Here is a 221,752-nt window from a genome sequence, read left to right as displayed (position 1 = left end):
CTGAGGACTCAACAACCAACCTCTCTGCCGGGAAATCTGTCCATAACCAAACCCAACCAAGCACTTCGCCTGACTGGTCTGACTACATTCTCTTTCCTTATCCTCGAAACTATACCGCACACCGAGAGACCACTAGGCTAGGTGTCATTATTTCTTTCGTTTCTATCCCTCCCTCCCTCGTCCTCTCTTTCATCCTGTCCTGCCAAACGCGGAGTAGCAAGAGCGACCACTTCCGCACCGCCAGAGCCCACCCGCGCAAGGTCTCCCGGTAGCGGCACCGCAAATGAAGCCTGGCGCCATCAACGTAGCCAGACCCGGAGAATCTATGCAGGGGCGCGCTCGCTCGCTCATTAAACTCGAAGGCCCACCGCGAGCAGTATTGGCCTTTCTTTTTTTTTCTTTGCCATGCGACCCATAAGCCCTCCGCGAGCCGCGCTAAGAGCTTTTCTCGAGATGAGACGGCGAGATAACCGCGCCTTATGTATACAGCGTGCGCTATTGCCGAGTCCGACGGTGTGGCCCCGGCAGCTTATAAGCGCCGATGCCGCATTGTGAGTCCAGAGCGGCGCGGCGGGTACGGGCATTGTTGTCCGTGACGCGCATGCGAGTTGTTGCTCCAGCTAGCTGGCTGCAGTGGCCCGTGGCTGGGCGCCGCCGAGGTAGACAATTGAGGCAGCGAACTTGATCTCTGTTGGAGCGAGAGGGGGACATGGCCCGCCGCGATCAATCTCACACCCTCCGTGCTGAGGAGGCGGCGCCGGCGGAAGTGGTTTCGCGGACGCGCTCGTGGACCGTTAATAAATTCTGCGCCGGGCGCAATGCGGACTATCGTAACGTTTAAGTAGAGCGTAGGGATTCAATGTGCATTTTAAAAGAAAGTTTGGCTCTGAATCACGACCTTCAGGGTAACGAGCGAAGTTTGTCAGACTTGGCTCTGCTTGGAAGAATCGAGTAGAGTGTGAAAAGATGTGGGGCCAACTGGCGAGATCCACATTTGCGCAGCGTTCGTCGGAAGCTGGGAGTGTGTCCGGTGCTTGAGCAAAGGATCTTCGAGCTCGCCTACAGTGAGTGGCTGGTCTCGTGTGTTCGCATGGTTCTTGAATAACTGGGAAATGTGCGAGCCTCGTGCATAGCTCCCAGAGTATTCAAGTTCTTGTGAAGAACACAGGAGATGAAGTGTGCCGGTACCACCGAAGATTGCTGCGTAAACAAGAGTAGATAAAGCGTGACGTTTCTTCATCTCAGTTCAGACTTCTTGCGATGCCACTATTCAATTTCCGTAAGGTGCTCAAATATATATATATATATATATATATATTGCGCATTGTGGGGATGCGCGACTCTCACGCGTCCCTTGATATGTTGTTTTCTCGCATAGCTCTCGTCTCCTGTAATCCGCGGCGGTCGGTATGCTTACAGGGTAGTACGAGAGATGGCGCGAGTGTTGCTGTGCTACCGCCACCTAACGGCGGGGTTACTTGGGCGCAAAAATCTCTTCGCCTTTGGCTAGTAATCGGCGAGCGGCGCGGATCTTCTGCGCATGCGCCGATCCATGCTTCTGCGAGACCATCCCGCGAGCCCTACCCCGGAATGGACGAACACGATCGTTCGAACGCGCCACCGTTCGCGTGACCGTACGCGCGAACAACCAGGCGTTGGTGTCCAGCATGGGGCGAACAAATTCGCTCGTTATCCGGTAGCGGTGAGTCGGACTTCGGTTATGTGTCGCGCACCCATCGGCTTATTTTGTGGATAGCAACTCGCCTAGCAGGCATTTGTCTATGAAAGGGGTAATAAATCCTCTTGTGATTGTTTGGACTACTGTGTTGTCGTTCCTTTGTCCCAAAAGCACGGGTGGGAACCCACAGCATGTACAGTACGAACATAAACTTTGATAAATTCTGACAGTGGGATAAATTGCTGCTATGGATGGATGGACGGATGCAAAACTTTAATAAGATCCTGAGGTACGCGACACAGCGAACTGCGGGCCGCTTCCACGTTGGGACAGTCAGGCCTTGCCCGACCGCCGCATCGTGGGCCCTCTGGACAGCCCATAGTTGCGCCCCGGCATCGGGGCTCTTGATAGCGGAGAGCCACTTGTCCTCATTGATTTGTTCTGTGCCTCGTAACGAGGGGCAACGCCAGAGAATATGTTCTAGGCTAGCGATGTCATTGCAGCGCCTGCAAGAACTAGTGGCATAGGTGTCGGGATAAATTTCTGGAATAAAGCCGGGTTGGGATATGAGCCTATTTGCAATAATCTGAGGTCAACAGCGATCATCCGACCACATACGACGAAATTGCGCAGCACTTTTATCTCAGCAGGAGAGACTTTCCCCTTCCACAGAAGAAGTTAAATAGAGCGCAGGCATTGCTGCTATATTTCGCCGCAATAAAATAAGCCAAAGTCTGCAAAACGAAGACAACCGTGCAAAGAGGGTTGCTCGTGCCAGAGTGCACTCCCTCTTTCACTTACGCACAATCCATGGCTGCTTGGCACCCAAGGTCTTGCTTAAGGTTAGTAGGAACCACTGCAGAGAATACCCACAGAATGGCCTTATTTGTGGGCCCAGTAAGTGCAGTGCATACTGAAAGATAGTCAGTCACGAAAATAGCTAATGAAGCATTCTCGGGAAGCTTTACAGCAATATCAGTTATGATCTGTTAAATACCATTTAACGAATTACTTTACAGCACATATTGCAAACCGGTGAGCTTGCAAGACGCGCCCATCCACTTGGAACACATTTTGAGGAATATTGGGATATCATTATGTCGAGACATCAATCCCCAACCTTTCGATAAAAGTGCATTGTTGTTTCACTTACTTCTTCAACGAAGCGTCGTTTTACACATTAAAGCAAGAAAGCAACTAGAATGCCACTGTATTTCGTCGCACATACTTTGGGAATGAATATCTCGAAACTGTTGTCGTCCTGAGGATACGTTCCAAAGGGAACTAGAACTGCTATTCGAACGAACTCATCGGCTACATCTCGGAAATTGCAATATGTGACGCAATATAATTATATAAAAACTTAATTATTGAAATTTTTTCACTAGTCCATGATGTATGCCATTTTCTTGCAAAGGTAATGTCCGCCCCTTATGAAAATGACTGTTGAAAAGTTGTTGGCATATTGTTGACGAATTGTTGACTCAATAGCCTTTCAACAATACCTCAACAATTATTGAAACCACAGGCAATAATTCAAGAGTAAAATTGTTGGGCAGTTCACAACAAAAAAGTCGTTGACTAAATTCTGTTGGTATATTGTTGAATAGTATTGAGTATTATTGAGCCATTGTTGAGCAGTTTTCAACAATAAAGTCATTGACTAAATTCTCTTGATATATTGTTGAATAGTATTGAGTATTATTGAGCCAATATTGAGTAGTTTCCAACAATAAAGTCGTTGACTAAATTCTGTTGATATATTGTTGAATAGTATTGAGTATTATTGAGCCAATATTGAGTAATTTTCAACAATGAAGTCGTTGACTAAATTCTCTTGACATATTGTTGAATAGTATTGACTATTGAACCATTGTTGAGTAGTTTCCAACAATAAAGTCGTTGACTAAATGCTGTTAACTTATTGTTGAATAAAATTGAGTCACGAGCAATATTGAGTTTCGAAGTACATGTGAAAAACACACGCACATATATATGTGTGCGTCTTTTGCACATATATGTTGCTTTACTGATCACATGATCACCATTGCATATATACAGGGTGTTGTTTCACGTTACTTGAACCATAGACGTATATACACGTGTTTCAGCTAACTTTACTCAGAGTTTAAAAATATGCCGATGCACCATAAGACGATGCGACCAAATGCATGTTGCTCACTCTTGTACGTGTCACGCTATTCTTGTATTTTTCCTAAGTAGTTAATTAGTCAAGAAAATTAGCCATTCTGAAGGAACAAAGTTAGGCGAAAAATTCTAATTAGAAAGCTCTAGAGCACTTTGCAAAACGTCCTATTAGGCAATTTCTCACTTTCTATCTATTAAGTGTTAGTGTTTTTCAGCTTACTGCGGATGCCCGTGAAATAGAAAAAATATCACCTGACATATCCGCTTGCGCGCCGTGCTTGCAGCGCTCCCAAACGAGCATACCATCGAGCAGGGTGTGTTGCCGCTTAAAAGGCAACAGGGCAGTGACGAAGGCGTTGGCTGTGGTATTGACGCCAGCGACGTGCTTCCCTCGCTGCGGTTCATGATGGCGATAAGCAGACGGGTGTTCACACCGGTTAAATGGCATGTTTTCGTTTGTGCGCAGAAGGCTTAGGAGCAGTGCAATCACGACTCGCAGGCGGGCATATGTCACGTGGTGCTTTTTCTATTTCGCGAGCATCCGCAGTAAGCTGAAAAACAATAATACTTAACAGATAGAAAGACAGAAACTGTTTATTCGGACGTGTTGCCAACAGCTCTGCAACTTTCTAATTGGAATTTCTTTCCTAACTTCCTTGCTTCAGAAGTTGGTTAATTATGCTTGCCTAATTAGCTAATTAAGCAAAAATACACAAATAGCGCGACACGCTACATACCAAAGGGAGCAACATGCATTTAGTCGCGTCGTCATAGAGTTTACACTCGGCCTAAAGTTAGCAGAAACACCCTGCATATGTATATATATATATATATATATATATATATATATATATATATATATATATATATATATATATATATATATATATATATATATATATATATATATATATATATATATATATATATGCAGTTTCAGAAGACAAACGTCCCTACAACCGATGATTGGACGCATCCTGCATTTCCATCGGCGTCCATTATAAGGGGCCAGTGCCCTGGCTGTGTGTTAGGAAACGGCATTGCATGCCTCCATGTTAAATATGATCAAGGTGGCGGAGAACGTTAACAAAATTCAAGTCTGGGGTTTGACGTGCCAAAACCACGCTTTGATTATGAGCCGCACCGTAGTAAGAAACGCCATATTTATTTTTGCCATCTGGGGTCCTTTAACCTGCACCGAACGCACAGTACACGGTAGTTTTTGCATTTCACCCCAATCGAAATGCAGCCGCCGCGGCCGGCATTAGATCCCAAGCACTCGGGTTAGTAGAGCAACAGCTCAGCCACTATGCCACCACGGTGGGTGCGGCGGAGAAAGGAGTGAACATCGTTTTTACAGAGTGCGTTTCGCTTACCCGTTAGCGCGCTATACAGAACGAAACGAAAAGCTTGGCCGATATGTACGACATGGTGCTCATATTTCACATGGAGGCCAAATTCTTTTCTGTGACCTAGACGGGGTGCTGGCGAATGTGTTCGGAATCTGCTCGGCCACCAAGCACAATCTGCGCTGCTATACGTTCTCGGTGACAAATCGCACAGCGCAGGAGCACACGCACAAATGTTTAAAGAATGGGACGACAGACCGCCCGCACTTTGCCATGACGTCGAAATAAGAAGCACAAACAGCGACGTTTCTGTACTTTTCTGGTCAATAGTTCAGTTCGCATGGTTGCGGCACGCATTACTTTTTTTTTTTTTAAATTTAAACGACGAAAACTTTGCGCGCACAAATTAGCGCGGCGTTTGTGACGTTTGAATTTGGCGCCTTTTCCCGCGCATGCCATTAGCTCCGGCCGGTGCACAGCGTTACTGCGCTAAAGAAAGTAGTTCATCAAAAAAGCGAAGCAAAAAACTTTTATACACTTGCAAATCGCCACAATTGTTCAGTAATAACATGAGATTACATAATTTGTTATCCAATGGTACAATTTATGATAATATAAGCGTGTATTTGTATGAGTGTACATGTATGATTGCGCGTTTGCGAAGTTGCTGCTTGGCGCATTCCGGCGAGTTCGTGCACGCCGTTAGCTTGACAGTTTCCTGCGTTTTCTGTGTTCTTTGTGTGCTTCGCTGTGACATCTTTGGAATATTCCTGCGTGTTGCTCGCTTTTTATGGACTTGTTGCCTCGAAGATCGCCATGATCGCCTCCGACTCAGCGACATCAAGGGTGAGTGAGTGTTTCGAATTCCCCTTGTTCGTCCATTGCGACGCGGTGAACGGAAGCGGGGAAATGATTTCAGCGCTTGTGCGTGTCTTCCGCGCGCGTCTTTTCTAGTTTTCATTCCTAGTACTATCCTTCCGTTGCGAGAATGGGTTGTACAGCACTAGATTTGTGGTAGATAACGTGGAGTTTTGTCCTGGTTTAACTTTACACTCCGCTTGTGGTGACGTAAGGCAGCTATGTGGTGCCACCTAAAACAGGGCATGTTGTACGCCATGATTTCTGATACGGTGTTCGAGCACCGATTGAGTTAGCTTTATTAATGAGCGCAAAACAATGCGACGTGAAACCATCCGATCTGTACTGTAATCGAAGATATTTCGTTTGCGCCACGCTAGTACAAGGCGTGTGAGCGAGCTTTCAGCAAAAGGGGGGGGGGGGGGGTGCGGTGGGATTGGCGAAAGTGTATTCTGTTGCGCTGTTCCCTTCAGGATCGAGTGACTCCGCGGTGCTTCAAGGCCACTATCTGACACGCCGTGCGGCCGATGTTCGCGCGATCGGAAAACACAGAGGAGGCTGTCGCGCAATAATAATAAAGAATTTCAAGGGTGTACATGCGATACGCGAGATACAATAGGGTTGATGCCACAGAGTGCTGCGAAATCATCGACTTATACGCCTTGCCAACCGCGTGCGTTTTGTTTTCCCCCAGGTCGCGCGCATTCAACTTTATTTTTTCATCTCCGTTCGTCGCCATCGAGTGCTTCGCCCAAACGGCTTCGCGTAGGCGCTCTTTGCATTCACGGAAAGGCAGATTTCATGGCACTCCAGGTCCTACAACATTCAAAATAATGTAATTTCGTGAAATTGCAGCTTTTCGCACTTCAGTAACTGATTTAACAATAGTTTCAAAATCAGTAAAGGAACGAGATGCCTGGCATATCTGCGTTGTCGTCCCACTGTGTTTCGAGGCGGCATGTATACGTTATCGGCAACATAAACATCAATAATTAGCATTGTTTCTTGTGACTATAGAAGTAGCTAGTTATGTCGAAAAGCAATTTTTGCTTTGAATCAGAGCACTATAGAGTGAACAGATTGAAAGGGGAGCGCATCGTTGTGAACTAAATCACGACGCTTTGCCACAAGCTTGGAATAATGCTTTGTCGAAAGAGCAGTTCTGTGAAATTCTTTCTTTGAGAGTAAGCAAAACTTCAGTAGCATCAGGTAGACGGGGAGTAAAAGAATGTAACACTGGTTTTATATGAAGGAGCTGCCTTTAATATGTGGCCATAACAGTTAAGTAGATGCGTGGAAATAATGGTTAAAGTAACTAGAGGAATGTGAAATAAATTTTTTGACAAGCTCACACTGCCATTGGCAAGAGCGGCCACACTTTAGTGTATTCAATGACTAGTCATTTGTATCCGTCCATTTATGTCAGCCTAATGGTCCATGTAGCTCTTTTGATTGTCGCTTTTGCTGCATCGTGGCTTCACGTTTTAATAGTGACATCTTTTTTCAGATTCAAAATGAGCTGGGAGAGGCCCCAGCTGGAACGGTATAAGTGAATTCTTTGGCCATCCATTCTGTAGCGTCACGATGATCAAATACAGTGATACCGTGAAAATGTATTGCAGGATGCAGAAAAAACAACAACATTGCTGATGCAACTGCAACGCATTTGCTCCAGTGATCAATTGGTGCAGAGTGCCTTCATTAGGAGACATGGTGCCTTTAAGCACTCAGCTTAAAGACTTTGCAACTGCACCGGGACTGGGAGTGAATTTCATTGTCACTTGTGAACATATTAAACGCGGAATGTGCCGTTTTCAGTGTATATGCCTGATATGAGAGGGGCGTTCAGAAACTTAGTGTGGACATTAGTGCACACTAAGTTTCTGAACGCCCCTCTAACTAACTAGAGTGCACATCTTTCTAGTTTTACCAGAACGAAGGTATTATGACCTACGTCATACAGCAGTGCACAGCTAGAGGTATCAAACCAGAACAGCAGCACCCTTTGAGAAAGTTGGCTGAAGAACGAGCAGCGATCGGGGCTTTCTGCATTTCAAGGGCCAAATTCCAAAAAGATTGATGCCGAGCTGGACGGTGTGAAGTGCCGGTCACCACATGCTGTAGCCAGCATGGCATTTTTAATCTCCTTGGCATTATGTCTCGTTAAGATACAGAAATTGCATCACTGCTCATAAAGAAATTGGAAATTGGGAGGTTGAGGGGAAGTGGAAGGGCTCCCCTCTGGAGCAGCCAGTGCATGCCCTTTGCTATACTGATAATCCTACCTTAATGAGAACCAGTGATGCATGTTAACCTATTACGCAGCCAAGTGCATTCCTTGTTTTGTATTAAGGGGACACTAATGACACCTTAAATGAATTTAAAATAAAGCATCGTCTTAAATAACTACTTCTGTAACTTTCTTGGTAGTTGTTTGATTATTAGAGAAAATAAAGCTCAAAGTTCAATTTTCTGAGTATCGCCCCAAAATCTTTGTGCTGACACCTCATTGTCACATCATGGATTCCAAGTATTTTTTCAAACTTGGGCTGTATTGGTTCTGTAAAAGTTCCTGACGCTTTTTATTTTGGGTTTTTGGAATACGATGAAGAACATCTTTATTTGTAAAAAAAATTGCTACACCTCAACAGACATCATCAAAATCCATGACGTCACAGCAAGCGGGTGTGGTAACTTCAAGGCAGCACTGCCACCAATCTTTCCTCTTGCTGCTTTTACAGTTTACTCAGCCTCTTGTCACGGTATGAGTGAATCTCTTGAATTGTAGGAAGGTCATGTACAGATACACCTAAAATAATTTTTCTCTTTAGTGCTTTCATGCCGTAGTTGCTTAGGGGTGTTGGCACAGCTCCGCTAAGCACGAGGTCACAGGATCAAACAGCCGCATTTTGATGGAGGTGAAATACAAAACTGCCCAGGTACCTTGCAGCCTGATTTGGTAAAAATTAGTCCAGAGTTTAATAATACGCCAGAATTTAATTAATTTAATTTTGCTTTAGTGCACCTTTAAGCTGTAGAATTCATGATGTTTGCAAAAACTCATGCTCAAAGTATTCTCCATAAAGATTAAATAAAGAGTAGATATAAGTGTCTATTTATATTTTGAATTGTGGTGATACATGATGACTATTAGAACGGTGGTACGAGACAGAATTGTAATACAATGTATGACGGCACGATGATGCACATCGAGGAAATGACCGAGTTTCCCTAGAGGTCCCTGACGTGGACATCAACTGACTGTCCACAAACTTCTGAGTTCACTCCGTGATCTTGTGCAGCCTGTGCTTTGCGAGTCGATTAATTTAATTGAGGTGGTGGTTGGCACATACTGTCCTTGCAGCTTATGTACATTTCATACAGTGGAGTGGAATCTCGCATATTACTTCTGCAGCACAGCAAGCTAACGTGACGTGTAGTGGTAATCTTAGTAATGATCGACAATCATGTCCCTCTTTGAGCTCCTAATGCTGCTTGCCAACACAAGCAGCAGCAGTTGCCCAAGATAGCGGGAAGGAGATTCATTGAAAAGTGGCATATGCCCAGGGTCGCATACCCAGTCACCCAAGCTGTTCCAACGGTTGATTTTGAACTCTTCCCTTAACATAGCAGCCCAATCTCCCCTTAGACCATGGACTACCTATTGACACAATTGGATGGGAAAATAGAGACAAACACCTGAAAATATGAAGTATCCTAAAAATGGTAATCACAATAAATAGTACTAGATGTGCATTAGCGCAAGCTCTTGGGCCAGTTGGTGCGTGATGAACTTGAAAAAGGGGGGTACCAGCAAAACAAAGGACGCGCACACACGTAAAAGGCGTTAGACAGGGACGGACGCTGGTCCGTCCCAACGTCCGTCCGTGTCTAATGCCGTTTCCTTGTGTGCGTGTCATTTGTGTTTCGCTGGTACTCCCCTTGTTCAAGTACTATATGTTTGGATACTTTGGCTTATTATTCTTGTTTGTGCTGGATTGTTTTTCTGAAACATGTGGCGTCCAGACAGCATAAGAAGCTTGTAAGAAGTCAAGTTTAGCAATCTAGATTTGCAACAGGTACTTTTGTAATTTATTTGCAGTAGGGCTGTTGTGTGAATGTGCTTGAAATGCTTAAAACTGTTTTGCTAACATTTACTTAAACATGCAGGTTCACATAGGTTGAAGGAGTGCACATTGAGAAGGTTATCCTGGCACAGTTTACCATGGCCTGCCATGGTAGACCAGGAAAGTTTGCAAGGGCCTTGCTTCACCATGTGTTCACAGAGGAGGAGCTCATGGGCCATTTGGGCTTTGGAAATAACACCAAGGGGCAAAAAAGGCTCTTGACCCCACCAGGGTCAGTGCTGTTATAGGCAAGTACCATATATCCTGTCTGGTTGCATTTTTACATTCACATCTTTTTCTAAAATTATGAACTTGCCATTGGCATAACAAACGACTTTCAAGTAGCCCATGTGTGCAATTGTATGCGACAATAGCCTACTATTTGGATTGACTGTTCGTACGATCTTAAGTGCGTAATGCCGCCATACTCAAATGCTTCTAAAATTTAAAAGCTGCCTTCACTGCTGAAAGTTTTTAGAGGCTCCACCACATAAAATGAGCTGCATTTGCGCATTAGCAGTGTTACTTGGCTGTCATTGCAAGGAATAGTTGTCTGTGAAGCACGCTCCAAATCTATTGGCATGGAGGACATGTTAGCCTGAAAAGTTATTCTAATACGCGAATTGCGGAGAAGGTATGCTCTAGTGTGGTTACTGCTCAGCTCGAGCAGGAGCATGTTCACCAAATTGCAGAAGGTAAAACAGCTCTCCAGGTTCTGAGATGTGAAACAGTAGTTTCACCAATTTTAACAGACCACATTGAATTAAGGTTGCTCCTATATTGAAGGAGGTCCATGTGATGCCAGACAGCAGCCTTTTAGCAGAGGGAACCTGAGTGGTGTGGCAATTTTCTTTTGGTTGTTTCAATCAAAGAAACAACAGGGACAGAGTTGCAAGCATTGCTGTCAACAGTACTACGTTTAGTGGGCGCTTACTCATTCTAAGCACTTAACCTATGACTCGTATTTATTAACGCACACTTTATCACTTTGTATTCTAAGATATGAAAAAAATATTTATGTGTATTCTAAGATATGAAAAAAATATTTATGTGGCTTTTCCCCATATACTTCAATAAATTGAGAATAGGCTCTTGGGGCCTAATGTATAAAGCTTCTTACAGACCATCGGACATGTCCACTACTCCCATTCTGAAATTGTTAGAATTGATTCCTGCTTCCTTACTTCACCTACCTGTTAACAGGGTTATTATGAACCATTGCCAAGTAGATTATGGGCTTAAATTAATCAAAAAGATGAATGGGCTTTTCTGTCACTCTTGTTTAGCCCGTTGAGGATCACATTTTGGGGAGAAATATGCCTCTCTAATTTAGGAGTTATGTATTTTTTGTGGTGTGCAAATGCTCAAAACTTTCGAATTGAATAGTGTCCTATTCAATTTAGTCTTTGAATGGTCACTATTTGTAAATGCGAGTATTCTAATATTTCGAAACACCAATAAAACATGAAATTTGAGCCAAAGTACGGTAAATTCTCGCCTCCAATAACATAGTGTAGACATAAAACGTAACAACTTCTAATAGCAGACCAGGCTACGTTACTTCAGTAGCTGTACTTTAGAGGCTGTACAGCAATCATTTATGCTTACTGAAGAGTCCTGTGCATGTGACGAAACTTTCTGCTGCTCCATTTGTGCTTTTAATAAACAGCTTTTCATAACATAACAATGACAGAAACTTGCTAACTTTAATAATACTAGGATGTGAGCCTCATCTTACATTAATTGTGATATCAGCTGTTCATTATTCAGAAACTATCCATTATTTGATTTGCTTCTAGCATTATTCGGTTCAGCCTCAAAAATCACTTTTCGCGCACCCTTAATATTTTTATTGCAGATTTAAGTTCTTCAGAGTGACATTCCGAGAAAATAAACTGGTAAATAATATTTTTAAATAACAATAAAGTGGCAATACCATTTCAGTATTTGCAGTTTTACATGTTACATAAAGCAACATAATTTTTTTGTGTAATGAAACTTACAAAAAACTTGTGGCAACACTCCCAAATTACTGCAATGACAGACACCAAGGAGCTAGGTGAAAAATCAGTTTTGGAGAAACCCAAGGAGCGACAGCACTATAAGAATATTTTCTAGAAGTCTCAGAAGGTTGCAGCACCTCCAGTGGGATGCTAGGCAACACTTTGTTCTGAAAAGGCAAATTTTTTTCAGAACGTTCCATCACAGCCACAGATGTACGGCAGTGAACCCTAAAAGGGTTAAAGAAGTCAGCCCTATCGCATATGGCTCTTAAAAGACGGCATTTCTTCGTCTCTGTCACATTCTGCATGTGTCATGCTAAGCAGCTTGGTGCACTACACGGAATCCTCATTAGAACAGTAATTGAGTCGTCGAGGCAGAAAACATACTTCACTATAAGCAGTGTCTTCTTTAATGTAGAAAGTCTTAAGTCATTGTAAGGCGAGAAGTACATTCCGATTGCATGTGAACTCAGGAAACCTAACATCAAATGAAGCTACACTCAGTTGTAGTGACATGACAGTATCGTATTTGGAGCATGGAAAAGCACAGTGAAGTGCAGCAAATTTTAATTATGAAAGTTACAAGAAATAATTTTAGTTGTCAGTTCAGGTTTATTTATGAACGACATGAATTTGTTTCACCATTTCGTTTCTCAGCAAGCAAAGCTCACATCTTTGACATTGAGGATATTCATAAAGTTATTTTGCTACAGTGTTTTGTTCCTCGTTGCCCTTTCCTGCATTTGACACTTAGTGGAGTCCTGTGCCGCACTGAATAAATTTAAATGGTCATGCTGTAAAGCTGTACCCGTGGAAAGTTGGACTAAAGCAACACAAATACATAAATCAATTTCGTTATAACGAGGGCAGATTGCATGCCATTCTTTTGCATTTGAAGGTGCTTTTTAAAACTTGTTCTGGCTTCTTGTTTTTACAGGCTTCACGTGTCGCAAATTGCCTGGTACCAACATGCCCTATGTAAAGAACTGTGGCCTCGCTTCTCGCATGGGACCAATAACCTCTCAAGAGCCCAAGTTGGACAGCTCAAACCAAAACACAAGTGTTGTGCTTTTGTAACTCTCGACATTTTTATGTTCTGTGTTAGTCTCCTGAAGGGCCCAATTTGGATTTCTCAAATGAGCTTACAAATGTTGTGCCTTTCTATGCCTTCACATTTTTATGTTAATTTTATTTATGTTAATTATGCTAGTCTCCTGAGAGGTCCACATTGGATTGCTCAATCCAGAATACAAGTGCTGTGCTTTGTTATAGTTCACTACATTTTTATGTTAGTTTTTGGTATGGTTCTAGTAAGGAAAGTGTTTCCTTATTAGTATATTTTTTAAGTATCTTAAGCCATTTCATGCCAAACCACCCAATTTTGTCAAGAACTGTTCCATTATGGCAAACCATATCAAGTTTGCTTGATTTTGAGTAGGTACAATGAGAAAATTTGCTTTCGTACATACACTTGAGTCGTTCTAGGGCAACCAACCAACGTTCTTTTGACCATCACAGATATAGTTGAAGCTCCAAACTCTTGCTCCCCATTTATTTTCCTTCGCAAAAATTTTTTTGAACTTTGGCAAAAATTTATTGTTCTTGCCCAGCTAAGCTAGAAGGCACTGATACACGTTTCTTCTGAAAGGGAAATTGTATGATCCAAATATTCAGATGGTGTTCATGTCAAGAGACTGAAGTGGTGTGAGTGCCAAAATTTGCAAAGTTTGAATTTTCTTCTAACATAGGGAAATACAGAAGGCACAAAATAAATATAAAATCAGACTGGTTGACTTGGGATAGCTGCAAAATATTTCAAGCCTTAGAGGTTCAGATGATCAGCTAAAAAACTGTAAAGTTCAAATTTTTTGCAAGAAGCTTCGTGTTGAAGGTAAAAAAATTAGCTTTGGTGGTTGGCACAAAAGTATATGTCGCCCATCGTTACACAGCCCTACATGTCTGCTATACATGTGACAAGTAACAAAAAGGTATTATTGTTTAAGTGCGATAAATTATTTTTTATAATGTTGATTTGTGGATCACACATACAGCATAAATATAGCATAAATATATGAAGCCATGTCATCTAGTAAGGAAATATTGTTAATATAATTAGCCACAAGAACTATTCAACAAACTGACTGCCTTTTTTATCATTGCGAAGGCAGGTGACGTCTAGCGCTGCAGCTGCAGTCTCAATTCGTATTTTTTTAACATGAGCACAAGAAGTGGTTGCCAATGGTGTCTGACCACATCAGACTAAACATGGCACATATGACTTATAGATGAGCATGTTCCGGCTCTAAAACAGTGGTAGCAAACAACACCACAAGAATTTGTTCGTACTCATGTAGGTTTTCAGTCCTAATTATGAAGGTGTTTTCTACTTGCATCGTCATTGGGCTTCAGGGAGCAGGGCACAAAGTGTCCTGCTCCCTCTATGTTGCATTGCACTGCGACATGCCCTTTTAAAGGCTTTGTATAAACAATATCAGTGCTCTTTCTGGATTTACTGTCTACATAATAGCTGATATTTCTTTTTGTAAACTGCACGAACCATATCTTTTAGCACTGCAGGATTCCCTCACGTATTTAATACGTACGAGGTCTGTTAGAAAAGTATTTGACCTTTTTTTACGAACACCTGATGAATATGTAACAAGTGCATTTTCATCAGCCGCCCTTGAACCTTTGTGCGCATGCACGAATTTTTTCCTGCCTGCCAATAGCGTGACTTGCTGGGACGCAGCATTTGAATGAGGTAGTACACAGTGCTCTCGTCGGTTTTTTATTGCAAGGAAAATGGCAGAGTGACTGGAGCAGTGCTACTGCATCAAATTTTGCCAGAAACTGGGCGACAGCCAAGTGGAAACCATTCCGAACATTCAGACTGCTTTTGGTGACTATGCTATGAGCAGCACACAGATTAAGGAGTGGTACAACCAGTTTAAAGACGGCCACGCATCGGTGGAGAGCGAGCCATGCTCCAGTCGGCCATCAACATGCCGAAATGACCAGGTCATTGCCGAAGTGAACCCCGTGGTGATGCGGGACTGTCGTGTGACTATCCAAGAAATTGTGGTAGAGGTGGGCATCAGCACATTTTATCCACATTCCATTATCACTGAAGATTTGGCCATGAAGAGAGTTGCACCGAAATTCGTTCCCAAACTGCTCATGATGGAGCTAAAGCAACTTCGTGTTGAAGTCTCACAGACATGCTGGATTCCACAAACAGTGACCCCAACTTCATGAACACCATAATCACTGGTGACAAGTCTTGGGGGTATGTTTACGACCCGGAAACCAAATCCCAGTCATTACAGTGGAAGCATTACACGTCACTAACCAAAGACCGCTAAGTGCGCATCAACGTTAAAGTGTTGCTGACTGCTTTCTTTGACTTCCGCAGTGTGGTACACCACGGGTACACACCACAGGGTCAAACAATCACTAAAGACTACTACAGGGATGTCCTCCATGGCCTCTGTGATGCTGTGTGGCGCAAGATACCGAAGTTGTCAACAGGAAATTGGCGCATCCATGACGACAATGCTTTTCTCGCACTTGATTCAGACTTTTTTGGCGAATAACCAGACTCCTGTAGTTCGACAGGCTCCTTACTCTCCTGATGTGGCCCCCTGCGACTTCTGGCTGTTTCCCAAAATCAAGAGGCCATTGAAAGAAGCGCGATTTCAGACAAGAGAAGACATTATGGCTGCAACGACAGCTGAGCTAAACTCCGTTCTGAAAGAGGCCTTCTCGGAATGCTTCTAACAATGGCAGCACTGCTGGGAGAAGTGACTGGAGTCCCAAGGAGACTACTTTGAGGGTGATTAGGTTTCCAACGCTCCAGTTATGCCAGTTTTTTTTTCTTCAGCCAAAGGTCAGATACTTTTCTAACAGACCTTGTATTGATAGTTTATGTGCAATGGCTGTATGGTTTACCTGGCCCACACCAAACACAAGCCTCGTTGCGTTAGAGCATGTGGCCCTTGGCAATAAAATGCAGACCCTAACACCGCTTCTCTGTCATCTGTGTGGAGACAAAGCCAGCTTTGTCGTGTGCATTCCCAGCCGGCAAGCTGTGCGCACATCCGAGAAAAGTCGGTGCTGACAAAATTTCAAAAAAGAATTTCTCGTATTTAAAAATAATGCCTTCTTTAACTTCACACATGCATAGTAGACATGTAGAGCTATCCAATAATGTATCACATATTTTTTGGCCAACTACGAAAGCTGTTTTTTCCTTCAACATGAAGCTTCTTGCAAAGGATTAGAATTTGTTTTTTTTTACAGGCGATCAGCTGAACCTTCAAAGCTGCACATATTTTTTTGCTATACTATGTCACTTGGGCTACCATTCTGTATTTAAGTTCTGCCCTGTGAATTTTTCGTTACGAAAAAAAATCTAACGAATTGCAATTTGACTCATTTTTGCCGGTGCCAAAAGCAATTGAAGTATTCAAATATTTGAAAAATTGGCTATTTTGGCAGTTGCATCACTTCACCGTATTTGCACGCACACCATTTGAAGGCCTCGATCAATACAATGTGCATTTGAAAAAGAATGTTGATTGATGTCCTCTAGCTCAGCTGAGCAGGAAAACTAAACTGTCACCAAAATGCTACAAAATATCTGGCAAAAATTAATAAAAGTGGGCAACGAGTTTTGAACTCTAGTAAACACATGGCAATGTTTCAGCTATATGTGTGGTGTCAAAAAACGCTGGTCGATTCGGCATGGAATCGCACACCTGCAAGTGCATCTGCGCCATTGTCAGAGTTCAGTAAAAACTGCATTTTACATAGCTTTGTAAACATGGTTTATAGCTATCTAAAATACATGAGTAAAAATTATTAGGTATAAGTCGGCTTAAATTTAAAATGCAACAAAAAATCTCCGGTCATGGCAATGATGTGCCTTTCATGTTTGCATGAAACCATATCTTTTTCTGAATTCTTTCGTTATTTTTTGTGACAGTGAATAAAATTGAACTCACAAAAGGAGTAACTTTGTTTTATTCCAGCACATCACTAATAGTTTTTTTTTTCATATAAAAATCTGAAGTAGTTAATATGAATAAGTCGCTTGATATGGAATGACCTGCGCAGGAACGTTATCATGGCAGAAAACGCAACTGTATCATGCAACAGCAATGCAGCATAATAAACTGCTCCCATAAGCATCACTTATTGTGATTGCCATATTTCAGAAGTATGTAAGGTTTACTGAAATTGGCACACACTATTCAACCAACAAATAAGGATTGTACAGTGGTCCTTTTTCAGTTTTACAGATTTTTTTAAAGTTGTCTGTGCCAGGTAGCATAATTTTTCTTCTTGAGCTGGATTATTCAGAGGTGGACATTACTAGCACAAGAAATGGAAACATTAAACTGATTCTCATAAATTTATTAATTCACTTAAACATCACGGCACATATTTCAGTTTGCAAATTGTAGCCAGTGAGGTTGAAAGACATATTCACTTGAAATTAATTTCCAGGGTGTTACCAGTTGCGAGATTTTTTCATAAATGTGAGAGAAATACATGGGCATTCCGGTTACTTTTGTGCTTCAATGCATAACAGTGCGTTTTGTTAACAAAAAAGTGCTACAGCAGTGCATTTCTACAGCCAGTTTGATGGCATGTGTCTCGTTACTGGTGTCATTCTGGAAGTTCGTTCTTAGTGCATACACCTTGTAAAATTACCGTCTACAATTCGTAAAAACTTTATTAGGAACTGAGTTTTTCTTAATCAGCTGACTATGGTGTCTTGATTTCTCATGCAAGTAATGTTTGGCACTCTGTATCTAGAATTATGTTAGCTGCAACAGTCCGTGTTTAATAAATTCCATGAAACTTAAAGATAACCACCCTGCATATCAGGTCTCATTTGAGTGCGGTGGGCTCAAGCAAATCGTGCCATGGTAATAGTACCACTGGCTCCCTAATAGAGAAAGCAAGTACCTTTTTGAGTGTTCTTATTGACAGTCATGTCAGTCTGCTTCTACATTTATTTATTTAGGTATTTATTTTTTTAAATTTATTTCTTTTGGGAAATGTGTTTTACTTGAAGGCCACACATACTACACCTTCAGTATTCAATTTCGTTATGGTGTCAAGCTGCAGGAAGTTTGTACTGTGCAATAGTTTTTAAGTTTCTGATGTTCTCAAACTACAAATGGTTGTACATTTACACAGATGTTTGGTTACAAATAAACAGTTCACCTAGAAAAATGGTTTTTGTCTGCATCAGTTCAGCACTCTTAGTTTTGTGGAGGACCATTCACTCTGACAATTGAAAAAAGTGGCATAATAGTACTGCTAGCAGTTTTGCAATACGTCTTATTACAGCCAATCTAGGAGCATGTTTTGAGCCCAGGGTGACAGAGGCCTGCGATACAAAACGGCTGTATTTAAATTTTATCCCTATCCTCTCACAGCAAACATACCAACGTGACATCAAAGGTAATTATATGCAACATAGCTCAGCAGTATCTTAAGGTAAGTGCAGGTTTAAACTGCTAAATACCCAGTGGGGCATAAAGGGATTTCAACATAATTTGTGTTGATGTTCAACAGATCTGCAACAATTCTTCCAGGGGCTTTCAATATTGACGAACAACACATTTCAACAATACGTCAATGGGCTTTCAATTTTGAGACTGAACACATCTTCAACAATGCTTCAATGGGCTTTCAACATTGACAAACAACACATTTCAACAATACCTCAATGGGCTTTCAATTTTGAGCTTCAACAATGCTTCAATGGGCTTTCAACATTGACAAACAACACATTTCAACAATACGTCAATTGGGTTTCAACATTGACAAACAACACATCTTCAACAATGCTTCAATGGGCTTTCAGCATTGAAGTACACCATAGTTTCAACGATATGCCAATGATCTTTCAAATTGAGAGGCCACAATGATGTTTCTGGTGAATGTCGCGGGCCAATTATCAACACTTGTCAACAATTTCCTCAATGATGTTTCAACAATTCCTCGATGATCTTTCAAGGTCATTTGTTGACGTTGAACAATGATACGTCAATAACCTTTCAACAATTTTTTTTGTAAGGGGCCTCTTTGAGTATACCTGCTCAAGGACTAGTACTGTGCTATCTACTATACATCTACTTAGAGCAGGTAGTGACTGCTGATCTGTATCATGAGATTGAAATAATCAGAAGAATAAGAATGGGCTGGGGTGTGTTTGGCAGGAATTCTCAGATCATGGACAGCAGGTTGCCATTATCCCTCAAGAGGTGTTGTCGGATCGACCAGAACTGGTTAAAATAGTCAATCGGAAGTAGAGAGGACTCCAGCGCTTTGTCCGTAAGTGGATTTTTCGCCATTTGAGAGCCAGAAGTCTGCCAGCCATGGTGCCGACGCGCTAACCCTAACGCCGGCCAGGCTCATCGAGGCCCCCGGTGCCGCCGCGTCAGCCGTGCGGCAGCCAACAGGCGGTATGAATATCACCGTGCAACGTCGCAACGCCGAAAAGGGCGAGCTCGACGCCACGGATTGGATCACAGTGCTCAACAAATGCAACCTCGAGGAGAAATGGCCACGGAAAGCCAAGCTCGCCTCAGAAGAGGTGAAAGTGATAGACACCCTACCACCATTACCGAAGCGCGACTGCAAGCAGCAAGTGGAGAAATCGATCGCCTCGGACCAAGTGAAGCTTCCCAAGAATGGCTGGAGAATCATTTTCCGCCCCAAGGGAAGCATGGTAGTCAAACAGTGTGATGGACCGACCCTGACCGAAGCGATACATGTAACTGCGAAGATTGAATGAAACAAGGTGTGCCAGCTCGTCAAGGAATTTTTGTCTTCTTCACTCCCAGCACGGAGGCAAGAGACAAGCTCCTACGCCTCACACACCTGGACATTGAAGGGAAAGTGCACGGGATAACCGTTCACCTGGCAGTGCCCGATGACTTCTCGAGAGGAGTACGTCATCCACGGAATAGAACTCAACACCTTACTGCAAAAGATCAAGCAGGGGATAGCAGAACATGAGGAGAATCCCAAGGTACTGGAAGTCAGGCGACTAGGACAGAGCAAGACCATCATGATCACATTCACCACCAAGGAGGTACCGAGGAAAATCAAATGCCTAGGTGCCATCCTGAACTGTCGCTTGTACAAGAAAAAGTACGACGTATGCTATAAGTGCGGAGACCTGGGACACCGATCCGACGTATGCGAGAGCAAGGAGGAGAAGTGCAGGAGCTGCGACATCCCCAACCCAACCGAGGGACATGACTGCAACCCCACCTGCAAGCTGTGCGGCCAGCCGCACCCCACCGGCGATGGAACCTGCACGGAGATCTTCAGAACCCCACACATCGTTAAGAAACGACAATGGGAGAAGCTCCAGCAAGAGGAGGAGGGGGAGAAGAAACTACCAGAACATCGCAGCAGGCGGGACGAAAGCAAGACGCGGGCCACGAGCAAGGAGCGACTCCGGTCCACATCCTTCCCGAGGCTACCGCAGCAGGCCACCACCACCCCGCCCAAGAAGCAAGGATCACCACCCACCAAAAAGGTAGGCTGGGAAGCGGGGAATTCCCATGACTCAGACATAGTGAGGGAGCTCAAAGAGCAAATGAAACAAAAAAACGAAATGTTGAAACTGCAACAGGAGCAATGGAAGCTTTACCAGGAGCAAACACAAGCTCAGATGCAGGAGCTCCGTAATCACGTTATCGAGCTGCAAAGGGAGAACAATAAGCTCAAAGCTCAACTCAGACAACCGGAAGCACATCAGGAGGTCATGGACGATAAGTCGTCCAAAGCCGAGCCAGAGGCGGCTGCACCGCCAAAGAAAAAGCGAGTTAAAAAGACCGATTCGGGCCTTGAGAAGGCCGAGGGCAGGGTAGACAAACTTTAGGTAGACATGCAGCAACTCAAAGAAGTAGTACAACAGGTGGCCATAGCTACCCAGCGTAACCCAGCTCAGCCCAGCTCTCAGCCCAGCTCAGCCAATTAGCCACCCCAATGAGAAATAGAATGGACCAACTGGCAAAACAGCAAAAGCAAATCCTTCTGCGGTTGAATCATGGCCAGACTCAACACTAGGGCAAACACAATATGGCATTGGTACTGTAGGGGCTTCACAAAAAAAATAGAAGCGTTCTCCAAGCCTACCTTGCGAGACGCGATGGTCCCGACATCATCGCGCTCCAAGAGTATGGAAAGAACGCTAAACTGAGCTTATACAAAACGTACCCAGGCCGGTCGCCAAACACTCAGACTGCTACCCTGGTGAAGAGAAATATCACCGTCATGCAGCATGAGGTAGGGTGCACGCTGATTGACTACGTGTGAACAGAGATTATACCGCAGAGGAGGAAAAAACGCAGCCTGCCAGTCCTGAACGTCTATAGCTCTTCTAAACTAAAGAAATGCTCTGGCTTCAGGAAGCTCTTTGCCAAAGCGCAAGCACTGGCACAAGGGCAGCAGCGTTTCGTAATAGTAGGGGATTTTAATGTGCCACACCAATCATGGGGATACAACCACTCCCAGATAAAGGGTAGGGAATTATGGGACGCCATGATGCAGTGCAATTTAACACTCCTCAACGATCCACTCGCACCGACCAGGCAGGGTAACAGCGTGTCATACGACACCACCCACGACCTGGCCATGATTGGTGCGGACGTTGAGGCTACATGGCACAACACTAGAGAGAACCTAGGCAGTGATCACAGAATCAGAGATTGTTGTCCAAAATGGGGTCAAAATCAAATGTGAGAGGAAAACACTCAAATCCATCGATTGGCAATCCTACCGCGACAACGGAGGGGTTGCGGGGAGATCACTGACATAGCTGAATGGACCAATAGCATCAAGCAGGCGTGCAAAGAGGCTGAAGAGAAAATATAACTAGATGAGGAACAAGACTGGGTTGATAGCCACATGAGACAACTGTGGCAAAAGAAAAAAGAGGCACAAACCGAGCTCGCCCAAAAAAGGGGCAAGCGTAACCTGAGAAGGAGAATAGCAGCTCTCAACAAGGAAATTGAGAGCCATGCCCAAACACTAAACAGACAACACTGGAAAGACATCTGCGATAGACTAGACGAGCAATTAAGCTCCGGCACCACCTGGAAACTATTGAGGCACCTCCAGGACCCAGACAACACCAGAGCAGAGACCAGGAGAACAATGCAAAGACTAACATACAATTATCAGGGGTCGGAGGAGGATATAATCAACCAGATAAAAGAGAAGTACATAGGGGAAACAAACACCGAAACATTCCCCGACTATAGCGGCGAAAACAATGAGGAGCTAGACCAAGCAATCACCATAAGAGAGGTCCAAGCTGCCTTAAACAAGCTCAGAGGAAAAACCGCGACTGGCCCAGATGGAGTCAACAACAAGATGCTTAGAAACATCGATGACAACTCCCTTCAGGAACTAACGGCATTCATGCAAAAGTGTTGGGAGCGGGGAGAGATACCCGGGTAGTGGAAGAAAGCAAATCTAGTCCTCATCCCCAAACCAGGGAACGAATTCAAACTAGAAAACCTTAGGCCAATATCGTTAACCTCCTGTGTAGGCAAGCTCATGGAGCACGTCGTACAGAACAGGCTCAACGGATACTTGGAAAGTAAGGAACTTTACCCAGACAGCATAGTTGGATTCAGACAACTATCCACAAACGATGTCATGCTACACTCAAAGAACAAGTATTGGAAGAATAGTGACTCGAGAGTCATAGTGGGACTGGACGTCAGCAAAGCTTTTGACAGCGTCAAACGCAAAGCGATCCTGTCACACCTCAATCACCTAAATGTAGGAAGCAAGCTATACAACTATATCAAAAGCTTCCTCACGGACCGAACAGTGAACATAGAAATTGTGGGCACAATAAGAGAAAACATTAAGCTGGGCAACAAGGGAACACCGCAGGGATCGGTGCTATCCCCTACCCTTTTTAACATTGCAATGATCGGGCTGCCAGAGAGACTCAGAAAGCTAGAGGGCCTCTGCCACACTCTCTACGCTGACGACCTCACCCTTTAGGTCGACAGAGGCGGCACCGATGGCCGAATAGAAGACACCCTACAAAGGGCAATCTGGGAAACGTAAAGCTATCTGAGAACCATAGGGCTAAAGTGCTCGCCGGAAAAATCGGAGGTGCTAATCATGAGCAAGCAGCAGGTCAATATCCAGCTCCTGGTTAACAACACCCCGGTCCCAAGGGTGGACAAGAACAAGATACTGGGTATGTGGATACAAGAAAATGGGAGAAACACCGAAACGATATACAGACTAGAAGCCACGACCAACCAAACTTGCACGCTTCTCAAGAGGATAGCAAACAAAAATGCGGGGATGAAGGAGGCGAACCTACTTAGGCTTGTCCACTCTTTCATCATTAGCCGAATCACCTACGCTATCCCGTACTTAAAGACAACTAAAGCAGAGGGAGACAAGGTAGACATCTTCATCATGAAAAGTGTCAAAACAGCCGTAGGTTTCCCACCTTGCACATCAACTGAGACGATCCTCAACCTAGGAGTGTCAAACACCCTAGAGTAAATGTGCGAGGCGAAACTCACGGCACAATATGTCAGAGTAACTGGTGGCAAAACGGGCAGATCCATCCTTAGGAAACTGGGCTACCAGAGCCCAGAATCGCGAGAGGGGATAGCCACCATCCTAAAAGAAATTACCAACAGGTTAAGAATATCCCCCCTCCCAAGAAACATGCACCCCACACACAACGAGGAACGCAGGAGAAGCACAGTCCAAAGTCTCCAAAGCTCCCTCCTCCAAAAACAAGTGGTAGTGTACACCGATGTGGCAGAGTACCCAGAAGGGCACTACGCTGCAGTGGCTTTGTTTGTCCCCATAAAGAAAAAGAAAGAAAAATAAAGTGGGGAAGCCCGCACCACCAACTAGGTAGGCTGCAGTGGCAGTGAGCGCCAAAGGCGAGCTAATCTCGAGCTTTAGCGTGAAACACTCTTCACCAGAGGAGGCAGAGATGGCGGCGATTGCCCTGGCAATCACAAACCCATCAACCAGAATAATTATCACCGATTCAAAAACTCCAATCAAAGCCTATGACACCGGCAAGGTGTCCAAAGAGGCCGGCAAAATTCTGCAGGTAGTGAAGGAGAACGTACCCAACGACCTAATTAGAATAATTTGGGCGCCCGCCCATAGTGGACTCACAGGGAACGAGATCACCACCGAGGTCGCCCGAGGACTCACACACCGGGCCCCAGCCCAGGCAGACTACTCCCTGTCCAAAAAGCGAGACCTAACCACACACAGAGAAATTCTAGAACGCTATAGAATGGGCAGGAGAACCCTCCCTTCCACCCCCCCCCCCTCCCATATATCTCTCACAAAGAAGGGAGAAGTAATCTGGTGAAAACTGCAGACGGGTACCTTCCCAAACCCGCATACCCTACACATATGGCATCTTGGGGTGCACTCTTCCAAATGCAAAAACTGTGAAGGCATAGTGACCCTAAATCACATGCTCTGGGCTTTCCCAGCACTAAATGGTCTATATGGAAATAAAGAGTCATGGGAATCCTCCCTCCGTAGCCAGGAAGAACAAGCCCAAAAACAAGTCCAGGCCACCGCCGCAAGCCACCTAATTCCGGCCGACGACTAGGGGGGAGGTAGACGGTGAAAGGGGGAGCTCCGTCTCACTCCGATCACCCATACTCCCTGACGGGTGCAAATAAAGTGATTTTTCTCTCTCTCTCTCTCTCAAGAGAAAAGCACAGCATTGTCTTACCAGTACTCGCGTACGGGCAGAAACCTGGAGGCTTACGAAAAGGGCTCTGCTTAAATTGAGGACGACGCAATGGAAAGAAGAATGATGGGTGAAACGTTAGGGGACAAGAAAAGAGCAGATTGGGTGAGGGAACAAACGCGAGTTAATGACGTCTTAGTTGAAATTAAGAAAAAGAAAAGGGCATGTGCAGGACATGTAATGAGGAGGGAAGATAACCAATGGTCATTAAGGGTTACGGACTGGATTCCAAGGGAAGAGAAGCGTAGCAGGGGGCGGCAGAAAATTAGGTGGGTGGATGAGATTAAGAAGTTTGCAGGGACGACATGGCCACAATTAGTACATGACCGGGGTAGTTGCAGAAGCATGGGACAGGGGACGATCCAATTCGGCGATATTATCGCCTTGGCCGCCAGGCGCGCGCATATTGGCTGGTTGAGCACTACGTCATCCACTACATCAGCCAATCAGCGCGCGCCTGGTGACACTGTCGCCTCGGCGATATTATTTTATAACTTATTATTTTATTTTATTTTATATTATTATAACTCGTCTGTTGTTTTCACGTATATACCAAGCAAACGGTGAATGTACTGAGTGGTGTTTCTGTGACGTTATATGCAAGCTTACGAAAGTAATGTTAGCCCGTGGTAGTGATAAATCGAAGACGCACAATCAGCATGATAGAACATGTTGAGATGACTGCCGCAGTGACATGCAGAGATTTTGAATTTCGAATACCGCAGTTACAGTGGATCTTTCGCATATGGATTAACGCGTAGCAGTAGCGCACGACAGAGGCACAGTCGACCTCGAGCAAAGCGTGACCCTTTTAGGGTTGATAAAGAGACGACGGATACTCCGCGCTCTTCCAGCACAGCACCCCCCCCCCCCCCTGCAACGGCAGAAACCACTTACATTCAGTGGCAATCGGCCATCTCTCGTGACGGCGGCCATGCGTCTGGTGTCGCGCGCGCTGCAGCGGCCGCGTAGCGGAGCGCTTTAATTGGCATGCAAAACGTGGATTGTCGGCGCAAGGCAACAGCCGACGCTCGCTTGCGCGTCGTGGAGCGCATTCCGGCCTTAATCGGCGGCGCGTATTTGCGGATAAGGACGAAACTGGTTCTCGTCGCTTCTTCGCGAAGAGGGAATACCGCGGTGACCTGCTTGCCGAGTTTCGCCGTCACAGCAGCACGGAGGAATTCACTGGCGCCCGAGGCACTACGTTGAAGAAACACACACACCCACAAAAAGAAAATAATAATAAGAAAGAAACGCCGGGTGGAACGAAATGATTAATGTATACTCTTTCGTCCACGTTGCCTTTTTGACGCTACAGAAAGCCGGAAATCGAAAAATGATTATTCCTTCGTGACCGTGGTGCCAGATTTTCGTGAGACAAGGAACTGAGTGATTGAGTGAGTGAGTGAGTGAGTGAGTGAGTGAGTGAGTGAGTGAGTGAGTGAGTGAGTGAGTGAGTGAGTGAGTGAGTGAGTGAGTGAGTGAGTGAGTGAGTGAGTGAGTGAGTGAGTGAGTGAGTGAGTGAGTGAGTGGGAGCAAGTTTAGCGTGTGCAAACAACGCCGGGTCTATTCGCAAGTTCCGTAGACTGTCACTGCACTCCGCGGCCATCGGCGATTTTTTTTCAAAGAGTATCTGAGTAACCGCAGGAGACGCGGCGGTAGCGCATTTGGCGAGCTATAACGTAAAGCTATTGCAAACTTTTCTATTCCAATTCTGCAATCCGCCCTCCGTGGTTGGTCCAAACCTTTTTTGAAGCACCCCCACTTCGCCTGTCTGTTACGAGACGTCACAAAAACCGCGATAGCTCCCCATCTGATATGACGCGTACGCACTAATTATGCATGATTGTACCGAACAAAATAAATATAGTTATTTCTGATTAGACGCCTTTTCGCCGTTAGCCCTCGGCTATTGGTCAAAAGTTTTCGGGCTGCACCCACTTCACCTGCCTGTCACGCGACGTCACAAAACCGCGAAAACTCACCGCGTCAAGGTGACGTGTACGCGTAAAGAATGTATTGATATGCCGAACAAAACTGAATTTTTTTTTTTTCAGAATAGTCGCAGGCTCCTCCGTTCAGGAAGAAATAAAAGAAGGCTGCCGCCGATCGCTCAGGCACTGGCTACTCACACCTGTCGGAGAGCATGGGTTTATTTGCGTACAATAAAACGTTTTGCATGGCCGTGTAACGTTATCCAGCTCTTTCAGCACGTTGATGACCTCGTTCTGCCAACTCTTCTTTGCTGAGGATCCGTTTCAGCGGCAATCTTAACCTTCCGTTGCACGCCGCTGCGATTTTCGACCAGCCACGTGCCGTAAGCTATGTATAAGGGAAAGCGGACCAATCGCAGACGCCGGTACCACTCTCTCCATACGGTTATCGATTTTCAGTGCACTGGCTCGGCCCCATCGAAACCTTCTCCACTTGAGCGTACTCCTCGCCTCCTGTCAGCCAATTAGATAAGACAAACCGCTCAGCGTAGGCAATCTTATTCGTCATTTTTTAATTTTATTTATTTATTTATTTATTTATTTATTTATTTATTTATTTATTTACTCATACTGCAGGCCAGCATACTGACCCATGCAGGAGCATGGGCAAACAAAAATGACCTCCTATAAACTAGGAGAGCTTTAGATTGGTCTGTTCCGACAACCGTGCGGGTCACCGCCCGATGCTTGCGTCGGCACTTACGCAAATTTGACGTCAGGAGCTTTGAATAAAAACATAGTGGAATAGTTTCACGTTATAGGGCCTTACTTGCTTTCCTGGTGGCGGCCAATAGGCTTGATTATCTATTTTTACGCATCGTTTGTGCAAGATGAAATGCAAGAGAAATCGCATGTGCTGCGTCCCGCAATTCACCAGCTGTGGCATGGGAAGTGAGCCTTAACTCATTCCCAAAAGATGCGGCATAGAAGAAAAAATGGTTTCTCAAGTTGAGAATTGGCAAGCCGGTCAAACCACGATGAAAGTGTGCAGTGCGCATTTCGTCGGCAGCGACTTCTTGTGGAGCCACGTATAGGTAAGAAAACGAAAGTTGTTTGCTTACGTGCATTCTTTCATTTGTTTTTCTACGGAAAATTGATGCGTTAGTTATAAAACTAGAGGATGTGACAGTGTATTGCAGCAGCACCAACAACAGCGTGGCTTTGATCCCGAATATATCTAGTACGTAGGCCAGCGTCGGAAATATTTGCTCAGGTTTCACCTGTATCAACTCGTAGTCTGTGGTTGCCGTGCTGTTTCGTTTCACCAGAAACACACGCTTTCGTTCTCGCTAGAACCCGTGGTCCTTCGCGCGGCTAAGCTCGAGCTGTGCACTTGTGGCCAGTGCGGCGAGATCACGCGAGCATTCAAGGTAAAAACTGACACGTTTGTAACACTTTGTCGCAGCTCTAGAGAAATGCTACCGTAGATCTGCGCGGGCGGGCGCGGTAAATATTTGAGCGTGTTTCACCGGCAGCCGATGCCCGCAGTGGGGTCGTTGTTGCCTCGTCCCGTCAGAAACGTATCTGTTTACCGTTCTGGGCTACACACCGTGCGTCAGCACGCGCCAAAGTTTGCAGCTATAGTGGGACTGAAAACAAGAGTGGCAGAACATAAAACGCAGACACCGAATTCGCGACATGAACGTAAAAAGCTTCTGTCGTGACTCCTCATCACTCGAACGATAATACAACTGCAGCAGCGAAAAATAAAACCACGGTCACGGCTTCCTTTACATCTGTACGCGCTAGCATAGCGATGCACAAAAAAGACGTCTGAAAAATGACATTTGTGATAACTTTAGTGATATCCTTCCTTTAATTATCGACTATACATATCTGCTCATAACAACCCAATACGTGAAATGACCTCGAGAATATCACACAGCAGTAAAATCGCTCTTTGTCGCAAAACGGCAGTGTGCGAAAGGCAGGCTCTGCAGGCCGTCGCGATTAGCACGAAGAATAATTGCCTGTGGCTTAGCTCAGCTAACCTTGGATATGCAAAGCGAGAGCTTGGTTTAGCCTGGTTATGTCTTGCTTTCATTTGCTTAACCTTTGATTTTGCTGTATTTATTGTACGTAGGTATACAATCATCGTTAAGCCCGGTATGACGGCTGTCCCTAGGTCGGTGGCTAGACATGGCTGTGATTAGGCTTGGGTAGACACGCATCGTTCGATGGTGTGACTCCTATTGTACCACAGGGAAAGCGCAAGTGCTAGACATGCAAAGAGAGCACAAACGGACAGGGCGCGGACACGGTCGCTACATTGATCACAACGATGCGACGCCGGTTGCATTTCGGACCTGCTCCAGTGAAGCAGCTCGCCGGGCGATATCCGAGGGGTGGTCAGACGCCGCTTGGCGACGACGGCTGAAAGCCTCCCACTGCCGCGCAACGCTCAGAGAAGACGGCTCCACCTCGCTCTCCTCGATGGCCAAGCTCGCTCTGACTAGGCAATAGCGCGGTGCTCCTTTTGCCAGCCGCGCAGCGAGTCACATGGTCAGGCGGTGGGGTAGCTTCGTAGAGCGCATGCGCCAAGCCGCCGGCGGCGGTGAGTCACGTGATGCGTTGCTAAGGCTATGGCGCAGCTGCGGTCAAATGAAGGTCACATTGCTGGCGACGACGAAACTCGGCTCGACGCGGTTAGTAGAGCTCTCGCTTTAAAAAGACCAAGCTAACGTACCTTGTTAGAACCTTCCCTGTCATAAATAGGTTCCATCCCGTGCGGCTTCTGCCGGACATGTGAAGTCTGCAGGCAAAAACCTTGCACAGCGACAGACGATTGACTGCAGGCCTTCTCGCCGCAACAAATAATGCGTTTGGCGTTCATGACTTCTTCCCCTTCAATGAGGCACCGTATCGGCGTTTCTGAAGCATTTGTGTTGCGCAAGATGTCACTTAGCGACAGTGATTGTGAAAAAAAGGCAGAGCCACCTTGTAGCACTAAGCCAAATATGAGCTGACGTGAAGGGCGCACATGTGCTCAGGGGTTCCTATAATCTCTGTGGGCGCCATATGGAGTCGCCTTGAATGATAGACGCCATAGTGGGCGGCTGGGGATTGATATTGACCATCTTGATTCCATCCTTTGCTGGGACACCTATATGTATGCAGGGGCTCTATAACGTAAAACTATTCCAAACTTTTCTATTCCAATTCTGTAATCAGCCCACCACGATTGGTCAAAAACGTTTTTGGACCACTCCCACTTCATCTGTCCATCACGCGACGTCCCGAAAACCGCGATAGCTCCGCATCTGATATGTGGTCTACACACTGATTATGCATCATTTGACCGAAGAAAAGAAAAATTGTTATTTCTGATTCGACGCCTTTCGGCACTAGACCTCGGCTATTGGTCAAAAGTTTTCGGGCTGCACCCACTTCACCTGCCTCTCACGCGACGTCACAAAACCGCAAAGACGCACCACGTCAAAGTGACGTGTACGCATTAAAGATGCATTATTATGCCTAACAAAACTGAATTTTCTTCTGAATAGCCGCATGCTGCCCCGTTCCGAAAAAAAATAAAAGATGGCTGCCGCTGTTCACTCAGGCGCTGGCTACTCGCACCAGCCGGAGAGCATGGGTTTTTTTTTTTTTTTTTTGCGTAATAAAACTTTTTACGTGGCCGTGTAACGTTTTCAAGAACTTTCGGCATTTTACGACCTGGTTCGGCCGACCCTTCTTTGCTGAGGATCCGTTTTAGCGTCGTTCTTAAGCTTCCGTTGCATGCCGCCGTGATTTTCGAGCAGCCACCACAAGATAAGTAAGGGAAAGCGGACCAATCGCAGACGCCGTCACCACCCTCTTCGTCCAGTCCCATCGAATCCCTCTCCACTTGAGCCTGCTCCTCGCCTCTTGTGAGCCAATTAGATAAGACAAGCCGCTCTGTGTAGGCAATGTTATTCGTTTTTCAAGCAAACAAAAGTGACCTCCTATGAACGAGGAGAGCGTTTGATTGGTCTGTTCAGACAACCCTAGGGGTAACCGCCCGGCGCTTGCGTCGGCGGTTGCGCAAATTTGATGTCAGGAGATTGGAATGAAAACATATTGGAATAGTTTTACGTTATAGGGCCCCATGTGTGGCAGATAACATCAAGGAAAGTGTTAACAAAACTGATACAATGTACGATTATGAGACCTACGCTGTCCACCAGGATATCGTGTTTGTTAATAATTACTCCGCAGATGAAATATTAATAAAAGAAGTTCTTAATTTTATTGATAGGTTCCGGTGGGAAAGCTATTGTAAGTCCTCATGACATCCCATTTAGCCGTGGCTGCGAGCACGCTATGTCCCGCGTAATTGTTTTTTTCGTGTTGCCTCGCAAGATACGTGAACTTCTGCGAAATTACTCGCCTGCACGCCACGAAACTGACGGAACCAGAAGTGATTTGACTTGAACTTCACTCATTGCTTGACGTGACAACCGGTTGATCATTGCCAGTGGCGTAGCCAGAAATTTCGTTAGGGGGGGGGGGGGTTCCCTGCAGCTCGGCCCCCACCTTAAGAGGAAGCTTTAGCTCGCGTGCTCCTACCTAAATGCATGTAGAAGGGGAATTCGTTTTTCTCGGCAACCACTGCACAAGATTTGACGCGGTTTGTTGCATTTAAAGGAAAAACTGAAATTCTAGTGACTGCTGGTTTCGGATTTGTTATTTGGGTTGTCAATTCTTTATCAAAAATTGGCCTGCCAGAATCGCAAATTTTCAGACAACAAAACTATCTAGTTTATAACTCTCTAACTCAACAATGAAAATTGACATCGCAGTTTTGTGAATTGCACCTAATAGTACATCTACAGTGAACAAAATTGATGTGTTACACATGAATCTAAAAAAAAAATTAGCATTGTGGAAATACGGCTTTTGCAGAACCCTTGTACACAACGCCACCAATTCATGTCAGATACAAATTTATACAAGAAATTTGTCCGCTTTGACCGTTATGATAGATGCCGTTTACAGAACAGTGATATCTGTTCTTGATGCAACGCTATTAGTTTGTAAACGGCATGCATATTTTTTTTTTCAAACTTTCGAATTTTTCTATATATTTCACACAAAATTCAGGCCCTAAATCGAAATTCCGCTTCCAACAGACACTAGAATTTAACTTTCTCTCTCAAATACAACAAATTTCATTAAAAGCGATCCAGGAGTTATCACAGAAAAGCGTTTCTGCGTTTTACATGTATTTGAATAAGCCGCGTCGAAGTTGGGCCCGAGCTAAAGATTCTTCTTTAACAATTTGTCGAGGAATGAAATATATGAATAATAATTGCATTGCCTTTGCCAAAGATGTTGTAAATGAATTCTTGAACGCTACGCACTGTCAAAACAAGTGAAATATGTATTTCTTCATAAAATATACTCGTATGTGCAAAAACCTGTTCCCAAAATAACTAATATCAATGCTTCCATGTTTTTTGTGTATTTAATAAGTAAAGAAAATATCACATGAACTTTAGAATTATATCAGTCCGAAACCAGCAAAGCAGTGCATGCCGCCTGATATGAAAAATGTAAAGGCCGTGAAATGAAAAAGTTGAGGACAAATATGTTAATGAAACTTTGTCATTCAAGAACTGTGGTTACATTCTTGTGCATATATGCAACGGCCAGTGAAAAATCTCGATGACGATCTCCTTTGTTCCAATGTATTACGCAGGAGCAGCTGTCACCGGTCGTGTATTGTGAGTAAATGCACCGAAACTATAGTCTCAACAGAGAGCACGTATAAAAAGCAGGAGTTCTGCAAGACATACGAGGGTGAGTGAAATGAAAGTGAGCCAATGCGACTATATGACAAACGGGGTACTTTCTTAAAATATAGTCTCCATGAGCATTCAAACATTTGTCCCATTGGCTAACGAGTCGCATGATTCCCGTCTCATAAAAGTCCTTGTGTTGCTGCTTCGAAAAGTCAGCAACTGACTCTTTCACGTTATCGTCCGACACGAACCTGGTTCCCTTGAGCTGTTTTTCCGATTGGCCCAAAATTTGGAAGTCGCAAGGCGACAAGTCTGGGCTGTATGGCGGACGTTGCAGCGTTCCCAACTTGAACTTTGCCAGTTTTGTATTAACCACGTCAGCGACGTGGGGAAGGGAATTGTCGAGGAACACGATGACCCCATTCATCAATTTTCCCCGTCGTTTGTTCTTGACTGCGACACGCAGCCGTTCTGGCGTTTGACAGTATCGGAAACAATTGATAGTCTCTCAAGATTCAGCAAATTCTCTCAGTAATGGCCCCTGACGAACGAAAAAAAAAAGGTCAACACCACCTTTCCCGTGGAAATGACGGCCTTTGCTTTCTTTGGGCGCGATGAATTCAAATGCTTCCACTCTAAGCTTAGCCGTCGTGTCTCAGGCTCTTAATAGTGGCACCATGGTTCGTCTATGATCACAATTGCAGACAACAAGTCGCCACCCTCATTGTGATACCGGATCAGATGAGTCAAGGCAGCGCCGAACTTCTCCGTCATCTGGCGGTGGTTCAAAATTTTGGGCATCCATTGCGCACACAAGAGCCGATAACCGAGATGCTTATGAATTATGATGTGAACCGGACGGTGACTGATGTTCACACGCTCTGCCAGTTCATCGATGCTTATCCTCCGTTCTTGTCTCATCAGCCCGTCAACCTTTGCAATTTTGTTAGGGGTGACTGCACGATGGCTTGGCCCGGTCTTGGACCGTCTTTGTAATTTTCACGTCCTTCTTTGAACCCTTTGCTCCAACGCTTCACAGTGGCCAATGAAATGCTTTGTTCAACGTACACGGCAGCCATGCGGCGACTAATTCCTTTTTGGAAAATGCCTTCAGCTGTCAAAAACTTCATGGCACCCCGCTGTTCTAATTTTGGAGTGTCGATTACGTCATGCAACCATGTTTAACCCAGTGTATGAGAGCATTAAAGAACATTTATCCTTGCACCTGCGTGTCACTTTTGCAAATGAGAGATGTCTGTGCGCTACGCGCATGCCTCGCAGATAATGAACCGAACTATTATTGTGCGGAGTGGGTCGGCTCACTTTCATTTGACTCGCCCTCGTACATTAGAAATACGAAGATACAATGGAATACGCAACTGCGAAGATATGGCTTGATAAAGGGCAATAAAGCGTCACTGTAAACAAAGTTCACTGCAGGTATACACAAAATCTCGTAACAAAATATTTAAATATACATATAAGCCTCCAATAAATCTACGTATCGAAGAAAAAGTCCCGGTATATAATTCGTCAAACAAGGCAAATAAACATCTTGCGCGATGACAGGTTCACAGATCACAGCATCCTAATGCCCGACCCTCCTCCCTTCACTCCCCCTGATGTATCGCGCGCGACGGAAAGCGGCGCGCTTGCTCCCCGCTTTTCTCCTATGTGCACCCAAGGCTGAGTCACCATCGTCAGCTCACCCAATTCACCCCCACCCCCCCTACGCTTTCACTCGCACATGCAGCATGCGGCGCTCGGTCACGATTTTATCGCCCTTGGACTTTATACGAAACATGAGGACGACGGCAACGGCAGGAATACGCCGGTAGTGTCCGTGTAATTGCTATCGCAACAATATAATAAGAGTATCCGTCCCATGGCCCATTACTTTCCGCAAAAGAAGAGGTAAGAAAATCCAACTTTCACGATACGAAAATTCGCTGCCCCGAAACATTGTATTTTTTTTTTCTTTTGTGGGGCGTGGGCACCGAAATGAAAAAACGCAAAGGAAAGTATGTTGGCCAGAATCTAATGCTTTCTTTGGGCACCTAATGTGGCTACCGAAGGAACATCGAAGAAAACCTGAGGCGCTTGGTCCACCGAGAACCATACGCATACTGCTCGGTATCCTACACCGGCGAGACAAGACTTTCCGGAGAGGCTGCGTTCAAGCGAAGGCAGTGCAATCCGTCGAGTCCCCATAGTGATAGCGGCGAGCGACCATTGCTTCTTTTTGTCGTCTGCTAGCCAGAAAGCGTCCAAAACTCTGCCAGGCGACAATCCACTCCGCCAGAGCAAGCCGAACGCGCACCAAGGTGCGCCGCGCGGTGGTCGGAGCTACACGAGAAAAACGTATGCGCTCTGGCTGGGTCTGGCAGCTCACGGTTAGGGTAGCGAAAACAAAAAAAAATGAAGAGGCTCAACGTGTCCTTGCGAATAAAAGTCAAAGTAGAAAAAAGTAAATAAGGACGTAGTTACCTTGGCTGGCTTTACTGCTTTGACATGGATGCTATGGCATAGGTGAAAAAAAAAAATGTTGATATTTTTTTATGTGACGTGACGGCACAAAAGAACCACCACAAGGCTTCATCTTATCGGAACTCGCTGCGTGCTTTGTCAACTCGTCTGATAGTGTGTTGATTTGGCTTGTCTCGTTGTATGTTCCGATGTAAGACTTTAGAAAATCAATCCACATTTAGCGTCAAATCTTTATAACTGCATTAATCCCACAAAGTTCCGCAATTGAAAATCTAAAGCACAACGTTGGAAATGTCAATGCACCTTTCACATCACCTCAACACACGTCATCAACTTTACACCCATATAGTTTCGGAATTGAAATCCATGCGCACCGTAGATTCCGCGGCCTCCGCGAGATGCCACGGCGAGCCCTTTCGCCATGAAAACACCCTTGAAACTTTGTACTCGCATGGGGCTGCTTGCGTTATGTGACTCCCGGTACATGGACGCTGCCGTGAAATCCAGCCCCAGTTCGCAATGTTCGCGGTGAAATGTCTTTTCGAGCATGAAAACGAGATTCTAGATAAAATCCAGAATGATTTCCGGTGCCTGGGGTTGCTTTGGTAGGCGGTGCATGGACAGCGCAAAAAAATTTCGGGGGGGGGGGGGGGCTGAAGCCCCATAAGACCCCCCCTCCGCCCGGCTATGCCCCTGGTCATTGCGTATATAGGCTGAGATCGCCACGCGGAAAAGGCAGCGCCCTATCAGCGCAAGCCAAGGCCAACATCGACAGCTTTCCGCTTCCAGGTGCTTGCCGAGTCAGGCAGTTATTGGATGGAGTTAGTTCTTTCAAATCACATCTAATACAGCTGGTGTCGCGGCACGCAGTCACGTAAGCACGCGGTATATTTCTTATTTTGTGCGCTATAGTTAAAGCGCTGAAAAAAATAATTACGCAGGACATGCCGTGCTGAAAGCGAGGGAGTGTGATGGTTTCGTTAAGGCGCACTCATCAGTCGCAGAGAATTAGTGATGTATTGTGAAACTGTCAAAAATGTCACAAAAAAGAATACCTACCGTCGTGGCACCACCGCTAAAGCGCAAACGCCTCGGCGGGGAAGTCCGGGATCAATACCGTCTTGGGTCAAATTAAGTTTTATAAAACCATTATTTAATCATTGTCGCTCCTGGCTACTTTAACGCAGAATACTCTCATGATAACGAAACTGCAGGATTCGAATACTCGATAAATAAAAAAAGACTGTAGAACACAGAGCGATGATGATGTATGTGGTCGCATGTGTTTCTTCCAGTACTGTTTTCAAGCACAGCAGTGTGGCATTTATATTGATAGCAAATCATTAAAAAGATGTCATATAATGATGCCTAAAAAGAAATTATGTTTATGAAGGCAGGGAGGTGAACCACATGTATGCACTTTCGCTTCGCTACTTTGCATAGTGAAAGGAATGGCACGAGGATCGAAAGAGAGCCGAGCAGGAAGAAAGCACTTAATGCGCGTACGCTGTCAGCAGCACACTCAAAGTAAACCGCAAGAGCTTCAGCAGCGCAACTAATGGCTTTCCGCGCGGGGTTAGTTTAGGAGCAATGACCTAAGCCTTTTATTGTTGTAGTGGGTGATTATTCAGTCTATATGCATAGGGTGCCTCGATGCTCGTGCTCTGGCAGGGGTGCGCATAAAAAAAAAAACGCCCTAACTGCACCCCTCACTCGCCTCACGGCTCTACAGCTGGAGCAACCGCTAAGAAGGTGTACGAATCTCTCGTCACGGGGGAAATGGGTCACACCTAGAAAGTGAGGAAGGCGTATATGGGCGTTGGTAAATGCGGCGCCGAGACCGAAATGGTACGACATGGCCTGTCCACGTCGTGGCAGCACAGGCGGTAGACGTACAGTTGTCGTCACAAGGGATAACAAGACGTAAACGGGACATGGTGAAAACGTTCGAGTCCCCAGGCACGATGTCCAGACACGGGACGTCGAATGTAGTCCAGCTACGGCGTTAGTACGCAAGAAGTGGGAGAGAGAGAGACTAAACATTTCTATTGAGTTAATGCAGCTTTGGAGAGGCGTCCTCATTCCAGAATGCCTTGAGCTCGGGCCGCGTCCTGGGCCCTCGTTATCAGCCGTTGCTGATCCTCGAGGTCGGAGCTGGCCAAGGCTTTCTCCCAAAGCTCGTTAGTGGGGTAAGGGTTCGGAGGATTTAATGGTGCCGCTCTGCAACCCCCTACTATGTGCCTGAGGGACCCGGGCTCTGTGCAGAAGCGGCATTGCGGAGAGAGAGAGAGAGAAAATAATGCAGAGAAAGGCAGGGAGGTTAACCAGAGGTAGTTCCGGTTGGCTACCCTGCGCAGGGGGAAGGGTTATGAGGGATAAAAAGAGAAACAGAGTGGAAGGGGGAGATAGAAAGAAAGGGAGACAAGCACGAACAAAGCGCGTACACTACAGAGCGGTAGGGGGCGGCATTCTTAGAGTCTGTCGTGAAGGCCCGTAGACCGCAAGAACCTTAATAGCGCGAGTAAGGCCTTCAACGCGGATGTTCTTTCGGAGCATTGGCCTAAAGCTTTCAGTTCTGAAAGTGGACGATTGTCCAACTGGTCCAGTACTCTGCACATCACTTGTCTCTCAGCACTGTATCGCGGGCAGACACAGATAATGTGCGCGGAGAGAATTGTGTAGGGGCTATGAGGTGATTTCAGGTTGGGTGGGGGAATGTGTTAACCTGTAGTGTTTGGAGGAATCGCTCCTGCTCTCTGAGTAGTGACTTGTGTGGGGGTGCATATGTTCTGCGGGTTAGCTTGTAGTGTTGTGTGATGTCTTGGTATGAGATTAAAGGGTGCATGCGCTCGGGTTCGGATTCCTCGGCATCAGCTTGGTGGGTCAGATCTCGAGCCACGTGGTTGGCGACCTCGTTGCCAGGAATGCCTTGATGACAACTCTCGAGTGCCGATGGGGGAAACGAGGCGAAACATGAAACCTTCTTGCCCGCGCGGTTTGTCTCTGCTACGCGAAGGCTATATTTTGGTTCGGCTTGGCGACGGAAATGAACTTTGTTAATTGATTGTAGCGCCGTGTGTGCGCAATGTTTGATTCCCTGTTCCCTTGTGGTTCTCGTCCTAAAGAAGCTCGCCTTCACATGAGCAAACGAGCCCACATCGCAACCTTAGCGCATTTTTCAGCGCGTGTTTCGTCGCTCTCTGCCCGACCAATTTATTATTCCTCCCCAATAGGAATCGTCTCTGCTAGACCATCGTCATAAGGTCGGAGTGCCGTCATGCAGAAACGGCGCTTTCTCTCTGTCGTTCGTATACATGACGAACATCCTAAGAGTGAATCTGCGCTAATAATGAGCCTGTTGGCCGGAAAGAACGAAGTTGTGGTGTGTGGGATGCAACTACGGCGTAGAAAAGCAGTCTCTGCACTCATACCGCCACGTTTTCGCGCCAACAATAAACATTGAACCAGACATTCACGCAGACGCGCGCACACACGCACACACACGCACGCACACGCACACACACAAAACGAACTGATAAGCTCGACGGGACAAATTATCCACCGAGATAAGGTGGTGAAAGTTCATCTGTAAAAATATGTTCGCCGCATAATACCAATTTCTCGGCTGTAAATAAAAACCAAAACAACCACGCCGAATCATCGGAAAGCAAAAACCGAGAACGTTGAACGCTGCCGAAAGGTTTAAATAAAGACAAATTAATCAAAAATAAACTACGAAAAGAAATCATGTAAAATTACGCAATAAGATAACCTGATTATTAGGTGGAATACTGCATAAATTTTCGCATTTACAGTCGTGTCGATTACCACCCAACAATATCGCATATCTCGAACAGAGAGGTTCCGCGAGGTTCGGTACGTCCTCGCTTCCGTTCTCTTCAACTTGATCTTTATTCGCCTGGCATTGAGCCGCGGCAAGTCAGCCCATAGATCAATATTCAAATATATGCTGACGATGTTGATCACGTGGTCTACAAGAGACGTCAACATGCAGCAAGGCAGAGTGCAGCAAGCCTCAATAGGAGTTTCTCGATGCCTAGGCCCGCGGTGGAGGTTCGCAAACATCTATCAAATCGTGTTTCCCCCACATAGCAAACAAATCTTGTCGTAAACTCCTCTCTCAAAGTAATTTTCAGCTTCGTCTCTCGACGTACCCATTGCCTGAAGTAGAAGGAGTACGGATTCTTGTTTTCGATATTCACAAGTCCGGAACAGTATCCGAGTGGCTAAGCAAACTAAAGACAACTTCACTGGCGACCCCACCTCGACGAAGGATTGCCCCTAAGTGCGGAGGCGCACGTACTGATACAACCCGTAACGTTGTTCGGTTTGTAATAGAACCACGCATACTCTACCAGACGCAGTTTCATCGCCTTATAGGGCGGTGATTAATGATCTCGATCTGGTTGTACTACTTGATGGTATACCATGAAGTAGTGGAACCAGATCGAGAACATTAATCAAAAAGTAATGAGGCGCTCTCACGCGCATTTCCCCTCTGTACCCTGTTACGTTTCGCCTACAACGCGCGGTAATGCCGGCGCGGATGCAACGGACGCCGGGGCTTTGTTCAAAACGGCGGACATTTTGGCCTGTTCGACGCCGCCGCAACGCCTACCCGCCAAGCGTGTCCAGGCGTGTTTCAGTGCCACGTGTCTTCGTGTGTGCGTGTGTGTGTGTGTGCCCTCGCTTGTCAAAGCGCGGCAGCCGGGGAGCGGAGTTCCCCGAATGAGGAGCCTGGAGGTCTCTCGGCTCAACTGTTCGCGCCGTCGTGTGGGTGAGGGTTGGCGATGCGTCACTACACTCGGTTCAGCAGGTCTCTCGGCCCGACAGTTCGCGCCGTCGTGGGCTCCTGCTGCGCCGTCCCGTGACCTTCATCCCGTGACCTTCCCTCCTTCCCTTTTGGACCGCGACGCCGGGAGTATAAGAGCAGCTGCCCCCGGACGCCAGGAGAGAGGCTCCGATTTGTACTGTTGAGTTACGTGCTCTCCCGTCTCTCCACTTCGGTCGACCTGACCGGCCGCTCTTTTGCCATGTTAGAATAAACAAGTTGTTCTGTTACCAGTCTTCTCTTGCTTTGCCGGGACCTTCAGATGCTTCCAGTGCCCCAGGCCGCCAGGCCAACGCTACCCTTGGGGCTTGCGACCCATTGGCAATAACGGGCGTCAACACCGAGACCCCAACAACTCGTGCCAGCGGGGCGATTCCAACATCTGGTTGCCAGCGGTGAGATCGCGACAATGGAGGCTGAGGTAAAGAAAATGCTACAGCTCGGTGTTATTGAAGCGGGTGAGAGTGATTATACCTCCCCTTTGATTTTAGTTGAGGTACCGGGCAAGGAACCTCGTCCTTGCGTCGACTACCGCAGGCTTAATTCCATCACTAAGGATCAAATTTATCCGATCCCTAACATCGAGGAGCGCCTTGAGAGAGTGAGTAGCGCTCAGTTTATTTCCACCCTAGATCTTGTCAGGGGTTATTGGCAGGTTCCACTTACAGAAGAGGCTAGTAGGTATGCGGCGTTCATTTCACCCATGGGGACATTCCGTCCTAAAGTTTTGAGTTTTGGTTTGAAGAACGCGCCATACTGCTTTTCAAGCCTCATGGATAAAGTGTTGCGGGGACAGCAAGAATTCGCTTTACCGTATCTAGACGACGTAGCGATATTCTCCGCATCCTGGCCTGAGCATATGGCCCACTTGCGGGCAGTGCTAACCCGCCTGCGCGATGCGGGCTTGACAGTCAAGGCTCCCAAGTGCCAGTTAGCACAGGCCGAGGTTGTCTACCTCGGACACGTGATTGGTCGGGGTCGTCGCCGCCCCTCTGAAATAAAAGTGGCCGCTGTGCGAGACTTCCCGCAACCGCGCACGAAGACCGATATTCGGTCGTTCTTAGGTGTCGCCGGCTACTATCAGAGGTACATCCCCAGGTACTCTGATATCGCGGCTCCCTTGACGGATGCTCTAAGAAAGACAGAGCCGCAAACAGTCGTCTGGGATGAGACGAAGGAAAGAGCTTTTAGCGCCCTAAAGAGCGCCCTAACAAGCCAGCCTGTGCTACGATCGCCCGACTACACAAAAGGGTTCGTTGTTCAGTGTGATGCTAGTGAGCGAGGCATGGGCGTTGTACTGTGCCAACGGGAAAATGGAGAAGTAGAACACCCCGTCCTGTATGCTAGTCGTAAGCTGACGAGTCGTGAGCAGGCGTATAGCGCCACCGAGAAAGAGTGTGCGTGTATCGTGTGGGCCGTTCAGAAATTGTCATGTTACCTAGCTGGCTCGAGGTTTATCATTGAAACGGATCACTGCCCTCTCCAATGGCTGCAGACCATCTCTCCCAAAAATGGCCGCCTCCTGCGCTGGAGCCTCGCTTTGCAACAATATTCCTTTGAGGTGCGTTACAAAAAGGGGAGTCTCAACGGTAACGCCGATGGCTTAAGTCGAAGCCCCTAACGTGGGAATCAGCCTCAAAATTGCTTGTTACTGATGTTTTTCTTCCTGAGGCAGGATTTTTTTTAACTTATTGCTTTTGTGTAGTGTTTCAAAGTGATGATGTGCTTTCTAGTGCAATTTTCCGATTTGTGGACGCGTTCTGAGTGCTGCTAAACTACTGTAAGGAACTAGGCAGCAGTAAAAAAAGGGGAAAGAGCCTGGCAGGGCTTAGTGAGGGTTGTGCCGTGCTTGCTGACTGAGCGGTTGACTTTTGGCGTGGTCCTAACGCTTGCCGGAAACGAGAACAAAAATGTCAACTCTCCCGAAGTCACTTTGCAGTGTCCTGTGTGCACCTGAACGTGAGAACGAGGCCTTCTCTGTGCGCTGCGCTCAAGAAACGCCCAAGGACGCCCAACTTCGGTTATGAGCATCATCGAGCGACATCCCTCCGGACAGCGGATGCAGTCCCCTGACCATCGGGATCTCCTTCCCCCGGCGGGGCGGTCTGTTACGTTTCGCCTACAACGCGCGGTAATGCCGGCGCGGATGCAACGGACGCCGGGGCTTTGTTCAAAACGGCGGACATTTTGGCCTGTTCGACGCCGCCGCAACGCCTACCCGCCAAGCGTGTCCAGGCGTGTTTCAGTGCCACGTGTCTTCGTGTGTGCGTGTGTGTGTGTGTGCCCTCGCTTGTCAAAGCGCGGCAGCCGGGGAGCGGAGTTCCCCGAATGAGGAGCCTGGAGGTCTCTCGGCTCAACTGTTCGCGCCGTCGTGTGGGTGAGGGTTGGCGATGCGTCACTACACTCGGTTCAGCAGGTCTCTCGGCCCGACAGTTCGCGCCGTCGTGGGCTCCTGCTGCGCCGTCCCGTGACCTTCATCCCGTGACCTTCCCTCCTTCCCTTTTGGACCGCGACGCCGGGAGTATAAGAGCAGCTGCCCCCGGACGCCAGGAGAGAGGCTCCGATTTGTACTGTTGAGTTACGTGCTCTCCCGTCTCTCCACTTCGGTCGACCTGACCGGCCGCTCTTTTGCCATGTTAGAATAAACAAGTTGTTCTGTTACCAGTCTTCTCTTGCTTTGCCGGGACCTTCAGATGCTTCCAGTGCCCCAGGCCGCCAGGCCAACGCTACCCTTGGGGCTTGCGACCCATTGGCAATAACGGGCGTCAACACCGAGACCCCAACAACTCGTGCCAGCGGGGCGATTCCAACAACCCTGTTCAATAACGCGCCTAGTTGAACATCATAGCGTAATTGGCAGATCGGAAGCAACGAGTACGCGAATCAAAGATACAACATGTTTCAGTCGCTTTTCCACTGTACGATATTTCCACAAATCGGCACTATTGGTACCTCAAGTTGATGTATTGCCCGCCAGGGAGCTCACTACAGATAGCGAATCACTCAGCTGTAAAAAGAAACCCAAGTCTAAAGTACCTCCGGACATCGATGTTCCATTGGGCTAACATATGTTCTACACAGAGGTTGCTATTACACGTTGTGGCGCACGCAGAGCATGGATCAGGCCTAGTCATTGGCGTCTGCAAGGAAAAAAAGGGATTCTCCACGATGAATGTCTCTGACTGTGCTCTGTTTCTGCTAGAGGCCGTAGATGACGCCATCCGGGTAGCCTTACTATTATCAGACATCACGCAAGCACACATATATACTAATTCCTTCAGTTCCGCCAAACAATTGAAGTGAGTTGCCAAAGCCACATTACCTTGTCAAGAGCTGCGTGAGCTGCACAACAACTCGCCTTTCAGTGTTCACCTATACACTGCAGATAAGGACAACAGCTCGGACCCTTTCAGTGCCACGGAAATAACAAAGCGCACAAAAGCACGAAGAACAAACATCCGCCACCGAAACTTCTTGAGCCAGATTAATTTAGCATTCTCCCATATAGTCTCTAAAAAAGTACCTCCAACGCAACACCCATGCCTGCGCGAAGCGCCCCCTAGTCGGTGCACGGTTTTTTGGAGGTCGACGTAACTGAGCGATGGGTTGTAGAGATGGGAGGCAACTTCAGTTCAGCTACTGTAGCCTCTAAATAGCTGTGAGGTACTTTTTTAAACTGAAATAAGCGGAACAATAGTACATATTGCCCCAATTATGGCTGCGCTTGTCTCAAAATGGGTGCTAGTTTCAAAACTCCTTCCAAATGAACGTGCCTGGCAAACCTCACCTGCTTCCGATCATCAATGGCAAACATGCGTCGATTAGTAAAAGAGATTCTTGATCAAATAATACAAGTCAAGTAGAGATTTAGTGACACTTTTTTAAATGCAAATAACGTCCATTTCATGAAGTACTCTACCTAAAGCAGTAAAATTGGGAAATCTGCGCAGGCAATCGTTTTAAAAAATTATCTTAAGATTATAATTAAGTGCACTTGTATATAGGCATAATCTACAATGAATACCTATCAAAAACGAGTCAATATTAGGTATGTGCATTCTATTGAGCGAGTAGTCAGCACGCCTTTTTTTAACAATTTTAGCCAAGTTTTCGCCTCTATTTGCGCTTTCAGAAGGTTGTCCGCTGCTTCGCCTAAATTCACCTATGCAAACTGCCACGCGAACGTGCGGCTGTGCATGTCGCGACGGATCCTTGATCCCGTTGCGTCGAAAACATTCCCTCATCTTTCTTGGTAACATGTGTGATCCTTTGTATAATCATGTAAATTATGTGGCTAACGGTGTTGTTTTTAGCTATTGTCATTGCGCTATTTGAAGTGAATTGTGATGTTTTTTTGTCGCCCATCTGCCATCTAAAGTGTTCCCCAGCCCAGTCAGGGTGTTTATACAAGCTTTCAGCAGGTGAATGTTTTCCTGAGTTCGTTTTTCTTTTTCTCACTAAGACAAAATGAAATGATCAAACGTTTTGATTTTCCTGTGCGTGAAGGAGTTGAGGAGAAACCACACCTTATCGGCCACGTAGACAGTCTGGACTGCGAGGAATGCAACGAACATGTGACTGCAGAACGCGTGCTGTACGTCTACCCGCCGTCTGTTGTTGACAGACATTCCCAGGCGGAACCTTTGTCAAAGGTAATGAGTCAAACTTTGACGAAAAGGTTCTCTTGGGCACTCGGCCCGATTCTTCTCATTAGCGTAATGTTCTAAAGCTCCTCGCCAAATTCTTGCAAGAGAGCGGCTTGAATTTGAGACCTTGAAGAGTGTTCGTTGTCGAAGTTAATTCGCCACCATTTTCGTCTACATCAAGACCTCTGTCTTTCTTTCTCTCACTCATGTTACTCCCGTTTCCTTTTCAGAATTTCAGTAGCAGATCAGAATTTCGATTCAGGTCAACCTCTCAGCTGTTCTACAATTTTAAATCTCTCTCTCCGCACCAGCATGCAAATGAGCGCCGAGGGAATGCAAGCCGGTGCTTCGCTGCCGCGACGCCATTTGTGCGGGGCTGCACGAAGAATTGTGCTCGGGACCACCGGCTTGTTACGACCGGCACACAAGATGTTCCGTTCGGTCGCCTGGTCACTTTACTGCAGCGGCCGAAATTTATTACTTTGTTGGCCTTGCGTTCTATTTCCTTGGCCAACGTGGATAAAATTTTAGCGCTGGTGAACGAGGTGATCGCCCTTGTTCGCCAGAGCTAAAATGTTATTCAGTTCGAATACCAACGTGCCCTGCCTTCTACTCCCTGCCTTCTACTTTTCTCTTTCCTACAGCATTCATTTGTGAGTATGCGTGAAAACGCAGATACGTGTCTAATTCGGTACTTCCATTATTGCTGCTTTTGACGATGAACCGCGTCAGTGTTCACCGCTGCAGTTTGCTTCTCAGCAGCAGATACGCCCCATCTTCCTCCGCCTCCCACAGCAATTAATGGAAACCGATCTCGAAGGCCATAATCTGCCGTACAATAAACGTCGGAGTGGACCAGGTAATCATAGTTGCCTAGTTTTGGACTTCGCTGTTTGAAAGGGGCGCTAACGACGGCAACTTTGTATGTTTATTTTTTTGTTCAGATAAACCAACAGTGCCAAGCATTATATTGAACGCCTTGGACCACTGAATGCATGAGATATTGTGACGAAATTTCAGCAAAATCAACTCAGTTGTAAGCGTAAAATCTTGCTGTGTTCTCGTTTTCAAGGGCAAAACGCAGGTCACTGCACACGTCGAAGCCCTTGACCGTAATGATGATAAACCAAGAAACCACTCGATACCGCACTGTGAGACTCGGAGTTCACTGGACCAGAAGTGATATACCCTTTTGGGGTCAATTGAACGTCACGGCTCGTCGTGGACGTAGCGTCAGATTAGGCCTGGCTAACTGGATCAGTTTTAGAGTTATTTGCTCTTGCCTTTACTTAAACAAAGCACAGTCGAAACAAACAAACAAGCAAACAAGAAAGCCGCCTGCGTCCTGCGTGCGGCACCGTGACGTTGTAAACGGCAGAACGCGTTTTCTTTGTGCGCCGGTGCGAACACCGACCGACGCCCGCTCGACCGGTCTCATCTTCTCTAAACGAGGGCGCGCGAGCCCGAGATGCGAAAGAAACGGCCCTGCTTCTCGGGACAACGCGTACAACAGTTGCGTGACAGGGTCGTCGGCGCCTATATCCTCCTCGAAGCGGCTTCTTCGTCGAAAGGCATACAGCGACCGAACGGGTGCCAATTAGGGTTGCGCGACGACCTTTTGGAAGCTGTCGGTGGCCTCTGCCGTTCTGCGAAGACGGTTCGTTAGTACTGGTCTCGCAGTCCTGCACTGACGAACGCCGGGGGTCGGCAACAACTTGACGCCTCGCTCGCGGTTCATCTCGCCGTGACGCCGCAGGTGCCAAGGGTCATCATTATAAATAGTACACGTGCAACAAAGGGTTCGGCGCACGCGCACGGACGCGCAATGCGAAAGGTCGCAAAAGTTGGGCGCGTGTTCGGGTTGAACGTGACTTCGCTGGCACGGTGGTGCCCGCGTCTAGCCACGCATTTGCGGATATTCCGCGGCAGCAGGTATGATAGGAAGGTGTAGATCGCGAGGTCGCCCGATACAGCATCGCAGCGAAGCCCTTTGACACCCGTAGAGGGTACGCGGCGGATGAGCCAGAAAGAATGAGTTCCTGGGTCAGTCTTACGTTTTGCGTCCGTCGTGTCATCTCTAGAAGAACGGCTCAGGAGTTGCGGCTTTCAGGACAGGCCTGGCAACAAAAATTTTTTTTTGTTATTTGACTCAAGTAGATGAGACCACTGTAAACCAGTAGAAAATTAGTTTCAAGGTTCCTTTGACTAAAGCTTTGGAGGCGTTTGCCCGTCAGTGTGGCTTCCAGACCAGCACGTTCTTTAAGGACTCCGCCAAAGAAAGGTAGCCCTCTGACTCCTATTCTCAGTAGCACAGCTGGCTTGAAGCGCGGGCACATTGTTTTTGAATAAACCCACAGCGGCCTGAGGGCCGTTTCATCTGCCACAGAACGGCTAAGAAGTGCCAGCTTTAAAAAGTGAAACAAAACAATGATACCGCAAGGACTCAAATGAACCGTTTGATCGGTCACACAATGGTTCAGAAATTACGGCTTTTAGAAGTGAAACCCAGAACAAAGCCACCGCATGGGCTCAAAGGACGGGCAATTCGCAGACCATAAGGCCAGATGCTATATGGTCACCATGTGCCAGGCTATGAAAAGGACGCTGAAGTAGCGCCCGGTGGAAAAAAGCAGAGGCGACAACGACGTCAGGTTGACTGCTCTTATAAAGTGCTTTTAACGTCCTCTACACCGGCTTTCCCGTCTCCTACTAGGCCGTGACCATATCTGTGTCTCACTGGAGGCATCGGTCATCTGCCGCTGCACTCAGCCATATGCGCAGACGTGCCCCGTAAAATGTCCGATTGTTCTGCGCGCCGTGAAGGAAGGTCGTAACAGGAGCGAGCTCACAAAAGTGGCCTCGCCCTATCAAGGTTCCCGCCGCTGCACCTCGTGCTCGCACCCACCCTGTGTGCGGTCTCTCATTACGCGGAGAAACCCGTCGCTTCTACGGTGCACTTTAGATTCGGACACCTCCCCGGTGTCCTTTTCTAGCGTTGCCTTTTCTCCCACCTGACGATGAGAAAAAACAAGTAAGAGAGATAGAAGCTTGACCTCTGAAACAATCCGACCCTGCCCTCATCCTCCGAGAGTCATTCCGGAGCCGTTTAAGGTAGCGCCTCGCACATGGGCTCAGAGCCACTTCCGCTGCGCATGCGTGCAACATGCCGTGGCCACGGCACGGAAGCGGAGGCCGAAGGGGGTGCCCTCTGGAGCTTGATCGCCTCTGTAATCGCCGCCGCCGGCGCATGCAGCTTGCGGTCATGCGACGCGCTGGCAGCGCAGCGCTGTGTCTGGCGCATGCGTGGGGAGGTTTAGGGGCGAATGAATCGCATGGCTGCACCCGATGATGGGATACTCTTTTTATTATTTTATTTTTATTATTTTATTCGTTCTTAAATATTCCTTTTCCTCTTCTTCTTCTTCCTTTCTTTTCTTTTCTTCTTTTTTAATTTTTGTTCGCCAGTCTACTTGGCATGGCCGGTGGCGTCCGCTATTACGAACGCATATCTGTCCGTGTTGTGCAAGCCATCTCTCTCGCCCGAAACTTGTCTGTTTCCTTTTTATCCCTCTCTGCTTCTGAACTTCTCACGCTTTGGTATGTGGCATGATACGAATGGAAGAAAGGACCTCTTTCTTGTCTGCCTCAGCAGGAGCGAGCAATCTTCTAATTTTTGGGAATACCAGTCTGATATGGAAACGAGCAGGATGGCAGTGAAGAGAAGCAATACCTTCCTGGTCGCGTCGACGCAATGTTTTTTATCACGTTTTTTTTTCTTTACGCCGCGGCTCTACTCACTCAAATGATGGGAGCCCGAATCGTCTCATCGCATGCCAGGTCCATCGAGCGGAACCGGCCATTCAGCACACTTGCGAGTCCCCATATACTGGCGGTTTCTATTCTTTCTTAAAACTCCCTTCTCGATACTACCTCCGCCTACCGTCTCTAGACCAGCTACCTTCCCACGACTTCGAGTTCCTTTCGTTTTGTAGCCTTAGTATACAAACTGCCGACCGCGCATTCCCGCTGCTGTTTTCTTTCGCCTGTTTTCTGCCTGCTGGCGTTCCTCCGCTTTCCGTGCGCCTGTATCGTTGCCCTTTCTTCACGCTTCGCGCCACACGAACAGAAGGAGCGGCCGCTCGCGTGTGACGGTCATTGCGTCATCGGAGGCAACGGTAACAAAGACGGGCGCCGGCCATTTTCGAAACTGCAGCCTTTCCAGTGCGTGATGCTTCGCCATCGCGTGCGCCGCGCGCTCGCGCGGACGGACGTTCGGACGTCCTTGGGCGCCGTCCGCGGTGCATGCGTCTGCCCGGCTAAAGCTGCTCGAAGAACGCTGGAATGGACCGTGGAAAGAAACGGGCGGACATTACGGTTCACCCGAGACTTACAAGGGGTCACGAGAGGTCCGCGGCGCACTGATCGTGCGCGGCAGACGGCACGCTTCTTGCAGCCGTCTGTTGTTGCACCACGTATAGTGTGCAGCGGGAACGCGTCGTCTGCTCCGCGCTATCCTGCCCTGATTGTCTTCTGCCCTTTCGACAGCGCTTAGCCTGGCTTAGCGGCACACCGCGCACGCGGAAGCAGGCTATCGCAAGACTTGCGCACAACTTAAGCCGGTCGAGGGTATAATGGCTCGTTGCGAACGTATTAGGCCCGCTGTGGGCTTAGCCTCACTCAGAGGCAACCGTCTTATAATTAAGCCTGACAAGATCGGGGACAAGAAGATCGTGGGGCCATTTCCAAGGCGTTCTCGTCCTTCGCACTCGTACGTACGCACTTCCCTCTTACTGTTTCTTCTGCTCGTCAATCCTTTTGTCCATATGGACGGCACGGCATAGTAAGTCCCTAACTCCCAAGGCGGGGTAAGGGTGATTGGCCGAAGTCACTACACGACATGTCAAGTTTGCTAGCGAAAATGCATGCACAATACATAGGTAAAAGATTACACATATTCAGTAGGAGGCCTAAATGTGAAAACTGTCAGAGAGCCTCCGATCCGGATACGACCATATTCGATCAAATTGCTGGAGCTTCAGTTGCCGCCGTCAATGAGCAATATACCTGAGGTAGACACGAGCGGCCTATTCGCAGATGCACAAGGTGTCGCTGGGTCCCGGGGTAAGGAGTGCCAGAGCGATCTCCAGAGCCTCACACAGTGAGGCGCAGAGTTTCTTCTTTTTTTTTTATCCCGTCAGGTCATGCTTGTTTTTCCTTCACAAAAAAGAAGGAACAGCCCCATAACACTTACTACGTACAGCGGCTTCACAGGGCGGCTGCCCCCAAGGTTTGACAGTAGTGTATAGCAGTATATACTTCAATGTTAGCAACTACTATAACAGCATACTTTCGGATGAGCACACAGCAAGAAAAAGAGAACCCATATATACGTAGCGGCAACACGTGGTATATCTGCTAAAATCCTAAATGCTCATACAGTGAAATTACGATGATTGAAGAAAAAATTTTAGCAGAGACACTTAGCACTGCTTACGAGGGGGAATGGGAAAGCATTACGCCGTTTGTAGACCTTGGAACGTCACCAAAGCGCTCATTTTATTCGCTCAGGACGTGACGCCTCCTCCTCCCCATTGGCTGCGCCGTCACGTGCCCAATGACGCACGCATTAGGCCACACCTTTAGTAGGCCAGAACCACATGGAACTGCCTTGGTGTTTGGGGAAACGGGCTCGCCTCACACCCCGAAGATCCGGGCTCGATTCGGCCCTGCACCAAAATATATCAAATTTTCTTTTCGAAGTCATTAATTTACTTTGTTTACAGGAACCTCCATGATAAATTTGACGCCAATCCCAGCATTCGTTGACGTATTATTACTCTTTGCGTCGTCGGTCATTTTTGGTGCCATCTTTCAGCCATGCCGATTACGACGCATTTTCGCTCAATGGGGCATATAAGGCTTTCGCAGTAAAACCAAAAGTCAGACAAAACAGACTGACGATAAAAGTACAAGCTTCTCCGAGGGAGCGCTGGCAGTACTTAGCTTGGACATGTTTATAGGAATTCGAGAAGAACATTGCGGGAATTGAATTCAGGGCCTACTGCATATTTTACAGCGAAGCTGTTAGCCTCTCAGTGGTCGGCTCCGTGAGCAGAAATCAGCATTATCAGCAATGGTCCAACCCTCCGCCCCACCCCTCCTAAACCATCACAAATGCAATGGTTCATCCCTCTCGTAATGCAGAGGCTACAAGCACTCAGCACAGTTAAGCGAGCAGCGCATACATTCGCTGGAATGTATGCATTATGGAAGGCCTTCGAATTCTCCATCGAAATGCATGCATTCGTTTGGTCGGCGTAGTGCCCCGGGCTATGATTCTTTTCATCATTAGAATCACGCATACAACGTACAGAACAGCGTACGCTTCAATAAAGAACAAGCTCAAAACAAGCATCTATTATCATCTGCAATGACTCATACCCCCGTAAGCGAGCAAACATGCAATGGCTCATACCCCCCTAAGGCAGAGGCTACAAACGCTCAGCAAAGTGAAGCGAACAGTGCATGCACTCTTTGAAATCGTCCATACAACACCCCGAACAGCATACGTTTCAGTAAAGGACAAGCTCAGAACAAGTATCCGAAACATCAATAAAGCGTTGCATACACCCCTCAGCAGTTTTAATGGCGCTTTTGTAACATCTTCGCGGAGCATCTAGTTTCGAAAGGCCGAGATGGCAAGTCAGTTTTCGTTTTTTTTCTTTTTCAGATAGTTCAGAGATACTTGATAGATAGTTTCCAAGAAGCAGCGCGAGCTGAAGAGGAGGAAACAATATTTATTTTACTAGAAGAAAAGAAGGCGAGCTGGCTTCCGGCTTCCTGCTTGCGCGAAGGGGAGGGGTCCTCAGTCCAGGAATCCTGCGGCACTCGGGCTTCCTGCCGGGACCCTGGCGCACCAACTGTCGTTGGCCACGTGAGTCCGCGCTGGCCAGCGCGGCCTCCCGCTTTTCTGGTGCGGAGTGTGGGACCGAAGTGGCCTCTTTAACGAGCCAACGCATTTTTGAAGGCGAGGTGCAACTCCGCGTTTATGAAGCGGGCAGGCCACAGCTGCTCGTGTGCTTCACATTTGACCGGATTGGGTAACATAGCCGCACCGTGAACATAGCCAAGCATTGTCTCACCCTATACGCCAAAGGAGCCTTCGATATCGCTATAGGCAGCCGCCAAATGAAGATGGTCTCTTATCACCACGTTCATCATTCGTTGCTCCAATTGTCGCTATTGAAGGCGATAAACGCAAGTGTCCATTGATTGTCCGTTCTGCTGAGAAGCATAGAGCCAAGCTCGTACTAGTGGCGCCTCCGGTAGAAGGAGCAAACGCGCAAATAAGTCCACCGCCTTTACCGGTGCACTAGACGGCAGTGACGGGCGCCGTGCCCTGCAACGTGTGCACGCAAGTCATATATGAATAATTACTTCTGCAAGAACAGCTGATAGAATTCCCTTTTTATTACGAATGTATATTTCATCGTTTTCTGTAAGCTATATATATATATATATATTTTTCTCGTGTATTTTGTATGAAAGTCACATATTGGATGATTAGGAATTTGTCAACCGGGGTGTGACGTCACGTCGGGAGCTTCCTTAGGGGAAGCTCCAGTTGTTTACATTCCAGAAGTTTACAGATGTTCGCAATTGACCACCTCGCTCTTTTTGAAGTTTCAGTGCTTGTTCTCAGCTTACTGGAACGGCCGACAGTCCGACTGTTGTAGGTGCGGGCAAACCATGCGTCCAGCACCTGTTGCGCTCGTGTTCTTGGTGCGACTTTCAACGCCTCTCTGTCCAGACCATTTTCCGGCTCGTAGATACTGGAACCGTGTCCCCATCCGTCGCTGGCGCGTGAAGCCATTCGAACACTAGTGCAGCTATTGAACCAGCCTGAGCGATCGCTTATATAGGGTATACAACGCTGACGTCATGAAGGCCGCCGTTGGTGTGCACCCAGCACGGTGACAAGCTGGGATTGACCTCTATCCGCTTATCTCCAGCAGCACAGTGGAAGCTGTCAATAGCACATCCGGATGGCGTACATGACGTCACGAGAATACTCTCTGCGCCCATACAGCCTTTGCGTGCACCTTCCGTTGAGCGCAGAGCGCTCTCTCTCTTCCTATTTTCATGTTTCCATTCCTCATTTCCCTTATCCCCGGTGTAGGGTAGAAAACGGGACGCTCATCTATTTGACCTCCCCACCCTTTCCTATCCTTATATACTTTCTCTCGCAATGCAAGAGCGTTGCTGCTCCTGTTTCATGCAAAGAGAGAGAGAGAGGTAGAGAGACAAATGGGGTGGGAGAGGTAGGTCGGTTAAATGGAAGACTTTGTAGCTTGCTACCTTGCACTCGGGGAAAGGGAGGGGGAAGTTAAAGATGGAAAGAATAGCGTAAAGCAAAAGCAAAGGCACGAAAATAAAATAGAGGAAGTTGGGAAGGTCCGTGAGAACTATAATCCACATAGTTATAGCTACACAGTTATAGTGCAAAGGGAGAGACTGTAAACAGAGCACAAGGTAGGGAGGTTAACTAAAAAAAACGTCCAATTGGCTAACTCTGCACAGCGGGAACGTGCGGGAAAGATAGAAGAAAGAACAGAAAGATGAGAGAGAACGCTTGACTGACTATAGGAGGGACACCACTTTTTCGAGAACGGAAAATGGGCGTCAATTGTGCGCAGAGGCCCCGCGCTGCGACAGCGTCAAAACAGCGCCCAGTTACACAGCGGCATAAACTTCTCGGCGCTTAAGAACCGCTCAGCCGGAGCACTGTTCTGTTCCGCACGATCGGTCCAGTGGTCAACGATGGCGACAGAGTCGTTAAAGGATAAGCATGGTCAAGTGGAACTTCGCAATAACGGAGAAGCACAATGAAAAAAAAACGATGAAACAAAAAAAAACGTACAACGAGAAGCAGACTAAGAGAGAGAGAGAGAGAGAGCGGACGGCGCAACAACGGGAAAGGTCCAGCGCCACCGCTTTTCGGCGCGGCCCTAATCCTCGCAGCGCCGCCGAACAATGGGATGTGAGTCGTAAGAAGCGAAGAAAAGCGAAGCGTATATCGGGGTGACTGATCGATTCGCCGCGGCTGATGACTTCCTTTCCCATCGAGGCCACAGGCGGCCGTCTCGAACGGTGACGACGCGAACTCGCGTGCGCTGCCATGGGCGCGGAGACACGCTACAGCACTCGCCCGGGGTGGAGCAGTTGAGACGCGAAAGGAATTATAGAATAAAAACGAAAAAGGTGGCGCATACCGTGTTTGCCTCCGTGTAAGTCGGCCTGGGAGACAATAGCTGAGCGACACGCTTCCTGCTTTCCCGCCGGCACGGTGATCACGATTTGGAATTATGGCTATCTTTTCCTTTCTTTCTTCCTTTCACTTCTTTTTTTCGCCTTCTTCTTCCGCTTCTTTATAACCGTCATGCGAAGAAGACTGGATGCCCGTAAGCCGAAGTTACGGCGGGAATCGTAAAGTTCCGATTTCGGATCGAAATACGCGGACAGGCCGATCGAGTTACGCGCGAGTGAATGCGTTACAAGCAGCGCTTTGCGTGCGGACGGATAGATGGGGGCGATCACTTCCTGCTTTGCCTCCGCCACTGCTGGGCTCGATAGCTTTTAGCCCGTTTTACGAGAGCGCCGCCGCCGCCCTTCTGCGGTATAGTGCCTCGCTGAGTGCACGGCCAGTGCGTGTCCGTGCACTGCGAGCGAGACCACTCGGCGTCCGAGTGGTTTCGTTTCCGATGGGCTTGTTACGTGCGCCTCGGCCACGTCACGTATAAGGGGCCGCGTAGAACCCGTGTATCTGCTCGTCTGCGTTGAGCCGAACGGGGTTAAGGGATTGTCGGTTAGTTTCGATATACAGGCACTCCCAGCCTGTTATCGTTTCCCCGCTGTTGTTCCAGGTAGGGTTAACATGGGTGCATCAGGTGAAGGGAGAGGTTGCAAGCACTCGCTTCCGGCTTCTACACTGCTCTTCTATTACAGACTATCGCGCTACGAGTGATGAAAATTATATTTAAAAAAGAACATAAAATTAGGTGTAAGAAGGCTAACTGAATAGACCGACAAAAAAATTATGGCAGAAACAGTGGAGGAAGCGAAGTCACACTGAAGCTCGAAGTGCAAAGAAATACGCAGAGAGAGAGAGAGAGAGAGAGACAGAGAGAGAGAGAGAGACGAGCGAAGCTCAAACACATGCCCATTGTCAGTACTTTGGAGCTAGACGTACGATTTTTCCGGCTTGATACGGAGTTCTCACCTCCGCTGGGCAAAAAAGCGGAAATGTTAGGAGTGTACATACGAGATGTGCTGTACGCAAGCACGCGATGATCTCGTTGTTGTTTTCAGAATACCGGCGCAAGTTGCCCGAGGGACATTGTAAAAAAATTACGTGCCAGTTAACGAGCGTCCATCGCTGATGTCCTGTACACTACGAAGCCATGTGCGAGAATGCCGACTAGCTGCTCTAGCGATAATTACATTTGCTTCAGGAATTCGCTATCTTGAACAGTCGTGCAGCCTCTGTGAAGCAATTCGAGGTAGGTCAGTTCGGACGTCGTTTAAATTCGAATTTACTGCGTCAGAGTGAACGCCGAAGAAGAAAGAAGTGGATATTGTTACGTTTCGCCTACAACGCGCGGTAATGCCGGCGCGGATGCAACGGACGCCGGGGCTTCGTTCAAAGCGGCGGACATTTTGGGCCGTTCGACGCCGCCGCAACGCCTCCCCGCCAAGCGTGTCCAGGCGTGTTTCAGTGCCACGTGTCTTCGTGCGTGCGTGGGTGTGTGTGTGCCCACGCTTGTCAAAGCGCGGCAGCCGGGGAGCGGAGCTCCCCAAGTGAGGTGCCAGGAGGTCTGTCCGTCGGCGGGTTGGCGATGCGTCACTACACTCGGTTCAGCATGTCTCTCGGCTCGACCGTGCGCGCCGTCGCGTGGGCTCATGCTCCGCCGTCGCGTGGGCTCATCCCGTGACCTTCCCTCTGGCCCGCGACGCCGAGAGTATAAGAGCAGCTGCCCCCGGACGCCAGGAGAGAGGCTCCGATTTCTTCTGTTGAGTTACGTGCTCTTCCGTCTCTCCACTCCGGTCGACCTGACCGGCCGCTCTTTTGCTATGTTAGAATAAACAAGTTGTTCTGTTACCAGTCTTCTCTTGCTTTGCCGGGACCTTCGGATGCTTCCAGTGCCCCAGGCCGCCAGGCCAACGCTACCCTTGGGGCTTGCGACCCATTTGCAACAACGGGCGTCAGCACCGAGTCCCCAACAACTGGTTGCCAGCGGTGGGATCGCGACAACGGAGGCCAGCAGCGAAGAGATGCGGTTGAATGTATGCTGAGCAGCACAACGACCATCCGGGAGCAGTGCAACGAGCCCTGTGTGATGACTGGTTGCCTGCAGCGGAACGACTGCGCTGAAGTCTTGGCTGCGAGGTTTGGTGAGTGCGGGACTTTCTTCTTCTGAGTTTTGCCAGGCTTTTGTTAGTGTTAGAAACAGAGCTGGTAATTGTGGTTGTCGTTGCTGCCGGGTTAGTTTGCGCCAAGACAATAGTAGGCAGTAGAGAAAGCAGCATTCAGAGCAGCCATGGATTTGAAGTCGTTGCGCAAACCGATATTGCTGGAGCTTGCAAGAGAGTTGGGTCTGGATGTCTCAGACAAACTCAGAAAACCAGAACTGCTAAGGGCTATTCTTGAGTTAGAAGCTGAGGATGACGAGCTGTCGGATTGCCTTGAGACCATTGAGGAGCGGGCAAAAAGACATGAGCGCGAACTTATAGAACAGAAAGAAAAAGAAGAGCGTGAACACGCTTTGGAAATGAAGCGTCTCGAGTTAGAGATGGAACGCGCTCGTAATGGAAGTCAGGCACACGGTGCAGGAGAACGAGTATTGTTCAAAATGACTGACCTGATGCGGCCGTTTAAGCTTGGAGAGGACATTGGTTTGTTCCTGGTTAACTTTGAGCGAACGTGCGAGAAGCAGGGGTTCTCTCGGGAAACGTGGCCACAGCGCTTGCTCACTTTGTTACCCGGCGAGGCGGCCGACGTAGTCGCTCGCTTGGAGAGAGAGGAGGCAGAGGATTTCGACAAAGTGAAATCGAGTCTGCTAAAAAAGTACAGGCTGTCAGCGGAGGCGTTCCGTCGGAAGTTTCGGGAAAATGAGAAAGGCAAAAGTGAGTCATATACAGAGTTTGCGTACAGGCTTATGTCAAACATGCAGGAGTGGCTCAAAGAAGAGAAAGCGTTTGGTGACCACGAGAAAGTTCTGCAGTGTTTCGGGCTAGAACAGTTTTATAGTCGGTTACCTGAGAACGTGCGGTACTGGGTCTTGGATAGGCCAGACGTTAGTACGGTGGCTCGAGCCGCTGAGCTAGCCGAGGAGTTTGTGACGCGTCGGGCTCGCGGAGCTAAGGACGGTCAAAAGGGTGAATTTGGCTCCAAGTTTGAGAGGCCGAAGTTCACGCCCATGAGAAAGCGGTTCGAGACGAGGCAAGCGCGCGTGTGTTATACGTGCCAGAAGCCGGGTCACTTTTCGGCGCAGTGTCCGACCGAACGTAAGGAGACGGCGGCAACCGAAGCCGAACGCAGAAAGCGGTTCGAGACGAGGCAAGCGCGCGTTTGTTATACGTGCCAGAAGCCGGGTCACTTTTCGGCGCAGTGTCCAGAAACAAAAACAAAAGTCGTGTTTTTGTCTTTATGCAGCACTGACGAGAACATGAAGCTTCTCGAGCCTTACATGTGAGACCTCCTCGTGAACGGGAAAGAGTGCCGAGTGCTTCGCGATTCCGCAGCTACAATGGATGTAGTTCACCCCTCTTACGTAGAACCCGAGATGTTCACGGGCGAGTGCGCATGGATTAAGCAAGCAGTGGAAGCTCATAGCGTGTGTCTGCCGGTAGCAAAAGTGCTTATTGAAGGACCTTTCGGAGCACTTGAGACGGAGGCCGCAGTGTCATCTATGCTGCCCCCCCAGTACCCGTACTTATTTTCGAACAGGTCCGATCACCTCCTGCGCGAGAAGGGGCTTTTGTTTGGTGAGGCTAGCGTTCAGGCCTTAACCAGATCGAAGGTTCGGGAGCTCGCTGCAAAGGCGGTAGTTGCGGGGCCGACGTTGTTGAACGATGAAAAAGGGTCAGAGGCGCAGCAAGCTGGTATTCAGAGCACGCCCGAACGGGATAAAATTGAGCCTGTAGCGTTAAAGGCACCAGATACTGGAGAGGAAATTCCCGATGCGGGAAAGTTAGAAGAGCTTCCGGGACTAGGCTCAGTGACGAACAGGAAAGACACCGATCAAGTCATTAGTGACTTAATAAGTAAAGCATCGCTGTCGCCTGAGCAGAAAACCGAACTACACCAGCTCTTACAAGAGTTTCAAGGTCTGTTCTCTGAGAGGCCTGGTAGGACTTCTGTCCTTACTCATGACATAGAACTTACCTCCCCAGAGCCAGTACGATCCAAGGTGTACCGGGTGTCACCCCGCCAGAGCGATATTATGGAGGCTGAGGTAAAGAAAATGCTACAGCTCGGTGTTATTGAAGCAGGTGAGAGTGATTATACCTCCCCTTTGATTTTAGTTGAGGTACCGGGCAAGGAACCTCGTCCTTGCGTCGACTACCGCAGGCTTAATTCCATCACTAAGGATCAAATTTATCCGATCCCTAACATCGAGGAGCGCCTTGAGAGAGTGAGTAGCGCTCAGTTTATTTCCACCCTAGATCTTGTCAGGGGTTATTGGCAGGTTCCACTTACAGAAGAGGCTAGTAGGTATGCGGCGTTCATTTCACCAATGGGGACATTCCGTCCTAAAGTTTTGAGTTTTGGTTTGAAGAACGCGCCATACTGCTTTTCAAGCCTCATGGATAAAGTGTTGCGGGGACAGCAAGAATTCGCTTTACCGTATCTAGACGACGTAGCGATATTCTCCGCATCCTGGCCTGAGCATATGGCGCACTTGCGGGCAGTGCTAACCCGCCTGCGCGATGCGGGCTTGACAGTCAAGGCTCCCAAGTGCCAGTTAGCACAGGCCGAGGTTGTCTACGTCGGGCACGTGATTGGTCGGGGTCGTCGCCGCCCCTCTGAAATAAAGGTGGCCGCTGTGCGAGACTTCCCGCAACCGCGCACGAAGACCGATATTCGGTCGTTCTTAGGTGTCGCCGGCTACTATCAGAGGTACATCCCCAGGTACTCTGATATCGCGGCTCCCCTAACGGATGCTCTAAGAAAGACAGAGCCGCAAACAGTCGTCTGGGACGAGACAAAGGAAAGAGCTTTTAGCACCCTAAAGAGCGCCCTAACAAGCCAGCCTGTGCTACGATCGCCCGACTACACAAAAGGGTTCGTTGTTCAGTGCGATGCTAGTGAGCGAGGCATGGGCGTTGTACTGTGCCAACGGGAAAATGGAGAAGTAGAACACCCCGTCCTGTATGCTAGTCGTAAGCTGACGAGTCGTGAGCAGGCGTACAGCGCCACCGAGAAAGAGTGTGCGTGTATCGTGTGGGCCGTTCAGAAATTGTCATGTTACCTAGCTGGCTCGAGGTTTATCATTGAGACGGATCACTGCCCTCTCCAATGGCTGCAGACCATCTCTCCCAAAAATGGCCGCCTCCTGCGCTGGAGCCTCGCTTTGCAACAATATTCCTTTGAGGTGCGTTACAAAAAGGGGAGTCTCAACGGTAACGCCGATGGCTTAAGTCGAAGCCCCTAACGTGGGAATCAGCCTCAAAATTGCTTGTTACTGATGTTTTTCTTCCTGAGGCAGGATTTTTAACCTATTGCTTTTGTGTAGTGTTTCAAAGTGATGATGTGCTTTCTAGTGCAATTTTCCGATTTGTGGACGCGTTCTGAGTGCTGCTAAACTACTGTAAGGAACTAGGCAGCAGTATAAAAGGGGAAAGAGCCTGGCAGGGCTTAGTGAGGGTTGTGCCGTGCTTGCTGACTGAGCGGTTGACTTTCAGGCGTGGTTCTAACGCTTGCCGGAAACGAGAACAAAAATGTCAACTCTCCCGAAGTCACTTTGCAGTGTCCTGTGTGAACCTGAACGTGAGAACGAGGCCTTCTCTGTGCGCTGCGCTCAAGAAACGCCAACGGACGCCCGACTTCGGTTATGAGCATCATCGAGCGACATCCCTCCGGACAGCGGATGCAGTCCCCTGACCATCGGGATCTCCTTCCCCCGGCGGGGCGGTCTGTTACGTTTCGCCTACAACGCGCGGTAATGCCGGCGCGGATGCAACGGACGCCGGGGCTTCGTTCAAAGCGGCGGACATTTTGGGCCGTTCGACGCCGCCGCAACGCCTCCCCGCCAAGCGTGTCCAGGCGTGTTTCAGTGCCACGTGTCTTCGTGCGTGCGTGGGTGTGTGTGTGCCTACGCTTGTCAAAGCGCGGCAGCCGGGGAGCGGAGCTCCCCAAGTGAGGTGCCAGGAGGTCTGTCCGTCGGCGGGTTGGCGATGCGTCACTACACTCGGTTCAGCATGTCTCTCGGCTCGACCGTGCGCGCCGTCGCGTGGGCTCATGCTCCGCCGTCGCGTGGGCTCATCCCGTGACCTTCCCTCTGGCCCGCGACGCCGAGAGTATAAGAGCAGCTGCCCCCGGACGCCAGGAGAGAGGCTCCGATTTCTTCTGTTGAGTTACGTGCTCTTCCGTCTCTCCACTCCGGTCGACCTGACCGGCCGCTCTTTTGCTATGTTAGAATAAACAAGTTGTTCTGTTACCAGTCTTCTCTTGCTTTGCCGGGACCTTCGGATGCTTCCAGTGCCCCAGGCCGCCAGGCCAACGCTACCCTTGGGGCTTGCGACCCATTTGCAACAACGGGCGTCAGCACCGAGTCCCCAACAATATGAAGGTCAACTGTTGCAATGCATGGTGGCTACTCCGAAACCGTTAACGCCTTGAGCGCAAGAGCGTTTCGCATAGAAAAAAAAAAAACTGATCAGTGATTTATTTATTGCTGGAATAAGAACTGATATTCCGTTTTTCCGAGACAGATCGTTTGCGGAACACTTAAATATGTGTCGGAAAACTCAGTTTTCAAAAAGGCATAAGCACGAAATGTTTCCTATCATGCTCAATCCAGTCAATCAACGAGCTCTTAACTATTATTTGAGAAAATTGTCCAACAAAGAAAGTGTGACAATTCTGAGCCAATATTTATACATTCGCATAAAATTTTTTTATGGTTAAACATGTTGGGGGGGGGGGGGGGGCAGTCCGCGCAAGAGAAGCTAGCTGAACTTTTATTTTTATTTTCCCCGCATTTCATTTTATATGTGCGTGTGTGTGTGTGTGTGCGTGAGAGAGAGAGAGAAAGAGAGAGAGAGAAAACAAAGGGTAGGGTAGGATATAGTCAAACCAGAAGGGAAAAAAACCAGTTTGAAGCCCTACACTGGGGAACGGGGGAGTGGGAATTAGATTAGAAAGACGAGAAGGTGCAAAGAGACAGTGAGTCCACACATAGGATCACAGCCTGTGACTATCACCTGAGACTACCACAGAGCAGCGTCACTTGTAGCACAAGACTACAACAGACTGTGCAGGTTTGTTGCGCGAGCTACCAGCCGGAATTTGTGGGTACCTGCATGCATATTTCCGGTGGGTGTCGCATCGTTGTGCTCTGTGAACCTTTCTTTTCCACAGTGGCTGCAGAATAACGCAGATAAGTCGGCAAGTGGTAAAGCGGCGCATCGTTGTTCTTGCGTGTGTGTGTGTACAGCGTTCGCGCGTATACACTTGCGAGCGCTCTGCGCCTCCTGAATTTCACGAGGTACGCAGCGGGTTGGGGAAGCTATGGAGGGTGAAGTATTCCATCTGCCTTTTTGGCAGCGCTTGAGCGGATCGACGTCAACTGGGTGGAACTTGAGTTTACATTCGCGAGGCAAGCGGTATTGCGTTTCATATTATTGTCATTAAAGGGAAACGTTCTTTGCCTGTCTGCTTTTCCCTGATTTCGCGTGGCTGTCTGGCTGCTGGGTGCTAGTGCGCTGTTGGGTTGGTCGCCATCTCGGCGTATACATATATATATATATATATATATATATATATATATATATATATATATATATATATTTATGGCGTGTGTGTGTGTGTGTGTGTGTGTGTGTGTGTGTGTGTGTGTGTGTGTGTGTGTGTGTGTGTGTGAAGCTTATATGCACGAATATACAATCATTGTATGTCAGCCAACTAAGCAGACAATAATAATATTTACTGCGTTATCAACTTCCTACATTAAACCTGAGCATACAATGTCGTCTCAGAGACGCATGTAAAGCACACCAATTTTCTTAATAGAATGGTGAAATTACATTTCACGAATTCTTTTATTTACTTTAATTATTTTATTTTAGCCATTCCACATGCGCCCCTCGCGCTGTTGAACCGCAAGGATTTTGTCAACATGTCCACTGCAGGCGGAGGCCTGATGGTCCCAGGACTTCTCCCCTCGGGCTACTGAACTATACGTTCCCATAGACTGCGTTGACGCGACTTGAACATGTTCCAGGAAGAAAAAAAATTAAAATATCGCTTTTCAAAATCTTGTTTGGACTTCCGCCGTGGTTGCTCAGTGGCTATGGTGTTAGGCTGCTGAGCACGAGGTCGCGGGATCGAATCCCGGCCACGGCGGCCGCATTTCGATGGGGGCGAAATGCGAAAACACCCGTGTACTTAGATTTAGGAGCACGTTAAAGAACCCCAGGTGGCCGAAATTTCCGGAGTCCTCCACTACGGCGTGCCTCATAATCAGAAAGTGGCTTTGGCACATAAAACCCCACAATTTTTTCTTTGTGCTTTCGCTCTCGTCTTCTTGTAAAGTAATCAAGAGCGACCCCGCAAACAGGCTCGCTCGATGAGCGCGCCGCGGCGAAAGTCAGCCTCGTAACGTGCGAAACACCTTGCGGCACAGATTGTGGTTGCGCGTTGCCCCGATACTGCACGGCTCAACACGTCGATACAGGAGGAGAAGGCACTCCCGGTAACGTTGACGAAAAGAGAGACCAAAAAATCGTGCGCCGGTACTTTCTTGGCATCGACGTCGGATGTGACCATCGCCGATGTCGAGCCACAGCACCTGTACGGTTCACTCGGTCGGCCGACATTTGGCGGGTGCGTTAAGTTTAGAACAGAAATGCTGAGCACCTGACTTCACCTGTCCGAACGAGCGCACCTGCGAGACTGCTGCGTGCCCACGAACGCGATCGTTCTGCTGAGGTTCCTGGGAAGATCAATCCGCATCTTTCATTTTCCTGTGCTGCCCTCTGCCGCACGCCGCTGAAAACGTTTTGGAAGGGTCCCGGGGCTTTCGCCGGTTGATTTGTGTACCTGAGCCCGAGTTGATTGCGCGTCGGTTGTGCGTTATTATTGTGCGTCATTATTAATGGCTTCTTCAGGACAGCATATCGTTCCTGAAGCGACGTAGCACTCAATGACTACTGGGTAAGCAGGCCTGAGTGCGCTGTTCTGCAAACAGTGCAGCCGATAAAGGCGCGCTGAGTTCCGTTTGGCGCCACGGCTGCCTTGGCATTTGTCACTGAATTCTGCTATGGACATTACTTTTTACATTCTTTTTTACAGATTATTTAGACGTTTCGCATATTCAAAAAGTCTTCGAGCGCAGCCTTCTGCGTCGGATTTATTAAAGCGGTGCACTTGTTTACGTCGCCATCTACAGCCGCAGGTCGTTGTCATCGTCAAATATTGTGGAGAAGGTCCATCGCTGATATGAAATACTGTCAAAATGTAGCAAAACATGCATATCTGAGCGTATGTCCCATCTTGTTACGCCCTGAGACGAGTCAATATGAGCGGCCGAACCACTTAAACAACGGCAACTGTGATCCAGATACATATATTACGGGCTGTTAATTAACTCATTCTCGCTTTTCTTTAACTCCATCATACTTACAGTTTTAGCGTGCCATAGAGCATTATTAGAGAAAACTGTGCTCGCGTAAGTGCTCATTTGTAGGCCATGTTGTTCTCTCACGAAAACGCGCGGTTGCCATCGCTCACACGGCGTTGGTATAAATGAGCGAGGCGGTTTATTTATGCTGCTGTATACCGAATACACCGTCTCTTGTTTGCCTCTTGACGCACAGGCAAACATTGCATCTCTGAAATTGAGAAATGTGTCGGCAAAGCAACACGTACAGGCCCACCCATATAAGTAGCGAATGCGGCCGACAGCCTACAGGTACGGTGACGTACAGATGTTGGCACATCGCTGTGTCGCCGCTTACCGCTTATTGTGCACGCGCCGTGCGAAGTGAAGTGTAGCTGATTTCAAATCACTAAGGCCAGAATTGAACAATAAAAGCAGTTTCATTCGACCTAACTGCTTACATTTCAGTTCAGGTCCGCCGGTACTGAGTGCACGAACTCGACGGCGCCAGGTTAACCTTCGCTGAACAGGATCATTGGCTCAACCTTCGTGGGCACCGCTTGAGTGGGTTAAAGCTTGTGCATTTCAACTTGGTAGGCGTGCTTGACTCATTTTGAGCACGATTAATTATATATACAAGCGAAAACACTGTCGCTATTGTGTTGTCGCTTCGACGGCCGATCGCGCTGGGTTCGGTCGGATTAACGGTGGTCGGCACGCTGGTGTTGCCGGTGCCGTCGACAAGAAAGCCCGTCGCAGTAAAACTCGCGCTCGTCGGTTGCGTCGTTGTCGACCTGGTATGATAAAAAGGTTTCAGTGACGCACAATAGTCGGTCAATCGTTGGAGTGAGCGTATTGTTGGTCTCGTGTCGACCCAGTGTTGCCGCGCCTTACCAGTACGTGCAGCCAGGCACGTGCTGCCATCACCAGCAAGCTAGGACCGACGCTGCAAGAAGACTTCGTCAGCAACGTGATGTACCTAAGTGTCGCCCAGGTGTAACGCATGGGTTTTTCATTAATTTTGCTAGCCACCAATTACCTGGCTCAGGGTGCAGTTCGGACAACTCGGACGGTGCCCTGGCCGCTTTCTCTTTTAGGGTTGCAGTCTTACGCTACGCACGTTTTCGGCACCGCACCGACGTCGAGCTACCAGTAGAGTTTCAACGCGATACACGGCACGAGTGCTTGCAGCAGCGCGCGTCCAAACGCCTTTTTTTTTTTTTTTTTTCGGGGGACTTCCCGGCGCGCGGCCACGCGCGCGACCCTTCCAAAACGTTTCGCGACAAATCCGCTAGGGCAGGGCGCATGCGCCGTCGCGCCATGAAAGAGGCGGATTGCACAAAGCTTCGTCTCCTGTGACAGCGTGTCTCGTCAATGAAGTAAGGGGACGCACGTGATTTTCTACTGAATAAATGTTATTGCGTTATAGTCGACGTCATCGAGCAAATGAAGTAATCGATCGATCACAAAACTGCCAACATATGTAGTTGATTACAGAGTTACTTAACAATCTGGCACGTGACGGACCGACAGGAGGACTCGCAGGGTACCTCTCTTGCAAAAAGAAATGTTACGTCTCGTGCACGCTGTGGCGATGGGCTTACGTTGCACCATTGTAACCACTTAATTTTGGAGAAGTGGCAAAAGCACGTGTGAACATTTTGCTTTCTCGGGTGAACTACGCGTGCCTCGTCATAACTGGTCGGCCCATCCTCATTGTGCACGTCTTCACTGTGTTCACCTCGCTGCCAAGCTATAGCACAAAGTGTAGTTGAGAAAAAAGAAAGAATCAAGCCCGCAGTTTTTACCCCCCCCCCCCCCCCGCCCCTAATGTTTCTTCTCCTCCTAGTCACAAGACAGCAGCTAATAAAGGGAAAATCAAACATCTACCCGTTCGTCCACGGGTGGATGTCTGATTTTCACTTTATTAATTCTCTCCACCTTGTGGGTTTCAGCAGAACTACTACGTCAAGACAGCAGCTAATAGCGACGATATCGCACCTTGCGTGCTGCGTGCGACGTATGGGAAGGGCTACCTATCTCTATCTCACGGCAGGATCACGGTCAAGCTTCGATGCAACAGCCTGTTCTCACATACCACCTATTTTCGCTGTACGCTGTACGCATAAGGCGAAAATAAAGATTGATTGATTGATTGATTGATTGATTGATTGATTGATTGATTGATTGATTGATTGATTGATTGATTGATTGATTGATTGATTGAAAACAGCAGTTTAGCACGAACGGGCAAGCATCGAAAGCGACAGCAAAGTCTATCGTATTATCCAAGCGCCTCAGAGGGTGTTCTTCAACCGACGCCCTGGCAGTTCCCCGAAACGCTGGCGTGAAGACGATGCGCCTCTACCTGCCTGCATTGCAGGCGTCGCACCTGAATGGTGCACCAGGTGAGATGGCAGGAACAAATCGTTGGCGTTTGTAGCTTCAAGTGTACTCTGCGATCTCTTCGGACCACCGTGTGCGCGTCTGTGTGGTACAACACGCAGCTGCACACAGCAGGGACGCTAATACTTATATTGCATAAAGCAAGGATGAAGAAATATAAGAATTGTCAAAGCAACTTCCAAGTATGAAAGCAAGACTGTATATAGTTCGGCCAATACACGAGCAAAATCGGTGCAGTTCGTATATGTTGTACAAGGTGGTACAAAAGCTTGGCGAGTTGGTATATTTCTTACGCGGTAAAAAACAGCGTGAAGCAACAATACAGGCACGTCCTGGCTGTTTCTTTTTCGGTGTCTTTTGCTCGCGGTGTTCTATTTTTTCCACGTTGAATGGTTGCGACCAGCCATAAAACTTGGAATAACAGGTTACCCAATACTAGAAGAATACCGCGGACTGCCTTCCGGTCTATTTCTAATTGGTCCTGCGTCTCAATAGCATACCACTTCTTCGTCCACTTCCTACTTGCACGGCGACATTCAAGAGAAAAAAAGGAGGTAGCAATATTAGTCGACCGATTCAGTCGTAAACCGCTCCAAACGATGATAAAGTCACTATCACACGTGGAGAGAGAGATGCGGGAGGCTCTCGCGCTAATCAATAACCGCGCGACATTAGCCGCAAGTTCGCGAGGTCGTGGCCCCCCGCAGCGAAACGCTTCGCATGACGGCGCAACCGTTGCGCGGCAGTAGCACCGAAGTATGCGCGCGACCTCCAGTTCTAAACTTGTGCCTCGAGACGGAAGTTGCCGGCGTCCGCGCGAGACTGTGCACCGTCCAAGCGTGACCGTGGGCATCGCGGAACGCGAGATGCGAATCGCTTCGACTTCGAAGCGCGCGATCGCAAGCACTCGGTCTCGCTCGAGCGGCTCTGGCATCGTCGCGCCGCGATAAGCCGCGTTTACAGCCGCCGATAGTTTCGCTGTTCCGTGGGCCGCGGCGAGGCGGAGGCGCCCATCCGACCGCGCCAGCTTGGCTGAAAGGTTCCAGAGATCGTGAAGCCTGCCTCAGACGGAGAGGGAGGAGTGTGCGTGCGCTTTCGCATTAAAGGGGCAGAGGGAGCGAGGGAAGCGGTCTGGGCGCGGGCACCGACCCGCGAGCCAGCGATTAAAACTCCTCGATATACGATTGTTCGGTTCGAATCACGCGACGACTCATCCGGCGCTAATATAACCACTCGGCCGCGCTCGCGGCGTTCGACTCTGATCGACACTGCTGTACCACCGGGCATGCCGCGTGTGAAAGACAGAGCATCACGCGACGCTTTCGTTTAAAAACGCTGTGGGGTGAAGCCAGCTCTGGCTCCGAGTGCAGTGCACGGAAGTATGCTTGCGTGTGCGCTGGTGCCATCGCGTACCTTACCGAGTTATCTGAGAACCTGCGCCGAAGAACGGCCTCGGTGATTCACGTTCTCTGTTGCAGGAAGTATGTGCGCTCGCCCCCTTCGACGAGGGCAGCGGTCCGTATACACCCAAAACCTCTTACGTTAGACTTGTTCGTTGGGGAAAAGTTCAGCCTATCTCGACGATGGACGTATAGTATTATCGAAGGCGCCGCGCAAATGGGAAAAGAGCGCACACGAACGAGGAGCTTTGTGAATTTGACCCCGCGTGTCTGCGTTGCGTACAGGGGGGACGCTTTATGACTTTCGCTCGCGAAAACGGCCCTGGTGTTGGGATTCCTGCTAAGCATACGTGACTTCACTGCTTCTCAGCTTCAATGTTTCAGTTGTGAACAACTTAAGGTGAACAATTATAAACTTGATTAGTGAACCCAGTTTTAATTAGTCGCCTGGACATCACGATTTGTCATTAACGTCCAGGTCTTCAAGTCATCCATCATGCAACAGGGTGGATGGCCCTATGTGCTCCGGGCGATATCGTATATTTTTGTTTCAACGAAAGCACACACACACACACACCAAATGTATAGATGATGGCAGACGTTCGAGGCTACCAACATACTCCAGAAGGAGCCCTTGCGAACACATACTGCTCATTAGGTATGCGAGCGTTCCGCATTCTACAGAAGCGATGTTTTTCTTTGTTGTTGTTGTTGTTGTTCCAACTGAACTTCAATGTTAGCATGTATATTTACGGATGATTTTGTTTCCCCACTACGACTGGAACCAAGGTTACGGCGAAAAAAAAAGAATTTACTTCGGAGCCTAATACTTAACCTAGCCTAGAGTTGAGCACTGCACTCCAAACTGCACCGCATGAACACTGCACTGCACTTTTCGCTTTCGGGTTATAAGGCTAAGGCGCGAATAAGATTGTGTTTCCTCGCGGAAGCTATGATCCCTATGCTTTTTTTGTCGGGTACATGTTTCTGTCAGGTGTTTACTTGAATGTCGGCGCGCGACGTCTCTGTAACGGCTACGTGCAGATACAATATTTAATTATTTTTTGCTCCTCGTCTTCCACGCATTGGTGCGGCACCTTGGACGGTGGGGACTCGCTCTTCCACTGCTTACCTTTCGGTCAATCGTTCCGGTAAATGTGATTTCGTGGTTAGGGAGAGTGCAAACCTCTAAGTTCGCTCACTCGTCTCTGGCGAAATTGTCGATTAGCCCCGAGGAAGCGCCTAGACAAACGACGAAAGGGCAGTGGACAATAGTTATGCCAAGTACTATCAGTTCAGTGATGCGACGTGCAATGCCACGTGCGAGTTTAGGAAGTGCAATGTTATTCAGTGCCTGTCAGGTCTAACTACATTGTCCCTCCAGTTTCGCTACGTTTACTTGCTTTGCATGCTTGTCTGCCTCCCGCGATGCTCGTTTCAGTTATTTCCTGCTGTCAAGCACGCTTGGAAGCGCCGCCTTTTCCAAGCTAGCGCGTTAAACATTTCGCACCTAAAGGAGGCACTGCAGTTCTAAATATACTTCCCTTCAAACCATTTCATACGAAAAAAAAAAAGGGGGGGGGGGGGGGGGGGGTAGGAGGGAGACGACTGTAACTTAACGGCGGAGGATCGATCCACATCTCCGCAATTGAGCTTGCGAGCGTTATTGCGTCGCGCGTGCAAGGCTGCAGGGATTTGCGTAACAGTTGAAAAAAATAATAATCGACGTTCTTTCTGTTGTTGCGACCACGTTACCTCGACGCGGTAATCCCTGAAAGTGTCCTGCGCAGCGCGACTTGACTGCGTCGTCTAGTCGACAGTGCGCGAGAGCGCTACAACTGAGACAACCCTGTAAGATAGCGTGGTCTCGTTGGGAGCAGCGCGTTGTAGTCCATGTCGGGCGGTAAATACAGCCCGCTCCGCAGTTGCAGCAAGAGTTTGCTCTGGAGAAGCGCACACAGTGTTCTTCACGCCTTCTCAACGGACTGCGGAGCCTGGAGATTACTAGAAATTTTCAAATTGCTTCCCACGCATGCATGAAGGCGTTGCAACCAACGAGGTGGCGGATCCAATATTTCGTCAGGTTTGTTCAATATTTCCTAAATAAATGAATAAATATCTAACCCAGCTGCATGTAAATCTATTACCGCGTGTGATATAGAGTTTGTGAATTTCTAGTGCACATATTAGTTATGAACTAAAATTTGTATAAATGATTTGCCGATAAGAGCCCTGTTTTTCAATTATTCTAGTAATTGCGTTGTTCCTTTGGTGTGTTGATGTTGCTCTTAGCTTATGTTCCCAAGCGTTTTCTTGATGCCATGCTTCTGTAATATTTACTATTTTTGCGTTCTACAGCGAAATGCAATGTTTTCGCGAGGGGTGCCGACCCTTGGTCAAACCCTTGTAGATGTTTTTTTTTCTTTGTCTACGCCACCAACATCGCTGTGATGTGAAATAACTTTCATTTGGTCTCACAGATTTCATCGCGACGCCGATAACGAAGGTTTCTAGATACACTCAACGTCCTCTAAAACAAGCTATCGGCGTTCGTTTTCAGTATTTAAGGTGACCACATCACCAGCGCTCTGTGAGCAAAGAACTGTGCAGGAGACAAAGCGTGCTCAGTTCCAGAAGGCGGGCCAACGTGGCCTCGTGCGCGCGTCGCTGTTCGCGGCGTCTCGATAGCCCCCCCCAAGATGCGCTTTGAGTGGTAGCGTGCTGAATGGCATGCCTGCCTCATACCTTTCGCGATTCTTAAAGGGCCGCTGAAACGGTTCGGACACATTTTGTAGAAGCTTAAACAGACCATTCGCACCACAATTTAAGTGAAGCGTTACGTATTAATGGAGCTACAAGCGATTACAAGTTACCCTCCTCCCTAGCCGTGCTTTTCCTCATCAGCTCGTTCGCCGAGCGATCGGGGCTAAGCTCCGCATTCGCTGGTCCTACGTCACGGTGCGACGTCACATCGTCCACTTCCGGTTCTTTTGGAGACCGCCCACACCCGCGCGAAACCTCTCCGCTAGCTGCTTGGCCGTCGACTCGAAGCGAGAGCTATCGAAGCAGCGTGCGTTGCGAGCATTCTGTCGCAGCGCCAAACGTGTCTGGTATTCCGGTAACCACACACTAGCTGAACGTTTCGAAGGAACGGTGGAAGCATAAACTCAAGCTGATGAAGTAACTTTATCGTAGACGTACCTGAGCTGCCTGATCGGTCTCCACGGTCGAGCCACCCGTTGGCGCAGAGCTTAACCAGCCAAAGAAAGAGCTAATATTGCTCTAACCAAGTGTGCAACATTTTAAACATTTACAAAAACAACGTGTTAACGATTACACTCCTGCGAAAAATTTACACCAGCACCAAAGAAGAATATATTTTGACACTGCTACTGTATCTGGTGTATGGTGCCTCTATGCCACCAGGTGGCTGCACCGTGCAGACCATTCACATTTGCGCTTCTGTTCATCCCATGAAACAACACGCAAGGGGCACGGCCAGGCCCTGTCCCCTTGCGCTTGCGTTTGCCCTAATACCGGACTCGCGAAACGCTATTGCGTTAGTAATCTTCCGGTGTAAAGTGACGGCCGCAATCGCGCCAATCCTGGCGCCGATCGGATAGCGGCAGTCCACTCGTCTGCTGACTTGCAGAGGGACACGATGTCGCAGCTTGACATATTCCCAGTCGCTACGTTTGCAGTCCACAACACAACAAAGTCGAATTGCTCGCATTGGCGCTCGTATTGTGTACTTCCTCTCGTCCTTCGTCCGGGTTGCGTTGCCTGCTAATAGGAACAGGTCGAATCATAGCGCTCGCGAAAAGACAGACCGACACTGACGGCAGAGCTCTCGTCAAAGACGGAGCACGTTGTAACACAAGCAGACGACACTTGCTGTGTGCCGGAAGTGCTTAAGTGTACCGAAAAATTGTTGTTGTGCATTCCCTTTATGTTACTTTCTTTTTATAAAAACAAATTAACTAACATTCCAACTATTACGAACACAATTTGTTTGCCATGAAGTTGGAAACATCGATCACGCGCCCTGGTCAGCCAATCGGATAGCTCGCCCCACTGACGTCATATGGGTGATTTTCGTCATATGGGTAGGGGCGGCTTAAAATTCCGCCGCGCAGTGTGCTGTGATCGGCAGTTATGTGCATTTTTAAATCCTTATAATAAATCACACGCTTACGTGGAGCACTAAGATGCATCAATTAATGATCAGAAGGACCTACGCTAACGAGTCAGTACGTTTGTAGAAAATCGTCAAAATTGTTTCAGGGTCCCTAAGCTTGGCTGAAGCAATTGCGCTTGGTGGAACAATTGCCGGTAATATCAACAAGGGGCTCCATTCTTTACATTGTCAAATTCCGCCGCGCTGTCGAGTTGTGCAATGGCGTCTTTTTGAGCCAATCAGAGAGGTGGTAGCAGGCCCTTGACCAATCATATCTAACAAGATGGCGAATTCGGCAATATAGTGGAATTTCACGATGTCCAGACTAGCGCCGGAGGATAGGCGTGCCGCAAGCCAAGAAGATCCTTTTGCTGTCCGCCGGGTAACTTTTATCCCATTAGATGAGCTCATGTATTGTCAAACGCCCACATGGTCCTGCAGTATGTGGCATCCGTATAGATTTGTCGCTGCTCACTAACGTCGCTGAGACACTGCAGTACAACTTTTGCAGGCTTGAGAAAAGAACGTTTTCTATTTATACTAAACCATTAGGACAACTGTCAATTGTAAATGTAGCGAGCACCGTGCGAGTCATCGGCCTCGGGCGAGTCATCGCCCCAGGGCCCATATTCACAGAAACGTATCGCGCTGGAATTATTCGTGTGCGCATATTCCAGCCGATCACGAGTCTGGACTGGGCATATCATTAGCGAAGGGGGCCGGCCGACGGCAAACAACGCTTTGTGAACTACGCCCCGGTGTCATCAGGCAGTGCGTCTGCTCCGAAAAAGGATATGATAGATTATTTATTAATGCGATTAACATTCATAGGCTACTACCCCTCTTTCCGGGTTGTATCGTGTGCTCTAGCCTCTGGTCATTGCAACGGAAACAATGACTAAAAAAAAGAAACTGCGATACTGGTCACTATCGAACCTGGGTCGCCGAGAACAGCGGTCCGGTGCTGTATTCGCTCGGCCACTCGAATTAGCCTAGACTTGAGGAGGGAACGGAAGAAACTGGTACATAAGAAGCCGATCAATGAGCTAACAGTAAGAGGGAAAATAGAGGAATTCACGACCAAGCTACAGAACAGGTATTCGGCTTTAACCCAGGAAGAGGACCTTAATGTTGAAACAATGAACGACGATCTTATGGGCAGCCTGGGCAAGGACGGATTAACTCTCAGTGTTAGTACGCACTGGTGCGCCACTGGTGCAATATGGGAGACCGCGCGAAAGCAGAAGGACTACACGAACGTGCCACTGGATGGCACAGCGTGTCCAGAGGCAAGCGCGAGAAAAAAAAAATTAAATTATGGGGTTTTACGTGCCAAAACCAATTTCTGATTATGAGGCACACCGTAGTGGAGGACTCCGGAAATTTCGACCACCTGGGGTTCTTTAACGTGCACCTAAATCTAAGTACACGGGTGTTATCACATTTCGCCTCCATCGAAATGCGGCCGCCGTGGCCGGGATTCGATCCCGCGACCTCGTGCTCAGCAGCCTAACACCATAGCGGCAAGCGCGAGAGGGAAGCCCGCGGTTTCTGCACACGGCTCATACACGACGCGTTTCGGCGGTGGCTCTTCCCGTTCTCTCTCTCTATTTACCTTTAGGCCGGATCAGGCGATAAGAAAACAATGGCGATACGTTGTCAAGTGACATTTCTGAACAGGAACCTTCTCAATATAATCTTCTTCCACCGCTAATTACGTGTCATTATCACCTGCACATATATAATGAATATTGCACCTCTCACCATTCTTATAACACAACGAGGTTCATAATTATTTAACATTAAACGAATCTGACCAATCATCTCAGAAACCCATCATAAAATTACATGTATGCGCATGACCACTTGAATTCTAATCGTATTAACGACGATAAACATCCCCAATGAATGAGTTGTGCCTCAATTTCTTTCCTGATTCGAGAGTTTTGACGTGGATGTCGTGAAAACCTATATGTACATTCTTTCTTTCTTTCTTTCTTTCTTTCTTACTTCATATCAATTTGATTCGCTGCCGTGAAACGCGCATTGTTACCGTGGTAAAACAAAGAACAAATATTTGCCCCCCTCCATCCTTCTATTACAGTGGCATTTATAAATCTAGCACAGCGTGACAATGTAACACACACAGAGTCCACGAGAAATCTGTCGCCTTTGTTTTATTTTATTACTAACGTCATTTGTAGAAGTTGAAAAACAAGTCCACGAACGCGCCGTCGCAGCAAAGTGCAGCTTCTTTTAGTCAAAATATTTAAAAAATAAAACAGCATCGTCATCGCGAGCGAAGCTCCTGGAAACGCGGTCCAAGCTTGTGTAGTTGCTTCCAGTGGTCGTTAGCTGGTGGCAGTGGCGGCGTTGGAAGGTCCGGTCTGCCGTACTCCCCCGGTGTTACACGATTTGCTATCCCTCGCCTTATCGGAGACCTGTTAATCAGTTGCGTGTATTCAATAAATCAGGGCACTGTTGGAGTTGACGCACTGCTGGACCTGACGCACAAGTTGACGCACAGCAGCCTAGAGTGGCACTCATTCGAATCAATCCCTCGTCCAAAAAAACACAGACTTGCGAGATCTTGCGCATGCCCGAGAGGTGCAGCCTCGGCCAGGGCACGCGCACGCGCACTGCGGTGAGGTTCCCGCTTTCAAGAAGAAACCCACATCAGCGATACACACTTTGTTGATCGTGGCAAAGTTGCACGCTTTGCAAGTCGTTACCGACTTTCCTGAAGTCTCAGGGTGCGGTTTTGTTTCACCTTCCGCGCTCATTTCCTGAACTATATAAACGCCACCCATATCTTCCATGGAGTCACTAGAGGTATTTCGGGAGCACCTGGATCGATTCCACACTGGTGCTCAAGGACTGCCGACGTGAAAGTTGGCTCGCTCGTGCACTTTTAAAGAGGACGCTTCAGCATTTCGCAAGTCCTCTGTCCACTGTGAAAATGAACCTCGGCGCCCTGAAAGTACTTTCCCGCAACCTGACTCCAAATGTCCTCTGACGTCCCGTCACGCATGGTTCTACTCTGAGTGACCGTCCAGAGGCACGCCGCTCTGCACGACTAGTACAAATGTAAAGTTGTACAGCTGAGAGCGGCGCATAGGACTGCGCGGCGACGACACGTTGGCTTCGTCGCGTAAACGTCGCCTCTTGAGCGGTTGGCATCTGTGTATATACTGTCTTTGCATTACGCCACGAACCGACGGCGGTTGCAAATCGTCGCCTCGTTATTTTTCTTTGCTTTCTTAGAGAGGCAAGGGCCTACGCGTCGACGGCTCCACGAAGCTGTGCCTGTAGTCCCTGCTTCTTTTCTGGTTGTGCTGCCTCAAAGGCTCTGGCTGTTGTTGCTGCTGCTGTTGGTGATGGTGTGGCTGGTACGCCCTGGACTCGGGCGCAACCACCTGCCTGGACGTCGCCGACTGTCGGTGGCTCGGCGGGTGCTGTTGCTGCTGCGAGAACGGTCTCTGCTGCTGTGGCACTTGTCCGTTGCGGTATGGCTGCGGCGTCTGAATCTGGCGGTGTGGCGCGTGCGGCTGGCGCTGCTTCTGCTGCGGTCCACCGAAGACCGTGGCGGCGGCGGTGGAGGCCGCCGGAAATGACACCGGTCGGCGGTTCCTGCGCTGCTCCCGCTTCTGATGCGGCTGGTGGGCGGGCCACTCTTCGTCGGAAGACGAGTCCAGCTCGCGGGGCAGGAGCTCGTCGGAGCCGATGCCGCTGCTCGACTTGGAGCCTCCCTCGGGCCTGGCCGAGGCCCTCTTGCACACGGTCCCGTAGTCCTTGGGAGGCAGCAGGAGAGGGCCGCGGTCCGGGTTGCTCAGCTTCTCGCGTAGCTCGGCAGCCAGGGACGCGTACAGGCTGGCCATCCGGTCGCTAGACGTGGCCGAGCCGACCGAAGCCGCGCCGCCGCGGACTGGAGCAGGAAGAACAGCGGCGGGCCTTCGGGGCGGAGACGTGGCCAGACCCTCTTCGTCTTCATCGGAGACATCACTGCGGTCTTCGGAGCCGTCCTCGGTCCTGCCGTCGGAGGGCATCCGCGGCGGACCCGAGTGGTGGTGATGGTGGTGGAAGGAGTGCTCGCGCAGCAGGCCCTTGGCTGCCAGCCGGTGTTCGATCTCGCGGAACTTGGTCTGGTTGTCGGGCCGCTCGACGAGCTGCTGCAGCTGCTGGCGCAGCATGGCGGCCGTCTCGGACGAGTCGCAGCGATAGACGTGAACGTGCACGGGGCACCTGGTGACAGGGTTGTAGAGCAGCAGGATGCAGCACACCAGGTCGCCGTCCTGGTGCACGCACGTGACCGCGTGCTGGGGGATCAAGTGCTTCACCTGCTCCATCTTGCCCCGAACGCCGCGGGCGATGTTCTGAACCATCTTGATGCCCTTGCCACTGACCTGCAGTGAAAAAAAATAAAGAAAATACACACGCGTATCAATAACAGTGGCCATGTTACGGTTTACGACCCTCGCAAGGAATGGCGGTATATGTCTTGCACCGCATATCAAGCAGTGCAGCAAGTTTAGAAATATGACATGCGAGAGGTTTGCCTGGACGAAATTCGGCGATATATATTTTATCAACTGCGTGCTATACTTCAAAAAATCCTTTCTTTTTTTGGGGGGGTGGGGGGGGGGGTGTGGGGCGGACGGAGCTTAGGTTCTTTATCATCACGCATATTTATGTTTGCTGGAATACACCTACGCGTCTCCCACGTTAACAACTTCAAGAACGAGAAAGCTCTTTTAACGTTACCACTGCTTTTTCGTAACACCGATGGCTCAAAACAAGGTCGCGCTTTGCGCCTTGTATGGTTAAATAATGCATATGGAAGATTTGTTTACCATGTTCATTCAAAAAATTCGTTTAAAAAGACATTGCTGTGGGTATTTGTCGACATTGAAAGGACGAGCTCTCACTGCTATCCGGCACGCAAAAGGCCGGACGCTCTCCCGGTTAACATTGTGCTTTCTCCATTTATTTATTTCTCCGTCTTTTCCCTTCATCGAGTAGAATATATCGATTAATACCCGTGCCACACGGGTACAGAAAATGGCATTCATTAGTTAAGGCCTTAAGTTTCCGAATGACATCCTTTTTTTTTCGGCAGAGCTGCCACACGTCCAAATTTAATGACATTTGACCCGATGATGTCGATGACAGCGCCTTCTGAAGCGAGCAATGTTAGGGTATGAATTAAAAAATAAATATGCATTTACAATTTTAAACTGTCGTAATAAACAGTGAAATGTAAAACTAAGCATAATATGGCACAGTTAGCTTGAGTTTCTTGCTGTCTTTTAGAATCGACCATAGCAACTGTGGCCAACGTATGTCAAATGCGAAGCCCATAAACAAAATAGCAATATCCTGCCTGGCTGGCTGAGAGGAACATTCGGTATATCAAGAGCTTGGCTTCTCGGATGACAGAGCAACTCTGGATGTGTAGGCTGAACAGTCTGCTCAGGGAGACAAGAAAGGACAAGAAGAAATGTGGGAGTGATGTAGTTGTGGGGGATATCGATCTACCACAGAAAGTTACGTCTGTTCTCCGGAAAGGACCCAAGTTTGGTATAGAACCGAAACTGCCGCCGCATGAGCTCATTGCCGTTAATCGTCGAATTGCACGGAAGGCCGATCCAGAAGAGCAAGAAAAATGCCTTCTTGAGGGAGTTGACTGCTTGCTCAAATCTAGCTACCCGGGGCATACACGGCGAAAGGACTTGTCAACCGGAGCCATTGTGTCTTTCTTTAGCAAGAATGGCCTAACGCTTCTTCAAGCCGATAAGGAAGGCGGATTTGTAGTCATGTCGGATGATAATTTCTCGATAAGGGCTGCTCAGGCGATTAAAAAGAATTTTTCACCTATTCCAGTAAAATCGACAAAAGTCAAAGCCAACGCTGTGGCAATGTGTGAGCGGCTGGGGTTGGCCAGCCTTGCGAAAGAAATTAACAAAAGCAAAAGTAATGCGCTGAAGGTGTTCTTTTCAGTAAAAACGCATAAGCAAGACCTGCCTTTCAGAACAATAGTGACGGAAAAAGGGGCATGGCAGAAGCAACTTAGCTCTTACCTGTTAAAAAATTTGCGTGAACTAGATGTACAAGATCCGTTTTTAACGACAAGATCGGATGAAGTATTTGAATTCCTGAGAACTGAAGCTAGTCTGGGCTTTGCCTTTTCTGTTGATATTGTTGATTTATATTATTCTGTTCCCCATGATGCTCTGTTCTTTGCGGTTAGGGAGTGCATTGAAAGGAATGATCATATTTCTTTTCAGAACTCTGCCGGTGTTTCTACTGACGACTTTTTAAGCCTTTTAAAGTTTTACCTGGAGTCTACTTTTATAATGTTTGACCAGCAGTTTTTTCTGCAGAAAGCTGGTATATGCATAGGATCCTGTGTCGCCCCTGTGTTGTGTAACATTTTTCTTTCACAAATGGACCAAGTATTGCACCATGTGTTACCAGCTAACAAAGTTTCAAAAGTGTTTAGGTATGTAGATGATTTTTTAATTATTTTAACTAAGGACGGGAGTCTAAACTCCGCAGAGGTTGTGGCTAATGTTTTATCCTTTTTAGACAACATGAAAAAGGCTTGGATTTTACACATGAACTGCCGCAAGGAAATGTTTTACAGTTTTTAAATCTTAGCATTGAGTTTGGTAAGGATCATGTATGTTCGTGCTATGCACCACGTGCGAAGAAAGAGCTTCTGCCATTTGACTCAGCGCATTCGAAATTGGTAAAGAGAGGAACTGCGTCACTCTGCCCTGAGTCCGCGCTCAGGAAGTCGTGTGTTCACAAGATGGCATTGAGTTTCGACAATCAATTGGCTAGGCTGGCTTCAGCTGGGTTCCCTGGTTCGCTCCTAACAGGAGTAGCCGAAAGCCTCTTACAGAAAATGAAGAGAAAGGTGATGAGAGCTGGAGCAAAGGCCCCTCGGCAAGAGGTGAGACCGGTGGCTGTGCCGTATATGCACAAGGTGGCCCACAATCTGAAGAAGGTAGCGAGCAGACATGGCGTCCCGCTAGTGTTTTCAGCCCCAAGGAAGCTCGGAAGCCTTTGCTCCCAAATCGCCAAAAGAAAAGAAGAAAGTGAAAAAGGCTGTGGAACCAAACATGGGCGACCTTTCATGAAGTGTGCCGAAGGGGTTGTCTACGAGATCCCCCTTTCGTGCGGTCGTTCCTATATAGGTCAGACCGGGCGCTGTGTTAATGAGCGTGTCAGGGAGCACGAAAGAAATGTTGAGCAAATGAAAGAGGGCCCAAATTTGCCTAAGCACATCGGGACCTGTCCCACACGCTCTTGTGAACCACGTTTTTCAGACGTGCGGATTCTTGCCCGAAGTAAAGATACTAGAGCAAGGGAACTGGTTGAAGCCTATCACATAGGCAAGAAAGGCAGCTTGTGCGTTAGCGATACTTCGATAACATTATACAAGGCCGAGACGAGGTTTCTTGAGCGTGTTGCGTCATGAATGTTTGATTAGATGCGTGAATGAATGTTTGCTCTGTGCGCATGTGTTGACACACAGTATATATGTGCCTGCGTTCTGTAAATAAAACAGTTGCGAGTGGCGCCCTGTCCCGTTCTCTTCTCTTGTGTGTGTCTGTTTATTTGGCGTCTTCATATTTTATAATGTACGCTTTTGTCACGTGATGAACGAGAAGACGGGGAACCGAGGGGCCTGATTTATGTTAGTCACAATCATATCAAACCAACAGTTAATGAGGCTGACGAAAGCACAGGGGGGAAACTATTTGTTGTTTTAATCGAAGTATGGAAACGATCAAGTAAAGAGGAATGAAAGAAGATGAAAAAAAGCAACTTGCCACCCGTGGGAACCGAAGCCAGGCAATCCGCCACACGTAACTCGTTACACTTAAGTTAACAGCAACAATTTCACGATTACCCTGTCACACGGACGTTTCTTTAGCGTGCCTATAATTGCAAATTAACTCAATGCAGGCAAAATGCTTCTAACACTTACTTTTCAAGCACGCTTGGCTTCAGCTGAGCGGAACGAACGCGGCTCACCTGAAGGGTGACCTTGGGCGGCTCCACTTCCCGCTCACGTTCCAGCAGGAACCGCAGCACGGGCCCGATGTACTCGAGGCCCCGGAGACCGCGGGACTCCTTGGCGCCCAGGAACCACACGTAGTACGACTGCTTCTTCATCTCCTTGGCGCCCCGGCGGAACGCCATGGCACCGCCGACCGCTGTGTGTGTGTGCGTAGCCTTCGCGCGGAGACGCGATCCACCTCGCGGAGAGCGAGCCCGTCAGGGCTTCATGTTCGCATCCGCACTGACGCTGCGGTGCGAAGGCACAGTACCAGCCGGTCGCTCTCTGACGACGGCCCGCGTGAGCTTTTCAGGATGGTCGTTCGTTCACGCCTGGACGAGTGTCCGAAGACGCGATTCGATCCCTGCGGCTCAACCTGCAATCAGAGGAGAAGAGAGGAGTCCTATTGTAGGCCAGCGGGTTGATGCTGGCGTGAAAAGGAAGACAGCAAAAAATGGCTAAACGCCCTTAAGAAAACGCTGCCAGGCCCCCTTTTCGCCACGCTTCACGAACTGGAGTTACAAATTATAGACACACGTATCTGGGGTGGCGTCAAGGGTCGAAAGGCTGCGACATGGAGGAAGGGGTCAATCCGTATAGTTCGGCATTTTTTTTTTTTTCTATCGGCCGGACGAAGTGGAACGCGCACTAGTGCACTCTTTATAGGGTTCCACGTCGTGTCTGACGGCCGCGCGCGAAGATTTAAAGACAGAATGTGATACACTGACGCGTCGGACGGGGCCACGATGATAAGACGCGCGGACAGAGAGGGCGCGCTTTCACGAGTATGTGGGACAAGTCTCACGAGCGCCGAACCTAGTCATTCGGCGGTCACACCTTGCAGACGGAAACCGTGGCGTGTCTCTCGCCAGACGGAACATTGCCGGAAAAGTATATATGCCGTCTGCGAGGCACGTTGCACAGGAGAGACAGACGCTGACTGCAGTGAGAAGCGGCGGATTTTAGCCTGTCCGATGGGCTGGCATACTCACTGAAGGCGAGAGAGAGAGAGAGACAAAAAGAAACAAAGTAAAAGAAGGGTGGTTCACCAGATGTACCTTACATTGGGGGAAGGGGATACAGTGAGGAAAAAGAAGGAGGAAGAAGGCGAGAGAAAAAGAGCACCAGTTCTGTGCAAACTTGGAGTTGCCCACCAAGTCTTTCGACTTGAGATACTCTATACAGAGTGCCTTCGCAACACTTGAATTATACGCAATATGACGGCACAAACACACAAGCAACGCATACACCCACTGGCGCACACATATACTGGTTACTCACAAACTCTCATTAACACCTGAAGGTATCGTGAAAAAAAACTACACTCGGTGGAAACCTACGAATAGAGTACTTGCGAAATGCACTGTTGTCCCACTCAAAGCAAATTGATAGAGATATGCGCCAGCCATTCACGTTCGACCATTTCCGCGACGTCCGCGCGGGGGCGAATTAACTATGGTCAATACAACGGGCTCTCGACGTGACGGAGAGGCTAGGTCTTTCTGTCCCGACGTGGGAGCGGCCCGCTGCGTGCTAGTCCACGTTCCGATGGACCTCAATAAAGTTTTGTTCTTCATCATCCATCCACTAATGGCGATTGCGGGGAACTACGTTTTGGAGCGGCGGAAGCGCAGCGAGCACGTGTACTGCGGTTTTGCGGGCGGAGCTTGTGCAACGTTCTTAGTTTCTCACCGAGTATATACTATAAGCACGTAGGTTACCGGTTTCCCCAGCACAGGGTAGCCAGCCAGTACTTGCACTGACAATCCTCCCTGTATTTCCTCCCCCTTTGTCTCTCTCTCTCTCGCTGTTACGAGCAGCCCACAGGCGTTGCTTTTAAGCACCCGTCACAAAGTGTACCAACATATACGTTGGCAATCAGCGCCCTAAAGACGGCGCTCCAGGAGATGAGCCACTGCATCGCTAGATTTCACACGCTACGAAGGAGCCTGGTGGCTCACTTAAGGCACGAGAAGAAGAAGAAGAGGCCTTATCAGTGGCCGCCCCGTTCACCGAATCTCATTCGACTCCGTGGCATTACGGCACGCAGGCGTGTCCGCGTACGCACCGGGCCGCGCAGCCGTATACCATAGAATCAGCGCCGTGCTAGACGGGGTATCGTTCCAGAGAGCTGCCGCGCTCACCGCGCCGGACGCCCAAAGCATCCGGCCACGCAAGCTGCGGCAACATCTGGAATCCGGCTCTCCGTTATCGGAGCGAAGGCCGCCGTGTCTCCCCTTTTTTTCTTGCTGCATTCTTTCGCTTCTGTCTCTCTCTTTCGCAGCCTTTTGTGCCGTCTCGGTATGCTGGGCGTCCGGCAGGAAAACGGGGCCTTCCGATCCGGCCCCCTCTGCGTTACACGGTTCGTGGGCACCGGCACTGCGAGGTCCGCTTCGTTACGCTACGGCCGCGCACGACGCCCTATACCCCGCCGCCGACGTCGCAAAGAAAAAAGTCGAGCAGACGGCTGCGATAGGGCTGTGCATCATTGCTCTTCGGCGGTCACGCCCGGATGCACCCACTTCTGGTGTCCCTCCGGACGCGATGTGCAGGACCCGTACTCGAAACGTCCGTCCTACGCGTATACGATACAACCACGCGTGTCGATAACACCGTTCGCGTGCCTAGGATGCCGGAGGGCGGGCGCGAAATCAGCTTCGAGTAGAATGGATGCGATAAGTAAGTGGCACGCTGAAGAAGGGACACCCGTATAGTATAGACCTGATTCCAGGAGAGAATCCCAGGTGACACCGTGGAGTAATCTGTCACATTGCGCGAGTCGACAGGTCTCTGCGACCTCTCTTAGTCTTGGTTCGTACCTTCAAGTGTGCCACAAACTGGTGTTCTCTCTATTCCCTACCGTATAGACGCGTCTAAGCAGGGAGCAAAGCGGACAGCGGCCGTCTTAAGTTTGTTTACAATTCTGACGAAGCCGGAAAAAGAGACAGTTTCACGAAGACAGCATCGACGTAAGAAACGATGAGGGGTACTTTGTTGCCCAAACAAAAATGGCGGTTGAGTAGAATGCTTGGAAACCCGAAGGGAGACCGTCTGCTCCCAGGAAAACGTATTCGCTCTTAGTTACACGCTTAATGTAAGCTTCTTCGTATTTCTTTTTTGCACAAGTTTGCACGCGCAAAGTGTTAAAATACAGCGATGATATGTGCTTTTCTTAGCTTAATTCCTTGAGGCAAGATGGCACCCCGTCGCTGAGACATTTTTCAGATCATTCCAGACGCCTTCCATTACTTAGGCTCGAAGATATCCTTTTAGCTGCCAACGTAGACCACCCCCAATGCTGGCCAGGATTTGAACACACCCTTTCTCTCTTTTCATCCGATTATGCCTCTCCAGCGCAGGGTAGCGAGCAGAAGAGGCGTCTGGTTCCTGATTACTTTGATTTTCTCTCTGTATATATGTATACATATCCTTCTACCATTGCGCTATGTTATGAAATGTGATACGTAAAGATACGCTCACGATTACGTGAGTTAGCGCACACGAGATTTTTCTTCTTTTTTGACACATCTGTGGGCCTATTCAAAACAAAAAGCTGCTTAGTGCAGCTTTTTGTTAATCAAGTAAACCACTCTGTCCGTTTGTTTGTGAAGGAAAAGGGGCTCGAGTCTTTTATTCCTGGATTTATAACATATAGTTTGCGGAGATGGCAAACACCGGAACGCCGAAGGGAAGTATATGCTTAGTACAGGAGAACATAAGCATTCCGAGGAACGAATGAAAAACAGCGGCACCTCATTTTCACCCATTTTTTCCCCCTACAGATACAATTGTAAGCGGAAAGAGAGAGGAATTTGACAGCAGAAAAGCAGAAAGATCCGCGTAAGCTATAGATTATTATATGGCCTGCTGCTCTCCACTGAAATGTGATGAATGAATAATTAGACAAGGAAGTTCAAATGCACCAGTCCACAATGTTTCAGTATCTTTAAATCCAATAAAAGTATGTATTTACAGCTTATCGAAAACAGCGTAATCGTTCAAATAAAATGTAAAAATGAAAATTAGCAAGAAAGATATGAGAAAGAGATCTGGTTTACGTTTATAAAGGAGCATCCGTATAGTAGAAAAAAAAAAAGGAGGTTCGGATTAATTCAGACCACCTGGGGTTAAAACTACTCCCCTGTCAGAACACCACAGTGTGAATCATGATGGAATCCGCGACCACTGATAAGCAGGACATCTGTATCAACGAAGTCACAAAGTGAGGTGTATACATGATGGTGTATACCTAAACGCAATACATAAAAAAAATATTGAGTTTTACGTGTCAAAAGCATTATCTGATTATGAGGCCCGCCGTGGTGGGGTACTCCGGAATAATTTGGACCACTTGGGGTTCTTTAACGTGCTCCTAAAGCTAAGTACACAGGTGTGTTCGCATATCGCCCCATCGAAATGCGGACGCCGTGGCCGGGATTCGATCCCGCGACGTGGTACTTATCAGCCCAACACCATAACCACTAAACAACCACGGCGAATCTATACACAATACTTAAACACCTACATAGGGTTTCATCTGGCGAAACATGTAGCCGATGATGATGCGTTCCATACATATTCTGTCATACTGAGATTTGTGTGCAGGAGGGAGCACGACTTTGTTGACCTTGTTGTATTGAGAGTTCTTCTTTTTTATTGTGCAGAAATACCTTTTATATTGTGTTCTTTACTCACGTAGAAAAAGCATTTGTTGTATATATGCACCATATAGCATGTGTCTAACATAGCATGTACGCCATGTTATATGTGCACGTAACATAACATGCACGCTATGTTACATGAATATGTTACATTCACAATAGTGCAAGGTACACGTGAAACGGTGTGTGTAACAATCCATGTGTAAAACAACTTCTTCGCAAAAGAAGGATTTGCAGGCCCCCATTCGTGCGCCAACCACTTCTCTTTATTGCGTAAAAAAAATTGTTCTTCATTTTCTTTTATTGCCATTGAAATTATATATGAACACCCCTGGCGCATTTCTGCCGTCGGCGACGCCGACGGCAAAAATGGAGCAGCCTGAGTGGTCCCCGCATCTTGAAAGCCATCTGCGACGGCGACAGAGCCCCAGCGGTGCGCTGTGTTTTCGTGGCTCATAGTTCCCGTCGATGCGAGAGGCAGCGCGAAAGCAGCGCTCGCTGCTGCTGCCGCCGCGCTTCCTCACTCCAGCGGTTTGACAGCGAGTTTCCCCGGTCATCGAGTGAGATGGTTTCATGTTTGCTCGTGCACGCCAGACGCCATGCTCGTTAATTTAGTTAGTATGCCTATGTGTACAAGCTTATACCGCCGATAACCATCCTATACTTCTGTCCGCTAATTTGCTATGGCAATTGATGCTTCGCCTTTCGGGCGAAACTGCGACTTTTTTTTTTTTTTTTTTATGCGTGTATCGTGTCTGCGCGCCTTGTGTCCTCACATTCGCATGCATACAGGAGCGCTTGTCGTTCGACGCGTCCCCGCTTCGGCTGCTTACAAACACGCCGGCGAACAAGCCAGCTCTTCGGTCGGCGCTTTGTCGCGCGAGCGCTTCGCCATCGTAATCGGCTTTCCGGCCTTGCGCATCCGTTCTGCGGCGAAGCAGCAGCTGAGGTTACGCAGCTACAGCGATGAGCAATCGCGTGGCAGGAGCGCATCCGGATCGCGCGGCGCCTTCTCCAGGGTCAACCAGCGCGGAGGCTTTATCTTCGAAAGAAAAGCGGACCGCGCTCCGTAGCGATCGACTCTAGCGAACGTTCGGCAGTGAAAAATAAAAAAAACGTAAGAAAAAAATTAGGACGACCGAGTCGGGCGATGTCGGCACGCAGCGGATGGAGGCGTGCGCATACGCGGCGTGAAACGGGTCGCAAGGCCCTCTTACATGCGCAATAGTTGGAGCAACGATACGACCAACGCTTGCTTAGCGAGCGTGGCCGGAGAATCGTAATGTTTTTTTCGTCCTTTCTAATCGTTTCCTTTGATGTGCGGGGCCTCTTATTCATTACCACTCGGGGAGAACCGTTCTTTCCTGCGGAGGTCGTGAGAGTTTCCTCGCATCGGATTAAAAGAACCGCCGCGAGCTCGTACAGCGTTGGCGCGGTTGGAGGAATATCTTAGCGAGGTATGCCATGCCTCCTTCGAGCCGAGGGACGAAGCTTTCTTTATCTGTAATACTTTTTTATTTCTTCTTCCCCTCCGCGAACGTGCGTTTTCTTTTTATCTCGGGCGGTCGCCCGCATCGTAAAAAGGTTCCTACGAACCAGCGCGGAAAGCGCGGAGGAGGTGGGATCTGCGAAACGCCTTGTTTTCGTGTGTGTACGCATATATAGTATGTACTACGTGAGCGATCGTCGTCAATTAAAGAACACGCACTCGCACGCACGTAAGCGCTCAACACAGGCACGCTCGCACACACACACCACACGTACCTATGCGGGTCTCGTAGATCCCGGCGAATATGCTTTCGCCTCCTGATCACCCGGTCACGCCGAAATACTCGCCAACCTAGTATATACGCCTAGCATGAAAAACGAGCGGCTCCCACACCTTTCGTTCCTCTCTCGCGTTTCCGTGGGTCCCGCTGTATTGACTCGGTCGTTTATGTTATGTGCCCCCTCTCTCTTTCTCTCTCTCTCTCACACACACACGCACACACGCACACACGCACGCACGCACACGCACACACACACACAAACACACACACACACACACACACACACGCACACACGCACGCACGCACGCACGCACGCACGCTTTCAGTTCCCGTGTTCGTGTTACGCCGTCATTCTCTGGCGTGTTTACAGCCGCTGCACGACACCGTTCCTCGGACTTTCATCACCATGTTTTCCCCGCCACTTGCTTCTTGTTTTCGCTGCGACATCTCAGCTTTTCGTGTTTGTGGTGCTGTCGAATATTCTACTCGTGCTCGCCGAAGAATGCAATATTTAAGCCATAATTTGCGGACGCCGTGAGAAGAATTTCACTCGAGCGACGAACACAACGCGACGTGATAAGCCGCGTGTTGCTGCGTGCTCTCTGTAGTTGCGCTATCGAGCTGAAAAAATAACAATAACAAACTAAGCGAAGAAGGACATCCATCACAAAGCAGCTGGAGCGCAAGTACAAAATAATTAAACGCGGTTTAACATTCGGGCGAGTTTGCACGAATCCATCAAAAAGTGCGCGGGCCGTACGGCAAACAAGGAGCCGCTTGTGGTGCATTCGTTCTTCGATCTTTTCTTGGCGTTTGTTGCACTGCACCAACTGAAACGACCGACAATCCTGCGCGCGACGTCTGCTGCTGCAGAAGAGAGAGCACCGAGTGTTTGCTGCACCACTGTCCTCGATTTCAATGGCAGCGGCAAACAATCTCCGACGCGTCGCTACGACTGGGCCGATGAGTGCAGGCGCTGAGTTCAACACCACCCGCACCGCTCGACGGCCCACGATGCTGTGAAGACACATTCGTGCTTCTTGTGGAGAATTGGCCAATGTGAATGGCTTTGACTGCGTGCTGCAATTTGTGCAGCGTGCACATATTCACTACGCGATTCCTTCCCTCTCTCTTTCTCTCTCTCTCTCTCTCTCTATCTATCTCTCTCTCCTCCCTTTCATCCGTGCATAGCCCTGTTATTTTACCCTGGGTAGGGTAGTCAATCAGGTGCTCTTCTGGTTAACATCCCTGCCCTCTTCTTTTTCCTCCTACGACGTTTGTAGCGCGCATTTTTATTTGAGTTTGATCAGACTTCTTGCTTTTTCTTCTTTCTTCATTTTTTTTTGTCATTGGTGTGCATCGTTTTATTTAGCGTGACCTGCGGTGATTTCTCGCTCCCTTCCTACTGCCGTGCTAAATTCCGTGTGGTTCATGTACTTGATTATGTTTTCTTTGTTACATCTGCCATATTGGTGCATTTGCTTCCTCTTTCCTTCCTTTTATCCCATCTTGAATTTCTGTGTTTGTATGCCATCGTATCTGAAGAGTAGGCCGGCGTTGGCCTCTCTGTCAACCTCTCTGGCAACATTCGTTAATAAAACGGAGGCAGCCTTACCCTTCCCCTTTTGCAATAGTACCCCTCCCCTTTCCACCGCAGCGTCTTCGGCGCATTTTAATGTGGAATAAACGTGTTTTCATTCATTCTGTCAACTGAATATATGTGTTCTTATATCGCGCAGCAACAACAGTTGTTGTTGTTGTTGTTGTTGTTGTTGTTGTTGTTGTTGTTGTTGTTGTTGTTGTTGTTGTTGTTGTTGTTGTTGTTGTTGTTGTTGTTTGCAACGGCAAACGCTAATTTCCCAACGTTGCGTCCTTGTACTATCATTCGCGCCAACCGCTGTATCTTAACCGTTTGCATCGCTGCATTCATTTCCCGTTGAAAAGCGAGCGTGTTGTTTTCTCCTTCACTCGTCGTGTTACCATTGCCATCGTTCTCCGGTTGCTTGGAACAATAAGTTATGTCCTACGCATTCGCAAGTTTATAAGCTTTGTACCCCCCCCCCCCCATCCCTCCTCCCGCAACTTAGAGCCTGCGTTCGATTACTAACGCTTGCTAAAGCATGCGGTTGGGATTACGTGAAATGTCTCTTTCAAAAAAGAAAGAAGAAAGAAAGAAAGAAAGCTTCGACCTTCACTTTCTCGTTGTAGTAATCAACATTTGGCCTCACAAGGAATGATACTTCAGGATTAAAAGAATAGTTCAGCAGTCTGAAACTGACTCAGTCATCCTCATTGGCACCCCTTCGAAACGAATTATTGGGTATTCCCCTTCCTTCATTCTCCTCACCTGCATTTCATTTCACGTTGACGCACGTAGGCGCCTGCTACTCGTATGCTCGACTGGATGATTGTGTTAAATAATAGCGCTCGTAAGAGAAGCGACGACTACAAAGAAAAAAAAAGGAAGAAGACGATGCAGTGATATACCATTGTTAATGTTCCCGCGCACACAATGTGAATTTTCTTTGGCAAGTGCTAATGAAGTTCTTCCTGAAGGTAACTTGTTGGGTGAGTTGGTACACGGGCCCGTATTCATGAAACCCTCTTACGCTCTACACTTATTCTCGATAGAAAATTCCAGCCAAAATTTATGTCGGACGCATCACTGGCGAAGGCGATTGGCCAGTTGCGAAGAATACTTACGAAAGGAGAGCTTATTGAATTCGACCAGAGAAGCTTTGCGAATTTGGCCCAAGGAGGCAAAGAAGGCCGCGGAAACGCAAAACAAGTAAATGTGCGCGGTTCCAGAACGACGAGTTCGTCACAAGATGTTTAAACAGAACGAGACGAAAGCAACCCTTATCAGAACTAGCAACTTCCTCGCGTTCCCGATTCCTCCCAAAAGTGCATGCTACTACCCCGGAGGCAACGTTTTGCAATTTTTTCCTATAGTTACCATGGTCCCTCCTTGCCTCGTCTTCGAAGCTATACGGCTAGCCATCCTGTATATACAGACCGACTTCCACGACGAACGCTTACTTTGAAATCGGCTCGCTCGCCTTTGTCGTCCTGCACGCAACGGGGAGGAACAAAACTTGGAAAAGAAGAAATAAAGAAAAAAAAGAAAGAAAAAAACTGGGTCGCGCCTCTGCTATACGGCAACTCGCCGAGTGCTGCTGCTGCAGCTGGTTGGGCAATTAAGAGATCGGGGACGCGCATGCAAATGGGAGATCACCAGCCTCCGTGTTTCCCGCGCGTAATCTGCACGAGGGGGGAGGAGGAAAGCACGCGTCCCTATGCGCGCGACGACCGGAAGGAAGACGAAGAGTTGGGATCAACTCGGTGCGATAGGGCAGCTGCAGGGACGCGCCGCGTTTGACGTGGGCGAAAAAAAGAATTCGAGGAAGGAACAAGTGGTCCCATGGCCGCGGCTTTTTTAAGGGCTTTCCCTGCCGTACCCTCCGGGATTTAGTGCATAGTAAACTATACAAGAGGTAACGTTTCTAGCCGAATATGCGACCTACATATATATAGGACTGAATGTTGGTCATCTATAGGTATCTCTAACCACCTAACGGCATAGGGCGTGATGTTTAACGCGATTTGCTTAATCTTGCTAATTTTTCTTGCGTTTCGCCTGTCGCTTCCTTGGCCAAGAAGATATGTGTCAATGGGAGCTGCGGCTTGTATGTATAGTGCCCAATTTTGACGGAGAAAGCAGGAAGCGGAACTCGCGGGAGGCTTTCTTCGGCTAAAATCGTCACTTACAGCGCATACATAGACGGAAGACAAAAAAGGGACGACGTAGACAAGCGTTAACGAGTTAAACCCTCCAGCGCTTGTCTATACGTCGTTCCTTTTTTGTCCTCCGTCTATGTATGCGCTGTAAGTGACGATTTTACCGTGGAATACCAACTAGCCCGTACTCAAACCTTGCTTCAGTATGTTTCTTCGGGTGTTTGAGGCGGTACGTTGAAAGAAAAGAAAATGCATAAGGGTGTCCCCAACTATCATGCACCAATATTACAAAGTATGCAAATACAACGTAGATGGACAGATCCAAGGTAATGTTGTTTGCCGTCGCTTGGAGATACTCAGATTACGTTTTTGCATTTCGTCTAATTACATAACTATTCTGAATTAATTATTCAACTTCTCGAATATTACACTTAGATGAAAAGTGTCAATGAGAAAATTGTAAGGCAACACGAAAAACCCCCGAAAGAGCTTTCCGTTGCTGAGTAGGCGCTACATAAAAGTGTTTTTCCGAGTGTAAAAGAAGCTCGCGAGTACACGCAAAGTGCCTCGAGCTGTCAGCCGCGCGGCAATTGGCCTTTGGCAATTGGAAAGTGGCATTGCGCATGCGCAGAATCCACACTGGGCGTCGGTTATATTGAACGGAGGGTGGCTAAAGCATGCGCTAACTTTGGGTACAGTACTTATAAAACTCATTTACGGTGCAAATGAAAACGCAATGCTTAATCTCGGTTCGAGCTAACATAATATTAGTGGTTCAACGGGCAATTCCACTTTTGAATCGAAGAAGGCAGTCGCGTATTATCGCGCAAACCTTCATAAACCGGCGCGCCCTTATATGAAATGCTGGTGCTAGCACCGAGCGCGGTAAGTGCCCGCTAATATTTTTTACCACCTCAAGCACGTGCACTGTCTATAGTAGGCACTGTATGTCTCTGGCACAATTTTACTATCTCGCTGTTCTAAATGTGAAATTTCCCGTTGTATATATATAGGATTTTCATTAGTCCGCCGCACTGCCTTCAAACAGCACGAACATGATCCCTGCTGCGCGTGCTTCTTTCACGTCCTCCGTAACCGCGGGTATACGATCATTCGTGGGAACGACTTTAAACGAGTTAATTAGGCCACTTCGCCCGTGTCTCTAGCCGCAGGTGGCGCTGAACGCTGATCGCACGGGAAGGAAAGAGGTTGCCCAAAGTACTTAAGCGTCGTTGACTGCGTGCCAAGCTTCTGACGAAGCGAGGCCTTTTTAACGAGGCGGCCTTATAGGACGTCGAGTACGCGAGAGCTCCGGAGGGCTCGACGCAAATCCCTGTGGTGTGCGCGTGCGTGTACATGCAAATGAAGTCGTTACTCGAGGCTCCCGCTGTGACGGCGCCGCCGACGGAGCGGGCCAAATTAGTTCGACAACGGAAGCATTAATTAGGGAAAACCAGTCCGCGCGTTTTTGACTCCGGTGAACAAGCAATTACTGGACTTGCGACTCGCAGGGGGTCGTCCTTGCGGCGCGCGTGCGTGTGTGTGTGTGCGCAAGGCACGTTCGAACGGCTTGATCGCGGACGGCAGGGATAGCGGAGACGTGTTGCGGACACGCACGATCGCCGATCGTGTCCGGCTGTTCGGTTCGGTTATCGACGAGTGCGTATATATATACCGGCCGTCCGTCGGCTGGGCCTCACGTTTCCTCCGCCTTTCTTCGTTGTTTCGGTGCAGCTGACTTCGGCATTCGAAACGCGGCGATATCTCCTCTTTCCTTTTTCTTCCCCCTTTTTTTTTCTTTTTTATTAAAGCCGTATTCCCTCCCGGAGTCCTGTGGCGCTACAAATTGGGCTAATTGCTCTACGCCTTCGTTTCTCGCCAATTTGCGTTTCTTTTTCGTACACCCGTATGCTCGCCTGGCGTGCGCTTACGCTTCTCACTTTACTGTATGTGCCCTGAATGTGGTTGCAAATGATTGCTACTAGAGAGCTCTCGCATACAGCAACCGTCATTATTTTTTTTTTACCCGCTTAATCATGTTACCGGAGCGAAATCGACTGGGACGCAAAGAGGAGATGCAGACACTGCAAACGCTCGACTATTGTGAGTGCCCGTCTATATAGCGCGACTGATCCCCTATAGCGCCACCTCCGGCGCCTCCTTCACGCCCACACGACACCAGGTCCAAGCGGGGTCTCTGCTCCGGCTCGTTCCCGTCCCCGACCGACTCGCGTTTCGGTTGAGTGATGTAACAAACGTGTTCTGTTCGAGAAGCTACATCACCTCGACTTGCCATGCCGCGCTAACGCGCTCAGCCTTCACGTCCAGAGATATCTTTCATCCCACCCTGTACCCTTCCTATTGTCCCCACTGTGGGGCCAAACCCACGGTGTATCACTCCATATGGGAATGCCCTAACCCTTCAGGTGTTCCTCCTATACCCAACCCTACTCTTTCCTCTTGGGAGTCTGCGCTGCTCAGCACAAGCCAGCAGGAACAGCAACGGCTGATCCAGCGGGCTCGCGAAGTCGCGCATGGCAATGGAGCCCTGGACTGAGGGCCCCACTCATCGAGGAAATTTTCTACTCGCTTTATGCAATAAATGTTTATTCTCTCTCTCTCTCCAGCCGTCCAGCGTTCATGGTGTCTGTGCCTTCTCTTCGTGTCTCGTTTGATGTCGCGTTGGCAGCATGAAGCGGAAGTCCAGCGGCTAACCGTGTAGCCCGTCTGAGAGCACTGCCGTATTTTTTCTTTCCCTCGCCACAACTGGGTGATCTACGCCCCTTGCTGCCCTGCAGCTTTGAATGCGGCGAACGCCTTTAGTTAGGACGGTCAGAGCTGTCAGCTGATCGCCGATGCGGTAAAGGTATATAACGGAAGCGACAACGGTACGATAAAAACTATATTGTTTTGTGCGTCGTAATCTCTTGAAACTACGGCCGCCATTTGGCCGCGATCTTACTTGCCACGTGATGATGCGTGCTGTTATATAGTGAGCAAGAAGCATTACAAAACTAAAGCGAGAAGCATTACCCAACACAGTCTTCACAATACAACATTGGTAGCCGGCAGCCTTTACATTACCGCGTTTTACACAACGTTCCTTCATTCCCTATTACACCTTGACTCGATGATGATGATGATGATGATTATTATTATTATTTAGCGATATCTCCTTTGAAACGGGGCGGTGACAGTCACCTAGCCTGCTTGAGTTAATCGCACGCTTTTTATTTTAGCCTCTTGCACACATGTTCTTAAGAGGAAGCTTTAGCTGTGCCCCAATAACGACGCCGTGTATTTAAATACATGTAATACGCAGAAACGCCTTACTGATCTAACCACTGGACCGATTCTAAAGAAGTTTGCGGCATTTCAGGAGAAAATGTAACTTTTAGTGATTGTTGTAAGCCGAATTTTGATTTATGGCTGAGTTTTTCACGAAAATTGCCGCTAATTGGATAGCTTGAAAAAAAAAGTTGCATACAAGCAAGAAGTTTACAAATACGCAACTCTGCACCAAGAACAGATATCACAGTTCTGTAAAATGAACACGTCAGAACATCCAAAGCCAGCAAATTTGATGTATTCAGTGCTATGTTATGTGAACGTTTTACAATGTTTGCGAAGGTTCTGCAAGAAACTACTCAGATATTATTGGCGTACATGAGAGCGATCCATATTAGATCAAATTTCTCCGTTTTACATCTACTACTAGATGCAATTTCCGTAATTGCGATATCATTTTTCAATGCTGAGATATAGACTTGTCAACTTGATAGTTTCGTTTTCTGAAAACTTGCTATTTTCAGCAACCTTCCTTCGAAAAATGACGGCCTAAATGAAAACTTTGCTACGAACAGACATTCGATCTTAACCATCTCCCCCTTTTAAGTGCAGCAAACCTCATCAAACTTCGTACAGTGGTCACCAAGAAAAATTATTTCTTCTTTCCCATGTATTTAGATAGGAGGTCCCGAGCTAAATTTTCCTGAATCTTTCTTTTTTCTTCCTCAAAACTTCTCTATTTATCTTGTACCGCTACCTATGCCTTAACGTATGCGCTCGTATCAAACTCTTCCCTGTGTTTTTCTTTTTTCACCAATAGTCTATACGTCCCTTTCCAGACAGACAGCAGAACGAGTGTTAGAAGTAGAAGAACAAATTCGAACAGAATTCATCCGCGATTATTATCCAAATGCACGAATAGCAGAAACGCGTCATGCATGAGACGTGCACTGCAGTCGGGCTCCTCTCTCGCAAGAAAGCCAATAGCAGCGCCATCTCCCGACAGAAACTGTCGGTGTTTATTGACTGCGACAGTGTGGTACGTTTGGCTACTGAAGAACCCACTACGGCGAAATCGCAGTGAAAAATCGACACTAAGCGAAAGAAAAACATAAGCAGAAAAACAGAAGTAATTGAAAAGCTTTCACAATCCGTTTAGAGTGAAATAAGAACCATGGATATAAAGAAGTTTTACATAAGTTTGCAATTATATGCATATCGTGAGTAATTCAGAGTCAACGCATGAGCTGTGACAAGCATCGATACTGCTGATGAAACGGTTCCCTTCGTAGCAAAGCGCGTAAAAAAGACACTAACGCGTAAAAAAAGCAATAAGCTGAGACTAAAGAAACAAAAAACGCACCAAAGCACATAAAGTGTGAACGGCCCAAGGACGCCATCACATCTTACCGCGTGATGCAAATTATGTCGCACAAATAGTAGAATCTACAGGGCACTAATTACGGGCTCCCTTGGCTCCGGTTACCCCACGGCGATTCTTGAGTAAATTCATTTCGTAGTACGGCGCTCGCAGCGACTACGCAAATGCGCGGGACTGAACACGCCTTTCTCAGGCTACCCCGCGTCATATAGAAATAACCGAGGAGTTTTTTTCGAGCGCAATATTCTTTTTCAGTCGATGTGCGACATCTTCGGTGAATTCGAGGTAGTGACTAGAGAGGAGGCTTGTTTTAGAATACGGGGGTACGACAGCCTGGTTCTTTCGCAAACGCTACAAATCACGGTATTGCCGTCGCTAGAGGAGTCGCTCACCTTTGTGACGTCACTTCCGATCGCCGGTATTGGTGATGCAGGAGTTCTGGGGTTTTAACGTACCAAAACCATGATTATATTATGAGGCATGCCGTGGGGACTCCGGATTAATTTTGAGCTCCAACGCACGGCACACGGCCATTTTTGGATTTCACCCCCATCAAAATGCGTCCGCCGCGACCGGCATTTGATCCCTCGACCTCGTGCTTAGCAGCGCAGCACCACAGCCGCAAAGACATCGCGGCGGTTGAGTACTGGTGATGCCAGCTAGTGCTATCTAATGGCCCTTTGCGAACTGAGCAATGCGAACTGTGCATTGTCGTTTCAAAAGTGCCGCGATCACGGTACGTTTCCAGCGCTACCCTTCCCCCCGTGAGGATAGCAAATCGGAATCGCTTCCGGTTGCCCTCCTTTCCCTTCCCACCCCGTTTACCCGCTTCTCTCTCTCTCTTGGAGCAGGATCATTCGGCGCGTATCGGTGAAAACAAAGCAATAGCAGGGACGTGTCTGGCTATCCGTGATGTTAGTGATTCCCCGTCCACGACGCTTGTGCGAATTCTCAGGGAAGTTCAGGAGCTTCGAGCATCAAAAAAGATGTCATGCCCACGTACGCGCCGACGGCACATTTGCCACACCTGCGAAATCGCGAACAAAATCGCACTATGTGAACCAGGCTTAAGGCGTCACCGATGAATAAGATCCAACGTTTCCGGGGGCACTTCCGCACAATACGCACTCGCGATGAACATCTCCGTTCGAAAAGCGCTTCCGTAACTGTGTGGCATATACACTTGGCCAGCGGGACAAACGGAAGCCTCGAACCATTGCCCGTATACCGCTATCTACCTGTATGTTCTAGCACGCCCTTAAGAAGAGACACACGCTGCTTCCAGTTATCTGCGCGGGCATTTCTCGCGAACTGCGCGAATCCCGAGAAGTTACAGGGGAGTATTTGTAGCACGCAACAAGGGGGACCGGAGAGCACGACCGCCGCTGTATACCGATTCCATTCGAGATTAAGCGTAAAGGACGACTCGGGCGGAAACGGGGCCGCCGGATGTGGAGAGATGACCACATACGGATCAAGAAAGGGCGGCGGAAGTGGTATAAGTCTGTCGCACAATATTTCTTTTTGTTTTTCTGAAAGAATGAACAACAAGAGGGAGAAGTCCAGGAACCAGGAGCGGCGCAAAGGAAGAGACGCAACATTTAGAGACTCGCCCATGCTAGAACATACACCGACCTGCTACAACCGAACCTGTGAGCTGCGAACGCCAGCGCGGATCTCGGCATGCCCTTCCGTGTCCCAACAGTCGGCACTCGAGGGATGGCGTCGTTTATATATATACACACACACGCAACGCGCGTATCTGCGGAAGCAACCGGAAGAGGCGCGCAATCGACCTGCATTTTAACTGACACGCGCGCGACACGGAAAGGGCGCATATGGAAGAAGCGGGTCGCAGTATATATATGTGCGCGTAGAACTGCTCGGCGGGAGACACGGCGCGCGCGCGCGCGCGGTAGCACCACTTTCCCAGAGCATCGCTCGTAACACACGGGAGCAAGCAAGCGCCCCGGTGAACCCGGATGTGTTATGTGGCGGCAAGCACGCGGCGGGTCTCGTTCCTTATTATACGGCACCCACGGCGGCAGACAGGGCACGGCACGAAGAACGCGCACTGTCGGAGCACGCATATACCATACCTCCGTGGTATCGCGTGCGAGCCGAAGCAAAGTATGAACGCGCTCTGGATTTGTTTTTCCTTTTTCTTTCTTTCTTTTTAATGCAGGCTACACTTCCAGCTGCTTGGCGGCTAAGCCATTGCGTTCGTTGCTGGCTATCTGTTATTCGTAGCGTTATTTCCCTGTGCACACGATGACGGCTATAACAATTAAGTACAAGCCCTGCACACCAAACCGCAATGCGCCTGCCTTGTGTGCCTTCGCGCTCCAATACATATAGTTCCTGAAGGGGGATTGGAGCGAGAGGGCGGACACCTGCATTGAATAAAAAGGAGATTCCCATCCACCGTGATGTCATGGAAACGAGAGTACGTCGATGGCTGCTGCCATTTATACAAAGTCTCCGAGTAAAGTGCATTCGCAGGGGCGCTATAACGTAAATACATTGCAGTCTGTTTCTATTCCACTTTATACCATTGGCCCCCTACGATTGGTCAAAACATGCCTGGCCATGCCCACTTGCGAAAACTGCCGATCCATGTCATGCGAAGTCTCCCCATCTGTTATGACGCGTACTATACGCGCTGAGTATGCATGATAGGGCCGAACAACGGAATAAAATTTATTTGCGATTCTACTCCTTTTTTCGGCGATGGTTCAAAAGCTATTAGTCAGATTTTCATCGGGATGCGGCCACTCGGCTAGTGCGGCACGCGAAGTCACAGAACCGCAACAACTCGCGACGTCAAAGTGGCGTGTACGCACTAAAAGATGCATTAATAGTCCGAGCAAAATGGAATTTTTTCTTTTTTTTTCTTCGTAATAGACGGAGGAAGCACCGTTCCGAAAGGAATAGATGTCTGCTCGCCGGTCGCTCTGGCACTGGCGACTCGGCGCTGGCGGCGAGATGAATTTTTTTCTTTTTTGGTATAAAAATTTTTCCGTGCCAATATAACGATGTCATGCTCTGTATCACATCACTCTGCCAACTCTTCTTCGCTAAAAACTCGTTTTAGTGGAATTTTGAATTTCCCTTTGCGCACCACCGCGATTTTCGACCAGCCACCACAAGCTATGACCAAGGGGATGCGGACCAATCGCAGAGGCCGGCAGAACACTCCTCATCCGGGTATCTGCTTCCACTGCGCTAGCGCGGCCCCACCGATGCCGTCTCCACTTGTATGCGCTCCTATCCTCTTGTCAGCCAATTAGATAAGGAAAACATCTCGAATGTATGAGCAATGCTATTCGCTTTCAAAGCAAGCATAAGTGACCTCCCGAAAAACGAGGAGCGTATATAGTTGATTGCGCTGTTCAAAGAACGCTGCGGATGACCACCCGACGCTTGTGTCGGCGGTTACGTAAGGTTGACGTCAGGAGATCGGAATTAAGTCAAAGTGGAATAGTCTTACGTCATACGGTCACAGGTTTTCAGCAATTGCAGTGAACAACGGTTACGCTACCGAAGATCCGTGCTATATGGCCCTTTAACGTAAAGCTATTCCAATATGTTTTTATTCCAATCTCCTGACGTCAAATTTGCATAACCGCCGACGCAAGCATCGGGCGTTCACCCGCAGCGTTGTCTCAAAAGACCAATCAAACGCTCTCCTCGTTCATAGGAGGTCACTTTTGTTTGTTTAAAAAACGAATAGCATTGCCTACACTGAGCGGTTCGTCTTATCTAATTGGCTCACAAGAGGCGAGGAGCACGCTTAAGTGGAGAGGGATTCGATCGGGCCTAGCCACTGCACTGAAAATCGATAACCAGATGAAGAGGGTGGTGCCGGCGTCTGTGATTGGTCCGCTTTCCCTAACATAGCTTGCGGTGGCTGGTCGACAATCGCGGCGGCATGCATCGGAAGCTTAAGAATGATGCTAAAACGGATCCTCAGCAAAGAAGAGTTGGCAGAACGAGGTCGTAAACGGGCCGAAAGTGCTCGAAAACATTACATGGCCACGCAAAAAGTGTTATTACACGCAAATAAACTCATGCTCTCCGGCAGGTGCGAGTAGCCAGTGCCTGAGCGATCGGCTGCAGCCATCTTTTATTCCTTTCGGAACGGGGCAGCCTGCGGTTATTCAGAAGAAAATTCAGTTTTGTTCGGCATATTAATGCATCTTTAGCGCGTACACGTCACTATGACGCGGCGAGTTCTTGCGGTTATGTGACGTCGTGTGACAGGCAGGTGAAGCGGGTGCAGCCCGAAAACACTTGACCAATAGCCGAAGGCTCATGGCGAAAAGGCGTCGAACCAGAAATAACTATTTTTCTTTCGTTCAGTCAAATCATACATAATCAATGTGTGCACGTCATATGAGATTTTGAGCTATCGCGGCTTTCGTGACGTCGCGTGACAGACAGCTGAAGTGGGGGCGGTCCAAAAAAGTTTTCGAGCAATCGCGAAGGGCTGATTGCAGAATTGGAATAGAAAAGTTTGGAATAGTTCTACGTTATAGCGCCCATAGTTACGGTCAAATAGATCTGAATTTAATTTACAGGCCCAGTGCTTGTTGGCGAACGGGCGGCCACGGGCAGAGACCAAAGATGGCACCTTTGGGAACGTGCACATTTTCATGTTTTGCTAGAGATAAAGGCAGCCCTGAAACCGCAAATAACGACAATAGCCACGAAGGATTGCATGTTCACGTAGTTTTTTTGTTGGGTTTGACGTTAGCAGCCATGTTTATCGAAGCCTACAGAAGCAATACGCACTATAGACTTCAGCGCCAAAAGTCATAGTGGAAACTGGCAGTTCTCTAAGTACCTGCAAGGTCGTCGAGCCAGGCATCCCAGCAGGTATATAGGTAGCTGGTGCTCTGCGCGCATGCGTTCCCGGTGACCGTGTACACGTCTGGAGCAATGGCCGACGTCGCCGGCTCGATTTCAGTCCCTTTTTGCGAGCACCGCGATGCAAACGCGCGTACCAGGCAGCGCAGCCTACGGCCGCGACCTCCCATGAAGCGGTCCTCCGGCTGCAGTGGTGACTGATGATGGTGATGATGATATACGCGATAGCGTAAGGGCCCCGTGTCGCAGAAAATCCTGTGTCGGCGTTGGCGGAGTTGTCCGTGAGCGAAAATTTCCCTATGTATCTGTATATGTACAGTATGTGTCACGCCTTGCTATACGACATGCAGTATATATGCGGGTTATATTGTCACAGTATTCTATCACTAAAGTTGCTCATACCTTGTCTGACGTTGCTGACAAAGCTGTTCCTCGGAATTTTGAGAATGACAACCCACAAACAAGAGAAAAGACGGGGAATGCGGGAGATGGAAATTCAAGACGATGAGCAAAACGTGAACAAGGTGAATGCATCCTGCATTCACCTTGTTCACGTTTTGCTAACCCACAAACAAATGTCATCAAACAAAACAGCGACAGCGCGTGTCTTTTATGGTAAATCTTCTCAGACATAAATATTAAAAGTGCGAAACAATGACAGAAACCTGAAAATGATGTCATTCTTTTCGGCAGGGCTGTGTGCTACCTCCGGGATCGGCCCGCGCAAAAGGCTGCGTTTCTACCAGAAAGCTCGTCTTCGTGCATAGCGTTCGCCGACAGCGTTTCCCGGTTAACATTGCGGTTACGTTAGCTGCAGTTGCCGGAAAACGTGAGAAGCAGTCAGGGATCTTTGAATGCTATCGCGTTCCACCCTTAAAGGCGTAGCTTAAGCGTCCTCCACATTTTTACACTTTCGTGCGAGTTCGTGCTGCCTATTTCCTTTTTGTTTTCTTTTTATCACTGTTGTTTATATTCTCATTTCTCACTCTGCACCTGGAGTACCATGAACTGAATTCTGGGTTTTTACGTACCAATACAACGATTTGATTACGAGGCGCACGCCGTAGTGGGGGGCACCGGAATAATTTTGACCACCATGGGGTTCTTTCACGTGTCCCCTATGCACAGTACACGGGCGTTTCTGCATTTCGCACCCACCGCGGCCGGGATTCGATCACGCGACATCGCGCTTCGCAGCGCATCACCATGGCTGCGAAGCCACCGCGGCGGGTTGAAGTATCATGCCAGGCTCTCACGGAAAACGGAGACGTTTGCGGGAAAGCAGTGTCCTTTATGCTCCATTTCCGCGCCAAAACAAAACAAAATAAATAAATAAATAAATAAATAAAGAGCAACGGACAAGACAAACAACTGTTGTCTGTTCGGTTACCCGTCTTCGCGTTGAAGATGCAAAGCGCACAGATGTCGTATGGTCTAGCCCAATTAGCGGCACGTATTTTATGACAACTTATCCGTTTTTCCTCCTGCTATGCCCGAGCACTCACTACACCAAAACGTCGAACCGACTAGTCCAGTATAGAGTATACCATTCCAACTTCTTACTCAAGCCAGCACATCGCTCTTGCGTTCCGTTAAGAGCGCGGTCCGTATACCCGGATGTGGCCCCGAGTTTGTCCGGAACACGGTCACCGCAGCTCACTGGCGTGCACCCTCGGAAAGATGTATTCGCGACCCTGGTGTGTTTATACAGTGCGTGGTCGGCCGTGCGCGGTTATACTGGCGTAACCAGTCGAGCTAGATCGCGCTGCGCTCAGTGTAAGCACGGACAGCGTATAGCTCAGTCTCCCGAAAGAAGACGAATGGCACGTGGCAACGCCGGTGGCCACGATGCCGGCAGGTTTTGTCGAGAGTAGCAGGCTAAGGAAGCGAGCCCCCCCCCCCCCCCCTCCTCATCCTCCTCTTCCCCACCTCATGTGGCCAGTCAAAATATAGCCTCGTCCATTTTCGCGTCGAGTAGGTTGCGCCACGGCCCGAGAGGGCCGCCGAGCGCTTCCTGCCCATAATGTCGGGGACTTTATTGCCCGACCGGAGATCGAGGATCGCGTAAGAACATCCGCCGCCGCTGCAGTCTCATAAGTCGTCTCCGTCCGGCTTTCGCGAGACCGGCTTTTAACGAAGCTCTCGTGTTTCCCGAGAAGCGCTTTGCGAAACGCAAAAACACCTGCGCCGCTACCGCCGCAGAAACGTCTTCCTCTTCTTCTTCTTGGCGGCATGTTCCGCATGCACGCAGAAATATTCTAGGAACAAGGTGCATTACGGCGCCTTTTTCCTCCGGACGGGTCTGCGATGTATGCTTCCGTGCATTCGCGTGAGTACGCACGTGACGACAGGCGAAGGACGGCTCTCGGCATTCGCATACATATGCATGGGTGGGCGCTTTACTCACTCAAACAAACACAAACACACACACACGCGTGCACGCACTCGCGACATTGATTCCGGTGCTGTTGATGCGAAAAATACGCGACTTTCCAACCAGGCTTGTCGTGCGCCTCACATTTAGACGCGTCTTGCAGCTTTCTCCTGCAAAGCCGAAATCACCGCCTGTAATTATGTTCGTTTATTTTATTTTCTATATGGGTGCGTCAAGTCTCTTAATTCCTTCACATTGCATAACTTGCCAAACTGCAGAGAGAAATGGTTACTAAGAATATGTTTGCACTTCAACGGCAAAGCACTTGGCAGATGCAGCCATAGAGCACCCCAAACCTGAACCGCCAGATCGCCGTCACGTTTACGCCCGTCGTACCCGCCCGAAGCAAAAGCAATCTGAGGTACGTCGCGTGCGCAAGTACGCTGTTTTTGCCGAGAGTTACCCCGTGTACACAACACGGCGTCCTCCGGTGCCAAACCCTTTTATGACAGCGCTGTCTGTAGGGGGCGGGAAGGATCTACGTGGCATGCGTTTAGGAGGAACAGCTAGACTCTCAAGTCGACGGAACTATTAGCCATGCGAGGTCATGCCGCGTGTAGCGCGAACTGGAGACACGGGGTTGGCGCGAAGGCTTTGTCGTACCTACGTAAATGGAAAAAAAAAAAAAATAAGACGGCGTCATTCAACGCCAAGAGACGGAGCGGGTGGAGGGTCGAGGTTGTGCTCGTTTCCTCGCTCCGCGCGTCCAGCTCTTGACACCGTGCAGCTACGTGTCCCCAATGGGCCGCCCGCTCAAAGCAGCAACTAAATGTGCGTGGGCCCGTCCTCTCCGCCGCGGACCATCAGTGGCGGCTTGCACGCACCGTGGATGAATACACGGCGGGTGATGTAGCATACACATATACTCCTTCTTTTGAGACCTTCCTCCCTTTTTGTCACCCCGGCATGTTTTATCACTTTGCGGCCCTTCTCTGACAGCGTCTTCGCCTCAGTATTTCACGCGACACAAAGAAAAAGAACGAAGGAAAGAAAGAGACTAAAAAATAAATAAATAAAGAAAGAAAGAAAGAAAGAAAGAAAGAAAGAAAGAAAGAAAGGAAGGAAGGTAGGAAGGAAGGAAGAAGCAGGAGGGTAAGGCGAGCGAGAGAATGGGAGGGGCAAGATGGTGACGTTGGCCAGCTGTTTTAAATACGACAAAGACGTAAAAATGGGGCCGACTTTCTTTATTTCCCACTTTCTTTCTTTTTCTCTCTCCTACCGTGCCCCCCTCGCACCGGCACCCAGCCATTGTTTGGACCCCCTTGCTTCCTTCCGGATGCCGTGGTCGTGCGGGGCCGCGCGTGTGTGTGTGTGCGCGCGCGCGTGTGCGTGAAGAAAGCTGCACTATATGCGGATCGCACGAGGCGTACACGCCGACCGACCGACGGGCACCAAGCCTCTCGCCGCCGCACTCTTACGCAAGCCGCTGCGTGTGTACGCGTTATATGCGGCTCACGCGGCGCGCGCGGCTATTCGCGGAGCGTCGCGCGGGCGCGTGTGTGTGCGTTTCGCGCTCGGGGTGGCCGGCCGCAACCCTTTTTCCGGCCATTGTGTCGGAAACCTGCGCCACTCGCCCGAATGCGAGACGCCGTGAGAAGACTGCATGGGCGGAAGGGTTGAGGAAGGATGTCGGGGTTGCGTGGGGGGAGGTGAAAGGGTGTGCAGTGCACAGCAGACGTGGTGCGAGTGTGTACATGGACTGCGAAATACATTACCGGCACTCTCCATGTACGATGCTTAAGGAGACCTGAAGAGGGAGACAGAGAGAGAGAGAGAGAGAAGGGGAGAGGGAAAGGCAGGGAGGTTAACCAGTCTGAGTCCAGTTTGCTACCCTACACGTGGGGAGGGGAATGGGGAGTGAAAGAGAGAGAAAACATTAGTCTATACCGCCACTTTTACATGCGCTAAGTTGGATGCAGGATATCTATAGTCGGGCACCCAAGTCTGTTGCCATCAGGTAGTGAAGAAGCGCTCGAACTGCTTTCTGGGCTAACGAACTGTGAGGCCAGGCTCCCAAGATCCTTGCTTCTGTAAATGGCCTGTCGTCCAGTCTATTCAAGGCACACGGGAGAGTCTGACGTTCATTATCAAAGCGAAAACAGTGGCACCAGAGACCTGTACATTTGTACACGAAGGTTGATTGGACCGACAGTGATGGAACAAGAGACGCCTCTGGCGCCAATGTTTCGACGATGGGGTGTTGTATTCGACGGGGCAGCGAGAGACTTCACTGTGAAGCAGAAGTTTCCCTGGCGAAGACGGATACCGTTGTTTAAACGCTGGCTCCCGGAGATGGCTCTTGTTCAGCCATGCAGTGCCGGTCATTTCGAGTATGCATTTTTCGAGGAATACCTGCCTGGCTTGGATGCGCACGCTGATATTTGATGTCACTTCCATGCTCGCGTTTACCTCCGCGTATGGGATAGATCAACGACTCCCCTCAGCGCGCAGTGTTCACATAGCGCGGGATGATACAGACGTACTATCAACACAGCGCTTGCGCTTCTCCTCCTATAGGACAGTCCCACTCGTTCTTTGTCCACAGGGGTTACCTTGCGGGCTACGCGCCCGACCGACGCGTCACCAGCGCCAGGTGTGTGACCGGGCAGGGATTATACGCGAGCGAATGGAACACAGTTAACCTTACATTGGCGATGACGATGGCTAACCGGAACACGGAGGCACTGAGCTCCGAAATGTTGGACGGCGAGAGTGAGACAGAGTCGGGTAAAGACAAACAGATCGTTTCATACCCTGCGTGTCCAGTCACTGCGCTGCGGCTTAATTAGGTTGCAATTGGTAAATACCGTATATACTCCTGTAAGAGCACTGTTTTTTTTTTTTCGCACTCTTAACGAGGTGCGGCTCTTGCACGGGGCTAGACTATTGCGGTCTAATTTTCTTACCGTACGCAACATCGTCGATTTCTTTCTGCAAAAACAGCAAACGCAGTTTTTTTTCCATAACGCATGCACGCCACGAAGCCGGTGCCCATCTGTAGCCCTCAGTACTTGCGGCTGCCAGCGCTATTCAGATTCGATTTGGTAACACAACTATGAATACAGTCATCCTCAGTACCCTCCACAGCGTGATATATATTACTTTGACGTAAAAGCTTCTCGCAACCATGTCCGAAGACGGCGCATGCCACCCGCTCAGAATCGGAGAGCCCGCACCCACAAGCTGCGACGCTCTCTTCATTATTCGAATTCTTTAGTTCTATTGAAAAAAAAAAATCGGATTTGGGCTGTCAAGTTGGGCGTGCGGCCTTTTCACGAGTGAAGCCCTTAGTCGGGTATGTACGGTAGTTTAATAAGGCTATTTTTATTTCTAAAGCTCAATAATTTGTGATGGCTGGAGGAACAAGAAAAGTTACGTGGAATACAACGATGAAAATCGCGCATTTCCAAAAACGCAAATCAAGCTCCAGATAATGTGCTTAAAAATGAACAAGAAGTCAAGGTGTTTGAACTTATAGAATAAGCAAAATGATTACGTCAGTTATGTGAGGCTCGCCAAATCGAAGTTCTCCAGAGAGGGCTATCTTCTACAGGCATCTTTTTTAACGAGAGCTCCCTGGGCGTCACCGTAATGCTTCCTGTACTGCAGTGAACCCACGTGAGCACTAGCTTGTTCAAAGGAGCTGTGGGAACAACAGCAGAGAGCTGGCACTCTTGGGCAATATTTGGCCCTTGGGCAAATAAATGCCACACATCATCATCATACAGAGAGGACGTATTCTCGCTGCCCGTCGGTGAAATGTATAAAACCAAGTGCAATGCATTACTTTTGTGCCAATATCCTTGTGCTCCACGTATACTTCTATATACTGGTATAGTAAAACCGCAATTGGGCGTCAGCTAGAAATATAGCCGCTCTCGAAAGACCATATACATGATTCCGCTAGCAGCTTTCCTCGCGGGTCCAACTTGCCCCAAGCAAGATGGCCGGCCTCCTCCCGCTAGTAGCACTGTCGAAACTTTGATGGTGGGAAGAACGGAAGGCGTTATGGACGATGGTGCCTTGTTTACGAGTGTAGCCCCACCATGTCGCTTAGGCGAGACGAGTTGTGTGGAGACGCGCACTATAGCGAAATTTTGCATATTGCTTACCCCCCTTCCTTGCTCTGCGTGTCTCCGTCCAACGCCGTCGTCGAGATGGGATTCATGTGGCGGTGTTTTTTCGATCTCGGGGTATTTCACTCACTATTGCTAGTCCGTCCAATCTATCTATCTATCTATCTATCTATCTATCTATCTATCTATCTATCTATCTATCTATCTATCTATCTATCTATCTATCTATCTATCTATCTATCTATCTATCTATCTATCTATCTATCTATCTATCTATCTATCTATCCTTCCGTCTGCGGTGTATTATTTCGCTATCCATCCATCTAGTCATCTGTCTACAGGATCCGTATATCCATATAACCAACTATATGTCTATCTGTGTATTCATCAACTTATCCAGCTATTTAGCTATGTCTGTCTGTGCCCAACCATAATCTCCTATCTATCCGTCCCTCCCAGTCCGCGGCATTTTCTCTTTTTCGCCGCACTCTCACTGCGGGCACGAATTCCCACCACAACGGAAGGGAAGAAAGAAAGAAAGCTGCCTCCCTGCGTTCCACGCTCGATGCCGCAGCGCGGAGAGAAGAAACAACAAACCGCCGCGCGGCGTCTGGGAGGGCCCGTCGGCTCACGCTCGTCGTGTCCAACTCGGCACGCGAGCACGGGTGGTGGTGGTGGTGGTTGGTATTATGCGCAACAGCCTCCGCTTCTGCGCAAAAAAGCAACACTGCGCAGATGCCGCGAGCCGGCGTGTATATGCGCCAGGTCTGGGAAAAGGGTTTCCGCATTTCTTCCGCGTCCCACGCCCCCCCCCCCCCCCCCCTCCCTCCTCCGTTGCAGACGTTTTCCTCGGCTGCCCCCTACGCTGCTACCTACGCAAGCTGTGCTATTAGCGGCAGGGAAGGCGGGGGAGGGGGGGGGGGGGGAGCGTCGTTGCATACACAGTTTCGCCAAAGTTCTAGCTAGTGCAGTTCCGCTCGCAAGTCGTAGTAGCCGCGGCTGTTCGGTGTGCTCGGTGCTACTACGATACGGAACGCCAAGGAGCCCGCGCTTGTGGCTTTGCCGTCGCCTAAAGTTAAACCAATGTAGGGGCACTCCCTTTCTTTCTTTCATCCCTCACAATCTCGCCTGGGCGCCAACACTGCCACTCGGCTAACCTCTCCCAGATACCATTAAACTTTCTCTCTCGGGGCCGCGTGGATAATACGCCGAAAATGGGCCTCGTGTGGTAGAACGAGCGAAGAAAATGATGCCCTCTGCGCCGAGCAATGAGACAGAAACTCTGAAACTGAGCCTTTGGAAAAACAGGCGGTTCAAGAACAATTGGCACCTTTGATGCCTTGAGGTAGCGTACGCGACGGCTGATTGGCCGGTTTCCTGTACTCCTTACTTCGCACGCGAAGTGACGCAATGTTGACGGAATGTTCCACATCTACGTGGGGTGTAGAGGTGTGAATGGCACTGGATAGCGCTCTGAGGTGTAATTTTATATGCACGCACGCACATGCACGCATATAAACACATGCACACGCACAATATTGACACGTCTATTGCTTATCTTTCCCCGGCCAACAAATGTTAAACGTTGTCGCTCAGCACAGGATGCGCCTGCACGTATCGGAAGTTTCTCGAATGTTATCGATGGTTCTATCCGTTGTTTGTTATCATCGAAGCTTGCGTAATCTGACTGTACGAGCGACGCGAATTGTGTAGCACTTTCTGGAAGACATGCAGGCACCAGCAATTACTCTGGAAACTTCGATGACTCATGCGTAAAAGTCGACGCGCTTGATCCGCATATCAGATTCTTGACGATCGCCGACTGTGTTCGCCGCTATCGTTGTGCTATGAGCGTAGCCTATTTCTGCACACAAGTTCGCCCAATAAAGAGTTGGTTTCGCCATTCACAGTTTTGCTACTGTGTTCTTGACCGCCCCTACGACGTGACAATATACGCATACACAACCGCCTGCGCCGATCAATTCGTAATGCATCCCCTCCTCCCCGTTAACGCGCCAGTTTGTGGACTCGGCTACCACAGGCGACAGAGTTGTCTTCTGGTTTATTTTCCTTTTCGTTGTAATTTTTACACATCAATCGAAAAGAAAAAAAAGGGGGGGGGGGCTGTCATGTCATTTCCTATAAAATTTTTTTGGCATCCTCGTCTATGCGAGCTTCATTTATATGTTACAACAAACTGAATCCCCCCCCCCCCCCCCCCCCGACTCTTCAAGCCCCACAGTAATGCGACGTTCGGCCAGGCTAGGAATGCAACTGAAGTGGCGAGCGGGAATGCCGCGCCATTACAATTATCCAAGCAGAAGCAGCGAAATGAGTTTTCGGGAGCTATCGCGAAAAAGCGCCATTTCTACGCGGCTATTCTCCGGGTAATTACTATTTTGCCAAGCGGATGGTTTTCTTTGAAGTACACCGCAGTGTTATATAGGCATCTACTTCCTTCTTTTAATTATCTCTAATGATATTTCATGTTGCTCCCATGTGCACTCGTCGCGAATGCTCCGACGCAAACGAAGTTGTAACTTCAAGCCGCCACGGTTTCACCTCGACATTTCTTTCTACTTTCTAAACGGACCTGGCTAATGGCTCGCTGGTTCATTTTGGCGAGTGTTCAGGAATTGACTTCTGTTGTTCCAATGACACTCGCGAGTTGGAAGTTTTAATGAACATATCTTGAGTGCGTGTGTGTGCCTTTGCGTGCCATGCTTTTTTACACGCCTCGCCTTTCCTTTTCTTTCCCTTGTTTCCTTTGAGTTGTTCCCGTGAATATCGCAATGCCTTCTCCAGCATACATCGCGCGTAATCCTTCGACTGCTGTGCTCCTTCCGCGCACAGCCTTCATCGCAGACTTCATTTTCACGAAAACAAACAAATAATATTCCGTTCTCTAATACAGCTGCCTCGTAATGTGCGTCAATGCTGCTATAACGACGATACGGCTAGTTCACTTCACTCGATCGGGCAGTGGACCATCCGCGTGTTACGCATTTCCTGATCTTCCGTCTATACGGGCTACACAAATGTCTGACAATTTTCGAGCGCTGTCGCATACCTTCAGTGTAGTCCGTTATCTACGTCTGAGCATACGCATATGTGACCTGTAGCCTTTCTTTATTTCTTTTTTTAATTCAGACAACTTGTCCTGCGGCATACGTGCGTACTTAAACGAAAGGCCGGAGGCTTCGCTTATGTATAAATTCTAGTAACAACCTAAAGAACTTGTTGTCCACAAGTCAACGCCTGTATAAAGTGTTTGTCCAGCGCTTCGTAGATTCTTCAAGATCCTTTCTCGCGTATAGCTAAAGTACACCTGTTTAGAACCACAGCAGCCAGCAAATGTGCGCTGTAGATAGATGCTGAAGCGAAACATTCAGTCACTACTGTTTCGTCCTACATCACACTCAACGCGAACCTACGAGACTCGAAAGAAAGAAGCGCTGGAAAAAAAAAAAGGAAGAAATTGGTCTCAACCAACTCGTCCGAACATTCACGCTACTGGGTTACAAGTTCCGCAAAGTGGAGAGGCCGTCGCCAATTTGTCGCCGCTACGTCGATTACAGCGCCAAATTCGCGTCTTCCCATCGCAACGTCCACGGGCGTTGCCACGTCCGCGGTGTGCTGCCTCTGAGTTCACCGTTTCCAGGCACATCCCGAGAAGGAACGCGTCGAGGAAAACAAAACGCCGTGTGCGCGCCAGGCAACTTAACGCGCTCGTGCGGTTCGCCCTGTCCCCGATGGAGAAGACGGCGACCGCCGTATATATAGAGAGAGGAAGAAGAGAAGCACGAATTAGTGGGGGGCTCGGGGGTATCTCTCGTCTTGCCGTCCTCTCTTCGGAGCGCGCGACTAGGCAAAAGAAGCGAGCCAGGGACGAGCGCGAGTGCGTGCCCATACAAGAAGCAGCACTCTTCTTCTTCGCCCCCTTATCGCGTTTCGCCGAGATCGGACACTGCGGCACAGTTGGCGCCGCTGCCGTACAGGCGTGCGCGTTCGCGGCCAAAAACAATAAGCGGCCAGGACGAGAGCGGGTCGTCGACGACGGCCGGTGGGTGGGTGGGTGCGTACAGTGGGCCGCTGCTGCGTGGCCGGGACGCGCCGCTCGCGCGCGTGCGTCGACTGCCAAAAATTGAGAGGAACGAGCACGGCCAATGGAGTGTCGCACACGCGCGCGATGGCGGGGGACGTGTTTTAGGAGTGTCGGGTGAGGAGGGGGATGATAGAGATAGTAGGGAACGTCGTTTTTTGTGGTCGCTGTCTCTCGGAGGACAACGACGGCTTTCTTGCAGAAGGGATCGTGTTTGCCTCCCCGAGAATATATGCTAGCAAATAGGACAAGAAAAAAAAAATGAAAGGTGGAGAGAGGGACCCCGTGCGTCGGCCCTATCACGCTCACGCCCTGAGCTCCGCAGCGGTAAGATCATATACGCGCTTAGAGACTATATGCGTGGCATACGCTTCATGATTTTTTTTTTCTTTTTTACTACGTCTGTGTTTGTCTCACTCTGTGTCTGTTCTGCCTGATGTATCTTTTCTCTCTTTCTCTCTTAGTTTGCCAGCGAAGCGCCAAGACTGCAAGACTCAAAAGCGTCGGCCCCAATTTTTTCTGGGGTATAGTGCGCACATATTCGAGGCTGCTAAAACCCAACCATTTTATTCTTTCTGTCCTTCTTTTCTTTGTGACCGGCACGATCGAAGTGCAGGGTTTAGCCTGCTCACGTGCGTCCATATTTTGCAATATTCTTTATTCTCAAACTTTAGCTAGCTTTATAATACAGCCCGCAGCACGTAGAAATCCAAGCGTGGCAGACGTTCGAGGCTTTAAATATGAAGACGCAGGAACTGCATTAGCGATACCTCTGTTTATCTCTTCCAAATGAATTCCAACTGCTTGGCACAATTAAAGGTGGCTTCTTTAACGTGACTGCTGCACGCGTGCGCACGTGTTATTATCCAGCGACTTCGCTCTGCGAATAAACAGTTGGAGTTTCGGCGATCACTCTGTTCTTTCCTACTCCCTCCTACCGAGTCTTCGTTTCCACGTCGCGCTACTATGTGACCCCCATTGCAGAGGTTCATAGGACGGCGGAGACTTGGCGTGACGAAGAGTGGTTGTACAAGCGATGCCTGACGGTGAAGCCAACATTGCGACAATTCAACTTGTCTTCGTCATGTTGGCTTCAGCGTGAGACACACATTGTTCAACCACTGTTCATCACGGTAGCGTGTAGCAAACTTATTCACCAGTGCAAATTCAAGTGGTGCAGGGGTCGTTAAAGCTACGTGCTTGAGCTGTGACATTAGAATGCGACTCGCTTGACTCTGTCGAGTACTGTGTCATGACTGAAGTAGTAAAGGCAAGGCGCAGAAGACCAGGACTCAAGAAGAAGAACACAAACGACAGGACCGGCGCCTTCGTATTCTTCTTGTGCGCCTTGCCTTTACTACTTCAAGCATGAACCAACTAGCCCAAGCAAGACTTTTACTTGAGCGTATTTCTTCTACATTGGGTCCTTTCTTTCAACAAAGCTTTCGCACCGATCCTGCCATTTTGTGCGTCAACCTGATCGCCGTCTCAGCTTGCCAGTCTCGAGTGGCGCTGGTCCTGTCATTTGTGTTCTTCTTGAGTCCTGGTCGTCTGCGCCTTGCCTTTACTACTTCGAGCATGAACCAACTAGCCTTTAACTGTGTTAACTTTAACTTTAATTTAACTGTGTCATGAGTTTGCTTCATAAATGAAACTGTTGCCATAAGCCTGTCGTCTTCGTATTCTTCTTTTTTTTTTTTTTTGTATACTCCCAGTGCTGTCAAGGCATTACGCTGGGGAGGGCTGACACAAATATACAGCAATAATTCAGGTATGCATACTCCTTACACCGAAGGTACCGGAGTCGCTAGCGCTGGTAGGAAGATTAAACAGGCGCAGCGCCGTCTCGCACGTCGAGCAGCCAGCGCAGCGACACGAACACCCATTATACCGTGCACCCGTGCACGAGAAAGACACACATGCGCGCGTGCTTGTCTGCTTAAGTCGAGACCAATAAGGAATAGTCGTCGATACGGGGCAACGCGAAGATGGTCAGTCGAGCGTAAGCTCCGGCCAGTCGTGCGAAAGAATTCCTTCCCGAAGCAACGGTCACTCGTTTTATCCACGAAAGTGGCCTCGCAGAAGGCCTCCGGAGGCCGCCAGTCGAGACAAATGTGCTGTCATTTTTTTTCTTTTCTTCAATATCCTTCTTATTTGTTGTTCCCGTTTCTTTGGCTCCAGAAGGCAAGACAAGCTGACAAAGGAAATACCGCGAGCTCATGCGGAGCGCAACTACATAACTATCCGTGACGTGACCGGCTCGTAATGATCGCCTCCCCATCGCAGCGCCGGCCTGCCCGTCCGTACGAGAGAATGCACGCGCTGTCGTACGCACATAGCGTACGTGTCTTTCACTCGTTTCGGGAGCCCGAGCGAACGGTCGACAAGCGCTGCCTCTTGGCGTACGCAAGAAGCTCGCATGCAGAGCAGCGCGCGCTGGCCCCGATAGTCCGCGGACGACGCCCCCTGGCGGCCCGATCGTCTTAAGTGTAGCTGTTGCGCGTCTACGAGGAAAGGCAACCTCTACAATAAGGAGAGCGGGAAAGAAGTCGCTACGAAGAAATGAGGGCCGCGCAGAGATCCGACTACGACCTATTCGGTGAGATGTCGTATCGCGAGCACTTTTAGGGAGTCATTTCTGTTTTTTTGTTTTTCGTCTCTGTTTTTCTTTTCTTACGTTTCGATACAAAACTAAGCGTGCCGCTGGATTTCACCCAAAACAATACGCGTGTATGCTAAGCTAAAGGCTTCTGCGTTCTTGTATTCCGTTCGTTTCTAAATGCTTGGTCGACAGTGTATAGTGCTCCTTTCGTTATATGCCTTAAACACGTAGGAATACACCTCTCTCTAAATTGCGCTGAGGTACAGCGGGAAAAGAGCGTGATTATAGAAGATCGCCGTGGGCACTCCATTAAACCTGCGCACTACAAAAGATAGATCGAAGACCGCACACGTAACGGATCTCACTCGTTCCATTACCTTCACGCGGATGCCGCGGTGGTTTCAACCTACCCGATTACTCGCAGAGCCTGGGGCCATGCATGCATCACTGCACTTTAATGACGCAGTATAAAGGTTATTTAAAGGCGAATAAGATTAATAGCAGCAACAATACACAGAGCCTGGGGCCGGTTATGCACTACTGCGTTTTTATCACGCAACGTAATGGCTATGTAAAGAAGGAGTACAAGATCGTCAATTCATCCCCCGCTGAGGGTAAGTTGTTGTCGTTGCCTCATAACATGGCTCGTATACACAAGAGGAGCGTTGGTCACACCGGAGTGATTGAAAACGCGCAACAAAACACCAAGAGGGGTAAAGGCAAACATTCAAATCGAAGCGTTTGGAAACGATAGCACAAGTTCTGATATGGGGGTAAGTGCCAGATTTGGAAGGATCATCGTCCTCCTCATCATCATCTTCATCATCACTAACAGCACTAATGGCAGCCGTGGTCGAGCCTATGCACCTTCAGCTTCAGCGAGCAGCGGGGCCGCGGCGCTATTAAAGACGGAACGTTTTCGCGACTGGTCTCTCAAGACGCAATTACCAAAAACGCCGGATGCGTCGGCCCATTTCCGCTGCGAAGACGACCCACGAGAACTGCGTGAGAAAAAAAAAACAGAAAAAGAAAGAAAAAAGGGGCGCGCACTTCATGTGCTCCACATGGTCATCGCGGCATGCAGTTTTCCTGCACGCCGCGTTTCCGGACATCGCACGCACCGAGTGTGGCCGTGTCGGCCCGCGGCTGGCACCTGAGTGAAGGATTGCGGTCGGTCTCGAGGAGCGAGGGTGCCGTCGCGTGCCCGCGGAAAAATAACACGGAAATTGCCTCCCGGTCGAGTGACGGTACACGTGCTTAACATACTCGTCTCCAGCTTTGTCCTTTTCGACGTTTCTTATTGATTCGAGAAGCCCGTCCGCGACAAATTATTGACGCATATTCTCACGAGCGACAGCTCAAATCTCTGACATCCGCTGCGTCGTAAGTGTGACGTATTTCGCCGCAGACGCTCGATCACGGACGAAATCTTGAGGCCAAATTTTGAGCTCGGGGATGCGAGAGTCAAGGGGACGCTCAGGTTGAAGCGGCTGCTTTTATTTTTTTTTCTCGTTGACTTCACAATCAATTCTGCGTGTCCGCTAAGGCGGTACTGAAAATTCGTTGTGAAGAGTGACGACTCAACTGCTCGTGTCCGTCCTCGTCTCCGCGCATGCTCAAACGCACCTTGAACGAAACCTGCTATGTTGTGATTGTGCGCGGCTGTGCCTATACAGTTGCCGTCTGAACCTGAACTATGCGCACACACAGTAGAAAAACGCTGTGACGACAAATCACAAACTGCGTGGTCACGCTTCCGCTCATCGCGACTCGGCTGGCCCTAACATGTGTACTTTTTGACAAGTGTGCTGTGTCACGGTACTGCAGACCCATCCTCGGAGGCTTCTCGGCTATAGTTTCGTTATCGAGCGCTGGAAGGTGCTGGAAGGGAGCAATGCTTTTTTCGGCCGATTCTTCGCGACGGTTCTTCGCTGGTGGAGCCTCGCTGAAGCGCGCCCTGTGACTTCTCCACTCAGAGGGGCTGAGGCGCACTTTTTTGGGGATACGTTCCAGACATTATACACGCTCGGAAGAGAGAGAAAGAAAATCATAAAGGAAAGGTAGGGAGGTTAACCAGGACTGAGCCCGGTTGGCTACCCTACATTGGGGAAAGGGAAAAGGGGACGGAAAGATTAAAAGAAGAACAGAAAGTCCACTGGGGATATCGTTCAGTCACTCAGTCCGGATTACAGACGGTGACTCAATCCGGTAGCTTTCAAAAAGTCGACATATAATCGAATTGCTGTATTCTTGAGGAGAAATATAGTAAAGTGGGCAACTTGGTAACGGTTCTCAACTATCAACGGCGCCATAAACGGGGACACAGAAATGCGGTATTCTCGAGTCGGAACGCCAAGAAGTTGTCTATACGGCCACGTCTTGTTACCAGCCACGGAGGCTCGGTGACCATGGCGTTCTGTTGTTTAGAGCGAGGTCGCCGGTTCGGTTTCCGACCGCAGCGGCCGAATTTCTATGCGGGCCAGAATACAAGAACGCTCGCGTAACTTAGGTGTACGGGCGCGTCAAGCGACACCGCACGGTGGTCAAACTAAATTAATCCGGAGTCCCCCACTGCGGCGTTTTTTCACAGTCCCAGACTTGCTCTGCTACGTCAAGTACCCGCAACCAACGAATTTCTCGCTACGAGCTATGTAAGATTCGTAGCCATGCAATCGAGAGCGAAGAGTAGCAATACGGGGACCAACGGACTGACATGACGTTTTCGACGCCTACTTATTACTTTCTCCATCTGTTCCCAGTGCGCAGCCTTAAAATCATGATTAACGGCCCTATATCGTCTTTTCACAAAAGAAACGCGACGTGTGAAAATGGCGACGACGGCCTGTAAACGAAACAACGTCCGGAAACGTGTAGCCTCAGGGGCACTAGTCACGCCGTTTATTTCCTCGGCGAAGCGTATGCAGACTCTTATCGCATCCTTACCTCTTTATCGATAAGAGTTCGGATAACAGAGCTGCCTGCAAAAACGCTTGGTGCTGCGATTATTGCCACGCAAGGACGGAACGAGTCGTGAAGCGAGAGAGAAAAACGGGAACCGAGGGTACCACGCGTGGCGAGATCCAATTTCTTAGATGTTAGCGATCCCCCGATATTCAAGCGGTGCGCGGGCATTTGTGATTCTCGAGCTAGATTTGCCAGATGCGTACAGCGCGTAAGTCTCTTCAAAGGCCGCGAAAAAGCAGAAAGCGAGACATGTGCGTTAACCACCGACACGGGTGGCTGGCTATAGAGAAATAGGAGGAACAGGACGAGGCAATTTAACAAAGATCAAGATATGGAAAAAAAAAAGAAAGATAGAGAAGGGCGATGGTGACTGCGTGCTGCTAAAGGATCTGCATGACTAAGCCGTACAGGCGAAGCTGTTCTTATTTTTTCGAAACAGGGCGAGCGCTGCACAGGCGTCGCGGCCCACTTCGCCGATTCTGACAGCAGAGACCTTGCTCGCGGCAGTGATCGCGATATGCACAACGCACGGCTTTGGAAACGCTCGCTGTGTCTCGATCCAAAGCGCGCGGGTGTCTTTGTTTCTTTGTTTTGTTTTTTCGGCCGCGCGATTCAGCGATGTTTCTGCCAAATCGCGTATGAGGCCGCGGGCGCCTGGAAGGGGCGACCGAGCCGAAACTCCCCGCGGCGGTGTCTAAGTATCGCGCGCGCGACGGTCACATTTGGTCCGGAGAAAGTAGCGCGATGCATCGCCAACTCGTTAAAACGGCGTGCCGATATCGCGACGCCCGGGGACCTGAATTCGTGGGCAGGCGCAGGACCGTGTCGCGTTGTTCGAGATGGCAGATATAGCGGCAGTAGGCCGCACAGGCCCACGTTTCGTTGAATTCCAATAAAAGCGAACGGAGGCGGGCAAAGGAGCTTCGGCGCCGTACGGGCGCCTACACATATCCGCGCAATCTAAGCGGATCGAAGAGCTTCGCTTTACAGATTAAAGAACAAATTGCGATCATCTCAAGCTTCCTGTGCCTTGTATACCTTCGAAAATATTGCACGAGCCGCATCGGAACGAGGCCGTGAGAATCGCCAGAAGCGCCCACGGTTGTGAAACGGCGCTGCCCGGCCCGTATGCCTGCTTTCGCACGGGATAAATATTTAATATCGTCGTAGTGCGTAGCTCAGTACAGTTCGGCGCAGTCGCTAGATTTATGCCGCCTGGAGCCCTTCGAGCCGGTCGCTTTCCTTCGTCTTGCCCCCGTCGTGCAGCTGATACGTTTCCATTCTTTACGCATTCTTGAGCTGATCTTATACTGGCCGCCCAGTGGTCGCGTCACTATCGCGCCGTTTAGAACTATACCGCCTGGCTAGTTTTGTGTGGAAACACAAGTCCGATTAAACTATGCAAGCGCTAAGGCTTGAGCTAGAAAGTTATATATACACGGTTCATTAAAACAGAGAGAGGGGAAATATTTTATTTTTATTCCGATACTGAGTTCGCATCACGGTTGAAAATGTTAAAGTTCGCTTGGGAGAGGAAAGATCTGAAAGAAAGTAACGAAAGGCAGGTAGAGAAAGAGATATACCAGGGCGGAGAGTTGATAGATAGAGGAGGAAAAGTCGTTCGAAAGCAAGTGTCGATACCCTCCTACTTCTCGCCGCGGTGCAGGGTCAAAATGGGACACGTAGATGGAAGGTGACAAAACAATAGTGCAATGCGCTGTGGGCACTGTGCATCCAATAGACGTAAAAGTAATGTGACCCGACAAAACGCGCTCGTGCAAACACATTTCGCACACTCACGTTCACGTCATACCATGTGGTAGAGCCGAGCGTTGAAGCCTCTCTCACCACTCCTAAACTCCAAGAGCGGCATATTGCGACGCGTCAATAAAGAAATCAGTGAAAAGCTGGGCAGCCCGGACCATTCGATCTGGGGCCGCTCAGTGCCTCAACAAGCTTTGCCGGAAACTGAAGTTTTATGCCAGACGTACACTGCCTGCTATACTCTTATGGGACATTCCAAAACCTGCCCCAGTCGAACGTTCAGCTGCTCCCAGGACAATCAGAGGAGCCACGCAATCGGGTTTCTGTCGCACCTCGGTCGTAAGACTTTTCGTGAGAGCGCTTGCGAGCGCTCTGAGTTGGAACGCGCGTCGCTCTGAATTAACCAAGCGAATGCACTCGCAAAGCTTGATTTTGGCGCGCCGAATATTATAAACCGCACGGCGCGAGCACTCTGTGGCGCTAGAATGCGACCAGTCGAATGCACAATCAAATTTGGTGTACGTGATTACTTATTGTGCTTCTGTATATATGCATAAAAAAATACAGCGAAAGCGATCTTACCACCTGCACCAGCCCTGCGCCTAGTCCATGAGGGCAACACGGACGTCACCTGTAAAAGAACAATCTGCATTACTGTCCGTGCAAGTATTAAAGTGCAAGTGTTATACATGCGCCCAAGGACAACGGTTAAACGCGGGTATATATACACGTGCGCTTGCCAGGACATTCGGGTCAAACAAAGTGACAGCTCCCCACCACACTTTAAGTATTGTCTACGCTTGATTTTCTTTCTAAACCTGGTACACACGTTCACCTTTGTGAACACATCTCCAAACAATACACGTGTCTTAAAGCCAGCATTTCGTTCACTCGACATATGCACCTCACTAAGGAGCAGAACTGCCCTCCGAGGTGATACAATTCCTCCCCGTAAGGTCCCCAAACGGTTGCATGCGCACACGCACACAATATACGAAGTGCTCAGCACATCAACGAAGAAAACACTTTGATTGGCTGTTGGTGTTTGCTATACAGACTACCAACGCTTGCGCAAGCAAAAAGCAACGACGATCGTGACGGTAGGCATGCCGGTTCTCAAGTGTTCGCATCGACTGCAAAACAAGGCAGTGACGACAGCGAAATTGCTCGTGTGCACGTATATTTGCCAACAGAACGGGTGCCAAGGGAAGAGAAGCGCCGTCTGTAGGACGGCAGATAACTATGTTGTGCTACGAGATTGGAAAACTTGCAAGCATAGGAGCGTAGGACTTAACACGAGAAACGGGTAATTGGAGGTCGCCCGCAAACGCCTTGGCCGTGCGATGGGCATGAATTCAGCGGCTGCTACAGATGGATAATATCTTATACAAGCATGTCGCAACTGCTGGCGTCACTCACTGCGTCACTGCGAATATTGCATCACTTTGTGACACGCGTTGATCTCTCGTTCGCAGTTGGTCAATACCGGTGGCAGTGCAGCGAGTTGTGCCACTTGCGAAAGACTTTTTCAGCTGCCGCTGGATAAGTGGCTGTGCTTCGAGTAATACGACAAAGAATAGTATTAAGCGAAAAGAACAAATGGATCTAAGTGGTTCCATTTTACAGCGAAGCTGTATACGGCTAGGGTTCCATGTATTTTTGTTCTCCGCGAACAAAAAACTATCATCGTCAATTGATCATACCCTCACAAGCATTCGTGTTCTTGCAAGGAAACACAAAAAAAATGCAATGGCTCATAGGCCCGTAAGGCAGAGGCTACAAGCAATCAGCCAAGTGAAACGAACAATGCTTCTTTCTAATCATGAATACAACATACAGAACAGCATGTCGAAAACTGCTATCATCAATTGCTCATACCTCCCTGAGCAACGGCTCATACCCGTGTAAGCAAGAAAAAAAAACGCAATGACTCGTAGCGTCATACGACTAATACAAGCCTTCGTCATTTCTCAAATAAAGTTCACGGCAGCGTTTCACGACTGGACAGTAGCGAAAAGAAACAAGCTCAACGCCCTCATACGCAAGGCGTACAAATGTGCGTTGGGACTTGCGCCCGGAGTCAGCACCACCAAGCTCTTAGGACTAGGCTTACACAATACGCTCGACGAACTCGTGGAGGCGCAACAAGTGTCCCAATTCGAGCGCCTATGCAAAACCCGCCCGGGCAGACACGTGCTCGTAAAGCTCGGCATCACATACCACACGCAGCTCAGCATCAAAGCAGAAATTCCAGGAACCATACGCGAGCAACTATATGTACCCCCATTGCCTCGCAACATGCACCCCCAACACCACACCGGGAGACGTAAAGCCAGGGCACAGCACATGAACCAAAGTTACTCCAACAACAAGAAGGCGGTCTTCACCGACGCAGCCCGTTATCGAGACAGGAAGAGTTTCATGTTGGCAGTTCCTAGCCACCGAAGCAACCACCTCACGAGCGTCACCGTGAACACGGCACATACCGAAGCGGCAGAGGAAGCGGCCGTAGCACTACTGGCCCTCACACAAACCAAAGCTACATACGTGATCTGCGACTCGCAAACGGCAATTCGCAATTTTGCGAATGCGCGTATCTCGCAAGAGGCGTATCACATACTCCAGCGACATCCCATACACCAGGGAGAGGCCGACTTCGATAACCGAAGGCACTTGCTATGGATCCCGGCACACACTGGATTGAGCAGCCCCAAAGAAGCGGCCCACCGCGTTGCTCGAGGCCTCACTCACCGAGCATCATCGGAGGAAGAGCACCCGCGGGGTACTGCAAACGTCTGGGCGTGGGAGGATCGTATGACCAGGTTCCATGACATCACGACAAACTACCAGTTACAAAGAGCGTGTACCCATTCCCTCACGCTAGGTTAGACAGGACGCAAGCAGTACACTTCATACAATTACAAACGGATTCTTACAGAAACCCCAGACTCATGCACGCCATGTATCAAGACACGTATACTACAAACAGATGCACATCGTGTGGCGTCGTTTCCACACTTAATCACATGTTATGGGAGTGTCAGGAGTTAACAAATAAGTTGGGCAGTGCCGACCCCTCCGTCTCTTCCACCGCCAGCCTCCGGTTGCGCTGGATGACCGCACTGCTCAGCTCGAACCTGACAGCACAACTCTGGGCCGTCCAGCGGGCCGAGGAAGCCGCTTCGAGACAAGGTCTCGGAACCGCGTCTGCGGCGGGTGCCAAGACCCACTAAAAAGATGCCGGTCTCAAATCTTATTGATTTGAAAATAAAGTTTACGCTCTCGTAGTCCCGTAAGGTTCATGGCTACTCACTTTGCGTGGATTAGGTCCGGTGGCACTACCCCTGTTGTCGTTGTTGGTGATTTCAATGTGCATGTGCTGGTACCGAAAAGGGAGCGGTTTACGCGTTCCGTGTTGCAGACATATCCCTTGCAATGCCACACCGATCCGGCCCAACCGACCACCCAGCGGCGTACGTGCATCGTTTTGACAGTATCGAAAAATGTGATCGCAGTTGCGAGTGAAATAATGACCACCGATCCAGGCTATAAATGAGCGTGCGTGCTATTCCTCACGATGGCCCCCCATCGAGACAATAAATGAGTTCGTGCCTTTGTTCAAAATTATGTGTCACCTGTGTCGTGTGTCGTGTGTCACCTGTGTCGTGTGCTAAACAGCTTCGCTGGTCAACCACCTTCACAGAATGGAATGGCTCATGACACTTCTTTTTCTTAGTGCCAACTATACGAGGAACAGAGACAGTGAAACAAGAGAAAGCATGAGGAAATTATAATGTGTAATCAAAATCATGAAATAACTAGGTAAAATGCAAATGAAAGTGTAAAAGCAAACTTGCCGCAGGTATGTGCGAGGCAAACCCGTGCCTTCCGCATTGCTGCCTGCTTCGCTTGCACACCGACTAAGCTACGTTGGCGGCCATCAAAGCTCCCACCCACTTTATTGGCTACTTGTGCATATAGGGGCACAAGCTTAACCTCGGGGAGCTCGTGTTAGCCAGCGGCGCTCCCGGCCGAGGCGGCATATATGGAACAGCCCTCTTAAGCGCGGGACCTAAAATAGTTATCAGCTCAAGCACCGCATTCAAGAGCATTTCGCAGCCACAGCACCCTCGGAAGACAACGCGTATAGCTCCGCTCTGACTTCAGCCGTTCAAATGATGTTTGCTCTCTCTCTCTCTCTCTCACACACAAGAAGCACATAGCTTGTCTTATACAGAGCCTTTATATGGCCGTTATACGAGCGCGCAGCCAACAAATTAGACGTCCTTGGTTCTAAAAGATCGCGCTGCTTTTATTGAGCCTTCGCGGTCCACCGCTGCATAGAGGACAGCGTATATACACATCCGCTGCACGCACGGCTCCCATTGCCTCGGGGTCAGGCGTTTAATCGTCGGTTGTATCACCGGCTGTCCTTTCTTTTTCTTCGCGCCGAAGACAAGCTTGCAATCGAGTGTGCCTCCATTCTCGGACATGCATGCGCGCGCGCGCGCGCGCCAGGCCGACTTGGCAACGCGCCCCGTCGCCCTCTTGCACGGCGGGAATGCACACGGCACGCGCGTTCGCTCGCATAAATTTGCGAGCCCGAACTTCTTGGCTTTCCATGGGACGCGTGTCATCGATGCTTCAGGCGCTGCCAATCCTTTGCTCGAGCTCGTATACGTGTGTACTCGGGTATAAATGTACGAGCACGCGCGAGCGACGACGGGTTATTATCGGGTGAGACTCGATTGTGCGGTATATACGATCTGTCACTCCGTGATGGTGTACGGGTGCGCCGTTAATGACTGCAGGCACGCGATGGAAATCCGTCGGCGTACTTACCCTAGCAACATGCGTTTATATGTTTCAACGCGCAGGCGACGTTACAGTGGGGAGCAGCAAAGTATGAAGACCACCGATACTAAGGAAAACAAACATTCTCAAGTTTGAAATCAACTGGTACAAGGTATACATGCCTCTGTTCGACCGTTAAATGAATTGCGGCAATTCCACACGTTGCGCATCGGTGCTAACAAAAAAAAAAGAGAGAAAGAAAGAAAGAATTTAAAGTTAGACTTTTTGAAGCGATGGCCTAAAGACTTTAGTTTGCGAACGTGCGCATACGAGACGCGACTTCAAAAGCGATACTTAGCGGTCGTCGGCAAAGTTGGTACAACAGAGTCGATGCATGGATGCGATCAAGAAAGGCTGCCAACGTCGACGCCTTCCTTTGGCATCGTCGGTTGGCACTTAGCGGTAATCCAATAGCGCCTGCTGATGACGTCACGCTTATGTTTGCCTGTCCAATTGCCTTGTGTTTATGTCATTCGAATAGACAGCGACTTATCTGCGTGGTGTTTCTAATAAACGCTTCGTTCGTTCGTTCGTTCGTTCGTTCGTTCGTTCGTTCGTTCGTTCGTTCGTTCGTTCGTTCGTTCGTTCGTTCGTTCGTGAGTGAGTGAGTGAGTGAGTGAGTGAGTGAGTGAGTGAGTGAGTGAGTGAGTGAGTGAGTGAGTGAGTGAGTGAGTGAGTGAGTGAGTGAGTGAGTGAGTGAGTGAGTGACGCCGCGTTATACTGACTCCACGCTGGAAGTCAGGTAAAGGAGTTTAACGGCCGCGGCAGTGAAACTGAACGACGCGTGGAATGCGTGGTGCATGTTGCCAGTCTTCAACGCTGCCTGCACGGGGACCACGTTCGAGCGAGCTGAAAGCCGCGAACCAGCAGACTCGATGTCCGAAGGGTGCAGTGAGGAAACACTTCTATAATTCACTATATTCACGAGTGATAAGTTTAAACGCGAACGCACCACAGTACACACGCACTTACCCATATTTCACTGTTTTCCGCCTCCTTCAAGTCACCAAGTTGTATCCCTACACGTTCTTGACCGTGCATGAGCAAAAAAGCGCAGTTCTAGGTAATACCGACATTTCCTTTGTCCTTGTTCAGACTTAACCGTCCTACACCTGTTTATGATACGCGACAACCATCCAATGGTGTCAACCCGCTCCTCCCCGCCCCCTTTCTTTTGCACCACATATTGCAAACAGGCAATATGTGGTGCACCGAGGTACCCTCACATCCTTAATGAAAATAACATATCTGTTGAACAGCTCTCAAAGGAGATACTGATTAACCAGCTTCACTTATTTGAAAGTGTATAATAATTATATTGTGACCAGTTTCACTGGGTAATCTTACGTTTTCCCGTTACTTATATGAATGCCTGTGGGCTCAGCCTAAATTATTGATCGGGTTTCAAAGCGCTGTTTATTTACAAATATACGACGTACAAAGACGAGTGATACATGACAGGATAGGCACACTCACCAAGTTTCTGGTACATTCTGTAAGCCTTCAATGCGTGCGCATTCGGTGACCCGGAACACATGCAAACGGTAATCCATGCGTTCGGTAACATGTTTCCCTCAATGTGCGTCACAGCAGCAGTGGTGCGTTCCTGCAGTTCTTGCAGCGTTAATTGGCATCGTGCCTGCCATCTAGCGTGAACGCGACCCACGATGCGGGCTATTTAAACTTGGTGAGTGCATCTATCCTTTCATGCATCACCCGTCTTTGTACTACGCATGCTTGTAAATAAACTGTGCTTTGAATCCTGATGAGTCCTTCAGGCTGATGCTAATTGGCCTAGCGAAGCATGCACGTTTCCGTAGAATTGAATTATGGGGTTTTACGTGTCAAAACCACTTTCTGATTATGAGGCACGCCGTAGTGTAGGGATCCGGAAATTCCGACCGCCTGGGGTTCTTTAACGTGCACCTAAAACTAAGTACACGGCTGTTTTCGCATTTCGCCCCCATCGAAATGCGGCCGCCGTGGCCGGGATTCGATCCGGCGACCTCGTGCTCAGCAGCCCAACACCATAGCCACTGAGCAACCACGCCGGGTGTACGTTTCCGTAGAATTGTCTATGTTATATAACTGTTTTATTTTTCTTTAACTCTGCTTGAGTTTTGACCGATGAACGCAAAGCGCATTCACCGCACTTCAATCACTGTCCTCAAACAATCGTCGGTGTTGCTATTATGCTTTTTGCGTATGCTGTGCATCTGTCCGAATAAGATGTGACCGACGCGCGCCGGGCAGTTTTCAACCTGCAGATAGCAGCTTTTTGCTCAGCGCTCGCTCTTTATGATTTGGAACTCTTTCCCACAAAGAGAAATAAATCTGTATTGTAGTTGCATATGTCTTTAATGGTACAAGTGTGAGTGCTTTTTTTTTTTTTCGACAGAGAGGGATGGTTTCTCTGATGGGAGACAGAGAGGCCGGCCTGAGCAGGAATACTATATAGCCTGCTGTACTCTGCACAGGGGGAGGGGAAGCAGGGCCGTAAAGGTGGGACGAGGGATGATGATGATGACGTTAATAACACAATGAGGAATGCACCACGGTGAAGGCAAGTGCAGCATTCTGTTTATTATCTAGAAAGTATGGGTGTCACCGGGGAAGGCTGTGAGCTTTCACAACACTGTTCCAAGGCGATGGGAAGCCGCGCACGTAACCGATCTCTCATTAGCAGAGTGCAGAAATGGCTCAAGGCTGAGCACAAAGAGCACTGCGGATAGAGGGCACCTTGACGAATGCCACGAGCAACGGGAAATGGTGCACTCTCACGACCATCGAGAAACAATGTAGTTCGGATATTCGAGTAGGCATTCCTAATAAGTTCAACAAGTTTGACGAAAAGCTAAACTAGGTTACTACACTAAATATGTAGCTACGTTCAAGGCAATCGAATGCTTTTTTTTTATCTAGTTAAACTAAGAGACCACGTGCCGACCTGGTCAGCATGTATGTCATATCACGCGTAACGAACGAGAGACTGTGTATCTCTCTGCCAGGTACCGAGCATTCCTGATAGTCAAGTTTCCCAAACGTCGAGCGATAACATCTGTTAAGGTTTTGTAATCAGTATTGAGAACCGTGATTGACCTCCATTCCTCTGGACGAACTGATGATAGATCGCGCTTGGGTATCAGCACATGCGACCGTTGCGAGAAGTAACCGGAAATTCGAAGTTCTCGAAACAGCGGCTAATAACGCACATGAAAGTGAGACGAATTACGTTCCTAGAAGATTAGATAAAAACTTATCGGGCAACCCGCCTGGGCCTGGGGCTGAGCCACGCTTCTTGGAAGGTAACACCGCCGCGTACATACGGTCGTTTTATATACCTTCGGGCCCCTTCCCTTTTCTTAATAAATAGACCATTTCACTGCTTACAAACATAGGCCCTGGACGGCTTCCGGTTTTGTTCATTGACGTAGCCCGCTAAGTTTAGCGAGTAAGAAAGGCATTTGCTGAGGTAATGAGTAGCAGGAGTGCGTTAATATCTAAGCCCACAGATTTTGAACATTTTTCCTCTGTACATAACGACAATTTTACAACTGCACGTTGCCGTAAGTTATACAACAATTTTATGTATTAGTCTTGAGGCATAATGCGTATGTCTTTTATCTCACAACTTAAAAATAGGCTTTCCACATATTAAAACAACTTAAAAACGCGCTTTGTGTTCCGGCGCAGTAGACTGATAACGGCCGTGACTGGAAGTTTCTTAGGGCCGTATTCTGGCTGCTGTTATCGTGCGAGTGAAACCGTCTATAAAATCATTCATTTACGTATAGTACAAACTACCACCATGCGATACTATAGAAACATCTCATCGTGCATGACCTCAGCAATGGCTAGGAATAGGCGTGTGACTTCTTGACGAATACTTCTTTAATAAATTGTGCCAACTCTTGGGCATTGAAAAAGGTCGAATTTTTTTTCGCTCACAGAACGCGCCTTTTAGCTTAAAGCCAAGAAAACTGCTGGCCAGACAGATGGCATCCGTTGCAATTGTTGGTTGTCGGTGGCGCGCAAAATCATGTGGCCCACAAAAAAATCTCGCGTGCGAGAGCTTCTCCGCGCATACCCTTCGACGCGCTCGAAATGACCGAACTTTCGCTTCCAGCGAAAGCAGGGAGCGGCTTCCGATGCGGCACGCTGCTGCTGCTGCTGCGTGCGAGGTAGCGGGTTCGCTATCTTGCAGCGGTAGTGACGTGCCAAGAGGGGCAGGGCACGCAGGAACGTACTTTAAATGGCGATTCGGCGCTGGTGATCACGATGATGATGATAGTGGCTGTGGTGGTGGTGGTGGTGGTGGTAGTGCTGTAGTACGGCACGTGCCTACACAAAGAAATAGGCCGAGAGTCGAGCGGCAAGAGACAACATGCAAAAAAAAAGAACATTCTGAAGATAAACGGAAAAGTAAAGAAGAAAAAAGAAACGATAATAGCGCGCGCGTGGTTGGCCGTTCACAGTAATTCAAACAAAATGATGAGAGCTCAGTTCAAGGGCGAGAAATAAAAGACCGCGATCAATAATAACTTGTAGAATAAATTCATTTCGTTCAAATGGCCATCGCACAGAGGATGAGGAGAGGAGCTGCAGAAGGAGAGAGAAAGAGAAGAACTAGATAAAATTAGCAATTAACTCGTTAACAGTTTTGGTGGGCTCAAAACAATCATACACCGCGCCAAAGAAACACCACTACGGCTAAAAGCTTATAACATTGAGGCCCCAAATATTGGTATGACAGGTATACTTAATCCTGCAGTCGAATCTGACAAAGTGATATCGGCTATTTAGGAGCAGAAGTCTCTTCGTCTTCCGTTTCTTCCTTTTTTCCTCTTCTTTATGGTATTCTTCTACTTCTTCTTCATCTTCTCCTTCCTTGACCCACTTTATTGGCCACGTTTCCGCCACTTGCACACGAACTCCTCGGTTGCTTCGGAGCCTGACCACCCGCCGTCCCGTTCACCTTGCCCCCATGCAGCGCGCTTGACAGGGCTCGCGTATACAGTGTTCAGACGGTGCCACCTCTTGCGAAACTCGGCTCGTGGCAGCGCGGTTGCAATAAGGAACGTGCCACGCGGTGTCGTCTCGGGTGGCCCCCTTTCCAGAAACAGATAGTCTTCGGAGCGATAAAGTGTCGGGCTGACGACGTCTGCTGGCGCGCATCTGGCTTTCTTCATAGTATACAGCCGATGATGTCCAGATGTTCAGATTAAACCAATCTCGAAGCTGCACTGAAACGCAGGTGAAAACACCGGATGAAAATGCGGACATACTTTCAAACCGTCGAGGCGTCGTTATGTGCTTCCAGAAGATCGCAGGGTTAAGTACCTACCGGAACAAAATTTCGCTGTAACTGAATTGGTTGTAAACGCGCAGCAGTCTTGGTGAAGCTGCAACGCTGGCAGTTTTCCAATTTGCCGCTTTTCAACGGCGCCGAAGCGGACAACGCGTACACCTGGGTCCGTATTCCGCGATCTAATTATGAGGCACACCGTAGTGGGGGACTCGGTCGGGAATAATTTCGACTACATAAACTTGTTTCACCTAAATTTAAATGTAGATGAGTGCTCATTATCTTCGTATTTTTTAATTATTCTTTCTATTTAATGCGATTAGCAGTGTTTAGATGAATCACACACTTTTCGAGGGCGGGCTGCCTATCTGTATCTAAGCGTTTTCCCAGCAACCTGGGTCAGGGGTAGACCAAGTACGAATGGGCATCGCATCGGGCGGCTGTGCTGAGGGAACGGGGTTAGGAACCATCAGTGGGAGCAATTTGGGTCACTGAGTGTGTCGCAGTCTGTAGCTACGTGCCGCTCTTGAACGAATCCCTTCGATACCGGCAAGGTTCACTGGCGTTGCGACGCTCGATATACGGGGTGATAATGTTTAAGTTTTCCAGAATTTTTTCAAAATCGCCTGCGGTAGATAGCATAGTTCTTGTCCTTGAGCTGGTTTATTGGAAGAGGCGGACAGTACTAACATCAGAAATCAAAATAAATATTCAAGTAGTTAACAAAAACACTAATTAAGTTTTAATTTATTATGTTACGGCCCATATTGCTAGTTACGAATTGTAGCCAGTGAACTTGTAAGACGTATACCCACTTAAAATGAAACTCTAGGATGAGACCAGTTCCGAGATATCCTTTCCCAAACTGTGGGACGAAATACATGGGCGTTCGAGTTACTGTTACGCTTCGGTGCATAAAAGACCATTTCGTTAAAAAGGTAAGCGGAACATCAGTGCATTCTTATGGCGAGTTTGATAGCGCACATCTCCAAAACAGGTATCATTCTGAAAATGCATTCCAAATGAACGCGTCTTCCAAACTCACCCGCTACAACTCGCAAATTGCACTATGTACCGTAAAGTAATTAATTGAGAAGTGAATTAGTGCTCTTTTAGTGAACTGTATGTGTCTTTCAATTTGTCGCGCTAGTAATGTCCGCCTCTCTGGATAACCCAGCTCAAGGACTACAATTACGTTATCCGCAACCTTCGATTTTTTTTTAATTACGGAAAACTCATAAAAGATCCCTTACGAAACTTACAAATGATCCCAGGGTATGTGCCACTCTTCAATGAACCTTTTCGACGCCGACTGGAAGCAGTGTGCTTCTCGTTAATGAACCTCTTTAATACCAAGTTGGGTCACGGGGTACGTGCTAGTAGGTGCGTGCCGGTCGTCGATGAACGTATACGACGCTCTACGTGGGTAACTATTAGTAGCGACTCTGAACCGTCGCATGTTATAACGTACTCCAGGAGTTAATGTGAAACTCGCCCAAACCTACACGCGCTGCGGAGGAGCTTCACCGCAGCTCGCGGTCGTTGTACGTCCTGCATCCTTACAGAGAGCAGTCACCCGCTTGTGTGGTGAACCTTTCGGGTCCGTTACGTATGCGTTTCAATTTCATGGGAAACAACGGCGGTGAGCGTATATTGTAGCTCCGTAGCCGTCTGTCTGCGCCCGAAGCCACAGTGTTGACGGGCAAACAATTTCCTGACAAGTGGAAAATTATATAATCACGCGCCACATTTTTCGTACATAGCAATAGAAGGCGAGCGCCTGTATACATGTACTGTAAGCTTCCAGCCTGGTACAGCTGACCGAAATACATATAGGGGGGCAGGGGGCAAGGTACATTTAGCCTGAACATGAAATTTGAGGTGCTGTTCGGCGTGATGATGATCCAACTAAACTTTTTCTGCTGCCTGGGAAGCTACGTTACCAGCAACGAAATTTTTTTCTTTCTCGAATATCAAGATTCAAATTCTTTTGCGATTCAAGGCGCGTGTTTTAGTTGAGCTGAAGCTGCTCAGCTAAACTCACGGATAAGCGAGCACGTCGCCAGACCCAGCCGGCTAGTACAGCGCCCAGGCTGACCGATTCATGGTTTCCTTAAAAGAGCTTTAATAAATGGCGTGCGGGACATTGGCTTAGCACGCACCTTTACACGTGGAGGGCCCGAGCACTGTTTGATCGAAAGGAACTCTTCCACTCAAGCTATTCGTACCTCCTCCTCGGCAGAGTAAGCTCATACTCACTCCCTACGCATTGACAAATATTTTTGTAGGCTATGTACTCACTCAAACACATGAGCACTCACTCAGAACTCACTCCCGTTCCTATTGACGCCAAATGATACCCACAAACACTCACGCGCCTTCTTATATGGTCACTTGCGTTCACACCAGCACACGCGCTCACACTTGCGTGCCCTCCCACCAAGTGGCAGTCGCTCACATAAATAATCACGTCCATTCACGCTCGCCGTCAGCCGGTCACGACAACTTGAGAGTCACCGTTACTAGCCTCTGTTCGAACTCACGTTAACCGGCATTCATCCCCGCTCACATGTGAGCCCCCCATGTCTAATCACACCCTTCCTCGCTTACTAAAGCTCTATCTCGCGCCTGTTAGACGGATGGAGTATGAGTCTCCGTACTCGTGGGCGAGTATTCCGACCTATGCCTGACGCAGGGTAACTAACCGGAACGCTATTCTGGTTAACCGCCCTTTCTTTCAACTCCTATTCCTCTCTTTCTCTCTCTCTATCTATCTATCTATCTTACTATCTATCTATCTATCTATCTATCTATCTATCTATCTATCTATCTATCTATCTATCTATCTATCTATCTATCTATCTATCTATCTATCTATCTATCTATCTATCTATCTATCTATCTATCTATCTATCTATCTATCTTCTGGTACTTCTGTGAGCACCGTCTGGTCCTCGGTTCTCACAACACCCCTTAATGAAATGCTGTGAAGCGGCGGAGGGAGTTCGAGGACAGTTAACATTGGACTCCTCAAGACGAGCCTCATAGTGCTGCAACGACCCACAACGTTACCCATTCGTCGACTCACAACCGTGGCGTTCACAGACTCGATCACTCGTCTTTTGTTTTTCTCCAACTGAAGTGGCCAGCTTGACAGCACCGCCCGCTGCCTTCGCCCGAAAGTGCCACCGAATCTCGTCTCGACGGCGGGGCAGTACGCGCGCGAGCTGTAAATTACACCGCGGGAGTTTGCCGCCCCCCCCCCCCCCCCCTCACGAGAAGAACGGGTCCTCGAAAGCCTCTCCTTGCTATAAGAAAGGCGGCGCGAATTTCGGGCACGGTTCCGACAAGGAGGCAGCAGCGTGCGCAAGCCAGCATTGCGAGCCAGCAGCACGCGTTGTTGGAAGGAATGGCGGCGGTGGCCCACTTCCGCGGGGAACCGGTCCGACGTATTTACGCGAGCGCCGGAGACGGGACAAGACCGGACAGATCGGGCCGCCCCTGGGATGCCAAGTATACAAACACATACACACGCACACTAAACTACGCGCCGCACTGTGTCTCGTCTTGAGTGGCCTTCCCTCTCTCTCCTTTCTCTCTCACTCTCTCGAACGACCTGCGCTGTAGCGCCGTAGCCGGACCTTTCTTTGCCGCAGCCTCTGTTATTCCATCTCTTTTTCTCTCCCGAGTGTCAAGTCGGTGTCAGACGGTGACAGCCGCGTCGTACAGATACCGCTCTCGGCTTTTGCGGTCCGGGTCGCCGGAAGAACAAAAGGAAAGCGCGGCTACTGCATCGGGCGACGCGGTGCTCTCGGAGGCACGGTCGTACGAAGACAACAGACGTCGAGACAGATGGCGTCTGCTCGACTTGCGTATGGCGGACCGATTGCCAGCGGTGTGTGCGTGTGTGCATAACACACTCGTGGCAACGATAGAAGCGGGGGAACGGAAACTAGCAGCGTACGGATTTTGAGAATGACGCGCTCCGGATTCGCTCGTTATACGTACGCCGTATGTCGCAGCGGGGTCATTGAGAACCACACACGTCGGCACAGAGGATGCCGTTCCGGTGGTGATATCTCTATATATCTAAGCGTGTCCCATATAGAACGCTCTTTGGGACAACGGGCGACATTGTTTTGCAGAGAGAGAGAGAGAGAGAAAGAAAAGCCGAACTTAGCTGTATTCTTGTTCTTTTTTTTTGTTCCCCTTGCGTTTCTGGAATTGGCGGCTGTCCGTCCCAACGCCAGCGCCCCCGTTCAGCACCGTGTCGGCTGGCGCGTCCGGAAGCGCCCTTTACTTCCTCCCCCGCCCACCTCCCCCAACCCTGCCTTCATCATTATCGTATTTGTTATTGTTATTACGGGGCTCAAAAAGCTAGGGCTTACTCAATCTTATTGCCGCAATTTTGCAGCACCGAAGATTGCGCTTGCTGACGGGAAAAGATAGAGACGAAGGAAAAAAAAAAAAAAAAGACCCTGCCATAGCTGAGATGGAACGGACTGCACAGACGCCCTGCGCGACGTTGCCATCGATAAAGGCGTTGCTGTGACGAGTTCCGCGTCTTGAACGCCACGCCTATACGCAGTACGATGAGTGACGTTGCAAGCTATAGTTCGGGGCCGACCAAACGGGATCAGACAGGTGTTATGTGTGTGCCTCTTTTGCGGTTTCCGAAACGCTGGAGCCAAGCTAACGCGTACCTGCAGCCGGAGCGGGTCAACAAGATTGAGTTGCCTTTACGGAGGAGCCAAGGACGACGAAGCGATTGGCCTTTGCTCTTCGCGCTTCCGCGGGGCCAAACCTATTTTCGTTTCTCCTCAGAAGAAATTCTATATAAGCACTTTCCGGACGCGAAATCGGCGTGCCTCTTCGAATTCGACTTGCCGGAAACGAGTTATGGTTGAAAGCCGTTGAAGAAGCGCGCGACGACGACGTAAGCTTAGGGACCGTCATATTGATTACGTAGTATACTGCTGATGGCGTACGTACCGGCGTGGACGGAAGCGAGGAGCGTTCGAAAAGCGAGCACGACAGCATCAGCTTCGGTTCGGTCGTGCTCGTTCTCTGTGTCGTCCTCATCTTTTCTTTTTTTTTTTTCCGCGCTGCTTGTCCCCTCCATCAAAATGAACCAACTCACTCAAGTCAAACTGTCGCTGCGTACGGATGCACCGTTCCCGTGTCGCGGTTATGTTACCACAGCCGCATTTCATCCAGCGGTCATGGCAGTACAGCCTACAACAACTTCCCATGGCTTACTCCTATATATGTATACAGCTTCCAGATCAAGTCGTCTTCAGATAGAAAGAAGGCCAAAGCTTAGCCATATAGTTTTACAATGCACGGCGCGCGTTTCATCCTAACCGCTTTAAAACAAATAGCGCTTATACCGCTGCTTAGTTTCATGCAGCGATGGCTCGGTCGTTATGGCATTATGAGCTGCTGGACGCGCGGGGGGGCGCGGGTGCGATCCCCGTGGCCCCGGCCGCATTTCGATGAGGGCAGAATGCAAGAACGTACTTGTATTAATGTGCACCAAAAAGGAGCCCCACGAGGCGGAGATTGATCCGGAGTCCTTCACTATACTAAGAGGCCTTCACAACCTACCCTGCACAGTTTCGGGCCGCTGAACCCCATAATTTAACGCTCACATTTTACCTCAAGATCTGCTATATTGGTCCCCATCCTCGAGTAACACCTTCCAGCAAAGCACCATCTTTCTGTACTCAGCTTCCGGACGCCTCGAAAACTAAGAAAGAACTTGAAATGATATTTTAAAAGAAAGAAGCTGAGATCCCACAATAGGGCATAGCCGGCGGCTCCTGTTGTATACACGTACGCTCAGGGACGCGTGTCGACTGTTGGAAACGTGCGCATCACTGCAGATGCGCGCGTCCAACGCCGCCCCGAACGTTCCGCGCAAAGAGCGGGTGTTCAAATTCTCCGCGATGTGCGTCAGTGAAGCGGGGCGTTATTTGCGGTGCTGTAACGTTTAACACAGTGTATATATCGCCTTAACGCAGCACGTCGGCATACGTGTGTAATGAACCGTGGTCGCGTATGGCTATCGGGTGGCTATCGCGGATTCGTTGCATGGAAGAAGCCACCGCGCGCCAAGTTTTCGTAAACCGGCTCCCTTTGAGGCGACTGGCCTTCTGGCGTGTACCGCCCGGTCCCGCGAAAGAATGGCGCCCACATCGGGCGGCGTCGATATCGCGAGTCTTTCGGTGGCTCCAATTAGGATACACGAAAGGCGGCTCGGAATCGCGGGCGTTATATCAGCAGGCGCAACAACATTCGAGCGGGCATTGATTGGTACCTCCTTTCGGTGCCTGGGGTGCGTGCAGCTATACTGTACACAGCTGCGGACGAAAAAAAAAAAAATAAGCGAAACACGGGCCCCTCCCGTACCGGTGAGCGCAGCGGCGCGTTAAATTTGCGTAACTTGGTAGGCCTATTACAAACTCGGCGTGTGGTGTATACACCCCGCGCTGAGTTTGCAGGCGGCCAGCGGGGTGCCAAAGTCCACGGCCGACGACACGAGGCGGCGACGATTGCAAGCGATCACGGTCTATATGCTCCTATGATGATGATAATGATTATGATGATGCTGATTGAATTGCTCTCTGAAATGGGGCTGAGGGCATGTGCCGCCACACCTCGGCGTATACCACGTAAGTTCATACCGAACTTCGGTTAGATTAGATGAGTTCTTCATTCCTACCCCCCCCCCCCCCTCTTTTTTTTTTCTTTGCTTCGAGTGTGCGGCCTCCGAGTCACTATTATCGTAAGCCTAGTCGAACAGTCAGCCTGTGCGCTCGCTCGTGCACGTCCCACTTTCGCGTCGAGGTAACCGAGATGCCGCCGCGTCTCTCCCTTTCTTCGCCCATACCGCAACTTTTTCTCGCTTACGTATAAACGAGCGTTTATACCGCGGCGTATATATGTAGGTCTGGCGGATGAAACAGAAATAAAGAAATAATGAAAGGAGAAATAGCAGAGCTAACAGCTCCGCCCGCGTTCCGTTATTCCTGGCCTCAATGCTTTGCGCGCTGGCTTCGAAGGTCGCCCGGCGGCACTGCATATTCCGGAGGGAAGCCGCTGCTCTCGACGCCGGACGTTAAACAATCGGGGCCAACCTCCTTTCTTTATCTTTGTCTTCTTTTTCTCTCTCTCTCTATTTTTTTTCCGCCCGGGTCGGCTGCAGGCTGGCGGGAGTGGTGCGTCCGAAAACCGCTCACCCACTTGCATCCGCGGGCGCATACTACATGCTATAGCACACTGCATAGGCAAGAGCCCCCATTGTGTGTAGCGTATAAACAGGGCCCATGCACCTATACGGAGGGAAGTGGGCGGCATACCTACTTGTGCGCGCGCGTTACTGGATCGAAAGACGTGGGCGTCCCAATATCCTTGGCCCCTGTGCTCGGCCGGGCCGGACAAGCTTGCAAACACGACCGCGCGCCGGACGTCCTGCCGGGCGAGGTAATATTACAGACGTCCCTTCGAACTCGCCCCCTCCCTCTCCTTCCTCCCGAGCACCCATCCAGAGCCGTTTTAGAACGTGTCTCGCGAACGCTGAGCCAAAACTATACAATCACACGCAAAGCTCTTCGCTGACTGACTGCGTGGTGGTGGGGGGGAAGAGGCAAATGCGTGACCCTGTCTTCATGTATTTCATCAGGAAGGATGGCTCATAGAATGTGAGACGGATTTCAAGGCTGGTGTCACAGCTACAGATAAATAAAAAGAAAGAAAGAAAGAAAGAAAGACGAAGTGAAACATGGGACAGCAGTCGCTCGATCGTTATTAAACGCATCTTTTTGTGAACTTGTAAGCTGCATTTTTTCTGGAATCGCAAACGTCGCCGGAGGTATGGCCATGGTCTTCAATTGATTATTGTTGTGAAACTCGTAGCTCATTTACACTTTCGTGCACTCCTGCCCATCGTGTCTAACGCACAAAAGCAAGAGGAATTCAGCTCGCTGCTTGTACAATCATCTAAATAACTGTTTTCCCCACTCTAAGAGGCACATAATTATCCTTCGCATTAAGGAATTCGCTCGTTTCTTTGTTTGTTTGTTTCTTTGTTTAAAAAAATGAAATAATGGGGTTTTACATGCCAAAACCATGATCTGATTATGAGGCACGTCGTAGTGGAGGACTCCGGAAATTTGGGCCACCTGGAGTTCTTTAACGTGCACCCAAATCGAAGTACACGGGTGTTTTCGCCCTCATCGAAATACGGCCGCCGTGGCCGGGATTCGATCCAGCGGCTTCGTTCGTTCGTTCGATTGATTGATTGATTGATTGATTGATTGATTGATTGATTGATTGATTGATTGATTGATTGATTGATTGATTGATTGATTGATTGATTGATTGATTGATTGATTGATTGATTGCAACACAAGGGCGCCCAGAGATCGAAAGCCATGCATAAGCAACACAGAGACAGAGAGAGGGGGGCACCCTTCATCCCTACACCTGCACTGTTGATCATCTCCACCGGCAATCGGGCCAGAGCGGCGCCTCCACGCGCCTTCGTCTCTCATAATCGCTCCGCGATGCCGCCTGCTTTGTTCCACTTGCGCAAAGCTTCGGCGGCGTGCCGCAGGTCTGCGACGAGGGCACGAAGCCGTCGGTTCAGCGAAAGGCGGCCCGGCGGCAACCCATAACGGTTGCCGATCCTTCTTTTTTTTTTTTTTCTGTGCGTGCGTCAGCTCGCGCGTATGGTATACACCTCACCCACGAAGCAGAGAATGCGCGACTGACTGACTGCTCGCCTTGTCTGGCAGAACGATCTTGCAAAGCGCAACGCCGGAGCGACATCTTGCGCCGCAAGTTGCTGCAGCTCTTACACACGCAAGCGAAGCAGCTCTACGCGGGCGCTGCTCGGGGGCTTGCTCGCTCGGAGCACGTGTGCGCGCGAATGTGTTAAAGAGCTTTCCGATCGTTGTCATTAGCGGCGCGGCACTCGATGCCTACAGCGTTCCGTGACCTTCGTCGTTCCTGTCCTCTTTGGTTGTCGTTTCTGATTTGCAGCTCCGTATTCCGCCCGACCTTCCACGACGTAGTTGGGCCCTTCTAGTCCGTCTATGGCTTGGACTCGCATTTTCAAATGCGTACTCCATTATCATCGGAATGGTCCACCTTGTGGCTTCTGCGGGTGCAACGAAACAATCGCACACCTTCATTGTGAATGCCCTGGTTTAAACCCCGCAGAGAGCAGCCCTCTCAGCCACCCTAGGCCAACTGGGAAAGCGCCCAATAACGGAAAACAACATCCTTGGAAATTGGTCTACGTGAACTTCAGTGCGTCCCGCTGTGAATGCGCTGTTGCGGTACTTAAAAGACACGGGAATTTGTGACAAATTGTGACTGCACACTGGGTGACGTAGGATGGGACGGTGACACTGCGTAACACTACAGGAACGGCCTCGCAGACTGCGTGACAGTGCTCAAAGAAACAGTTCTGTATTGTATGTATGTGTGTGTGCGTTTCTTCTTTCTTTCTTTGTTTTTCGTTCTTTTTCTCTCTCAGCTATCGCATCCCTTTGTCCCTCCCCCGGTACAGGGTAGCCAAACGGAGGTAATCCCTGGTTAACCTCCCTGTCTTTAACCTACTGTTTTTAACCTCCCTGTCGTTACTTGCACTCGCTTTTAATGAAACCGAGGCGCTTCCGCGCACCCGCTGCTTAAATGAACTAATGCGTAACGGTGCCGCAGGACTTGCCTTTATTTTCCTAAATACCGTGTACGGTATATATTTCTTCAAAATATGTTGCATCTTGCTACTGACTTCTTTTTTGTCTCGCCCTTCTTTTTCCCCTTCATTAATCTGTTCGTATGAATCAATTAAAATAAATTCTGAGGTTTTACGTGCGAAAAAAAAAAAAAAGAACACGATCCGATTATGAGGCACGCCGTGGCGGGGGACTTCGGAATAATTTTGAACACCTCGTTTTCTTAGCGCGCACCTATATCTACGTACACGAGCGTTCCTTTTTTTTTCAGCGTAGTAGTTTTCTTTGACCCATTTGTCCGTTTTCAAATGTCGTTCGTACGTTCGCTCGCTCGATTGACAATCATTGTCAACGATTGCTTGCATTTTCTTTTCTGTTTGCAGGACTGCGTTTTGTGTACAGGCTTTATACGATTGCACACGCGCAATGCCGATTGCGTGCGCGCTGCCGCTGCACGCAGCTGGTTCGACGTTGCATATCGTGTCGGTGACCCCGCTACTCCCCCGCGCATGCCTCTGGCTTGCGATCGTTGTCTATGCGGAACAAGGGTTGCAGCAAACAAGTCGAGCGCGAACAGAATCGCCACGTATCGCCCGAGCTTGCGCGCCGCGCCGTCCTTGGACTCGTGCGTCTTCCTCGGCGCCCACGCACGCATGCGCAGATGCAAAAGCGAGAGTTGTGAAAGTGGCACGTGCGAAGGCGAGCACATTATAGCGCGAGTGCTCGACGACGTGCCAGAAAAAAAAAAAAATATAACGCAAATTTTCCAGCGATGCGCGCAAGTAGGTGGTTGGTCTCTCTTCATAGTTGTCTTTCCTGCATCTATTTGTCCTAAGTACACGTTCCAATGTGTTCTATGTCATCTCTGTTGTGAGCCGTTCTTTAGTATACACCTATATCCCCCGACTTTTTCGTCCTTGTAAGCTTCTTTTTTTTTTCTTTTTTTTTCGTACCGGCTCGTCATTGCATAATTAGCATATAAATACTCGTTATATTATGCGAAAAAGTGTAGCTGGCCTCGCGTAAGGAAGCCAACATCTTCCAAATATCATATAATAAAAATTAAGGCAATAAAGAATTGTCTAAAATTGCGTGCGGACCGGAAACAAAACCCTGTTGAAAATTGGTACACAGAACTGACCTCAATTTTATCACACGGCCAGATTAACAGGCGCGGCCATATCTTAGACAAAAAAGTATATTCCAACTGCTGAGAGCGGCGAAACGCCGAAGAAGAACGCGAGTGTCAAAATATGCAGCCGTCCCCTCCTTTAGGCAAAGATGTAGGCAAGCGCCCACTCCGTGCACGCTTGCCTACATCCATGCGGATTCTTTGTGGACCGTGTGCAGTTAATGTATAAGCTCACTTCTATCACCGCGGAGATTGCTGGAGAGGGCTGCACAGCGTTTCCCTTTCGCGGCCGCGTAGAAACGATTCCACATACGTGTTTGCTCAGTGCCGACGGTAGACAAGGCCTTCTGCGATAACAGACGCGTAACCGGTACACCTATGTCTATAAAGCTGTACACGCGAGGTATGCGCCCTCTGTTACGAATGCCCCGAACGGTGTACTTAGCGGCCCAGAGCAGAAGCGTCGCGATCGTCCCGGCAGCGCCTTGTGCTGCTCCTCGACTAGCGGTCGGTTAATGACCTTCTCCCTCGTCCACCCGCGGTACGCTGAGGGACGCTACGAGACCACACACGTACGGACGCCATCCGAACCTGTTCGGTGTGTGTGTGCCGAGGAAAACCGCGACGCGACGCAGCGCGCGACCGACTTTGCGTATTATAGGCCGAGCCGCCCATCTCGGTGTGCATATAAGTCTTCCCGATATCAAGTCGGGTCTCGACCTGCAGACTGCTGGAAGTTTTCTCGTGCTAAACCTTAGTGGGAGTCTGCACTCGCGCGGCGCTTCCCCTGTCACAGTGAGGCAGAACGATACAGACTGACTGCAAGTTTATGAATAGGTGCGGGTTTAAGTGGAAGTGGGCCGGTGAGGGGAAGAGAGAGAAGTGTGGTTTATATGGTGATACACAGCGCAAGAAAGCGCAACTGTCCGTCCGTCCGTCCGTCTGTCTGTCTGTCTGTCTGTCTGTCTGTCTGTCTGTCTGTCTGTCTGTCTGTCTGTCTGTCTGTCTGTCTGTCTGTCTGTCTGTCTGTCTGTCTGTCTGTCCGTCCGTCCGTCCGTCCGTCCGTCCGTCCGTCCGTCCGTCCTCTGAGAACGCTCTCGCTCGTGTAAACTAACTTTTGCATAGTTTGCCCCTTAAAAAAATTTCACGTGCTGCTTCCACTGATCGTCAAAGACAATTGATCCTTTCTCGAAGCCATTTCAGTCTCGATATAGCTTTCCTATTAGGCACGCTGCTTCGTGGAGTTCAAGACCAGCAACACGTGACCAATCGATACACGTGCGTGTACGATCCACTGTATCGTCCTCTGACCCCCGTATTCTCACACTGACCTGGATTGGAAGCACTTACTCCACTTCCTCCAAGTTGAGCAAAGCGCCGCCCCTCGACTGCAGAAGATATTACGCTTCTCCAGAATCGCCGTGAAGTGTCAATGAAGCGCAGCGACCATTTCTGCCAAGGGTCGGCACTGCCAGCTACTTTCTTGAGCCGAGGTTGAGGATAAGTGGAGGGACGTTCCTGAAAGCTGTTTGCTTGCTATCAGGCTTATTCCATAGCGAGTTCACGAACGTAGTGCAGCAGCACGTACCAAAGCGGCGGCTCCGTCGACCCGAGAAGCTCAGGGGAAAACATTAATAAATAAACAAGCGCAAGATAAAAAAAAAGAAAGAAAAGGTGCTTGCTCGTATCAGCCGCCTTCGGCACTGGCCAAAGGCAGACGTGCGCCAGAAAGCCAGCTGCGCGTCTCTGTTTCTTTCCGGCGTCGCGAGATCTACATGGGAAAAAAAAATGGAAGAAGGGCGCTGCACTTATCGCCAGCAGGAGAGCGCCATATTTTTCTGGGGCATCGCGGAGCCCGTTGATTGCAGGGGTTGAACCTGAACCGTGACGCCCGGTCAGCGCACGTATAAGGTCGGCCCAGGGCACGGCCTCCGAGATTGCGGGCTTCGCGGGCAGCAATCTCGCCGTTCATGCGCCGGCCAGACAGCTTCCTTTGAGAATTGCGATACAACTACAAGGGGGAAATCTAGCGCTAGTGTCAACGGGAGCAGCAAGTATGGCGAGCTATTCAGCCAGCATGCGAATGAGGGTTAGTACATGATTGATTGATTGATTGATTGATTGATTGATTGATTGATTGATTGATTGATTGATTGATTGATTGATTGATTGATTGATTGATTGATTGATTGATTGATTGATTTGTGAAGAAGAAGACGCGCCTCGCGGCACAGCCGCATCGCCAACACGCGGCTCGTCTCCGCTCGCGCTGTTGATCGCTGGCGTCCGTTTGGACAGTGTTTCGGGCTGCCTCGCCGTTCCCGGTCGCTGTGCCTTCGCATTAGGCGCCACCAATAAACCCTTTCACAATTGGTGGAGGTGCTGGGACTCAAACCCCGTCGCTTGAAACCCTGGAGCTAAGATCAAGAACGCTACCGCCCGCCATGACCGACAGCTCATCCCAAACGGCACCGACGCCACAGTCCGTCACCTGCACCGGCGTTCCACGACAACGGGACCCCAAGATCTTCAGCGGTGCAGACGACGAAGACGTAGAAGACTGGTTTGCGTCATATGAACGGGTGAGCGCACACAACAAGTGGGATGATACAGCCAAGTTAACGCACGTCATCTTTTATCTGGCTGGTGTTGCCCAACTGTGGTTTCACAACCACGAAAGTGACGTACCCACATGGTCGCTCTTCAAGACAACCTTTACGGAAGTGTTCGGCCGACCCGCTGTTCGCAAGCTGCGCGCCGAACAACGCTTGCGCGCCCGAGCACAGCAGACGGCCGAAACGTTCACAAGCTACATAGAAGACGTCGTGGACCTTTGTAAACGAGTCAACGCCGCAATGCCCGAAGCTGAGCGAATTCGCCATATACTGAAAGGCATCGATGACGGCGCATTCCAGATGCTCCTAGCCAGGAATCCGCGCACTGTGTCTGAAGTTGTCAGCCTATGCCAAAGTTACGATGAGTTAAGGAAGCAACGCGCTTCGACTCGGCGTCCTCTGGGAAGCGACGACTTATTGGCGAGCCTTGACAACATGTACGACCCATCCTCATTCCTTCAGCGGGTCAAGGACTTCGTGCGTGAGGAAGTTGCCCGCCAACTTTCTTTAGTCCCCTTCACTCGGGAGCCCACCTCCCGTATTCCAAACACGCTCCGCACCCTCATTTCAGAAGAGGTCGCCCAAGTTGTCCCGTCCGCACACCATCAGCCACCTGCAGCCGCGAATCTCAACTCTGCGCTGGCAGTGCAGCCTGTCGCCGCGCCTCTCACCTATACGCAGCCAGTCCTGCCTGTGGCCGCGCCTCTCACGTACGCGCAGGCAGTGCGCAGGCCTCCACGGGCGTCTTTCGCGACCCAGTCCCAACCGCTGCCACCGGAAACCCATGCTGCATCTTGGACTGCACCGCAAGCTAATCCTTGGAGGACACCTGACAATCGACCTATCTGTTATTCCTGCTGCACTCCCGGACACGTCGCCCGATATTGCCGCCGTCGCCCTCAAGCGTTCGGCGACGCCTCGCGGCCCTTCCAGTACGGCAGCCAGCCATTTCGCCAATACGCCGCTCCTTCCCCCCAACCGTACGCTCGTGCTGACATCCCAGAATTTCCTTCACGTCGCTCGCCATCCCCTCGTCGACGCTCGCTCTCCCCAATGCGTCGGCGACCCGCACCACCTGACCAGGAAAACTGAACGTCGCAGTTCAAGAGGCAAGAACTGCGCCCCATTCGAACTGTCTAAGTCCTCGCGCCTCTCCTGCTAACGTGGTCGAAATTTGTGTAGAAGGTGTTCCTGCATTCGCTCTTGTGGATACCGGCGCTGCCGTTTCTGTGATAGCCGCCAAACTGTGCCGTTCGCTGCGCAAGGTGACCACGCCGCTTTCTGGACTGTCGCTTCGTACGGCAAGCGCGCAGCACGTCACTCCGCACGCAGCCTGTACTGTACGTGTGCTTATTCACGGCATTGTTTACATCGTCGAGTGTATTGTTCTTCCCACCTGCTCACATGACGTCATCCTCGGATGGGACTTCTTATCCAGCCATAAAGCCGTGATCGACTGCGCACGCGCCGAAGTTGAATTTTCCCCTTGTGACGCACCCTTGGACGAAGATTGCGACTGCCCTTCTAAGCTTACCGTGCGCGAGGACACAGATATTCCACCTGGCTCCTTCGCCCTCGTACCTGTCTCTTGCGATGCCATCGCTGATGCAACGGTCTTCTTCACACCGTCCGACGTCTTCATGAGCCGTAAATCCCTCCCACTACCCTTCGCGACGCTTGACATGGCTGGCGGCTGCAGCAATATATACTTTTACAATCCCCTCTGTGCGCCTATTACGTTGCTCGTTGGCGAATGCCTTGGCTTCGTGGAACTCCTCGACTCTTCGTCTTTGGTTGACGTCCCCGGAGACTCTTTTGATGTCGACTCCGGCCAACCGTCTTCGATGTCCGCGCTTGAGGAAACGTCCAGGGATGCGTTCTCGAGTGCCATCGCGGATACCCTCACACCTGCCGAACGCGCCGACCTTCTTGATCTCCTGCACAAATTTAGAAATTCATTCGACGTTTCACAACCTCGCCTGGGCCGCACGTCGGAAGTGCAGCACTACATTGACACCGGTTCACATCAGCCGTTACGTCAACGACCGTACCGCGTTTCTGCCGAAGAGCGTCGTGTCATTACCACCCAAGTCGAAGATATGCTGCGCCGTGATGTTATTCAACCTTCGCACAGTCCCTGGGCATCTCCTGTCGTTCTCGTTCGCAAGAAGGACGGGTCTATTCGCTTTTGCGTCGACTACCGTCGGTTGAATAAGGTAACGCGCAAAGACGTCTATCCTTTGCCGCGCATCGACGACGCCCTCGACAGTCTTCAGGGAGCAGAATTCTTCTCGTCCCTTGACTTGCGTTCAGGGTACTGGCAGGTCCCGATGGCTGCTGCCGATCGCCAGAAAACCGCATTCATTACACCTGACGGCTTATATGAATTTAAGGTGATGCCTTTCGGGCTTTGTAACGCCCCTGCCACCTTTGAACGACTCATGGACAACACGCTGCGTGGCCTCAAGTGGTCTATATGTCTGTGTTACCTCGACGATGTCGTGGTTTTCTCGCCTGATTTTCCTACTCACCTGCTCCGCCTCAGACAAGTTTTGACCTGTCTAACGAACGCTGGCCTTCAACTCAACCTCAAGAAGTGCCGCTTCGCCGCGCGAGAGCTTACCATTTTAGGCCACGTTGTGTCCAAGCATGGCGTTCTACCCGATCCTGCAAAACTTCGAGCAGTCGCTGAATTTCCGAAGCCTCAGACCATCAAAGAACTTCGAAGCTTCATGGGCCTATGCTCATATTTCCGGCGCTTTGTTCGAAATTTCGCATCGATCATGGCGCCATTGACTCAGCTTCTACGCGGTGACGCCGCCCTCTCCTGCTGGTCCACTGCATGTGACTCCGCCTTTGCGACGCTGCGTCGTCTTCTCATCTCCCCACCTATTCTTCGCCATTTCGACCCGTCAGCTGCAACTGAAGTACATACAGATGCCAGCGGGGTCGGTCTCGGCGCCGTCCTCGCCCAACGAAAGCCGGGCTACCCCGAATACGTAGTCGCCTATGCGAGTCGCACGCTGACGAAGCCTGAGGCCAATTACAGCGTGACCGAAAAAGAGTGCTTGGCTTTAGTATGGGCACTTGGCAAGTTCCGACCATATCTGTACGGGCGCCCATTCGACTTAGTCACAGATCACCATGCGCTTTGTTGGCTCGCCACCTTGAAAGATCCCACTGGCCGCCTAGCCCGTTGGGCACTACGCATCCAGGAGTACGATATTCGCGTCGTATACCGCAGCGGACGCACACACTCCGACGCAGACGCCTTGTCTCGTTCACCTTTACCTCCAGACTCGGCCTGCGGAACAACTTCCGCACATTCCGTGTCATCTCTCGACATGGACTCCTTTGTCACCGCACAACGTCGTGACCCGTGGATCGCTTCTCTTTTCGACTATCTTTCTGGATCATCGACCATCCCTGTATCCCGAACCCTCCGACGCCAAGCAGTTCATTTTGCCATTCGTGACCAGCTGCTGCACCGACGCAATTACACTCCTGAAGGTCGTCGGTGGCTTCTGGTGGTTCCCCGCAGCTTAAGGTCTCAAATATGTGCCGCTTTCCACAACGATCCGCAGTGTGGCCACGCCGGAGTCTTCAAGACGTACGAACGAATTCGCCACCGCTACTACTGGCGCGGCATGTACAATTTTGTACACAAGTTTGTTCGGTGCTGTCTTGACTGTCAACGCCGCAAATCGCCGCCTTTACGCCCGTCTGGTGCCTTGCAGCCGCTCCCGTGCCCTGCCGCACCCTTCGATCGCGTCGGCATCGACCTATACGGCCCGCTTCCTATGACGCCAGACGGCAATCGGTGGATCGTAGTTGCTGTTGACCATTTGACACGCTACGCCGAAACTGCTGCTTTACCGAGTGCTACAGCGCGGGATGTAGCCTCTTTCGTCCTACATCGCTTCGTGCTTCGACACGGCGCACCTCGAGAACTCCTCAGCGATCGAGGTCGCGCCTTCCTCTCCGAAGTCGTCGAAAGTTTGCTTTCGGAATGCCACATTATTCATCGGACAAGCACGGCATACCATCCACAGACTAACGGGCTCACAGAGCGATTTAACCGCACACTTGGTGATATGCTCTCTATGTACGTGGCATCTGATCATGGTAACTGGGACCGCATCCTTCCATTCATCACGTTCGCGTACAACACCGCGATCCAGGCCACTACGGGATTTTCACCTTTCTTCCTCCTGTATGGTCGCGAGCCCACGCATACCATCGACACGCTCCTTCCATACCGTCCTGACGCCTCCGAGTGTCTACCTGTGTCCGACGTCGCCCGACAAGCCGCAGAATGCCGCCAGCTAGCGCGCTCCTTTACGGCAGAGCAACAGCAGCGCCAGAAAGAAAACCGCATCGACACGCGTCCAAACACCACCTACGCTCCAGGCGTTCTTGTGTGGTTGTCGGTCCCTTTCCACACGCCGGGGCTTTCCTCGAAACTCGTCCCAAAATTCGAAGGGCCTTACCGAGCCTTGGAACAAACGTCCCCGGTGAATTTTCTCATTGAGCCCCTGTCACCACCTGAAGACTTGCGCCGGCGTGGACGCGACATTGTCCACGTCTCGCGTCTCAAGCCCTACCACGACCCTCTACCTCCCGATTCTTAAGGCGCCAGGATGGCTCTTTTTAACCGGGGGGAGATTGTGAAGAAGAAGACGCGCCTCGCGGCACAGCCGCATCGCCAACACGCGGCTCGTCTCCGCTCGCGCTGTTGATCGCTGGCGTCCGTTTGGACAGTGTTTCGGGCTGCCTCGCCGTTCCCGGTCGCTGTGCCTTCGCATTAGGCGCCACCAATAAACCCTTTCACAGATTGTATTTAGCGTAGCAAGGAAGCTTTGGAGCTAAGAGAGCGGGTGGAGGGCTTCGGTTTAATTTTGACCACTTGGGGCATTTTAATGTGCACCTAAAAATTCACGAGCACTTTTTTTTGCATTTCGCCCCCATCGAAATGCTGCCGCAGCCGCCGGGAAACGAACTCAGAACCTCGTGCTCTGCAACATAACGCCATAGTCAAACGAAGACTACCGCGCTGGGTGGTCGCACACGGATATGGCTAAGCTTCGTCCTGGCTTTGAGCAATGGTGTGGCTTTGCGAATTGGTAATTTTCAACGAAATATTGCTCCACGCGCGATTCGCCACGATTACGCCAGCGCGCGGAGACAATTATTGCCTTCGCCTTCGTTTTGACAAACTACGATTTCTTGGAGATTTCGAAAAAGAATTAAGTAAACCGTAATACCCAACGCCACAGCGAAGTCCGAAGCCACAAACACGAATATGGCACTAAATCCACGTACTATGTATCCATCAGTTCCGTCACATAGCTAAAACGATCGCAGCGCCAGAGCTCCCTGTGGCAATTGTGGATGGAAGCTATACGTCCCGGGGCGCAAGTGCACGAACTGCGACCGACGGCGTCGTGGAGAAACATTGGCAGCGACCGTGAAGCGAAGAGGCCACGGAGTCAGCCGATTAAGAAGGCTGCCCAAGCGCGTCGGTCTCTGGCGCGCTAGTGAAATAGGCGCGCAGTTTCCCGGTATGTGAGAGGTCACCTGTACAAACACGCGCCCGTACCTTCTTCTTGCCTTCCTTTTGAGGGCCCGCGATTAGCGCTTTCCGTTCTCAATGCGATTCAGCGACTGACCCGAAAGAGTGCCCTTCTAATGAGATCCGGCGTTAGTAGGCTACAGCATATATATGCGGCCTGAACACGCAGTTATACGTGTTCCGAATGAACGAGAAGTGCGTATGCAAACGGCATGGAGGAAAGAAAAAAACAAACTAGGAAGGAGCGTCACGTGATAATCATGAAACGTAGTTGCAAAGAAAAATCTAAAGGAGGAATAATGGTAAAAACCGATCAAGCACGTGATGACAAGCGGTCATTTATATATAGAGTTTCCTACTGCGATTACTAGAGCAATACCCGGCACTGCCATCGCTCATCTACCATGGGAAGGGCGGTTAGTAGGTGGATTTGTCTGATATTCGTGCTCGTACACTTTCTTGTGGCTATTTCGATTTTATCTGCTTTTATTGGCCTAAATATCCAATGATCCAATCTGATTTTATAAACGAAACAGGCAATAGGACCCTGCGCACACGCAGAGTCGTTAGGAATTGTTGCACCCATAACGACACATTTGTGTAGAAAAATATGAATATGCAATGTCACAAAACCGTTTCAAGCCAGAAGGACAAGTGTTCCGGCAAACCCATGTACCAGCCATCATTCCCATCCTTGCTGAACCTCCATCACTGCAGCTCCCGTGCACAGCAGCGACAGGATTTCAACTAGTCATTTCTGTAGGAAACGCTATGGTTCCTAGCGTGCCCTCTGAGATATCGCCGGAGTAAATGTGTGGCAGTGCGATCTCGGAGGCCCAGTTTCTGGTACAGTAAACGGCACGGCTGCGTTAGCCTGAAATCGTGCCCGCGTTCCGCAGCTTGTGTGGCCCCTGCGACGCCACCAATCTCTCCAAGTATCGGGGCCATTAGCTTGGGGCAGCATACGGGGCAAGCAGACAGCGAGCTGCAGAGGCTGGAGAAAGTGGACGTCACACAGACGGCCAGCGGCCCTCAAACATACCGCGAATGAAGCCTCGTACGGCATGCTGTTCCCAGAATCGAACGCGCCATCTGTGCATTTCCCATAATTCCCCAAGTGAAAGCAATGAAAGAAGGGCGTGGCAGGAAGTTGGGTGTTGCCTTGCGAAGGCTGACTTCCTGACGTAATGCCCCTTCCTGACGCTATGCCCCTTCCTTTTTCTTCTTCTTCTTCTTCTTCTTTTTTTTTTTTTTTGCAAGCGGCTTGCTCGAACTAAAATGTGAGTCGTCTGTAATAATAACGCACGGGACGAAGCTTTTTACTTTACTGGCAGTTTCAAATGCGTATAATCGTTTGGCACAGCTTGGAGGACGCGGTCTTGGTACAACGAGCCTACTTTCTTTTGTTCCCTAGGCCTTCTGGTAAGGTTGCTAGTACTGTATCGTCCTCGTGGTACTGTGTTGTTGTCGTGACTGGCTAAGTTCACATCATCATTTAACGAAATATTCTTTTTTCCTGACAGTAAAATGTGCAAGTCAAGCTTGCGACCACTCTTCGGCGCTCGTTGCGATCTAAAACACGCTATCTACAACATTTCACCTAGCGCTGACAAATTAACGCCAACCGTTTCCCCTCAGTCTCGTCTCTTGCACCGTCCACATGCTAAGCCCGCAATAACACCCACGGCGATCTTCTTCACCCCAGCATTATGAGACGCCTGGCAGCTGCCAGGTTGATGTTCCTTCTGCGCAGCAGGAGTTACCTTGCGCGCTGCGCCGCACCAGCATGCAGCCTCCGTCCTTGAGGTTCAAGCGCTAGAGGCTAAACCTTCATTCGCCCTTCGAACGAGACTGCCAAATCTTTTTTTTTTCTTTTTGCGTCTCATGACATTGGAGCCACTTTCAGATCACTGGGATACAACTGCTCTACATATGCAAACTCGGATATATAACAGGCCTTTTGTGATACTGTGTTAAATAATATGCGCCTTTATTGTAGTAAGTCGAGGTTACATTAGTGCTTTCCGCTTCTTACGAATGTCGAATAGTAATCTAGACAACCTCGACGTTGAAACCGGAGCATCCATTCCGAAAAGATTTCGAAAATCAGCTACTCCGGTGCAGACGCGTCGCACTCTTCTGAGATCGAGCACTTGATGAAAGCTAGCCGCCCGCGTCTTGCATGAATCCGAGGCTGACAAATAACCTTTTTTGCACGTCACACTGTAACAGTGTTTTTGAAGAGTCAGTGCCAGTGCCCCCCAAACAACACTTGCTGTTATGAAAAGTACAATTACCTCCGGCCGAATGTAGACGAATGCTACAAAAGAAACCCGCACGGTTTACTCAGAAAGAAAGCTTCGCAGCTGAGGAAAAATCCGTCATGGTGCGTCTATACATTCGGGTGGGTGGCACGTTTCCCTTTCATGACACTTCCTCCACATTGCCGGGTTTCGCATGATTGATTTGTCACCACTTACTGCTGTATGTGTTTCATCTGCTTTGTTTATATCGAGTGCAACATACTGCAGGCATGGCGAACATTATAGTGTAGTCATTGTGTGCACTTGTATTGGTACATACCACTGCTGCAGTTGTGCCTACAGGTAAATAAACCTTCCTTCAGTGCTATAGTAGTGTTCTTGAAGTGACAGTTGCTATAGTGTGCACCAAACGACACCACTTGTGCTTCTCTTTCTTCAGCCTGCTTGTATATATCGAGCGTGTTGCATTGCATGCACGATATTGACACGTGTACTTGCTTGTCTTTATCGGGCGACACGTTTCACCACCTAACAAATGTTATCGCACAACGCAGGACGCGCCTGCGTGTATCGTAAGTTTCTGGAATGTTGTCGATGCTTCCATCCGCTGTCTGTGACCAAACCTTGGGTAATCGGATCGCATGTGTGCGCGACGCCAATAATGCAGAACTTTGTGGAAGGCATGCGTGTCCCAGCTATTACTCTGGAACATTCGACGACTGATGTAGAAAAGCCGACGCGCTTGACCCGCTGATCAGATTTTCGACGATCGCCGACTGTGTTCGCCGCTACCATTGTGCTTTAAATGTAGCCGGTCTTTGTGGGTACAGGTTCGTCCAATAAAAGCTAGTTTTGTCTTTCACAGTATTGCTACTGCGTTCTTTAACGTCACTGCCACGTGACAATATGTTGCACTCATTGCACGTATACGCACTTTCATATACTGATACGACTGCTGTGCGTGTGCCTACGCGTGAACTCATTTTTCTTCAGCCCTGCTAGCGGATTGGTAATTGCTGTTACGCCATATCAGAACAAAGTGCGTTACGTTAAGTCTTCGAGTTAGGCTATTTAATGTAAGGCCTTATTTGCTCAGCCGTCATCCCCGACATCCCGACGTCTGTCTGGAGAGTGCGTTTCATAGCCCGTTTCTCCTTTTAATAACGGGACGCTGGCATCCAACGTCGCCAGCGTACCGTTCTTCAGCAGAAATCGGGGAGGAAACGTTCTCTCCTGACAGACGTCGGTGCCGTGAGGGTGGCGAGACGGGGCGGACTGATGACATACATTTCTGCATAAAGCAGAGATCGCATGGTGTTGTGAGCGTCTGGCAGCGCCCACATGTGGGCGCATGTGTGACTCGCCTTTCATATATGCGCATATATTTTGCCATTGAGTGAGAGTGCCCCTCAAGTCCAGAGCGACCCAGTGTTTTAATGTATGACATAAGCGCTTCCGGTGATGCACTGCGCATTTATTCTTTTTTAATCACCGCCCAAGCACTCTGTACAGATACTTAACGAGCGAAGCTGAAACGCGCGGCCCCGGTGTTTATCACTGTGTTAATCCCGACGGTTCATTAAACGACGGCTTTGTTGGCTGTTGCTGCTTGCGCTCGGCTGCCCGAGCCTGTTCTTGTGCCCGGGCTGCAGCATCGGCACGCTGTAGACGAGTTCATCCCTGGTTCTGCTAGCTGGGTTGCTGATCGAAAGCTGCCTGCTCCTCAGGAGTACGTACGGCGCCTGGCCTATCCATTTCTGTACCGGAGAGAAACTGCTGCGCTAGCACTCGGCTGCGACGGAGAGCAACGACGTCACTACTGGCACAGCTAATCCAACACCACCTAGATAGCACAAAGCACTTTCACTCCTATTTTTGACGTCGTGTTACCTGGCCCGACTGCCATAGAATCTAATGGGGCTGCTCCCAAGTAGGCAACAGTGATTTTGACGTAACCGCTTTCATCACGTCAGCCTTGTCAATGGAAATTTCGAAAGCTTTGCAGCGTACAAACACAGTGTTCACTCTCCCCCTCTTTCGTCTTTCTATTCCCCCTTTTCAATAATCCCAGTGTAGGGTAGCAAACCAGACGCTCGTTGGGTTCACCTGCCTGCATTTCTTCTCCTCGATTTATCTCTCTCTCTCACACACTCTTCCGAGCCACCACTGCTGCGGGAGCAATGCGGACGACGGCGGCATCTGGTGGCATACGGCGCCGCAGAGATCGGCGGACGTCGTGTTTAGCCCCTTTGCAGCTGCCCGCCTTGCCTGACACGGCGGCGCCCTGAAGGGAGGGCGGTGACCATGCAAGAATTGAGTCAGCGGGAGACGAACGTATCGTGAGATGGTCAACCTACAGGCAATCCTACTTTTCTAAACGACAAAGGCCCTTCGCGGGCACATGCATGCATAATCGCTGCGAATAGTGGGATTTTTAACGCACCATTCTGGTGAAAACTGTGGCTTTGCAAAGCCACAGTTTTCATGGACGAAGTTTATAGGCTGTGTGGCTATAGTCTATGTGGCTGTGGCTTTGCAAAGCCACATTTTTTTCTTTTTGTAGAAAAACTCTCGTTACGACGCTGCTGTTTGCGACGCGAAGTTCCCGCAGCGCCGTGGCGGAGTAATGAACTTCGTTCAGCGGAAGCCGGCCCGCCGAGAGATGGACGTCGTCGAGGTCGAGCATCGTCAACGGTCGTGGGGCCGCCATACACACCGCGGCCCCGGTCGTGGCCGATCGACTCACGGCGCCGGCCACGTAAGTACGTCGGCCTTGACGGCGCCGTCCGCAGGGGCCCGCATGTACAGAGCGCATTCGACGGCTGCGTGCGCGTCAGACCAGCTCGTCATTAAGAGTTGGCCCACTGGCACATACATATATGCACGCAAGAAAGAAAGAAAGAAAGAAAGAAAGAAAGCGGGGCCTCGGTTCTCGATACTGCGCACCTCGTGACTGCATGCAGTTGCGTCCATCGTAAGCGCGTCACATCGACGTGCAATTAGCGCCCTGTCAGGCAGTCGCAGGGAAGCTCTCGACCCCTCCAGTATAGTCTTCACGAACGAGGGATACAGGAATTATTTTGTAAAAGATGAAGTGAAAGTAGTGAGTAGTGCGCAAGTGCTGCAGACGTATACCCTAGCGCATGCGTGTCACGTGTGTTGTTCTTGTTGTTTCAGAAAATGGCCCACGCTCACTCTGGGGGCATACACCGAGAATCGGGCGTTAGCATAGAAAAAGAAACCGGAAAACATAAATGAAATAATTCCTGAAATAACTTGGAAAATATGACGAAATGTACTCCCTCAGGGGCTCAGTGCATGCACGGCTGCGACACTCTGATTACGATCGCGAGGTTGCGGATTCCGAGACCCGCCCACGGCGGCAGAACATGGATGGGAGCGGAATGAAAAAAAGAAAATAAGGAACGCTGGTGCTTACCTAGATTAGATGCACGTCAAGATAACCTCAGGTTGTAAACATTAGGCCCCCTCTCCTTCCTCCCCAACCCACCTCCGTCCCATGACGGCGTACCTAATAAATAGTCTGTATGTTAAGTCGGACAATTTGACTTGATGTTATCGGTCTGTTCGATGGTTCAAGATGCCTTACGTGCACAAAACTAAGGCAAGCGAGAACAAACATTTTGCTTTCAGTCGTCTTGCGACGGGTGTTCAGGTCTTTCGGAAAGGTAACACGAATTTTGAACGAGCATGTTTCGCAAAACAAAGCAAATAAGGAAGCAGCTATAGAGGCGACGGTGGAGAAGCGGCCTGTAGTGAAAACATCAATGTGCGTTGAAGTCATGTCGATGACATCATGTGCAGGCCTTTAGCGGCGTGCAACTATATTCTCGTTCTTTCTGAAGAGTACGACTCCAGAAACGTGGACCACTTGGGGTTCTTTAACATGCAGAAAAATCTTAAGCACACGGGTGTATGGCTCAAGACATGGTAGTAGTCCCTTACATACATATATATCCAGCGCGGTCACAAGGATAGCTTTTTTTTTTTTTTTAGCTGAATGAAATACCAGCGCACATTAAGTGGGCTATGGCTTCTCGTGTGTAAGGACCTTACGCGCAGGACGCCGCGGCTGTGTCCTACGGAGTGTCCTTCTCGCACCGGCTTCTACGGCTTCACAGGAGGTCGCGAAGTGTAGCGACACGCAGACACTGCCGAGATCGGTGACGGGGGGCCAGAAATCAAGTCGTACACGTTGCGTAAGCCCCTGTCACGCAGCTGTCCCTCCGGCGAAACGTTACGGGCGGGGTGTATACAGTGGCGGCAACGTGCCACACGGTCGCCCGCAATCATCGCAGCGGCGCGCCGGCCCGTCCATTCAGACCCTTGCGGCGTCGCTGCGGGCTCACTCGGCCTCCCGCCATGCAAAGAAGGAGTGCAGCATCTTCGAATCAAGGATGGAAAAAAAAAGTATGGCCGTATGGCCGAGCCCCCACTCCTGCGGGAGGAATGCGCACGACGGCGGCATCTGGTGGCAGACGGCGCCGTAGAGATCGGCCGACGTCGTCTTTAGCCCCTTTGCAGCTGCCCACCTTGCTTTGACACGGCGGCGCCCTGAAGGGAGTGCGGTGCGCGGTGCAGGAATTGAGTCAGCGGGATGATCAACGTACAGGCTGGCTCGCACCGGGAAGCCCATGTACCGGACGGAGACCGCAGCGTGGCTTGCCGTGTCCGGCGGTTTGAAACTAGAGTTGCGTGCGCCGTTGTCGAGGCGTGCCTCGGTTCCGTGTGTGATTTGCATAGGTGCGCGATGTATCTATACATGTAGAACTTTTCTCGTTCGTCGCGTATCACTTTTGAACGTTGGTATACCTTGGGGTACGTTGCTGTGCTCACGTGGACTTCATGCTTTATGAAGGAGACTAGTAACGCCGTCGATGTGTTATGTACCAGCAGTGAACGCGAGAGCCGGCAACGGTATACCGGGAGCCTGCGGTCTCACAGCCCACCAGCCCAGAGGGCCGGCCACACGCGCGAACCTCTACAGTAGCGAATGGGCCAGACTTGAGTGAACGGCTGTGTATGTAGACACACTGATAGCGCCGCTGACTACAATACACTCTTGTGGTGGCTCTTACACTGTCATCTTACCCTTCCCATGCGTAGAGAAGAACAACGACAAGGCATACACTTAGCTTCCCTGCCTCTTCTTTCTGCATACGTCTCCCTTTAGCCGCAATTACATTAACGCGACCGTAGCGCATTGCACGAGTGCACCCGCTCTTGTCCGAACCAAACCTTAACTTACAGCGGAATTCACAAAGCTTTCCTATCGTAAGTGCTTTCTTTGCAATTGGCCGGCTGTCTTCGGCAATATTATGTCCGACATTGCGACAGTCTGCGCGCGTGTGCGTGTCTGTGTGTGCGTGTGTGCAGTGCATCATGCGAGACGACTTATTCCGGCCCGAACTACTGTTTGCTGTAGCGTCGATGCGATTCGCTTTCTTAGTCTCATAGAACCTGCGTCCCGACCCGCCGCTGTAGCTTAGCGGCAACGACGGTGCGCTGCCGAGCTCGAAGGTCGAGGGTTCGATCCCGGCCGCGGCGTCCCCGCATCACGACGGGGGCGCGAAATGCCAAAGCACTATGGCGTGCCTATAGGCGCACGTTATATTAACTCCGGGTGGCCAAAACTTAACCCGTGCCTCCCAATCAGATCGTGGTGCTGTAACGAAAAATTCAAGATTCTTTTTTATTCCTTTTCTATTCCTTCTTTTATATAGTACGCTTTAGCTACACCGCTTTTTTTGTTTACGTTGTGCTTCGCCCACTTTGTGTACAAACAGGCAGACCTTTTTTTTTTCTTTTTTTCCCCGCAAGCGAGGCGTAGGCGACTGGAATCCGCGTGCGCGTTTCGCTTTCGAGACGATCGTGACGGGCGCCGAGGCGTCGTGCGCGGGCCTCGCAGCGAACCGCGCGCAGACGGGCTTGGCTGGCGGCACGAAGGGCGCGCTGTTATTTGTTGGCCGCCGCTTCTGCCGTTTGTCGAGGTGACGTTGTGTTGCAGGAGCGCCCACCTGTGCCGCGCCGCCCGCGCGTTGCATACCTGCTGCACGCGTACGCACCACGCGCAGCGCCCGGGTCTCTTCATGCATGCCGTACCTACGCTTTTATTATTGTTATTATTATTATTATTAAACAGACAGAACCCGTTCGTTGCGGACTCGCTGCGGGCGTCCGCTGCACCAGGCGCAACCCTCGCACGTATCGCGATATACCACGTGCTCGATCAGGTTCACTTTAGCGACGTTTATTTCCTTCGGCATTGCGTCCCGTTGGAAATACGTAGCTACGCCTCGTCGAGTGCGAGCTGCGCCTTGAGCTGCTACCGCTCAATTATGCGACCGAGCTCAAAATTTCGACGGTCATCCGTGGGTATATAGCGCATGACGCCGTGCAATAGCACTATATCTTGCTTGCGGCAAGTGGTGTAACCTGTAACTATACATCGGTGAGCGTTTTGTATATTGTAAGCACTATTAAAGTACTTCGTCGTTTTCATTTGTACATAGCCATCATCATCTTCCCTGTTCTTCTACTTCGCGCGTGAGCTGGGGCGCTGCCTTTTTTATTTTTGTTTTTGGAATAAACAGCGCTGGACAACTTGATCGGTCTCGGTATTATAAAGTGGTGGAGGTGCTGGGGTATCGATCCCAATGCCTCTCGCTGTTACATTGGAATATTACTTTGGGATGCGTTCTCACTTTAACTGCGGCTGTATATATAGCGCTGTCAAGTTCGCGCACGTATCTAAGGCGTTCGTCTTTTGCGTTCGTCTTTTGTTACTTTTTCGCGCGGCCGTGTATATTATACGCACACACACTGCTTTCCAGGATTGGACGGCCTTGGCTTGAAGCGTCTTCTGCCTACCGTATCCACCCCTCCTGCATGAGTTAATATGCATCGCAAGACCAGTGCATGTACGACCTAATTTTGCTCGCTCTATTATAGTCGCAGCAGCTGTCGTGTCGCCACACGATAGCGAATATCATGCCCTCAACATGTACAGCAAACGATGCCCACCGTACGCGCGGGGCATCGATAACGCTGCCGACCGCTACATCATAGGTCTCGGGCCATGCAATTCTCGTGAGCGCATCTTTCGAGAGATCTAAGCGACCAAGCCCATTAGCGCGAGTCGTGGTTTCGACACTGCGATAATAATTGCGCAACCCACACGTGAAGCATATTTTGACGCATCTGCGAACAGCGCCATGTTTGAGCATCCCCTATTCCTGACGACGTGCAACGACACCCCGACTTAGACATCTGTTGTCCGCTTATATAGCATCTGTCACGGACGCGAGCATCTCCTATACAGAGCCGAAACGCTTGCACGCGATATATACATCATTACGACGTCACAGCAATGAAACAAGTTGCCCGTGAACGTCGGTCACGTCGAAGCACGGAGTCGGCCTACCTTTAGTCTCAAAATGCGGCCAGGCACACGCGAGCACCCACCTTCGTTTTACCGTGACACAGCCTCGAGTACCTTGGCCCGCCACCGACGTAACGGGACTTTTTAGGGCTTATACGACGAAGGCCCAAATTGTGCGCGGAAACGCCTTGCGCATGCGACGGTATAATGATGACCGACCGCTCGGTCAGGGTGAGTCGACGCATGACCTGCGAATTCATCATGCGCAGTTCCTTCCGCGACCCAAGGTCGCGTGTCCGCCGTTTGCAAGGTAACCAGAATGGGGGAGAAAAAAAATATCATGGTAGACGAAGAGGGAGGGAAACAAATGGGCGTGGCGCGAACTGTCATGGCTAGACGCGTGACAGCATATGCGATTCCCTCCCATATTGAAACAAGGGAAACCCGTGAAGCAACTCGCGTCCACTTCATCCGTTTTATGGCTGGAAAGAAGATGAGAAAGAGATGATAAGGCACTCAAGAGGGGGAGAGGAAACCGAGCGAATCCAAAGTACAGCGGCGCAGACGACACGATGGTTTTCGCAGACGGCTGTTTCGGAAGACGGCGTGCGTACACACGCGCGCAGACGGGGCAGATGGTGCTCACGCGGGTCGACACGCAGACGACGTTATATCGTGAGCAGACGTTAGCATCAGCAGCAGACGACAACGACGTCGACGATCAGGGGGCACCGTCGTCAAGCAAGCAAGCAAGCGATCTGGCCAGGAAGAGAGTTAAAATGGACGGGACTACGGGGGATGGCGAACTATGCGACCTCGACGTTCTATACGCTCGGCCGTGTACTTGCGTGCCCACGCCCTCTCTTGGTCGTGCACTGCCGTGCCAGGAAGTGAAACGGCACGGTGCGTGCTACGAGGGAAAGGGAAAAGGTATCTACCTGGTGGCGGAGTTGGGGGAGGGGGGAGCAGAAAGCAAAGAGAAACATCGACGCAACCCAAACAGAGAAGAGCTGCGATGATGATGGCGGCCGCGGCAACGATGAGAGATGCGTGCGGCGAGAAAGGAGGCGGTTACGCGCGACCCGCCGCCGCGCTAAGCGCGATGGCGTCACGCTCGCCGTGACCCAAGAACCCCTCTCGGTGAAGAAGAAGGCGGACCAGGGGGAGACACGCCAGACGGAAGAGAGGTCGCCGTGCAAACACGAGGCTTTTACAGGTGGCCTCCCCTAGCTATAGGGTGGGCGCCAACGCCTGCTTCCGCGCCCGTTTAGAGACCGCTATACGTCTAGTCGCCTGCAAGGCAAGGCCGACTATGAAGATGTAGCTCATGCAATGTACCGCGCCAACGAGAATTCAGATTCTGATCCGATTTATTCCGCGTCTTCGGAGACGCAAGGAGCTCGGCCGAGAAGCAACCGCAAACGTCGACTTGAGGAGAACCACACCCATGTCACTAGGCATTACACTTGCATGCGGTTGTTGACAGCAATAGTTTACTGATGCCAAGGTGCGCAGAAAAGACGAGACGTAACCAGTCTGTATACCGCGAATACCAGCCCTTCTGCTTAACGAAGAGTAATTGTAGTAGTAAGTCAAACAACTGCTCGTGGGGATCTTCAAGTAAGCGCTAGCTATAGCACGGCGTCGACTACAACGACGAATTCGGGGGATAGCGGTGACCTCGATGAGGGCTCTTCTTAGATATGCACTAGCCTTTCTGCCTTTATATATGCCACATTATTTTTATTTTATAGTTGCCAAGGCGATATAAGGATGAAAGATGGTTTGACCTTATTTTCTTTCTTTGTCGGCACAGCACACTGACGGCATAAGAGCCGAAAGCAAGCAATAATAGCTATCTCGCAAAAGAAATAAAACGAATATATTATTTTGAAATAATAAAATCGTATTATATACGATAAAAGAATAGAACCAACAGAGAAATAATCCCGTCAGCCCGCAAAGTAACCCTATCGACGGCTCACTAGATTGCATTTAGACTCATTAGACTGTAGCAACGCAGTATTAGGTGCTGGACATCGTGTTTTCCTTCGCCACTTGGCATTCGCAAGAAGAGTGAGCACATATAGTTAGCCTTCAAAGAGGACGCACATATCGATATCAAGATAACCGCTGCACCAAGGTCGTAACAACTGTTAGGCTAGTGAAAACTACTAGCTCTCACTCTCTCCCCGCTCCCCCTCTCTTCCTCTAGTGCAACGTTTCTTAACTGCCTTCTTGTCCTCTCTTCTTTATTTCCTTAGGCAACTGAATGAATGAAATAATCGCCAGATAATGAAGCGAGAAACCTGTTCCTGCAGCCAGGTGTGCACGCTGTGGGCGACGGTGCCAAGTGTGGAGACGAGCGGCCCGATCTTTATTGGTCATATCATAAGAACTGTCCTTGGTGCCTTTGTTGGATTATTAATATATATATATATATATATATATATATATATATATATATATATATATCCCGTGTCGCATTTCATATTCAGAGCGTGAAACAACCCTGAAGCATGATACGAGAGAGCCGCGAATCCTGCGCCGCGAAAGAAAGAATAAAATAAACATAAAATAAGGAAACCGCCGAAGGTCACCGCTTTCCTTTCTGAAACACGAGAAAGCGCGGGGACAAGCACCGTGTGTCCTGCAAGCGGCGCAGTATCACAACTACTGCATGGAGAATATAAACGCGTCCTCGCCATGCAGATTAAATAATAAGAAAGAAAGAAAGAAAGAAAGAAAGAAAGAAAGAAAGAAAGAAAGAAAGAAAGAAAGAAAGAAAGAAAGGCGAGGAATCGTGCCTGGCTTCGGAAACCGCACTCCGCGCGCACGATGACGCTTTCTCATGAAAGCTGCAACCGGACGTCGTGAGAAAGAAGAAAAACGGCAAGCTCGACTTCTGGCAGCGCGCTTGGCCGTTTTCGCTGCGAGATAACGTCTCACGCCGTGTGACTCGACTCTACACGCGTACACGTTTCTGTATAGTATGCGCGCAGCATTCACTGTAAACGGGCAGTCACTCTGCTGGCTGTAAAAACATAGGCCATAGGATCTGATCCGGGTGTTCTCTAGCTGTTGTCGAGCTGTATAGCGAGAGACTGTTCGAACGGGCACGCCAGCGCGTGGACGGGAACCAGACACGCTAGCAACGGACTCGTACAGCGCGTCCCAGAGCCAGCTGACACGTAACAAGTCCTCTGGAAAGATGAAACCACCTATAATGTTGTTCAGCGATGTCCCATACGTGCAGAAGCCTTTGGCGGTGTGTCTGTTTTCACTAATTAAGTCATTAATCATAATCATGTAGCGACGTTATAGCTATTACCTTAACTGCCACAAGGCCGATGCGGAGATTCTATAGCATGTTTGAAAACACCACCCGCACTGGCTGGTGACACGTAACAGCTTGTGTAGCTCTATTGCCCGTGCCTTTTTGTACGAGAGCCCGCAATACCTGCAAAAAGCGGCAGCAGCTTTAACTGCGAAAAATATAGAAGAGAGTTATGCCAAAAGTACCGAGTCGCTAACAACCGAAAACGTTTTCAAATGTGCTCTACCCTTATGGCATTAGCAGTGGGGCCGCGAAGTCAATCATTTAAAATGTTAACTGATCATTGCTAATTACTTAATAATAACAACACACAAAAATATACTGCAGGCTTCCTTAGGAGATCGCAAACAACACTGAGGTGTTTGGATCCTCATGGAACGCTTCTGTTTATTTCAATAACTTGCCCCGCGTTGGCTAGGAGGTCCGGTGCGTGATCGATATACCTTTAGAGGTACGTGGGCAGGAGCAAGAAGTTCACAGGGACGAGGGAGGACACGCGCTCCTGTGGACAGGACATGCACCTGTCCTGCGTCACCTCCCGTCCCTGTCAAATTTTGTGCTCGTTCGCACCCTTCACGTACGTACCAACTCGCCCGTCAAAGCACTTTGCTTATATCGCTATGCCTATAAGAAAGAGCGAAACTGGCCAATATCAGATAGCTTAAACTAGCGATCCAAGGCTGAGTGTAGGATTGAAAAAGGGGGCTCCCTATAACATGCGATTGTTCGCCTCGAGCGAGCAATCGCAAGGGGCGCGAGGTATCGGATCATCCGTTTACGACTGATCACGATACCTCGGGGTCCCAGCTGCCAAAATGGCCCAACGGTGGCAAAGCGACGCCGTCGGGCAGCTCGATCTGCCGATTCCACGCGGGTCGCGATAACGTCCACGGAGTCGCGCCGCGGCCGTACGCAAACAAAAGGAGTCCACACCGCCACGTACAGAGAGACAGAAGTACGGGAGAAAAGCCGCAACGGTGGCATGGCACCCGCATCCACGTCCTTTGTCGAAGGTTATACGCGGCACCACGGCGTGGCCCTCGCGCTGTCCGCTGTTGTCTCGCGGCGTATATATATAGCAGCTGACCGTGGTGGGGCGAGGTTTCACGCTGGGTCCGCGGATCGCCGTTCCCTGCTCCAGATTCGCGATTTCCGCGAGTTCCCTACCCCCACACCTCCCTGCCACGCGAGCGGCTATGGATGGCAGTACGTGTGTCGCATGCGGATACCGACCGGTGTCCACAACCGTTCAGAGCTACCGACCCGAGCACGTGGAAGGTTCCTGCCGCCTGCGGAACCGCAAAACGCGCTTCTGGCGTTACTATTCGTGCATGATTACAGCGCGTGTTTAACTTGGTTTGAGGGGCTTCCCTTCTCCTCGACGAAGTACCATCGCTCTTCCGGCGCAGTTATACAGTTTGCTCTTGCCTGTGCAGAAATATGTAGCGTCAGTTTGAGCCACTAGTCGAAGCGTGAAACCTAGTTTTGCGCTGTACTCGCGGCACGAGTCTTAACCAACTCACCTAGCGTTCCAGCTTGCTGTAGCTCGCACTGTAGCTACAGTGCACGCGTCGTTTTTTACAGTAATAATAATTTATTGCACGCATTCAAACAAAGAAAGAAAGGAAGGAAGAAAAAGGAGAGAGAGAGAGAAGGAAGGAAAGAAAGAAACTAACCAACCAAGCATCTCACTAATTAACTAACCAAAAGTATAACTGACCCAAAGCGGTAGCTTAGCGGCTATGGCGTCGCTCTGCTCTAAGCTCGAGCCCACGGGTTCGAATTCCGGCCCCGGAGGCTGCAACTCCCATAGGGGGCGAAATGCAAAAACGCTCGTGCACTTGGATTTAGGTGCTTGCGCTGGGAAGCCTGAAGGCGCGGGATGGAACGTATTTTGACGGCCACGGGGGCGAAAAGCAAAAACACCCGCGTACCGCGCATTGGGTACATGCACGTTGAAGAACCCCAGCTGGTCAGAATTATTCCCGAGTCCTTTGCTATGGTGTGCCTCATATTCAGATGCTGGTTGCGGCACTTAAAGTCCCAGGATTTAATTATTAAATGAAAGAAAGAAAGAATTCGTTTGAAGGAATACGGAGTACGACTTGACCGCCCACTTCTTGTAAATCAACGGCTCACATATGTCAAGTGTGAGAACGTTAGGAAGCACGTATAAAACCTTTTAAACTGATACTAAAGCTGGTCTCGAGATGCCGGAACTGGATACGTCATCGATATTATTGTAACGTCATTTCGCAAAGCTCAATTTGCTGTCGACGTGCAGACACAAACACAGTTTTGAATGAATGCCAGTTCGCGGTCTTCGAACGGATTCAGCGTTTCATCACAGTGTCCCTTCCGTCAAAAAAGATAAATAAATAAAAATAAAAAATAAACGATGCAGCTACGTCGAGCTGCGCCAATCTTACACAACACTGAGGCTTATACCGCGCGATTTCCCGGCGTTATACATAGCACTGCTAGTTCCACGTGTCGCGTTAAGGACTCGCTGCCAACGGAGTAGACGTATTTTAAGTTTGCACACGTACTTAATTTCGAGTCGACGACTGTATATCCCCCTTGGCACCGACGGACAGCAACCTATAACAGACACTGCGCGCTGTCACGTACGCACTGGTGGGAACACCGGCGTGGGTGGAAATACACGGATAACGCGCCAGGGCTGCATCATCGTCGCTGCCAAAGAAATCCCGCTATAGATGATCCAGACGCATGATCTATAGCCAGGCGCCAACTTAGAACTGGAAAGTGTGCGCTTGACTGCACAATCACGTTCAGCCCCTCGGTCACACCGTTCCGGTCACGCGTTCCCCAAGCCAGACAACGAGAGAGAGAGAGAGAGAGAGAGAGAAACGAAGAGGGAAAGGCAGGGAGGTTAACCAAGGACGTGCCCGGTTGGCTACCCTACTCTGGGGGAGGAGGAAAGGGGAAGAACAGATAGAGAGAGAAAAGAAAAATAATAGTCAGTCATTCCCAGTCAGTGGCAGAGGAGCAATCTCCACTGTCCCAAGCGTGCTTACGACCTCCACAATCACATTGTCCCGCAGAACGCGTCCACATTAAGCAAGAAGTGAGGATTCGAGTCAGATCTCGCTGCATTGGTGAATTTTGTCTACAGGGCGACACACATCCTCGTTAAGCGCCGGAGTTGAGAGATTGGCTAAAGAATGGCACTTGCCACGGACGACAGTATAGTGTGCTTCTCTCACTCCTCTTCCTTCCTTCTTCATTTATTTTTATTTATTTTTTGTCACTACAGAGCGGCACGCAGCAATATAAATGGTATACGGAGTGTCACGGATTGCGCAGGCCATGTCGTTGGGCCACTGAGGCCAAGGACGGTGGCCTTGCGGCAGCAGCCCGTTGGCACTGCGGAGGGCGACCAGCGATGGCCATCGAAGCTGCACCGAGCCCTGCTGCGTGAAACTAGATATTGCGAAAGGGACAGGTCTGCCACGGGGCCACGCGTCGTAAATTTGGGTCGCGACTGGCCGGCTCTAAACTTGTTTTCTATCCTTCTTTTTCACAGTTCGCCACCACAGAGTCCTTTAAAGTACTGAACGGCTCTGGGCACCACCGGACAATCGCTTGCACAAGATTCGCGCGCACTGAGAAGCCGCCAGACACGTGGCCGACGGTCCACAGTTCCACTGCGATCGTCTACACGAGGACCAAGGTCTCGCAGAAGTAGCTCTTCGTATCGTTAAGGTAGAGGGTCGCCAAGAAGAGATGCAAATAAAGAACAAAATGTTGGAACAGATGCCCAATCCCGTGGCGCAACGAAAAGCGAGTGTTTTGCTGCGTGTGTTGTGCTGTGTCACAGTGCAGGGAGCGCCAAACATGGTGGCGGCACTCAGCATTCCAGTTAAGCCGTCTGGAGAATATACTAAAGCCGTCTGGCAAAAAATTAAGTATTTATACGCAGTGCTCAAGGTAGGCTGCACAAGTATAGGCACTATATGACAAGGGGCATTCCCGAGTGCTACAGTTCTGCTCCCAATAGCCAAAAGTTGGATCTCCAACCATTAAACACCAGATATCATCGTCTACCAGAGCTCTAAATACCTCCATGCAGATGCCTCCATCTATCCGTTTCTTACTTTTGACTGCGTCGACCGCAAGAATGCAGTCGCTCCACTTCCACGACGACGACTCCGTATTGTTGCACCGTGCGCATGGTCTACGCGAACGTGCATTGCTTCGTAGCTTCCGCGTGTGATCATGCAGGGGGGTACGCGGGGACTGAAGGCCGCTGCCACCGTTGCTGCCAACCCCATTCTCCCGCTTGCGCTGCAAACTATCCCCGCGTACCCTCCAGCGCCATCATTATTTTCTCGACCGTTCATTTCGTAGCAGACGGCGGCATGCAGCGAGCACGCTCACCTCCCCCCTTCCCACGCAGACGTACACACAGATCACACACGCACAGCAAACAAACACATACACAAAGAAGCACACACACATACTTCTAGAAGAGCGCGTGCGGGGGCGTTGGTGAAAGCTGTCGCCGTATACAGCCATACAGCGCGGATGGACGCTCTTTCCTCCTCCAGGCGTCACGAGCGGCGCCGGGGCAGACGGCAGAGAAGAGCCGAGAATGAAGAAAAAACTGAACACGGCCATCACGATCGGACGACTACCCTCCCCCCGTCCCCCCCGTTGCCCCCTCCTATTCTTTGACGCTGCATCCAGGCTGAGTACACAAACGGGCGATGCAGCAGCGCAGAATAGTCAGTCCTCCGATGCGCGAATGTTTCTCGCGCCAGTACGTGCGGGCGCTTCGCTCGACCTCGTTCATGCGCAAGGCCGCTCAGAATGAAAAGGAAATAGGTATCGGTGTGTGTGCATATATATAGGGCGATTATCCCGAGCTATTTTGCTTACAGCGAGCTATGTCGGTCGTCTCCATTTTCCTCGCCTATCTGTTAGCTCAAGCATAAGAGACGGCCACGTCAGTTTCTGCGAGCCTGTGGCTCTTGATGGCGCTCGGAGATTACGGCGACTCTGAATAGAGCGCGCGCGTTATGCAAATCGCGAGTGATGTTTAACAGGGAGGCCACTTATGCGAGACGCTTAATGTGACAGGCAGACCCGCTTCTGCCTGTGCGTGTATGCATGTGTGTGCATACTAGGAGAATCTAGGGGAAACCCTTGATTAATCAGACCCCAAAGACTGACGGGATCCAAGCATAGCTTGCGATTTTTTTTTTTATTCTTGGACGTATCGAGCGTCGCGCTGTGGCAGGCGCAAGTATACATGTACAAGAGGAAGGAGTTACAAGGTCTGCTGAGCCCCTGTATACATTGAACTGCCGAGTTATATCCATGTTTTATCCTGCAGAGCTCAAGATCGAAAGCGTTCACTTCGGCATCGAGCGACGGGCGAAAGAAGGCCGCTTGCTCACGTGTTTACAGGCAACAACCTCTTGAAAAGCTCTCAAAGAGATGAAGCAGTGCACCACCGGCACGCATGCTGGCCGTTCTACAACAGAGTTTCTACAGATAAGTTATTAGAGAGAGCTCTGGCGCTGGCGATATCTTATGCTGGCGTAGGAATGATGGATACTATGCGTCGATTTGTCTATTCTTGGTGCTCGTGGCTTAAGCTGTGATTGTGGCGTTGTTATTTCCGCTGTCTTTCTGAATTCCCAACCAATCGCAGTTTTTCCAAATTCAAGAAGGCAATGTATATTCCCACGCACATGCGCAGTCGTTGCAAATTATTCCATTTATCATCATCATCATCATCATCATCATCATAATCATCATCATCATCATCCTATTTTATGTCCACTGCAAGATGAAGACCTCTACCTGCGATCTTAGATTACCCCTGTCCAGCGCCAACCGATTCCAACCAGCGCCCGCGAATTTCCTAATGGCATCGCTCCGCTTAGTCTTCTGCCGACCTCGACTGCGCTTCCTTTATCTTGGCACCCATTCTGTAACCCTAATGGTGCACCGGTTATCTAACCTGCGCATTACATGAGCTGCTCAGCACCATTTCTTTCTCTTAATGTCAATTAGAATATCGGCTATACCCGTTTGCTGTTTGATCCAAACCGCTCTCTTTCTGTCTCTTAACGTTATGCTTTGCATTCTTCCTTCCATCGCTGTTTGCGTGGTCCTTAACTTATTCTCGAACTTCGTTGTCAGTTTCCAAGTTTCTTCCCCATATGTCAGCATCGGTAAAATGCATTAATTGTGCACCTTCCTTTTTCAATGATAATGGAAAGCTTCTAGTCATGAGCTGACAATGTCTGCCTTATGCACTCTAACTCATTGTTATTCTTCTGTGAATTTCCATCTTATGATCAGGTTTCCCTGTGAGCAATTGACCTAGGTAAACCTACTCCTTCACAGACTCTAGAGGCTGACTGGCGATCCTGAACTCTTGTTCCCTTGCCCGGCTGTTGATCATTATCTTTGTCTTCTGCATATTAATCTTCAACCCCACTCTTACACTCTCTCGGTTAAGGTCCTCAATCATGTGTTGTAACTCGTCTGCAGTGTTGCTGAACAGAACAATGTCATCGGCAAACCAGAGGTTGCTGAGGTATTCGCCGTCAATCCTTACTCCTAAGCCTTCCCAGTTTATATAGGTTGAATAGTTCTTCCAAGCACGCAGTGAATAGCATTGGATAGATTCTGTATCCTTGTCCGACTCCTTTCTTTACAGGTAACTTCCTAGTTTTCCTGTGTAGAATTAAGGTAGCTGTGGAATCTCTGTACGTATTTTCCGATATATTTACGTAAGCGACCTGTACTCCATGATTACGTAATGCCTCTATGACTGCTGGTATCTACGCTGAATCGAATGCCTTTTTCCGTTATATACAAAAGCCATATAGAGAGGCTGATTGCATGTACTCTGCGGATTTCTCGATTACCTGATTAATGACGTGGTTGCGATCCATTGCAGAGTATATTCCTCCCTGAAGCCAACCTATTCCCTTGGTTGACTAAAGTACAGGGTTGTTGATGAATATTTTATATAATACTGGGAGTAAGCTGATGGGCCGGCCTATAATCTTTTAATTCTTTGACGTCTCTCTTTTTGTAGATTATTATAATGTTTGGATTCTTCCAATTTTCTGGGACCCTCGAAGTCTTATAGAAAGCCGCCAGTTTTCCAAGCAGTATGTCGCCTCCATCTTTGATTAAATCAACTGTTATTCCATCTTCTCGTGCCGCTTTTCTCCGTTTAATGTCTTGCAAGACCCTTATAACCTCATCGCTAGTTATAGAAGGAATCTCTGCAACCTGTTCATCGTGGCCCCTCTGGGTACTGTACAGGTCAGTATAGAATTATTCCGCTGCCTTTATTATACCTTCGAGATTGCTGATGATATTACCCTGCTTATCTTTCAGTACATACATCTTGGTTTGTCCTATGCCAAGTTTCCTTCTCACTGATTTCATGCTGCGTCCGGTTTTTACGGCTTCCTTAGGGCCCCCAAACAATGAAATCTTCCTTACCTCAGTAAGGAAGCCTTCATTGCGGTGAGGCTACCTTATGTCACTCTGAAAGCTTCCTTACTGAGGGGCCCTCGGTGAGGGCTTCCTTGGTGCTTCCTCAGTATAGGGTAGATCGAAAGCTACCTTCATGCGTCCTTACGCCGCTCCTGGCCCTGGACTAGCGCTTCACCTAACTGCTTAACCACGTGAAGTTTGCTTGCGGTTGCGCGATGTCGCCCACCTGCGGAGAAGCGCGAACACGGTACGTCTTGCCAGGCATATTCGTTTCAGTCACGCGTGCGGCATGAAAGCGTTGCTAGGCGTTGCTAGGCGTTGCACCTCGCCGGCGTGCCAGCGTTGCTGGGTCACATCAAGCTTTGCACTGTAATGCTCTACTTTTTTAAACTTTAGTGAACAAAACTATAGAAGAAAGCGTCCACGCTTCTGTATATTAGCTCTTCAATTTAAAGATTGTGCGACGATACAACATTTTTAAATAGAATAATGGTGTTCGCGTAAAGCTTTTAAGAGATAATCTCGAACCGAGGCATGCAGCAACCGCTCCTTACGTGAGGACGGGTGAAGGGAGCCTTCAGAGTACGCTTGCTTCCCCCATCGGTCCTTCTCTGTAAGGAGGCCTCACGTAAGGTTAGGAAACGCTAGAAGAAAAGGAACGTTTCATTGTTTGGGCCTTAGTCTTTCACAAGTTATAATTTCGAATATCCCTTATTTTTCCCTTGTTGATCAGTTTTCACTGTTGCGCGAACTCTATCCGATCTCGCGAGCTGGACACCTTCATTCTTTGTATTTTCTTTATTATTCTCTTTTGTTACTTGGGAGAACTTGCCTACTGGTTGGCTTGGTGCCCTTCCTCCGACTTCAATATATTGTTTAAAATTATTAATTTACAAATGCACGCAGCTGTTTGGATTCCCTAAGGTCGAACTTTAGACAAATCCATGTGTTCGCCATGCGTGCTATTCTGGACACGCTAAAATTCCGCCGTTTTTTTGCTATTCTGTAATGTCCACATTTTGAACCAGTCACAGCCGTCTTGTGATACTATCGGGGCTGACAAGACGATTGCATTCGACAATATGGCGGAATTTGACAATTTATGAACCGCCACACTTGCAACGCCCACAGACGGTAGCGCCAGAGTGCCCTCTAGTTTATTATTATTATTATTATTATTATTATTATTATTATTATTATTATTATTATTATTATTATTATTATTATTATTATTATTATTATTATTATTATTATTATTATTATTATTGCAGGAAACCGAATGGTCCTGGCCCGGCATGCCCCGCTCACCTAAGCTGCACCTGTCTCCTGCCAAACCGACTATCACTGGTTCAGCGATCCGAGCACAGCGGTCACACGCGTCCGCCCCGCTGTTTTGAAATAGAAATCCAGCTGCGAGTGCTATGGGACGAGAAAGGGTCACTGGCAGGCCCCGGCCAACGAGGAAAGAAAGCTGGCGCTGTCACTCTGGCCAGCTGGCGGGCACAGACCGAGTCAGCGTATAGTGCGAGTTGATGGCGATTTCCCGCGCCCGGAATCTGTACGGAGCGCGTCACACTTGTCCAAAGCGCTCTAAGCGCTGCAGAAGAGAAAAAGAAAGCCCACAACCCACATGCAAACGTCTGCCGCAGGTTCATGGTATACGCGTTCCTTCATTTGTCTTAAGAGGCTGGCATTTCTGTACCATACGTGACCCACACGTCTGTACCTGCCTGTATACGCTGAAAGTAGTTTTCTCCTAAACGCAACAACTAGACGGTGTCATTTCAGAACCTGTTTTTTTTTTTTTATCTAAGCGCTGTTTTTTTCTCTTCTTAGGACATATTATGCCCTTTCTGTCTGTCTGTGTCTCTAACCTTTTCCGCCAACTTGGGGTCATTGAGTCTAATGTGTGTAGCATTGGGCTGCTGTGTCGTGGAATCCGGTTTCGAAACGCGCGGTCGGACAAACTTGGGTCGCTTGGTATGCGACACTATATATATATATATATATATATATATATATGACCTCGTCCTTAGTAGGCCAACAGCCTAGCCACTAAGCGTATACCGCGCAGGAGTGACGGACTGTAACTGACGATGTGTGTGCTGTGCTACGTGCTCTCTCTCTCTTTCCACCCCATCTTTCATCCCCCCTAATCCCGCTCCCATGTGTAGGGTAGCAAACCGGTTGAGCTAAACTGGTTAACCTCCCTTCCTTTCCTTCTCCACTTTTTTCCTTCCTTCCTAGCCACTAAGCAACAACAGCGGGTGCACAGAAGCTAGTGTACATGGCGTTGATTCGCTGCACCGACGCTAACCCGTCTCTACGTCACCAACGCAAAGGGGTGACCACCCGTTCCACCATGCCAAAGAAAACTTGGATCGCGTCCTACAGAACGAGTTTAGGCGCTTAGACACACACCATCTTCCTACTGTAACCAAGGCGTGCGCTGCTCGGCTTCTCGAGCAGCGTTGAACCTGAGCTCGCTGCGTCTTCACGCCACGGATACCGTCCACGATGCCGTGCTCAGAGACGTGCCTCTCGTGCGCCTGTCCGAGACATGGACGGATGTCCTCTTTCGGGTGGATGGCTACAGTGGCGTTGTGTGCGACAGGCGCGTCGATTCCCGAGCGGGCAGCGTTGCGATCTATACGCAAACGACAGCGCGGCCGTTGCACCCCGTGCCTTACCGACGACGGGCGACAGCCTCGTCGTGGAATCTGCCGACGCGTGCGCCGTACAGGGTGGGGGCGGAATCGTTTTCGCCACCGCAGACGTTCGTCCCGGAACGTCAGAGAGGGACCTTGAAGAATTTATTAAGGACACACTTGGGTTGATCCTCCCGGTGGACCCCAATCCCATCGTCATTGTGGATGGGTTCAACGTCGATGTGTCTCGTCCCGGCGGAAAGTGGTTTTTGGCGTTTCTCTTGGGAAGGTTCGGCCTTCGATGTTACACCAAGACCAAAGTTCCCACGACGTGCCATCGGTCGTGCGTAGACCTAACGGTTGCTAAGAACACCTCCAGTGTCGTCAGAGAGCCCATGCATGGCCGTCTATCGTTGCGGCCACAAAGCCATAATTGCGGTCACGGGATAAACGTGAATTCAAATAAACACCAAAAAATGCATACGTATGCAAAATTGTTTTGTTGTTTTGTTTTACTTATGGTTATATGTAGCTCCTCTGGTCATCCACCTTCACGGAGTGGAATGGCTCTGAATTTTCTGAATTTTTTTTCTCTCAATTCCTTTTTTACGCTCTCATCATCTCACCTGGAGTAGCATGCCGGGCGTCTCGCTAAGCTAACCTCTCGAAGTAAGGTTAAAGACTCTCCTCTCCATGTCTTTTTCTCTGATTGGCTGAAAGTGCGAACGTTGCGGGAAATAGCCAATAATTAACTTGGGGCCGAATTCACAAGGCTCCTTTTTCGTAAGTGATCTTTGCAACCCGCCGATCTGCTTCACTAATTACACGTCCGGCATCACGATTGGTTGGGATTCGTTGTTACGAACAGTTGTAGTGCAAGTGCTTTTTTGCGTATAGCGGGCTACGTTGTTGCGCATTACTGACGGCCACGTAAGGAGCACACGTGCACATAGACAGGTCGTGCGCTGTCTCGTACGTTGTCGCCTGTTTGTCCTTTACAGATCTCTTCCTCCAAGAATCTGCATATTTACTGTCACGCACCTGCTAATCCCAGCAACGGGGAGAAGTTAGGCAATGTAGAGGAACGCTCCCGTCGCACATTCACGTTTACACCATGGCAACGATCAAGCCTACAGCTCTTTATAGCAGCTATATGTAACAACCCTGTACACAAAAGTTTATCTTGAATCTATTGATTCGTCTCAGCGCAGAAAAGATAAAGGGCATGTGTTAAAGGCCATACGCTAAAGGGGACGTTCTTATTCATGCTCAGATATGCATTGCGTCCCCTGCAATTCTGATGAAATATCGATGTAAAACCCGCAATGAGAACTTGACCAACAACGATGAGTGAGCGTGTTCAGTTGAGTCAACGCAGTGGAAGCTGGGAAGACCTCTTGCAATGATTGATAGTTCGTTGTTGTGTTCCTTTTTTTTTGACAGCAATTGTGCGCAACTGTTGTTTATATATGCTCAATATTGATTGAAGCAAGTCTCAATCCTTAGAAATAAACACACTGTGGTACACGGCTCCTAATGCAATTCTTCTAGGTCATTTTTATTTTTGTTCTTTTCGGGTTCTTTATTTGCTACCCGTCGCGAGAAGCCTCACATGCACGCTTCCGCGAGCAAACGCTGTTGGCGCGCAGCGAACCATGGACAGAGGCCGAGCGAAGCATACATAGACGGAACGCGCGTATAGTGATATAAATTTTCTCGTCCGAACTTCTTGCGTAGCTTCCGCAGCGTTGATCACTCCATAAATCACGAATAGTACTCTTCCTATCTGTGTGACTTCTCGTTTTGTGTCAATGTATTCGTTGGAGTAACGCCAACCAACGATACATAACGCCTGGTATCGCGAGTCTGGTATCGTTCTGGTTGCATCATGCCTTTTCAACATAGTAAATTATTGAAATGGAGGTTTTCAAGCCGTGCATGTAGCTTACAGTGGCTAGTAGTGTATGGCGGCATTGCGTCGTCATCGTGACCCGTAAGGCTGGTGTATTCACCAAACTCTCACTATTCGGTGATAGTTTTTAACGCGACAGCGTTAAGGAGCTCGTGTCGCAGAAAAGCCGGTGTCGTCGGCGTCGACGGCGTTGGCCGTGAGCGATAAATTCCAGAAGGCACTTCATAAATAAAAAACATCTTGCAAGATGGGCTTGTGGGAATCGAGCCAGGGTCCCCGGAGTGTGAGACGGAGACGCTACCACTCAGCCACAAGTTCGTTCCTTCAAAACGGGACAAAATCGCCTCTAGTGAATGCGGTGTTCCCTTAGAAACGGGCCGTAGAAAGTTGTACTGCGGTGTATATCGGTAATTATGACCATGTGACTTACAGAAGTCGCAGTTTCACGAGTAGCGAAGTACGTTTCCGCTACATTTCTTCTACGCTCTGTGCACACGCAGAGCCATCTTGCGTCAAACACAGAAGGCCCCCTCCTCGCAATGTACGGCGCTGCCCCGACACGTGGCGCGCCACTCGCCCCATGATCACGTCCGCCTTCATGGCGTGTCGGGGCCCGGCTATCTGTGCCGATCGCGACGTTTGGGTGGCGCAGCGCGTTTGAGTAGGCGGTGCGAACGGGGTGCGATAACGCTATCGCGTTCCACTCTTGAAGGCGAAGCTTAAGCGTCCTCCAATTTTTTACTTCTTCTTCTTCTTAACAGTGAACGACCACGCGACTTCTCAGCATTTCAGGTGTTTAATTCCCGCCTCTTAGAGACAACGGTTGACGTACTATATGTGTGTCGCAGAGACAGCGGCACGATCGCTTCGTGTTTGGCAAAACGGGTAATGATTCTCGTGCGCGCTGCGCACGGTACGTTTCGGGAGCGTCTAACGTTTCCTACCGCAAAAAAAAAAAAAAAAGAATGCAGGACGCAAATGAATTGCGATAAAACCAGAACTTTCCGCGGATTACTTCGTTCAAGGCCGAAAAAACATATTAAGTTAAAATTAATTAAATTCGCTAAGTAACGTGATGACGATGATAAGTGTGGGTCAACGTTTTGGTGTTTTTCTTTTTCGTTGTCACGTGTAACACTTCTTTTATCTTATTTTGACGTTCTAATCTTTTCACTGTTAGAATCGCACCGCTGGCACGAGTTGTTGGGGTCTCGGTGCTGACGCCCGTTATTGCCAATGGGTCGCAAGCCCCAAGGGTAGCGTTGGCCTGGCGGCCTGGGGCACTGGAAGCATCCGAAGGTCCCGGCAAAGCAAGAGAAGACTGGTAACAGAACAACTTGTTTATTCTAACATAGCAAAAGAGCGGCCGGTCAGTTCGACCGAAGTGGAGAGACGGGAGAGCACGTAACTCAACAGTACAAATCGGAGCCTCTCTCCTGGCATCCGGGGGCAGCTGCTCTTATACTCTCGGCGTCGCGGTCCAAAAGGGAAGGTCACGGGAAGAGCCCACGCGACGGCGCGCCCGGTCGAGCCGAGAGACATGTTGAGCCGAGAGACATGGTGAACCGAGTGTAGTGACGCATCGCCAACCCGCCCACACGACGGCGCGCACGGTCGAGCCGAGAGACCTCCTGGCTCCTCATTTGGGGAACCCCGCTCCCCGGCTGCCGCGCTTTGACAAGCGAGGGCACACACACACACACGCACACACGAAGACACGTGGCACTGAAACACGCCTGGACACGCTTGGCGGGGAAGCGTTGCGGCGGCGTCGCGCGGGCCAAAATGTCCGCCGCTTTGAACGAAGCCCCGGCGTCCGTTGCATCCGCGCCGGCATTACCGCGCGTTGTAGGCGAAACGTAACATCACCATATCGTGTTTTTTTTTCTTTGGTTCCTTAATCATTCCTCAACGTCAGGCCATCATTTATTAAAACTACAGCTTTCAATTACTTACTGCGGTGTGCGAGTAGGCGGTCGGTAAAAGGGGAATAACAAACCCCAATTTTCTAAAGCGGTATCAGAGCTCGATATTGTGTTTTGCCTGGATATATGTGGCTTTGATGCAGCCGGATGGCTCGTTAACGAGTTCTGCGGTGGTTCTTTAGAAATAGAGAGGAACGGAGGCACACAATGTCCCCCCTTTTGGGTAAAATGGAGGCTACAGGCATTGAACGTAGACAAAATCCCTTGAGGAATTTTTACAGGGGCATATCACTGGCTACTTACTTCCCTAAAAGGTCCCACCCCCACCCCTTCCCTCCCTCCGCCCCAAACATGTATCGAAGACTCTAAAAAGCAAAATCTCGTTAAAGGGTCCCGAAACCGATGAAAATTTATGAAAAGCCAACCCCGGTTGTTGTCCAAGGATGGTTTTTTACCGTGCTTTGATTATTTGTGGCAGTACGTTCCAATCTGCTTTACGGACGTGGCTGCCCTCTTTACCACCGCGTCACTATTACCCGAGCACTATAGCAGACAACCGGTGAGAACCCCACACCGTTGTCTGCGACCAGAGTCTCAAAACGGCAGCTCCTCTCGATCCTCTCTAGGAAATATTTGTCATTCGATCCCATTTTCGGAGCTAGCTTTTTTCTATCGAACATTAGTATCCCATTCGATTCGAAAGATTTGCAGAACAGCCCAAGCTTTTCGAAATTTATCGATTTGATTAGCAAACAAGTCAGCATTGCTCATCAAATCGCGCTGGAGGCAGGTACCTTTCCTTTATATATATATATATAAAAAAAACACACACAAGAAGAAGCTCCGCTGGTTTTCACGGAACTATGCGCTTAGGTATTTTACTTACACTAAAGGGAATTGCGTACGCCTCCAACATCAATGAATGCGTGGGTTACCTCGCTTTGAGCGCGCAGGAATGAACCGCAGACAACGAAAGAGGTCAAGATATGCAGATGAGCTTATTCGCATTGCGTTGACAGGTCGTGCTGCGACCTTAAGGCACCAGGACGCATGCGTAAGCCTACGTGTCAGTGTGACAGGAATTTGCAGGAAAGTCCCTAAGAGAAAGTGCTACTTCGGGAGCTTTCTTATTTAAATACGTGGGAACGGAGAAATAGTTCTCCTCGTCGTCCGCTACATCGAGTTTGATTAAATCTGTGTTAGTGAAATGAAAAGAAAAAAAAATTAAAATCGACCGATTCTAGGTAGTGGATTTATTTTTTACGGAAATTCTTGCGAAAGGGAAAATTAAGAAAGGAACTAAGGCGTCAAGCCTTAGTTCATTTCTAAGAAGTTCATTTGTAACAAGGTTTTAACCTTGTTACAAAAAGAAAAAAGAAATAAAAGGAAAACGATGTCACAATTTTGTAAACTGCCTCTGTTGGTATATCTGAAGCGGACAACACAGATACACCAGCACGAATTATCACACAAGAAGCTTACAATACTGCACGTAAGCTAGCTGTAAATGAATGTATCAAATTCGCACACTTTGGACAATGTAACAGATATATACGTTGAAATTCTTGGCACAATATAACGAGGTTATAACTTTTCTGAAGCTTACCGGCTTATGGCACTTTTTTTTTAAATACGTGAACTCTTATATCAATATTATGCTTTGCAATCAAGAAATTCCATTTCCCTTTCAAATGCAACAAATTGCACTCCTGTTGGTTCGGCGGTTGTCTTAGAACCTTTCTGCAGGTTATTGAAACGCATCCCAATATGTAAACCGGAGTTGACCACGCGTGATAAGGCTTCTTCTCCCATGCATAGCAAGTCAGCGTAAGGATTCGTCCGTGTAGTCCTTTCCTGCACTGTATACTAAAGTGTAATGCGATACAACCAACATGCGTGCACAAACGCACTGGCGCTTGTGTGGCTTTGTACATTTTTCTACAATGTGTCAGACGCACGAGGTCATGCGGTCCCAAGAACTTCACTTCGGTGTAGGATTCTTCCGACGACATTGGCACCTAACGCAGACGCTTTAGGCGCTTCGTGGAATTTAGAACCTCGTACGAACATCCACAGCTGGCAAAAGTTTCGTCAACGTAATAAAACGTCTCGGCGCGAGCAGTTGGTTCATCTCAAATGTAAGCCGAAACTGCGCGGCTGCAACGACTGCAGCACAAAGAAAAACGCCCGCCACAGGACAAGCGCTGACTGCCAACTGAATTTTTATTCAAAGAACGTCACCCTTTTCGTATGCTTTCTTTTTTTGGAGGGCAGGCTACAAAAAGGCTGGCGTTCTTTTAATAAAAATTCGACTGGGCGTTCAGCGCTTACCTTCTAGTGCGTGTTAGTCCATAATTGTGCCCTTGTATCAGTCGCGTATGTTTCAGCTGCTTAGAGTGCCTGCAATGATTTCGGATGGCCTATACTGGCTAATAACCGAGCTCCCAACGTGCTCCCATGTGTTAAGACAGCTGTTGGACAGCTTCACTCTTGTCGCAGTACGAGAGTGGAAACAGCCTCACTTGTTTGATCAGTTGTAAAATCGTCGGCTGAAAATTAAAAAGAAAAATTGCTCTTGTGTGGCCGTTTGTGGTCTTTCGCTCGCCAGTATAGTCACGTGTATACACTGCAAGCTTCGAAGCCCAGTATATGTCCCTCAGGATGTACTCCGCTCGTACCTCGGGCTTTGCAAGCGCTGCGTTCAATTAGCAGCGATGCAGCGCTCTTCATCACGACTGCAGTACAAGGAACATCTGTAACAGCGACTCACCTCACAAGCGGGGGCAGGCGCAGAGGAGGATTCGCCGCGTTATCTGCGGAAGAAACGAAGGAAAGATTATTTAGCGCAGAACAGCTAAACAATTAAGTCGGAGAATTCAGTGCACACACAAACGGAACATCTGTGCGCGTCGTCCCCTCGCGATAAGAGATAACGGAGGCAGGCGGCATTAGTATGACTGTTGCTGCAGTTTTGAATAGGCTGCAAGAAACGCACGCTTTACATGCGCGCGAAACCCATGACGGAAAGTTGCCTACAGAACTTGCCGCTTTTTACGTGCGACGGTTGGGACGCGGCCTTGTCGCAAAAGTGCATGGACCAGATGATGTTAGCCTTCGCGGAATAGCAGACCGGTGCAGGCAGACACTCAGCGCTCGAAAAGTGCCCGTATACTACACGTATTTTGCACTCGGGCATCATCGTCGTCGTCATCGTCGTGCAAAAAGAAGACCTGTCCTTGTCCTGCCGTCGTCCGACTCCATTATATGGCTGCCAATTTCCTATAGCATCATCAGCCAACTCTCTGCTGCATTAGACTGCGTTTCTCTCTGCTTAGCGCCAAATGTATTTCCCTAATAGACTACAAGGTATACCTGTTTTGGGCATCGCGTGACGTGGCCGGTTAAAGAGCCACATCGTTCTCGTATTCACAGTTTACTTTTTTTTTTAAATTCGCGTGGGTAGCCACGCGGCATAACTTCAGTGCGACAGAGAGAGATATATATATAAGGAAGGCAGGGATGTTAACCAGTCAAGAGTCCGGTTGGCTAACCTTTAACTTCGCCCTGCAGTGCGAAGTTAAATATAAGCATGTAGGTGCGTTTCATGCAGATACTGCAACAGTGACTTGTAGAAAGTGTTGTCCGTATTCCATCGTTCGTGGTCTTCAGGCTGGTCGCTGTTCAATTTCCCACCTCTAAGCGCACTTTCGCCGCAAAACGAAAGTCACTGACGAGAGGAACAAGGCGAGAATGGAACCACACAAACGCTTTCGCACTGTCGAGCCTTCTAAAACACTTCGGCGTGTCGAGACACGTGCAGATGCGTGCGACGTACAGCGAACGAGTCTCGTCGCCGCCGCGTAACAGGAGTCTCGACAACGCCTCCGCCACAGTTCTTCCCACTGCTTCCTCTCGAAGCACGCGGAACAAAAGGGCCCGCGCGCCCAGTCGAACAGTAAAAATCGCGTTACTTCTCGACGTGAAACACAAGAGGGCGCGCCACTTGAGCTGAACATAAAGCTCCTAGCTGAAGAGCCAGCCTCAGCGTCGGACCTCCTCGAGAGGAAGGAGAAGCGACGAAGGAGGAGAAGTAGTTGGCGTAACAGGAAGATGAAGACGTCGATTCGAACGCGGCGCTCCGCAGCGTGGCACGCCCGGTTGTTCGGGCCGCTCGTTCCGCACGGCGATCACGACGCCGTGCTGCGCGCCTGTTCCGCGAATTTCCGCGCACATGCAGCCAGAGAACGAGCAGCTTACAACGAAAAAAAGAAATCAGCACCGAGAGCAAACGCCGATCAGCAGCTGAGAAGCAAAAGCCCATTAGCATGCCCTACGCGTGGAAGCACGCGCGCGCGTTTTTAACCTTCCCTACACGCCGAACGAAGAGGGAAAGAAGACGGATTCCTCCTCTCCCAACACTTGGCGCGCACACGGACGCACACGTGCACAGTCCAATTATGGTTACAGGTGGGGGGGGCTTATAGCTAGCTACACACGCCCAGGAATTCGCGCGGCAGTAGCTCGACCACGATCGCGCAGCGGCAAGCGTAGATGTGCGAGTGCGTGAAGCGTAATCGAAAGTGGCGTGTGCAGCGCGAAGCGCACGGGGCGGGAGATGCAGAAGGCGGCAGTGACGGTGTCTCGGTGTTCGTCCAGGCGCGGCCGTCGCAAAGAAAGCCACAGAATAAAAAGAAAGAAAGAAAGAAAGGGCGTGACAGAGAAAGAATGCGCGCTCTTTCAGCACCGATGGCGACGACAATCCAGCGAGCTCGACCAGGCTCGACGCGCAGTGGCAACGGCGAACTCGGGGGGCTGCACGCGCACGGCGCTTGTTGCTGCTATTGCCCGATGTTGTCCGTTGCTACGTTCTCGCGTACTTCTTTTTTCACTCTGACAGGCGAAAGAAAAACGTAATCACAACGAGAAAAGACGGAAAAGGGAAGAAAGGGCGTCGAACGGCGACTGCGACGCCACGCTTGGCGCGCACAAACGCGTTCGCTCGCGGACAGGTGTGCGTATATGCATGCGCTAGGCGCCTCGCTGGCCGTCTTCCTCGGTCCGCTGGTTCGCAATGAAAGTGGCCGCAGATCAAAGCCGAGCGCGGACTCTCATCTCGGACACGTACGGCGCATCGCGTTGTACCCTCTCCATCTTTCCTTTCGCCTTGGATCAAAAAGAAAAAAAAGCTCGGACAGGGGCCGACGAACCCCGTTCGCATCGCGTGCCGCACACACACACACAGGTACACAAAGTGCGCCGCTGCGAAGAAAGTTGCCTGGGAAGGTCAGGGGAAAGGCACTGGACGAATGGATGCGTACGCTTCGCGCAAGAAAGGGAGGTGTGCGGGCATGGTCGCACGTATATACAGTCACGCATGCTTTAATGCGAGCGCCTCTAACACCGCGCGGGAGTCGGAATAAAACCAACCCCGTCACAGATTCGAAGACGAGCCACCGACTTGCGCGCCGGACTGAGACGGCGACGCCCACCTTCCCTTGGGTCGCCTCACCAGGGCAGTGTACAAACCGGAAGATCAGAAAACGAAGCCGATAACTACATTCTCAGTCCTCTTCCTAACCCCTGTCTCCCAACCACAGTGTAGGATAGCAAACCGGAGACTAATATCTGGTCAACCTCCCTGCCTTTCCTCTTCGTCATCTCTCTGTTTCTCTCTCTCTACCATATTATTCGGGATCTTGAGTAAAGCAAATTGATTAGTGGGCCAGTGGCATCAAGCGTTGCGGGCATGCTTGATGGGTGGTTTGGAAGATATGACATATGCTCTCAACTTATGCCGTGAGTGTGCCTTTTGTGCATGTTGACATTGGCGCGGCAATGCCAGTTGATGCATGTCCAGAGTCCTTCTTGTGTAGCTCTTGAAAAGAGGCACGTAAACACACACGCTCTATTCTGTTCTGCGCCACGTTCGACTCCCGACCCAACTTGCTCGCGTCGAGTTCTCATAAACGGAGCTACAGTTTAAGTGCACAAACAGACGTTAATTAGTGCGCTTGAGTTGCAAGGAAAGACTACAACCATGCACTGTTTCGTGGACAATTCAAGGTACGCTAAAGAGGGCCCGAGAAGAGGCACAGAAGTTCACATTGGAAAGTAATTGTCTGGGAAGGAAGGAGGGAAGACACGGCATGAGGAAATGGGCGACTTCTGCTGCAGTTTCAAGCGGACGTGATTAGGATATAGACTTGATTACGATACCTTCGGTAGACGCCCCTCGAATCCCGGACGAAGTTCCCTCAACGGCTTTGAACGGCTAGTGAACCGACAGCTGGTCCACGAACCCGCTGTCCATGCAAAGGGCAGCTGGCTGAGAACGAAGCTGCCCGAAAAATGCCGAGTTTGACGCTGTCTACACGTGCCAGCGCGACCGTGCGGAACGACCACTGTAACGTTTACAGCGGACCCCGAACGCCCTCACCTCTTTTTCAGAGCATTCACCGCAGTGGCTCAAAAGAGCATTGAACGGCGAAATATCTCAGTAGGCATGTGAAGGAGGGCCGCTCTCGGTGTTTCCTTTCACCTCGTAGGAATTCCGCGGGGTATTATCTCCTGACATTCAACACGCATTGCTTTGAAAGGTTACAATGTGCGGCCTATTTATATTCAGAGCAAAAATATTTGTACGGTCATCAAACCTTTCCAAAACAATGCGGCATATATATTCGGCTTTCCTGATTTCGTTGAGCCTTAAACATTAAAGAACGCAATCACTTTTATTGCCGGTCAATGCTTCTGTTCTTGTCGTTGAGCCTATAGTTACTGTGCGCCACATGAGGTGTACAGATGAGGTGAGTAAAATATCAAACGCTGCTCGTACAGTAAACGCACAAATTTATTGTGCCACGCTGTATGTACAACCTAAAGAATGTGGCACCGGCCCCTCGCGGTCTCAGTGGCTGGGGTGCTGTGCTAGTGAGCACGAGGTCGAGGGTTCGACTACCGGCCACGGCAGTCGCATTATTATCAGGCCGAAATTCACAAAAACGTTGTTCTACCTGTATACTTAGATTTACGTACACGTTACAGAACCCCCATGGTGGTCCAAATAAACCATGAATAAACCATGAGCCCTGCCTTACGGCGTCTATCATAGCTTCAGTGTTGCTTCGGGATGTTAAGCATTATCGACCAATCGATCGATCGATCGATCGATCGTTCAATCAATCAATCAATCAATCAATCAATCAATCAATCAATCAATCAATCAATCAATCAATCAATCAATCAGTCTTTGCGTTCAGTCCTGTGGCCTACACAAAATACAATACCCAGGCACATGCTGAAAAAAAAAAAGTACACAACACAGAGAAACGGGGTTGTTTGTCAGCGCTCGTGTCGTGTGGTCTCCTCGAGTACCCTTTGCGCTCAAGTTTCGAATGAATGCCAACTTGTTTAGTTCACCCTTATTCTAAGCTTAAATAAGACCCAGCCGCCGGTTCTGGCGTCTTCTTTAACGGGTTCTAAATACAAGATAATACCGGCAGGAAATATTAAAACAAGGGATTCGTGGGTTACGGTTTTCGGAAACACTATAATAGCTCGGCACTCAGAATCAGCGCTTGCACTCGGAACGCGCGTAGCTCGCGGGTGACCTTGCAGACGACGGTGTATCAGGAAGCGCGCAGTGCAGATGTATGTACATTCGCTTCCTGGTACACCGTCGTCTGCAAGGAGCACGGCGAATTAACGCGGTCGTCTGCTCTGCGGCCAAGTCGGCGCGGCGGCGCCATCCATCCGAAGCGAGGCCATTACAACAACGCTGTCACGATAAAACCACGATAAAACACGCCGCCACTTCTGTACACGAACAACAGCAAAACGCGCGTTCGCGCAGACTGGCGCAACGTCTCGTCTCCGCCGGTCCCCGAGGCAGTGGCTTTCATGACTCTGAGCGGTGGTTTGTGGGTATAGGTGTACACACTACACCTGCCGCAGCAGCGGGCATGGTGCGTGCGCCCTTGCGCAAAGGTGCCAGATGCGTTGCGCGTGCGTGCGTGCGTGTTGGACAGGTACACGCGTGCTTCGTGAGAATGGAAGGCGTGAGCGAGTGGCTCGCCCCGGGCAAGCTGGTACACGCCCTGGACACGCCGCTCTCCTGCAGGAACGAAACGCGCGCCGCCGGCAATGCCGGAATCGTCTCGCGCCATTAGGGAATCTCTGCTGCGGAGACGCAAGCGCGCTTCAACACGCCGCCATTCGAACGTCTTTCTTTCTTTTTTTTACTTTCCTTCCTTCTTTCGCCTTCCATCCTGCATTTGATTCGCTATTCCTTCTTTATCATTTCGATGGCTTTCATCGTCGGTGTTTCTGCAGTCCTTTCCCTGAGGTTTCTGTTTTCGTTGTGGGCGATCACCCGTTCTTCCTCGCCGCCTTGTGTCTTTTTTTTTTCTTTCTTCGTAATTTCCTCGCTTCTTCCTCTTGGCCCACAGCGGGTGTTGGGAAGACGCGCGCGCCCCCTCGCGAGATGTCGTGACTTCTTGCGGCCGGGTGGGCGTGGGCGCGCGAGGCGTTGCAGTGCTGGCCGCCGCTTTCTATAGAAGCCCCCCCCCCCCCCCCAGCGTGCCGACCGAAACCGGCCGCCTCGGGGATTAACGAACTTGATTGGTGCCACACGTGCACACACGTACACGCGGTTGCGAGCGAGCGCATACACTGAGCCGTTAGCGCGCGCGTGCCGGCATCGCTTACGTCGAGTGGGTTTCAATATAATTGGAACCTCCTTGGTTTGCTTGGCGCGTACCGTGTTCCGCGAGCATGCGCCAGCGCGTGCTTTCCGCAAAAAACGCGGGTGGGGACTTCCCACGGAACGCACTGCTGAAGTTTTCTAGCAATGCATTTGGGTCCAGATCAGGGATCGCCCGTTTCTGCTTTCTTTGCGCAACTATATCTGGCTGCATTAGAGATGTCGTAGCGGCACAAAAAAAAAAAAAAGAAAGAAAGAAAGAAAGAAGAGGGACGTTTGACGGCCTCCCTCCTTGCTAGTTTAGTTATCGCGCCAATTTGATCGGCAAGTGAGGATTAACTAGCAGCACGCCTGCAGAGATACGACACACGGCGTATAACGGGGCTGAGGGCTTCGAACTAACTCTAAGCACCCGAAATCCTTTAACATGTACCCAGATATTGTCACGATGTCAAAAAAGAAAAGAATAAAACAGGGCGCACGACCAGGAGGCGAGAAACAAAACCAGCTCTGTATTCGGGGACCACGAGGGGTAACGCGCCAACTTCGTCTTCTTCCCAAAAAGAAGCGTGGTCGCTGCTCGTGTAACTCAACTAGTTTCCTTCTGTTCCTTTGCTATCCTTTAGTCGTGACAATACGTGTACGCGCGCGCTTTCGTATTCAGCTTCCATCGGAATGCGGCCTCCTCGTACACGGGAATCGCGCTCGCAACCTCGCGTTCGGTTCCACGGCCCGCCATTTTCGCGAGTACTTTGCCGACATGCGAAGTATGCGGTCTATCCATTGCCTCCGAGATCGAGGCGTGCGTGCTGGACCTCGGAGGCTATTATGCGGTTCAGCTGAGTCCCGCACACTGGGCAAGACATTGTCTGTGGTGCGCCCAATGTGAAGTTATTCCCAAGTTAAGCTTATAGGATTGTCTCGCGAGCTGGCTGGTATATGTGTGTTCCGGAGTCAGAACTGCGTAGGAGTGGTTCGCGCATCCCTCGCACCGCTGTGGCACCACGAGTTTAATTAAGCCCTCAAAGGAAACGAGGTGGCGAAACTCGCGACCAGTCCGTACGTGAGCGTGGGAGGCTCTGGGCGTCATCAGGCTAAAAATCTCAAGCAGAAGGCGCACTCAGGCGAACACACATTGGCGAACGCTGACAAACAGCAGTGCGATCATTTACGTTGCCGACGCGCCTTCTTTCATTTCTTTTGCGTTTCTTTCTTTCCTTTCGTAGGGGCGGACGCCGCAGAGCGCAACAATTTCACCGCGCTCGACTGAGGTCACCCGCGGTATATAGACCAAACGTACAGGGTGTACACACGCTGTATGACTCCCAAGTACACGGTGCACGCGTGCACGCTCAAATTTCCCAACAATCAAAGCGCGGCAGTAATTAGACAATGCGCGTAGGTCGTCGGGCGGCAGCGTGAACCAGCCAGAAAGCCTTGTCGGCTGACTAAGCTAGCGCAACTCGCAGACACGCCTTGCACGCGACCCACGCATAATCAGGCTCACGCTGGGTGGCGCGCTGCAGAGGCGAAGCGCGTCGCCGCGTGGATGCCAGCCCTCTTGGAACTCGGAGATGCGCACAAAGTGCTGCCGTCAAAAGAGACGCGTTAGGTGTGTGCATACGGCACGGCCCACCCGCCTGTGCCGCCTTCTTTGTTCTCCTTCCTCAAACGCCAACGACACCGTGGGATGCCCGAGTGACATAGGCCTAATGGGGGCGTGCGGCAACCAAGCAATATACTCGCCGCACGCGTGCGCATTGGAGCGACAATGGTGGCGGCATTTCCTTTTTTTTTTTTTTGCATGCGGGTATACGCAATTCGGACGCCCACAACTGGGCGCGCTATAGTGAATCATCTGCATATATCCTATATCGGTATCTATATATACGTAAAGTGGAGCACATGCAAATTGAAAGTAGTGCAGGACATCTTATATCCGGTTCGTCTATAGTCCCCTCGTTGATTGTACAGAAGGGATTGTACAGAAGAATGACGCCATTTTAACGTAGTGGCGTGCTTAGCCCCACACGCGTTATGAAAGGAGACGCGATCGGGCCGAGCACTGTTTGCTGGCACGCCTCAGCAAGGATGCATCTGCGCGTCGCTAAGACCGCCCTCTTGCTAACTTTCTTTCTAAGTTGCGTCGTACAAATCATTGTTCACTATCTTTGAGCAGCTTATCGCACCATTCTGTCTCTCTTTCTCTCTCATTCACTGCATGCGTCTTCCACAGCACGCGTTCCTTACGTGAGCTGGCGCTGAGCCATGCTCCCTCCAAGATTGCAGAAGATAGTGCCAACCTTTCCCTTCTCACACAGAACCACCTTTATATCCCTGCGCGGCTCACCCGACTTAGTTCTCCTCAGACTCCACCTTATACGCTCGAACAAGAGCATCCCGGACGTCGTTCGGCATGCTCCGCGAAACGCACTCCTAGGAGCGGTCGCCAGTTAGTTCTTTGACTTTGACTTTGACTTTATTGAAATTTAGACAATATACAGTTGTCCGGGTGAAGAGGGCTAAAGGTGACACACGTGGTCACCTGACTAGGCCCTAGACACCCTGAATTCACGCAGGCACAGTTTCGACATGGTAAGTTGCGAAGTACAATTTTTTGTTTTTTTTTACGGCAAGATTATAACAATTCACATACAGCAATATACATACACTGTACATTCAAATCAATCTAATTAATTATGTATAATACCTACAAACATGTTCACTTGACCAAGAAAAGAAAAAACAAAGCAAGGAATCCTAACTGCATCTCCCATACGACAAAAAAAAAATGTTCACATGACAAATATGTTCACTTGACAAAAAAGAACAAAGGAAACAAATTTCTAACTGGTTTATACACGATTTAAGAAAAATCTCTTTGCCTGGCTTCGGAAAGCAGGCAAAGAGGAACAGTTTTCCATAAAGTCTATCAGAGCAGGATAAAGGTTTAACACATTAGGAATTTGCCAATTTAACAGTTGTGTACCGTAATTCGTCCTGCATTTAAACTTGGTGAAGTGGGTTCGCCTAAACTCGTAGTGGGATTCATGTTTGGTATACCTCAAAGAGAAAAGTTGTGGATCAATTTTGAAATCTGAATATGCAAGCTCTGATAGTCGCAGTTTGTATAGTGATTCAATGTCCAGGATGCCATTCTGCGAAAAATATACAGATGTTGATTCACGTTGTGGTAGATTTTCAATAAAGCGCACACTTTTTTTCTGTAATCGATGGAGGCTTTCCATGTTAGACCTAGTAGTGGTGCCCCAGACAAGCAGGCAGTAATGCAGTCGCGAATGAACGGTATTAAAATACAGTTGACGTCGAATATAACGAGGCAACAATAAGCGAAACTTATTAAGCATACCAATACAGTGTGCAATATTACGCTTAATATAGTGAATATGGCAAGACCAACGAAGGTTTTCATGAAACTGAACACCTAAAAATTTAATTTGTGCTACCTTCTTTAGCGGTCGCGACTCGAATGCCACATCATTATTAATATAAACAGGTCTGTTAATAGGGGTAAAAACAATGTACTTAGTTTTGTCAACATTTAATGAGAGTTCATTTGTAACAAGCCAGTCAGATAGATTCTTAAGCCATAAGTTTACACGCGGGATTAAGGAACCTAGATTTTCACCAGAAAAAAATACACTTGTGTCGTCAGCGTAAAGGATAATAGAAGGGGTTTGTGGGATCGATACCATGTCATTGATGTATAAAAGAAACAGAGTAGGTCCTAGGATTGACCCCTGAGGAACCCCAAATTTTATTAGCTCAGAATTAGACGTAGCATTATTAATAACAACATACTGGGAACGACCGGAAAGGTAGTTTTGCAATAATTTAAGTGAAGTGCCTCGTATTCCATAATACGGTAGTTTGCTAAGAAGTATATTATGTTTAATAGAATCAAACGCTTTGCTGAAATCTAGAAAAACACCTAATGTGTACAATTGATTTTCTATGTTGTTAATAAGTTTATCCTTAATACTGAGCAATGCAGATTCAGTTGATTTCTTTCTCTGAAATCCGTACTGGCTGGGAAAAGCTACCGTCCCCTTTCTTAGTCGAATACACTGAGGGTAATGCCTACAACAGACACGTTGACTTCCTGGAATATAACAGCTTAAAGTCACGCCAACGTCAGGGCCGGCCCGGAAACCTTCCACTTCCGTTTCGTGCAGGCAGCGCACTTTCGTCGATCACATTGGACAAAAAATACAGAGGCACGCATCTACATCGCCGTTCCCACGCATAACCCAAGGACGTTCAGAACCACCAACGGGATCGCGAATTCGGCGGCGGAAGTATTCGTACAAAGCAGCGGACGCGGAGCAAGCCGCGGGGCGGCCATCACGCAACGTCCAGACGTCCCATGGAACGGCGACCGTTCCAGAAGTGCCCGCCGTCGTCAGGGGGCGGCGAGCGCACGACCGTTATACGGTGCGGCGGACAGACGATGCCCGTAGCGGCCCGCCATGCGCGGACTCCTCCGCCGTTTCCTGCTCGCGCGGCATCGCCATCGTCATTAGCGGCCAAGACAAAAGGAGACCCGATGACCTCCCCCCACGCAACGCCGCCCCATCTCATCTCCGCAGTGCGAGTGTGCGTGCGTGCGTGCGTGCTAAGGCGCTCACTGCGTTCTCTCGTTGCCGGCACGCACGTGGCAGCAGCGTCCCGCGATGCGTGCGACGATGCCCGCCGCACTCCCCTCCGTGGTTCCGCGTCGCCGCCGAGGATGCGACGGCGGGCGCGGGTGCTCCGCGAGAACGAGCGCGTCGGCGACCGAGCATCTCTTCCGCATGCTGAGGGCGCACCGGCGGTACATCGCTGCGCTACGCGCAAGGAGGGGGAGATATATAGAGGTATGCGCGTACAACTATCCCCCCCATGAGCTCTCTCGGTACGGATTCGATTACTCGCCACAATGCGCTCGGTGCATATCGACGCCCGCTCTGGACGGCCCTCGTGCATTTTCGCTGCACCACGCGGGCCGGGTGAGGCCGATATCAAGTGGGCCGTGAAACCGCCAGCGGGGAGAGAGAGCTCTCCCGAGTGAAACAACGCGCGCTCAGTGAAACGCGAGGGGCAGCCTGGCTCACGCGCCTGCACGGCGGGTGTGACGAAAGATAAGAAAAGCAGCTTCGCGGACTCTCTGCACATGCGCGACCCCGCGATGAAAGTGGGCGGTCCGCGGAGTCGGTGGTCGTGGCGTGCGCTGTTGAGATAACAGAGCGGCTGCCCCGTCACGAAGCCGCTGCCGGTGCCTTGTGTTCTAAGTGTTGGCCCGCGATAACGAGAAGCGAGGAGGAGACTATGGGCGTACAGGGCACGTTAAATAGCTGGCCTGGCCTTCTCTTCGTAGTGGAGCACAGGTTCCCGAAGCGCGCTTGGCAGGTGCTGAAAGTGTGTGCTTTTCGTTGTATTGATATGTATTACTTTATTTATTATTACTTTCTTTTGTGCCGGGTTCTCATTCAAGCAAATTTGGCCTGCTATAGTGTAGTCAAACGTTATGCGACTGTTCTGCGATGGACAGGCGTAGGAGGTTCGTTTAAAAAGATATAATTTTGTAGTCTTGGAAGGACAACCTTCTCCCCAGCATGACGATGCTACTAGCTGGGTTTAAACGTCACTTTATGCGCAAACAACACACACACACACGCGAGAGAGAAAACCACACACGCATAATCAAGAGGGAGCCAAAGATTCCCCGTGCACATGTACAACTAAGGCGCCGCTAAAACAGCCAAATAGCATGTGCCGACACTGGCTCACCCGTTGGCCAACCGAGCGGCTTGAGTTGGGCGATGACAGATGTAGTACATATAGTTCGATGTCCCGCTCACGTCGAAGGTTTCAGGACCGGCGTGTGGCGGCAGTTCATGGGATCGGTGGCGTGATGATGCGAGGCGTTGGCAGCAGAGCATGACCGGCCATCCAAAACATTTACCTCTACCTCGTGGACCTTTTGTGACGGAAACTTGACACTTGGGCCCGGTCATCCCGACTGCATCCGACATGGAGGAGGACGTCGAGTCTTGAGGCTACGCGGAGTTCCACGTCCCGACACGTATACATAGCCTTCGCCAGACACTCGGGATTACACCGGACCGTGTATATATGTGGCGGAAATCCTCCCGTCTCGTCCCTGTCACTCGAACCACCCTGTCGATCCCGCCCGACTCTACACGTGCACTCTCCTTTTCCTTCTCTCACGACACCGTGTAGTATCCGTGGTGATGCACTGCCTACACAGCAAGCGAACTCGCGTTTGCCCTTACTGGTACTGCAGGGTACGCCAATATATCGTGCGGTGTCGGAGGATACTTACTTTTTTTCAACTGTACCACGGTATGCCTTGATTTATACGTATAATATGTTACTCTGTACTGTCCATTGGGTTAGCACAAGCTCGTCACCAATTTGCGGGGATTCGGGCATTCGGCTGCATGAAACTCAGAAGGCGTCGCATGGCGTCGCGGATCCCGTAGCGCCATCGATTCGGCGCTCGGCAAGGTGATCGCTGCAACCGGTTCTATATTCTGCCGGATCCAAAACGCAACATTGCGACTCGAGACAAATGCAAAAACGGAAGAGCAGACACGGACACAGCGCTCTGTCGCAGCATAATTATGAGCCTTCGTAAACGGGAGCGCCGCCATACTGTTTTGTCAGACTGACCCGGAGGAAAAAGAAAGATATCGCTCTGAAAATGGGCCCGATTACCCAGCACACTGCCGGCGGAACAGTGCGACTTCTCACGGCTACTTAAGCTCCGCGAACCACTTATGCAAAATAGTCAAGTGCGCGAATCGGCTATACAGCGGACGCATTAAAGGCAAGAAAAGGGCTAAATGCAAGGGAAGGACGCTATCTGTCGTTGAAGCACCGTGAGTGTGCATCTATAGTCTTCCGAGGACAAGTCCAATCGTCGGGGTGTGTGCACCGCGGCCGGTCACAACGGCGCTATTAACGAATGTCTATAGACGGTACAGTTGCTCCTATACATTTTTCGTCTTCAGTCCTACCCCCTGTCGACCCCCGTTTTTTTTTTTCTCAGCGCTACCGGCGTAATACGCATCTGTACGTTCCAAGGGCAACTGTGCAATTGCAGGATATCAAGGCTCGAGGTGTCGCACGGAACCCAGTTTTGCGGCGACGAAGACAGGTTGGTATAGCTAGTCGCTCGACACGCATGGCGAGGCCATAATTTGTCGTTTGCTTTCTATATATATAATGCGGCTCGCGTCAAACGCAAAGCCACCGTTACGTTTCCCACGCCACGAGTGGGACAGGCGCAGGAACTGATACGGCTGTTCCCAGCAGCCGACGGAGCGCGAATTATTACAGGCACCGCGAAGCGGCGCCCAGCGAGGTGTCATTAATTGTTACCGTGCCCGAACGAGCGGCGCACGAAACTCAAAAGCTAAAAATAAAGCCTGTTTTGTCTCTTCGAGGTCGTGCGTGAAGGCTTTCTGTTGCGCTTTTTTTTTTTTCGTGCAGCAACCATTCGCAAGACAGCCTAACCCTCCCCCCCACCTCCCCCCCCCCTTTTATACGGCAAGGCCCAGCCGTACAAACACCTGTCCCTGCGTGCGTGCCAAGGTGCGTAGGTATAAAAGCACGTGACACAGTCGCGACACACGCACCGCATTGAATGAAACACAAGCCGAGCGATACGTCTTTCTTTTTTTCTCCTTCTCTAATGGACAGAGGTCGGACGCGGGGCGAGGCGCAATGCGAATGGCGGGTTAATTAGGGATAACGGTGTTAACATGTCGATCAGTCGATACGGTAATAATGGGGCGGGGTCAAACGGCTATGAGGGGGGCACCGTGCTTGAAAGCTATATACCGGCGAAGCAGTAGTCACCCTGCCCGTATCTGCTCACTCGCGAAACGTGTGACGTGGAAAGAGCGGTAATCAGGCACGCTTTCGGTTGAAAAACAAAACGAAAAACACAAAAGCATCCGCGAGGTGTCGCTGACCTTAAATACGCGCACTCCCCTGTCCATGTTACTATATCGCTTACCCCGTTGTTGTGGCTATATGACTACATGGAGTCCTGCTGCAGAGCACGAGGTCGTGGGTTCGATTACCGAACACGGATTACAATGAGGGCTGTTCGCAAATACGCCTCTGTGGCAATCTTTTGGGCGAACGTAGATAGATAGATAGATAGATAGATAGATAGATAGATAGATAGATAGATAGATAGATAGATAGATAGATAGATAGATAGATAGATAGATAGATAGATAGATAGATAGATAGATAGATAGATAGATAGATAGATAGATAGATAGATAGATAGATAGATAGATAGATAGATAGATAGATAGATAGATAGATCTAAAGGAGTCATAATGTGACAGTAAAGCAAGACGCTGGTAGGCTGCCCGTGGAGCGGTTCTTTACACCTGCTGTCCCTTATCCTCCGAGAAATCAGGGAAAGGGGAAGTAGGCGGGGAGGGTCAGAGGCACGTTTGGTCCCCCCGAGAATGTTCTCCGAGACCTCACGGCTAGTAAACGTCCAAACCATTTTAAAAATAAGTCTGCGCCCACATTCACACAATGAGCCCGCGCTGTTATATTTTTTTCTATTTCTGTTAGTCAATTCTATATTTTGCTGCAGTTGGTGTCGCGGCAAAAAAGAATAAGAAAGAAAAAAAACGGCGCACGCCAAGCCGTCGCCGCAACTGCATCGGTCCACGTACGCAGACTCCCGCACGCGCACGCGTGCGCACATTCGAGCCCGTCAATTGTCTCGCCGAACGAGGCGAGCAGCCTGTCGGTCCCGTGCAGTCGACGGCTTAGGAGACGAGGAGAGAGAATACTTCGGCGGCCCCGTTCTGTCGAAGGAACAGCTTTATCTGAGAACCGTGCCACAGCCAGGCGGCCACCCCTCCGGCCTGCCGACTCGAGGGGACAACAAGGGAGCCGCATTTGGCAGTGCCAGACGTAACGAGTTCGTTTGTGCGGACAGTGGCGATGACGCCGTCTAGCCACTCCACTCCCCCCCCCCCCCCCCCCCCTGTCGACCGCCTTGTTTTAAGTTCCTCCGAAGCGAATTAGCTCTTATCTATCTCGCTATATGTATACTGTTTCTGAGGAGACAGCTTTGCAAGGAATAAAAGAAAAGGACCAGAGTATAACTGCGTGCTTATAATACAGCCAGCAGAATCTCAGACTACAGATTTATCGATTGATCCTTGCGGCTTGACGTCCCGAAGCGACACTGGACTTATTCGGGACGGCGTGTAGTGGAGTACTCCAGCTTAGCTTTGACCGACTGGAGTTCTCTGACGTCAACTTAACGTGGGCACGCAAGCGCTTTCGCGTGTCGCCCTGATCCAAACGCGGCCTCGCGCGGCTGGGAATCGAACCCGAGACCTCGCGGTAGCAACGCGACGCCACAGCCATTCGGCTACCGCCGGCGGATCCTCGGTAACAGTAACAGAATGGGTACCAAGAGTAGAGCATTGAACTCAAGGACGGCAAGGCGAATAAGGCATTGTGACGACATTACGAACTGATCATGCATATCACGGAGACAACGCAAAATCGATGTCGTCACAGACCGTCTTGCACTCTGGCGGCTCTCATCATTGAAAGGTTCCTCAGGCCGCCTTGCTCGGCGGGCATTTCGGATACGAGACCTTGACATCCGCGTCGTGTACCGAAATGGACGCCGGCATCCTGACGCCGACGCCCTGTTGCTATAGCACTTGCCGCCTCGGACCCGAATTCGAAGGTAATCATCACAGATTCGCGCAGAGCCTGTGAGCACTACCTGGCGGGCGAGGTATCACCTTTAGCCTACCGCATTTTACAGCGAGCCGTGAGGGAATCGGACCCCTCACCCAAACGCATTATTTGGACTCCGGGCCACCAGGGCCTTAGAGGTAACGAGGCTGCGGACGCGGCCGCCCGAGCGCTTACCCACCGGGCACCTCAACCAGACTCTTCCCGCTCAGAGATTAGACAACCGCTTCTGCGGTTCAGGGAAATTCTGGCAGACTATTGCGAACGTCATCGGCTTTTCCCGGTCCCTGCTAAGGGCCTGAGTAAGGCCGATGAACGAACACTGCTGCGCCTGCAGACAAACACCCTGTTGTGTCCTGCAATAGCAAAACATTTTGACCCAAAAGTTGATGGGCGATGCCCTCACTGTGGGGAAGTCTCCGATAACTTTCACATGGTGTGGACATGTCAGATGAATCCGTCCCTTCCCCCAAACCCTTCCCCCACTAGAGAGGCATGGGAGGCAGCCCTACTCAATTGCTCGGCGCTGGAGTCCCAAAGGGCTCTAGTCCAACGGGCGCGGGTAGCAGCTTCGTCCAGTGGGGTCCCAGACTAAGGACTCCACCTATGTAAAGGGCCATGTTCGGCCTGCAAAATCTCAATCCGTTGAATAAACGTTTTTCATCCATCCATCACCCAACCACATTTGCTGTTGCTCAGCGTCTCAGTCTACCATTTCGTCCATTGACGCTGGAACCGTCGTTTGTGAGTAAAGTATAAACCCCATGCAAGCGATGGAGATGGCTGTCGCGTTCGCTCGTCGCCCAGAAGTCAAACTCCAAGCGAGCGACCGCTTCGCGCAACAGCTCTCCAGTGTTGCCGGTATTAGGGGATCGAGTGAGCGCCAAACCTGGCGTGGCACTTGCTATAATTATTTAAGTTGATTTGTTTGGCTGTACAAAGCAACATAAAGTATTTCTGAAGGGTCTTGGAGTAGGCTTCTTTTCGTTTACATATCGAAATTCGGTAGTTCGCTCGTTCCGTTTGTATACCGAGAAGCGCGCACGTGAGCAAACCGGTAGTACGTCACTAATGTACATCCCGTTCCGGCTGGCTACTGTTGGCTAGTCGTTCATAGCACTTCCGGGCGACGACCGACGAATTCTAGATTTGCAGAACGAGCGATCGCGCGACAAGACCGAGCGATCTGTTCGCGCGACGGCCCGATCCGTCGCTCGTAGCCGTCGCTCGTCGCTGTCGCGCACAAAATCGCGCTCATGGGGGTTTAGCCTTAAAGCAAGAACCACAAGATTGCCTACCTTAGTGTCTCCGATTGGTCAGCACAACCGACAACTCGCATGCTGCGTCGTAAAGCTAATCTTTTCACCATTCGTACTAACCTGCTCCATCGGTGCATAATTATTTCACAAACGGCCGCCAGCGGTTATTGGCAATACCTCGAAGCCTGCGTTCCGAAATTTGCGCGTCATTCCATGTCGATTGGCAGTGTGGGCACTCGGGAGTTTTCAAAACTTGCCAACGTCTTCGACAGCGTGGCATACTGCTGGCGAGGGATGTACAGCTATGTTCGCTCTTGCCCCGATTGCCAACACGGCTATTGAGAAAAACAAAATTTCAGGAATGGAAATTAAGCGCGGGGAATATCTTGGAGGGAAACGCGCACTCCATTCGCCGTCAAGGAGCGCCCAATTGAAAGTCAATGAAGCACCGCTACGCCCAGCGATACGCCTCCGCGCCTACGTAGTTAGGGCTACACTGAGAAAGCAAAGACACCACACGTCGCCAAAGGCGAAGCGATCGAGCTGGAATAAACACTGAGGCTGATCAACCACAAAAAAACAAAGCAAAAAAGAAAGGAACAAGAAACTCGCGCATGGCATAGCTAAGCGACTCCGTCTCGGCCTAATTACCGCTCGTATGGTCGGCGGGCAAATGACCTTCGGACACCGAAGCGCGATTAGTCCCCTCTCCGTATAGGACGAGGCCAAGGACGACGGTTTGTTTACTTTTTTTTTATCCCCTCATTTTTGTACAGGCCCCCCGCGTTTAGCTTAATCCGCCAAGAGACCCACCGACCGGTCCCGTTGCGTAATTATTTCTAACGACGCAAAACGCCATCCGGCGGAACGAGGTTGCACGGCTGGCAGCTGCAAAGGAGCGGCGAACCAAAATGGCGCACGGGCATGCGAGGAATTTCGCGTATGCACTTAAACGGAAGCGGCAGCCTGAGCAGTACTATCGAACAATAAAGCAGGGGCGGCTCGAATTGCCGTTCCCGTATACCCAGGACACCGTGCACAGCACACGCACAACGTGCATATGTACCACGTTGATACCCAGGCATGGCAGGCATTGTGCTCCACAGACACGGGACACTTGTGTTTTTTTCCTGAGCGTGAAAGAAGCCCGCGCATACACGCAAACTGTCTCGAGCGGCCAGTCGCGCGCCAATTTTGCGTGTATTTGCGGGCTTCTTTCATGCTCGTGAAAAAAAAAAAAAAAAAATACACACACTTTTTATGTAGCACGTACCGAGAAACGGAAAGCTGTATAGGGACTTTTCTTCATGTTGCTCTACAATTTTCTCATTGACACTTTTCATCTTATTATAATATTTGAAAAATCTATTAACTAATTAAGACTAATCATGCAGTTACGCGGAATGAAAAATATAATCTGAGTATCTCCAAGCGACGACAAAGAACGTCTTGGCTCTGTCCAGATATTGCAATGCCGGGCCGACCCGAGGCGGAGGTGAAGCAGGCGTTGAGCACTCCCCGTACGTGGACCGATCCCGAAGATAGTGCAATGCGGGGCCGACCCGCGGCGGAGGTGCAGTTCGCCATTAAGGGGCCCACATACACAGCTTCGCTGGTCATCCTTCTTCACAGAGCGGAAAGGCACTGAGTTTTTAATATTCCGCTCCAGTTACGTGGGACACCCTGTATACCACGATCAATTTCGAGACATATAGTTCACATCGACATGTCGGTTCCCGCTGCCGGGAACTGTCAGCATCTGTTGAGGCGCATCTTCTAAGGTGCTCAGCACATTAACAGAGCTATAAGAGCTCGGCCACCGGGCAGGCAAACACGAAGGCCGAGAAGGCCGCACGGGGGGCCGCGCTCGCTCACACGCGTAGCACGGAAGCTCGTTCTCCCCGCTACGCGGACCGCGCATCCCGTGCACGGCGAGTCGGTGACCCGACGGGATGCGATACCGCGGGACTGTTGCGGTCGCTTCTCGTTCCTCCCTCCTCCGCGCCGGGCCACAATCGCTCGGTGCCCTTTGCCGTTGTCTTTTTCATTTCTTTCCGTGGGAGCGCTCCGTCACGAAGGGGACAGCACCGTTCCTCCCACTTTCCTCACGCAACTGCTTCTCTCTCTCTCTCTCTCCGTGGACGCAGCAATGCCGAACGACGCGCGTTGCTGCAATACGGAAGCTCTGCCGCTGGGCAGCCTGCGCCTGTTTACAGCCAATTTCTCGCGGCGAAGAAAAAAGGTCACGTGGCCAAATGGAAAGGTCACTCGGAAGCGCAAGCAACCGCGGAGGCTTCGCAGCAACCCACGACAGTTCCTCGGTCACGTGCATAATTAAATAAAGAACAACAACGGCGAAGATGTTGTGGAGAGCTTCATGAAAGCTCAAGCTGTCAGACGTGCTACATGTGATGCTTTCTACACCAGACGAAGGACTCCTTGGTAGCCGATGCATACGAGCCTCCCTGTACTCTTGACACGTGCAGTGTGCTGCTGGTGAGAACGCGCCAGTTGCACAACGGCAAGTTACATCCCTACCGCGCTCATTCGTAATGGATGCCATCCGCGTGCTTTTAAACAACCAACACACTACGTCAGCTCACAGCGCAATAAGTATACTCGAACACAGGACTGGAGTGCTGAAAACCCTCGAGTAGAGGAATGCTCCACAAGCTATAACGTCGTTTCGTGTACAGAAGATTGGCATCACGAAAGCGGCTCAATAACGCCCGAGCACTCTACCACCGGGCAACTCTAGAGCAGCCAGTTCCAGGGATAAAAGATAGCATGATCACGTACAGGGAAATTGTCGATCACTACAAAGCCGAAAGAAGAATCTTTTCGCCTCCGCATCGGTCTCTCTCTCTGGAGGACGCTCGCATTTGGCGACGCCTCCAGGGAAACAATTATACATCACCACATTGGATCTACTTAACACAGACGAGGGACTATAACGACGCCCTCTGCAGAATTTGTAAGCAAAAAAGTACGCTAGACCATATAATATGGGAGTGTGCTGGCTCCCCAGGGGCCAAGGAAAACATTAACAGTAGAGAAGCCTGGGAGGCCTTACTCCAGAGCGAGGCTGAAGACGACCAGCGTCGAGCAATTCGCCTGGCCGTTGAGGCCGTGAAGACTCACCGTCCTCAACGCGCGGGGAGTGCTTCGTCCTCCCCCCCCTACCTACGTGTAGGTTAAGAGGCGGGCACCCCAGCTCGGTGGAACAATAAAGTTTTCAATCAATCAATCAATCAATCAATCAATCAATCAATCAATCAATAACGAATATGACGCGCTGTATTTTGAACAGCTGAGCTGTCCGAACGACTGCAACACATGTTCTTTTTCTTCTATTTCGCACTTCTGCACGCCCCGATGGTGCACTTTATCACTTCTCTTATCCAAGCATTCTCCGCCTTTCCCAGTGTAAGGCAGGCAATCGCCTATTCCCACCCGGTTAAAATCGCTGCCTTTCCCTTTATTTCTTCCCTTTCATACAATAAAAATCGTATGAAAGTCAGTCGAAATATGGACAAAGAAGTTTAAAAGTTAAATGCACAGAAACCAATCGAGCACGAATATTCAAGGTCAAGGAGTGCCTATAAGATCCAAGTGGCGCGGCGTACGAGCGCAAAACAGCTAGACCCCCGTAGCTTTTATTCCGTCCGCGATACTTCTGCAAGGCCACACAGGGAAACGATTTGTACGTACCCGCCCGAGCGTCGTCGAGTAATGTCTTCGTGCTGTCAATTGCACGATATGGGGTATAATATGCAACGCCGTAAAGGACACGGAACGTGCTAAAATGTCCTCAATTATCTTGCAAAATACGGGCGAAGTGGCGGACTTTGCTGTTTGAGAGGACGGATAAGTGTATATATATATACACGCCTGCGGCTGAATACAGGGCGACAGGCGTTGAAAGTGGAACCGCCAAGCGGGTTCTGCTTGAAATCCCCATCACGCTAGCCGTGCCAGTTTGAAGACCTCCTTTCCGGACACTTCTTTCTTTTTTTCTAAATGTCGAAACTCTGACTCGCCGTACATGCGGAGATCAGAGAAATGTCCTGTCACCCGTGCGTTGCGATGGACGCCTTCAGTTGTCGGCGTCATGGGCAATACTCATATTTACACTCGGACGCGCCTTGCATACTTAGATTCCTGCGGAAGCGTCAATTTCTTTGACAAAGTCAACTTCTTAGACTGTTTTACGCATTTAATTTTCTATTTTGCTCTTCAGAAAGCACGTCCTGCGTACAGAAAATCAGGAAGGAACAAGTAAGCCTTGCTACATGGCAGTCTGAGAAGTCACCTTGATTCGTCCATTCTGATTTTCTTTCTTCCTTTCTTTCTTTCTTTGCCAAACAGAGAGAGAGAGACCTGTATGAACTGCTCCAAGTTACAAAGCAGATGAGAGGCTATAGCTCCAGACAAACGATATGCATGTAGCGCTTACGCGTACCGTTTCGTTTTCGTACAACCGCCTCTCAGGCCGCTGAATGAGCGCGTATGCAGACATCGGTAATGCGATGCACCCGCACAGACAAACCGACTTCTTGGTCGCACATTACGTACACCTTACCAGACACGTCACCTCTCCATCATTTGCGTTGAAATGGTGAGCTGCCTTGAACACGTGCAATATGATCCTATATTAAAAAAAAAAACAAGCAGAACATATTCTGCCATCGATTATCACGGATATATTATATTAAAGCTCCGAATAGACCAACTGCATATAAACCAACAAGTTAAATATATCAGCCACTTTTTTTTTATAAAGGCGAACAATATTTTTTTCAGTTATATGGACTTTATTACTCGTTACAAGCGGTAGCTTTCGCGAACCATAGTGTATACAACATCACAATTAACCTCCTGGTAAAAGCTGCACTGTCTCGTGCCTCCCCGGGCTCCCGTGGGAGACGTTGCGACGGATACTGAGAGAAACCAAGCAGCGAACCAACTATACATACGTGCACCAGAAGAGTACCAAGTACGTATGTACGCTACACGGCGTTAGATACGGGCCCTTTTCCTGGCATCCTTCGAGTTCACCAGACCACATCGAATCGCCGTCGCACCTAATTAAGGTGCGCGGAAGCGCGTCTACCACGTTCCCGAGGCGCCGCACGTCCAGACAAGTGGGCGTCCCCCACCTCGTGCGCCGCATGTGGAGCTATTGTCCCACTGCTTGACTCTTCCCGACAGCGTAACGAGATCCTGGACGATTCCAGGTAACCTGGGGCCCGAGCAAAGCTGCTTTGCGGCTCTGAAATGTCGCTAGAGAACAACCCGCCTCCCCCCCCCGCTGAGCGCTTGCAAACCCGGAGGGAACGATGGCTGTAATTCACCGTGATAACCTGGGAGCAACCCCCCTATCCGCCTATTGTGACGGCAGTTGCAGACGAGAAGGGCAATCAGGAGGCAAGTCATCCCTCGGACAGTGAAGCCCATGGAGCGACCCCCTGAGTCGAATGGGATGGATGGATGGATGGATGTTGTGAGCGTTTCCTTTGGAACGGGGCGGTGGGTTGCGCCACCAAGCTCTTGCTATTATACTGCCTAATGTCCTACCTAGGTTAAACATTAAAAAAAAAACACAATGAATTACCACACCCAAATTTTCTGATCCGCTAGTGCGAACTGTGCTTTTGTACGTCTCCGTCTTTTGTCGTTTCCCCACTTTTCTTCCACCAATCCTCCTATGACGACACCTGAGCGGGCTCGACGATTGGCCGAACAGGACGTGACCTCGAGACACCGAAGGGGTTAAAAGCCAGAGACCGGGAGCAGAGAGGAGCATGCATTCCTTCATTCATCTCTTTCGGGCTTCTTGCCATGGGCCGCAGCGTCCGATTTGCTGCCGGCCATCAATGACTTTGACTGTTAATGACTTCATGTTTTTACTGTAAATAATGTAGATCTTCAGTTTTCATCTTAAAGCCCTCCTCAACCTCGGCCAACTCCCGCACTCAACGACAAGATCCAATATCTGGGGGACAGCGGTGGGATAGTCCTCCAGATCCAACAACGGCCAACTGCATGCAGCGAGCTGGCGCCTGCAGATTGCACGCCAGCGCGTATAGCCCACATGTGACACCCATGCCTCCTCTCCCTATGTGACGCCACTGCGCGCTCGCAATTGCAACGCATAACGGAATGGTGCAGGTGAGGCAGAAGTGACGAGGAGCGAAGAGGCCGTGCCGATCTCGTACGCAGGCGGGCACGGTGAGGGGGGGGGGGGGGAGAGATGGGATGGGCGTCCTATAGCCCTGCGGCTCGACTTGTTACACGGCGTGTGCGCCCCGTTCCGATAACCTGTCCCATGACCCTCAGCTGCTCGTCTCTGCGCGAGAAGCGCGGCCGCGTCTTCCCGTTGCCCGGCCCAAGTCGTAACTCGCCGCCGGGGACCGAGTGCCCTCCTTCTTCGCCTTAATTTCTCTCTCTCTTCTTTCCGCCGTAACTCGCTGGACGCGGGTCGGACAGAGACTCCGCGCGGGCAGTCTCCGAGTAACCGTGGTGGGGATTTATAGCTGACCCTTAGCGCCAGGACAGCTGGGGTTGACGATACAAGGAGCGGCGCATACATGTTCGTCGTCTTGTATGAATGTCCCGGTGGCCCGCGCAGTGTATGCAGACCTGCTCCAGGCCATGACGCTCCAAGCCATGACGTAGTACAGGCAGCTGCATACTGTTGCCTACCGCGAACCTGTTGGTCCTGTCAGGGCCATGATTATATATGTTGGTCCTGGGACTCTTTATCGTCGTACAAGAAAAAAAAAAAAAAAACAGCTAGGCTGCGGATCACAAGGGCCACAAATTGAAACGGCTCGACCAGAAATAGCAAAAGGAGGCTCATTTCTATTCTGCCCGTGCGTGCACGCTCTATAGACGGTGCATAGGTTTACCGTTTGATCTTCTTTTCGGTGTTCTTTTCGACACAAGCGTTCTATTTAAAGGAGCGAAATTACTCACGCGAAGACGGAATGGCAAGGATAGCTGCTCGCAAATTATATGACCTACTCATATCTTAAAAAAAAAAAAAAAAAAAAACACTATAGACACTGGTGTGGCGTTCCGTTCTTCACAGTGTTCTCTGCATTTTTAACACAGGAAAGAACTATGAAAATTAGTGCACGAGGGCATCCACTAACGTTCGCTAATCACACGTCAGTTTGGCCACCTGTTCCCAAAAGGTGGGTAGAATTCAACAGTTTTGTAACACCTCCATTTGTTATTATCCTTTTCAAGAGGGCTGAATTCGAGGAGAAATCGGTTTCAAACCGATTATCGTAATTTTTCTTCGGGGTGCAAAAAATCAGGAATTATTTGTTTTTTATGCCTTAAACGCTATACTATACTATACTATACTATACTATACTATACTATACTATACGAAAGCCCTATACTTATAAGTGTGGCGTCCACGATTATTTCTCAACACTTGTCCGCCAAGTTGCGATCACGCATTGTTGTACAGGCAAACCGCAAAGCCATTGATTGCTATGGTAACATGATAGGATTTAAATATCCTCCTTAGCGCACATCACGTGCGTGACAGCTCCTCGAGTGTTCAAACCGCATGCCCGGTGCCACACCTTTGCGACCAGAGCACCGGCGCCAAACGCTCCTTCGCTTCTTATCCGTGTCGACACAGCGGAAAGTCGGCCTCGACGCCCCGGTCAAACGGCTTCGTCCGATTTCTGCGCGCCGACCCGCGTACAAGCGGTGCCGGTCAATGCACGGCCCCGCGAACAGCGTCGCGAGGCTTTGCCGGCGATAGACGCGATACGCAGACGCTCGCGCCGCGGCTGCAGTGGAAGCAGAGACAGCAAGAACAAAATACAGAAAGCCTCAACAGCAACAACGATACCACGACGACCATATAGCGAGAGGTAGCGCTCGGAGACTTCGCACGCGCTCATTACACGCACTGCGTCGGGTAGCGCCACGCGGCGGCAACGGAGCGCTTTCATGTATGCCGCGTGTCGCAACGCACGGTGCCCGCCGAGAGCGCAGGCGTATAACTACACGCGCAGGCGCGAGTGAAACGGTTTAAAGCCGCGCGCGTTCGCCACTGCCTAGTCTCGCTCGGTCCACGAGGCGCGGGGTAGTACAAAAGAATTCGCGACAGGTACGGCTATTCGACTTGTGTGCGCGCGTACTCACCCACACACAGACAGACACGCACACAGATGCACGGCAGTCGACGCACGGGGCCTCGCAGTCGACGTTGCAGCACAGCTATACGATGCGCAGTGCGTTGCAGCGCAACAAAGCGGCCCGTCCTCGACCGCATGCAACGCACGGTCGCGGACATGTGTGCAGTGCGTACCCGCGTACGCACAAGCGCGGCAAAGCACAAAAGACGGGAGCGCGCTGCAAACACTCGACTTCGTCGTGGGCGGTGCGTGGTGGCTCTCGGGACGGCGGTGACTTGCGCAAGCGAACTTCTGACCGAGAGCTACGGGTAGGCTCCAAGGCGTTGTTGTTGTTGTTGCAGCTGCGGCTGTCGTCGTCTTCGTTGTTGTTACAGGCCGTCTCGCGTGATGAGAATGCCGGAGAACGAACGAGAGGCCGTGGGACTCCACTTCGACAACTGAGGAAAAAGGCACCTGGCATGCGATCCCGACAGGTCGGCCGCAGACAGACGTATACAGACACGCATGCAGTCACCGCGGCCACATCGGTTCGTATTTCATGAGGGTCACCCAATAAAGTTTACCACCACCACCACCACCACCACCATGAGGGTCCGCCTCTCTTCTGTGGCGGAGATCGTCCTCGAGCACGCACCTCTACCTTTGGAGCATGTACTGTGCTGAAGAAGTAAGAGTGCTTATTCCTTAGCAATCGACGAGGGAGGTTATGTGCCACAAAATCCCATATGCCATACACTTCTCAGCGACATTGTTCCCTCGACAGCAGACATCGTACCTCGCTTTCTTTCTTGTGACCTCGCTGCGTCCGTCGGCGTCTCACAGTGGTTCTCCACCTGATTTGGTGCGTGCCTTTCGGCTTATCTTGTGAACGGCGTAGGGCATCAACATAAACATCGCACGATATTAAAGTAGTCACCTGGGAAGGGCATAAACATACTTTTTCTTAGAAAATACCGTTTGCATTGAATTTATTCTACAACAAAGTTGTTAAAGCTCGTGATTTAATCTCATGCGGTAACCCCACGACATGAAAGCTGTGGCATGTGCGAGACATAAATATAAACACTGAATGAAGTTACACGTCGCATAGGACGAAAATGAACGCAATCGCATTAATTCGCGCCGCCTTTAATTAACGACTTCACTTATGCTTCACTTCACACCGATTGCAACATCTGTGTTGGATCCGCATGATGTTATTTGTTACTTCAAGACAGGACAGAAATACTTGCGCAAGCGCAAGTAGTCGTATAGATTTCAAAGGTAAACAAATTGTTAGATCACACTCTTGGATCGAATGCAGATCAGTCGACACGAGTGGAGGCTTGGACTGCCAAAGAGGACGTAAAGACGGGCGGTGACGTCATCCGCAAGACAGCCGGTGAAACTGTGAATTTTGGCGGCGTCCGGCCTCGAAATTGAGCGAGCGCTCTTTCTGGCAAATGTTGCAGCACTTTATTGGGCAGAATGAGTCATGCGAACTGGGAGAAAATATACTGACATACACGATGTGACGATGGTGACGTGCGTATACAGTGAAAGTTTCAGAAAGATGAGTTCGTCTTCCTCTTTGTCTGGTAATAGACGGTCATTTCATCCGCCGCAGAAATGCCTGGTAAGTTTCGAAAAAAGTAGTAAACCAGTCTCTTAAGCGTCCGGAGGCCTCTTCAGCGTCCATCCAAAATGTAGAAGGTTATCAACAGCCGGAGACAGTACGACGCGCCGTCAAAGGGCCGAAAAGGGTGTGGCGCTTTCCTCTTATAACCAGAGGGGACAAAAAATCGCAGTGTCAGTTCAGACCTGCCCGAATTATGTATGTGCTTACCTTACTTGTATTTGTAAGGGGCTGCAGCCGCAAAATTCACCACGCAGGTCCCAATTCTTACGGTCATTTAAGTAAAACAATGAAATTAAGTGGCGCATATCCTCACTGAAGTCACCATCTTTTGCTTCATTCTCAATAAGTATCCCACAAGGTAGCCCCGAGTTAATAATGACAGCAGTAAACAGCACCAATGCGCGGTTTCGCCTCCCGGGACGGCTGCCGGTGAGAAAGAAACCATGCGCGGCTGTACAGCATATCGTATTTCATCCGTGAAGCGCAGTTTCCAGAATTTTCGTTATCCCTGACGAGTCCCGCTCAAAAGCATCATTGCTTTGGCGGGCTAAGAAAATATTTGACTGTATGTTTTATGTCCTAATAAAGAAAGAAAGAAAAGAATAACTACCAAAGTAATAAAGTACGAATAACTACGACCGATGTCCCTTGTAGTTTTTCGGTATAGAATAAAGTCCCTTACAATCAATCAACCAATCAATCAACTCAGTGTCATGACATGCACCATGCAATTTGCCATGACCTATACCTACCCCGGTCGTGCGGGACCAAACGAATTTAGTACGCAAGCAATACTCGAGCTTTGTCTTCGCTTGGGCGCCAGTCTGCACTGCATAGCGAATTTTATCGCTTTGTGCCTCTGAAAACAGGTGGTCTGAAAACAGACGGTGGTTCGGGCTACCAGTGACACGGTGAAATATGGCGTTCTTTCGCTGCGTCAAATGCACGAATCCGAAACAGCCCCTCCGAGAACGAATTCGCTTCGGCAACGTCACATACAGGAAGGACTGCGACAGCCCCAGCTCTTCGACCGAGGGCCTCTTCACGAATGGAGACGTTCTGTATGCCGTACTATAGACGTTCTGTAGACGTACGTTCTGTAGACGTACGTTCTGTAGACGTACGTTCTGTAGACGTACGTTCTGTAGACCTACTATATGCGCATACACTACAGGCACACGTGGGAGGGCGCGCGCCGACGCACCGACACCCCGTTGAGCGACGCGTCGCAGAATTCGGCGGCCACAATAGAATTGGCTAATGCGCTTCTGGACTCTCCGCTTGACGCAGCTAGTAAAGCGAGTGAAGCAAAGCGATGCGTCTCGGAAGCCACGGAAGTGGCTAAACACCCTTTCCTCCGCTGGCCTGGCGGGGCTAAAACCACACGCGCGTTCTATTTCGTTCGTTTAACAGCACTTTTGAGGATTCACTCAAGTAACGAAGGAAAAGGTTTCATACCTCCTGACGCTACCTTTATTGGGCCTCGTTAAGACATATCATGAACTATTAGGTGAGTAAAAAACGACAAGAAGGGGAACAGAGGGGCTCCATTTTTGTTAATCACAACCACACGAAGCCAACAGACAACGAAGCGAAGGGAAGCACTGAGTAAATTATTCGTAGTTTTAACTGAGATGCACGAAAGGTAACCTGAAGCGAAATAAAAGTGGACGAAAAGATAGAGAAAAAAAAAACTTGGCGCCGGTGAGGGCTGAACCCAGAGGTGAGTAAGGTCACTTATGGTGCAACTTTTCTGATGGCCAAATTTCGAAGTAGTCGTGGAGTGCTCCTAACACACTCGTGGGGTTTGAACCCAACTAACGACGCTAATTTCTTTTTATTATTATTTTAGTTGCGCTGCCGCGGTGCTCCAGGCGTATGCTACAGAGATAGCCGGATTCCGAGCTGCTGGCATGCGTAGAGCAATCTAAAAAAAAAAAAAAGCTGCTGGCGACTCATGTGTCTTGGCTGTGCTCCCGCTGCAAGGCAAAGACCACACGCAGCTAACCACTCGGCGCGGAGAGCACGCGCACTGTATTATAGCAAGCGTTTGCTTCCGCATCCGCGTTTTCCAGCCTTCTCATTCGAAAGATTCCGAGCAAAACGTCGCAAGGCTGGACACTTACACAAACATCACTTGCGGTTGTCATTACACGCGCCAGTGAGATGAGACACAAGGGGACAACAGCCATTCTTCCCCGAGTGCAAAGCAACAGTACAGAATGCACGCAATAATCGCATACGAGCAGCTATTACAATGTCCAAGCGCTAATCTCGTGACCCCGCAAGTGTTGCGCAATTTTCCGTTGAATTTTCCTTCCCGCTGGATTTCCAGACCCGGCTTCGAATTGGTGGGTTTCTGTCAGAAGGCTCGTGGAAAATGAGCCCCTGATATACGATGCACTATAGCTGCGTTATGGGGCAACAGTCGAGCGCACTGTACAAAGGCAATGCGACCATTTTCGCAATGCGAAACCACATGATGCGGACAGAGCGAGGTTTTCCTCCTCTTACCTTTTTTTCCCCTTTCTTTCTTCCTCTCTTTCGTTTTTTTTTTCTTCTTCGTCTACACGCCATTTCAAGCTTGCCATCAGAACCTGAGCGGTTTTCCGGCGGTAAATAGCGTGTCCCACGCTGGGCTAGCTATCCACGCCCCTATAATACGCCGTCGTTCAAATGGGAACCCGTGCTTCCGTCTTCGAAACCGCGGCGAAAATTGCAAAGCTGCACTGCCGTCAACGATAAATGGCTGTCGAGCCTCCTTTCTTTTCTTTCTTTCTCTTCCGTTTCTTGAAGGTATTTATCCTATCCGGGGGAGAAAAAAAAAAGAAGAAAACGGGGAAAGCAGACTGCACGGCGACGCGAAGTCTGCATTTGGTTACGAAACGCACTTATCCTGTACACTGCATGCGCGCGGACGTTGCCTTATATTGCCGAGTCCCGAAATAGGAGCGAGTTTAGAATGGCAGCCGGCTTCCAAGAGCGGCCGCTCAGTCGAGCCGTCTGCGTGCCGCCGCAGTCCCTGTCGTCTGCTACGCTTTTATGCGCGCCAGACGGGACGACCGTTCAAACTGCGCCGCGCACCGTACGCGCAGACCGGTCCTGCAGCGCTCGCTGCACAAAGTAGACAAACGCTATATGAGCAGACGACGGGTGGCTGTAGCGTGCAGACGGGTCTGGGAAATTACGCGCTTTCGAAAGCACGCGAGATTGTTGTCTCTCATACATTCTCGTGCGGACGACGCCGATGATGGTGGTGCCGCGGTTTCGGCTTCGTCTCTCTCTTATTTTTCTCTTACGCTACTCGACAGGAGGCGCACGCGGACACGCGAAAGCGCACGCGCGCGGTGGACTAAATTTGTATGCCGTACACCAAGAGCCACCGAGGAGGACGACGTTCCAACTCGTACGCATAGCGGTCGTGTGTCTCGTTTGTCTTTGTTTTTTTCCTTCATTTTTCTTTTCTGTGCGTATCGACACTGTGCATGGCCAAGTGGGGCATTCAAATTAGCCGGGATTTTACGTCCTATAGAGGTCGCATATTTAGATTTCGTATCAAGGCCGAAGAAAAAGCGAAGCGACTTGGAATGGAGGTCGATGAAAGGCGCAGAAACCTGCGTTCACTAGGCTGTTGCAATAAACTTGCGACGCTATCGCTGTGTGGACCTGCCTGTCGACCCGGGAAGGATTGTCGGGAAAGAAGAAGACACAGGGGAAATTTTGACGAATGCTCGTTTCCGACAGTTCTCTTCGTTTAAGGAATCATGGATCGTCCGCCTTTCAACATTCGGTAAATTTCCAGCATTTAAACCACTTCAATGGCACGCGGAAGAATGTTTTGTTTGTGTAGAATCGTCTCCAATCTGTTTTTTTACCTTTAGTGGTACTGTTTTCCCAGTTTTACCTTTGTTTTTCTTTATTGTTTTCCTCTTTTTCTCTTTGTGAATAGAAACAAACTAATCATTTTTCCCCCGCTGCCGCTTGTCCTCCTTGCGTAAAACGTTTCTCGTTTCTTTTTCTCATCCTTTTCATCTCGCATTTTCGATGTCCGTTCGGAAGTCACCATCATATCGAGCATTTCAGTTTAACAGCAGTCACAGGGCAGTTTACGCTGCATTCCACAAATTAATCCAAGATACTTACTGCAGTTACGCTAAACCACGTTGGCGGGCTAGTTGGTTAGAATCCATGATAGAGTGTATAAGCGCGACTGAACGAGGACGTAGAAAGAAACAGATACACAGAGACAATGCTTCTCTGTGTATCTGTTTGTTTGTACGTCCTCGCTCAGTCGCGCTTATACACTCTATTATAGTTACGCTGCTATACGATGCCGTCTTCGCTTCAATACCTTTTTTTTTTCTTTCATATTTTTTTTCCACGTGTCGTTTCTTATAGTTTCCTGAATCTTCCGTTTCCATTTTTGTTCCTCCTTGTTTTCTAGACCCGTTCGGTTGCGGGCGGGTCAGCTCTTCTGGGTCTCAGTCCCCATTCTCCTCGATAGTAGGCCTGCAGTCTGGGTGGTACACTCTTGGGGGGGAGGAGGGGGGGGGGGCGAGATCGCTGTGCAGGCCAGCGCTAGTTCGGCCGGCCATTCGGAGGCTTCTTCCGGCACTTCCACGCGGTAGCCAATATGCGCGTACGAAGCGGCACATAATCCTAGCATGTGTGGCCGTATTGGCCTCGAGCGCCACCACAGGAAAAGCTGGCGCCACCGTCGGCGTGACGTGCTATTAGGGATCACGTGGACATAGCGGCCGCGTCGGCTGCTTCGGGAGCGCCGAAGCGAGCTGAAAACGACTTTAAATTCCCTCGTACGCTGCGGCCCTCATTTAGTGGCGAGATTTTCCAGCTTCGAGTGTCTCCTTTACAAGGATTGAAAGCACTACAATAGGTAGTGGCTGCCTTTGAAGGCGCGCAACATGGTAGGCTACTGCACGGTGCCGCAGTGCCGGACGTACGCAACGGAGCCCGGTCTCAGCCTTCATACGTAGCCGCAGGACAAGAAGCTGCGTGAAGCTTGGCTCGCGAAACATAAAACCGGCAGACAGCCATCGGCTACAACTCGGGTACGCAGCAAGCACATACGCGAGGAAGATTTCTGCTACGGCGCTGGGACTGCGATGTTCGGAAAACGCGCACTGAGACGCTCGCCCGAGTCCGCTGCCCGACTAATGTCATGACGGTTTCATCTATGAACTTGTCGGTGCTATAGATACTGGCAAGTTCACTGGAGTGGAAAGGGAGCGGTAAGAAGCACATTAAAAAAAAGCATGGCATATGGTCATGTTTGTGTTATGAATTAATGCACTGGATTACAAAAAAAAAAAAAAAAAAAGAATCAGCGGGAAATCGCACGCTGAGAACACCGATAAACATACAGTGCGACGCAACTCGAGAAATAATACTGAAACGTCCAAGAATTTAGAAAAAAAAAGATTGAATCGTCGCGACGGCACATCGTAGGCGTCGAAGTCTCTACAATGAAATTATTTTTGAACAGCTCTGATAGCGCCCACGCAACAATGGTTGCTTGTATACTGTCAAATGCTCATATTCTGTGGCCTAAAGCTCATGGCACGGTGCGAAAATGCGCACGCGACGAAAGCGAAACAGTGCGCGGACAAGCATGCAGACGCGCAGTCGGTCGCTGCTAACCTGTGCGATCGCTGCATTGAGGCTTCATTCTATTACGCTCCATTTAGTTATACAAACACTATAAGAACAGATTTCACATAGTTTGCTCTCGGCGTTTGCCTACATTTCACGCAAGAAGCCGGTTCGGGAGACTCCATCGCGGCGACCGCGCGCAGTGGCGTTCACTGTACGCATTCGGTAAAGAGATAGCGTCTGTAAACGATTCTGTGCTTTCAGTTTGCCCAAGATTATTATTTAGACACTAAAAAACTTCTCTCGTTTCGAACGTACTTACAGAAATGTCCGGGAGAGCTTCCGCGTGGTGTTTTCAGTGAGCGCTGACAGCAAAACCTATGAAGAGCGCGCCGCGTGATCCCTCATACTACGCCAGCGAGGCGCTACCAATAGATGGCGACTCCGTAACTCCTCGCGGCCAATACCGGCGGACGACACCCGGGCTTCGAGCGTGCTCAGTAATCGGGGCAGCGCCGCAGCACCGGCGGTTGCCGTTGCTTGATATACACGGACGAGGCGAGTGAATCCCCGCCGATCCAGCGCAACGTTTTCACCACCACGACGGCTATGCGGTGCTCGAGCTCCTCGGCAGCGGGCCAGAACTCGCATTCGTAAAGCGCGACGGGTCGGACGGCTGCGCGAGATCTCCGACTTCTTGCGATTGCATTCCAAATCTTGGTCCTACCGTTTCGTTTTCTCATTCGCCCCCCCCCCCCCCCCCCATTCCCCCTCCTTCACTGTTTTACGTTCGTAAATTTCGTCGTTATTTTGCCGTTCGTTCACCTCCTCGTCGTGTGTCTTCTGGGGACTCCACATCAACTGCCAGTGAAGCGCGCATGCGCGCACCCAGCGACCGTCTCCACTGAACCGAAGGGAAGTAGCTTGCGACTTCGATTAAATAACTCTGATCAGGGAATTCCGAGTGAATTTGCCCTCCGCGCGCGCTTCCCTGTGATCGCGTTTCATCCTCAGCCGGCGACACGCCTCTTTCCCCGCCGAAGCGGCTAAACGGAGGCCACGTGACGATGCCTGCGCCCCATTAATCTCGCTCGGCTCTTTTGCCTAAACGCACGCACCGACGACATGCGAGCCATAAACCACCAACGCGGCCACCCATTCGCAGGCCTCGAGGCGTTCTCCCCCAGTGGTCTTGGGTGCCGACATTCCCGTCACATTTGTAACAAACGACGCGCCACCGGCGAATGCTGCCGCGGGAAGTGGGGGAGGGAGTGATAGATAAGGGAGATAGAGGGCCTCCAAAGCCGTGTACAACGCACTCCCGTTATTTATGGCATCGCGGACGACCGCGCTAATTAATTGCCCTGTATGTGATGCATCGCTGATGTCCACGATGCGGTCGTTAGCGGTACTTTCGAGTGAGCGAATAGAAGGCGCACTCTATGAGAGTGCCCCAAGAAGCGCTTTTGCGAAGGCTTCCGTCGCGAACCTGTCATGTCGCGTCGGGCAAACAAAAATTATCCAGGCATAACGCACGCGTTGGAATCTACGTGAAGCGAAGCTATTAGTGAAGGTTAACTAGACGCCACTCAACCAACTGCGACGCCTGTTATATTGTTAACGTTGATCATATATATACATATTATATATATATATATATGTGTGTGTGTGTGTGTGTGTGTGTGTGTGTGTGTGTGTGTGTGTGTGTGTGTGTGTGTGTGTGTCCAAATTAAACATAGGGGCGCACATATCTCTAGAAATGGTCATCGAAATGAGTCGACTTTGCAGACTGTAGCATAGCCTGCATCGCTTTCCCAGCCAGCGACGCATGCATGTGGCCACGGGGACGAAGGCCTAGCACCGTTGCAAACAGCCGCACAAGCCCCCGGACCTGAGAAGGGGAAGTAGCGTATTCAACTCACCTTCGCTGAAGCCGATTGTCCTAATTTGTGAGCGTGACATTTGCAGATCTCCCGTGAAAGCTACTAATTTCACGCAAGCTGTAAACTCACGTCACGTATGTCCACTTCACATGCTCAAACGGAAGGAGCTCGATATACTTCGAAAACGGGCTTTGGAGAAGAGTTACGATTCGCAAAACTTTTTCTTCAATACTTTTTCATTTACACATTTCCTGGCAATTTTTACACCAAGTACGAAGTTCTCTGCACGAATACACTCCGTTGCTCACGACGCTCAATAGGAATGACCTTTCTGTACGGGTGCGTAAACAATATAAATTTCGGATGCGGATCTTCGCTATTCGGTTCTTATTCAATTCGTCAATTCACTATTCTAACTTGTCGAATATTCGTTCCATTCGAATACTACAACGAACCCCGGAATGCGTTGCAGTCTGCAGGGAGAAATAATGATGCAAGAGGAGACTCTTTCGAATGATTCTGCCACAGGAGTGCCGCGGTTGTTGCACAGACGATCTATAGTTCTTGAACAAACACACGGAAGGGGGTCACCCATACGTACAATATTTACCAGTCACTTAGTAAGCGTGTCTCACCTTAGGCAGCTAACGAATTTGTTGTCCCGATTTAGTAAAGGCATTTTTTTTTTTATTTAGCGTATTTCACCGTGACTGTCCCCCTGTGCTGTTGGTATATGTCCATCTTGTTTTTTCAACGAGCACTACAAGTACATCTGGTGAAGTGCTGCTTTGCTTTTTTTCTTCTTTACAGTCATTGTAGTGGTCCACCCGACAGCGTCCCCACTTCCTTTGCTTCTCGTTTGCAAGCTTCTCTGTTGATCTGAAATGCAGTCGTTAACGGCACCAGGTGTATCGAATAGCGCTAAGTCTCTCATTTCCAAACAGACCCCACGTAAGCTTTTCGTTTCTCTTTGTGCTAAATATTGGAAATATTCGGTATTCGGTTTGATATTTGAAGGTCGTCTTCCTCGTATATTGGTATTCGTATTCGATTCGAGATTTCGATATCCTGAAACAGCTACCTTTGTCGCGCCGAGATAGGAGAAAACTGATTGTACACTTATACAGCTTGAAAACAGCATTCTGAAACTTTAAAAAAATACAGCAGCAAAACAAAAAGGGGTGTGGCAGAGTGGGGTGGGGAGGGCCCTCTAACGTGCCTCAACGGTGAGGAACTGCAACAGACGCAGCAATTCCTAAGCCGAACAGCGTTCTGCTGAGGGAAACGATTGCAAGAACGTCTTACAACTTTAGGTAAACCGGTGAGAAAAAGAAAAATGCATACCACAGTTATAGTAGCCAAACATTTTCATTACTGTCTCTTAAGATAATTTATTTCCACACTATTGCATATAAGACGCAAATTATAACAATTGAACGGTATGGACAAAAAGAAACGGTAAGGAACGAACATACTTGATAACACGTATGACAAAAGAAAACATCAAGTATTTCACGATACTTTCACCAAAGACGCTGCACTTATGCACATATATGTAGTTGAAGACAGGAAACCCAGTTTTTGCTATTGACACTCCTCAGTACTTACGATACTGTAAATACTTCTCCGTTCAATACGGTCCACTGCATTTCGTTGGCCAGCGACGTAGGAAAAGGTCCTCACCATCAAACACCAACTGGTCCCGTAGGTAGCTCCGGCTTTGATTTCTAATCCGTTTGGAGATAGGATACATTGCTAGCTGCGGCTTACACGTACCGCTGACATACCGGCGAAGGAACGCCGCCGCCACAAAGCTAACACTGCGGCTGCAAGCTATAGGACTAACCTCTCAAACAACGAGGGCTTGCATCTGTATGCCGTATGAATCTGTATAAGAGTGTGTTCACAAAACGTTTGTTGCTACATTGACGACTGAAATCTAATAACAGTACAGTGCACTGTACACGACCTGGAAGACGCAAGTCCGACGCACTGTTATTCCACAACAAGCACTTATGCAACAAGCGTGGTATTAAAGCTTTCGAACGCGGTATCGCGCTTCCGACGCGTTATCCTGCCGAGCAGTCGTTGTTGCTAAACTTTTCTGCCTTGCAGATTTTTTGTCAGACTAAATTTTTTTTTAACAAGCAACAAACGCGCTAACTGCGGTGTATGTGGAATTTGCTCTCGGCGCAGCTGTCTTTTAGCCAACTTTTACTAATCAGTGAATTGGGCTCCGCGGAACATTCGCGGGTTTTTGTGCACGGAACTGGCAAGGACATTCGAGGGGTCTCTGGGGCGACCCGGTGCCAATGCAAATTGCGCCAGCGAGGCCTCGATAGTTACGCCGTAGCCACAAGAAATGAACCCATTCCTAATCTCTCTCCCTCCCTCCTCCTTTCCTTCCCCTTCACTGGAGACCTGATAATAATAATAATAATAATAATAATAATAATAATAATAATAATAATAATAATAATAATAATAATAATAATAATAATAATAATAATAATAATAATAATAATAATAATAACGAAAGCTAATCGGAATAGTTGTATTGTAATCACAATCGAGTGATATCTGTAATCATTTTGAAACCTGCCTTTAAGAATTATGTGGACACGAAAGCACATTTTGTGGTCTAAATGCAGGGACTGCTACATGTCCTGGAGAAGCTTGAAACGCAACGACGCAGCCAAGTCGCTTTTGACCTGTTCGCGTCTGGATTTCTGGTGATGGTACAATGGGTAACCTTCGCTTAAGAATATCAAAATAATATTTTGCGCTTACCGATGCTTTGTTCTCACACGAATTTCACCGTGCACAAGGTTGATGTTGCTTGAATATTCTCTCTTTTTTGTCAGAGTTGGTCAGTCAAAACTTGGGACCACATTTTGTCTAATGCTGAGTTTTAGTTGCTGACAGGTAGCGAAACAAGTCCACATGCGTTACAGTTCAACGATACGCACCGCAACATGCCCAATGCCGTTGAGAAAGCCGAGAAACAAATGCAGCTGTAAACGCGTGTTTTTTAAACGTTGCTCGAATAAAAACGGATACCATTGTATGTGCTGGATGATGGAAAGAGGATATCGAAAACTACTTTCGTGAGAAAATGCTGGCTACGCCGCTGAAGTTATAAGCCTCTACAAAACGGCGCTAAAACTGAAATTCGCGCAATGCCCGCGCTCTTGCCCGTGGCCTTCTTTTTCAGCTTTTTGAGGGAAACGCCAGCAGCACCGCGAACGCTGATAGAACGACTGCTGTGGGCCGCTACACACTGTAGCAGTCCCCGCAAAGAATCACCTCACGTGGCAGCAGCAAACATGAGGCGTTTATGCACCGTGCTCTTACTGTTCCTCACGAACAGTCACGACATCTATAAGAACAAATACATATCTTCCACGGACCAAAGAACCCCTCTCACATATCTCTACGAAGGTCAAATCAAACTTAAATTTGAAGCAAACGAACGACTTCTGAGAGTCGAAGAAAGAAATGTCTTTTCCTTTCTCTCTTTCTTCTTTACACACCAAGTCAGTATGATCGATTTAACGTATCTTGAACGTAAGAGAATAATAGCTTCGTAAAGGTAATTTACGGCCATCCCCGTATTACGACATAAAACGGTAACTCACTCACACTACCGCCTGGCAGTGTGCATACTGTGCAGACACTCGACTTTAGTGCTACTGGATAAGATGCCGTAATTTTGCAGACCTCCTTACCCGATACCGTATTTATTTTTAAAGAAGGTTTTGACAGCACATCAGCTGGAAAGTTGGCTATTCAATGTTCGAACAGTAGAGGAGGCTGATTCCATTCGCGTACTTTTCTCTCTCTCTCTCTCTCTCTCTCTCTCTCTCTTGTTTTAAGCGGATGGGGCCGAATGATCCTGGAATTCGAGAGGCTACAGAAACTTCATGTGCGCAGTGGTGCATCCACTTAAAGAAACCGATTAACTTGCGAGAGTGCAGCAGAGGTTCGATGAACAGGGCATAAAAGAGGCAGGGTTTCATTATTTCATGTTTAGAAAAAAAAAAAAAAAGAGGAAAATGTAGTGTATACTTGCTTGACGCTACAAGTAGCTTTCTCAGTGGTTGTCAGTGTCCCCAGAGACTAATCAACGCTGCGTACAACGCCGACGGCATTGCCACGAAACTTCACTCACCCGTAATCCGAGCGCTGGCGGTTAAAATCCGAGCAGCCAGCCGTCGGGCGAAAAAATAAATAATAAATCCAGGCTCGAGTGTAAATCACGCACAGACAACAACCAATAGCGACAGCAACACAGTCGTTAATCCCCACTCGAGAAGTCAACCGAAGGCACCAGCGATCGCGTCGACGACTGCGTAATCCGGAGGGCGACGGATGGTGTGTCGCCGCTGACAGCAGTTCGTCTGTCGGAGGAACTGCAACACTCCCGCGCTCCTTTGAAGCCACGCACCGAATGCCGGGCCACTCACTCCGGTTCGAGCAGAGGGAGCAGCAAGTGCGTGCCGTCCACTTCTCTCCTCTACTCTTTCCCAGCCACACACACCTGTTCCCTGAGAAAGAGCGTTTTCGAGGCGAGGAGGCCTACGCGCGAAGCGGCGGAACTTGCGCAGATTCGATTCACAAAGCTAGTTGAAACACTGGGGTGTGCCGAGCGGTGCAGAGCGGCAGACGCCGCGGCGGGGCGCTGCGGTCAGGAGTCCAGATCATACTCCCGGAGGAGCTGGGATTTGCGGGGGAACGCGACCGTAGAGGTAACATAACCAACTCTTTAAACGCAAAGGCCGCGATGCAACTGTAGACGCTCTATAGCTGTAGCTTCAATTAAGAAGTAAGTATACTTTAAGTAGTGGACAGCGGGACAGTAGACGTGCTCTTTATCGTTCGCAGACATTTCCGATTCGCATTTTAAAGAAATGTTTTCCCCTCTCCCTTTATAATGTGTAAGCCCTGAGGGTACAATAAATAGATAAATAAATAAATAAATAAATAAATAAATAAATAAATAAATAAATAAATTGCATATACTTTCTATTGCAGTGCCTTTTTTGTTTCTTTCTCGCTTTCTCTCCACTTAAGGTCAAGAGTAACGATGCTCTTCTTTGCTCACCCGAATCAAAAGGAAACGGCACGATCATCCTCCTCATTATCCCCATCATCATCACCAGTTTCTTCACCGCTTCTAATGAGTCGACCAAAGCTGGGAAGCGAATTAACACGCAGCCACACGCCCAGCCAGGTAGATTCCCACTCAAGGTCACCAACACCAAAACGTCTGCGCTCGCTCGTAACCTCCTGCCTCCCGTCAACGGCACTCGCGCGGGTCAAACCACTGCATCCATCTCATCCTTTCGCTCGCCCCCCCTCCCCTTCCTTTGTGTGAAGTGTTGCCCACCTTCCGTAGTCTCCCCTCCTTTTTTACAAAAGACCCTTTAAAAGCTGCACACCGCCACCCCCGAAGAACAACACAGAACAACAGAAGAAGAACCCAAATAGGTTCCGAAACGTCATCGGGCTTTAATAAATTCACTTATTTGGTAGGAGTCAGTCTCAAAGTACTAATCAATTTCCCAACCTGACAGGCAATTCTGTCGAAATGTTTAGCTTCAAAGTTCACCTTTCGAACGAAAAGTGTGTGGTATATTTCTTCTTTTTTTTTTCGTGCTTGCCAAAATGTCATACATCACATACGGTATAAGGTTACGCGAGTTTGTAAAGGAAAAGTTGGAGGGCGATTCAATCCATAGTTAAAGCCGATCAAAGACAATCTTCTCATTAACGAGGTGGTATAGCTAGAATGTGGCGTGCTCATTGCGCATTGTACTCCGTCGCCTCACTCCTCGCGTGATGGGAGTAAGGAGGAGCGTCGAACAGCTTAATTTTTGTTTTTAACTACACAACCTTCGGGATCGGCCCCCATTTATAGAGTGCACTACCTACGTGAGCGCCACACATTTTTAGACGGCGCATACCCACAAAAATGGCCAATACCTTTATTTATTTAATTATTTATTTATTTACTCTCATACCCACAGCGCCATTTAGGCATTACAGTGGGCGGGGAGGGGGGGGGGGGGGGGGGGGAGTTACATACATCAATGTAAACAGACTGCACTATCTCCGGGATCGGTCCACAGACGAGGCTACAAACACGCATCCGTAGCGGAAAAGTCAAAGTAAGTCGCCAAGAAAGACATCGTAATTAAAAAAAAAAAAGCACAGTTTCGATCACTTGCGAAGGAGATATATCGAGAGCTATAATTTTGCTACCCGCAGCAGTAAGGTGTGCACTGTTACTGTATGTATCAGCTTTAGAAAACACGAACAAGGCAGATCATTATGCTGACGACAACTACAGCTTTTACGCCCATCTTATGATACATTTCATACGTTAAATTTTTTTGCCAGTCTTAGTGGTGGCATACACGTCTTTACGGAAACACTCGTTCAGGGCTTGACTTCAGCCCTATCTCCTACGTCATTGCACCGAGGCCAGACTTCGTGAGGCAAGGAGGAGCGTGTTATCGGTTAGAGCTGGACTTACTAGAGAGCCTGGTTTGCTGAAAACGGCGCCAGAGAGCACGAGGGAGAAGCAAGGAGACCGAGACGATTACAAGGCGCTCGTCTAGGCGTCCCAGCTTGTCCCTCGTGTTGGTTGAACAGAGGGCCGATTGCTGCCTTGAAACGGCACATTTTGAAAAGCCTAGATCGGCCGGTGCGTGTTGTCTCCCTCGCAATCACTACATGTTGCACAAAACTAAAACTTCTCGGTCAGAACTCGAGAAACGTTCAGAAATAGGTGTGCTTGATTTTCTTTTTGTCATTCATAATCCTCCTTTAGTATCTATAGCTACAGCTGTTTTCCCATCCTGCTTACGTATTTTGAGCACGAAATAGAGTGCCTGCGTACGCTCGTGGACACTACCCGAACGAACGAATGAATGAATGAAGAATAATGAATGAAGAAGAATGAATGAATGAATGAATGAATGAATGAATGAATGAATGAATGAATGAATGAATGAATGAACGAACGGACGGACGGACGGACGGACGGACGTATAGATGGATGGATATTAATAATGTCCCATTTCACACGGAGTTGCTAATGCTATCGAGGTCGTTATTCTTACTTTCCTGCCTTGCTCATTATCACCCCTTAAGACCCGTGGATCGCAGCTAAAAATAATCAAACCTGACCAAATTTCGTTGCCGTTATAACAGTTTAAGTCTTTTTGATCTGAAGGTTCCTTGCATTTACGCCACCGGACATGCGACTGGCCCGCCGCCTGGTGAGCGCACTGAAGGACACAGTGGCGCAGCCGCCAGAGTGCGCTGGCACTTCGCTAGTGGTAGTGGTTAGCTCGTTCCACGAACGCAGTGCCTCGCGCCACCACGCAGAGATGCGAGAACAGCTGGACGGTCCGGACGGACCCGTCCGTCCTGAGCGGACGGACCGGTGGCAGCGGCAGGAGGAAGTGGGCCTTGGCCGCAAAGCTTGGAGGCGGAGGAGTGCAAAAGAAAGAAAACGAGGGGATGAAATTAATAAAAAGAAAGAAAGAAATGAAGAAACGGACGGTGGCGTGCGCACACAGACCGAACGAGATTCCACCACGGGTGTACGCGTTGCTTCGCCGGCCAGTCGACGTCGTGCTGTGAGCGGTTGAGGCCGTTGTTATTTCGGAGACGGTTGCCGCTGGCCGGCGGCTTTGTTTTCACGGTGTGCGGGCACAACACTCTGGACGTACAACACCGGTCGGGCAGGCGCCTGTGCACGTTCAACCGAGCGACTCCCCCCCTTACAGCCGGCGGCCCTATTAAGCTGTGCCACTGTGGTCACGCGGAAGAACACGCTCCTTAAAGGCTGTCCGACACAGAGGCAGGCGCACGCTGTGCCAATATGCATAGCCAGTACGGCGGTGCGCTCTTGCGACTATTGAAGCGGACAGGTGGCGTTAGGCGAGCGTGAATTCAGCGGGGGGGGGGATAGGGGCGTTGCGGTTTCTTTCACTATCGTCATCGTCGTATGTTCTTTTTATATATCGATAAATATGACCGGATCGACGACGTTAAATCGACGACGTTGCAAGAAAAGCTCGCGGCTAATTAAATTAATTAACTGATTAATTAGTTAAATACATGAATGAATTAATGATTTTACGCATACTGCTGCCTTGATATCGCAGGAGATTGCACGGTGGGTACATTGTAGAAACTTGGACAATCATTTATATATAAATTCCACAGTATTTATATCAAAGATCGTTAAACTCAAGCAAGATAAATACAGGGTGTTCTTTTTAGATAGATAGATAGATAGATAGATAGATAGATAGATAGATAGATAGATAGATAGATAGATAGATAGATAGATAGATAGATAGATAGATAGATAGATAGATAGATAGATAGATAGAAACGTTTATTATTCGAAACATCCCGAGCGAGGCCCGGTATCACCCTAATGTGGGAAGGCGCCTTATTCCAGGAACCCTCTGACTTCCACTGCCCTCTTGGCGCTGGCGACGAGTTGTCCTTGGTCATCCACGTCCCTGAGGGCGAGCTTGGTCTCCCACGTTTCGAATAGGTGGTTTGCTTGTTGTGCTCGTTTTGCGACCGTTTCTGGTTGCATTTCGCTGCCTTCCTGTCACGGACATTCCAGGAGCAGGTGTGCGATAATGCAGATTCTTATTCTTAAATTTTTTTAACCCTGAAACAACTGTTGTCTTCGCATACGAGCCCCAGGGTGAGGCGGAAATGGTTTGCCATAGACTAACTAACCAAACTTTATAAATTAGAAAGTTTTAGAATAGGCCCCAATGAAATGGCGTCGAAGACACTGCGCATGCGCGAGACCCAAACTGTGTTCGGGTTTTGCGTCTTGCACGCTAGTTCATTGGATACTTTTAGGTTAAGGGACGCAAGCGGGCTTGCGCACGCAAGCCGCTTGCGCCCCCAAATCTGAAACACTCTATTGATTTAGCAGGAGCTCCAAAAGCTGCCGCAAAAGCTTTGCGCCAACAAACATGGCGGCACCCATCGAAGCAGCGGCTCTAACCTAGCGCCAAACCGAGCTCGATTCGTGGTAACACGTGAAGTTCGCAAGCTAGGAGAAGTGACTGCGGTTATCGCTTTCTCTCAGCTAGCGTATGTTATGAAGATTGATTCATTAGACGCCGCTGATTCCGGATTCGATCGCCGATTTCATAACACGCAGGCCTAGCGCGGATTAACTTGGCTGGTGAAGGCACGTAAAGTTGGCTACTGAAAACGAAGCGCAACAAATTGCTTGCTGATAATATAACAACCTCTAAATTGTAATTTAATGCGAAAACACGAAAGTCAATATTACCCTTCTTATCATTAAATGGTTAAATTTATTTTAATATGTTGAATACCTTTTCTTTGAAGCCGTAGTACGTGGTGCAGCAAGCGCAAGGCGATATCCGCAAACGCTAAACCCTATTCAAAATCTCTTCCCGCCTGCGTGCCCCAACGCTAACACCCGCAAAGCTCTATGGGCCGCATACTTTTGAGGCCCCAACCTTTTGGGGCCCCTATTCTAAAGCACTCTATCAACTTTTCTAATAGTGCCTTAGGGACAGTTGTGTAAATCGCGACTTTGAAGGGGGTCACATTTCAATCCGCCCTCATTTTTTTTACATCTTGAAAATCTTGATATTTATCATCGAATATTAATGGTAAATCCAGGCAATATCGAAACCGAGGGCAGAAAAGAGCAGCCCCGCGATTTCCTTTCAAATCGAAGCGCTCCGTGCCGACAAGCGCGAGGAAGATTGAAACTGACTGAACGTCTCGGCCAGTCGGCGCACCCGCTGATACGACACGCTCTGCCTGGCAAGCTCGTGCCGCTGCCTGTCGAGACGGGATCTGCCGCGGCGTGCTGCGATTCAAACTTTGTCCCACACTTTTTTACGGGGCACTGCCGCCTGACGCACAGCGGGACGAGCTCAGTCTCGATATCGCCTGGATTTGGCCTTCAATTGCGATGGTGAATATCTCAAATCACGCGCGAGTTGCTGAATTTCAAAAAGAAAAATGGGCATGCCGTAAATTGGGACTTCTTGCATGGTTTCCGTATTTAACGATGGTCCTCAAGTTATAATAAAAACAATTAATTACCATTTTTTGGTTCATTAGCCTTTTCATTTAAGCAGTGGCAATGTACTCGTATTTCAGCCTCGCTGTATAGTGCTCGCATGGGAAGACGACAGACGTCTCACGGTCGTATAGCTTTCCTTATATATATATATATATGCATTGTTAAAAAAAAACACCCTGTATAAAAGAAATGAGGTGACAGACATCCAGGGCAAACTGTTCGATTGGCAGTTAGTTCCGTCACTGCTCCATCCAGGTTATTCCATAGTTCCACGGTGTAAGAGAAGAAAAGGAAGCTTAAAAAATTCAAGCGCGATGTAAATGAAGCAATCTTCAATGGTTGGCTTCGACGAGTAATGCGAAATGTTTGCAGTCACGACAGTGCAAGCACGTGCAATTTTATTATATAATGTAACGAGGTGGTCCCACTTGCGACGACGCGTTAAAGGTACAAGCGTTCAGATGCGCGAGCACGTGTCGAAAGTGAAAAGTGATGGTCGTACCGGCCGTAAACCAACCTCGAGACTGCTGCCCTCTTTTGGGTGCTTTGAAGTGTGTCAATGTCAAATGAGCAATTCGGTGACCAGGCAGCAGAAGCGTACTCGAGTGCAGTTCTTACTAAAGATTGATAGCAGAATTTCAATTTTTTTGTCAGTTTCTTAATTTGCGTTTCAGATAGTGCAGTATTTAAAGCGTTCAACTTTCTCCAGGAACTAACCGTAATTTTCTTGTGACTGTCTAATGGTTTTCCTGGGCCGACACCGAAGATAGTGCAGTCGAAACACAGCGTTACAAGCAGAACGGTGATAAGGTGGTACCGTACCGCGCGGCGCGGCTGTACTACAGTGAAGTAGAATACACGTGCAGTGCGCCGACAGACGCACGCCGCTCCTTAGCGCACGTATCGCACGAAGTGCTTTGTGCTCGTAGCGAAGTGCTTTGTGCTCGTATTCGTTAAATTTGAGCGCATTTCAAAAACTGAAGGCGTCAAAAAATTCTAAAGGTTACTCTATCGGTGGAGTTGTTGCAAGTCACACTTTTTCTGGAGTACCTGAACTCTACCAGAGGTAGTGCAGCTGTACTTAGCCACTTCCAAAGAGAGTATAGCTGTCGCAGTGTACTTTAGCTCTACTGGTGCAGGAAGGAAGTATGCTCTTAGACAAATGTACA

At 49.5% G+C, this 221,752-nt stretch overlaps 1 protein-coding gene and 1 long non-coding RNA gene across 3 annotated transcripts; one reads left to right on the top strand and one right to left on the bottom strand.

The window, feature by feature from the left end:
- The first annotated feature begins 5,871 nt into the window (after positions 1-5,871).
- LOC126524584 (uncharacterized) lies at positions 5,872-13,569 on the top strand. Its single transcript, XR_007598012.3, has 4 exons — positions 5,872-6,021; positions 7,541-7,576; positions 10,204-10,408; positions 13,101-13,569. It is a non-coding gene; the product is annotated as an uncharacterized lncRNA (long non-coding RNA).
- Positions 13,570-73,687: 60,118 nt separating this feature from the next.
- Positions 73,688-214,967, bottom strand: LOC126524583 (uncharacterized). Of its 2 annotated transcripts, XM_050172883.3 has the most exons (5): positions 214,638-214,967; positions 176,221-176,263; positions 117,827-117,875; positions 79,572-79,972; positions 73,688-75,931 (listed from the first exon to the last, which is right to left on the bottom strand). In XM_050172883.3, exons 4-5 carry the CDS (start codon positions 79,737-79,739, stop codon positions 74,789-74,791), a joined length of 1,311 nt encoding a protein of 436 aa, XP_050028840.1. In that variant the 5' UTR covers positions 79,740-79,972; positions 117,827-117,875; positions 176,221-176,263; positions 214,638-214,967; the 3' UTR covers positions 73,688-74,788. The 2 variants fall into 2 exon arrangements, with proteins under 2 accessions (XP_050028840.1, XP_054923359.1); XM_055067384.2 differs by lacking the exon at positions 176,221-176,263.
- Positions 214,968-221,752: the final 6,785 nt, after the last annotated feature.

The sequence above is a fragment of the Dermacentor andersoni genome, chromosome 3, assembly GCF_023375885.2.
Source record: "Dermacentor andersoni chromosome 3, qqDerAnde1_hic_scaffold, whole genome shotgun sequence".
In the NCBI taxonomy this organism is placed as follows: domain Eukaryota; kingdom Metazoa; phylum Arthropoda; class Arachnida; order Ixodida; family Ixodidae; genus Dermacentor; species Dermacentor andersoni.
The sequence above is the reverse complement of the archived record's forward strand: the minus strand, read 5'-3'. Positions and strand labels throughout refer to the sequence as shown.

Bases quoted from the DNA above. Each gene is read 5' to 3' on its own strand.
- LOC126524583 (XM_050172883.3), bottom strand. From the start codon at position 79,739: ATGGCGTTCCGCCGGGGCGCCAAGGAGATGAAGAAGCAGTCGTACTAC. The intron at 75,932-79,571 runs GTGAGCCGCGTT...TTTTCACTGCAG, and splicing joins CGCCCAAGGTCACCCTTCAG to GTCAGTGGCAAGGGCATCAA.